This window comes from Doryrhamphus excisus, linkage group LG15 (assembly GCF_037039965.1).
Source record: "Doryrhamphus excisus strain RoL-2023G ecotype Guam linkage group LG15, RoL_Dexc_Guam_v1.1, whole genome shotgun sequence".
NCBI classification, from domain to species: domain Eukaryota; kingdom Metazoa; phylum Chordata; class Actinopteri; order Syngnathiformes; family Syngnathidae; genus Doryrhamphus; species Doryrhamphus excisus.
Window position 1 is genome coordinate 3,947,385 of NC_136371.1, and position 288,358 is coordinate 4,235,742.

The window sequence follows — 288,358 nt, forward strand, 5'->3', positions numbered from 1 at the left end:
ATTTTAATCTGAAAAAAATAGTCTACCCACCAACTATATGTGGTTTCTTAAGTTTTTATTATTTGCCGTTTTATTATTATTATTATATTTATTTATTATTGATTGATTGATTTTCTTTATTCTTGATTTGTTTATTTATTTTTCATCTTATTTTGTGTAGAAAAATAAAAACTAAGATATTTGACAACAGTGGAATGTTTTATCAGAGCGTTTCGAAAATCGAAACCAAAGCAAAGTTTATTCATTTTTCTGTTTTTAATAAATGCGTTTTTTTTTTTTTTTGGAAAACCTGATGCGGCCCAGTCTCACCCAGACCCTAGCTCCAGTGGCCCCCAAGTAAATTGAGTTTGAGACCCCTGGTCTTAGCTCTCGATTTACTGACTGACAAAAAAAAAAGACATCAAACTCGGAATTTGATCAGGGATAGCTAGGACAAGTCTAACCGTCATGGGATGAAGAAACAACACTTCATTGGAAAAAGTGTCTTTTTATTAGAAACAACTTGTATAAAAATGAACATGCTCTACACATCTGTATTCTTTTCTATAGATAATTCATAAATATCCAGGCACTGTATTTTATTCTTTTTCGTTTCTTTTTAAATAATTTCGTACATAAAGCAAACAGAATCAAACCGTTTTGATAACATACATTTACTTACCACTTATTTTCAATCAGCACTTACATATTCTATTTTTGTAACAGTGTTTTAGAAAAAATAAAAGTGAGATTGTGACAAAAAGCAGTTAAGTATATCCATATTCACAAACACATTTCCCACAAACAATACTTTGTCCAAATAATTAACAAAAAAAAAACAACTTTAAACCTTATTCGAGCTGAGATCTGTGAGAATTCTTGATTAAACCAAAACATTTGGTTATTTATAATTCTCTGTTGAACTTTCCCTCCTGAACAGCACACCTGAATATCAAATTGTTCACGACTTACATTTTTTTTTTTTGACATGCAACATACATATTCTGCATCGCTGAGGTTAAGATTTATTGTGACAAATTCCAGAGTTGCTCTTTTTTAAGAGGAATACCAAAGGAAAACTCTAGAGACTCAAGACAGAAATGGAGTTTGCACACTTAAGATTTTGTACACTGAGCTCTTCCTGGTGTTTGAACAGAATACAATCTAACAACACCATGAATGGTCCATAGACATCAAATGGTTAGAGCACAAATTTAAAGTAGTGGCCGTTATTTATCAAGCTGCAAAATGCTAATTTTTTAATTAAAAATCTTTTTATCCAAAGGTAGCCTAAATTAATTTTTATAACAGCAGTTATATCTGGAATTCCATAATACCGTTCTTTAAAGGAAAGGAACATAATCCCAATGTGAGAGAAGAACACTCGTTTCTGTATGTTCTAGATAGCCACCTCCACGTCCATTCTTTGTGAAAAACTTGATGGCACGAGCCGGCTAACAAGAACGCACAGAAAAGGGAAAGACGTGTATTCCTCTCTCACATAGGGAAAAAAAATGCAGTTTTCCTTTTAAGAACTACAAAAACAAACTGTAACTGAAAACATAGCTCAATAGTCACTTTGCGACAATTGAAATTAAAGTTAACACTGACTGACATTAGTCCCAATGGTTGCATGATAAATAAGTATTATAAATAATTATTAAAATCTGGATGTTTAAGTAAGGCTCTAATTCCTCTGATTGTTGTAAACATACCAACTAGGTTTTAGTCGGTTGTCTTGTTGTGTTTACACATCAGAGAGAGTTGCTCATGGTCCCCACTGTAAATGACAACCATGACGAATGTTGCATTCCATTGACAACACAGCACGGTACATGTGATGCTCCCACAAGCATGCTCTGGGACTGTACACTTGGTTTGCCAAAAATGATGATGTCATAGACATAAATCTGGAACGTCATTGGAAAAAGATAAAAAAAAAACAAAAAAAACAAACAATGTATGTCAGATTCAGATATGGATAATTTATACTGCAATACTCAATGGACTCTTGTAAGGCATGTACAGTTAAAAGAGTACTGCAATTGACAACTTCACTAACAATGACATTTTTCATTTCAACTGCAAAATCAAAAAATACCCCCCCCCCCCCCCCCCAGGAGAGGACTGCAATGTGGGCTATAAATGAAAATATAGTTAGCTTCACTTGCTTCACCCAACCTGCATTTGAACACATCACAGCCCAACATTTAAGAGCATATCAGAAAATATGGAAGGGGGGAAATGAATGGTCCAGTCTTCTTGCATTCTACTAATTTCTGATAAATGAGGCCTTTGATTATTAAAAAAAAGACATCCTTCTAATCCTGTCTTTGCACACTCCTGCAGCAGCTCATCCGGAATCTTCCTTCAATATTATTCCCCAGAATGAGGCGATGTCTCCTTAGGCAGCCTGACGCTGAACTCCTTAAATGGCATGGTTGCTATAGCTTATATATGTCTGCTTGGAGGCCAACGCTGAAATGAGAAGAAGAAAACTGTGAGACACAAATTGGCGTGAAAAACAGAAATCTCCGAATGGATATCTGCTCTATTTATGACTTCATCCAACGAGTGCAGGTGTAAACAATTAAAATGCACAGGAAAGCGTTTTCCTCACCATTGCACCGCATATAGAGTGGTGTGAAAAAGTGTTTGCCTCCTTCCTGATTTCTTATTTTTTGCATGTCTGTCACACTTAAAGGTTTCAGCTCATCAAATATTAGTCAATACCGATATTAGTGATAACTTGCAGTCAGTCTGTGAAGGAATTTTGGCTCACTCATCTTTGCAGAATTGTTGTAATTCAGCCACATTCGAGGGTTTTCCAGCATAAACCGCCTTCTCACACTACTCATGCAACAGCATTTCAATAGGATTCAGGTCAGGACTTTTACTAGACTACTCCAAAGTCGACATTTTGTTCTTCTCCGGCCATTCAGAACTGGACTTTTATGTTGTTATGTTTTGGATTATTGTTCTGCTGCAGAAGAAGGTCACAGACAAACATTCAAACATTCTCCTTTAGGATTTTTTTTGTTTCCATTTATCACAGCATGTCTTCTGGGTCCCAAAGCAACAGTCCCACCACTACCACCACCATATTTTATGGTTTGTATGATGTTCTTTTTCTGAAATGTGTCGTTACTTTTACACCAGATGTAATGGGACACACACCTTCCAAAAAGTTCAACTTTTGTTTTGAGAGACCACAAAGTATTCTTGGGTATCATGAGTCTTGCACTCTTGAACACTGGCCTTAACGGAGGCAAGTGAGGCCTGCATTTCTTTATTGTTGTGGGGTCTTTTGTGACCTTTTACCTCTTGGATGAGTTGTTGATGCACTCTTGGGGTAATTTGGGTGGGTGGCCACTTCTGGGAAGGTGCACCATTGTTATATGTCTTCACAATTTGTGGATAATGGCTCTCACTGTAGTTTGCTGGAGTCCCAAAGCTTTAGAAATGGCTTTTTTAACATTTTTCCGAATGACAATCAACTCAATTAATAAAAAAATGTGGGGTTCCCACATGGACAAGTAGATTTGGATTTGTTTTCTCTCCCTTAATAATAAAAAAATAAAAATAAATATATAATATATAAATAATAAATATAAAAATATAAAAAATGTAAAAAAAAATTAAAAAATCAAAAAATTAAAAAATTAAAAAATTAAAAAATTAAAAAATTAAAAAATATAAAAATATATAAAAATATAATAAATAAATTTATTAAATATAATAAATAATATAATAAATATAAAATAAATAATAAAAGCATAAAAAGTGTAATTTAAATAAGAGTAAAAAGTTCAATTTTCAAAACTGTATTTTTTTGGAGTAGCTGTGTTGTCGTTGACAATTATTCAAATTTTGATGACCTGAAACATTCACATGGGACATCAGGAAGGAGGCAAATACTTTTTTTTTTACACCACTGACAGACAGACAGAATTCTTTATTAATCCCTTTGGGATTCCCTCAGTGAGAAAACATGTATTTAGGCTATGATTAAACTACCCTTTCATTTTGGGTTCACAGCATCCAACAATGACTTTACAATGCACAGTGTGTGAAATGAAGTGTATTAGCTGCTAATACAAGTGCATGTGATCCCGCTCGACATTATAAAAGTCCATCAATGCTTGAAAGTCGGACTCCTCCCTTCGCATGCTTTTAATGTTTCATGCAATCACATGTGTCCTGTGAGTAACAAATCAAGTCAAAAGTGTGTCAAAGTCAAAATGCCGTCAGTGAGCATGCTTGGTGGTGGTAATCACGGGACCACCCAGGTCACGCAGTTGCCAGACAGCATGCATCCAATCAGAAAGCAGCTGACCTCCAGCATTTGGCCAGGGATGCCATATCATGCTTACAGTGTATTTATCGCCATTTCATCCAAAAACACATTTTTAATGCTTTTAAAGTTCACTGTTTTTATTGTTAATGGTGTCCCATTACTACAATACCATTCTTTTATCAAGAAAACACAATTACAAAAAACACACAACTCTCACTTGGTTTCATGTTCACACATCAACAAACTTTTACTGTTCTGGATGATCATTTGGATTCACCGCACACGAATACTAATCAAAGGTGAGGTCGTCATTGTGTGCATAGTAGTGTTAGTTAACATCAGCAAAAAAGTGGTAATAAGTGACAAAAGTCTTCCGGGTTACCTGAGTCCCTCACAAGTCTCCCCTCCTTCCACACAGTCTGACATAGACATAAAGAGCAGCTGTTAGCTTCTCAGTTCGGTATGTGCACACTGCTTTGTGAGAAGAGCTGGAACAATTGCATTCAGAAGTTGCAATGTAAGTGTGGGCGCAAGGCTTTTTAGTCGGAGTGCATTGAAGGAACATTGAATAGAGGTAGGATTGCAAGGTTTATAGCGTGTCAGAAAATACGCCATCGCCAACTGTTTCAAAAGGCTGGCCTACGCTTAGCTTCTTCGTACTGGTTCTACCATATCTTACTTATTGTGTGGAAATATGGGGTAATAACGATAAAAGCAATCTTCACTCGCGAAATGTACTGCAAAAAAGGCCAGTAAGGATAATTCATAATGCCGCCTACAGAGAACATACTAACACCTTATTTCTAAAATCACAAATACTTCAACTTGCTGATATAGTTCATCTTCAAACAGCTAAAATAATGCAAAAGGCTAAAAATAACCAATTACCTAAAAATGTCATCCAATACGATTTCAGGGAAAACTAAATTTGAAACACTTATATGCTAGAAGTACGATAAAAAGCCATAGCATTTCAGTATGTGGAATCAAACTATGGAATGGATTGAGTAAGGACCTCAAACAATGCACAACGATGAGCCAATTCAAGAAACAATACAAGCAGTTGATGTTTGCTAAATACAAGGATGAAGAGTCTTGAACCAGTCATGATGTGCTATATATATCACTATATTGACACTTACTATGGTACCCATTATGGCATTGTCATATGTCATATCACCTCATACTTGACAAAAAATAAAAAAAACAACAAAAAAACCCTTAAACTATATTAGGAAAGCAGGAAGTGAACAAATGTAACAGTTACTGATTGTAAAAGTACCAGATGGAGGGGTAGGATTTAATAAGCTTTGCTTCTTCCTACTCCTTTTGGACATGTGGAACTGTGAACTGATTATGTGATGCATTCAATTGTAATCCGATGCATGTTCAAATGAAAGAAAACCATTACCATTACAATTACCATTACCATACTCATGCGAGCTGCTGCACCATACCGCCACACTCACTATTTGACCTGCCACCATATACTGCCACTCTTTGTAACAGACTTATTGATTTATTTTGTGCAATAAATGGGACGTGGTAGTTTTACTGTGCCAAAATAGTGATGGCCTTGCATTTAACTACAACATATATTTCTTCAATAACTGCTTCATGCTTATTGTTTATTTCCTCTTTCCCAAACTTCCCAAATTTCAGAAAGAAAAGATAACAGGCATTAATTATTTGCACCAAACAGTAAAGCATTTCAATAATAACACCTGTCATATAAGGCTGCCATAACTCATTTACTTAATCTGGATTAGTAAAACCAACCTTGCGTTTCCAGACTTTCACAGAGTTCTGACTTGGCCTCCCCATTGGGCCGCAGACCCCCTTTTGGGTTAAACTTGCTGGACATGGTGGCAGCAGTAACCACAGCCTTCAGGCTGCGCTTGCGCTTGGGTACGTTCTGCTCCGGATGAAAGAGAACCACGTAGACCTTGGGCATGTAAAGCATTCCCAAAGAGACGGATGCGCTCAGGCTGACAGAGATAGTCAAGGTTGTGGTCTGGATGTACATCTGCAGGAGGGAGGAGACAGACCGTTATTATTGAAGCATACGGTGGCGCATCTACAGAACACTTCCTCTCCATTCAGGTGTCTGGTCATGACTCCAGAAATAAATAATCATCAATCATCCTGGATTGTAGACTTTAAGCTGTTTTTCAGATACACGAGTACAACAAATAGAAGGGGCCATGATGGGGTCAGTGTGAGCTTTTTATGTATTTTTGCCTTGAGGGTTTAGACCACAGCGTGGCGACTGTTTGTTCGCCGAGGCCAGTGACAGCTGCAGCTCACAGCTGGGAGGCCAATACATAGCTGCAGGCGACAAAAATGGAGCAAAGAAAAACATCTTACAATTGCCTTAAAGTTTTTTTTTTAGTATTTCTGATGGTCTCAGCCTATGTCTAATCTGCAAAGGAAATACAAAATCAGTAGAGAGTTTTTTTTTAAAAATGTTGTAGGTAAACTGTATTTTCTTTTCATTGATAAACCACATCTATTTATCTATCTGTCAATACTTGATTAGTAATACCAAAGACTGTCACTTTACAGAGTCTTTGGCTTTATTTGGCTCTTAAAATGTTTGATATGCAGACAAAAGACCAGAGGTTGTAGGTGGAAATACATTTTTGAGTCGTTTGGCATGGGATTAGCTTCCATGGCTGTACATCTAGCATGTCCATCCATCCATCCATCCATCCATCCATCCATCCATCCACAACCCTACCCATCCATCCACCCACCCAACCCTACCCATCCACCCACCCATCCACCCATCCATCCATCCATCCATCCACCCACCCAATCCCCCACCCATCCATCCATCCATCCATCCATCCACCCATCCATCCACCCAAACCACCCACCCAACCCTCCACCCATCCATCCATCCACCCATCCATCCATGCATCCATCCACCCACCCACCCACCCATCCATCCATCCATCCATCCATCCATGCATCCATCCATCCACCCACCCACCCATCCATCCATCCATCCATCCATCCATCCATCCACCCACCCACCCAACCCTCCACCCATCCTTCCATCTATCCATCCATCCATCCATCCATCCACCCACCCAACCCCCCACCCATCCATCCATCCATCCACCCATCCATCCACCCAAACCACGCACCCAACCCTCCACCCATCCATCCATCCATCCACCCACCCACCCAACCCCCCACCCATCCATCCATCCATTCACCCACCCACCCAACCCTCCACCCATCCATCCATCCACCCACCCAGCCCTCCACCCATCCATCCATCCACCCACCCACCCACCCACCCAACCCTCCACCCATCCATCCATCCACCCATCCACCCACCCAACCCCCCATCCATCCATCCATCCATCCATCTTTGCGGGGGGTGCTGGAGCCTATCCCAGCTTTCTTCAGGCGAGAGGCGGGGTACACCCTGGACTGGTCGCCAGCCAATCACAGGGCACATATAGACAAACAACCATTCACACTCACATTCATACCTATGGACAATTTGGAATGTGGGAGGAAACCGGAGTACCAGGAAAAAAAACCCATGCACAAGTGAGAACATGAGTCTAGCATGTCCACAGCTACAAATGATATAGTACAATACAGTGTTATGGCAGACTGCATCTATGCTCTCATATCACACTGAGAAATGATTACTAATCATAGTGGTGTTTATACTAAAGCTACAGAAAATATATATTATCCTATTCTGTCAAACAGGGAGGCCATTGTTTTTAGGGCAGAGAGTAATCTGACTTGTCTTATTGGTATTACTTTAACAATATGTTTAATGTTGTGGTTTCAATGTCCTGCATTATACTAAGCAATTTGTAATATTTGGTTTAGCAGCAGAGCAGCGTCATTGTAGATAATACTGAGGATGGTAAATATTTGTTGAAACAAAAAAATGTGAGTGATTATGTCTGCCAGGTAAAACACTGGCGGACGCTGCTAGTGATGAGTCATTGTGTTGCATCAACATTCCTCAGTGATGGAATGGCAGCGTTGTAATCTCATGACAACATTGCCTGGGGTAAAGTCACAACATAATGCAGACCAGAGAGTCACAGTGACGGTGTGTGGGGGTGGGGGGGGTTCAAACTCACTTTTTCCCTAGCAATCCCACTGACTGAAGCTGAGCAATTATCCTTCTTCAAGATGGAATTGCTTTCTTTTATTTTCATTCAAACTGTCTGGATTTCAGGGAACTTACTTTTTTTTTGAGCTGGTCAAATCAAAACCATCTTTGAAATTCACACTTAAATGCAAAAACTGATATTCTCTGTTCACTTCAATTTATAATAATACTGTGTATAATAATAATAATGTATAATAATACTGGGTGACGATCACCTGTTGTGCTTTGTGGTGCTCTCTCTCTTTCTCTTTCTCTTTCTCTCTGTCTCTCTCTCTCGGCTGGAGGCAGGACAGCTGGACACACCTGATCCCAATCAGACCGCCCGGCAACTTAGGCTGGTTGGAGGCAGCTGGGAGTTGCTGGTTCTTTACTCTCCAAAGCCATGGTTCTCCTACCAACTGCTAGGGCCACAACCACGGCCACAACCACGGTCACGGTCACGGGCAGCTGTCTCGCCCTCCTCAGCCAGAGTACTTTGTTTCTATAATTTTGTCTGTTATTCTTCCTTTTATTCCTTTTATGACTTGATTTTGTTTATTTTCCAGGTGAGAGTATTAAAGGACTCTCCATCGCTACAATGGAACCTTGGTTATCATCATTAATTAGATATAGAAGGTCCGACTCAAACCAGACAAATTTAATATTTTTTTCCCATAAGAAATAATGTAAATCCAATTATTCAGTTCTGGACACCCCAAAAATGTTTTTTTTTAGTTTTGTGCTAAAATGCATAAATTATGAACACAATTGGACTCACAAAGTGTATTAATAACACGGTGATGCTGTGCAACATAAAATGTTTACATAAATTTCTGATATATGCTCACCGGGGCGTACACAAACCAAGGTTCTATTGTACTACACATTTCTTTTCCACAAACTATGTTAATATTCTAAAACGATAGCAATACTAGCGTCTGGAGAATTCTACTCACTCTCCAAGTACAAATATTTAAATAAGTATTGAGGCTCGATGATGAGGCAATTATACTGTTGATTTGCATAAAATGACCCACTTTGTGTTTCTCTGATATAAAAAATGTTGAGTTTATATTAATAACCTAGAGAATATAGTTCAATAAAGGTTGCTTGCTTTCTTATTTCCTACTTGAATGAAACACACAAATAAATACAAGCAAACCTGAGGTATTGAGGTGAAGGAATTATCCTCACAAGGGCCTTGTAATCCCCGCAGCAAAAGCCTGGGTCCATCAACTCATCATGATGAGCAGAAGCACAACTCAAGGCTGACATTCAAGTGGCTATTTTTTTTTTTACAAAAAGGCACACAGGGAATCCTACCCACACAAGTAAAATTAATGCTGCCATTGTGTAGTTTATAAGTAAAGCACCATCGGCACAAATGTGACTTTTTGTGAGTCTTGTGGGTACTTAGACTTCAAATTTACCTTTTCTGCAGACTGCGACGTCCCAAAGAAGATGGGGATGAAGGCAAGCCATACGATGCAAGTGGTGTACATGGTGAAACCGATTGGTTTGGCCTCATTAAAAGTCTCTGGCACCCCTCTGGTTTTGATGGCGTAAACCGTGCACGTGACCATCAGGAGCATGCTGTAACCCAACAGACAGATGAGGGAAAGATCTGATATGTCGCACTTCAGAACTCCGCGGGCCATGTCAGGATTAGCCGTACGTTGGTCCTCGTAATCGATAATGGCTTGCGACGGGTCAACGCCGAACCAGATACACACTCCGAGAAGTTGAATGGAAATCAAGCTGAACGTGATGACCAACTGTGAGGCCGGGGAGATGAATCGAGGGGCACTGACTGACATTTTGCCTTGTTCAAAAATCCTGTAGATGCGATTGGTCTTTGTGAGCAGTGCTGCATAACTGATACTCATACCCAAGCCCAGGAAGATCCTCCGCAGCGAGCATATAAAAACATCAGGGGCGGAGATCATAAGAAATGTCGTAGCATAGCATAAGAAGATACCGGTCAGAAGCACGTAGCTCAGTTCTCGCCCTGAGGCCTTAACAATAGGTGTGTCATTGTAGCGCACAAAGGTGACAACAACAAACAGTGTCGCCATGATGCCCAGGACAGCAATGAGAACGGGGATGACAGCCCACGGGGAGCTCCACTCCAGTTTAACAATGGGAATGGGAACGCAGCCGGTGTGGTTCTCGTTGGGCCGCAGGTCAAAGCGACACATCTTGCAGGTGTAAGTGTCCGCCTGATACTGGTAGCCGTCGCAATTCTCGCAGTGCCAACAACACGGAATTCCTTTCACCGTCTTCTTTCGCTGACCAGCTCGGCAAGGTTGGCTGCATATGGAGGAGGGGACTTCTTGACTCCCACCTGGCCACTGCATCTCCTCTGTCTGGGGGGGGGGGCCATAACACAAACAAATGAATACAAATGACCCCTTAATATCAAATCAAATCAACTTTATTTGTAGAGCACTTTTCATGCAACACTAAGTGCTTTACAGAATTAAAAACAATTACCATAATTAAAAAGAAAAACAATTACAAAGAAAGCCCCACCCTCCATACTAGACACACACACACCCACCCACCCCCCATGGGTGGCATGGCACTGAGGATCAAGGAAACGCCACATTTGGGGATTTGGGCACCCGGGCCCCCCCCGACTCCAACAGACGGGCGGATCCCCACATCAAATGGAGGAACCCCCAGCCGGCCGGGTCGAAGGGACCCAAGGATGGCACCCCCTCAGCAGACCCGACACAGCCCCCAGTTAAAAGCTAAAGATGAAGAGCATAAAATAGGACCAAAAAGATAAAAACGTAAGAAAAATTTAAATTAGTTAAAAGCTTGATTAAAAAGGTGTGTTTATAATCTTAATCTTTAATCTTTAATCTTACCACACACTTCTCTTTCTTTTCTTTTATTTGTCACCATTATTCCGTTATTATTGTTATTGTCAATCTCTAGGATTAAGAAACTACTCAACGGAAACTACATTTGGATTTATCAGTATTTGTTCCACAGCGGATAATGGAGATTAATCCCACCAAAAAAAAGACACTTTTTCTGCATTCTGTGTCCACCGCTATTAATAAAAGTCTTCAAGCAAATCAATTCTAAATATTGTAATGCTTTGAGCCCTTTGTTCAATTCAATTTTTAAAAAATCGTTATTTGGAATACCTGGAAATCTATCCACAATATCCTGAAATACAGGGTAGCTACAGTCACCCAAAAACCAAGGACTTCCTGCTGTGCATTGAAATCATCACTCATCTCTCAACATCCTGTCCAGTCTTATGCTCTAATTGTAAAATGGGGGTGTTTACTTTTGCTAATTAGAAGCAGCTGCCAGGTGCTTGGAGTTAAGAGCGAAATTGGTTCACTAAACCCGGGTGCAAATTCTGCAGATGACGGTTTGTGGATTTGTGAAACAATGCAGTACATTTAGTTTAAATCCTAATAATCTGCTGTTTGACTGCATGTCCAGTCCAGTCCAGGTCTAGGGTGTAAAAAAAGTTCCACCTCATGAAACAGTGTAACAAACGAATGGATGGAGAACTAACTTTAAAATGTATATTGCCGAATGCTACAGTGTAGATAAGACTATATGACTAATATATTTGTTACGCTGTTTGTTTATGGGTATTATTTAGGGGTGTCACAAGATCTGCAAGTTAAAAACATGATGAGACTTTGAGAAAAACATTTTTCACGAGAACAGGGCAGCAAGAAGCCAAATAAGCTATGGCATTGCTACTAAAATACGGCTACATGGAAGTGGCAGAGCACACGGCACTGTCATTGGCACATTAAGTACATGCTTTACGTAAACCTTGCAATCCAATCTACCCCGGTGTTCTCAATGTCAGCGTGTGGCTGTTTTTTTCCATCGGAAGTTAACAGCCGTAGTAATTCTATTTTTGATAAAAGTTACTTAAGATTTGTCAGATCAAAATAAGCCATGTTTGCACTTGTCTGCATTCTTAATCACCAAGCCGTTTTATTTTGCGCTTGTTGCAGTCGGCTGAGTGTCAACTTTACAAGCACTGGCAGTCGCCTGTGGTAGTTACTAATACTCCAAGATAGTAGTAGTGAAATTCGGGTATGTTAGTGGTGATGTATTGAAAAATGAAGGGTTAAGTACGTGTCTTGCTCCATTAATAATGGTATTATGGCCACCATTTTTTTTGAGCCGAGGTCTGGTCGGATTTTGGTGATGAGAAACCTCGCTAACGTTTGGTTTCTTAAAACAATATGCGTTCAATTTGCATCACAAAAATGCTTCCTCGAAATAATCAGACCTCGGACCTCACAATCACTCAGTGCTTTTTTCTGACATGATTTTTCCGACAAATCTCACCTGGTCTTTTGGACCCATTCTCATGCATCGTCTCATGACACCCGTACTGTTAATATTATATTTTGCTGTTAGTATTAGACCATGTCGACCTAAGCCAAGGCCCATGCCCGCTACAAGGTTTAATGGAAATCAGTCAAGTCGATTTTGTGGAATACATTTCCTGCACTCAATAATAATGAAATACAATGAAAATTACTATTTCATGAAGAAAAAGAATTCTCCTGGCTTGCGATGTAGTACCACATAGCTATGTTCTTTCAGTCTTACTTGTTATTTACAGGCCGTACCCTTTATTCTGTGAAAGGTTGCAGGCTATGCTTGACTTTAACGAGGGACGGCCAATCTTTGGTTGCGCTGACCTAACAATTTTACTGCAACACTGCTTGCTTTTGGTATTAGTTGTAGAGAAAATAAAAAAAAAGTAAAATGAATATTTAAATTGGGCAAATAAAGGCATAGTAAAGTAATATAATTTTTGGTAATTTTCAATTTGGATGTTCATCTGGTATTCATGATTTTCCTGGGAGATTTCTGCCAGGCAATGCTGTAGACAACAGAAAACCAGGACCTTGATGTCTACAAATGTAATACTTTATCTAGACTATGTGCCGCAGGAACAAAAAAACACCACAGGCTGTGTGTATAAATGATGCATAAACATAAAAATTAATATTCCTGTTAGGGATGAGCGAGTACACTCCTATCTGTATCTGTTCACCCATCTAAATTATTTGTATTTGTAGAATACTCTATAAGTGGGTGGGGCATACACTAGAAGTGGGTGTGGTTTAACCAGAAATGGGCAGGGCTTAAATCTGTACATAATTTAAAATATGCTATTGACATGGGTTGATCAGAAGTCGCTATATGTATTGTTTATTGTGAGTGTAAGTGATCCTTGAGACTTTATTCTGTGTGACTTTATAGCTGTGTGAAGTTGGGGATTCGTGCAAACATGGCAAAAAGTAAAAAGGAAAATAATCAGCCTTGTCGACTGTATTTTTCTGAAAAACACCGCGTTCAGTAACACAAGCGGTTTTCCAACTGACTTTATATCACCACTAAGCGAGCAGATAGAAAAACAAAACAACGTCTGTGACTGATGCACGATGGTGCCCACTGTCTTGTTGTCTTGTATCTGAATGTATCTGAATTGTATCTGTAGCGTGAATACATAATGAGCATTTACAGATAATGACAAAATGTACTGTTTCATACTCGTATCCATCAAAAATGCATTATCCATAACGGCTCATCTGTAATTCCTGCGGTGGTTTGATGTTAACATCAAAATGTTATCCATGTTCGAAGCTTCATTTGCCCGTATACTACATTAAAGAAAATGTTGCAAAGGTACTACTAAGCACACTCAGTCATAACCTGAGGTGCTTTTTTTTTGAAGTTTCTGAACTGCAATGCCAACCACACACAGCAAAAGCCAACTTTCATCTCAATATTTGATACTGCTCATAAAAGATGAACGGAAAAAAATGACTAAGTGTCTCAATAATCGGTTTGTATTAACTGTGAGCTGTATAAGGATTGAAAAAAAAAACCGAGATATAATCATAATTTTTCCTGGCATCCGTTTCGTGGTGCCTCAGGCATACCATAAAGCCAATAAAAACATTTCAACTCAGGTTTACATCAAACACGATGGTGTTATTTCCATTATGTTTTTTTACAATTTCTTGTCTGGACAAACGGAATCAAAGTGGCCATGAAATGTTCTTTCTGCTACGTAGAAGATGGATTAGAACAGGGGTCTCAAACTCAATTTACTTGGGGGCCACTGGAGCTAGGGTCTGGGTGAGACTGAGCCGCATCAGGTTTTAAAAAAAAAAAAAAAAAAAAAAAACGCATTTATTAAAAACAAAAAAATTATTTTTTCTACAAGAAAAGCTCTGATAAAACATTCCACTGTTCTCAAATATCTTACTTTTTATTTTTCTACACAAAATAAGATGAAAAATAAATCAAGAATAAAGAAAATCGATCAATCAGTAATAAATAAATAAATATAATAATAATAATAAAACGGCAAATAATAAAAACTTAAGAAACCACATATAGTTGGTGGGTAGAAAAATTATTTTTTTTCAGATTAAAATGAACAAAACATTATTAGAGCCCTGCAGACATGACAAAACACGACTATAGTCACATTTATACTCTTTTTATTTACAACATATTGCGCAACTGCAGGGTCTTGAGACACATGCTAACTCGCAAACTAGAGAGCTAGCGACCTAAACGGTAGCCTTCAAGTTATTTCCTTTAAACTTAAATAGCCAAAAACTTACCACTTCCACACGGATAGGGAGGATAACTATTATTATTATTATTTAACCTTTAACATGAACATTAATCAAACGTAATAATTTTTTCTGGGTACATGATACCATACAGCATCCATATCAAACTTGCGCGGGCCGCACTAACATTAAACTTTCATATCAAGGCGGGGGCCGCAAACTAGTATCCTGCGGGCCACATTTGGCCCGTGGGCCGCGTGTTTGAGACCCCTGGATTAGAACATTTGGTCTTTCTGACAGTGATGTTATAGGAGCAAGAATATGAAGTAAAGGCTTCCAGCATGTTGTATTTCAGAGGTTCTTACATCTAAGTGCAGCTGGTCGGTCCAGTGGCCAATGATTTTGTACTCTGTGGTGTTATTTGTCATCTGGTATTGGTAGATTTCATAACGACCAGGAGCGTCTCCGTTTACGTTGAAGACCACCGGAGTGCCAGCAATTCCTGCAAATGAAATGAAAAACAAAGAGTAATTGTGTTATTCTTCAAGTGTGTACTGTTTGGTAATTCTGACTCCCAAAAGTGATGCCAAAAATCTTTTGCTGTTGTGATGACCTGAGATGAAATTAGCCTGCAAAGCTCAATGTTAGGAGCAAATAGATGTTGACAGCAAGGCTGGCCTGGTTATTCGAGGAGGGTTCACACAGCTGTCTGTTCATGTCCTCATATCATTTCACACGCCTTCATTCTGCTCATTGCCCCATCGCTTGTTATCCTCAAGGTCGTCCTCAGAGTGCAGACAAACGACAGCACTGATTTTAATTACCACTTTGAGGTCTCTATTGAGGTACCATCTTTCCTCTTCCTGTTTCTGTGTCTTCTCAAACCAACCTTTTGAACCGTTCACCAGAATCACGGAATTAAGGAAGTGAGGGAACATTCACAGATTCAGTGATCAGCCTGTTTCTCTTTGAAAAGACCAATTAGAAGTATCTTTCACACCAACTCTTCAGAGGTTTTCTTCCTGTCACTCACACACACACACTAGTTACCTATAGAGATGCAGTCGTGTCACAGAGACCCACATAAAGTTTCTGACAGGTAAGCAAGTGAGCAAATAAAAGACGTTATAGGGACCTCGGTGCCCTCTTCCTGCTTACTCATGACCGCTAATTGTCAAGCTAGCTTCCTCCTTTTCGGACCGAATGACATCTCATTCAGTTTAACACAGGGGTCTCAAAGTCAATTTACCTGGGGGCCACTGGAGCTAGGGTGTGGGCAAGGCTGGGCTGCATCAGGTTTTCCAAACAAAATAAGATGAAAAATAAATAAACAAATCAAGAATAAAGAAAATCAATCAATCAGTAATAAATAAATATAATAATAATAATTAAAAAAAAACGGCAAATAATAAAAACTTAAGAAATCGCATATCGTTGGTGGGTAGACAAATTATTTTTTTCAGATTAAAATGAACAAAGCATTATTAGAGTCCTGTAGACATGACAAAACACGACTATAGTCACATTTATACTTTTTTTATTTACAACATATTGCGCAACTGCAGCGTCTTGAGACACATGCTAACTCGCAAACTAGAGAGCTAGCGACCTAAACGGTAGCCTTCAAGTTATTTCCTTTAAACTTAAATAGCCAAAAACTTACCACTTCCACACGGATAGTGAGGATAACTATTAACAGTTATTTAACCTTTAACATGAACATTAATCAAACGTAATAATTTTTTCTGGGTACATGATAACATACAGCATCCATATCAAACTTGCGCGGGCCGCACTAACATTAAATTTTCATATCAAGGCGGGGGCCTCAAACTAGTGTCCTGCGTGCCACATTTGGCCCGCGGGCCGCATGTTTGAGACCCTTGGTTTAACACATACAATATGGACATATTATTGTACAAATAATTTTTTTTATATTGTGGTGGTAAAAAAGTGTAATTTGGAGCTATACACCTACATGCACACCTAATATAATTGATTAGTTTCACATTTCATGTTTGTGTGTGTTTATGCACAGGCAGCAAATACTAATAAGACAGCATGTCTAATAATCTGGGGCCACTTTCGGGTAAAACTCTGCTGCAGCTCTGCACCAATATACCGCAATGATGCAGTTGTAGCACATGTTTGTATCGATTTAAATGTAATTAAATGGACTGGTATGATACAGGAATCAGTATTAATAGCAGGGGCATCACTAGGTTCTGAGGACGGGGGGTGGGGGGGTTAGCCCCCTGGAGATGGACAGGATATTAATGTGACGTGACGTGAGCCGAGATCATCTACATGTCTTTTTTTTCATGGCAATACTTTACATGGCCAAGTGGACTGGACTGGGTAATGACGCAGTGAAGGGGTTCTCTACCTTACACCATGAAATAAAGGGAAATGGACAGATTTGATTATAAATTAATGACCGGTAATATGAATATTTATTTTAAGTCCTTTTCTTACCCTATTATATGAAATTTGCCAGAGATTTTTTTTGTAAAAAAATTTAAAAAATCAATAAAAAATATCACATTAATTAGGAGGGCTGAAGAACATTTAAAAAAAAATAGGCCTAATGATGCCACTGATAATAATGTCCATGAAGGCACTCTTTAGAATGATACATTGCTAAACAACCCCCCCAAAACATTCCACATGCAGTTAGGTCAGTGTTATATTAACGGTAGGAAAACTTCTCAAAGAGAGGTGAAATATATATTGCCATTAATGCCTCTTAGCACCTCACTAATAACCCCACATATCATGGATCATGTAAGATTTACAATCTTCACATTGAGCATAAATACATATATGAACATAATCTTTGTCGGTTGCTTGGTTTCCTATGTCCTTTGCCTAGGGAGAATTCCCAGAATTCTCCGGGATCATGTAGGTGTTCCTGTCTTGTTTTCCTACAGAGCATTTAAATTCCCTCTTGCTTGAGGCTAATGGAAAAGCAAAGCAGGATGCAGTATTCCAGTAATATGCACCATTGATTTTTTAAAAAATCATACCTGAAGGGTATGATTCACTGCCAAGACTTCCAGTAACAAGATCAAAAATAACATGAAACATGTTTATTCCCATAATCAGAATATGTTAAAGAGTAGTAGTTCAGCTTTGTTTCAGTGTTGGGAGAAATGAGCTACCATATATTGCAAAGGAAGTATTTTACTGCAGACTATGTATTTATATGTCATATTTGTATGTTTTATACAAATAAGGAGTGACCTGCTTACATAGTAATAAGCCGGTTCAGGCACAGGTAAACAATGTGATGACTTTGAAGATGAGGCCCCCGTGAGTTTGCTTTCAACATCCATCATGAATGAAGACCTTACGACTGTCGTGTTAACCTTTATTAGCCAAAATAAAAGGTTGCCTGCATTATTAAAAACCAACAGCTGTTCAACTTAATTTTGTTCAGTATGTTCTGTGTACTCGTGATATTGTACAACTGCAAACCACAGTTTTTGGGGAGAGAATTTTTAAAATGGCAGGGAATTTTGATTTTCCAGAACAACAAAAAAACATTCTAATGTTGCTAAACATTTATTCATTTATTTTCTACCGCTTTTTATCTTACAAGGGTCGCAGGGGTGCTGGAGCCTATCCCAGCTGTCTTCGGGCGAGAGGCGGGGTACACCCTGGACTGGTCGCCAGCCAATCACAGGGCACATATAGACAAACAACCATTCACACTCACATTCATACCTATGGACAATTTGGAGTCGCTAATTAACCTAGCATGTTTTTGGAATGTGGGAGGAAACCGGAGTACCCGGAAAAAACCCACGCATGCACGGGGAGAACATGCAAACTCCACACAGAGATGGCCGAGGGTGGAATTGAACCCTGGTCTCCTAACCGTGAGGTCTGCACGCTATCCACTAGACCACTGTGCCGCACGTTGCTAAACATTCATTCATTTTCTACCGCTTTTTCCTCATGAGGGTCGTGAGGGGTGCTGGATTGGTCGCCAGCCAATCACAGGGCACATATAGACAAACAACCATTCACACTCACATTCATACCTATGGACAATTTGGAGTTGCCAATTAACCTAGCATGTTTTTGGAATGTGGGAGGAAACCAGAGAAAACCCACGCATGCACGGGGAGAACATGCAAACTCCACACAGAGATGGCCAAGGGTGGAATTGAACCCTGGTCTCCTAGCTGTGAGGTCTGCGCGCTAACCACTTGACCACCGTGCCACCCCATACTACATCCTAATGTTGCTAAACATCCTATTTACAAATAAAGAAAAGGGAAAACAATTGCATTATCCAGCTAAACTTCTCATTAGAAAAGTTCATAGAATATTTGTATGAATTTACTAGACTCTTTGCAAAAAAAGAAAAAAAAAAAAAAACGCCGGTGCTTGTTTTTTCCTGCTGCTTCTTCTCATTGTGTATAATTATAATCCAGCAGAGAATGCACTCTAAGGACCCTGTCGGCTGTTCAATGGTGACAAGATAAGAAAACACACTCTTCTTGCTGTTAATTGTCAAGCCTCCTACGGGTCCCACCTTCTTGTACTTGCTCACAGTCATTTCTTTGCAGCAGCCTGATAATTAAAGACCAGCACACACTCACATGCTTGGGCATGATGTGGATACCGAAAATACGCCAATTCTAGTGCTTCAGTACACTGTATATTAGGGTGCATCAAATTTGAATGGGAAATTTTAATTTCATAATATCAATTTGGCTGGCATTTCATTTTTTTTTTCTAATGAACATAAAAATGTCTTTTGCAAAGTTTTGAGGAAATCCATTGAGATTTAGGGTATGCCACCTCACACATAAACTTTTGTAAAATTTCGGAAAATGTGCAATTTCTAGTCTAATTGCCAAAAACCTGGAAATGTTGAGTACAATGAACTTCTATACAGCATCATTTTCTATAGGGTTATCAAAGTAAATATATTATATTATATACAACTTTCAAGATTCTCCATTCATTTGTCCTATTGACAAAATGAATGGCGGTAAATGGGACATGTTCACATGGTCTTACCCTGAATTTTATGTAGCTGTGATGGATATTTGACATACATATAAAGTTTAAACACTTTATTATTTTTTTATTTTATTTGTATTTTACTGTAAACACAAGGGGCAATGGTAACACATTTAATGTATGGTGGCACCCCTAAATAATCACGTATTGGAAAAATATTTTGTATGTGTTGTTTCTACATATATTGGAACCCTGTTAGTACCCAGCCATATCAAAATTCAATAATTGTGTTTTTTGATGCACCCTACTGTATATGCATGGTTTATCATACACACCTGAGAAGTTGACATTTCGAATGTATTTGAGCAGCAGTGTGCCATTGATGGTCTCCATCCTGGAGCAGAGGCCAACTTTCCCAGGGCAGAGGTCTTTGTGCATGTTGTGAAGAGCGTGAGCCATGGCGTAAACCGCGTCGATCACAAACTGGACTTTTCCTTCTTGTTCATAGGAGGAATCTTTACCAATCCTTTCGTGATCTAAAATGGAAAATGATAGAAATATATCATATAACAATATCAAACTATACTTGATTATATCCCTGGAATCAAGATGCAAGGCGTCAAAACCGAGTGAGTAGTGAATTGAGAACGAAACCAGTGGTTCCCAAACTTCTTACAGTCACGTAGCCCTTGTAGCCATGTACCTGCGACTCCTGCACGCTTAAAAAACATAAACCTTATGTTAATTAACTTGAAATACTGAACATAATTCAATGGTTTATTCATTTTGTAGTAATTCCGGGTGAAAAATGTGTATTTTGCATGGTGAAAATAGGATAAAGTTTGACATGAGCACTGATAAAATGTATTATTATTATTATTATTATTATCTATTTATTTGTATAGCGCTTTTCAAAATACTCAAAGACACTTTACAGAAGAATGAAGTTGAATAAAGCAAGTAAACAGAATAGAAGACACACCAAAATACAACATTCATTGGTTAATACACAGTTAAAACATGAGTAAAAGCGGGGCGGGGCACAGCAGTCAGGTAATATTTTTTATATTATTATATATATTACTTATATTTATATTACTATAAATAATAGTAATAATCCTACATATGTTTTATTCCACTCCATGCTGATGTTGATCTTTCCCTTTTGAATACCTTTCATTCATTCATTTTCTACCGCTTTTTCCTCACGAGGGTCGTGGGGGGTGCTGGAGCCTATCCCAGCTGTCTTCGGGCGAGAGGCGGGGTACACCCTGGACTTTTGAATACCTTTTAATTTGAATTTTAGTTTCACTTTTTTTGTCCAGTCAGAATGGCTATGATTTCCTCACACTTTGAGGCGTTCAGGCGCACTCCTAATTTTGAGGTTCAGGCGCCAATTGATTTTTGTACCCCCTACGACAATTAATATATACATATTGGAAAACCCCTGAACTAGACTATATCAACAAAATCACATTCCAATTTTACATGATTGAACTATCTTGTAAATAAATTCTGGTCTTCTTACCAGTATTGATTCCATAATATTCTTATATTATATATATTATTATATATTATATATATATATTATATATATATATATATATATATATTATATTATTATATATTATATTATTATTTTATATATTATTATATAACTCACTTCCTGTTTATGTGAAGTGTTTATATCCACCAAGTTATGTCCCAGCTCCCATTTATTCATCAACAGGAAGTGGAAGTGATGGAGTGGTGATCCAGGAGTGGAGGACAGAGCAAGACAGGGCTCATCATTCTTCAATATTAGCATAATTAGATATGACATGTGTATATTAATCTTGGCTGGTCTTGTTTCACTGCTTAGAAAATATGTCAGTCGCCAAGTGAGGTTTCAATCGGCGGCGTAATCCATTTTTTAAGAAACATAACCTGCTAGTACGGTTTGACTCTACTTATATAAGCACTCAGATTTTTTTTTTTTTACTCTGAGTTTACTCCTTGCCTGTGATCAGGTATCCCGCAAGACAGCGGTGGGGTTTAGAATCAGGGTTCCCTTCCCCTAAGTGGGCTGCCCTCCCGGGCTAATGAGCCCCACCTGCCCGAAGCAACTGCTTTTAAGGCGCCAGATACCCGCCCTCAATCCTTCTCCTGTCAGTATAAGCAGTTCCGCTGGGCTTAGAACCTTAAGCCACACGAACAGGCCAGGAGCTGGACTTAGTTGTCAGAGGCTAGACGCGAGCCATGTGGGGGCGTATTATAGATAGTGGGAGCTTATCCCCGCTACCACCCACGGCAATGACAACCTTGGAACCCCAGGAAGTGTAATTGATGTGAAAATGGGGGGTGTGATTAAATAAGCTGTGCTTATTCCTTACTCCTTTTTATTGGACATGTGGAACCATGAATTCTACTTAGTGATGTATTCCAATGTAACTTGTATGAATGTTCAAAATAAATTGAACCATTGCCATAATTTACGTCATCATTTTGATATTCCACATACTTGCTCGAATGAGCTGACACAACATGGTGCATGCGGAAGCAAATGGTGTCAAGATTTTTTTTGCAGACCTTGTTTCAAATGTCTTTAGCTCAACAAAGACACTTCCTTTTAACAGATGAATAGTTTGGGTTTGCCTCGCTGGGGCAATTTGATATTCGGGACAAGGCTCTGAATGTTTTAATATCTGAACACTAGAACTACCAAGGCAGTCATTTTCATTGTTGATATTTTATTCTAAAATTCTTTTACCGTAGGGTGGCACGGTGGATGAGTGGTTAGCGCGCAGACCTCACAGCTAGGAAACCAGGGTTCAATTCCACCCTTGGCCAAACTCTGTGTGGAGTTTGCATCCCACATTCCAAAAACATGCTAGGTTAATTAGCGACTCCAAATTGTCCATAGGTATGAATGTGAGTGTGAATGGTTGTTTGTCTATATGTGCCCTGTGATTGGCTGGCGACCAGTCCAGGGTGTAGCCCGCCTCTCGCCCGAAGACAGCATTGTTACTCTGGCTTCCTCTAAAAACATGCTAGGTTAATTAGCGAACATGCAAACTCCACACAGAGATGGCCGAGGGTGGAATTGAACCCTGGTCTCCTAGCTCTCTGCGTGCTAACCACTAGACTGCCGTGCCACCCTATGGTAAGAATGGTAAAAGAATGTTAGAATAAAATATCAACAATAAAAATGACTGCCTTGGTAGTTCTAGTGAATGTGAGTGTGAATGGTTTTTTGTCTATATGTGCCCTGTGATTGGCTGGCCACCACTCCAGGGTGTACCCTGCCTCTCGCCCGAAGACAGCTGGGATAGGCTCCATTACCCCCCGACCCTCATGAGGAAAAAGCGGTAGAAAATGAATTTTTTACCATAATGACTGCTATGGTAATGCTAGTAGTTTTAAAATTATGTGTTAAATATCAGCAGTGGGCTGCACGGCGGTCAAGTGGTTAGCACACAGGCTAGGAGAAATTTTCTGAAATTAGCATCTAAAAGTCCTGGTTGCATGCACACTTGAAACACAATCACGAAAAAAAAACCTTATTATGCATAATAAGGACCCCATTTTTGTATTACCGTTTCATTGAATTCTTGTAGGGTTGCACGGCGGTTGTGTGGTTAGCGCACAGATCTCACAGCTAGGAGACCCAAACCATCTCTCTATCAGGAGTTTGCATGTTTTCCTTGTGGGTTTTTTTTCCTGGTAGTCCGGTTTCCTCCCACATTCCAAAATCATGCTAGGTTAATTGGAGACTCCAAATTGTCCATAGGTATGAATGTGAGTGTGAATGGTTGTTTGTCTGGACTGCGACCAGTCCAGAGTGTACCCCGCCCTCGTGAGGATGAGCAGTGGAAAATGAATCAATGTCGGAAGTGAGATTTTGGAATTTAGCTACAAGCCAAGTAGGGATGTGTTTTGGTTTTACTGTCATTCCAGTTTTCTGTTTTTTCCTCTTAATAGCTTCCTCCAGGTGTCTTTGACAAAAGAATATATATGGCTCAATGATGGTAAGATGTTCAGAGGCTCTGAGGTGTGTTTGGTTTTCATGCACTTAAGGCACCCTGTGGATTTTCTGACCTCCATTTTTCTGACACCCGGTCTCAGGAAATCTAATGCCAGTGGGAGCTACAACTCCGGTTGCTGAGTGCCTACAGATTTTGTAAAAACGACCGCATCTCCTCGCAATCGAGGAACGGCAAAAACTGACAGCGTACCTTGGTATTGCTGTGCCTGCGAAGTGAAGCGTAAAGCTTTGATTCTCTGACTGTCTCTTTAAGTCAGTGGTCGCCACAAATCCCCAGCACTGTGAATGTGCTTAAAGCTTAATTCTAACAGATCGAGCGACCAGTAACAGCTTGCAATTCCCGCTTGAAACTCAAAGACTGTTTTTGCTCTTTGGATAGATTTCTCTTTTGCAAAAGAGGTCTCACAGAAACAAACATCATGCGTGGCAGTCTGTAGGTGTCTGACAAAAAAAGGCTTCCTGACTAGAGGTCGAGGAGATATTCTTGTCACACCTCGTATATGGGGGTTCGCTCTTCTAACATGGTTTGTCGCACTGAAGGTAGATAACCTCCTGACTGAGAGGTCAACCATGTTAGGTGGGACCACCTGATGTCCCCTCATCCCTGGAAGGTGAGCTTTAATCAGAGAGTGACTTCCTCGGACACTGTTTGTTTCCCCCCATGCTACAGGCTACCACCCATTGGGCCCATTATGCTTGAAGGGACTGCAGGATGTACACTTCAGATGGCTATAGGAGTAATACCTAAAACTAATACAATATTGTGACTTAAGTTATAATATTCCCATCACAACAGGCTGCTATACAAACATTAAAAAACTAGCTCACAGATTCTGGTAGCTTTGCATGCAATGAAGAAAACCAAAAATAATAATATTTTTGTCCAAAATGAAACACAGCACTGCTGATTTAACAATAACATTCAAATAACGAGTTACTATGTGTATTATTTATTCGATGATATGTGTACTGTGTGTGTGCGTACGTGATCTGTAAGACTATTTAATTATTTTTTTAATGATCTGTGTGAAGTTGGTGATTAACGCAAATAATGTCAGCTTTGACCACTGTAGTTTTCCAGGTTCAGTACCGCAGACAGCTCTGTCTTGTCAAATGCACCGCGTACGTAACTTTAGATACGAGCTGAGCTGAAGAAAACCTAAAAACAAAAAAAACATCCGTAGTGAAAACAAACCAACTAACTTTAAATATACACTTGAGATACAAACTCTTTAAATACAAACTCAATTCTGGATTTAAATGGATTTATTCTGTCATTTGGCTCTTGGTATCGAAAGTTACAGGTTCGATTTGTCAGAGGATGTTTGCTTACAGTAGTAGTTTACATAAGCTTTGTTTGACTTTTACTTGCATGATGGCTTTTGATATTTGATATTTATATATTTATACTGTATATGCCAAACTTGCTATGATAGTGACTATTGTGACTAATATGCAAGGTCACTTGGTGAGAACAGTACAGTTTAATAGAGTCAACCATTGTGCATAGTATTTATGTTGATGTTTTCTGAGGATTAGGAAATTAGACAGTGGTTTATAAACATGCACACACTTGACCAATGCCTGCAAAATCGCAAAAACCTTATTCAATCTGAAGCTTGAATGCCACATCGGAAACACTGCTACTGTATAAGAAAATACACTTACTTCATCATCACTTGTTAAATCTAACCCCATGTACCCATTATAGCGTGACAAACATTTAAAGATCGAATTTCTGTAGTTTGTAGAAAATAGGACCATTGTCCAAAGTAATTGTGATTGATGGTCCAACCTTGTCCTTTATGGACTGAAGCAACTGACAAAAAAACATAATAGTGTGGAACATTTTTCTGTACTTCTGACACATTCAAGGTTATATCAGCAATTCATGACCATCCGTCTGTGTAAAACTGAATCACATTTTATGGTTCAATAGTGTGAAACAGAGAAGTGTCTGTGGAGAGAGAATTATTGAATTCTGTGTCTGCCAACGAGAACTTAAGCTTGTGTCCTCCCTTGTATAATTAATCCATGTAACCTGGGATGTTCAGCTTATGCTCTCCATTAAACTAAATTTAGCAGCTTATATTGCTTGCTTGTTTTATTTGTGACAGTGCTGGTTTGATGCCTTTTAGTGATCTTTTTTTTTTTTTACCTGTGTGTTGAACACTCCTATACCCAGGCTTTAGTGTCTGACCTAATCCACTTTTGGCTGGAAACTCCAAGGAACAGCATGCGACTGATGAAGGTGTGCCATCCATCCATCTATTTTCTTCTGCTTATTTAGGTCTGGGTCGCTGGGGCACAAGACTCAGTCAAGAATCCCAGACTTCCTGCTCCCCGGCCATATCTTCTTGCTCCACCGGGAGGACACAGAGGCGTTCCCAAGATGGCTCTGAGGCATAATTCTTCCAGCATGTCCTAGGTCTGTGACTTGGGCTTCCGCTCAGCTAGGCATGCCCAGAAAACTTCACCATGGAAGCGGCTAGGAGGCATCTGGACTAGATGAGCGGCTCTTCTTGATTTGAAGGCACGGTGGCTCTACTCTGAGCTTCTCCTAACCCTACCTCTTAAGGCGGTGATTTTCAAACTGGGGGGAGGGGCCCTGACAAGCTAATTTGTGGCTAATTTATAATAATAATAATAATCTCCAAAAGGGGGGGGTGCAAAAATATTTGGGAACAACTAGGGTGAGTCCAGCCAACCTACGGAGTTAACTCCTTACGGTAAGTATATAGTGCATATGTCCATCCATCCATTTTCCTCCGCTTATCCGGGTCCGGGTCGCGGGGGCAGCAGTCTTAGTAGGGAAGCCCAGACTTCCCGGTCTCCGGCCACCTCCTCCAGCTCCACCGGGAGGACACCAAGGCGTTCCCAGGCCAGCTGTTAGACATAATCTCTCTAGCGTGTCCTTTTCCCGGCTGGGCATGCCAGTGAACACAGGGAGGAACCAGATTTGGCCGCCAAAGACCAGGTCGCCCATGCACCCGCCCTTGACCGCCACCCAACACACAATGCACCGGACTCTTACTCTTGCCCCCGTAGGTGGTGGGTTTACGAGGGGAAGATCCCGTGTGGCTTCTTCGGGTTGGGCCCGGATGGGCTCCACGGGTGAAGGCCCGACCACCAGGCGCTCCAGGCCCCTTCCCCGGGCCTGGTTCCAGGGTGAGGCCCCGGTATCCCACATCCGGGCGAGGTACGGTTCCTCCTCTTGTTATTATTCATTTGGGTCTTCTGAATCACTCTTGGTCTGTCCCGTCACCTCGGACCTGTTTGCCTTGGGAGACCCTACCAGGGGCATATAGCCCCAGACAACATAGCACTCGGGTACTCAAACCCCTCCACCACGATAAGGTGGTGATTCATGGAGGAGTAGTGCATATGTACTTTATATAAAAGTGTATCTGGAACCATGATGCCATCTTGGGCCTCTCGGGCACCACATACAGCAACATTGGGAAACAAAGCAGTGATGTGAATTATTAATATTAATGCACTTTGCATCCTTATTCCTTTCAGATACACTTTAGTGAAGCACCTAAGCACAGTTAAGTTGTGTTTTAACGTGGGGGGATCGGCCCCCGTTGCAACATCCAGCCAATAAAGACCGTCTCCTGTTCACTTTCCATTCATGAAACCATCAAGGTGAATTATCGAGGCTCACGATATGATCATCGGTTGGGCGGTGGCTACTGTAGCACCCATGTTTGTGTGGCAGTTGAAGGTCTAATGGGTGCCACACACATTAGAAATGACCGGCAAAAACCATTGCACACGGGAAGCAATGAGCGGCGGCCAACAGACAAACCGCCATCCTTTGATTGACTGTCAGAGGTGGAGGGAATCGAATAAATTCAGAGGAGAAAAAGCAACTGGTGTTGACAATTCACTGCCTGTCGCCTCCAATGTATGGTGCCCAAAACGTGAATCGCCCAAAAACTGGTTGGATTTGTTGGACTGCCTGGGAATCAGAATGGAGCGGCATCAAATCCTCTTCCTCTTGCATCAAATCTTTTCTTAAAGATTCTCTCAGTTTCACTAGTAATTTATTGTGTGTAAATACAGTATACATACTACATACTGCATGAATATACTTCAGTGTTTCCTTATTAGAAGATGACCTGCGACTGCCTTGCTTTCTACTACATAATCAGCATCTTGCACTTAGATGTTGCGCTTCCAAAATGCATAAAAAACATTTTAATTCCATGGTCTAATTATCATCTCTATACAGTCTCCCACACTGTTTTAAATAGCACACAGATTCCACAATAATTATCTTTGCTCATAAGCATTTATCACATGTGCAACAATTATTACTAAGCATAATTCATGAATGCATTAGCGCATACCAGTACAGAATATTATGCACTGGTACCTCATTAACAGATTGTTACCCACTCAAGTTGTTATTCTGCCTGTTTCCACGTTATATCATCTGCAGTGGCTATTTTTGTCCAGCAGAGAGTAGAAACAATATTACTGCCCCTGAGTCAGGAAGTCAGAGAAGCAGTAAAGTGACACAACGAGGCAGAGCAGCGGTACTTATTGTAGCAAGCTTGAGCTAAGACCGAAAAAGATACCATAAGAGTAGATTACATGGCATCCTCCAGTGTGTTCATTATTTGATGTGCTGTGCTAATTATGGTAATTTCCGGTTTTTGGTCGAACATGGTATAAAACTTTTGGCTTGAATGCCGGATTTCTGAAGGTGCATTGTAGAATCTCACCAGGCAAAAGGACGTTGTTGTTTCAAATTTTGTCATTTGTTTATTGCACAGATAAACCTATGATAAAACCTATGGTAATGGTAATGGTAATGGTTTAATTTCATTTGAACATGCATCAGATTACAATTGAATGCATCACATAATCAGTTCACAGTTCCACATGTCCAAAAGGAGTAGGAAGATAAGAAGAAGCAAAGCTTATTAAATCCTACCCCTCCATCTGGTACTTTTACAATCAGTAACTGTTACATTTGTTCACTTCCTGCTTTCCATAATGCAGTTTAAGGTTTTTTGTTTTTTTTTTAATAATGTACCTTGTACCGAAGTACAAGGTGATATGACTATCCAATGCCATAATGGGTACCATAGTAAGTGTCAATATAGTGATATATATAGCACATCATGACAGGTTCAAGACTCTTCATCCTTGTATTTAGCAAACATCAACTGCTTGTATTGTTTCTTGAATTGGCTCATCGTTGTGCATTGTTTGAGGTCCTTACTCAATCCATTCCATAGTTTGATTCCACATACTGAAATGCTATGGCTTTTTAACATAGTCCAAACATATTTAAGTGTTTCAAATGTAGTTCTTCCCTGAGATCATATTTCTCCTCTCTTGTAGAGAAGTATTGGATGACATTTTTAGGTAATTGGTTGTTTTTAGCCTTATGCATTATTTTAGCTGTTTGGAAATTAACTATATCAGCAAGTTGAAGTATTTGTGATTTTAGAAATAAGGAGTTAGTATGTTCTCTGTAGGCGGCATTATGAATTATCCTTACTGGCCTTTTTTGCAGTACATTTAGTGAGTGAAGATTGCTTTTATAGTTATTACCCCATATTTCCACACAATAAGTAAGATATGGTAGAACTAGAGAGCAATAAAGCAAAACAAAACAAAAGCCACTGAGATGTTGATATCGTCCTTTTTCACTAATATCGGCCGATACCGATTTGTAGCCCGTCGATCGGCGCACCCCTAGTAATATATATTTAAAAGAGACACAGTCCATTTATACATGGAGTCGGTGATGGAGAGTTTGGTATTAGGTGTGTACTCACTTGTGCACTTTTTGATGCCAGAGCCTTTCTTCACAGCATGCCGACTTAGTTTGCACTGGAAGTTGTTCTCCCAGAACTCTGCAAACCAGATATTTCTCCTGTTGTTCTCCAGTGTTCGACTGATGAAGTAGCGATCAAAGCCTAGAACAGAAACCAATTTACTGATGACCATTTAGTGCAGGGGTGGGCAAACTACGGCCCGGGGGCCACATCCTGCCCGCCAAGTGTTTGAATACGGCCCGCCCAATCTTTCCAAAGTATTTCATTTAAACTCAACATACAACCTGGCATCATGGCCTGAGCCAACCTTTTGATGGTTTTATCAATTTCGTTTTTTGACATGGTCTGTTGTTTACAAAGTGCTCCTGAAAAAAGGGACACAAGCACATAATAATAATAATAATAATAATTATTATTATTAGATTATTATAATTATTATTAGAACTATTATGATTATTATATTTATTATATTAATGCTAATTATATTAATTATATATAATATTATTGTTATATTTGCATATTTTACATAATAATAATATAATTATTATTATTTTAATTTTATTGTAATTATTATAATATTTTATTATTTTTCAAATATTTAAATATAAATATAAAATAATAAATAATAATAGCAGATTGCATGACAATTTTACAGACACAATAATACCAGGTGGACTGTTACGTGTAAAATCTGCCCCCCCCCTAAATTTTGTAATATCAATGCGGCCCGCAAGTCAAAAAGTTTGCCCACCCCTGATTTAGTGACTTTTTTTTTCCGCAAAGGCATTCTGAAGCTGTAATTATGAACTGTAAATGTAACTTGTTTTGAGTTGATTTTTGACAATGTTGATGTCATTTCAGAAAAGCTATTTAAAGCTGGTGGACTTATGATTTCCTGTGCATCTATGTATTTAGGTGACATATATATTGTATATTGGAATTGTTAAGTTACCTGATTACCTGATGGACAGTCGTGTTAAGTGTTAAGTTACATCAAGTCCATTCCTGCAAATACATGGTCTGCAAATTGGGTCTTCTCAATCATCGCCACAAGCTCGAATATCAAAGTTACCTCATACAGCTAACCAATATTATAGTTTGTCCAGTCTTTTTGTCCCATATTTATATTTCTGTATGGTCAATGTTGAAATGGGATTACACAATTCCGCATTGACCGACACCAGTTGAGCGGAAAATGTGATACATTGAGTGTCTTATCTGTCTATAAGATTTAACTCACACATACAACAAACATTGACGGTGGTTAAGCGACATAATGACACATACGCTTTGACGCTAAAACTCCAACAATATGTAATTAATTAAACATTAATTACCTTTAATGGACTGTCGTTTTGGCAGGATGGTCACAGCGCCTTCAGCCATCTCTTCCTGGTTCAGTATCGGTGAGATTTTGGACCCCCAGCTGTCCGAACCCACCCAGATAAAATGGCCTGTTTGATTGGCTTTCTTCGCCGCTTCGAGCAGCCGCCTATGAAACATTCAAGAGGCTTTGTGTAAAGTTGTGTTATATACTGTATTGTTGTTTTATTTTGTTGTATTTCACACACACACCCATGAATGTAAGGTTCTTATTTAAATGCACCCTGAAGAAGCAGCATAGATGTACTATACAGGCGATTGCACGACTAGGGTATTGAATCTGGACATATTTGCATAAAGCTATACAAGCAGTAGAGGTGAGTGGCCTCCTAGGATTATCCCGAGCACATACAGTACATAGAGGTTGTTGCACAATCACCCCCCCCCTGCCACATTTGTCCAGGCTTGCTGCCAATGGAAGAAAAATGAAGGCGCTGCGGCGGCACAGTTGAAAACTGGAGCGAAGCAGCATCAAAATTGTAATCTGTCATCTGTCCTGTGTGGCTTTACTGACTCTCAATACCAAAACAGAAACAAGGAACTTAATCAACAATTCCTTAGAATGAATTATGAAAAAATTATTCCCTTATTGATTCCATTGGGTTTGAATGGCAATCTATGTAATGTGCTTGACAAAGCCACTTTCTGTGCTGGTTATTGTGTGTAGCTGCTCTATAGGAGTCCGCAACTCAATACAATTGGGTGAAAAATGATGTTTAATTAATACCTCCTCATATATTACGTTTAGATGACTACGATAATGACTGGTACGCCAGGTTTGTAAGATCAATTTACCTCGAAACTAATCAAATTTCATGCTAATCAATCTGTTATTTGTTCTCATTTGAAAAAATAACAAAAACAATTGATATAGAACAGAATTGTTCACCAAAATCCAAAATGAATTACAAATGAGTCATAGAAATATAATCAATTCTGAGTTGCAGTATCTTCTTCTTACCCGGAACTTACTGTAAGAATAAATATTAGCTGTTTTGTTCCTTTGAAGGCCACACCATCCTTGAAGAAAAATAGGCAGCTATAGACACAAGGTTGTGCGATTGGCGAGGATTGTGCTCCATGTACACAAAAGTGATTTTTGCACCATGAGGTGACAGAAACATGCCTGGACAGACAGAGCGTGATATAAAAAAGAAGCGAGATATATGAAATATTAGTGAAGAGTAAAAAGTGTTGCTGAGGGTTCATTTGAGACTTCCACACCCCCGCGTCACTTTAATTCTATTTTATTTTCTTATATAAATGTTCTTATATAAACATCTTTTTTCTTTTTTATATTACATCTTCTAAGTCGATGCATTGTAAGACTGTTTCATAATAATCATACAAGGGATGATGTACAGTATATGTTTTTTTAACACGTGTAAAAGGAGGGTAATAGTGATAAATGAGGTACAATAATTCTTTGTTAATTGCAACCCAACCGTCATCAGTGAATTTCCACAAAGTAGGATTTCCTATTTATAAATAGAACATGTTCATAGATCAAGCATAGTAAACCTGTTTACAACCGTCTACATCAGGGGTCTCAAACTCGCGGCACACGGGCCCCATTTGGTCCGCGAGACGCTAGTTTGAGGCCCCCACCTTGGTACCAAAGTTTAATGTTGAAATGACAGCTTAAAGCTGTGTGCACACCGGACACAATTAACATGATTTTGCCCCGCCCATACTGTTACCCTACCCCTGATACCCCGCCCTGTTTTGCTTTGGATTAGCAAATGAAGCTAAAGGCTTATGACGCTTGGGTACAAATAAATGCAGGAAATTATTTGGAATAAACGGAAAATACACGTGAAGATAAAGCATCTCATCAAACATGTTGTTAAAGTTACGACGCTGCTCCCAGATGGAAGTGAGTGCTAACGATGCTAACTTGCTAATTGGGTCATATTAAGTTTTATTAATGTTCATGTTAAAGGTTAAATAAGTGTTAATACTGTACGTTTGAATCTGAAAAAAATATTTTTTCTACCAACTGTATGTGGTTTCTTACGTTTCTTATTTGCTGTTTTATTATTATTTTACTTATTTATTACTGATTGATTTATTGTCTTTATTCCTAATTTGTTTATTTATTTTTTTATCTTATTTTGTGTATAGAAAAACAAAAATTAAGATATTTGAGAACAGTGGAATGTTTTATGAGATATTTTGGTGTGGAAAACCGGAAGCAAAAGCATTGATAGTTTTTTTTGTTGATTTTTTTCCAGTTTTTAATAAATGCGTTTTTTTTGTTTTTTTTGTTTTGAAAACCTGATGCGGCCCGGCTTCACCCAGAACCTATCTCCGGTGGCCCCCAGGTAAATTGAGTTTGAGACCCCTGGTCTACATAAAAAGCGTCTACGGATGACTGTATAGCTAATGTATCCGAATGCAAAGTAAAGAATCGATTCCCAGTTTGTATTGTAGAAAGCAATGTCTCTCATGAAAGTGCTAAGAACATAATTTGTCTTTCAAAAACACAGAAACCAGAGTCATTTATCAGCTGACTTCCATTCTTGCACTTTATCAACAAAGCTCAGGACTCTTTGGTCCGTTATGAGCCTTGCACAGACTTTATGCAGCAGGAATTTAAAGTTGGGATCCCCTTGGCTTTCGGTAATTACTATATATTCACACAAGTAGCGGTTATCTGGACGGGATTAAGTCAATGAGCAATGGGACTTCTGGCCCGGTCATCGCCAAGGGACCCCCCCCCCCCCTTAATTCACTGGCCTCAAGAAATGCACTAGCCTACTCGGTGGTTGCTAGGAGATGGTTTCCCCCTCACAAAGCCACAACAGGACTCCTTGTAATGATTACTCCTGCAACTAATTAATTCATTCTTAATGGAGACAACCGTATGAAGAACAGATAATGAATTTGAACAGATACATTTCCGCTCCCAGAAGAGTAACTTTAATGTTTCCATGAATGGAAAAACATGGATGACAACATTATTAGTTGTACGTAAATAAAGCGCATTGTTTGAAGGGGACTAAATGAATTATGGAATACATAGAGAACGTTGTTTATTTGAGATGACATTTTCAGGTAGTTGTGGGCGGGCTCGATACAAATATCGATAATATCCATTCAACGTTGGTATCAATATTGATCGATATCTATGTAAAAACATGGATGCTTAGGCTTCAGTTGGTTTCCTGTTTAATTTCCGGTTTAATTCAAGACACAACCTGTCTATTTTTGTGTTTCATTAACCATCACGTGACTCAGAAGCGATTGGCAATCAAACAGGGCCCACCCTGCCACCGGGCAGGCAAGCCCGGGCATACCACAGAGAGAGCAGGAAGATGGCGGAAAGAAAGAGGAGGGATGTTTGGTTATATCACAAAGAAGGTCATAAAACATTCAGATTTAGATGATACTGGCCGTGTATTTACTTGGTTATCGGATCGATACCAAATCCAGAGGTATCGCACAACACAAATTTTCAGGTTTCATGAATTAATTTTGATTTGTATATTACAATAGTTGCTTGTCTTCACATATTATACATATTATACTCATTTTCGGCCCTTTGCATTAAGTTGTGGACACCGCTAGAGCAGCAAAACACAACAACCTGCACACAAAGCTTTCTAGATCTTCCAGAATCTGCACCTTTTTGTTTTAATTTTCTTTGAAGGCTCACTTCCAAATGTGCAAATCTCGTTATCTAAAACCTTGGCATCGTTTAACACGAGAATACGACATTCTTACAACATGTATAGGTCACAAAAGTGGAAAAAGCAGAATAGGGTTCCCTTAAAACTTAATTCTTTTGACCAGCTCTGTATTGTCAAAATTAAATGAGCATTTATTGTCTGTTAATTAATTAAAAAAAACATTATTTTAGTAGTTTTGTGTTACTTTTGGCATTTTAAACAATTAGGATTTCACTCCACTGACCTGATGTCGTCCTCGTTGGCAAATATAATCACCACTCGGGCGTTTGGGTTCTCACTCAGCCTTCGTATAATCTTGTCGAATTCTCCAGCTTTTGGTTCACGTGGAATTTTCACAGACTGGGAAATGCACAGGCCACCTAATTGGGGGACAAGCAAGAAAATATTCTTATGATTCATTGTCCGTTCTCTCATTAAACGAAATACATGTTTATATAGCAACTCTCGGCATGGTGCTACCATTTGATTGGAAAATGTATGTAAATAAGCAATAGCGGATACTCCAACTTTAAGATAATTCATTTATTGTAATTCCACAGTATTATAATAATTAATTAATTGTGCTTGAGTCACCAACCAGCTTGATGCCTTGATTACTTTCAACAATTCCTTTCCCAGTGGAACAGAGTGAGAGTCTTTGAGATGCCCTGCTATTGAACACCAGTTAGAAGGTTATATCGGACTGGTCACCAAATGAAGCTTTGAAATTCCCAGTGCGGTGTTTCAAGCCAACTATTTTTATCACCTTGCCAAAATGCCAAGGAGGCAACGTGCATGGTAATGAATTTCTCTTTGTTAACCCTTAACAAAGCCCATTGAACAATCAATAACCTCTTATTCAGTCCACACCACACAGCAAGGCCGGCTCCCAGATATAGAAAACGGAAGGGAAGAATAGTGCATGATATTTAAATAACTTTGCTTTGAAATGTTGCTTTTAATTTAGTAGGGAAAAAAAATAGACATCCCATTTTGAAGTCTGAAATTCTTAAATTCATAATTTTTGCAATATTTGTAATGTTTATACTCTCCGTGGCCATTCCACAGTCGAAAACCTTGGTAAAATTGAAGCAGGGGTTTATCTGTCTACCCCTCTGTGTCATTACACTTATACTACCATGAGAGGCTCATGGGAAATTTAGCAGCGGCTCTCTACTCTGTGAGACTCTATCAATCATTGAATTCTATGCCTTTGCCTCACCGGTACTTCAATCCCCCCACCCCCCTCTTTCCCACAACATCTGCTGTGTGGAAGCGGGAGCACTCATCCCTTCCTTTTCTTCTCTCCTCACATCACTGGCAGTCACATGATGCCGCTGGAGAGAATAGAGGAAGGACCAGGGGATAAGAACTCATCTTGTGGGAGTTGGGACACAATGAACATGACTGGTGTTGTAACTCTGTTAGCGATTGTGTCTACACGGCTATTTGATTCAATGCCAACGCAATCCGTTCATTCATCAATGCATCCCTCATATTAATCAGTGAAAGATACAGTGGAAATGTACATTAACAAGCCATGGTTCTTAGAAAAGAAAACTTAAAAAACCCAGTAGGCCTTTAAGGTACATTCTGACTCTTTGAAGAGTAAAACCTGTTTCCTGATTCCTTTCAGTCTGTTTGATACAAAAGGCAGGACTGACAGCGAGGCTGAAAGTGACCTTAACGCCAGAAGCTACAGCTCACGGCTCTGCACCTTCTCTCTGACAGGTGAGTGACAGAGAGTGGAACCGATTCTAAAGGTTGAATTTGGGGGCTCTTGGAGCCGAGCCAGAAGATGTAGAATCAAAGCAAGCGAAAACAATACACCTGTTAAGTATTAAGAATGGAATGCACTAAATAGCATTCCTTAGAAGAAAGCCACTCAGCAGTAATTGTCTGTATATTTATACAGTTTATCGTCACATCAGCTGGATCTTTTAAAAAAATCTTTCAAAAAAACCTGTAATTCATCATTTTCTATACCGCTTATCATCATTAGGTTTGTGGGTACACTGGAGCTTAACCCAGATGTCTTCTGATGGCGAGAGGCGGGGTACACCCTGGACTGGTCGCCAGCCAATCACAGGGCACATATAGACAAACAACCATTCACACTCACATTCATACCTATGGACAATTTGGAGTCGCTAATTAACCTAGCATGTTTTTGGAATGTGGGAGGAAACCGGAGTACCCGGAGAAAACCCATGCATGCACATGGAGAACATATGCAAACTCCACACAGAGATGGCTGAGGGTGGAATCGAACACTGGTCTCCTAGCTGTGAGGTCTGTGCGCTAACCACTCAATCGCAGTGCAGCCAGAACAGCAACAGAGGAAGTGAATTCAAAGTAAGAGCATGAACGAGGAACAGAGGAACAGAAGAAACTAAATGAGCTGTGAAGCCCGATCATGACACAAACAACCATTCACACTCACATTCATACCTATAGACAATTTGGAGTTAACCTAGCATGTTTTTGGAATGTGGGAGGAAACCGGAGTACCCGAAGAAAACCCACGCATGCACGGGGAGAACATGCAAACTTGGGATTTATATATATAAAAAAAAGCAATGTAATTCCTCCAGCAGCATTTCCTGCCATTCACACCAGCATGTACCATCCCATGCTCCATGAGTCCACAAAGTTTTAGTAAGTCATTTTGGATTTGGATTCTTGCTTACAAAGCAACCAACAAATAACATAACCTTTTTAGCAGCGATAATGAGCACACTGTGACAAGTCTCAGCCGATAATGTGCAAACTGGCCCGCCCACCTCTGATTCGAGAAGAGGATGCTCTCTGCAGACCCAATAAGAAGTCATGCACGTTTGTCTTTATCATCGGTAGTAGGCTTACTGACTGTCGGCATTCAGATTCTAAAAAGCATAAATACTGCGGATTTCAGAAAACAACAGATGGAATGATACAGCACTCTACAAGAAGCAATGAAGTCTGTAAAATATATATATATTTTTTTAAATCCAAAAATTGTTACAACTATAATGATGACAATGGTAATATTAATGATGATTATAATGATGGTGATAATAATAACAATAATAATGGTACTAATGATAAAGATTATAACAATAATGATAATAATAATAATAATGGTACTAATGATAAAGATTATAACAATAATTATAATAATGATAATAACAATAATAATATTACAATGATAATAATAACATGATTATATCTTGCAAAAAGGGGTATGAATTTATAAGCTTTTGCTTCAGCCTACTCCTTTTCGGGCTTGTGATCAGATTGCTGAATACAAATGTAAATAATGGAAAGTTATATTTTGATTGATGTAAGAAATGCACTGTAATGTTTCATATATTTGCCCAAAAAAAAAAAAAAAAAAAAAAAAACAGTACAGATTATGTTGTGGTCTTGTCAATATTAACATGCAAGTGTGTCACTTCATTAATTTCATTTAATTTCGTTTCATATTATCTACATATTGTATTGTATATAACTCTGGGAAAAACTGTTGATTTTGTTAATACTTGGGTTGGTTATATTGTTTATTTTTCAATATTGTGTATTTTGTACTGCTTAACTGATTCTGTACTGCAAATTTCCCCACTGAGGGACGAATAAAGGCATATCTTATCTTATCATTAGTTATATCATTTAGTGTGCATCACATCTTTAAATAGACAGCGTGTTCATTTCCTCGCATGACCTGTTGAAGCTTTGCCAAACTAATGTCATAAAACACACAATAAAAGTGACAAATTGAAGCATCCCCTACTATACTGCAGCAGCCACTGTTGAAAACTTAATGAGCGGTGTATTTCTCTCCCAATGCTCATTCCTCCTAACGGCTGAGTGCCACCTAAAACCGGCTCTAAAAATATCCACCGCTGTGGAAGACGGCATTTCTCCTCTATGGCATCTTCCATTGTTAGCCTGATCAGATCACAAATATTAATTCGTATTCCTATGAATGTTATATATTTTTTTGCGCATAGCGGCTGATTGCAGTACACCTCATTTACCTTTTGAACAACAAAGCGGAAGCACGCATAGTCGTCCGTTGCAGCGAGTAATGTGATGGAAGGGTAAGCGTAGAAATAACCTGCTTAGTCGATTGTAATAGCTTGTCTGGCTGGTTGCATTTCTAACTGCATAGCATTAGTTAAAGGAGCAACCATAAACAGGGCAGATGGTCAAACCTGGCAAGAAGTGTTGGCTATGTCACTTTATACATCACTGTAATGAAAAACATTACTTCCTTTAAATCATTTAAAAGGCCGAGTACTCTGAGTACTGTACTCAGGGATCAGTGATTTGATAATATTTACAGTTTTGGACCGCATGGTGGTTGAGTGGTTAGCATGTTGCATGCAGTCAAGAGATCGGGAAGACCGAGGTTCGATTCTCCGCATCTCTATGAGGGGTTTGCATGTTCTCTCCATGCGTGGGTTTTCCTCCAAAAAAACATGCATGCTAGGTTAATTAGCGACTCCAAATTGTCCATAGTTATGAATGTGAGTGTGAATGGTTGTTTGTCTATATGTGCCCTGTGATTGGCTGGCGACCAGTCCTGGGTGGACCCCGCCTCTCGCCCGAAGACATCTGGGTTAAGCTCCAGCATACCCACAAACCTACCAAACCTTGCGACATCTTGTGACACAGGAGACCGTTGCATGAAGTTTTCCCTTTTAGTTGTCTCTGTTATAGAATGAAAATCCCTGAATTTCGGTATGTTCCCGTGTGTAGAAAATTAAGTAAAATGACAGGAAATGATTTTCCACTACGTTTAGTTCATATTTGCTTTCAACTGTGTTCATGGACAGAGACAGAGAATGACTTTTGGAATGAATTTAATGCCTTTAACCAAGGCACCACCTTAAATGGAAACTATATTGTCAATGAGGACTTTTCTAAATTAAAAATATCAGTATAAATTGTTGTATTATTTTCTATGGGAAATTTTTGTTTGGTTAGAGTCTGTTTTGGTTTAAGTCGTCCTTCTGGAAGGGATCAATGTCTTTTACCAAGGCACCACCTTAAATGGAAAAGAAACAAAACAAAAATAGAACTATATTGTCAATGAGGACTTTTCTAAATTAAAAATATCAGTATAAATTGTTGTATTATTTTCTATAGGAAATTTCTGTTTGGTTAGAGTCTGTTTTGGTTTAAGTCGTCCTTCTGGAAGGGATTAATGCCTTTAACCAAGGCGCCACCTTAAATGGAAAAGAAACAAAACAAAAACAGAACTATATTGTCAATGAGGACTTTTCTAAATTAAAAATATCAGTATAAGTTGTTGTTTTATTTTCTATGGGAAATTTTTGTTTGGTTAGAGTCTGTTTTGGGTTAAGTCGTCCTTCTGTAAGGGATTAATGCCTTTAACCAAGGCACCACCTTAAATGGAAAAGAAACAAAACAAAAACAAAACTATATTGTCAATGAGGGCTTTTCTAAATTAAAAATATCAGTATAAATTGTTGTCAGTATTCCGAAATACCGTTTCTCTCATCACAACAGTCACTATAAGCTCACTATAATGTAGTGTGAAGCAAAGACGGTGATTATTTTGACTCGGTAGTGTTGGCACAAAAGATTTGTCTGTGTCTGCAAAAAGAAATCCAACACTGTCCTATTTTCGAGTAGCTGTCAAAAACTTAGCTGAACCTGCAGATAAATGTTTGTATATGCATGTCGACCTGATGATGCACATTTCCCTTTTAAGATATGTTTCATCGCAGTCTGTGTTGGTCTTGATCTTTAAGGCTGCGTCAACAGGTATGATTTTATTTTCACACAGCCGTGTACTGATACCGACATCTCCTGTAATAAGACCTGTTTGAAACCACAAGATCAGAGGAATTCCTGGGATCGTATTTTGGTTTGATTTAGCTACTTGAGAAGGAAAATATATTAAAAACAGCTTTTGGTACGTTGTAGTGCATTTCGACACCACAATAATAAGCTTAACTTAACTTAATACCTCTCCATGTGTGTCAATCAAAACAGCGCTGTAGTGATGGGTGGGAAACAATCTTAGAGAGACAGATTTTTTTTGTCTTATGTTTCCCTCACGTGATTGGTCAACCGTATGCGTCAAAAGGGAAGTGATGCATCAAAAGAGCCAGCACATGAACAGGAGGGAGGGTGAAGCTGCCCTCAGTTCAACCACCACTATCAGGTACCACAGGAAGTACAGGGGGTATTTCAGGTCAAATGTCTGAAGAGGTAAGTGACTGTAAAATATTTGGGAACCACTTCTGTCGATTAAACAGAAGTAGTCTGTGTTTGTGCATCCATTTTTTTTTCAAGTACAGTCAATGTTACTCAACTTTTGTGAGTTAAGTCAGCTTATCTTTTACAAGTTAACTTTACTCCCAAAGGCGAGTTGACTTTTCGTGCAAAATTAAGTTCCCCTCATGTACAAAGTACATCAAGCATGCTTAGAAAATGACTACTCGTGATACATTTTTTTAAAGGGGACATATTAGGCTTTTTCACACTATGTTGCTATGCATCAAAGAAGCCGCTCAGTTTTTATAAACATTATCAACTCCTGGGGGCAGGCCTTGGGTGGAATAAAGTAAAGGTTTTGGAAATTCAAAGAAACACAGCTGGAATAGGTGCATATTCTGGAAGATCTCCAAGGTTTTCTGTGCGGGTTATTGTGTGTATCTGCTCTACAAAAGCCCACAACTCAATACAAAAGGGCTGAAAAATTATCATTATTAAGTCCCCTTTAGGTAAATGGAGCATTGAGTATTTTTCTCAGTATAGTCGGCACATGGTTTTAAGAAAAGTACTTATCCAAGTTCCACAGCATTGTTGTTGAAGTAGGGAATGGACCAAGAAAGGAATATATCAATTTTCTCATCCACTCCAGAATATTTCAATTTACTTTCATTTTTCCACTCAGCCATTAATGGTGGAACTATGCATGTTTCACAATTGGCCTTGAATGAGGTGTGCACTGAGTGCCGTTGAATGCTTCATTGTAAAGGCTTCATTTCAGCTTTTGTATTGGATCTCATTATAAAGCTTTACCCATTGTTGTGGCTAAGGAGCGTGGAACTTATTTTAAAATCATATAGCAAGTGATTTAGTAAAGAAACCATACACTTTCCTTTACATTTAGATAATGAGCGAATCAACACGAACGTCCGTCTCGACGAACTCGGTCTCAAACATCAATGGTGTCTGATGTGTAGAGAGCCCTAAACACAGCAGCAGGCCCAGCTCATGAAAATATCCTTTGTCATTTTTCCACATTTGATGTTGCGTAGAGTGATGTGTCACTGTCAGTCGCTTCCTGACATTACAAGAGGAAAATGACAGTTGAGAATCTGCATTGGAAGGGGACCTATATGCTTTTTCCACTTTTCTGACCGATACTGTAAATGTTGTTAGAATGTTTTATTCTTGTGCTAAACGATGCCATAGTTTCAGATAATGAGGTTTGTGCGTTTGGAAGTGAGCCCTGAAAGAAGTTTGGGAGAGTTTGTGACGTCACTGTGATGTCACACATCCATATATGGGCGTTCCCGGATACAAGCTGTATGCTTTAATGCTATAATGAATGCCTTACATTGCTGCATTGCAGTAAGAGCATAATTACAATTGTGTTACTTGTTCTTCTCCCAAAACTCCCAATGTCCACCACTAGATTTGGGTATTTTTGGGTATGCTAGTTTGGGTATAATTTTCTTACAAGTAACAGTAACAACAAATAATAAATGGTTGGAGTTTGTGATGTTACTGATAACCAAATATGGTAATGGTTTTATTTCATTTGAACATGCATCAGATTACAATTGAATGCATCACATAATCAGTTCACAGTTCCACATGTCCGAAAGGAGTAGGAAGAAGCAAAGCTTATTAAATCCTACCCCTCCATCTGGTACTTTTACAATCAGTAACTGTTACATTTGTTCACTTCCTGTTTTCGATAATACAGTTTAAGATTTTTTTTTTTTTTTAATAATGCACCTTGTACCGAAGTACGAGGTGATATGACCATCCAATGACATAATGGGTACCATAATAAGTGTCAATATAGTGATATATATAGCACATCATGACTGGTTCAAGACTCTTCATCCTTGTATTTAGCAAACATCAACTGCTTGTATTGTTTCTTGAATTGGCTCATCGTTGTGCATTGTTTGAGGGTCTTACTCAATCCATTCCATAGTTTGATTCCACATACTGAAATGCTATGGCTTTTTAACGTAGTCATAGCATAGTCATAGCATAGCATAACATGATAAATACTGTATGTGTGTTCATACTGATATTACTGAGGGCTATTGCACCTAATGTATTATTTGAGTTGTTGAAAAGACCAATAAAGTTTTTTAAAAAATGGGGGGGGTGATTTTTTGAGGTTGCTGGTTTTGTTTTTTTTCTGTCATGGTCAAGGTCAAGGTCATGCTCAAATGTATTTATATAGCAGATTTCCAACAGTTAACTGCCCAAAGTGCTGTACAGCAGCCAATATAACACAAAACACATATGCATAATAATAAGTCATACAACTAAAAGTAGAAATAAGAAGTAAAAGGTAAGAACAGTGCACAGAATAATGACACTAACAAAAAAACAGTAAAAAAGTAAAAGAATAATAAATCTTTCTGTAACAAAGATACACTTTATCCATACTCTTCTTGACAATATAACCCAAGGTTCATGTTCATCCATCTTCCCGGTGCAAGGTCTAAATACCGAAAGACTTTTTGTTCACTTTGAATAGTGCCTCTGGCAAGCCTCAGGAAGTCTCTTGTAGAGGCCAGAGTAGCCTCACAAGACACATAGTATCGCCACCGTACAGTAATTAAAATATTAAGGTGAATTATCTTTTGTTCAATTATTAACCTGTCAATTTTTTTCTCTATTTTGGTTTATATCTAAATTTACTTGGTAAACTTACGTATCATGCCTGGTATGCAGCGCTTGTGCAGACACCATGACACCATAAGGTATCATAAAACAGGCATGCTACCGACAATATAATAATTTTGTTAATTTTCAGTTAGCAGAAAACAGACAGCGTTCATGGTAACCTGCTAAATTGACTGGCCAAAACATTAGGTACACTTGCACAGTAGCACAAGGGCGGCATCAAGCATGGAGCTTGTAATCTTAAACTTGTTTCATAATGTAAATGGTGTATTTTACAAGACAGTGGGCACCATTGGTGACTGTGGGTTTTTTTTTTTAATGTCTAGGATCTCCCTAGACGGCGGCAGCTTCGTCTTCTTGTTTCGGCTGGTTTGGCTGGTGGCGTGAAGTATGAAGAGCATGGTGCTTTTTTCGAAAAATACAGTCAACAAAGCTGACAGATTATTTGCCATGTTTGCATGAATCACCAACTTCATACAGCTCATTAAAAATTAATTAAAGAATAAAGTCTCAAGGATCACTTACACACATACACTGTACACAAATAGCTGAATAATAAACAATACATAAAACAACTTCTGATCAATCAATGTCAATTTAAGACTTAAACCCCGCCCACTCCGACTATATTTACGGATACAGATGTACTCGCTCATCCCTAATCAAAACATTGCTTTTCATCCTTTCCTAAAGCAGCATGTTTAACCATCACAGACTAAAATGAAGCAAGAGAGAGAGAAAAAATGATAACTAACCAAATAATGACCCGGAATTGAACTCTTTTTGTCATTCTCTTTTACAACTCTCTGGTTGTTTCAAAGAATGAAATATGTGTGCTCCTAGTTCGGGGGAATTGCATTGAAAGTATGTGAGAAAAAGTCAATTCAGTCCCAAAAGTAGTAGCTGATGCAACTGAATGCTATCTGATGTGCATTCTCCAAATAATGAGAATCCAGATTGTTGTCCCCACACCCGTGGTGAATATGTTGTTTTTTAATGATTCATTTTGACATTTTCCGCATGACAAAAGGTACAATATGCCACTTCACTTTGAATATTTGCATCATGTCCCTGTCAGTTGTCTGACGGCTTGCACTATTTTTGCCCTGGTCTTTAACCCCAACTGCCATTTATTGCAAGAATGATCAGGCTGCTTCTGAATTTTAGATGTTGAAATAATGTCAGGATTTTTTTTTTTTTTTATGTGTGGGCGTGAGCTACATTTTTTTTAATCACGTATTTTTTTATTAACTTATTCACATGAACAGAGAACATTGGAAAACTGTTAATTTAATATCAAAGCTGCTTTCTAAAGAGTCTAGCGCAGGGGTGGGCAAACTACGGCACGGGGGCCACAACCGGCCCGCCAAGTGTTTGAATACGGCCCGCCCAATCTTTCCAAAGTATTTCATTTAAACTCAACATACAACCTGGCATCATGGCCTGAGCCAACCTTTTGATGGTTTTATCAATTTCGTTTTTTTACATGGTCTGTTGTTTACAAAGTGCTCCTGAAAAAAGGGACACAACCACATAATAATAATAATAATAATAATAATTATTATTATTATTATTAGATTATTATTATTATTATTATTAGAACTGTTGTGATTATTATAATTATTATATTAATGCTAATTATTATATTAATTATATAAAAAAGCGGTAGAAAATGAATGAATGAATGAATAATATTATTGTTATATTTGCATATTTTACATAATAATAATATAATTATTATTATTTTAATTTTATTGTAATTATTATAATATTTTATTATTTTTAAAATATTTAAATATAAATATAAAATAATAAATAATAATAGCAGATTGCATGACAATTTTACAGATAGAATAATACCAGGTGGACTGTTACGTATAAAATATATAGTCTGCCCCCCCCTCCCCCCGTAAATTTTGTCATATCAATGCAGAGCCCGCGAGTCAAAAAGTTTGCCCACCCCTGGTCTAGCGAGTACACTGCTATCTGTAGCTTTATCTGTACTCGGAGTGGGCGGGGCATGGTTCGGAAGTGGCCGTGTATAACTGGAAGTGTATGGGACTTACATCTGTACATTATTTTAAGTCTGGTAATGGTAATGGTAATGGTTTTATTTCATTTGAACATGCATCAGATTACAATTGAATGCATCACATAATCAGTTCACAGTTCCACATGTCCAAAAGGAGTAGGAAGAAGCAAAGCTTATTAAATCCTACCCCTCCATCTGGTACTTTTACAATCAGTAACAGTTACATTTGTTCACTTCCTGCTTTCCATAATACAGTTTAAGGTTTTGTTTGTTTACTGAAATGCTATGGCTTTTTAATGTAGTCTGAAAGATCAGAAGTTGTTATATGTATTATTATCCCGCTATATGTGTACTGTGTATAAGTGATGTGTTAGACTTATTATTTTATTTTCTTTGCCGATGTTAGTTTAAATGAGTCGGACTAAAGGGACATCAGTATGACACTCGTTTTCATGAAGTGAGAGCGTAAAGTGACACGTCAATTGCTATTACCGCACAAGTCTGTGTTCTCTCTAAGGACGTGGGATGTGCAAAGGCTTTTCAAAGACCAGCTCGTAGACAGAAGGATCCACTGAGAAACATGAACTTGTGCTTGGAGAACAAGGCAGGATGACAAGGGCGAGGCATCAAATAGGAAAAGTGTTTTATCTCATCTTCCTTAATGACACTGGAACCTCGGTCCCACAGGATGTTTTCACCGATGTTGCAATGGGAAGTGTCCAAATGAAAATATGACTCCTAGTGTAAAAGATGGAATATTTCAGTATAAGTCATGCAAGGACAAAATAGCAACCGTGTCTTCCTGATGTTTTCTTTCTTCTTTCTTTCTTTAAAAATGTCTCTAAACATTTCGTAATAACCAATCAGAGAACAATTGGTAATACGTACAGTACATACGCTGGCAGCGATAAACCAATCAGAGAACATGACAGGGTGAATTAGTCCACCGTATGTGAATGGATTTTGTTTGGCATCATTGGCATCATTGTTGAACAGCCAACGGACAATGAGACTGACTCCGACAATGATGAGAGGGAACCCGGCATGTTTGATGGCGAAATTACCCAGCTCTTCACTTCAGATACAGAAGATGAAGACTTTCATACATTTGTGGGAGAAGATGAATTAAAAATACAGTGACTGTATCGTTAAATAGTAGAATACAGTTCAACTAAACTCTGCTTCCGTTTTGTAACTATTAAAGTTGAGGATGTTGACACCCCAACGGTTCAGGCATTAGGAAGAACCGTTTTGTTGTGGTTTTTGAGTACCTCATTTCCTGGTTTTCCTTAATCAAATTGTGGTCACCATGTCTTATGGGCATTTGGACACGCCACTCTGAATAGTAGCACCAAAGATTGTGCTAAAATAACATGCCCTGGACTAGTCCACAAATAATATAGACCATCTAAACAAAACATACTGACCATTTTGTTCATAAACTTTGTAATCCTGTGATGGTGTGTTGCAGAAAAAACGGAGATCTCAGACATCTAAGACATGTTCTTTATTGTGTTGTTTTCTGCTGGAGAAGCGTACGAAAGCCTGGCAGTTTAAAAATAACCCCTGTTAAGCTTGTGTACAAGGCTGTATAATAGACAAGGTTGTGTAAGAGGAGACACAAGTTCAGTTCCCAGAAACATGAAATAATGCTTGGAAGCCTCCTGTGAGACTTTGGCTGTCATAGTGTTACCACAGGTGCTTGAAATCTTTAGAAATATCTTACATCGTTATTAGAAAGGGGCTTACATTATGGATCGAGTGATTTAACTTACTTTGAATCTATTTGGGTCATGCACAAAACTATCTATCCGCTTCAATTCTACATTTATTTGGAGCACAATTAATTTGATTTTATTGTGATGTGGTAAAATAAGTCAAATTGTAAATACTACATTATTTACTATCTAACTTTCCGACATATTTCTGATGTATCTTGCAGGAATGACTAGAACTGGAGATGGTCAGGCAGATTTAAAAAGGACCTCAGTTGAGCTTGCACATAATATCTTTTTTTTTTTTTAATTCAAACCACTGTGACGTCACAGATGTTGTCAATCTTGTGCTTTTTCTTTGGCTTTTGTGGCCAAGAAGACCAAAGTGTGGAACGAAAAAGACACATACAGAGTTGTTTGTTATTTTATATGAGATCTATGAACAAATAAACCACCCACATGCACATAGTAAAGATGATTAAAGGATACCCATGTCTGTAATCTGTCTATAGTAGCCGTGTCACGAGATCGTGCAAGATTAAGACATGATGAGATTCCTTGTTTGGATAAGAGTTCATGAGAACAGGTCAGCTAGAAGCCAATCAGACCACCACTACTATGAATAAAGTAATACTGAAGTGACAGTGAGTAAGGCATTATTGGAACCGCGTGTTAACCTTGAAATGTAACCTACTTCGGTGTTGTCAGCGTCAGTGAGTAACACTGAACAGCTGCATTCGTGTCAAAATCCAAGCTGCAGTAATTCCACATTTGCTGAAGCTGATTTAAGATTTTTCCGAACAAAACGTGCAGATGTTCAAACTTGTCTGCACTCTAAATCACGGAGTGTTTCTATTTACGCTCAGATTTGAGCGCCATGTTGACAATTGAGCTGACATGGTCAGCTGTATCTATAAAACATTACGAGGTGAGAGTTATGATCTACGCCTTCCTGACCCCTCGTCCATCTGACAAATCTAAACAAATTAATTGACTTCCAATGGGAATAATTAAATTAGAACTTGCTCATCCAGCGTCACATAAATATTGTGTTGTTTTTTTTGTAGGTAACACTATACAAGACGCAACCGCAATGCAGCAGTCACCAACAGGTCTTTGTTGAGTGTCTGCCTTTAAACATACAATTTTAATAGTGCTTTTCTAGACTGACTTGTGAAACAAACCATCTCCTGAGTCCGCTTTGTTGATGCAGAATTGATGAAGAATCACTTCCCAAAATGTCAGCACTACAATACCGTCTAACAATGCCTGTTTCTGTTATTTTACACATCGGTATCATCATGTGACTTTGTTTTTGTGCCAGTACAGCCCATTATATTCGGATGTAAAGCTTTATAGCTTTAGAATGGTGAATTAACCAAGATCACTCAATGTTTTTAAAAAAACAATGGGTACATTATTTTAGTCTGAAATCGTATTATTTTTTATTCCGCTATGTGTGTAATGTGTATGTGTGTCAGTGATCCTTGAGACTTTATTCTTTAATTATTTTATGACAACTTATTTCATTTGTCAAAGTTATTTACAATGTTTTGAGGAGATTAAAAAAAAAGACTTACCATCCTCACGAGACTTTTGAATGAATGCGTCCACACCACTTTCTCCGTAGTTTCCCTCGGAGGCTACAGTGGACACATAGTTCCAGCGCATGGCTTTGACGATGTCCACCATTGCCTGGGCTTGATAGGTGTCGGGCGGCACCACTCGAGAGAAGAAGTCATAGCGTGTGTTGTCGCTGAGCTCTGGAGCCGTGGAAGCATAGCTCACCTGAGGGATCTATGAAAGAGGGAAATTATGAAAATGAAGATATCAATATTAATTTTAAAAATGGTTCCAAATATAATCGGTAAGAAAATGTTTCAGTGATTTTCGGTAAGAAAATTTTTAATTTTTAATTTTTAATTTTTAATTTTTAATTTTTAATTTTTAATTAAAAAAAATAAAATTTAATTTTTAATTTAATTCTTAATTTAAGTCTTGTTAATGTTACACAAACCTGGCCATAATAAAAAAGGCTATAATTTATTTTCCAACCATTGCAGTTTGGCACGGCTATTAACAGATATACTCAAAAAAGATAAAGCATTGATGAATAAAACCAAATAGCTGTTAATGCATCACTTAATTAATGTAAAAAAATGACATTACAAATATCGTATTTTGTGTTGTGTTGTACCTTCAGTTCTGTGTGTATTTTTGGGTACATTTTATGTTTAGTTTATTGTTGTCATCCTTTGGGTAATCTAGATCACTTTCCATTTGACAGATGTATTTGTTTATTCATGCTTGCATCAGCAATATAACCGTCACAATGCCCCTTTTGTGTCGGCCAATCAATTCTTTGCATGCCTTTGTTTTCAAACAGCTGTGAGAACTCCTGCTCAAACCTGACAACATTTGCATTTGAAAATAAGCCATATATTTGGATACTAAGGCATCGGGTGGGGTATTGGTGGGTTGACGATTAATTGAGTTATATATGAGTTAACTACATGTTTCAGTCACGTTGTCGTCACATTGTTGCTTCTCGAGAAAACATGTGAATTGGCCTTTGCGACTGCTCACATCAATTCATCCTTGAGCTCGACAAATTTGAAAAATCTTCCTCAAGGCTTATGACTCATCCTATTCAGAGCGAAAGTGAGGCAGAAGCATTCATCCTGAAATATTATACTCATTTGCCACACAAGTTTTGGTGACAATTGAGTAAATCCTTTTTATTTTTGGCAGCAATATGTATAACAAATAGCTGCTGAGTCATTATAATGCATTGTATTGTCAGATAGTGACTTTGTAATCAGGCCAAACCTTATAAAACACGCACGACTGCAGATGGAATTATAGGTTGTTGCAAAGCATGCCAACCAGAAGCAGCTATTATTAACTCAATTCCAGTCTGAAGGTGAGAACAAAGCATTTTCTGATCTGCAAGCAGTCAGTTGTCTCATGCCGCTGCATGTATGCAACATTTCCTTGTTTTGCGGCTGCCTGTCTGTTGACTGACTGACTGACTCTGGTGTGCAAGCGGCACTGCATCATAAAGTGAATGATGGCGTTCCTCTGGGATGTCTCGTCAGTGTGTGTGTGTGTGCGTGTTGTTGTTTTTTGAACGCGAATGCCGGCAATCTGACTTGATTCAATGCCACCAGCAGACCCAGGTGCACTGACAGTAACCCCTCACTAAAGTCTGCTCTTTTTGTGTCTTCTTCTTCATGTGTCTTCAGTTATAGATGCATCACACGCGCAAATACGTTGTTGCCCTTGTGTGGCTTTGACGTCATCAGGCAAGATCATTAGGCTGCATTCAAGTGCGGTACAAAGCACCTCGATGGTGTTAATGAGCTCTCATTTTAGAACATTTCACTTAGGTAACACCTCACAGTGCTGTGAAAAATAATAGAAATGCTCAAACCAAGCATTTGGAGTACAGTATAAGTAAAGTATAAGTAAAGTATAAGTAAGTGGGTGTGGTTTAACCTAAAAATGGTGTAGCTAATGTTGTCATCAACGCCACCTAGGGTAGGCCTGGGACCCTGCACAAGGCAGACACAGGTACGTTATATTACCGTATTTACATACGGGGCAGAGACAATCTTTGAAATATAAAAAAAAATATTTGTCACATGTGCACTTTGTGGTATTGTGACAGCAACCCCAGGATGCGAGAGATGAAACCCATTGCAGGTAAAATGTCAGTTTTATTATTTATAGCTGCCGTGCAAATGCAGGATACCAACAAAGAGCTGTAACATAGGCAATGCTCCAAAAAACACACACAAAAAAACACAAAACAGAGCAAAGCAGGAAGTAAGTAAGTAAGTACAAAATAAGTGCATAAACACAGGAACTCAGGCATAAAAAGGGACCAGGGAGCTTGGCTCACTGTGACATCACTTCCTTATACTGGCATCCCCAGGTACAAGCATGTAGCAATGCCTTCCAAAAAATATTTCTGCTCGCCAGCCAATCACAGGGCACATATAGACAAACAACCATTCACACTCACATTCATACCTATGGACAATTTGGAGTCGCCAATTAACCTAGCATGTTTTTGGAATGTGGGAGGAAACCGGAGTACCAGGAGAAAACCCACGCATGCACGGGGAGAACATGCAAACTCCACATAGAGATGCCCGAGGATGGAATTGAACTTAGGTTTTGTAGATGTGAGGCCTGTGCGCTAACCACTCGGTCCCCGTGCAGCCTGCAGAAATATCATATTTCGTGCTAACAAAAGTGTATGTATTATATTTAGTATGCTAACATATATCTAATTTATCCTTTGACTTTGACCTTGAACAGCCAGGTTTTTCATCCTAAGAAATAAAAATGTATGCTAAATATGTATGCAGAAATATCATATTTCATAAAACAATATAGTAAATTTATAACGGGCTAGCAAAAGTGTATGTATTTAGTTGTATTTAGTATGCTAACATATATCTAATTATCCTTTCACTATTGAACAGCCAGGTATTTCATCCTAAGAAATAAAAATGTATGCTAAATATGTATGCAGAAATATCATATTTAAAAAAACAATATAGTCATTTTATAACGGGCTAGCAAAAGTATATGTATTTAGTTGTATTTAGTATGCTAACATATATCTAATTTATCCTTTCACTATTGAACAGCCAGGTATTACATCCGAAGAAATAAAAATGTATGATAAACGTGTATGCAGATATATCATATTTCAATAAACAATATAGTAATTTCATAACGGGCTAGCAAAAGTGTATGTATTGTATTTAGTATGCTAACATATATCTAATGTATCCTTTCACTATTGAACAGCCAGCTATTTCATCCTAAGAAATAAAAATGTATGCTAAATATGTATGCAGAAATATCATATTTCAATAAACAATATAGTAATTTTATAACGGGCTAGCAAAAGTATATGTATTGTATTTAGTATGCTAACACATATCTAATTTATCCTTTCACTATTGAACAGCCAGCTATTTCATTCTAAAAATTAAAATGTATGCTAAATATTTATGCAGAAATATCATATTTCAGAAAACAATATAGTAATTTCATAACGGGCTAGCAAAAATGTATGTATTTAGCATGCTAACATATATCTAATTAATCCTTTCACTATTGAACAGCCAGGTATTTCATCCTAAGAAATAAAAATGTATGCTAACTATAACCAAATGTGTATTTAGTTTATAACCTCATGTCTTGAAATAAACTGATAATTTCCGTGTGCAGTAACGCCACCATTAAAAAGTGAGTCATAAAGTCACAATAATAGCATCATGATATTTTACAAGCCAGTGCCCGGTCAACATAATTTACAAGCTTTTAGAGCTAAATCATGAAAAGAACAGCTAAAACCAAGCACATGAACACAGATAAATATCATCGCAATGCATTAGTTGGATGAACCAACCAGACAAAGAAAAAGCCCTGGCGGGTTAGAAGGAAAAAACCGTGAACTGGCAAGCTTAGACATGAATGAAACCAGCCTCTTCAGAAGCTTCTTGGTCGTATGGATTAACTACGTCTACATAAAAAGTGCTATAAAACTGTTGGGTTTGGTGGGAAAACCACAAATATAGTTCCTATTGTTTCCATAATACTGACAGACGAGGGTTTCAGGTGGAATTGGGTTCTGGCTTATCTGCTGTGGCTCTTAGTTACTTTTGCTTTGCCTGTCAAGCTTTAACAGTGCAGCATGGATGCAGATGACAACAGTGGCAGATTAAACGCTTGAAAATCCTCCTAATACAGAAAGTAATTTCTGTGTGAGCGTGTGCAAGGCCCGGTCTTTTTGCTTCAACTATGCAAAGTGATGTACTTTATACTCGCGAGCGTATATCACTGCAGCAAAAAGAAGCTATTGAATTTCAAGACATTTCCATGAGCAAACCCAATTGTGTCTAAAAAGTTGTATTATTATATGTATTTTAATCTAATCCACAGCATAGCAACCACATACTAGAAACCAGTGGTTCCGAAACTGGAACTACAGTCACGTTCCTGAAGCCATGTACTCCCTACTTCTGCACCCTTAGTACAAACCTATGAGAGTATGTCTCACAGCTGGCCTGGGAACGCCTTGGTGTCCTCCCGGTGGAGCTGGAGGAGGTGGCCGGGGACTGGGAAGTCTGGGCTTCCCTACTGAGACTGCTGTGCCCGCGACCCAGACCCGGATAAGCGGAGGAAAATGGATGGATGGATGGATAGTGCGCAAATCCACAGCATATCAACCACATACTAGAAACCAGTGGTTCCGAAACTTCTACAGTCACGTTCCTGAAGCCATGTACCCCCTACTTCTGCACACTTAGTACAAACCTTTTTTAAGATTTCTTTAATTTAGCTATCATCAGTTGTATAAGTGACAGAGATGAAAACCCTTGAGTCCCGGTTCAGAGTTTTGAATGACTCAGTCAATACTCGACCATAACTAGCATACAGTAGATCAGGGGTACCCATTACGTCGATCGCAATCTACTGGCAAAGCTCTCAATTTACCGGTCGATCTACGTTCCCACCCTCACCTATGGTCATGAGCTTTGGGTCTTGACCGAAAGAATGAGATCGCGGATACAGGTGGACTCACCCTAAGAGATAGGGTAAGGAGCTCAGTCATCCGGGAGGGGGCTCAGAGTAGAGTCGCTTCGCTTTCACATCGAGAGGAGTCAGTTGAGGTGGCTCGGGCATCTAGTCCGGATGCCTCCCGGACGCCTCCCTGGTGAGGTGTTCTGGGCTTCCCTACTAAGACTGCTGCCCTCGCAACCCGGACCCGGATAGGTGGAGGAAAATGGATGTATGGATGGATGGGCAATCGACTGGTCGAACTGCGCTAAGTACTGCAAAACTCTAGCAAGGTCGCGAGTAAGAAAAGGGATAAAAATGAGTGGAAAAACTGGACCAAGTAAAAATCCAAAAACCTACCACCATACGGACTTCTTTTTCACAATGTCGTTTTCGAAGTGTGTTTGCCTCTTCTGTCAGTCTACAATTGCTTTACCGAAGACGGGAAATGTGGAGCGCCATTTTCGGACTGTTCTTAAAAAATATGACACTGATTTCCCTCCGAAAAAGTGAAGGAACTAAAATCCCAGCTACTATCCGGAATATGCATCCATGGCTGATGCCATTCGGTGCAAGTAATCCGAGTAAGGTAATGAAAAAAATATACAGAATTGTATTGTGCAATATAGGTTGATGCAGTAATGCAAGGTACGCCAGCATATACTGTACACATAAAAATAATTCTCAACATTCATTCATTTTCTACCGCTTTTTCCTCACGAGGGTCGCGGGGGGTGCTGAAGTCTATGCCAGCTGTCTTTGGGCGAAAGGCGACTGGTCGCCAGCCAATCACAGGGCACATATAGACAAACAACCATTCACACTCACATTCATACCTATGGACAATTTGGAGTCGCTAATTAACCTAGCATGTTTTTGGAATGTGGGAGGAAACCGGAGTACCCGGAGAAAACCCACGCATGCACGGGGGAGAACATGCAAACTCCACATAGAGATAGCCGAGGGTGGAATTGAACCCTGGTCTCCTAGCTGTGAGGTCTGCGTGCTAACCACTCGACCACCGTGCCGCCCTAATTCTCAACATATTTATAAATAATGTGTTTTGCATTTTTGCTACATCATTTTGACTCGGTCATGTCATAAGTAGCTCTCAAGGCGAAGAGTATTTGGGCCTTTGCCATCATTTTTGAAAGAAACCTTTGGAAGCTCCAAGATACAAAATTGAGTATCTGAATGCGCTCATCACCTGAAATAGCTTCCGGAAAAAAATATATATATATGTTGGATTCTGCTGAGCATCATTACTTCAGCATTGATGCAGGACCAAATGACTTCATTGATTTCCTTTTTTTTTAGGGCGCATTTTTTTTCAAAACTCACATCATAGCAATTATACATATTTGTCAAACACATTCAATGAATTCATGGAGAGTGATGCGGAAAGGTTATTTCCAATGAATCACTGCCATGAACTTAAGAGGGTAGATTTCACAGGTTGAAGGTCCCAATCAGAAGACGGAAAATTGCTGTTGCTTTAGCCTGAACAGATGGAAAGGCTTCAGTCCATTAATGGAACCGTGAGAGCATTTTTGAACACACTGCTTGGATCTTTGTACCCCTGAACATGGCAGAGTGCAGTACACCACCTTGTTTTTTTTTTCCCATGCCATGCCAAAATATTCTTCTTCCTTGGATGCGGCACAATCCCTTTTCAAAGCACAATTTATTTATTTTTTTTCCAATCCCTATGATGATTCTCTCAAGGGAGATCAGAGGAGGCCTTTGCTGTAAGATATATCGCAACTGTATTCTGTAAAAAGCAGCACGCAGTTCAAGGCTATTGCTGTAGCTGAAATAGGAATGTCGCCAACATAACACGATAAGCTCTGCCTGTCCTGATTCGTGACAGAATGTGGAAACTGTGTGATTGTTGCAGCGGTGAGGAAAGCATGAGATGAAAAAGCACAGTGTGGTTTCGCCGCAGATCTCACTGATTTGTCTTCGACAGGCTTGGACATGCTATTGCAGCACCGGATTACACAGGAGTAGCTAATTTCAAGAAAATACTGGATACTTTTAACCATTGACTACACTGTAGTGAGATATACATGTGTATTATTGTCAAGGTGGCCACCAGTAAAACAGTCAACCATAATAATTAGGTAGAGCGTTCTAAAGACTGGGCGTAACTGTCCAAAAAGAGGAATCACCCCGGGGTCTTTAATCAGGTGCAAGAGACAAATAATAAATTGAGATTATTAGACTTTAAGCGGGAGGCTGAAGTTGAAAATGAATTAAATCCATCGGTCTTGTAATTACATAAATGTAGTGGAATTCCTGGAGCGCAAAAAAAAATAAAACTTAAACCCAACTTCTGCTTTTAGATCATTTGAACACGACTATCAATATGGTGGAACAAAAAAAATTTTTTTTTTACTTAATATTTTTGCTATCATCTGGAAAATTATCTGGCAGCCTGACTGACTTTACATCCTTAATATTCAGTAATCGTTTTTGCTGTGGTAGTAGTAGCGGTGAGCGAGTACAACAATATCTGTATCTGTTCACCCATCTAAAGTATCTGTATTATCTGTAATGTGTTGAGAATGGTGTAATATTTTAGCCATATATGCAAAATATATATATATATATATATGTACCTAACGTTGTAGGCACAGTATGTTACAACAAGTGACTTTAGATATAAACCAAAATGAAGGCAAGCTGAAGAACACCTAATAAGTCGAGGTATTGTGACGAAAAAAAGTCTATAAACAAGTATCCGTTATGGATAATGCATTTTCATTTCATGTACAGTATGAACATAAAACGAGTCGATATAGTCATTATCTATAAGTTTCACTTTCACTTTCACTTCATTCACGTACACGGTGCAATTGGTACGTTAAAAAGGACTTCGACTTTATTAGGTTTTTCTTAGTGTACTATTTTGGTTTGTATTTAAAGTGACTTGGTCAGCTTGTCAACTTGTTTCGTAACATACGCGGTAAAGACGAGCTGTTACGGATAATGCATTTTTACCGGATATGAGTATGAAACGAGTACATTTCGTCATTACTGGATTTTTGCATGGATTGTCAACTTTATACTGATTATTAAAACATAATTAAATAATAGAATCTCACGGATCACTTACACACATACACAGTACACATATAAGGTGACACTGAAACTTTCCAAAGCTGGGGCGGTGTCTTCTGGAGAGCAACCTGGGTACTTATCGACGATTTAGCCTCCTAGCTTCATGCATTACTTGCCCTTTTGCAGTAGTAAACAATAGTAACAGATGGAGAGTGTTATTCCACTTGGAACCGATGCACTCCGGTTAGTGTGTTTTTTGGTTTACATTGCAAGTTTTCCTTCTTTTCACGCACACTTCCAGGTTAGCAGATTCCATGAGTTCAGCTGTTCTTCATTAACGGTGCAGCTATTTGCATTGAACCGTTCCAATACCGGGGTCACGGTTTCAATTTTTTGTGATCATGGCTGCAAAATAACCCACAATGGAGCCAAGAAAATGTGCAAGTGCCATAATTTTTTTTTTTTTGCGCTATTAAATCGAAGAAATAAGCCGTAGCAAAACGTAAAAGTGGTGTCGATCTCTGCTTGTCCTTCGCCTTCTGCCTCAAATCCGTCTTTGTCAACAAAAGTCTTCAAAGAGCTAAAATGAGCTTTACTGGTTTCCATTCCGGTACCAAAACATCCTCAGGTCGCTTCCACTTCACTCTCTATGAACAGAATGACATTTTTTTCAGCTGTGAAAGCTCTTTGTGTGATATGAGGCACAAACTATTAAACTGTTTATACATACACATACGCCAATATTGTGCAAAAATGCATTCATTTTGATTGTCTTTCCTTGTCAGGTTTGAATCTCCTCACAGGAAGTTCTCATTTCCCAACAGTTTCCAAAGATGTTAGCGCATAACTAAATATTCGATGGGCCTTGACACTTGCAGCCATGGTGGTAGTCGTGCTTGTTAAGCAGTGACATGGATTAATTTAAGCAACTGTGATTAATTATCTAATTACAAAGTGAAATATTGCTGGAGTTCAACATGCAAATGATCTTAAAAAAAAAAAACACTAAGGAGGTAGTGAGTGCCATTTGTGATAAATAGATGATGTCAAACAATACATTTTGTGTTTTGCAGTAAACATCTTAATCCCACATCCACCATTAAAGTACTTCATTTCTGGTATGATGAATGTTGATTTCAGATGTGTTCTAAAAAAAAAAAGTTTTTCTCATCTGACCTCCTCTGTCTTTGATCCCCAAGGCGTATTTCAAACTGTTTAATGGCTCAAAAGACATCAATGAAACGATGTGACATTCTCTCCATTGCTGTGAGATAATAATGGATTTAATATTTGGAGAAAAGATTCATCACAGGTCTTGTAAGCTATCATACTTGATTCATCAATCTCATGCGGGCCTACGTAATGCTGTCGCATCGTTTATTGCAGCGGAAAGCAGGGGAAAGTTGAACAATTAAACATGATTTTTTCAAACTGATTTATGAACTACAGGGGAAAAAAAAACATACAAGAAGTTTCCAGTTGTTTATTGGCGGAAGCCGTAAAAAGTGTCAGCAGGCACAAGCGCTTGTTGACAGACAGCAGTGTCCCTGTGTAAAAACGCTTGATAATGGGCAGAGTGGAATGGAGCTAATTAAAAATAATGACTTCATGGCCAATCCCATTTTTTCTGAGCAAACAGCCTAACCTGAGGCAAAATGTGCCGGCATTATCAACTATTACTCATTGATGGCATTTCATGTGCGATGCAGTTTATTTAACCTGTCTCATTGTCTCACGTGTTATAATCTGCAGACGATTATGTTTCTGTGGTACATAACAAAAGAGCTAAATTATACACATTTACAATATTAATAGCCTCGGCAGTCCCTTTGTATTGAGTTGTGGACTCCTATAGAGCAGCTACATGCAATAACCAGCACAGAAAGCTTTCTAGTTCTTCCAGATTCTGCACCTATTCAGCTGTATTTCTTTGGATTTCGTACTTCTTGTGAATACGGTTTTAATCTATTCCACCCAAGGCCCAGCTCAAGGCGCGCTGTGGTTGGTCACACTCCCGATTGCTTAGAAGGACCTCCGGTTTGTGTTGCTAGCTTTATAGGAGTCGATAAATGGTATAGGAGTTTCTAATAATAAGATTCTATGGTTAGCTGCATGGTGGAACAGCATGAAGGCCACACAGCTAGGAGACCTGGGTTCGATTCCCCGCTCGCGCATCTCTGTGTGGAGTTTGCATGTCGTCCCTGTGCATGCGGAGGTTTTCTCCGTGTCTTCTCCTCCCACATTCCAAAAACATGCTAGGTTAATTAGCGACTCCAAATCGTCCATAGGTATGAATGTGAGTGTGAATGGTTGTTTGTCTATTTGTGCCCTGTGATTGGTTGGTGACCAGTCCAGGGTTTACCCCGCCTCTCGCCTGAAGACAGCTGGGATAGGCTCCAGCATTCCTGTGACCCAGAAAATGGATGAATGGATAGATTCTACAGTTAACATTTTTACATTACAAAATTATTATTATTATTATTTTCTATATGTACTCAAGGTAGTTAACAAAGGTGCAACATTTAAAAGTGGAAAAAAAATGTGAAACTCTTTTGCGGTAACTAAGTACCGCTTCCAAGCTGCTATTTACTTCAGCCATAGTATATGGCAGCATGCCACTTTCATCTTATGAACTCATCCTCGTTCATTTATGGAGGTGAATTGCTCAAAAATAGATACACTGCACCTCAATATCGGGGCCAGGAAGTGGGAGACCAGTTGGCACGTAGCTCTGGAGATTGGCGCCACAGATGCCTCACATTTTTGTCTGTTTTCGTTTTCGTTTTTTTTTTTCCTATCACTTGAAATGGGATATTACATTACGAGGATGGCTATTCAGCAGTCTGGACAGGCATGCACGCACACACATGCACAGTGCAAACTGTAAGGCAAAACCGCAGCCCTTATGGGAGGATTGCATGCAGGGTGCACCGTACCATCCTTAGTATTTATGCATTTTTGTTTTGCGACAAAACTATAAATATGAAGACTTTCTAGACTGAATTTCATAAAAAGCTCCAGGTGTTAAGTTGTCTAGATTTTAAAGGGTAAATATGGTGATAAATGTGCTGGTGAGCTATTTCCTTAGAGGAAACTGATCGAGAAATAAGAGAAGGGCTTTTACTGAAGAGCAAAAGACAAATAGAGGACAATGTTGCTATAATAGTTAGTTGGGTTGTGTTTCAAAACTGAAAAAAGAGAGTAACATGGAATTAGCGTTGGCCGATATTTTAAATATTTTTTTAAATTAATTAATAATAAAATAAATCTATATAAATATATTATATATATATATTTCTATAAAATATATAAATAAAATAAATTTTAAAAAGAATTAATAAAATGTATTTTAATATTTTTAACATTTTTAGTATTTTGAATATTTTTTATATTTTTTATATTTTTTATATTTTTTATATTTTTTATATTTTATATACTATTTTATTTTAAAGTATAGAGTCTTCCAATGATAAAATGTATATAAGATAAATGTAAACTTTGACACATAAAATATGCTGTCATGATGAGGAGAAGGAACGTTCATATGGGGAAGTATTTACTCGGCGGACCGCTCTCAGTACTCTCAGTATTTGAATCCAACTCACCACAGAAGTGCAGCTCCAGGTTCAACAAGCAGTAGCAAGGTTAAATATAACAGATGAGGTAAAGGCTGTATTTCCTCTGTTGATCTCATCAAATATTAATGGAGACGACATGTCTGTAGGCTGCAGCTCTCACTGTGGGCAACTTCCTGCTCCTTTAATTGTGTTTGTTCTGCAATGCGACCTAAAACCCCTTCTCGCTGTGAAAGCTGAGTTTGCAAGAGCGAGGCATTGCACAGCTGTTTCGATGCTGCCCGTACAAAATGAATATTTATGTATCGCCATGTGTCCCTTATGTATATAAAACAGTACTTTATTAGTTAGAAGACCTAATGAAACGCTTTAATTGGGAATTCCGACCTGTCTGAGTTACCACACTGGAAATCGTGTTTCCAGGCACATCGTAGCTAATCAAACCACAAGCTGCTGCATTTTTACTATGAAAAATGTAATAATTTTGTGTGACTTTTCCAGCAGAATATGAACTGAGAGCATTTGAAAGCATTGCTAATTTAATGCTGAGGTGGGTGAGTGGTTAAAAGTAAGCAAAAGGCACCATCAAATCCGTCAAGGCAAAGAAACAACCGAACTGAAAAGGTGAAGGTCAAAGCTCCAAAAAAAGCTATGCGTTTTGAACCAAATCTTGCATAGAAAAAGGAATTAGTTATTTTTCTGAAATCATTACCAACTGTAGTACCAACTGTTTGTGTACTTTTTGCTACAGTTAACAGATGAACAAACCCTCCAATTTCACTCCTCTCACAACTCACGTCTACATCTAAGTGTAATCAGTTTGCAATATTCTTTCGTGACAAAGTTCAAGGTATAAAAAAATTGCAATCATTGCCACAACACAAAGAATTATTCTGCAGCCAACGAGACAAATTTCATACCTGCCATTTACAAAACAGTCATCCGTCATTGTGCTGGACAGTGTCACGATTGTCACGACTTTGCAATCTTAAAGTTGTTTCATATCTACACGGTGCATTGTTTTAAGACAGCGAGCACGATCGTGCATCAGTCACTGACTGCTTGTTTCGGGTGGTGGCCCATGGTGTGTTTGCCCATGGTGAGAGGCGTTCATAAATGGACGTATTTTCCTATGCGCAAGTATAAGTGGATGAATCCTTTTGTTAACCAAAAACGAATATCTTAATTCAGAGTTTGGACGTTTATTCTTACATCTAAATTGCTTGTTATAGAATAAAGTAGGTATGTAGTAAGTAGCTCAGTAAAAACATCACACTGAAAACTGGAGTAAAACAGCTGCCTGAAAATATAGTGTCCACATACAGTAAGAGTCTCGTTATATCGATATCGGTTAAAACGAATTACTACTTATTATGATACTATTTTCATTTCAAATTTCTAGTCTTTTATGATATAATTAGCTCCGTTAGTACAATACACGGTTATTATGATAATCCGGTTACTACGATGCCCTTTTCATCTCCCGCCAGCCAATTTGGTCTGCTTATATCGATACAAAAGCAGCTTAAATCAATCTTTGCTTAAGGATTTCAATACCAAAAAAGAACACGGCGAACGGCTGCTTCCAGTCAACTTTATTTTTCACACTTCCACCACCAGAGTGCAGCACACACAGCGGAAAACACCCATCCCTCGCGCCTACCCCTCCGGGTGGCAACACCTAGTTCCGGGGTGAATTATGTTCCGGGGTGAATTATGTCCCGGTAACCGGTAATCACTACAGCGTAAGTTTATTTTTATTTACTGTAGTACAAAATGTATTGTAGTACAAAAGCATGCTAGATACGCAATCCATGAACTCAAGGAGAAAATTACATGCCATATCAAAGATCCGCCCACTTTTAATGCAGTTCGGTGCAGGATCGGATATATGGATAGTCCGGTTATATCGGTATTTTTGTCGACTCCCGAGAATATCGATATAACGAGACTTTACTGTAGGTTTAATTGGCAGAACAAACCTTACTTTATGTGTCATTGACTCTAGGTCCTTTTCTCATTCTTGGTAAGTTGTCTAGGATCAGAACTAAGACACACATATCACAGACTTTCCATCAAACCATGACTCTATTTATAAGTCTCCCCATGCGCCAGTCCATTTCTCCAGGGGGGTCATTAATTTGTCTCTTTCAGTGGTATGCCCCACAAAAAGTCCATCATAACTTGGCGGCTTCTTATTCTTAATTCTATATGTAAGCAAGAGGAGTATAAAAATATCATTAGAAAGCAGTCAAATGATTACAGTGGCATGACAAATGTTACTAAACAACTTTAGTACTGTCCCTTACATTTTTCTTTCCTAAGATAAGAGCGTGAATATTTTACATCTGGAACTAGGACAAACTAAGACAAGGTTATCCTCTCTGTGTCCTAAGCCAGTGATTTTCAACCACTGTTCCGCGGTACACTAGTGTACCTTGAGAAACCGTCAGGTGTGCCGTGAGGAATTATCCAATATCACTTTTTATAATTAACATTTATTCATCATCATTTGCAAATATTATGTCAATAGCCACGGCACGGCGGTCGAGTGGTTAGCGCGCAGACCTCACAGCTAGGAGACCAGGGTTCAATTCCACCCACGGCCATCTCTGTGTGGAGTTAGCATGTTCCCCCCCCGTGCATGCGTGGGTTTTCTCCGGGTACTCCGGTTTCCTCCCACATTCCAAATACATGCTAGGTTAATTAGCGACTCCAAATTGTCCATAGGTATGAATGTGAGTGTGAATGGTTGTTTGTCTATATGTGCACTGTGATTGGCTGGCGCTGTACCCCGGGATAGGCTCCAACACCCCCCTTCCCCCCTTTCCTTGTGAGGAAAAAGCGGCAGAAAATGAATGAATGAATGTCAATAGCCATTATGTCAATAGTATACATGGACCCAAATATTCCAATTGCATTTGGTTTATTTGCTCAAACGGAAAGAATTGAACAGGGATGGAATATTCCTTTAACCAATCCGATTGAGGTATCTTGTACCCGCTCAAACGGAAAGTTGTCAGGGTGCGTTCTTCTTCGTGGTGTTTTTCTTCTTCTGTTCTTTATTGGCGGTTGGCAAGCAGCTTTCGTGTGCATTAGCGCCATCTGTGGAACAGAATCTAAACACTTCGATACTTTATTCACAAGTGCAGTTTTATTAAAAAAGGTATTTATATAAAACATGTCCTGAGTTTAATTATAAAATATTAGCAGGATTGAATTTTATCTTTTACTGTTTAAATTTATCCGGGGGGGGTTCTTTCAGCGCATGCTCAGATATGACGTAACACGCAGATCCAGACGTTCTTCACTTTTAAAAATGGAGGCCAGCAATCGGCACTGGACTAAGCAAAGTTTATTTTTGATTCAAACTAAATTTCAAGACTGGACAGATGAAAAACTGGCAATACGGAGTTATTCCAACAAGTGAAAGAAAAACTCGAGGAAGCCGGTATCACGTGATGTTGATGTTTACGTTTTACTGGGCATGCCCTATTGATTATTCTGTTTGATTTTCACGGCGCATGTAGACAAGAGATTGGAATATTCATTTCTATGGATACCATTGTTTCCCCGAAAGGTCATTCGGAAAGAGAAAAACTTGGCTACTGTGGAGTGTCTGTGGTGTAAAGACTGGCAGAGCAATGTAATATTGGTATATCCTCCGATAGACTTATTGATCTACGTGTGAGATTGTGGTGACATTTTGTAACATTTTTGGTTAGTGGTGTGCCACAAGATTTTTCCAATGTAAAAAAACGTGCCGTGGCTCAAAAAAGGTTGAAAAACACTGTCCTAAGCCATACATCAGCACAGATGACTAACATCCACCTATAAAGAATCCGCAGACTTGATGCTTTTTAAATATTCCACACCAGTCCTTTCCTTTCCTTCAAGTGAGGTAACACATGAGAGACAGAACAAGATGGCGGACCAAATGTTTTCCAGTGGAGATAACACAGTCTCCAGATAAATGTAATACCACTTGTGACTTTGATAACCCCCGAGATGTTTAGTGTGTGCGTGTTCGCTCAATGCTCCTGCCTCAGCGTTTATCAGGGAACTTCTATTGGAGGTTGACCCCTTGACCTGCATCATCTTATATATTCCGTGTGACTGAAGACATTGTGCTACATTGCCTGTGAGAGGTCTTTAATGAACTGTCTTGCAAGTGGGGGTGGGGGGTTGTGTTAGGCCAATCCTCGCTCATCCCTTTTCCTTGTTTGTGCATCACTCGCTTCTTTTTACTCACGTTTTTAGCTGAGCGGTGGAATTTTTCGTGGACTTGGAAAGCCTCGCGGTTTGAACAATTTATTTGTATGCGCATCATTTGCAAGTTCAGACGTGAACATAGATTAAGTTAATGTAAGGCCTTGGAATTGTACTGATATTGCAAATATTGAACAGCTACCTTGATCCACTTAAGTGGACGTGTTCATCACAAAGGCATCTGTCAATGGTCTTTTGTTGGAAGCTCTTGTGTTCATTTCTAATTCAATACTGAACCTACGGCACTTTGAATTGGAGCCTTCAAACAGAGTATTTCTTATTTTAGATTACTAGAGTTCTGCCTAAAATAGTGCCAGTTCTTTGCAGGTGTTACGGATCCCAAGCGTGGGCACCGTAAGGCAGATCATTTTTTAATTGTTTTTCGAATAATTTTTTGAATTGGAATACAGGCAGGACAGCAGAGCGTGGCACTCGCTTGCAAATTGCATCTGACGCAACCCAGGAAGTGTCTCCGTATAACAGTCCGGCTGCAACCGGAGAGATAAAAAAGGGTTCCGCATTGCACCGAACCACACAAACTGCAAATCCACGAATGTTGCGAAGCGCAATAACATCCCAGAACCATCAACAATCACCGCACCTTCAAATAGTATATTAATATAAAACCTCATTAAGGTCCAAATGTGCAAAATGCATACCCTAGCAATTTTTTTCAACTGGTCTTAAGATTTTGATCAGGTCTGTCCTGAAGGGGGAAAAAAAACAAATAAGATAAAGCCGACACTTGCTTCACGTTGATTTAACCATGTTCTCACAGATGTGTACCTAAGCCCCGGCTGGCTTGAATCACTTGTAAGTCATTAAATATGACCTTTCCCTCAAACCAAAATCAATCGGGCCAAAGTCACAGCCTTGCCTTATCAATAATGGTCCCCAAACAAACCCTAGTACTTTTCTAAAACTTTATAGGCTTTTCATTGTACTGCTTTGACCTGTACATGGCTACTTACTATAATAATAATACAGTAATAATAATAATGCACAGGTACCCCTCAAGATGAGTTGTAACTGAAAGGCAAAATCCATCCATTCTTTTTCTATGCTGCTTATCCTTATCCTTACTATGGGGTATGGTGGTGGGATACACCCTGGACTGGTCGCCAGCCAATCACAGGGGAGAATAGGTGAATAATTTTACTCTCTAATTCGTGACAGAGCGAATTGATTGCTGGTACTGATTGTAAAAGTACCAGATAGAGGGGTAAGACTTAATAAGCTTTGCTTCTTCCTACTCCTTTTGGACATGTGGAACTGTGAAGTGATTATGTGATGCATTCAATTGTAATCGGATGTATGTTCAAATGAAATAAAACCATTACCATTACCATTACCAGAGCCTTGGAGTGACTTGATACTGCATGCATGAGTTAAGCAGCAATGCGTATCGGTCCCCTTACACAAAATGCCCCCCATCCAATGTGGTAACAGTAATGGTAATGGTAATGGTAATGGTAATGGTAATGGTAATGGCAATGGCAATGGTAATGGTAATAGAATGGTAATGGTAATGGTAATGGTAATGGTAATGGTTTTATTTCATTTGAACATGCATCAGATTAAAATTGAATGCATCACATAATCAGTTCCCAGTTCCACATGTCCAAAAGGAGTAGGAAGAAGCAAAGCTTATTAAATCCTACCCCTCCATCTGGTACTTTTACAATCAGTAACTGTTACATTTGTTCACTTCCTGCCTTTCTAATATAATAAATTTTTTTTGTGTGTGCGTGTGTGTGTCCCAATGACTTGCATTGTTAGCCAGCTCAGATGAACTTATTTTCTGGCGTCATAATGCACAAAAACATGAAAAAAAATATGTGTAGATTGTAAATGATTGCAAAGATGGCTTCGGAAATATTATGCTACTGTTGTATTTCATTCCATAAAGTGGATTCTTAAACAACAGCAGTTGTCTTGAAGGCTAATCCCCACATAGTACTACCTTGGTATCATTATTCCAAGACCAAAGAAATGAATGCAGTAGTTGTCTTGCAAGTGGATACTATGCTCCTGTATTTTTTTTTTCCCTGAAGACACAGTACAACCATAGTGTTCGGTATTCACAAGACATTCCAAGACAAGGCATCCTTTACTGTGTTGTTGTCTCCCAGTTTCCCCCAATGAGCTTTATAGCAATAAACTTGTTAAGAACAGACGTTACTTTATTGTATTTGCAATTGACCTATGAACTTTATCTGCTTCCCATTGCTTATCAGCATGAAGATGCTTTTAAGCCAATCCCTCAGTGACCTTAAGCACGGTACTACTATTGTATGTTAGTTTATGGGCTGATGAAGTAGTGAGGGGTTCCCTCTCAGACTACCAAGAGCGATAGCATGTTTGATTACATTCATGATCGAGTTTAGTTCTCCCCCGAGCTTACCTACAGAAAATTTGATTTCCCCTCCCAAAATATTACCCTGCATCAGTATTCCAAGCCATCTATCAAGACCCGGTGAAGTTTACAACTTTTCCAATCTTTACAGATCCCATCAGGCGTCCTTCGCATTACCTTCGCTCCCACACTGATCCAACCAAATTGCACCACAGCTTTAGTCTTGCATAGCAAAAATATAGCAAAAAATGGTGCTTTCATGCTGGATATTATGAAGGGAATGCGGCAGGTGTACAACGATGGCTATATATTACCTGTGATTGCATCAGATTGTAAATACAGTATGTGCTCTAAATCTGTCAACCTCTTTGTCGACATCCATCTGTCTTGCATCCCATGGCTGCAGATTGGAGGCCACGTGCACAACAACACTGTGCAGTGTGTGATGATAGCACACTCCTTTTGAAAAAAAAAAAAAAAAAAAAACAAGTCCATTAGGGGTTTTGGAGCCTTCATCTAACCGGTAATGATTGGTAAGTATTTTTTCAAGTTTGGTGCAGCTCTTCTACTGCCCGCCAGCAAGCTAGTCTGGATGCTTTGATCACGTCTAAGCAGAGACTCTCTTCTCACAGATTGCCATCACATTCCCCTCCGGACTGCTTGGGAAATGGATTTGATTAGCTTATCACCAAAGTGGGGACCACCATTCAACTTTGGTGTGATGTCATGGTGCAAGCATGTCTCGAGTGAGTTGATGCATCACCTGACACTGTCAGTTTACAAGGACAACCAGAAGAGTCCTATTTCAAGAAGAAGCTGTCCCACTTCATCAACATTGTATTTCACAGGAAATACAAGCCTTTGTTTGAAATTGCCTGATTTAAATAGTGAGCTCATGTATTTAAAAAAAAAAAAAGATGAAATAGAAGAATGAAGCAACCTCTAGCAAACCTTAATTAAAATCTCCTGTCAAACTCACATTTGGATCCCTTGGAGCACAGGAAAATAAAAACCACAAAAATAACAATCACCACCCAGAATCCATCTTTACTGTACATCCATATTACCTCCAGGGCTTTGCTGCTCCACATCAATTTTTACCAGTTTGCCAGTTTTTAGCTTCTCCTATTTTATTTTCTCATTGTTGGATTTAATTATGTTATCTATATTTGTCTTGTCTGGATTTTACTGTGCGTGCAGCAAAAGCTAGTCACTTTGTTAAACTAGGCCACCTTCCTCATTAGACGCTCTCAGGAAGGAAAAACTGCAAGAGGGTTCTGCGCTTCATTATCATCCTTACCAACAAGAAAGTACTCTTCTTTTCTCCTAAATGATTAAGCAGATCCTTTCTGGCTTTGAGTATTGCACCACTTCCCATTGGTTGTTTTGGAGCCATTAGAGATGGAGGAGAACAAGTGAGGCTAACGTTTAAACAAAAAGGCTAGACACTTACACCGGCGTCGTGTTTTCTCTCACTCGGGTATCACTGTGGAACTGGAGTCTAACATTCAGTTTAACAACAAACTTGAGTGACACAAACAGTGGTGCTTGAGCAGAAATGACCATTTTCACTTCTTGACCATGGCAGCTGCAGACAGTTGTCATTATTTCATTTTTTTTTTTTTTTACCAGTAATACAACTCAGGGAAGAAACAAGAACTGTGGCGCCTGAATTTCCAGTAGATTTGTGCTAAGTTCCCGCAGCCAGGAGACACTCATGTGGGATACTTTGCAAGTATACAGAGCCATCATTTGATCTGGATTAGGAATGTCAAGTGCGATTAACTCTTGTGTCTTAACTCTTTCTGGTATCACCTCTGATGTTAACGGGTCGGTTTTGACCCGTGTATTAAATCAGATATAAAATACACTAAAAACAATAAGTTACCTGTTGACTGTATTATTCTCAAAAGCACCGTGTTCAGTAGTACAAGCAGTTTTCCAACTGACTTTGTATCACCAGCCACCGCCCGAAACAAGCAGACAAAAAAAACACTGTGACTGATGCACGATCGTGCCCGCTGCCCTGTTAAAAACACCATGTAATATTATATAAAATTATATTATATTGTAATATAATATTATTATAATATAAGGTGCATACATCCAACATATTGAGAAGGGAGTAATATTTTATGCCAGCCATAAATCAAGAATGCTTGATGCCACCCTTGTGTACCTAATGTTGTGGCCAATCAATGCAGGTCTGCACAGTGTGTTACAGAACTATTTTATTTGAGCTTGTAACTTTAAATATAAAATATATTATAAAATATTCATTCATTTTCTACCGCTTTTTCCTCACAAGGGTGGCGGGGGGTGCTGGAGCCTATCCCAGCTGTCTTCGGGCAAGAGGCGGGGTACACCCTGAACTGGTCGCCAGCCAATCACAGGGCACATATAGACAAACAACCATTCACACTCACATTCATACCTATGGACAATTTGGAGTGGCCAATTAACCTAGCATGTTTTTGGAATGTGGGAGGAAACCGGAGTACCCGGAGAAAACCCACGCATGCACGGGGGAGAACATGCAAACTCCACACAGAGATGGCCGAGGGTGGGAATTGAACCCTGATCTCCTAGCTGTGAGGTCTGCGCGCTATCTGGTATTATCTGGTATTATATGGGAGCCAGGCAACGACATTTTGTTGGCAATTTCACTGCTGTGTTATTGTGCAATGACAATAAAGGAAGTCAAACAACCATTCACACTCTATTGCTAGCTGTGAGGTCTGTGTGCTAACCACTCAACCGCCGTGCAGCCCACATTATTATTATTAATCTTCTTTTGTCTCTGGTATTATATGGGAGCCAGGCAACGACATTTTGTTGGCAATTTCACTGCTGTGTTATTGTGCAATGACAATAAAGGAAGTCAAACAACCATTCACACTCACATTCATACCTATGGACAATTTGGAGTGGCCAATTAACCTAGCATGTTTTTGGAATGTGGGAGGAAACCGGAGTACCCGGAGAAAACCCACGCATGCACGGGGGAGAACATGCAAACTCCACACAGAGATGGCCGAGGGTGGGAATTGAACCCTGGTCTCCTAGCTGTGAGGTCTGCGCGCTAACCACTAGACCGCCGTTATTATAAAATATATAAAATATTAAATATAAATGAAGCACGGCTGAGCTCCTCTGTGGCTGCAGCGTGTCTCGGGCAGAGGCGACTGGCCAATCACAGAGCTTGAAGAGTGAATACATAATAAGCATTTTCTTTAAACACAAATACAGATAATGACGAAATGTACTCGTTTCATACTCGAATCCGGCAAAAATGAATGATCCGTAATAGACGAGTATCCGGGTCATCCCCAATAATCAGTGTACAATCCTGTCAATGTGATGACGTACAATACTGTACTTTTTCATAAGTCTTGTAATGTACATTTAACAGCTAAGTTAACGACTGAATGGCAATGGAAGGGAAGGAATCATTTGCGGTGCCAAGTAAGTTAAGATGCAGTGGAACCCCGGTTGTTGTGACGAATCCTTTCAGGCGGTCCAACTCTAAATATCCTAAAAGAAAAATTTAAGAAAGTTGTGTTGAAATTTTTTTCAAATGTTTGTGTATTTAACTAATCACCACAGTCGGATAGGGTGTACTCACACTCGGGCATTCGTCCCGGCCCCCTCTAGCTTACTGTGGGTTTGACTTTTGGATCATTCTTAGTCTACTTCTGAGGAAATAAGGCACTTGGAGGAAATGATTCACATAACCGACACAAAACAAGCATATAAGTGTAATATTTTATATTACATATAGAATATTCTATTATAATATTCCAGTCTTTCATTATTTTTCCCCATAGATTATTTCACTTGTATTGCATGCAAAAGCCTATCAAGTCTATGCTGTCCTGTGGTCCAACATGCCTCATTATCCAGAAAGGTCAGTGAAAATTGGACCTGGCTGCACCTTTGCGATCAGGAACGCTATTTGGCATTCAGGTCAGACATCGGTATTCTAACACATGCATTGTGTCCGCAACTTAAAAATTCACCACTCTTGAGCTTGAACAAATAACACCAATGAACACTTCTTGAAAAGTAACAGCTGCAGAATAAACTTTCAGGTTCTCACTGCAACTGTAACTATTAGATACATTTACCACTGGCAAAGTAACAGGTACTCCATCAACAAGTTATTAATATAATCAATGATTAATATCCCAGTCGGCAAAGCCATAGCGGAAATAACAAATGTCATTAAAGAATGATGGTGCGTTGACCGCACCATCGGTAATACACTGTTTTCCTTTTTCATATGGCAGCTTGGACTGCTACAATTCACAGCTTAAAATGGCCCATCACCACGACGTGCGTATGGTAGATGATGGTAGATCAGGGGTGGGCAAACTACGGCCCGGGGGCCACATCCGGCCCGCCAAGTGTTTGAATACGGCCCGCCCAATCTTTCCAAAGTATTTCATTTAAACTCAACATACAACCTGGCATCATGGCCTGAGCCAACCTTTTGATGGTTTTATCAATTTCGTTTTTTGACATGGTCTGTTGTTTACAAAGTGCTCCTGAAAAAAGGGACACAAGCACATAATAATAATAATAATAATAATAATTATTATTATTATTAGATTATTATAATATTATTAGAACTATTATGATTATTATAATTATTATATTAATGCTAATTATTATATTAATTATATGTAATATTATTGTTATATTTGCATATTTTACATAATAATATAATAATAATTATTATTTTAATTTTATTGTAATTATTATAATATTTTATTATTTTTAAAATATTTAAATATAAATATAAAATAATAAATAATAATAGCAGATTGCATGACAATTTTACAGATACAATAATACCAGGTGGACTGTTACGTGTAAAATATATAGTCTGCCCCCCCCCCGTAAATTTTGTCATATCAATGCGGCGAGTCCGCGAGTCAAAAAGTTTGCCCACCCCTGTGGTAGATGATAGTGACTCGTGAGGTATACGTATATCCTTGTCCAATTACATAATGTACCCAGGATGTCTTTTGCATACTGAAAATCTATACTGAAGACTATATACTAGAGGAGTACAATACACAAACATCAGCATTTTCTTTTCTTTTTTTTATCAGCACTGCTGAACAGTAAAATTATGGAGCTCTCGTCTCTGCAAATAGCTGGCAAATAGTCAATAGCCACGTTTACTTGGACCCAAATATTCCAATTCCATTCCGGTTATTTGCTCAAACGGAAAGAATGTAACCTTTGTATATACCTCATTCCGAAAGAAAAGTGCCAATTCAAATATGAATATATAATCAGATTCACAGGGGTGGAATATTCATTTCCACAATCCGATTGATCGGAAAAGTTGTCAGGGTGCGTTCTTCTTCGTGGTGTTTTTCTTTTTCTTGTCACGCCCTGTGTGGGTTCCTGTCTGACAGTTTGTCTATGTTCCCTGTCTGGGCTTTGGTTTCCTTTTTGGACACTCTTATTTTGTATTGGACTTCCTGTTTTCCCCGTGTCTGCCTTGGTTGTCGTTATGTCCCACACCTGTCTCTAATTTGTGCTGTCTATTTAGTTCAGGTGTGTGCCTCTAACTGCGTGGGATCATTGTTGTTTGTCCGTCAGCTACCTGAGTTGCTTTTTCCCTGCTGCTGCTGCAATTATCGCACGCAATAAACATTATTTACCTGCTATTGGTCCTGCTCTCTGCATCCTGGGGTCGAACCTTAAAGCTCTCAAGCCGAACCGTGACACTTCTGTTGTTTATTGGCGGTTGGCAAAGCAGCTTTCGTGTGCATTACCGCCATCTGTGGAACAGAATCTAAAGCCTTCTATACGCCATTCACAAGTCCGGTTTTATTAAAAAAGAAAATACATAACTATATAAAACATGTGCCGAGCTTAATTATAAAATATTAGCAAGATTGAACTTTATCTTTTCCTGTTCCCAGGTGCGTTCTTTCAGCGAATGCTGAGATATGACGTAAACGTCACGATTTAAAAAGATGGAGGCGAGCAATCGGCACTGGACTGCTATGGAAAGTTTGTTTTCGTAAGTCTGGACGAACGAAAAATGGCAATATGGAGTTATTCCAACAAGTGAAAGAAAAACTCGAGGAAGTCGGTATCACGTGATGTTGGTGTTTACGCGTTACTGCACATGGTTGATTATAGCGGCGCATGTAGACACACGATTGGAATATTCCTTTCCATGTATACCATTGCTTTCGGAAAAGTCATTCGGAAATATTCCATTCGGAAAGAGAAAAACTCCTCATGTAAACGTGGTTAATGAGTTAGATGGGATAACTGGAGAAATGTTGAATAAAGCCTGCATCAGATGCTCACCCTCCAGGTTGGGTGTTTGAAAGGACATATGTACGTATGAATGAGGATGATCATCGTAATAATAATAATAATAATAATAATACATTTTATTTGTATAGCGCTTTTCAAAATACTCAAAGACACTTTACAGAAGAATGGAGTTGAATAAAGCAAGTAAACAGAATAGAAGACACACCAAAATACAACATTCATTGGTAAATACACAGTTAAAACATGAGTAAAAGCAGGGGCGGGGCATAGTATCGTATACACACATATAATGTTCCTGACAATTGTGGTAAATTTCATAGTAACTTAACGTTGTTGTCCTAATGCCAATTCATTAGCTTGCTGTCATATTGACCCACGTTTAAGTGACCTTCTGAAAAGCATCTTTTATATAGTACAGTAAAGTCTCGTTATATCGATATCGGTTATAACGAATTACTACTTATTACGATACTATTTTCATTTCCCGGGAAATTTCTAGTCTTTTATGATATAATCCGTTAGTTCCGTTAGTATGATACCCGGTTATTATGATAATCCGGTTACTACGATGCCCTTTTCATCTCCTGCCAGCCAATTTGGTCTGCTTATATCGATACAAAAGCAGCTTAAATCAATCTTTGCTTAAGGATTTCAATACCAAAAAAGAACACGGCGAACGGCTGCTTCCAGTCAACTTTATTTTTCACACTTCCACCACCAGAGCGCAGCCCACACATCGATTCCCGCACTTCCTGGTTCACAGGTCATGCTCAACCCGCCCCACATAGCTGGCCAAACACATGCCTGCAACAGAAGAACCAACTGCGTTCGTGGTTTCTCTCGTGTGTATAGATTCTATACAGGCATTTTTGGTATTGAAATCCTTAAGCAAAGATTGATTTAAGCTGTCGAGTGCATTATTGCACACTTTTAATGCAGTTCGGCGCAGGATCGGATATATGGATAGTCCGGTTATATCGGTATTTTTTCCGACTCCCGAGAATATCGATATAACGAGACTTTACTGTAACTCTATAAATTAGAGTGGTATACAGCAGTAGTTCACTGTCCAGTCACCACAGCTAATAAAATGCCAGCGGCTGAAGAATGTGCTGGAGTCAGCATCATCCAAGATTCGTGCAAAAAAAAAAAAACTACCACCTACCACAGACGGATGACTTCAGTTAAACGTGATACACAATTCCAGCATGGCCATATAAAAACACACACGTGAAACATGCTTGCAATTCCAAGAGTTCTATTTTAGCCGTGTGTCTCTTTCACTGAGAACTTGACAAACCGTCTGCACGCTTTGCTCGCCAACATTAATTATTTGTGGCATGTTTTAAATCCACGACGTTTCCTGGTGTCAAGGTGTTCCGGAATGCAAACACTTTATCAGTGCTTGTTTGCAGCTGCCTTTGCTGCTGATGTTTGACAAAATATTCTTGCTAATGATGTGTGTGCACATTAGCTGGAGGTTTACATGAGACAATATAAAGAGAATAGTGATGATTGTGTGCTGGCTGGACTATTATGGTATGGACAAACACAAGTGCATTTTATTGATGGTGATTTGAGATACTGTAGTGAGATCCATTGATCCACGACCGTAACCTCATGTCACAACATGATAATGCACAGCCTCATGTTATACGGATCTGTACACAATTCCCATTACCTGCATGTGTCTATTGTTTTTTTTTTTTTTTTTTTAGTAAACTGTGGTGGCTTTGTGTGATTAATTGATTGAAACAACAAGATTTACTTTCTCCTGCAAATAAATAGTGCACAGGGGAGGAGAGAAAAGCAAACATTAGTTATGTTGATATTTGTGCTAGAGGGCAGTGAACATAAATCCCTCCCGTATCTGGCGAGACCCACGTTTTCTTCTTCGTCTACATTCAAAACAAGTCATTGTTTTGACCATCTTTGCAGATTTTTCTTATGTACCTTTTTTGCGCTGACATGTCATCTCATCTCTACTCATGAAAGACACTTTGATTAATATCGTCTCCAAACGTGCCCTCCAACAGCAAAGTAAATTAATCATTCCGACAGACAAATCTCCCCACTTCAGAATGACATCCATTTATTCTATTCTGCATGATTTCACGAGAAAAAAATGGTTCAGTATGCTTGCTCACGTCTCATTTTGTTAAAGGCTTTCTTTGCCCCAGGTGTGTAAACACTGATGAAATCACATTTAATTTGAGGAAGTTTTCTCCAGTGCACCATTAACTTTTTGTGTAAGTTTTCTGTTTGAAGTGGCATACTAAATTATTAAAAAAAAAATTTTGTCTTTAGTCTTTTCTCTCGTGCTTTTTATCATCTTCGCTTCCTCGCCCTGTTTTTCCGCTTATGTTCACGTGTGTTACTTCACACAGGGATGCCAAACATTTTCCACTGGGGGTCGCATACTTGCAAGGGGGGCATGGTATTTGGTACTTTTAATACTGTATTTGAAAAAAAAAGGCTCAAACCAATCCAATGTAGATGTGATATGATGCAGTTATGCCTCATTTATTGTGGTTAATTGGTTCCAGGCCTGACACTTTAACATTATTAAAGCCATCTAGACATTAACTAGCACCCCTATAGTCACTTTTACACTCACATGACCCAATTTAGTAGACATAATAAAAGTAATTAAGCCATTTTAAGACATAAATACACTGCATGGTTGAGAGTGATTAGAGCGCAGGACACACAGCTAGGAGACCAGTGTTCGATTCCCCGCTCGCGGCATCTCTGTGTGGATTTTGCATGTTCTCCCAATGCGTTAATTGGTGACTCCAAAATGTGAGTGTGAATGGTTGTTTGTCTATATGTGCCCTGTGATTGGCTGGCGACCAGTCCAGGGTGTACCCCGCCTCTCGCCTGAAGACAGCAGGAACAGGCTCATGCATACCAGCGACCCTCGTGAGGATTCGCAGTACAGAAAATGGATGGAAGACATAAATAAGTCTCACCTTCGTGGACATGGCTCTGTGTACCTGGTAGCACCAGATGGATCGCAGGGTAAGTAATGGCGCACACGACCTGCGGTTGCCTAACTCCAGTCCTAAACTCGCCAAGCACATAGACAGGTCACGCCACCGCCGCTAGGCAAGCCGTCCCGGACGTCAGAGGTGTCTTCCTACCTGGTTTTGTTCAGACAGAATTATGTGTGCTTGAGAAACTACGTCCCTCCTTCAGGCCTCCCTCAAACCATACATTTGACATAGAATGTTTGTTGCTTATCCATTTTAGTCCATTGCCATTGCAACAGAATTGCAATTTACACAGTAACAGTACACCATACTGAATAAATATACCAATATTGTATACGTAATGGGTATAAGTAATCACTTGCATGTAGGAAAATACAGTCATGGAATAAAAGGTGAAACGCCCCAGTTTGGTTAGGGGTTGCCGTCAGACCTCAAGGGCCACACTACTGATGATCCTGAACTGGATTACTATCAACCAGCTGAATCATCAAACACCATTTTATGCATGCTTAGCTTCGTTCTGTGACTTTTGAGCATGCGGTCACACGGCGACTGTTTAAGTTAATGCCAGTAGTGATTTCCTACTTCACTTCATTCAATTAGGATCCCAGTCAATTATCAAGCAGTGAGCCGCCGCCTGGTTCTGTTAATGAGCTCATTGTTAATGGTAGCTCCCCATATGCTTGGTTCTGGTTCATGTACCGATTGTCATGTGTCCTTACAAGTCTGATACATAGATACATTTATGGTCAGTGTTGATCTCTCATGATGATGAATGAAGTGTCAAAGACAAGAAAAGACAGAATTTATCTTTTTAAAATATGTTTTCAATACCAGTGAAATACTACAGTAGTCCACAATCGATCACACACATCAGTCTTCCTGTTTAGTATGTCAAACTAACTCGGTGATATCATATTTCTTCGATGCTTGACAGTTGTTTGGTAACTTCGCTTTACTGATCGCCATTATTTTGAAATCATACCTAAAATAATCATAATAATATCAGCTTTAGACTAGACATAGGCCTAGTTGTAAATAAATACAACTTCGTCCATCCATCAATCCATCCATTTTCCTCCGCTTATCCGGGTCCGGGTCACGGGGGCAGCAGTCTCAGTAGGGAAGCCCAGACTTCCCGGTTCCCGGCCACCTCCTCCAGTTTTATCGGGAAGACACTAAGGCGTTCCCAGGCCAGCTGTGAGACACAATTCCTCCAGTGTGCCCTTTTCCCGACTGGGCATGCCCAGAACACCTCACCAGGGAGGCATCCGGGAATAATGAATATGAATAAACTTCTAAAACTTATGAATAAAACCAAGAGGAGGAACCGTACCTCGCCCGCATGTGGGACATCGAGGCCTCACCCTGGGGAGGGGCTCACAGGCGAGCGCCTGGTGGTCGGGCCTTCGCCCAGCCCAAAGAAGCCACACGGGATCTCCGCCTCGTAGACCCACCACCTACATATATATAAGGGTCCGGTGCATTCTGTGTTGGGTGGCGGTCAAGGGCGGCGAAATCTGGTTCTTGGGGATACAACTTAGTAAGCAATGAAACTATTTGAAGTCAATGACTATCTGAAGTCTGAAGCCAATGGATATAATATACAATACAAATATACAAATATATACTAATATATAATTTCCCGTTTTGTGTTTAAATCTTTGACAGGACTTGACTGCAGCTGGTTTTTATGTACAGTATGTCTTTCTGACCCCCCTCCTTTGTCACCAGTCGGTGAAAATCATGCTCTGTTGTTGGATTGATTGCTGCTGAAAGTCCATAGGTATGAATGTCACTATGAATGGTTTGTCTATCTCTTTGTGCTGCGTGATAAATTGTTATGTTCAGTGCTCTCCAAACATACCGTGTGCCTGGAGGTGCAGTGGCACTTCTCAAAAATACTGATGAGAAATTACATTATTCCCGCCATAGCAGCCTCAGAAAGCATTTGCATCACATTTGATGAAGCGGCAGAAAGTGAAACACTGAATGTATGACAGGGATTTAGACAGTAGGAACAAGATGTCAGTGAGCATCTCATTATCGTTTAATTATTTTTCCATCTTTGCATTTGATTTCTTTCTGTAAGGATTTGAAATTGATGTTTCCGGGATGTTGTCAGTGAGTGTCGGTGACAGCACATACGTTCAGGTAAAGCAGTGGAAATCGTTGGGGATCTAAATAAAATTTCTGCTTGTGATAAAAAAAACTCATCTGAAAACGTATTCAAGTTAAGTTTCAGATGTGTTCACAGGACTGCAGTTCAGGGTCACAGGGAAACTTGTACATCCGTGTTTTTTTTTGTTTTTTTTTTGCAGCATTTTTCCAAATTTGTCTTCCCATATTCCAGCAGTCAGCGCTAAATCCCCACCATTCTTGCACACCCACAGGTCTGCCACTGTCGGTGCACTAAATTATGCTCGCAGTGGGCCGCCGTGCCAGGGGGCATATCAGTGACAGTAACTCGCCAGTAAAATGCAAAGGCCTCACACAGAGACAAAGAAACTCCAAAATACCCACTTCTTCTTTCTCAACCATGATATCACTGGCAGCAGGAGCCTAATCCATTACCCTCGACGCCCACACTGGAAGGGATCTGTGGATGCCTGATAAACACAAGCAGAAACAAAGCCCGAAGACTCTGCCCACATTTACTTTACTGTATGTTTTTTCCCTACCATTATGGCTCAGCGGTTTCGGAGGAGGCATTGGAAAACATGGCTTTATGTACATACGCTTTTGCTCAGAACAATTTAAAGGTGGTACAACCCTTAGGAGGCATTTTATAGGCTACTTGAGCACCCTATGGGGCTTACAGGTGACTTTAGTGAGCAAATATGGCACTTTATCCCTCCTAAAACAGTCTTCCAGGATACTATAGTTCATTCATTCATTCATTCATTCATTTTCTACCAGGGGGTGCTGGAGACTATCCCAGCTGTCTTCGGGTGTGAGGCGGGGTACACCCTGGACTGGTCGCCAGCCAATCGCAGTGCACATATAGACAAACAACCATTCACACTCACATTCATACCTATGGACAATTTGGAGTCGCCAATTAACCTAGCATGTTTTTGGAATGTGGGAGGAAACCGGAGTACCCGCAGAAAACCCACGCATGCACGGGGAGAACATGTAAACTCCACACAGAGATGGCCGAGGGTGGAATTGAACCCTTGTCTCCTAGCTGTGAGGTCTGCGTGCTAACCACTCGACCGCCGTGCAGCCCACATTATTATTATTAATCTTCTTTTGTCTCTGGTATTATATGGGAGCCAGGCAACGACATTTTGTTAGCAATTTCACTGCTGTGTTATTGTGCAATGACAATAAAGGAAGTCAAACAACCATTCACACTCACATTCATACCTATGGACAATTTGGAGTCGCCAATTAACCTAGCATGTTTTTGGAATGTGGGAGGAAACCGGAGTACCTGGAGAAGATGCAAACTCCACACAGAGATGGTCGAGGGTGGAATTGAACCCTGGTCTACTAGCTGTGAGGTCTGTGTGCTAACCACTCAACCACCATGCCGCCCTACTATAGTTAATAAGAATGGAAATTGATAATAAGTACTGAGCTGTGGAGCGTTTGGAAACAAGGGATACTGCAGCTACTAAAGGGATGGAGTTCCACAAGAGTACGAGCTAATTACATCCTGTCACCTTGAGCACCCTGCTGACAAGTGTGGTTGTTGTATTGACTTGAATGCATCCTGGAGTTTACACCAAACACCACTCAAGGTGAGACACAAGAAAGGACACTTTATACTCATTATATACTTTTTATATGCTCTTTTACAACGGCAGGGGTGTATCAAATTAGAAGATTTTTAGGTTACACTTTCCTTGGAACCCAGACAAATTATTATTGATTTGAGGGTTTTGGCTCACATCCTGACTACACCTCATATAGTATGTGAATGCATCATGTAAAGTGCATTGGTGCTAAAGATACAGTAACATAATAGCCGTGTTTGAAAACACGATGGGTCATTAAAGGGGTGCCAGCAGCTCAGTCAGGATCAAGCTTGAGTGAGCTCCTGTTAGATGCCATGCAGTCAATGCAGTATAAGTCACCCTCCATGATACACCTACCGACACACCTACATAGCACAAACAGAGCTGTGCAACACTTAGATAGGACTCATGGTTCATATACAGTGAAGAAAATAAGTATTTGAACACCCTGCTATTTTGCTATTTCTCCCACTTAGAAATCATGGAGGGGTCTGAAATTTTCATCGTAGGTGCATGTCCACTGTGAGAGAGATAAACTAAAAAGAAAAATCCAGAAATCACAATGCATGATTTTTTAACAATTTATTTGTGTGATACAGCTGCAAATAAGTATTTGAACACCTGTGTATCATCTAGAATTCTGACCCTGAAAGACCTGTTAGTCTGCCCATTAGAAGTCCACCTGCACTCCATGTATCATCCTGAATCAGATGCACCTGTTTGAGGTCGTTAGCTGCATAAAGACACCTGTCCACCCCATACAATCAGTAAGACTTTAACTTGTAACATGGCGAAGACCAAAGAGCTGTCCAAAGACACCAGAGACAAAATTGTACACCTCCACAAGGCTGGAAAGGGCTACGGAGCAATTACCAAGCAGCTTGGTGAAAAAAGGTCCACTGTTGGAGCTATCATTAGAAAATGGAAGAAGCTAAACATGACGGTCAATCTCAATCGGAGTGGAGCCCCATGCAAGATATCACCTCGTGGGGTCTCAATGATTCTAAGAAAGGTGAGGAATCAGCCCAGAACTACACGACAGGACTTGGTCAATGACCTGAAAAGAGCTGGGACCACCGTTTCCAAGGTTACTGTAGGTAATACACTAAGACGTCATGATGTGAAATCATGCATGGCACGAAAGGTTCCCCTGCTTAAACCAGCACATGTCAAGGCCCGTCTTAAGTTTGCATATGACCATTTGGATGATACAGAGGAGTCATGGGAGAAAGTTTTATGGTCAGATGAGACCAAAATAGAACTTTTTGGTCATAATTCCAATAAGCGTGTTTGGAGGAAGAAGAATGAAGAGTACAATCCGAAGAACACCATCCCTACTGTGAAGCATGGGGGTGGTAGCATCATGCTTTGGGGGTGTTTTTCTGCACATGGGACAGGACGAGTGCACTGCATTAAAGAGAGGATGACTGGGGCCGTGTATTGTGAGATTTTGGGGAACAACCTCCTTCCCTCTGTCAGAGCATTGAAGATGGGTCGTGGCTGGGTCTTCCAACACGACAACGACCCGAAGCACACAGCCAGGAAAACCAAGGAGTGGCTCCGTAAGAAGCATATCAAGGTTCTAGCATGGCCCAGCCAGTCTCCAGACCTGAACCCAATCGAAAATCTTTGGAGGGAGCTCAAACTCCGTGTTTCTCAGCGACAGCCCAGAAACCTGACTGATCTAGAGAAGATCTGTGTGGAGGAGTGGGCCAAGATCCCTCCTGCAGTGTGTGCAAACCTGGTGAAAAACTACAGGAAACGTTTGACCTCTGTAATAGCAAACAAAGGCTACTGTACCAAATATTAACATTCATTTTCTCAGGTGTTCAAATACTTATTAGCAGCTGTATCACACAAATAAATTGTTAAAAAATCATGCATTGTGATTTCTGGATTTTTCTTTTTAGTTTATCTCTCTCACAGTGGACATGCACCTACGATGAAAATTTCAGACCCCTCCATGATTTCTAAGTGGGAGAAATAGCAAAATAGCAGGGTGTTCAAATACTTATTTTCTTCACTGTATAAGAATTGTGAATAATGGGCAAAATTCCCCCCAAAAAGCGCACACTTCCCGTTTAACAGTAGTTACCATGGCAACCACACAACATTAGTGACACACTGGGACAGTGGGCAGCCTTCCAGCAGATAGTTGTTTGAATGAAGTGCCTTGTCAAGATAAACATCCAACATTGCTTGGCTCTTGTTTCAACATCAAGTCATCATAATTACTTTCATTTATTATGCATGAAGGATGCATTCACACACCACACACACTTGCTGAGTGATGCCCCACACAATTATTCCTTTACCGTTTTAAATATTTTGATTTGAATCTTATTATGGCTTACGTATAAATAGCTGAATTTGCACTTTTGGTGATGAATTAAAGTTGGATCATGGTGCCTGCCAGTTTGTGTTTGTCGGCTTTTGTTTGTCAGCATGTCGCCATTCATACAATGTAATGGTAATGGTAATGGTTTTATTTCATTTGAACATGCATCAGATTACAATTGAATGCATCACATAATCAGTTCACAGTTCCACATGTCCAAAAGGAGTAGGACGAAGCAAAGCTTATTAAATCCTACCCCTCCATCTGGTACTTTTACAATCAGTAATTGTTACATTTGTTCACTTCCTGCTTTCTATAATACAGTTTAAGATTTTTTTTTTTTACTATTTTTTTTAATGACATAATGGGTACCATAGTAAGTGTCAATATAGTGATATATATAGCACATCATGACTGGTTCAAGACTCTTCATCCTTGTATTTAGCAAACATCAACTGCTTGTATTGTTTCTTGAATTGGCTCATCGTTGTGCATTGTTTGAGGTCCTTACTCAATCCATTCCATAGTTTGATTCCACATACTGAAATGCTATGGCTTTTTAACGTAGTCCTAGCATATAAGTGTTTCAAATGTAGTTCTTCCCTGAGATCATATTTCTCCTCTCTTGTAGAGAAGTATTGGATGACATTTTTAGGTAATTGGTTATTTTTAGCCTTATGCATTATTTTAGCTGTTTGAAGATTAACTATATCAGCAAGTTTGTGATTTTCAAAATAAGGAGTTAGTATGTTCTCTGTAGGCAGCAGAAAAAAAAATGTATCCAGCAATAATAAAAATACCAAAATAAAATACATAGAAATGTCATACATGAGACACTTGCAGTACCGCTGCATCCTGAAGGGGTCAGTAATGCTCACGGCCGTTCATCCATAGAAAAGCCAGCATTTTATTTTTTTTACGTTATTATGCCAAGATGGTGGATTATAATCCCAAAATTACCCCCCCAAAACGCTGTATGGTCATATACGTCTTACTCCAGGAATGTGGTTTATCGAGGTCAGTCTTAAACGAATGGTTTTTCGGGAGTATATAATGTTACACAAATCACTGACTATATGATGGGAACGTGAATCAATGTCCGGTGCATCGTTACAAGTTTAGCTTGACAGTACTAATGAGTTGTATTTTGATCTTTTATTTCCACTGTCATTAATAGAAAAGTTAACTAAAATGAAAATTGTTTTTGTTTAGAATATTTTGTAATGCATTTACATTAAAAACATATCGCCCATTCCAAACATTCTAATTTAACAATGAGTGTCTGAGAGCGTTGTTCCCCCCCCCCCCCCCAAGATGTTAATAGCTTGCTGAGCTGCTCAGAGCTGTGAAAACTTCAGATATTTCACATCTTGGTCACTGCTCTATGGAATGTTGCTGCGTAAACAGTCTGTGCTGACAAATTCACTCCTCCGTTAAATAATTCAAAGCACTCTGCAATCCATTCTCCATGCCAGCTTTTAGAGCTCAAACCAGCCTATTGATTTGTGTCGTGCCACCCCATTGGATGTGTGTGCATAGTGGACACAATCAAATGAAAAGTTGTTAAAAAAAAAAAAAAAACTGCAACAACAAATAGGTTGTTAAGTGGATTTAGATAAGAGATGAGAATATTATTTAAGCCATTCTGAATCTCGAAAAGGAATCTAGGTTGCTTTTTTTTTTTAGATTCTTCAGTATTATGGGATTTGGGTCCCTGTTGAACTTCAAGCAACTGATTAGTACCACTTAATTATCTATTACAAAAGCTATTAAGAACACATCGCTTAACAAAGGAAAGTATTTAATGGGGTTATTGCTTTTGTTTCTCATAAAACAGAAGAGAATTATTAACATTTGATTGACTTTCTGTTTAGATGTCAGCATGTCTGTCATGGTTCGGTACTGCAATGGGGTCTCTAGCCTTCAAATGTATATATATATGTATATATCCCACCCTCTTACAGCTCACCATGACTGCTAATTGTCGCTTCTCTGAGGTGACATTCACACTGCAGGTTAGATCTGATTTTTTTGCCCATTTGTGACCTATAACTAATTTCTTCCATGTCACTGTGAATAATAAAATTTGACAAATGCAAACCAGGCCTCTTATACGTGGTCATAAATCCGATATATATCCGATGCTACTGCAGTCTGAATATTTGGGACGGGTATATCCAACCTATACTTCATTTAATTTTTCATCAAAATAGACTTGGAGAGATATGGCAGACAAAGGTGCAAAAGTGGGGGGGGGGGGGGGTGTGAAAAGTGATGCCAGGGCTCATTTGTTCAATTTCTACCGCTTATCCTCACAAGGGTCGCGGGGGTGCTGGAACCCTGGACTGGTCGCCAGCCAATCACAGGGCACATATAGACAAACAACCATTCACACTCACATTCATACCTATGGACAATTTGGAGTCGCTAATTAACCTAGCATGTTTTTGGAATGTGGGAGGAAACCGGAGTACCCGGAGAAAACCCATGCATGCACGAGAAGACTCCACACAGAGATGGCCAAAGGTGGAATTGAAATCGGGTCTCCAAGCTGTGTGGTATTGGCTCTAACCACTCGCTCACCGAACTGAGACGGTAAATTGAGGACCACAAACACATAGCAACATGTGCGATGTCATGTTTTGTGTGCATGTGTGACAATACACACAAATAGAAGTTAAAAAAAAATTAATCTACCAAAAAAAAGGGAATTTTAACAAAAAGTCTGAATTTCGAGCCGTGACTGATTGACAGCCATCAACACCACTACCCTTCCAAATTTACCTAGTATTCGTAAAGACCATAGCCTTTTTTTTGTACAATCTGTTGTCTGAAATCACGATTGGAAACATATCCTAAGTGGGAGTTCTTATATTTTTTGGAGGAGGGATAGCACCTTCAAGGATCAGCACAAAAATGGTTATGGTAAAAACTGTGCTCGATTTACTGTGTTTTCAAATGCATCAAATTTACCTTCTGGTATGAAATTAGGAAATTCATTTTAAAGTTGCCTTTTTCCTCAAATGCTTCAAATTGACCTTCTGGTATGCAATTAGTAAATTCTTTTTTATGTGGATTTTGCTTTTACTGCAGAGTTATGTAATATGATTGTGTGTTTGTGCATACCTCTCTAATCTGCTCAACTGACTAGAAACCAGTATCTTATAAGCAATATATTAACTGGAAACCAATACATTACAAAATATGTGATTTAGAACTCACAGGAACGGGAACCCGAACACATCGATAGCATAGCTGACTTTCGTTGAGCGAGTGCATCTTCAGTCTCCCCTGCTTAAAATCAAAACAGTGCCTTGTAACGTCTGTTTTGATCCAGTCATATCTGTATGCACTTTGATACTGACCGTAGCGGACAGCTAACGACTCCATGTGTGACCAAATCAGCCTTTTCACCTGAGGCTGACTTTAGGTCCTGCAGATGGAAGTAAGAAACCTTGGTGCGTTTGCTGTTTGCAAAAAGCTGAAGGCAGCATGAAATATTCACAACAATAAGTGGATTTGCTGAAACTGTTAAAACTGTTGTTGCACAACCTCAAAGTTACCACTGACTAATCCTTTTTAAGTACATAAAAAAGCTTCCAAACGTCTAAAGTGATCATGTGATGAAGTCATTCAAAGGCTGTGGCGGCTGATGGTCATCCGAGCAGGAGAAGTCACATGTAGTTCTCGGATATCTTAGATTTAGATATCTGACAAAGTGTGTCCGACAATGAGTGCTCTTTCCTTCCTCGGGCAGACAAAGGGTCTCCAACCAGTAGTTCATGAGCTGCCAGTAGCTCCTAAACACTTTTCAATGAGCTCTCCAAAGATTTTATTTGTGTATTATCAACTAGGAGACCAGGGTTCAATTCCCAATTCCTCGTGCTTGTGTGGGTTTTCTCCAGGTACTCCGGTTTCCTCCCACATTCCAAAAACATGCTAGGTTAATTGGCCACTCCAAATTGTCCATAGGTATGAATGTGAGTGTGAATGGTTGTTTGTCTATATGTGCCCTGTGATTGGCTGGCCACCAGTCCAGGGTGTACCCTGCCTCTCGCCCGAAGACAGCTGGGATAGGCTCCCTCGTGAGGAAAAGCGGTAGAAAATGAATGAATGAAGAAATTTGCACCATCTAGTCAGACTACAGCTGTCCTATCTAGTCCTTGGGCATGAACTGATGAAGCCTGCACTGATGAGAGGCCAAACATCTTCTAAGACAACCTGAACAGTCCAGTTCCGATCTATTCAGTGCAATAAGAATAACATGTAAACATAAAACACTACAGAAGCCACCACTGTGTCATAGAAGCTGAGGAGCAGGGACCCGCACACACCAGAGAACCTCAATCACTCCAATAGGTGGAGATGACTTTGACCCTTCTTGTACAGAATCTTTGTGTGTCGAGTTCAGTTTCTCGTTGAGGTAACCACCCGGGGATTTCACTGTCTTATCCCTATGTGATTGAAACTCTTATCCACTGATCCTCTTCAAATGTTCATTGATTGTTTTAGTCAGTACAGGATTTCTATTGATCTCTGTCCAATACAACATAGCTGAGATAGTTGAAGTCAACGGTCAAAACTTTTGCAGCCACCTTAGCAAATATAGTGGGTATACGAGTTGATGATACACGAATAAAGTCTTTGGAGAGCTCATTGAAAAGTGTTTAGGAGCGACTGGTAGCTCACTAACTACTGGTTGGAGACCCTTTGTCTGTCCAAGGAAAGAGCACTCATTGTCGGACACACTTTGTCAACGGCGCGATGGAGCTCAGAAGCCGGACATGAGGTTGCAGAACATACAGTGTGCCCGAAATTAATGTTAATAAAGTTCCTTACTAATTGTCGTAGAAAGGTAACTGGTCAATGGGTTGTAAATTGATAATTGATTGATTTGATTGATCTGCTTTTAAGACAATTTGAACTATACACATACCTGTTACTATTGCTACAGTGTCGGTATAACAATAAAAACGCTATGGAATATTGTTTGTTTCATGCAAAATAAAATTCCCCTATGTGATGGATGTGCAGAACCCTCACCATTTTCATTAAGTGTGCCATCTGGGGGTTGAACTTCATAGCACTGACATTTTTTTATGCTAGTTTCCCACACATTTTTTATGAAAGTGGGGGGATGGTCAACATGTTCATATCAGGATATGGTGCACCCATTGACTGGTTAATGAAGTGTGAGTAAAGTACACAGACAGGTAATGTATTCGCTGAGTCGATGGTAATGGCATCACTGTTTGCACATGTAATCAGTTTGAGGGCGGACATGTGCTGTCAGGATGGATATGCTGTTGGTGAGAATGTGTTTGCAGCTTGGCGCTTCATGGTTTTAAACATTATATGCCTCCAATTTCCCTTTAAAGTATAATATCCTCTGTCACTATTTTTCCCGTGCAAACAAAAACACAAACCAAAGTAAATATATAATACGGTAAAAATGGATGTGTGATTAAATCGTTCAATGGAGTCACTTTATTCAGAATAAATCATGTGTGAGTGGCCGGTGGCTCTTCGCCGTGCTTAGGTCTGTTAAGTGGCCCAGCAGGACGGAGATGCCGACCATGTGATATGATTTTGCAGAAGTGCAACAGCTTCCAGTGGGGGACTCCAACATCCTGCACAATGATGTTAGAGTGCTTGTTTAAAATCCATACCGCCTGCAGAAGTAGATTCATGTGGGTGGAGAAAACATAATGCATACACTTGTAAACTTGACTTAAACAAAAATCTGCATAAGTCGGGATGAATGCATTATACATATGGTAATAGCAATACATTGTGTGCAAAGTACTGCATATCGCAACATTAACGTTGATATATTATGTTACGTCATGTTAGACGTTAATGTAAACAAATTAAACCTAGATGCTTTAAAAAAAAAATCATGGTGGGTGTAGCAAGGGTAATTTGCACACAAGCGCAAAATGCAAAGTAGTTATTGGTGTTATATTTGTAAAATACATTGAGGGTTTTTTTGAAAAATGGCTGGGATTCAATGATTTAATGACGAGCAATCAGTGCACTCACAACAAGCTTAACTGATTGGAAATCACAGGAAGTCAGGATATATATATATATATATATATTATGTTATAACAACATAACAGTCTGACTCACAGTGTCATGTTTCAAAGAACACTTTACTAACAAGACTAAATTCATCACACAGTAGCTAAACACTCAAAAGGTGTGTTACAAATATCAAAACATGCCCCAATATGAGTTTAAAATTTGGCTCGTCCTCACAAACTTATGTACGACACAATATGCAATTTTATGACATGGACACATACGGACTATACACCTACGCGGGCAGCAAATCTGTTTTTTTTTTTTTTTTGCTAATTTTGTGCCGTTGTTGCACGAGCACCTCCATCAGCACTTTTCTTCTCCCAGTTGGTCGTCGGTGCCTGTGGCATTCACCTTAAAATCACTTATGTGTTGTCATTGATGTTAGAGTACCTACTGTATGCTGACTATGGTAGTAGCTACCATAGCTAGTAGCTAATGGCCCCGCCTCCACATAGAGGCTGAATGAGATGAGAGCCCACTCTGTCCATGCATTCGACTTACAGAACCAGTGAACCCGCTTTTCATCCAGCCTGTGTGTGACTGCGAGAAGAGCAGACATATATGCAAATCAATTCATCCAGGACATCATAATTATTTATCGTTTGGTAGGTTGATTCATTCATTATTGTGACAGGGCCTAAGTACAGGTATTATGTCATATTAACCAATGAATTATTGGGAGACTTTCTATATTTTTATAGCCTCAGCAGCGTGTACAAATACATAATTCTCAATAATGAGCGGGGTCTTTTTACATCAGGGGTCTGAAACACGCGGCCCGCGGGCCAAATGTGGCCCGCAGGACACTAGTTTGAGGCCCCCCGCCTTGATATGAAAGTTTAATGTTAGTGCGGCCGGCGCAAGTTTGATATGGATGCTGTATGGTATCATGTACCCAGAAAAAATTATTACGTTTGATTAATGTTCATGTTAAAGGTTAAATAACTGTTAATAGTTATCCTCCCTATCCGTGTGGAAGTGGTAAGTTTTTGGCTATTTAAGTTTGAAGGAAATATCTTGAAGGCTACCATTTAGGTCGCTAGCTCTCTAGTTTGCGAGTTAGCATGTGTCTCAAGACCCTGCAGTTGCGCAAAATGTTGTAAATAAAAAGAGTATAAATGTGACTATAGTCGTGTTTTGTCATGTCTACAGGGCTCTAATAATGCTTTGTTCATTTTAATCTGAAAAAAATAATTTGTCTACCCACCAACTATATGTGGTTTCTTAAGTTTTTATTATTTGCCGTTTTATTATTATTATTATATTTATTTATTTATTATTGATTGATTGATTTTCTTTATTCTTGATTTGTTTATTTATTTTTCATCTTATTTTGTGCAGAAAAATAAAAATTAAGATATTTGAGAACAGTGGAATGTTTTATCAGAGCTTTTATTGTAGAAAATCGTAACCAAAGCACTGAAAAAGTTTGTATATTTTTCTGTTTTTAATAAATGCGTTTTTTTGGGGGGGTTTTTTTGAAAACCTAATGCAGCCCAGCCTTGCCCAGACCCTAGCTCCAGTGGCCCCCAGGTAAATTGAATTTGAGACCCCTGTTTTACATCATTACATTCATTATTTAAATCCAAATTATTGCATTTTCTGCTGATATCTATAGTTATAGTCGCAAAGATGCCATCATAATGACCGAAAGCATTTAAGTATTTCTACAATATATTCCTTCCATTGTCAATCCTGGCTGTCTGCATGAAGTTGGGATGAGTGGCACCACAATGATTCATGGCAGTCTTCTGTGTCATTTTGTGTGCAGGAAGCCTGAGAGGAGTCTGAGCTGCTCATCCTAATGGTGTCCAAGTATCCTCTAGCCAGAAACTAGGTCAGGAATTTTAGTATGAATGTAAACTAACAGGACAGGAGACTACATATAACAGGAAACCGCAGATTCTATTGTTTATTAAGATGACTTTTCCGGTATGTTTTACATTTATTTTGACAGTGTGCCGAAGCGACTGGTTTTAAATCATTCATGAACATGGGTAAACTGTTTAGCACTCATCTTTCATCATTTTGACATCTCAAGAAAAAAAATACCTCAATAGAATTAAAATTGCCCGACCATAATCAATACTGGAGCTGTCATGGAATTATTGATCTCTGCTAATTTAATCTCTTTGAGTGACTGAAGGCTTTCTGATTTCTTTCCAAGCATTGTTAAAATCCAGTAAATCTAAAGCAGCACAACTCGGAATGGCATCAGTATGATGGATGGTGGTTGATGCTGAGATTTCTGCAGGTGAGACCTAAGCATTTAATCCACCGTTCTTTTCAAGGATGTGCCTCTCTTCACTGCATTTTGTTCTTCCGGAAATTGTTTTTTTGTTCTTTGAAACTTTTAAAGATAAATTCAGCAGAGTGCTTACATGTACATGTCAAATGTGGGTAGCTGGCAGCCAATGCGGTAAACTAACAGCAAGAAATCTCATGTGGTGCCCCTCATCTTTGCCACTTGGCTTTCAGATTTTCACAGCAATACACCACAGAATGAAATCATACATTTAAAAAAAGTAATTTTCCCTCCTGCCAGCATTCCCTCAGTAGACCTGCCAGTGCACACTAATTAAATAGCAGAAATTAATTTGTATGAGACCTTACAAATGAAGGAAGAGAATGTGCCAGGCGGGTGCTTATTGTGACTGTGCTTGCTTATTACCAACACTGGCTTCCGTTGCCTGCACAGGGATTTCCTAACTTTAAGCGTAAACGGATGAACTGTAGCAAAAATAAAAGCTATGATTAGGTATGATTCTAGAAAAGCTGTGCTTGGGAATTGGTCGTTCTTTCTTTTTTGCGGGAATAGCAAGCTGGGTTTGCACAGGACAGCTTCATGGATCTGATGTGCTCAACTGGAAAAGTTGAAGGGGCGTGGCCCACTGGTCTGTAAAATAATAAGAACAATTGTTTGTTTCTTGGTTTACATGAGGTTTATTGAGTTTATGAATTTTGGGTATGCAATTTTTATGCAAATGTATACAAAATTGTGGTGAGACCAGCCATGTTGTTTGGTCTACAGACAGTGCCACTGAGGAAAAGACAGGAAGCAGAACTGGAGGTAACAGAGATGAGGATGCTGAGGTTCAGATTGGGAGTGACCAGGATGGATAAGATCAGGAACGAGTACATCAGAGGGACATTACATGTTAGAGGCCTTGGAGATAAAGTCAGAGAGGCCAGACTGAGATGGTTGGAACATGTCCAGAGGAGAGATAGTGAACATATTGGTAGAAGGATGCCAAAGAAGATGGGTATTCAAGTGTCACAACCCCATCTGTCCAGACTTGTCTTTGTCACCTACTTATATATTAAAAGGCACATCAATATGACCCAGAACCCTAAGACTCAGGGGTTCGCTGACTGGTCATGTTTGTTTCCATTTTATTGTTTCTTACTTTGGTCCTGTGCATCGGTAATTTTCAAAATAAGTTCCTGATATTTTTTTAATTCAGAGAAGATTGCACAACGATGAGCCAATTCAAGAAACAATACAAGCAGTTGATGTTTGCTAAATACAAGGATGAAGAGTCTTGAACCAGTCATGATGTGCTATATATATCACTATATTGACACTTACTATGGTACACATTATGTCAATGGATGCTCATATCACCTTGTACTTCAGTACGAGGTACATTATTTTAAAAAAAACAACCTTAAACTGTATTATGGAAAGCAGGAAGTGAACAAATGTAACAGTTACTGATTGTAAAAGTACCAGATGGAGGGGTAGGATTTAATAAGCTTTGCTTCTTCCTACTCCTTTTGGACATGTGGAACTGTGAACTGATTATGTGATGCATTCAATTGTAATCTGATGCATGTTCAAATGAAATAAAACCATTACCATTACCAGAATAGATGCTCTGAGAATTGTATAAATGATTCTTTCATGTATTCGCCATCGGTGAATGGATTTCCACTCCTTACAATCTCATTTTTTTGTTCATCTACTTCTTGAAATTATATTTGCTCTGCTCAACCTAGTACCGTCTTACCACCATCTATACTGTTGGGTAATTTTCAGAAAAAGCTGTTTTGAAAATGTCTTTTAATATAAATTTTTTGTATTTTTGAATTTCTCGCCACATACTGTATCAAGCACACTTGATATGTGGCATCATTGGCAGTGATGGAATTCAGGAATCCATTCAGAATCGAACTGTATTCATGATTAGGAAGGGAGGACACGCACAAGCAAACGCTATTATTGTGAAAGAGTAAACCGTCTGCAGTGAGTAGAAAACGAAAACTCTACCAAATATTCCTTCAGTTTTTTGGGGGTTTTGTAACCCCCCAAAGTAAACCTTTGTTGATTCCTCCTTGCTGATATGAGCTGTAGAGAAACCAATGCCTGATGCAGACAATATTTAGCCTTCACGGGGTCCCATGAATGGATTGACAAGTCCGTGTTTGGAGCAGGTATATGTAAATTTTTGAGCACCTCTAAAGCTTTCAGTGTAGGTCGACAGGGTAATCCAGTAAGAGCCTGGTGTCAACACAATGCGATGCACAGGGGGAGCGGGGAGCGAGGCATGGAGCCTGCAGCCCCTCTGCCTCTTGTCTGTAATGAGGGATGAGAGCGGCGGACGCAACTTTGCAGACAGCACAACAGGAATGTTAACCCCATTTCTTTGTGCTGAAAGAAAACCGTGCACCTTCCTTCCTCGTATCTCTCCAGTGCCGAGCCTCCACCGAGAAAAAAGTCTTGTGCACACCACTGTGCCTGCTTGTACATTATTTACAAAGCTGCACACACTCGCCCACTCTTCTCTTTGTCTCAGCAAGTCTACTTCAATACCTCAAAGACTGCATTTGCTTCTGACTGCTGCTAGGCCTGATACGTTTTTTTTGGAAATGCATAACACACAATATCAAAAGAATCAATTAAACGCAGGTAATGACTAAACTAGAACCGGACTTACGGAATGCGAAAGAGCTTTCAACCCAAATCCCTTGGCATCAATTACATAACAGTATAGTAAAATATTAATGACATGCCAAGAGGATGGAGTCCTGCCTGTTTGGCAGTGCTGAGCCAACATTTTGGCCTCAGCCTCTCAGACCGCAAGGAGGGGAAAAAAAAAAAAAGGGCAAAAGTTTAGGGGCTGAAAACATAAAGCCAATTACAGTGAAGTAATAAATTCCTCCCTCATGAATATGGCAAGCGGCTAAACGACGACTACCTAAATTACTTTGGCGGTGCACATCATTAAGTTTGATTGCCGTCATACTTGTGCTGCTTGTGTTCGTATTCGATTCTTAAGTAAACATAAAAAATGGATGAAGCAGCTCGAACAAAGCATGGCGTGAAATAAACAAGATAGCAAAATACTATAAGATACTATACTGTATGTTCAGTTCAGTGTACGGATGATTACCGTTACGTCATATTAAATAATCACATTGTGGGGGACAATATAATAGTGAGAAATAAGAGTATAGTTTCAAGCTGAGTGCTCAGCAAAGGAAACATGATGAAAGAAGTCGATTCGTACTTTTCAAATCATTAGAGAGAAGAAAAGAGAGCGCTGAGAGCCGCCTCGCTACACTTACGGTGTTATGTGACTTTAATGATGGAGAAAAGAGCCACAACCTGCTGACTTGAGACAGACGTGTGAGGTGTGTAAGAGCAAAGTCTTATCTTTTACTGATTGGTCAATATACTTCTGGCAAGAGGAAAAAAAAAAGATTGCATATAATTGTAGCAGAGTGACTTCTGTTGGGTTTTGCTGACTTTTATACTCTGCTAATCCCCGACTTGGAATTGTTTTTTTTTAATATCGGTCCTCAATAGACAGCCCACGAACCATATAAAGGACAAGAGTTGTCATTTTCATTCATTCATGCAGTACTTCTTCTGCTCTCCAGGGAGCAACAGCGAGCTGGATGCATCGCAATGAAGCAATAATAGAAGAAGACATAAATTTAACCATACCTGGCAACACATGTTTTCCTCTCTATACTACCGTATTTTGCCCTTCTTTCTCTGTTTAGTTACCTTTTAAACTTCCGTAATTTAATTTTATTTAATTTTTTAGATACATTTTTGTATTTTAATTTCATTCATTCATGCAGTACTTCTTCTGCTCTCCAGGGAGCAACAGCGAGCTGGACGCATCGCAATGAAGCAATAATAGAAGAAGACATAAATTTAACTATACCTGGCAACACATGTTTTCCTCTCTAAACTACCGTATTTTGCCCTTCTTTCTCTGTTTAGTTACCTTTAAACTTCTGTAATTTAATTTTAATGTAATTTTTTAGATACATTTTTGTATTTTAATTTCATTCATTCATGCAGTACTTCTTCTGCTCTCCAGGGAGCAACAGCGAGCTGGACGCATTACAATGAAGCAATAATAGAAGAAGACATAAATTTAACCATACCTGGCAACACATGTTTTTCTCGCTAAACTACCGTTTTTTGCCCTTCTTTCTCTGTTTAGTTACCTTTAAACTTCCGTAATTTAATTTTAATTTAATTTTTTAGATACATTTTTGTATTTTAATTTCATTCATTCATGCAGTACTTCTTCTGCTCTCCAGGGAGCAACAGCGAGATGGATGCATCGCAATGAAGCAATAATAGAAGAAGACATAAATTTCAATAAATATAGTGCTATCAATTTGACGTTTACATTTCTTGTGTAGTTGAGAAGCCCTGTTTTATAAAATCTCACCACACCTGGCAACACATGTTTTCCTCGCTAAATTACCGTATTCTACCCTTCTTTCTCTGTTTAGTTATCTTTAAACTTTCCGTAATTAATTTTAATTTTAATTTTAATTTTAATTTTAATTTTAATTTTAATTTTAATTTTAATTTTAATTTTAATTTTAATTTTAATTTTTTAATTTGTATTTTAATTTGTTTGACATACTATATGACTCAAACATGTATTTAGTTTGATGCATGTTTTGGAGTACAGTCGTCCATTGCTGTATTTTCGTCGTTAGCTATGGCCTATGAATATAAAATATATATTTAAAGACAAGTTATATGCAATATTCTGGTCAGTATGCATCAGTAATCTCATGAGACATGGTGGATGATTGCACAATTTCGCTTGTACTTCTGTATAAGTGACAAGATCAATAAAGTGCCATCTCTACTTCGAGATTACATTACATTTCACCAAGTGCGTAATTTGGACAGGGGATACAGGAAGTCATGACCCCCGCAAAAATCAGATCCAGTAACTATAACCCTCCCAAATATAATCACATCATTCAGATTTAATGAAAATATGCATTATCTTGCATTAATATAGTGTTGATTTTGTTCATTTATATAATTTGCCAGCAAAACAGGAGCATGTTTAATCATCCTCTTCTCCACTGCTGAATACTTGGTATGACCCAACCTGCTTTCTCTACCTCATATACACAATTTTATATATATATATATATATATATATATATATACATATACACTGTGAGCACCAGCTATTTGCGAGGACACTAGCAGTGGGCAGTCAGGTCACCTCTCGTTGCCTTATTTTTTCCGTAAAATTATTTTCAAATGCAAATGTTGACACGTATGGCCCTGACTCATCGTCTTGCCACCTAAGGCCGTGATTTCTCATAATGCTGTTGGACGACCTCCCAACAATAGCATTTTCTTTTGTGTAAGTTCCTACAGGAAAATCCACTGACCTGCCACAATTAATATTCGTGTTGTCATGAGACTGAAATGATTGAAAGATTAATTTTGTGATTAATTATGTAATTAATCTCGCATTTAATCTCAACTAAAATTCCATAGAAAAGTCCTCACCTTTAGTGTTTGTCATTTTAATTAATTACATATTTGTGTCGGCTGCACGGCGGTCGAGTGGTTAGCGCGCAGACCTCACAGCTAGGAGACCAGGGTTCAATTCCACCCTCGGCCATCTCTGTGTGGAGTTTGCATGTTCTCCCCGTGCATGCATGGGTTTTCTCCGGGTACTCCGGTTTCCTCCCACATTCCAAAAACATGCTAGGTTAATTGGCGAGTGTGAATGGTTGTTTGTCTATATGTGCCCTGTGATTGGCTGGCGACCAGTCCAGGGTGTACCCTGACTCTCGCTCGAAGACAGCTGGGATAGGCTCCAGCACCCCCGCAACCCTCATGAGGATAAGCGGTAGAAAATGAATGAATGAATGAACATTTTTGTGTCAGATTAAAGTATTGAAATATAATTTTTAAAAAAGTTCCTTTACATAGTAATTTATTGTTCAACAGAGTAGAACAGATGCAGTCCAAGCTTTTTACATTTTGCTGTATTCCCACTGGCCGCCTTGGACCTTTGAGTTTCAAACACCAGGGGGGAATATTTCTGTGTCTCCAAATAATTAGAAAATATAAATAAAATAAAACATCAGGTCTATACAAAGCACTGATGAAAAACATTTCTCCAAGCAATCCAAGTATTAAACCAACTGAGGTCCACTGGTCTCTCATTATAGCAAGACAGTTGGGTAAATCCTCCACCAACATCTTGGTTTTTCACCATTGGACATCTTGCTGATCTTGGTTGTCATTCTAAGTCCTGCACCATGGCTTCTATGATGAGTGATTTGAAAACTATAACAAGGATATTCTTAGCATTTCACAGTATAAAATACATAAATTGAAATCAAACCAAACAGCCTGAAAAAAAAAGTAACATGACAAAGCCTGTGATCCTTCTAGCCAGGGGCAAATATATCCACTGTGCAAATATACAGAGCTCAGAGTCATATTGCTGTTGTATGATTGCTAGCAAACAACAGGAAACACGGCAGTGCTGCACGAATGCAGAACACAATAGGCGGGGTCTTATTCCAGCTGCACACCCTCTACTGGTAGCAGTAGTTAATACAATAACAGACATATACTATACAACAGATCACCGATCGATCACTCTAACACACCACAATGATGCAGAACACAATGCATGTTCATAAGCTGTTTTAAAAAAAGCATGCGAAATTGTACTTTAAAAGCGCTCACCAAATCCCCATCGGGTCAGCACATTACAAAAGGGCGGCCTCTGCAGGCGTGATACTTAATAAAGGTAAGTTTGACGTCATAGCTCAAACTATCCTCTGAAGGAGCACTTTGTCACATTGTCATATTTTCTTCCTTTGCTATTGTTGCGTTTTATAAAAACGTGTTTTGCCTGTCAAGTGCAAGATAGGCAATAAGTTAAAAAAAAACAGCTTTTAAAGCTTTGTGCTTCCTCCATTTTGACAAGCTAAAGCAGAAAATATCTTGACAGGAGAGAAAGCTGTCTTGGCATTTGATTGTAATTGAAGACCTGCCCAACATATAACATGAAGCTGCAGGAAATGATGATGGAGAATGCTGTATGAGCGGTTATGCAAAACTTTCTGGGAATCTGATGTTTTCACAAACAACAACAAATACATTGGAACTATACCGCTACTGAAAAATGTTCTAAAGAGGGCTGTTTCACAAACTCTTTTCACAAAGTCTGCTGTAATTCTGGAGATACCTTGGGAAAATTCTCACTTACTTTAGTGCCCATGGGATACAATATCGTGTTGAAAGTCCCTTAAATGAGCAGTATAGGACCCCTTTAAGTTCCAAGTAATGCAGTCATTCATTCATTTTTGAGAACTTATCTTGTTCATTATCACATAGTACAGTATTAATTGGCCATGTACCCTAGAAACCGCCCATGAATGATACGGAAAAGGCCGAAATGATACTGTGTCAAAGCCCAGGGCAGTGATACTGATAAAATATAGAGTTTAACCATGTCCAGTATCAGCCCCCGTAGCTGTCCACTCAGAGCTCTGGTATCGTGCCTGTGAAACAACCAATCAGAGAACAGCGCACGAGTGCTTAGTGCCTAGTGCTTCTCCAGTCACCAAAAAACCCATTCATTCATTCATTCATTTTCTATTGCTTTTTCCTCATGAGGGTCGTGGGGGGTGCTGGAGCCTATCCCAGCGGGGTACACCCTGGACTGGTCGCCAGCCAATCACAGTGCACATATAGACAAACAACCATTCACACTCACATTCATGGACATCCTATGGACAATTTGGAGTCACCAATTAACCTAGCATGTTTTTGGAATGTGGGAGGAAACCGGAGAAAACCCACGCGTGCACGGGGAGAACATGCAAACTCCACACAGAGATGCCCGAGGGTGGAATTGAACCCTGGTCTCCAAGCTGTGAGGTCTGCACGCTAACCACTAGACCGCCGTGCCGCCCCCAAACTAGATTAATGGAACTTTAATTGACTGTTGATAAAATATTATTATTGAAATATTTTTGCAATTGTTGTGTTTACACTGTTTAGATATAATACATGTAATAAACCGAACATTTTCTGGAAACAAAATGGTCTTTTGATTAAATAGCACGTGATAATAAGCTCATGATTAAATAGTATGTGATAATAAGATCATCACATGGTTTGTCTGGTATCAGGCCAGGTATCATGCCCCCAAGTGTCAGTATCAGCCCGAGACCGAAGGTCTGTGATAACCTATAATAATCACAGGTGAGGGCGGGGTACACCTTGGACTGGTCAACAGCCAATCACAGTGCATTAACACAGACAACCATTCACACTAATGGTAACCAAAGCCATGCTGGTTGCACACAGGTTGGGTTGAGTGAACCACTACATTATCAGTGACTACCAGCTAATAAATTAGCATAGATTAGAAATAGAAAACTTTGCTGCTGATTGTTATGTTTGTTATGTTGTTGCAGGAAGCAACTGATTGGCCACACCCCTTCGTAGAGCATATAAATGGACGCAGGTGTTCTCTGGCTCTGGCCCTGCATGCTACCTCCACTTGTGGACTTTGTGACTTTTTGCCAACTCAGCGTAACGTGAGTCCTGTACCAACCCAACCGTCTGTTCACCTTTTCACCTCACTCTTTGTTTGGGCCGGCGCATCGGGACTATTTCTTTTTACACTGGTTTTCTTCTTTTTTCTTCATGTTCCTCTGAGTCGTAACACTGATGCAAATACGTTCAGAAGTCAGCATCTCACAGTTGTTTCGCAATCACACTGTCATATGCGCAACATGTTTAGATGCTCGCAGCTTGTCAAATACAGCCAACAGCTTTGGGGTGGGTTATGTGTCAAGATATGATGCAGAGCATCCAGTGTTTGCGTGACCCATTTGGGCACAGCTTGCTTCTTGTGCTATTTGCAGGTTTATTAGTCCGATGTGCATGTTTCTGCTGTCTCATAATCTGACAGGTTCATAGAGTTTTAGTATTCAGCTACCGCCCGCCGTGTTATCTATAGTGTTGTCTTTTCAGCATTTAAGGGGCGAATACCTTTATGAATGTTGTCCATCTTGATGCTTATCTGGGTGAGTAATTGCCATCTTCACTTAAATTCTTTGCCCAAGAATGCTCTATGTTTTGTAGAGATAGTGTTCACTGTGCAGCTCAGTGACCTTTTTGAAAAGATAAGAAAGTCAAAGCAATTTGTTCCTACTACAGATAATGCTAATTGGGACACACAGCAACACTTCTTTCAAAATAACGCCCTGCCTGTTAACTTTGTGAGGTTTTATCATAACTGTGTGAATTAACTGGTCATGCTGGTATGCCCAGGTCTGTCTTCCAGTAAAGACATTGAGCTTTATTGGAAGATCTGAGCTGAGTAAGAATGCTGTGCGGTCGCTTTTAAGGTACTCATTCATTCATTTTCCACTGCTTTTTCCTCACAAGAGTCGCGGAGTTGCTGGAGCCTATCCCAGCTGTCTTCGGGCGAGAGGCGGGGTACACCCTGGACTGGTCGCAGTCCAGACAAACAACCATTCACACTAAAAAAAAATATAAAATGTCACTTCACAAAGAATTGGCTTCTCTATTTTGTAATGTAAAAATGTTAACTGTGGAATCTATCCATTCATTTATTTTCTGGGTCACGGGAATGCTGGAGCCTATCCCAGCTGTCTTCGGGCGAAAGGCAGGGTAAACTCTGGATTGGTTGCCAGCCAATCACAGGGCACATATAGACAAACAACCATTCACACTCACATTCATACCTATATGGACAATTTGGAGTCGCCAATTAACCTAGCATGTTTTTGCAATGTGGGAGGAAACCGGAGTACCCGGAGAAAACCCACGCATGCACGGGGAGACCATGCAAACTCCGAAGGTGGAATTGAACCCTGGTCTCCTCGCTGTGAGGTCTGCGCGCTAATCACTCGACCGCCGTGCCGCCCTTTTAAGGTACTTTCTGAGCAAATTTATAGCATCCTTTAAGTGGGACATGTATGCCTGCACATGTTGCACTTTGCTGATTTGGTTGTGGGAGTGGGAGTGGATGTGTGTCACTCACAACATTGACTCCAGCAGCTACATATTTTCAAAATGTGTATTTTTTTTCCACTGCACTGACCACAAAACAATTTTACTTGCATACCTTGCACATTCGTATCGGGATGTTTGTGCCACATAGAAATGTGCAGCTTTCTAAACTGCTAAATTCTACATTATTTAATTGGATTTGTACATTTAGTAAGACTAAGCCATATTAATTTTGGTAGAGAGAGAACATGTTATTGTAGTTGGCTACCGGTCATGATTTTTTTTAATGAGGCATTCAGGAACAGATGCCCGAGTCACCTCACCTGGTTCTTCTCAAAGTGGTTGTACTCCGAGTCTTGGTGCTTTTTACTTCACATCTCAGGGAGTGCCCCACTTTTATTGAAGGTTTAAATTATCTCACAGCAAAATTAAAATTCTAATCTAATATGGAGCCAAAAATTTGGAGCCTCCAATTAACCCAACATGCATGATTTTGGAACATTGGAGGAAACCCAAATACACAAGGGGAGAACATGCAAAATCCACACAGATCCCCAACAGAGATTCAAACCCAGGTCTGGCCAGCATGCTCACCATCCTCGGGCCACCGTGCAAAATTGAACCTCCTGATTTTTTTACAGTCATGATTCTGTGCAATAAGAAAAGATTGAAAAAGGAAGCGCTTGTGATGTGCACTGTAGTTTCTGAATGACTGACCTTGAACAGACGCAGTATATTGGCCACCATGATTGACACAGAGCTGGCAGACGCTCCGATCACTCCGACCACTCTCTCAGGTTTTGTGATGATGGGTGGCCCTCCGCTGAGACACTTGACGTCGGTTGAGTCCTTCTCAATCAGAGCCTGTACGAACGTCAGCGACTGTTCCAGAGCGTGAGTGTCCCGGGAGCAGGTGTCCAGGATGCGCGCCCCCAAAGTGATGTTAGGCAGCAGCTCATTGTCATTATTGATGCGATCCAGAGCGAATAACATAGCCTCCAACCTGTGGATGCCCTTCTCTTTCTTTAGTTCACCGCAGGCTTTGCCGTCATTTCCTCTTGCATGAACCGGGAATAGCCCACCCAGCGATATGTCCCCATCAATGCGTATTGAGTTGAGGTGTGTGTGACCTGGCATTCTGGGTTTGGCTGCCAAGGCGATGAAGAAATAACAAGCAAGTAGCGACAGCCAGCAGCACCAGCCAAAGCCTCCTCGCGGGGTCATTATGAAAGGCTAAATCTGCATCCAAGTACAAATTCTAGTCCTTTGAGCATGAAAAAAATGTGGGTACATGCAAATGTCTTCAAGGTTCTGTCTTCAACACTTATTTTTCAGAAAAAAAGTCATCTTCAAACATCTCCTCTCGTGGTTTCCACAGCGGATTCAACTTCACTAATTTGATAGACGCTCTCTCTTTTTTTTCTTTCCTTGCAGTGGAACGCTGTGGTTATGTGTATGACCTAAACAGTGCCAAAACAGATGAGCCTGAAACTGCAAAGAGCATTCTCAGATGGCTTCAACAAAACAAAAAGACGTTAGGCTTTCTTCTCTGCGTCTTTGGGATTCTGCCTCTCTCTCTCTCTCTCAGTCCTTCAGGCGGGTGAAAATACACAGGAGGACCCAATGAGCTGCACGGCAAGTGCCTGTGGAAGAGGAAAGGTGGATTAGCAACCTTCTTCTATACAGCAACATTAAAGGATATACGGTGTCTTCTATGCAGGGATGCTACCTTACATAAGCCTTCCACACACAGTGGATTTTTCTTTTGGAATGCTCCTCAAAATGGATAACATGATGTGATATTTCAATTTTCAGTATATTCGGAACATTTGCACTGGGCTATCAAAGTTAAAGTCTATTTTCTACATCCGTAAATTCTAGACAAAATAACACCCTGACCCTGATGGCCCCACGAAATACAAGATGTTTTGTATGACACTCAGGGCTCCAGAGTTCTTTCCTAAAGCCTTCAGAATTGTTGCTGCTTGGCATCATTCCATCATTCCATTCTTGTGGAACCTTAACTGCGCCTTTACTTAAAGGAAACTGCACTTTTTTTTAATTTTACCCATCATTCACAATCCCTTATGTGAGACATGAATATCTCTTTTCTGTGAATTGTAAAGATATAAAAAAGAGACAGCTCATTAATGCATTTAATGGGTCACACCATTTGAACATGCATAAGATTACAATTGAATGCATCACATAATCAGTTCACAGTTCCACACGTCCAAAAGGAGTAGGAAGAAGCAAAGCTTATTAAATCCTACCCCTACATCTGGTACTTTTACAATCAGTAACTGTTACATTTGTTCACTTCCTGCTTTCCATAATAAAGTTTAAGTTTTTTTTCCTTTTTAATAATGCACCTCGTACCGAAGTACAAGGTGATATGACCATCCAATGACATAATGGGTACCATAGTAAGTGTCAATATAGTGATATATATAGCACATCATGACTGGTTCAAGACTCTTCATTCTTGTATTTAGCAAACATCAACTGCTTGTATTGTTTCTTGAATTAGCTCATCGTTGCGCATTGTTTGATTTCCTTACTCAATCCATTCCATAGTTTGATTCCACATACTGAAATGCTATGGCTTTTTAGCATAGTCCTAGCATATAAGTGTTTCAAATGTAGTTCTTCCCTGAGATCATATTTCTCCTCTCTTGTAGAGAAGTATTGGATGACATTTTTAGGTAATTGGTTGTTTTTAGCCTTATGCATTATTTTAGCTGTTTGAAAGTATTTGTGATTTTAGAAATAAGGAGTTAGTATGTTCTCTGTAGGCGGCATTATGAATTATCCTTACTGACCTTTTTTGCGGTAAATTTAGCGAGTGAAGATTGCGTTTATAGTTATTACCCCATATTTCCACACAATAAGTAAGATAGATAATGTTGCTGATGTGGCATATCCAGTATCTCAACTTGAAAAAAATTCACGATTCATGCACTGTGAGAGTGGAGCGCAGGGTGGGGGTTTGTGAACACCAATCAAATGTTATCTTGGGGTTAACTATTCAGAAAGGCTGATGCTAAGCTGGATAAAAGACATGCAAAATGGATGAATAGAATATTCCTTGAGTTTTGCACCTCAGTTCTCACAAGGTCAAGCCCATCCCTCGCCTCATCAGGCTTCCTAGTCAGGGCTACCGACCAATACAGTGGTGCATCCATGCACAGCTGAAGAATCCTTCAATCCTCATGCTTTTCTTCTCCCCCTGACCAGCTCAGCGATGCCACTATTTTCCAGGTTTCTATATTCCATGCTTGTCCTGTATGTAAATTAGACTGACAGTACATAAAGGCCACCAGCCGAAGCTTTCACAACCTTTTCAATAGGAAAGGAGATGTCGTTATGCCTCTTCTTCAAAATTACATGTTTTCACCCAATTTTGAGCACATGTACAGATGTAGAGAGATTTGCAATAATTCTCGACAGCTTTTCCACCGCCATCACATCCACATCACTTTTTCTTTTTTTTAATAAAACTCACATGATAAACATGCCCTCCCATCAGGTTGGGAACCAAACGGAGATATTTATGTAATCCGCACAGATCCCCCCCACTATAACCCAGCATACATAATGCATGAAGGCTGAGTACTCACTGGAAAACACCTTGTTCTGAAGGAAAGCCTCAATCAGATGGGAGAAGAAAGGGTGGAAGCTTGGAAAATTGTCTCTTTGGAAATGAGTTTAAAAGAGACAAACAGAGCTACCTCACACGATCAAACAGAATGCCTGGACACTTTTAGCCGCAACTTCCCTTTTAGCCGCAATTAGCTTGTATCTGTATAAAGATCCTTCTACGAAAATATTTGATGAAACATTCCTCTGTGTGCTCTGCATCTTCCTTTGAGGAGGGAGTGATTTAAATTAGAATTAAATTAGAACAGGAAGCAGAACTGAGATGAGGATGCTGAGGATCTCATTGGGAGTGACCAGGATGGATAGGATCAGGAACGAGTACATCAGAGGGACATTACATGTTAGAGGCCTTGGAGATAAAGTCTTTGAGGCCAGACTGAGATGGTTCGGACATGTCCAGAGGAGAGATAGTGAATATATTGGTAGAAGGATGCTGCGTTTAGAGCTGCCAGGTAGGAGGCGTAGACGAAGACCAAAGAGGAGGTTTATGGATGTAGTGAAGGAGGACATGAGGGAAGATGGTGTGAGAGAGACAAGGTTGGATGGAGGAGATTGAATTGCTGTGGCGACCTCTGAGGAAAAGACAGGAAGCAGAACTGGAGGTAGCAGAGATGAGGATGCTGAGGTTCAGATTGGGAGTGACCAGGATGGATAGGATCAGGAACAAGTACATCAGAGGGACATTACATGTTAGAGGCCTTGGAGATAAAGTCATTGAGGCCAGACTGAGATGGTTCGGACATGTCCAGAGGAGAGATAGTGAATATATTGGTAGAAGGATGCTTCATTTAGAGCTGCCAGGTAGGAGGCGTAGAAGAAGACCAAAGAGGAGGTTTATGGATGTAGTCAATGAGGACATGAGGGAAGTTGGTGTGAGAGAGACAGGGTTGAATGGAGGAGATTGAATTGCTGTGGCGACCCCTGAGGAAAAGACTGGAAGCAGAACTGGAGGTAGCAGAGATGAGGAAGCTGAGGTTCAGATTGGGAGTGACCAGGATGGATAGGATCAGGAACGAGTACATCAGAGGGACATTACATGTTAGAGGCCTTGGAGATAAAGTCAGAGAGCCCAGACTGAGATGGTTCGGACATATATTGGTAGAAGGATGCTGCGTTTAGAGTTGCCAGGTAGGAGGCGTAGAGGAAGACCAAAGAGGAGGTTTATGGATGTAGTGAAGGAGGACATGAGGGTAGTTGTTGTGAGAGAAACAGATGCAGAAGACAGGGTTGGATGGAGGCGACCCCTGAAGGGAAAAGCCGAAAAAGGAAGAAGACATTTTACGGATTTGTATTGAGCAGTGGACTCCTATAGAGCAGCTACACACAATAACAGAAAACTTTCCAGATCTTCAACGTTCTGCGCCAAAAAGATTAGACTTCTGGCATAGTAATGTTGACGCCCCATTATAGGATACTTATAGGATTCCAACAAGAATACTGCACGATCACAGTAGTGAAATACAGTCAAGTCTTGTGTGGTTTATCATTAAAATTGACTTTTTTGAGTGTTTTTTTGAGAGAGAATTATGTATTGTGAGGGTTTTTTCAGCCTTAAAACATATATAATAACTGGGGAAAAAAATGAAGTTAGCTTCTTTGCGGATTTCACTTATTGCAGGCTATTTTGGGAACCTACCCTGAACAATTCAGTCAGAGATTTCAGAAGTAGGTCTTAAAGTCTCAGTGATGAAGTCTTTGCCGCCACCGCGGTGCGGTCATTGCTCGGTGAAACTTGGCAGTTTGAGCATCTGTTTGGTCACGACTCCCAGGTGTGCGGAGCAGATAAACATCAGCTGTCTGCAGAGGCACAAGCTCATGCAAAAGTAGCAAATCTACTGAGCCGCCGTTTCCCTTCACGAAGCATGCAACGAACAGTCCCTTGTCACTCCGCACACATTAAAGTGACAGCACTTAATAATATAAGGATTTTCCTCTTAGCAATTATTTCCATTAGATGTTTGCTTTGAGACTTCCTTATGGAGGGACGGTCTTCAGAGCAGCTTTGTATTAAAAAAAAAAAAAAAAAAAAAGTGATACTACGTCAAAGGACTCTAAATGTGAGGGAAAGTATAAATGTCGTCTCTGCCAAACGATTAAAGATTGATGAGAGCAATTCTAGATTTTGAATGTGTCGCTGGCAAGTCGCCAGCCGCCCAGCAAGAATAACAAGCAAACCTCCCGCACGCCAGACGGCTGCACGGGAACCCTGCCAACAATTAGCTACTGTGATACCGTTGCTTTGTTTTCATTTAAGCAAGTCCAAAGTGGGTTCCCTGTACGTATCATACTGCAGAAAATGACTCATTGTCTTACCCATTCTGGATGCCAAATTCTCATATCATTTGTGAGTTTAATCACATGCGTCATTATTTTACCAGTCATTTACTTAAACATTCAATAAATCATCAATTGTATTTCAAATTTAAATACTTTCAGCAAGCAAGGTCATTGGTGTTTTCACAGAGAACAGCACAGCACTTCTGCTAAATATATTGTGGGTATATTTTGGATTAGGGATGTTCTGATCAGCCTCAGATTGAATCCAATCAGATCCGATTTCCAGTATCAATCCAGTACTTTGACAACCTTATTACTAAATTCATTAAATGTAGTATTTGGTAGTATTGCTGTAAATTAACAATGAGCCTGCCGTGGTGTAGTGGTTAGCGTTCTGGACTTTGGAGCAGATGCCTCAGGTTCGAATCGCCACTACTAAGCACCATAGGTATTCATCAGAAAGGGCATCTGAAATATAAAGGCCTCAAGCCAAAAATCAATATGTGGATCAAAAAAATAAATAAAAACAGATCAGCAGTGGCGAGTCCTGTAATCAGGATAAACCGAAAAAAACATACATTCATTCATTCATTTTCTACTGCTTTTCCTCACGAGGGTCGCGAGGGGTGCTGGAGCCTATCCCAGCTGTCTTTGCGCGAGAGGCGGGGTACACCCTGGACTGGTCACCAGCCAATCACAGGGCACATATAGACAAACAACCATTCACACTCACATTCATACCTATGGCCAATTAACCTAGCATGTTTTTGGAATGTGGGAGGAAACCGGAGTACCCGGAGAAAACCCGCGCATGCACGGGGAGAACATGCAAACTCCACACAGAGATGGCCGAGGGTGGAATTGAACCCTGGTCTCCTAGCTGTGAGGCTAGCTAACCACTCGACCACCGTGCAGCAGGGTTTGTTGCTATGGCGTAGAAGCCTTTTCCTCTGGTACTTGGTTTTGTGCTTGGTCCACTGATGATGTAATGAATGGAGCTCTACTTGTACCACCACTTGAAATTGATCGTGTGAGTTCATCCTCCGATCTCCAACCAAGTAAAAAAAGGCATAAATCATGTCTAGTTTTAGATTGTTGCCATGATTGCCATGTTGATGAATTATCATAAAAACATCACAAACCCTGCAGCCCACTTAACTGGCCGTCCACACAGGAACGTTTTAATGATATTTTTTTTCGCTTCCACTGTTGACTTGTCATTGCCATGTAGACAAGCAAAACACTACTTTCTGAGAACAATGACCGGAAAAACAAACAGGACCCCACCCCAAACACATAACAAACAACAATGGTGGACTACAGAGCTGTGTTTTTGCTGCACTATGTATCTGAAGACGACAGACCTTATATGCATGCGTTCTTTTTTGTTCTATATTTTTGGGTTCACATGGTTATGTCGTTGTGTCTTTTCATCTAGCGATTTCACCTGAAAACTTCCCTTTGGGGTGGCACGACGGTCGAGTGGTTAGCGCGCAGACCTCACAGCTAGGAGACCAGCGTTCAATTCCACCCTCGGCCATCTCTGTGTGGAGTTTGCATGTTCTCCTCGGGTTTTCTTCGGGTACTCCGGCACATTCCAAAAACATGCTCGGTTAATTAGCGACTCCAAATTGTCCATAGGTATGAATGTGAGTGTGAATGGTTGTTTGTCTATATGTGCCCTGTGATTGGCTGTTGGTCGCTACCGGTCCAGGGTGTACCCCGCCTCTCACCCAAAGACAGCTGGGATAGGCTCCAGCAACCCCCGCGTGAGGAAAAGCTGTAGAAAATGAATGAATGAACTTCCCTGTGTTGACTTACTGTTCCAACTTTTTGTGAACGGACGGAAAAAAATAAAAAACAAGCACGTTCCTGTGTGAGCAGAGCCTTAAAGTGACAGAAAAGGTCCCTTGCTGAGAATGTCCAAATGTGAAAGGCTATTGTGACATCTTCAGATAACCTAAAAATTAATAACCTTTTAAAATTAATATTTGATGACCAGATCTGCTAGGAACATGTGAAAACATCATCTGCTATCTGTCATTCTGCAGTCCATGTCCGCGAGGTCCACCTGCATGCAAGAACAAAAAGTCTCTTTCATTTCCAAATGTGCAACCATTGTCTCTTGCTCTTTCATTTGCCACATACAGAGCCATGGAACATCCCTCTACTTCCTTTTTTTTTCATGACAGTTTCTGTTCAAAGCAGCATGTGTTTTACTAATTACCGGCATCAAACTGTGGACAGCAACTATTGTTTATAAACAATAGAAGCGTCAAGAAGAAAATCCTGTCGTGGTTGTCAAGGAGAGCTTTTTGGAGCGACACAGCCCCAAAAAAGCAATGACTCACTTGTGGTGTTAATTGAGGACAACACGGCATTGTGGGTAAAATCACATTTATACATCAGGAGCTTTCATGTGTGTATCAAAAACACATTCAAATCCATGTCTGACTCAGAGCCACATTGATTTACTGAGAGACGGCATGATGAATCAGATTAAGGTAGTGCCGACAATAACAAAAGTGCAGAGGGCATAAAGAAGTGCTTCCAAGGCAATGGAAAAGCTTAACGGCAGTGTGTTTGATTACATGCGTTATAACTCCTTGGCTCTCCGCCTTCGTACTATCTCAATAACTGACACCACCTCTCCTCCATTTTCTTATTATGTCTTTGTGACGCTGTCCAACAGCTCGCTTACACCAAAGCCCGAGTCTTTTCCACTCATTAATATTTTCTTCATGCAAAATGCAGATACCATTAATAGTCAGTGTTGCACCCCAGGGCTACCTCGGAGGTGGATTCCCATAATGAGACACTTGTCAAAGTTTGCTGAAACACGGGGAAATAAATCCCGGAACCGAGCGGTTTGCAACATGCGGTGATGCAGAGGTTCATTGTTTCTTACACAGATGATGTACATCAGAACAGCATTGTAAACCGTGTTCCTTAGCCCCTTTGAAAGTATGTTTGATGTGAATTATTCACAGGCAAATCCTCAAGGTCTCTCCCAACGTATGCGCAAGCAGTTGTTATTGTGAACATGGCGCCGTAATGTCCAAATCTTGCCTGAAGGCCTACAGAGAACCACATTACAGCAAAGATCTGTCCGTCAAGCTAAAGATCTATAAAGTAGGGATGAGTGAGTTCACCACTATCTGTATCTGTATCTGTATCTGAATCTGAATCTGAATCTGAATCTGGATCTGGATCTGGATCTGAATCTGAATCTGAATCTGAATCTGAATCTGAATCTGAATCTGAATCTGAATCTGGATCTGGATCTGGATCTGAATCTGAATCTGAATCTGAATCTGAATCTGGATCTGGATCTGGATCTGGATCTGGATCTGGATCTGGATCTGGATCTGAATCTGAATCTGAATCTGAATCTGAATCTGAATCTGAATCTGAATCTGGATCTGGATCTGGATCTGGATCTGGATCTGGATCTGGATCTGGATCTGAATCTGAATCTGAATCTGAATCTGAATCTGAATCTGAATCTGAATCTGAATCTGGATCTGGATCTGGATCTGAATCTGAATCTGAATCTGAATCTGAATCTGAATCTGAATCTGAATCTGAATCTGAATCTGTATCTGTATCTGTATCTGTATCTGTATCTGTATCTGTATCTGTATCTGTATCTGTATCTGGATCTGGATCTGGATCTGGATCTGGATCTGGATCTGGATCTGGATCTGGATCTGGACTCGGAGTGGGCAGGGCATAATCCAGAAGAAAATGCATTATCCTCATCCCTACTATAAACATATATACAGTATTACATCCCGGACGCCTCCCTGGTGAGGTGTTCCGGGCATGCCCAGCCAGGAAAAGGCCCCGGGGCAGACCTAGGACACGCTGGAGCCTGGGAACGCCTTGGTGTCCTCCCGGTGGAGCTGGAGGAGGTGGCCGGGGACCGGGAAGTCTGGGCTTCCCTACTAAGACTGCTGCCCTCGCGACCCGGACCCGGATAAGCGGAGAAAAATGGATGGATGGATGGACGGTATTACATGTTCTCCAAACCGATCTTTACAAGGATCTACTACTCTATGTATATTTTTTTTAATTGTTACTCGTAAGTGAAAGTATCACTAATAGTGATCGAATGTTTACTGAGGGGAGGGAGAGATGATTTGGGTTACGAAAAAATATGTAACAAAGCCACAGAGATGAGTGAGTTTTCGCTTCAAAAATTTGATTTGGGGGTGTTGTGCCCCCCTTTTTTTTAATCTGAGTATACTATCTTGTCTATTCAACTATTGGTTGCAGTGGCAGGTGGCAGTGATTAAACTACAGTGACTTCCGTCTGGTGTCATTTTCTTACAGTACTATTGAAAGTGCCTGGTACCGCTAGACTTGATCTTAGGACCTCCAGATTGCAAACCAAGCACTCTACAAACTGAGAAAAAACCTGAATAGGTGCCTAATGAGGATAAGCGGCAAAGAACATGGACAGATGGATGAATAGGTATAAAATTTGTGCTGAGTGAGCTGAACATTTTGATGTTGCATTTGTTTGATTTGGTTAAGAAATGTGGACAAAAAATGAGGTGGAATAATAATAAGAAGTAGGAATAAATAGATGAAAATGGCTGACTACAATAAGATACTGTAAGTGAGATGGCAATTAGATGGCAACAACAAGACCTGCTGAGTCCAAAAAAAAAAAAAGAAGTATACCAAGGAAGCTGCAACAGCCCCAAATCCACTAAATCTTTTTTTCAGGTTGCAACACCAGGTAATACGGAGCTAATAGCGTGGAGCACACTGCAGAGTGTGCAGGGGGAGATAGTTTTGTCATGGGAATTGCTCCAACGGTGTCCCCCCTCTGCAGCAACAATCAGGGGGCATTTGTCAGGAATCACATATTTCAACTCACACAGAGAGCTTCTAAGTATAGCTCGGATTTCACCGCGCTCCTAGAAGCAGGAACTATGAATACTGCATTTCTCTGGTTTCTGCCACCCTGTCAAAGAGGGTTTCACTGTTGAGACATGCTTGAATGGATAAAGTGGAATTCTTATCACGAGAAAACCATTCACTTCCTGTTTAACTCTAGACAGGAAGGGAGAGCTGAGTGTTTCCCGAAGACCTCAAAAGTATATTTGATCATTACAAGTTACTTGATCGAATTTTGCTTTTTCAGTGTTTGATTGTCACAAGAATGATGTGTAAAATGAGGTCTAATTGACAAGTTTTATAGTTTTAAGTTTTATAATATTTCCATCACTGCCTCTGTTACTACCTCAAACATATTTATTTATTTAACAACCCAATACAATACACTTATATGTGACTTTTACTCATCTGTATACACCAGTCATTATTTGACCCATTTATCATTGCACTAAAATTAATATATCTGCAATATGCTCCTGTGCAATATTATGTGTATATTTTGGATATCTTGTATATATCTTGTTAAATTGTTTTTTTTAACTCTACTTTTTGTTTACTTTTTTTTTTACTTGACTACTGCACTGAAAGGATAAGCGCTCCAATCTTGTTGTACATCTTGTATAATGACAATAAAAGCCATTCCATTCCATTCCAAGTTTTTTCTTCATGTGTAGAATACTGTCATCCTGAAGGACACGCACATTCCTCCACTACCACTCCACTCCAGCCTGGATAAAATACACTCAATAGGTCACAAAACCAACTTCAGGGCTTTCTCTCACTGTCAATTTGTACTTGACACAGTAACATAAAATATAGTTTAATAGCTATAGTATTCCATATGTCTGCTTTAAAGCAACAGTGTCATCATCCTAGCTGTTTGATAGTCGGCTGATGGGGATTCAGCAGGATACTTTCGTTCTAAGTGGATTTACTTGCTGGTGTCACAGCACAGTGTATGGAATAGTACGCAAGGCAAAATAAACCCGCTTTGTCATTTGGATGAGCGTCATGCAATCACGGCACGTTTTGTTGCAAGTGCAGAAAACAGGAAAAACATTTTGCGTTACAGTATTCCGTGGTATTTCTACCACTATTTTATTTCTATTTCTATTTTCCATTTTTTTTTTTTAATTGACTCTTTCTACATGTGTAGGCGGACTATAGTTTGAAAACCAAACACCAGGACAGTCGGCCCTGCAAGGAAATACTGAAACTACAAGTTTACTCAAAAACTCCTTATACAGTAAGTCAGTAAGTAGTTCGAAATGTGTTTTTTAGCATTATTAGAGCCATCTAGACATGACATAACACCCCTATAACCATGTTTACACAATTTTTACCTAATATAGTCGATATAATAATGGGAAATAAGACATCTGAGGCATAAATAAGCTGTAACATGCTGTAGATTCACATGTTGGAATTGACAGCGTACTTCCTGGATACTTTCGTTCTAAGTGGATTTACTTGCTCATGTCACAGCACAGTGTATGGAATAATACGCAAGGCAAAATAAACCCGCTCTCTCATTTGGATGAGCGTCATGCAATCACGGCACGTTTCGGCGCAAGTGCACAAAGCAGGAAAACCATTTTCCGTTACAGTATTCAGTGGTATTTCTACACATTATAATGTACTTTTCCGACAATATTTTTGGGATGGGTCATATCCTTAATTTTGTTTAGTTTAGTTTTAAGAACATTAAAAACATTTACGTGTAGGCTGACTATAGTTTACTCAAAGATTCTTTATACAGTAAGTCAGTAAGTAGTTCTAAATATGTTTTTTTAGCATTATTAGAGCCATCTAGACATGACATAACACCCCTATAACCATGTTTACACAATTTTTACCCAATATAGTCGGCATAATAATGGGAAATAAGACATCTTAAACATAAATAAGCCGTAACATACTGTAGATTCACATGATGGCATTGACAGCGTACTTCCTGCGTTTCGGCGCAAGTGCACAAAGTAGGAAAACCATTTTGCGTTACAGTATTCAGTGGTATTTCTACACATTATAATGTAATTTTCCGACAATATTTTTGGGATGGGTCATATCCTTAGTTTAGTTTAGTTTAGTTTAGTTTAGTTTAGTTTAGTTTAGTTTAGTTTAGTTTAGTTTAGTTTAGTTCGAACATTAAAAAATTTGACTCTTTCTACATGTGTAGGCGGACCAGGAAATACCGAAACTACAAGTTCACTCAAAGATTCTAAATATGTTTTTTAGCATTATTAGAGCCATCTAGACATGATATAACACCCCTATAACCATATTTACCCCATTTTTACCAAATATAATCGGCATAATAATGGGAAATAAGACATCTTAGACATAAATAAGCCATAGCATAGTGTAGATTCACATGTTGGCATTGACAGCGTACTTCCTGCGGTCGAAATCTGAAATAATATTAGCTATTTTAGCAAATCCTAATGCCGCTCAATTTAGCACTTGGAAAAAAAAAAAAAAAAAAAAAAACAGGATGGCCAGGACAGGACATGTCTTGGGAAAACAGAACGTTCTGTCACCCGATACATATATATCTATATATGTATATATGTACATACATATGTGCAATACTGTTTGCACACAGTTCGTATGAAATGCTTCAGCCCACATCGTATTTTTGTCAAAACACTCCAGAGAGCTGTCATCTTTCTTTTATAATCACATAATTTCAAAAAAAAAAAATGCTTCAAAGGGCACCCAATCAGACTCCACTGCGATGACTTGGATTTAATCCCACTTCTATTGCTTTAGCTTTCTTGTCACGAGTGTTTTTCTGGGCAGCTGGAGTGTGACCCATAGAGTATGTTATGAGTAGGCCATGAGGGGGATAAATACAGCAATACAAACAATGAATCAGAGGATATTAGCTTGTAAGCTTTACATCATTCCTAATTGGCCTGCCAGTGTGCGCTTATTAAAATCTGCCACTTCATTCCCCCCCCCCGTGTGAGCCACATGCTTTGATTCCGGACACAGTCAAGAGTCTTTTTGACCAGTCGACATTCAAATCAAAGTAATCTTCCCTGGGATTTCAGTCAGTGTTTGTGTACAATGTAATTTAGCATGTAAGTACACCACAAAGGCTTGATAATCAACTCTTCTCAGCAGTTTATTCATGCACGTTGATTGTATTCTTCAAACAATATTTATTTCTTCCCAATGGACCGTCTTTGATGCCCTTTTTTGAACATCGGTCTAAGACCTGTTTTGTTAATTGCTATGCTTTAAATATCAGTTCTGGTAAGCACTGACATCTGTATATGGGGAAAACTGCTTGAGCACCAAATGTTTATACGGTAGTAAAGTACTTTTGATGATTATCTTCCATTTTTTATTATTATTTCTTTCCATTTCATACTCTTACCTGGTTGTATCTCTCATACATGTATTTTGCTTATATGGCATTAAAAAAAATAATGCTACTGTTGGGGCATGCCTATAACATTTTCATACTTTTCAAGGTCAAATTATGTTGTTTTTTTTCCCACTTCAAGCCTCTGCTTGTTTTTTGATTAAGTTGAATTGGAATGTTTGGGTCCTTCCCCTCTCAGGTGGGGGCAAGTCTGTGCCAGATTTAGGGTTGGTGACCAGCTTAGAGTGTACCCCACCTCTCGGCCAAAGACTGCTGGGATAGGCTCCAGCATAATCAACCCTAGTGAGGAACATCGGCACACAAAATGGATGGCTTTAGATTTCATATTTATGTTTAGCGTTTATACATTTATATTCAGGATGTCAATCGATCAAAATATTTGATCGTGATTAATTGCATTTTGTCCATAGTTAACTCATAATTAATCGCATTTAATTACAAATGGAAATATGTTTTTATCTATAATAAGTAGGGGAAATTTCTTTGTGGTCAACGATTCGATGTGAAACTTACATCAAATTTTATGTACAGGGATATCATTTTGTGAAGTTTCATTATTTTAAAAAAATACAGTCAGCAAGCATTACTATTTTTCTTTAATATCAGCATATTAGCTCTTAAACTCGCTCACAAACGTTCAGCAAATAAAAAATGCAAGCGAGTGAGAACTCTTACACGAACATGTTTTTGTTTATTGGTGTCAATTCAAAATAAGATTTGTTTATTTATGATACAGGTTTTAAATTCTAAATGTTTGTTAGTAAAAAGGATTATTATTACATAATTGCCTCAATGCACTTTTCCTTCATGAAATGTACAAATGAAAATACCTAAAAGACAGGGCAATAGTCATGAAACATTTCATCCATTTTTGGATGAAATTTGCGATTTTCCCTGTTGGCCTGCTCACTAACCACTCGGCCGCCGTGCAGCCAGCCCTAGATTATGCATATTTTAGCAAAACAAAGCCTTGTATCATTCATTGATTTTTTATTATTTAATTAGGATGGATCTTTTCACATACCAAAATAATGTAGAAATTATATATTTCCTTTGAAAACACAGACATGCCACAAAAACATCATATAGTCAAGGGTGCCAAGATTCATCAAGAGTTTGCGGAATATTTTGGCTTGGGGTTACATCCAGTATGGAGGTGAGCAAGAGATCTGCAGAGTGGATGATGACATCAAAACCCTGAAGTATCACAAAATACATGCTGACCATTACCTTAAAAATAACATGAAAGCGTCAATTTTTGATGCCACTCCTCATACTACCTTCACATCAAAGCTCCCGAAAGCGAAGAAGGTCAAGATGCTACAGAATTCTCCAGCCCAGATACCAGAAATAAACATTATTAAGCGTGTTTGGGGTTACATTGAGTAGGAGGTTTGGACAGTGGAACCAAAAAATCTGTTTTATCAATTGGTTTTTTGAGTCATTGCTGAGATGGTTGAAGTCCCCTCCAAACTCATGGAAGTCGTACACAATATTTTTCTTACCAAGTGAAGGTATTTGGAGTCCAGCCTCGGGACTCCAGCCTCAAGTGTATAAAAGGCCGGACAGGGGAAGGAAAGGTGCATTTTTGCAGCTGCGCTGTAATAAGACCCGCTTACTTGTAGGCATACAGGGACTGCAGATAAGCCCGGACGTCTGTATTAGGTATTGTTATTTTGATATGTGACGAGAATTTTGTCCAAGCAAAATCTGACCTTAGTGTCTACATTAAATAATAAAACCCAATGAAGAGTTAATTTTGCTATAATAATCATAACCAAGAGGCTTTTGCCTTTCATACAAGCTATTTGTAATTCCAAACTAAAAGTAACATGATTATTTATTGTTCCTATAAGTTGGATAATCAGGCACTGTATTTATATTTAATATTTACATTATATTTATCATTTTGATTTAGATTTAGATTTATTAGAATTAGTGTTATCATGAGACTGAAATGATTGAAAGTTAATTAATGATGTGATTAATTATGTAATTAATTTTGCATTTAATCTCAAATAAATTCCATAGAAAAGTCCTCACCTTTAGTATTTGTCATTTTAATTAATTACATTTTTGTGTCGGATGCACGGCAATCGAGTGGTTAGCGCGCAGACCTCACAGCTAGGAGACCAGGGTTCAATTCCACCTTCGGCCGTCTCTTTGTGGAGTTTGCATGTTCTCCCTGTGCATGCGTGGGTTTTCTCCGGGTATTCCGGTTTTCTTCCCACATTCCAAAAACATGCTAGGTTAATTGGCCACTCCAAGGTATGAATGTGAGTGTGAATGGTTGTTTGTCTATATGTGCCCTGTGATTGGCTGGCGACCAGTCCAGGGTGTATCCCGCCTCTCGCCCAAAGACACCTGGGATAGGCTCTAGCACCTCCGCGACCCTCGTGAGGAAAAAGCAGTATGAATGAATTTAGATTGACCATTTAGATTCACCATTTTAGAAGTTAAGGTTGCTGAGTCTTGCTGACTGCAAAGTGATCCTATTTTGTAGCCTTGGGGCTCCTTTGTGGCTTTCAACTGGAAATATGTGATTCCTGAAAAGGTCTGTGAAGCGAAATCCTTACTTCAAGGACTCAGAGATGTCATTTTTCACAGGTTAGAGAACGCACAGTAAATTTCAAATATTTCAAAACACCTGCTGTGTTTTTTCTCTACTTTCTTCTCGTGTCTATAATATTTGAAAAGAAAAAAAAACGGTTGTGTGCCTTTTGGGTTGTTTTAAGTTTCTTGAATCCCTTTATCGCTCGTCTCCTTTGTTAATTAAGAAAAGCAGGGCTTATAAACCTGTCGCCATGCAAGCTTTTCATCGTGTTGTTCTTTTAATTGTTTTTCAGCTCTCCCTACAGTTGTGAAGCGTAATTGACTTTGAAGCTATGGTGATGAATATAAATGGACGGCAGTAAATGTGCATTCCTTGCCAATGTAAAGTCAGTTAAATGTTGGGGATTGGCTGATGCATCGTGACGTAAAATGCTTATTATAATGTCAAGCATCAATGATTTATGTTCACTTGCCATTTCAAAGTTGATTGACATGAAGTTTATGTTTTTTAAGTGTGCAAGAAGTAGGGGGTATAACAAGCACAAAAAGGCCTGTGAAATCCTGGAGGGACTAATAAATGAAAAATGACTCCATATTTGGTGAAAACACAAAATTAATAGGAATGTGTATGATCTGGAATGAAAGGGAATGTAACAGCATGAATGGTAGACCGATGGAAGGTTTGTAGCCACCAAAACATCACAGAGAATTCAATTAGGCGCTCTCAATCATATCTGTAACCAGTAATATAGTACACTCCTGTTGGACTGTTTGCACTGTTGGATCTTGAGGAGGCTCAATAGAGCTTCAAAATGCAAAAAAAAAAAGAGGAAATATGAAAAAAAAAATGTTTTCTTGGTAATTGTGCTTAAGAATTAATGCAGACTTAGAGAGCCAATCTATTGCTAGCATTTATCACGCTCTGGCAGCTTTCCCTTAAGATAAAGTATCGTGCCTCAGTGCATGAGGAAAGAAGGGAGGAGCCAGGATGACAAACAGGGTAATTATCTCGTGGGTCCTCACGTATAAGAAAGTGTCCGGTTAAGATCCCGGAATATTCCGGTAAAAAAAGATTTGAGGGGGTGTATTTTCATACGTTGTACAGCTGTATCGTCTGTGATGCTTTTGTGACGCTTAGTTGTAGTTGTCAAAATGAAGCCATTCGCTGTATATACAAGGTATATTAATGGCACTGTGACCTCTTTGCCTTAAGCCCATTTATTAAGGAGGTTTAGCTGCCCAGAGAGTAAAATGATTACACTCTGGTGAATACTTTTTTTTCGTCTATGGGAAACATGAATATTCAAATTATGTAGATTTTCTTCTTAAGTCATATTTCTTGACTTCCATATGTTCATACAATGGCATGCAGTCATGGTGAAAAACAAAAAGCTAATACAGATGGTCCTCGGTTTATACTGTTTTGTGTTAATTTCCGCGTTATAACGTGCTCCCACAAATTAATCAAAAATATTAGTTGCTGCACAAACTCTCAGCTGGAAGTTGTTTTTTACCAAAAGATCTCAGTTTTGTATCTTGTAGACCTGCAACCATGGATGTACTACACATGAAACCTTGAAAAATACATATTTTCTTCAAGTTGTGTTACACTCCAACACTTTTCTGTGACACTCTGTGATCTTCTGAGCTACACGCACAGGATTCCATTGGAATTCCAAGCCCGCATTTGGCTTTGGCTTGTGTGAAAAGATGGCATCCAAATAACTTAATTAGGTATGACATCTTGCACCACCATTCATTTATTCGTTTTGTACTGCTTATCCTCACGAAAGTCGCGGGGGGGGGGGGGCTGTCTTCGGGCGAGACTGGTCGCCAGCCAATCACAGGGCACATATAGACAAACAACCATTCACACTCACATTCATACCTATGGACAATTTGGAGTCGCCAATTAACCTAGCATGTTTTTGGAATGTGGGAGGAAACCGGAGTACCCGAAGAAAACCCACACACCAAGGGTGGAATTGAACTGTGGTCTCCTCGCCTGCGCGATAACCACTCGTTCCACCGTGCAGCCTCTTCCACCGCCAATACATTCCAATTTAAAAACAACTCTTTAATAAAACATACTGGAATTGCTGTCAAATTGAGGTAGACATCTTTGCAGAACCAGAACAGATATTTCCTATCATGAGGACGCTATTTACAGGAAGCCGCAAACGTCTCGTTCCACACATTGGCTATATTTTTTTTGTATCTTGTATCGTAGATACAGTGCATGTCTGGTTGCTAATAAAGGTCCTGTCAAGCTACGTCTGTGTTAGCCACAGGGCTGCTTTGCTCTGCCAGCGCATAATTGTACAGGTCTCCCTTGTCAGCTCTCCAAAGCTCCCTGGGCTCAACGGGAGGCATCGCAGCAAGAGAACAAGGGTCGCAAGTACTAGACATATCATTAATCACAGAATCTGGGGGGTTTTAGCCTGGGATTATCTGTCCCCAGGGGGACGGTGTCAGTTATAGAGCCTATGGTAGATCTGCTGCTGTTCGGCAGAAATGTCACCCTGCCACTGTCTGATAGACTCTGCTGGGGCTGAAGTAATCTGCAGAGAGGACGAAAAGGCTGGAATGGGAATAGAAGGGAGTGCAGGCTACCACCAGTTGAGGGAAGTGTAAAATAGTCCCTCTTTTATCGGGGGTCCATAGGTATGAATGTGAGTGTGAATGGTTGTTTGCCTATATGTGCCCTGTGATTGGCTGGCGACCAGTCCAGGGTGTACCCTGCCTCTCGCCCAAAGTCGTGACTCCAGAAAATGAGAGAAACCGAGAAAGTGACCCATTAGACCCATTAGAATAATGAACAACAACTAAAAACAAATATTAATATAATGCATAATTAAAAATCTGGCTGTAGGATCTTGTACTAATGGGGTGGGATTACCTCCTACAACCCAGCAAACCCCGCCCCACACAGCCAGGCAAAGGCCCCACCACCAGAGAGCCACTGTTGCCCCTCCATAAACAGTCAATTACTGTTAGTATGCAAACGAGCAAACATGCAGCTTTGAAAAGGCCGTCCCCCCAAGACACAGCCCCCGGAGTAAGTGGCCGCAGATCCCGACCAAAAGTAGGGCGCCGGTAAGCCAGAGGAGAGCCAACACCCGAGACCGATCAGAGACCACACCAAACAAGTACAGAAAGGCCCCAGAGGCGCCCATGCCGTCCGCCCCTGGACACCCCACACCCGGCCACTGACACAGGACTGCCCCACCCAGGGATGCAGAAAGCATGCCCGAGAGTGGAATCAAACCCAAGTCTCCTAGCTGTGTGGCCTGCACACTAACCACTCATCCACTGTGCAGCCCCATTCAGGTTTAACCTACCAAAAAAGTTCTTTTTCTGCTTTGTCGACAACATTCATTCATTCATTTTCTACCGCTTTTCCTCACGAGGGTCGCGGGGGGTGCTGGAGCCTATCCCAGCTGTCTTCGGGCGAGAGGCGGGGTACACCCTGGACTGGACCCTGGACACAGGGCACATATAGACAAACAACCATTCACACTCACATTCATACCTATGGACAATTTGGAGTGGCCAATTAACCTAGCATGTTTTCGGAATGTGGGAGGAAACCGGAGTACCCGGAGAAAACCCACGCATGCACGGGGAGAACATGCAAACTCCACACAGAGATGGCCGAGGGTGGAATTGAACCCTGGTCTCCTAGCTGTGAGGTCTGCGCACTAACCACTAGACCGCCGTGCCGCCTTGTCGTCAACAGATCTAAATTCGCATGGATCGGGGTCTCACCTCCTGTCATACCAAAATGGGAGGGGTAGTGAAGTCAACCGCCCCTAAGGTTGTTGTCTTAACCTGTGTGATGAATGTTACATTAACAAGATGGCAGGTCTCCGAACACATCACGACTCTCGTATTGCCTCTGCATTATTAATGTGTGCACAAAGGGCCTGTTTAATGAGCCACAACTCTCTCTGTGGATGTTGACTAGGCATGCAATAGTCGTAAAGGCTCGCCCTTATGAATGTGTCTACATTTCAGCAGGATATTTTTTCCCATCCTACTTTCTTAGTCTTAGTCTATTTTTTAAGCACAGTGTTGGATAAAATAGAGAAGGACTACTGATACCACAATAACTTACATTTCCATTTATATGTATATATTATTTCTTAAGCTATGCTAATTAAATGGTACAATTTAAGGGAAGGATGTGACATTATAACAGGAATATGTTAACATTTTGAAAAATACACTGGCTCCCGCACCCCCTGTGAGCAGAGTGGAAATGGAAATGTGGAAATGGACACTGGAGAACTGCAGTAGCAATGGACTGCAAAACATTTACTGTATTAGTCACGGTCATATTTCGTTAAAGGCTGAGGTCCGTTTTAGATGGCTTGTTTCACTATGATTAGATACATATTCATGATTTATTTGTATCGGAGTAGAGTCTGTGTGTGCATGTATTGCTTTTACCAATTTTTGTGTAATGCTGTTGCCATTTTTGTGTAATGCAGTAATCCATTTTCCACAAATGCTTTATTTGATTTTGCATCTGTGGTTATTGCATCATATTTGGTTTAGAAAGTTTGCAAAGGCTTACAACTCTGTAGCCAATCAGCTTCTCTGATTATTTTGCCCTCCAAGTAGTGAGAGCTACTTTTCAGCTCACCTTTTGCAGATAAACGCATGTTTTTATCTAATTTGAAACATCTAAACACAAAACCATGCAGCATTTTTTTTGCAGCCTCCGTATTGCCAAGACTTGCACGCAGAGCAATAACCAGTTTCTGGTACAATTTATTCAACAACGATTACTTTATACGTCTGTTATTTTCCTTTCAAACCACAGCAAGGATGCAACAAAGGTAGCAATTAAGACCCATTCTACTTAAAGACAATACTTCATTTTGGAACACCTATAATTATTGCACAGGGCAAAGCTACTTGAAGGTCTGTGTTACAGGAACTGCTGCGAGGAGGTCCCCGCTCGTATAATCATTTAGATCAGGGGTCTCAAACACGCGGCCCGCGGGCCAAATGTGGCCCGCAGGACACTAGTTTGAGGCCCCCGCCTTGATATGAAAGTTTAGTTTGATATGGATGCTGTATGGTATCATGTACCCAGAAAAAAATTATTACGTTTGATTAATGTTCATGTTAAAGGTTAAATAACTGTTAATAGTTATCCTCCCTATCTGTGTGGAAGTGGTAAGTTTTTGGCTATTTAAGTTTAAAGAAAATAACTTGAAGGCTACCATTTAGGTCGCTGGATATCTAGTTTGCGAGTTAGCATGTGTCTCAAGATCCTGCAGTTGCGCAATATGTTGTCAATAAAAAAAGTATAAATGTGAATATAGTCGTGTTTTGTCATGTCTACAGGGCTCTAATAATGCTTTGTTCATTTTAATCAGAAAAAAAAATAATTTGTCTACCCACCAACTATATGTGGTTTCTTAAGTTTTTATTATTATTTGCTGTTTTATTATTATTATTATATTTTTTTATTACTGATTGATTTTCTTTATTCTTGATTTGTTTATTTATTTTTCATCATATTTTGTGCAGAAAAATAAAGATATTTGAGAACAGTGGGATGTTTTATCAGCGCTTTTATCGTAGAAAATCGGAACCAAAGCATTGAAAAAGTTTGTATATTTTTCTGTTTTTAATAAATGCGGTTTTTTTGGGTTTTTTTGGAAAACCTGATGTGGCTCAGTCTCACCCAGACCCTAGCTCCAGTGGCCCCCAAGTAAATTGAGTTTGAGACCCCTGATTTAGATGCTCTCACACAATCCGAAGAAAAGTTAAAGAAGGCATTTTAAGACGTTGCAGTGAAGACGGAGACGTATTTTCCCCGCCACTCACATCTTTTTGTATCTTTTCTTCAAGACCGCATATGAATTCTCGCCTCTAAACCGATCCCCCCTTCTTTACGTGGCTTGCACTTATTTATTTATTTTCACTTTCTTGATTCCCACGATCAGCCTCAGTGACTGCAGCAGATGGATGACCATCCTGTGGCAGACACAGACACAAACAGAAAATGCCCGCCAAGCTCGCCAGCAGGCCGAAATTATTTACATTCGTTCCATCAGAATTGGCTCCGAGAATGATTTGAGCTCACCGCCGTGCGTGCAACAGTGAACAACAAACAGCGATCCACCGGCTAACGTTGAGGATGGATGGAATTTTCATTTATCACTGTTATGAGTGAAAGTCATGTCACACAAGGGCTATTTGGAATGACGACATGAGGATATGTCATTATAGAAAAACACTAGCAGATGGTTCCATTACCAGATTTCTTCAGGCAGAGGTGGATTAAATGCCGAGTACTTGCATTACTCGTCTCGTGTTAATTGCTTTTCTTCATAACTTTGCTTCCAGCACACATATCACCCTCCTAAATGAACCTCCCAGGGATGACCCCCATCATCAAGAACAGGAAAAGCGCTCATTTGATAATTCAATCAATATTTTTGCAACAGAATTATGGCGCCCTTTGTTTTTCTTTATTAAAGAAATAGTGTAGTGTATATCATATACTGTAAGTAGCAGCAGAATTACACAAAATTAGAGTAGTTACTAATCAGGGAATGAGTTTTACCAACATACTTCTGCACAGTTGTATCAGCTGCCATTCATTACTAGTACCCACCAACAAAAAAAAAAATATTGCAGTATATTGGCAAATATATGTATTAGGAAATATATTTCCATATATGGGATCTTATGTTTATATTTTCCAATATATTGCAATATATGCATAGATCATATATGTGTATATATTGATACATATAAAAATATCTTATATATATCTATATTTTTACATATATAAAATTGCATATAATTTGGGATATATAAACTCATATATTATATATTTGGATTTAATATATTTCAATCATTTGTATATTCTGCAATATATCGCCATATATTACATGAATATATAATATATTGTATAATATATGTACAAAAATATATTATTCCATGTATTTATAATATATAATGTATTGGAAAATATAATGGAAAAATAATATATTATAATATAATACAATATATTTAAAGTAATATATTGATAAATATATTTTCTTTTCGTAAGGGAAACTATGTCGTGCATTTCCATGGCGACGTTAGATGTCAACCATTCATTCATTCATTCTTTAGCATCTGATCATCAATTCATTTTTCTGCCACTTTCCTTGAGGGGACAATCTGACAACTCTTCATTTCAATTGTAACTAACATCACCTCTTTCAGCTTGTCCACAAACGCAAGTCTACCAATTTGTCAATTTGTTTTTCTCACAGTAGTTTTCAAGTCAATTACCCCAATCGGCACTGACATTAATAACAATTACTTCTGACACACACGGTTCAGTCAGAGAGAGAAAACTCCTTCTATCGCCTTGTTGACAGATGTGTTTTACCAACTGAATTTGATTGATTCTCTATTCTTGTCACAACCTCATTTTGTGCCAGCATCATGCTTACAATACTATTAAAGTTGCCTCCGTATTCCCTCTATAGCTTCACATATGGATCTAAACCAGGGGTGCCCATCGCGCTGGCGAGGGCCATTTACAGGCTGGGGCTGTTTTTTAAAAAATTCAATTGAACAAAACCAGAAACAACCAATTAGACAAGAAAAAAAAGATTTTAGGACAATAAAAATAAAATATAATAATAATATTAATAAATATATAATAATAAAATAAAATGTAAAAAAAATGGGTGGCATGGCGGTCTAGTGGCCAGGGTTCAATTCCACCCTCGGTCATCTCTGTGTGGAGTTTGCATGTTCTCCCCGTGCATGCGTGGGTTTTCTCCGGGTACTCCGGTTTCCTCCCACATTCCAAAAACATGCTAGGTTAATTAGCGACTCCAAATTGTCCATAGGTATGAATGTGAGTGTGAATGGTTGTTTGTTTGTTATATGTGCCCTGTGATTGGCTGGCGACCAGTCCAGGGTGTACCCCGCCTCTCGCCCTCGTGAGGAAAAAGCGGTAGAAAATGAATGAATGGATGAATAATAATAAAATATTAAATATTAAAGACTAAAATATCTCATTTTTAGAAAAGGAAAAGTATCCAGACAATTAATAAAGTTTCAATTTTAGGAAAATTAGGTTGGGTAAAAGTTATTATGAGAATAAAGACAATATTACAAGGAAAAAATATACCAGAAGAAGTGTGTATATGTGTAATGTGAGGAGAAAAAGTTCATACTCATAATGATAACACAAATCTATAATGCAGGTTTTTTTTTTTAATATAAAAGACATTTTTGCATATCTACACTGGTTGGTGTAAAAAAAATGTAAAACTGGCCGCCACATCTTTAGATTTTTCAGCTTGCAGGACCTCAGTGGAAAATATTTGGACACCCTGAAAGACTTAAAATTCTTAATGAACATGTGACAACGATGAAGAACATGTATGTTTTTCAACAACAATACATCTACTTTCACTACATGCGTTACATTAATGCCCAGTTTGGACTCTTAGGAAAAACAATCAAACTGCACTTCCAGAATAACAAACAAAAAACAGACTGTACATATATTTATACTGTTTATTCTGTATATTTTGTATTTTTCATTTTTTTTTTAATGAATGTGTCTGCACCTACTTCACCAAAACAAATTCCTAGTATGTGTTTGATCATACCTGGCAATAAACCCTTTCTGATTCTGATTCTCATCAAAACCAAGCATGTACACCCCACATGGTCACTGCATGAAGATTACCAGGGATTTACATTCCCTTACGAAAAGAAAATATATTTATCAATATATTACTTTAAATATATTGTATTATATTATAATATATTATTTTTACATTATATTTTCCAATACATTATATATTATAAATACATGGAATAATATATTTTTGTACATATATTATACAATATATTATATATTCATGTAATATATGGCAATATATTGCAGAATATACAAATGATTGCTGCTTTCAATATATTGAAATATATTAAATTCAAATATATAATATATGAGTTTATATATCCCAAATTATATGCAATTTTATATATGTAAAAATATAGTCCTTTTTTATGTATCAATATACACACATATATGATCTATGCATATATTGCAATATATTGGAAAATATAAACATAAGATCCCATATATGGAAATATATTTCCTAATACATTGCATTATATTTGCCAATATACTGCAATATATTTTTTTTCCATAAGGGTTGAGTGACTATAGCAAGAGTGGTAAATGAATATTGATAAAGTAATAAATGTAGTCCGACTATATTCACAAGTGTTGTGGCTTTCCCCCGTGTCTATTTTTGGAAATAAAAACACACAATTACCACACTCGGTTAATACCCAATAGGTTTAGAAATGTGATTTAATCCAGTGAACACGTATTCCGCATCTGCTCTTCCCCCATAGAGACACGAAGCTTTTTCTCAAACGTTAATGTTTCATCAGATCTTATGTGCTATAGCGTGTGCGGGAGAGAAGAAAGCAGCGGGTGGACCCAGTGGAGGATCAGCGGTGCACACGGTGCAGACTCGCAACGCTATTGACATGGCGTTTGTGCTCATTAGCATACTGACATTTGACAGAAGATGTGTGAAGAGCCGAGAGCAAGTGTGCTCACAGTGACATTTCCCCGTGGAGCTTTTCACATGAACTCTCATAACCCCTTTAGCTATTCTCATTTTCAAGAGACTCACCCAAGTTTGGGTCAGGTCACTTCCTTCCTTGGCTGTTTGTTACAGGACGCCCACAAAATATCGTTGTTTGTTCTGTTACATAAAATTAGATGCTGTGTACGCTTGATTTGAATTTAGATCTGTTGTCGACAAACTAGAAAAAAAACTTTTTTGGTAGGTTAAACCTGAATGGGGCTGCACGGCGGTTGAGTGGTTAGCGCGCAGACCTCACATCTAGGAGTTCAATCCCACCCACGGCCATCTCTGTGTGGAATTTGCATGTTCTCCACGTGCATGCGTGGGTTTTCTACGGGTATTCCGGTTTCTTCACACACTCCAAAAACATGCTAGGTTAATTAGCGACTCCAAGCAGTTGATGTTTGCTAAATACAAGGATGAAGAGTCTTGAACCAGTCATGATGTGTTATATATATATCACGATATGGTACCCATTATGTCATTGTATGGTCGTACCGAAGTACGAGGTGCATTATTTAAAAAAAAAACAACTTAAACTGTATTTTGGAAAGCAGGAAGTGAACAAATGTAACAGTTACTGATTGTAAAAGTACCAGATGTAGGGGTAGGATTTAATAAGCTTTGCTTCTTCCTACTCCTTTTGGACATGTGGAACTGGGAACTGATTATGTGATGCATTCAAGTGTAATCTGATGCATGTTCAAATGAAATTAAACCATTACCATTACAAATTGTCCATAGGTATGAATGTGAGTGTGAATGGTTGTTTGTCTATATGTGCCCTGTGATTGGCTGGCTGGCGACCAGTCCAGGGTGTACCCCGCCCGAGACCCCCCCTGCGACCCTCGTGAGGATAAGCGGTAGAAAACGAATGAATGAATGAATAAACCTGGATGCTCTGACCCACTGCCTGAGGTGACATTAGACATTAGAGCCCAGATGCTGATGTTGCATCATCACATTCCACTGCATTTGCGAACAGAAATTAAATCATGTAAACCCCAGTAATGATCACATGAAAAAAAATCTTGCAGATATGGATGCAGTTCGAACGTCACCTCAGCACGTCTGTTGGATTATCAGATAATATACTTGGGCTTTGATTTTCACTATTTGGCTTGAGATTGTGGATTGTGGAGTGCTGTGGTAAAAGTACTCCGTGCCCACGAATAAGACTCTCCAAACCTTCCCTTTTGTTTCCCTGTAGAGTATTTCAAATCTTCTCCCTGATAGAACTTTTTGCTCAAAGTTCTGAGGCAAAAAGTCTCCCGTGGAGATGGCGCTGAAAGTTTGTTGGTAATGATTTTGACTAATTACGCCCTCTTTTTTTTTTTTTTTTCCTTGTCTCTTGATCCCCTCAGTGAAATCACCAGGTATAATCTGAAAACTCTCGGCCCTCTACGGCAGCGTGATTTGACACGCCTGGATTACGTTCGTTGTTATCCTGTCTCCAGCCGTGGGAACGTTCACAAATTCAAACACCCAACTGTTCAGAGTAGTGGAAAGAGGATCCCAGGAGAACTGCAATAGGAAAGCTTGCATCCCGTCTGCTTTGCATTTTCAGTATCACGCTATGCATTCTCATGGCATACCGTGAGCCCAAGTAAGGAGCTTTAATATTTGATATTTCCTATGGGCTCCGCTGTGTGGTGAGCAAAGACGGAGACAACCTTGAAACACTTGGATCTATCTATACACCAGGGGCATCGCTGAGGTAATGAACTGGGAGGGGCTAAGAGAAAGATAAGCTGGAGCATCAAATGAGGCATAGGAGGAAGCATTCCACTACCAGATTAAACGCAATTTAAAAGGTGTTGCCATTAAAACTAAAACATATCTCAGAGACAGTTTACATCCTTGCAATTTTAACACAAAGTTCCTTTTCAAAATCATTTTTAACCTTTTCCACAACATATATGCATATTGATACCATTCTAATCCAATTTCCTGCAGGGTTTTCAAAGATGGAACATCTACCAACGCCAAGCTCTGAGTAATAATTGAACATTACGTATCATATACAGTCGTCCCTACTTCATCATGTTTAATTTTTTTCCAGACCCAACCACAGTAAGTGAATTAGGATTCTATAATAAAGGGGAACTATTATGCTCATTTTTCAGCTCTTTGTATTGAGTTGTGGACTCCTATAGAGCAGCTACACACAATAACCCACACAGAAAACTTTCTAATCTTGCAAAATCTGCACCTATGTATGTCAGCTGTATTTCCTTGCATTTTCAAAACGGTCTGTTTTAATTCATTCCACGCACGTCCACTCCGCTGTGATTGGTCACACGTCCAAAGTGCTTCCTAACTACGAACGGACCCCACTTTCTAATATAGAAGGTACAAGAAGCTCCTTACTGGAGACCCCTGACTTATTGTGTATGAACTCAAAGAGTCGGCTCCTCCAACCTCGCCTACAAAGAGGAGCACTCATTGTCGTACACACTTTGTCAGAAGTGGCCGGTGCCGTGGAGTTCAGAAGCCGGACATGAAAACGGCGTGTGGACGCACAGCGTGTCCAAAATTAATGCAACGTTCCCGGCGAGAGCGCAATAGTTCTGGCTTCAGTGACGGTTTGGCGGATATTTCACGTTCATTTTCACAAAAAATGTGAAATGCTGTTGACAGATGGAAATATATTTTTCTCTTGCTCCAATAACTTCTGCCTGAGCTTACCTCGTGAACAGAAGCAAAACTTGGGGGGAAGGCAGAGAGTGTATTGCACCTACAGCCACACCCGTAAGGAAGCCCGCTCCTCTGTGACATCACAACGGAACAGTTTTGTAACGCCCTCTGAAACAGAGCGTTTTGAGCCATCACAAACTTAAGTTTAAAATAAATAAATTGTACTATTTAGCTTGTACTTCTGTATAAGTGACAAAAATAAAGGCTCGTTCATCATTAAAGGCTCATACTTCATGTTTGCGGGGCTCTAATATTGGTGAAAACCATATTTAGAGAGTCATAAACAGGTTTTCTATGCTACATAATTATTCCATTTATCATGCTTTTTCCTATAAATGACCTATAAATGTAGTTTGAATGTTCAGTTTCAGATAATGAGATTTGTGCATTTGGAAGTGAGCCTTGAAAGAAGAAAGGGTTTTAAACAGAGTGGGGGAAAAGAACAAAGTAAAAACCAAAAACCTACCACTTCCACACGGAATGGGAGGAGAACTTCTTTTCACTATATTATGTCATGTCTCATTAATGTCACATTACTGACGTCAAGTGGACATAAAAACAGTGGTCATTTATTAATGAATGAATTTTCATAAACTGATAGGGAGTGATGTTCGAACTGAGATGTAGCGAAGGATGACTTCTGCATGACAGTGTACTTTTATTGTGGCAATTTTCTGTTTCTAACTGCAGTTGGTGTTTGTGGGGTTTTTTTTTTTCAACCCCAAATGGCTTCACTGGTGCTGATGGGCGGGACACGGAGGCACACCTGCAGCGAATCTGCAATTAGGGTGGCTTAAAGCACGGCGGCTGCAGCAGGAAGGTGGCAAATCATTCCTCTGTGGATTCTGTACCGAGCAGTATCTCAGTGCTTACCTTCTGTCCACTTCCAGTAATGTCTTTGCCATGGCTGCATTTTTGTCTCCCTAGTTTAGCTTGTGTTTAATGTACATGATATGGCACATTCATATAGCCATCTTACCATGCCCTGCATGGTTGTTTTTGTGTTGTTTCATCTATAGCAGGGGTCTCAAACTCAATTTACTTAGGGGCCACTGGAGCTAGTAAAAACTTAAGAAACCACATATAGTTGGTGGGTAGACAAATTATTTTTTTCAGATTAAAATGAACAAAGCATTATTAGAGCCCTGTAGACATGACAAAACACGACTATAGTCACATTTATACTTTTTTTATTTGCAACATATTGCGCAACTGCAGGGTCTTGAGACACATGCTAACTCGCAAACTCGAGATCTAGCGACCTAAACGGTAGCCTTCAAGTTATTTCCTTTAAACTTAAATAGCCAAAAACTTACCACTTCCACACGGATAGGGAGGATAACTATTAACAGTTATTTAACCTTTAACATGAACATTAATCAAACGTAAAAAAAATTTTGGGGTACATGATACCATACAGCATCCAAATCAAACTTGCACGGGCCGCACTAACATTAAACTTTCATATCAAGGCGGGGGCCTCAAACTAGGCCGCGTGTTTGAGACCCCTGGTCTATAGTCTTATGCTTAAAACTCTTTGCTGTACATTGCATTCTTGGATATTGCCGCTCTGTGCAAGCAATTAATAAAAGACTCTGTCTCTGCATTCAAACCCAAATGTGACAAATTATAATCCTTTTCTAAAGAGTGTCAAGTGTCAAGATTCTAAAAATTACTGATGTGATTTATTATGAAAGGTGTTATCCCTCCTTGGCTGCAAACTGCACTAACATTAACTACACTAATATCAATTAATAAATCATGCTGTTTTGTAGTTGAATACAGCCTATTAGTCAAAAACATATGCATATTTAAGCGAATGTTATTTTTGACCTGGATTAAGCATGTTGAGACATAAAAATAGGGGGAGTGGTCGCGACCCGGAGGGGTGGGGCGCGAGGGACAGGGGTTTTTCCTCTTTTTTTTTTTTCTGTTGTGGTTGCGAGACGGCGTTCAGGTCTCACGTAGCAAAGAGAGCAAGTTAATGTTTGGTGAAGAGAAGAAAATTTTCTCCCAAATTCGACACTCAGTACAATACAATGCATACATTCAAAGATGTTGTGAATGATATTTAGTATTCTACTCTGGTCACTGGGTGTCAGTAATGTTTCTGTAATGTTCAACAAGACACAAAGACAAAGATAAAGATTTTAAAAGGCCCTGCGGTAATTGCAGCACTCAGTAGATGAAGAGATTTAGAAACAAACTCAAGCACAAAACCATGTAAAAGACAAACGGAGAACCGTGAACATATCACAGACAACTTAATTGTTTTGTCTGTGTTACATCTCCGCATGATAATTTGCAGCCCAGCCTGGCCTCCCCTTAGTACCAGAAGAAGATAAAACGGTGTTTTAGAAGTTCTGAAATGCAGCCTGATGAGTGCGCCTCAAAGTGAACATGACATGATATACCTGGATGTGATGCTCTTGGTTGATGCTTTTAACTGCTCTGCCGTTTCAAATCAGCGTAGGCGAAAGGTGGTTGGGGGGGGGGGGGTTCTGGAAACAGGCGACAGACCGGCTCACATTGCCCCATCTCCGCCTGCTGCCGACCATTCAAGATGACAAGTGTCACTGTGCGGGCTGCCCAGAAACCACAGCCTGATGCCCCACAGGAGGACCCTGACCCTCTTGTCAGTTCTGTAGGCTCTTCATGCAAAAAGGTCAATATGGAGGCACAAAAAAAACAAGCCTTAAGTACCTCTCACACCTGTGACCACAGCTCTCTGATAGACGAGCTCATACTACACATACTACAAGCTTAAATTAGGTTTCTGCAGCATATTCAGTCACAGCTTTTGGATTGAGGGCGCATTAATTTACAGTCTCTGCCCCTGACCCCTTTGTCACAACCTTAGGTTGTCTTTCTTGGCAAAGGCTCAGAGAAAAGAGCAGGGTCCCATGTGCCAGTACAACCCCTGGCAAGAAAAGTCATTATATAATCACTGGCATAAGCTAAAATATGCATAAAATGTACTATTTACTATTGCACAAAAGCCCCCAATCGCGATGAGGGATGCCCTTTGATAAGCCGGGCATGACAGCATGACATTTGGTTGCGAAGTAGATGCATCGTTTATTCTGACTCCTGTGTGTTCTTGTATCGCTTTAGCACCTTGTGTTTATTATTATATTATTTATTACGAGACGCCAGTGCCTTATTATCATTTTATTTTAAGATCATGTTTAATATTATATATTTTTATTACATTCAGTGCTATACTCAAAGCAAGCAGATGAAAAAAAAAACACAAAATTATTAAAGGGGAACTATTGTGCACAACCTAAAGCTGGCTATTTTAGACCTATTATGCTTTTTCCACTTTTCTGACCTATAAATGTAGTTACAATGTTGTATTCTCGTGTAAAACAATGCCAAATGAGGTTTGCGCATTTGGAAGTGAGGCCTAGAAGAAGTTTGGGATGGCTCAAAATGCTCAGTTTCAAAAGGCGTGGTAAAACCATTCCTTTGTGATGTCACAGAGAGACGGACTTCCTTATATGGTTCATAGTTTGGAAGCACTTTAGGCGTGTGACCAATCACGGCAGAGGGGCCATTGGTGGAATAAATTAAAACAGGAAATACAGCTGGAATAGGTGCAGATTCTGGAAAATCTAAAAAGTTTTATTGTTGTATGTTGTATGTTATTGTGTGTAGCTGCTCTATAGGAGTCCAGAACTCAATACAAAAGAGTCAAAAATGAGCAACAATCACAGCAGAGTGGCCATTGGTGGAATAAATTAAAACAGGAAATACAGCTGGAATAGGTGCAGATTCTGGAAAATCTAAAAAGTTTTATTGTTGTATGTTGTATGTTATTGTGTGTAGCTGCTCTATAGGAGTCCAAAACTCAATACAAAGAGTCGAAAAATGAGCAACAATCACAGCAGAGTGGCCATTGGTGGAATAAATTAAAACGGGAAATACAACTGGAATAGGTGCAGATTCTGGAAAATCTAAAAAGTTTTATTGTTGTATGTTGTATGTTATTGTGTGTAGCTGCTCTATAGGAGTCCGGAACTCAATACAAAGAGTCGAAAGATGAGCATAACAGATCCCCTTTAAGATTGCTCTTCATCAGACATCACTTAAAAATTGTATTTGAGCTGTATTGCATCAAAGTATTTTCATCAGACAGCATGAAGCTGAACAGGTTAAAATGTCATCTCGAAAAACAACCCACCCACACATACACAGACGCCTGTTGAGTTATTCAAAAAGAAACTTCTCATCTGTCATGCACAGCAGAACGCCTTTACCAACTCAGCCATAAAGTAGCATATAAAAAGTGTAAAAAAAAAAAGCCACACGTCATCACTGTGGAATTAATACTGCTTGCCGCTGTTGATACGGGCTGTATTATGATTGATGATGCAACAGCTCTGACAAACAATGCTGTTTAATTATGATATGACAAAAGACATTGAGGAGCAGCTTAATGGTAAGATACAGGATGGACTTTTTGCCCTGTAGGTGGATGAAATAACTGACAACAATCAACAAGGACAGCTTATTAATAACTTGGGTCAGATTCATAGACGCTGACAATCTGGAGAAGGATTAGTTTTTCTGTGAAAGAGCCTGATCAGAATTGGAAGGTCTGTGTGGGCATCTGCACGGGTGGGACACAGGCAATGGCGGGAAAATGAGAAGGGCTGCAGGGGCTTATTAAGCGTGTCTGCACTGACATGGACACTGTATGATCCAATAGGGGGGGGCTTGATATTTTTGATATAAGTTTAACCTTCACACGTTGATGCTGACATTATTTTTTTGATGTTGTCAAATCTCTGATAAAGTGTAAAAACAAAGTTATTTGACTGCAGAGGATTTTATTGTCAGATATATTGACGGGTGTCACAAGTCATCCAACGAGACGATGCATGAGATTGCATCAGACGCTGTCTATCCAGATTGAGAAGTTCCGATTTTCTACAATAAAAGCTCTGATAAAACATTCCACTGTTCTCAAATATCTTAATTTTTATTTTTCTGCACAAAATAAGATGAAAAATAAATACACAAATCAAGAATAAAGAAAATCAATCAATCAGTCATAAATAAATATAATAATAATACAAACTTGGGTGGGTAGACAAATTATTTTTTCAGATTAAAAAGCCGAAAACTTACCACTTCCACACGGATAGGGAGGATAACTATTAACAGTTATTTAACCTTTAACATGAACATTAATAACGTAATAATTTTTTCTGGGTACATGATACCATACAGCATCCATATCAAACTCGCGTGGGCCGCACTAACATTAAACTTTCATATCAAGGCGGGGGCCTCAAACTAGTGTCCTGCGGGCCACATTTGGCCCGCGGGCCGCGTGTTTGAGACCCCTGGTCTAATGCATTTAATTCTTATTGTATTGATGTGTATGAAATTGGTTAATCTGACTGAATTATGTTGTGTGCATTAACACATTTAATTCATTTACAAAGAACATATTTGCATTTAATAAATTAAATAAATGTCGTAATTGACTTTTTTGGAGTGTATAAGGTGTGTTATGAAACAGAACCAGTGGTCGACGGTGCTGTAAAGCTGGCCAAATGTAATAATCCTAAATATAACCACTCGATAATTAAGGAAGCAGCCCAAACATCTTCATGTGTTGATCTGACAAATCTTAAATAGCATTGATCAAAACAGCGGACCATACAGAATCTGTGCAACTCATGTACGTTTTTAGCATCACAACAGAAACAGTTGTATTTTCTATAAATGTGCTGTAGGTGGAACCATAAATATCAGTATTTAAGATTGTAAAACCAAAGTTACTAAAAATACATATATGCAAAACTAAGTATGCCTCACACAAAAAAATTCCACGTGACAACAGGTTTTATCTTCTCTGTGATTTCGTCTGACAGTCCGTCACAACACTAAGTGAGACTGGACAGCTTTGACCACATACTCCAACCTCCCCAGCTTTAGGCTATATGGTTTGTACAAATATCACCCTTCTCCGAGGAGAAGGAGATGAAAATATTGTGCACTTGTTTTGTTAATTAACGCTGTTTCCTCAGAGGACCAGGTCTATTAAATCAAATTAATTATCAAATTAAGTTGAAAATCAAATTAATTATGGCGGAAACTAAAGACAACATAATGGGATGACACGGTCATTCACATTTTCACAGGAACCATGTGATGACAAGCGTAAGCCATGAAAAACAAATTCAATGAAAAAAGTCACAGTTTGGTTTGGTCTGGGGGTTTTACCACAGAGCATCATAGTAGGGGTATAAAAATACTACAGTTTTCTCACTGCAGTGGGATAATCACTTTAGTAGAGATGTGTACATAGCAAAAAATATTGTGTAAAGACGGGAAGAGGTTTCCGTATCATGAGTTTATTACCAATACTACCAACCAGTTTACTGCCGCTACAGCATTCCTCCTCTGCGCTGAGCGCCACACAGAACTGAACACACTGAACGCCTCATAGAGTAACAACAATGCGTATTATAATGCACAACACAAATGCAGGAAGTAAATGGAAAAGGGGACAAAATAAAATTTAGAGTGGAAGTTCGATGTATTTGGCAAGCATCCTGCATGTATGGCTGACTTAAGTGTGCTAAAATATTACACCGCTCTCAATACTTTGCAGTATACAGCTGGTGCATTTTTTCAAGACTGCGGGCACGATCGTTATTTTTTTTTTTTTGCTTGCTTCGAGTATAGCACTGAACGCGGTGCTTTTGAGGAAAAATACAGTGAACAAAGCTGACAGATTATGTTTATTTATTTGTTTGTTTGTATGAATCACCAACTTCACGCATCTCATGAAAAACACATACACATATCGCTGAATCATATATAATACATACTGTATACCAACTTATGGTCAATCCAAGTCACTTTCAGACTTCAAATAAAGCCCATTCCTTCACATATCGCCCATTCCCGATTAAACCACACCCAGTTCCGGTTTTCCGGTTCCACTCCGAGAGCAGATACAGATGCAAATAGCGGTATACTTGCCCACCCCCTAGTAAAAACTGGAAAAATACTGCAACAAGACTAACATAGGACTGAAATATCTTATTTATGTTGGCCTACTAATTAACTGCATCTTCAAATATATACTGTATACATTATATAACTTCTTAACCTTTTCATATATAGATACAGTAAAGTCTTGTTATATCGATATCGGTTAAAACGAATTACTACTTATTACGATACTATTTTCATTTCCTGGCAAATTTCTAGTCTTTTATGATATAATTAGCTCCGTTAGTACGATACATGGTTATTACGATAATCCGGTTACTACGATGCCCTTTTCATCTCCCGCCAGCCAATTTGGTCTGCTTATATCGATACAAAAGCAGCTTAAATCAATCTTTGCTTAAGGATTTCAATACCAAAAAAGAACATGGCGAACGGCTGCTTCCAGTCAACTTCATTTTTCACACTTCCACCACCAGAGCGCAGCACACACAGCGGAAAACACCCGTCCCTCGAGCATACCCCTCCGGGTGGCAACACCTTCCCTATCGATAGTTCTGGGGTGAATTATGTCCCGGTAACCGGTAATCACTACAGCGTAAGTTTATTTTTATTTACTGTAGTACAAAATTCATTGTAGTACAAAAGCATGCGAGATACGCAATCCATGAACTCAAGGAGAAAATTACATGCCATATCAAAGATCCGCCCACTTTTAATGCAGTTCGGCGCAGGATCGGATATATGGATAGTCCGGTTATATCGGTATTTTTTCCGACTCCCGAGAATATCGATATAACGAGACTTTACTGTATTATAAAAATCAAAGTGGATTATAAGACAATAGGAAACTTTCACTACTGTTACTGTATTGTTTCACTTTCCCATGAAGAACCACTTGTTTTGAGGGACAAAAACGAGCTCCAAACTAACGATGTTTGTTTTATCAACAAAAAGTCCCATTTTGGGTCTGAAAATCAGAAGCTAGGCGGGTAATTCTCGCTAACTGGCTATCAAGCTGCCACCAGTGACAGAAAAAATGTAAAGAAAGATGCAAGAAAAGTCAAACAACAATAGGATCAAACATTTATCGGTATATACGTTCATGTTTTTTACAGAAAATCGCCGGATACTAATCGGTGGTATCTTGAAGAACGTATTCTTACCAAGGTAATACTAATTCTTACGAGGTCCCTACACTTTTGGCCGTATTGTCTATTTCAGCTCCTCAATTAGCTGCCACTTCTTAATACTCTTAATAAAGCTGCAGCAGATGTAAATGAAAAATGACATCTGCATGATTCAGAAAAGAGAAAAATTCTAAAATGAACCAAAGAAACCTCTGAGTGACATATTCTTAAAATTAATGTGACAAGGACAAGAGAACAAAACAGCCCGAGAACAGTGAGTTAAACACGAACATATCTTTTTAATTTTTAATGTTTGCAATGATTTATTGACTGTTGTGCATGTGCCGTTCCTTATGCTCTACTTTTTGTTCCATCAAAGAGTCTAAGTTCCCCAACCTTGAGGATGAGACAAAAATACTGACCCAAATCTTGGTAAGAATTGCTCATCAGGAGCAAAAAAAAAAAAAAAAAGGGGCTGAGAGGAAGCCTTTTGCGCTCCCGAGCCAACAACTCACCGAGTAACAGTCAATCTGCCGCCCTGTCAGCGACAGTCCATGTCCTTGATTAAGTCTTTTCATCCTCCGTTGGGCTTTTGGGCTCTGGGTTGCCCGCACTTTGTCTTGTGACATGCGTAATTTCCTCCACACAGGCCCTATCTTGATAGCGAGCTAATAGAAACTCTTCCTAGATCCGCCTCTAATGAAGACAGATCCTCCGATGGCCGAGCGGTCTCAATTTATATTACCAGTCTATCAACTTGTTTTTTAGTAGATTAGCCTTGCTCTGTGTGACAAGCGTGGGTGTTTTAATAATTTGCAAAAAAGATTTTAACCTATGCGAGACTAAAAGTTTGCAAATTAAGTGTAGACTTTGAAGAACTGTCAACAGGGATTGAAAATGTGGTGCTTAATGCGCTGAAAAGTATAATTGTCTGCAGTTGCAGTCGGAAGTTTTTCAAGAGTGGAATGACGATGCAACGTACATCGTCACTGATATTGGGCACAATTTGGTTATATATTTTGAATTGTCTGGTTTATACACACATACAGTTATGTTGTATTCTGGTCAGTAACTCATGTTACATTGATACATTATTTCCCCTTATGGGACTAATAAAGACATTTATTATTATATTATTATTATTACCTTCAAACTGCATGGAGTCATTCACAGCATGTCTGGCATGATAAAGTGGGGAAAAAAAGTTCTCCTCCAAATCTGTGTGGAAGTGGTAGGTTTTTGACTTCTTCTTTGCCCTTCTTCCCCACTCCGTTTCAAACACTTTAAGTTTGGAAAGGCTAACTCATGAGCGGCACAGTGGTCTAGTGGGTAGCGCGCAGACCTCACAGCTTGGAGACCAGGGTTCAATTCCACCCTCGGCCGTCTCTGTGTTGTTAAAACTATTGTTAAAAATACCAGCTTTTGTCAGCTTGTTGACTCTTGGAGTCAAGGTTTGTACTGGGGCGGCACGGACCTCACAGCTAGGAGTACCAGGGTTCGATTCCACCCTCGGCCATCTCTGTGTGGAGTTTGCATGTTCTCCTCGTGCATGCGTTGGTTTTCTCCGGGTACTCCGGTTTCCTCCCACATTCCAAAAACATGCTAGGTTAATTAGCGACTCCAAATTGTCCATAGGTATGAATGTGAGTGTGAATGGTTGTTTGTCTATATGTGCCCTGTGATTGGCTGGCGACCAGTCCAGGGTGTACCCCGCCTCTCGCCCCAAGACAGCTGGGATAGGCTCCAGCACCCCCCGCGACCCTCGTGAGGAAAAGCGGTAGAAAATGAATGAATGAATGAATATCATTGATCACAACTGTACATAAATCCATAAATGTATGCATAGAGCCACAGTTATGTTTATCCATACTATCATAAACCTGTGATACTATTTGACCAACTATAGTAGCTGCTACTATCAGGTGACGTGTGAGTGATTGAACAATTTATTAGGGAGCATATGTCAAGGTCCTCCATGCAACACATCTTAAGTTTGACATGTTATCCTTTGGGAGCGACAGCAGCCGGAGAATCAGACCAGACTGACACACTCGACTGATGAACCTGAGTGCCCCCCCCCCCCCCCCCCCTCCCAGTAAGCCCAAGGGAACACGGTCTCCCCCCCCCCCTCTCTCTCTGTCTGGCTGAGCTTCTCCTGCCTGGAGTTTGATAACATTATTATCATCCATAACTCACCGTAACCTCATAAATGTACATGTAAAAATGATGGCTTTTGCATTTCTAAACATTGCTAGTCACAGTGAGGCTACGGCCTTGATGAATGGTGTGCTGAATTGTGGATATTTATATGATGATTCTGAATGTTTTATTGGGGCTGCAACTCTCTACCGTAATTTATTTGGTTATTCCACACACGACTTTCCCAATAAAGCATATTTTTTTGGACAATAAGTCGCTCTTATTATAAGTAGCATCTTTCAAATATTGTGTCATGAAGTATAAAACATGTATGGGTCACACTGGACTATAAGTCACATCCATTTTCTATGCCGCTTATCTTCACTAGGGTCACGGGTATGCTGGAGCCTATCCCACTATGTCACAATTATTTTGAAATTTATATCACAAACTTCAAGCCCAATAACACACATATAATATATAGCAGACAGAACATGGGTTTCCATTATGTCACCAAAGTAGCACAACATTTTTACACACTTTTTACGCACACATATGGCGCACCAGATTATAAGGTGCCTTGTCGATTTTTGAGAAAATGAAAAGCTTTTAAGTGCAACTTATAGTGCGGAAAATGCAGTAACATTACAATCTAGGGAGTCTAACAAGCAAGTTTACTGGTAAACAACTTCACCAAACTCCTGATCTCTTTACAAATCATTGAATCTATTCACTTCTTCACCCTCGAGCGCCCTCTTGTGGGTGTTGACGGTAATGTTCATTCCGAATTAACGTTTAAAAACATATTAAGTAATGTGTGTATTTTATTATTATTTCACAATTATTTTGAAATTTATATCACAAACTTCAAGCCCAATAACACACATATAATCTATAGCAGACAAAACATAGGTTTCCATTATGTTACCAAAGTAGCACAACATTTTTTTCCATTATGAGAAAATGAAAAGCTTTTAAGTGCAACTTATAGTGCGGAAAATGGAGTAACATTACAATCTAGGGAGTCTAACAAGCAAGTTTACTGGTAAACAACTTCACCAAACTCCTGATCTCTTTACAAATCATTGAATCTATTCACTTCTTCACCCTCGAGCGCCCTCTTGTGGTTGTTGACGGTAATGTTCATTCTGAATTAACGTTTAAAAACATATTAACGTGTGTATTTTATTATTATTTCACAATTATTTTGAAATTTATATCACAAACTTCAAGCCCAATAACACACATATAATCTATAGCAGACAAAACATAGGTTTCCATTATGTTACCAAAGTAGCACAACATTTTTTTCCATTATGAGAAAATGAAAGGCTTTTAAGTGCAACTTATAGTGCGGAAAATGCAGTAACATTACAATCTAGGGAGTCTAACAAGCAAGTTTACTGGTAAACAACTTCACCAAACTCCTGATCTCTTTACAAATCATTGAATCTATTCACTTCTTCACCCTCGAGCGCCCTCTTGTGGGTGTTGACGGTAATGTTCATTCTGAATTAACGTTTAAAAATGTATTAAGTAATGTGTGAATTTTATTATTTATAAGTCGCACGTCACTATAAGTTACAGGATTCAGGCAAAACTATGAAAAATAGTGACTAAAAGTGCGGAGTATACATTAGTTTGCTTGCATCGGTAGCATATAAGGAACTTTTAGCCAAAAGAATCATATATAACAGAGAAAATTGTTCAAAATTGTGTACTTTTCAGAGTAAGTTGTAACTTTTGGAACAATTTTTCAGTCGTTTGAACGATAGATTAATTCCAGCTATTCTGTTAATAGACTGTCTGGGTCAAGTTTGCAAACTAGATAGAACAATAACAGGACTAATGCTAATTCACGTTTATGCAGTCTGATATTTATTGTCCAAATAAACATTTTAGTCTAATTCTAGTGAGAATTTGAGCTGTGCCATGACAGAACTTCAATGCTCAATTGGTGGAGATTATTTCCGACTTCAACCTTGTAGACATTTACAGTATGTATCATGAGGGGAAATGAAGTTGAAGCGTTATCACTTTTTGGACTTCAAAACTCATACACAACACGGGGACTCTTCTTCAAGTATATGGCCAAAAGAAAACAACACAACTGTGAGCGGTGAACTGATTAAACTTCTAGTTTCCAATCCCTTTCGGAAGTGAAACAATGCTGCAGGAGAGCGCAAGGCTGTGGCACATAATGGATAACAGTGCAATGAATGTTTACAAATCTTATAGATGGTGAAAATGTCTGTCTGATGACAGAGATGGAGCTTTTCATTAGAAGCAGGTCTGTACGGGTGGCTACTGGGTCACTCTCATACACTCCAATGACAAACTAGCTGTTTGTGTCCGCACACTCCACCGTTGACGGCAAAATCTTAGTACAGAGATACTCGCAGTTTGAAATAAACGACAGTAACAGCAGCAGGAGCTTTTCTTTTACAAATAGCGAGACCTCAAGGTCCACTAGCATGAATCATCTGTGAGAAAATATTAAAGTTAGCCCATCGAAATAATACTGACTTATTTCAGAGGTAATTAAAGGGGACCGATTATGATCATTTTTTGAGCTTATTGAGTTGTGGACTCCGATAGAAACTTTTTAGATCTTCCAGAATCTGCAACTATTCCAGCTGTATATCATTGTCTTTCCGTAACGGTCTGTTTTAATTGATTCCACCCACGGCCCACTCCGCTGTGATTGGTCACACTCCCAGACGCTCCCAAGTACTACAGGACTACTGCCGAACCCCACTTTCTAATTTTGTGGGTATAAGAGTTGATAATAAACAAATAAAGCCTTTAGAAAGCTACTTGAAAAGTGGTAACAAACTACTGGTAGCTCAAGAGCTACTGACTGGAGACCAGTCAGTGACTTATGGTGTATGAACTCAAACAGTGGTAAATTAGTTTACTGAGCGCAGGTGGGCGACTTCTGGAAAAATGCCATTGACCGATGAAAATGTTTTTCTCTTGCTGGGAATCATCAACTCCAACCACTTCTGCCTGAGCTTGCCTCATAGAACGATTTCTCCAAGGTGCTTACTTCACAAGCTCAAGCTCCCCTTAAATTGCATTAAAATTCTCATTCAAGAAATGAACAGGAGTTCAAATAAGGGGCTTATTTGATCATATACTGTACATTCCATAATGTGGTGTACATAAAGTGATGCTATAGCACCGTACCTTGAGCTTTATCTCCAGTGTAGCTTGACATGCACCTGCAAAAAATACTATCCTTGCGGACCAGCGAGCTGTGAGCTGCTTCTACATCAATCCAATAAGAATTAAATGCATTAGACCAGGGGTCTCAAACACGCGGCCCACGGGCCAAATGTGGCCCGCAGGATACTAGTTTGAGGCCCCCGCCTTGATATGAAAGTTTAATGTTAGTGCGGCCCACGCGAGTTTGATATGGATGCTGTATGGTATCATGTACCCAGAAAAAAATATTACGTTATTAATGTTCATGTTAAAGGTAAATAACTGTTAATAGTTATCCTCCCTATCCGTGTGGAAGTGGTAAGTTTTCGGCTTTTTTAAGTTTAAAGGAAATAACTTGAAGGCTACCGTTTAGGTCGCTAGCTCTCTAGTTTGCGAGTTAGCATGTGTCTCAAGACCCTGCAGTTGCGCAATATGTTGTAAATAAAAAAAGTATAAATGTGACTATAGTCGTGTTTTGTCATGTCTACAGGGCTCTAATAATGCTTTGTTCATTTTAATCTGAAAAAAATAATTTGTCTACCCACCAACTATATGTGGTTTCTTAAGTTTTTATTATTATTATTATTATTATTATATTTATTTATTACTGATTGATTCTCTTTATTCTTGATTTGTTTATTTTTCATCTTATTTTGTGTAGAAAAATAAAAATTAAGATATTTGAGAACAGTGGAATGTTTTATCAGCACTTTTATTGTAGAAAATCGGAACAAAAGCACTGAAAAAGTTTGTATATTTTTTTGTTTTTAATAAATGCAGTTGTTCTACACCATTGCAACTTTTTCCCTATCCCACTGTTGTGCTCTTGTTTCTATGTCGTATTTGCTTTAAACCCTGAGGATGACTTCTGTATTGAATTGGGACAACTAGTTTTAGGCTGAATCTTCTATATCTCATCATCTGTCTATGTCACAGCCAGCAAGCGATGAAGGGTGATGATGCCATGATAATCAAGTGGTGTCCCATTTTGGTTAATACGATGGGAAAGGAAAGGGAAAAGGGTGAGAATTTGGATTCAGCCTTAGTCACACCTCCATTTTTATAAGTAAACACCTTCCACATAATGAATATAGAAGTAGCGCTAAATGTAGTGGAACATCCCAATACATCAAACGCACCCCACGTCATGTTCTTATTTTTCTCAACATGAATAAGACATCCAAGAGAAGAACACCCTACAGCATGTGTGGGGGGGGCTGAGTTCTGTGCGCATGCGTGTGTGAATACATGCGTGCACTGAGCTGTGAATTTGCCGCAGTGTAGAATCGTGTTTTTATTGACTAAGAAATGTCCAGAGTCCCCATTACAGTTGTGTTGTATAAAAAAATAGAGTGGAGAAGTTGAATCATTAAACAAATACGGTTTATAACAGCTCAGTGGTGTTTTGTGTGTGTGTGTGTGTGTGTGTAGGTCCGGTGACAATCCGATCCGGTGACAATACTGAGCTAAATCTCCAATTTGAGATTTGCCGGATGTTAGACGCCACACATTTGAAAAATATAAATAAATTAGATTAGCTTTTATATAATACTACAATCATTTTCAGAGCAATATGAAGAATTATGATTTCATACCAATAAATCTGATAACTTACACATCAACAAGGTGAGAGTACCCATACTGTGCTAAAAGCAAATCAAGCGCTCCTTTTCTATAATGTGCTGCAAACGGCCTGTCGTACGTTGCCTTGAGCTGGCTTGTAAACAAATATGGCATCGATCGTCTGGGACTTATTCTCTGTTTAAGACAATGACATTTCATCAAATGTTCCAAATGGTTTACAGACATTCCACAATGAGTGAAAAAACTACGGAAACACCATCATCATTATGACGCCCGGAGCCCGGGGCTTGTTCCTAGCTGTGTTTGAAAAGTGTGATTTCATCGTTAAAAATACCAGCTTTTGTCAGCTTGTTGACTCTTGGAGTCACGGCCTGTACTTCTGAGCGGTGGACGAGTGGTTAGCGCGCAGACCTCACAGCTAGGAGGACCAGGGTTCGATTCCACCCTCTGCCATCTCTATGTGGAGTTTCCTCCCACATTCCAAAAACATGCTAGGTTAATTGGCAATTCCAAATTGTGATTGGTCACACTCCCAGACGCTCCCAAGTACTACAGGACTACTGCCGAACCCCACTTTCTAATTTTGTGGGTATAAGAGTTGATAATAAACAAATAAAGCCTTTAGAAAGCTACTTGAAAAGTGGTAACAAACTACTGGTAGCTCAAGAGCTACTGACTGGAGACCAGTCAGTGACTTATGGTGTATGAACTCAAACAGTGGTAAATTAGTTTACTGAGCGCAGGTGGGCGACTTCTGGAAAAATGCCATTGACCAATGAAAATGTTTTTCTCTTGCTGGGAATCACCAACTCCAACCACTTCTGCCTGAGCTTGCCTCATAGAACGATTTCTCCAAGGTGCTTACTTCACATGCTCAAGCTCCCCTTAAATTGCATTAAAATTCTCATTCAAGAAATGAACAGGAGTTCAAATAAGCGGCTTATTTGATCATATACTGTACATTCCATAATGTGGTGTACATAAAGTGATGCTATAGCACCGTACCTTGAGCTTTATCTCCAGTGTAGCTTGACATGCACCTGCAAAAAATACTATCCTTGCGGACATCATCGTTAAAAATACCAGCTTTTGTCAGCTTGTTGACTCTTGGAGTCACGGCCTGTACTTCTGAGCGGTGGACGAGTGGTTAGCGCGCAGACCTCACAGCTAGGAGGACCAGGGTTCGATTCCACCCTCTGCCATCTCTATGTGGAGTTTCCTCCCACATTCCAAAAACATGCTAGGTTAATTGGCGATTCCAAATTGTCCATAGGTATGAATGTGAGTGTGAATGGTTGTTTGTCTATATGTGCCCTGTGATTGGCTGACGACCAGTCCAGGGTGTACCCCGCCTCTCGCCGGAAGACACTGGAAATACTTTCCTCAGCACCGAAATCTGACCAGAACTTGGCTCATGACACAAAGTGGGGAGTGGTCGCTGTTGATGGACATTGCTTATGGTTATTGCTTATAATTTCACATCAAAAAATCCGAACTATCCCTTTAGTGATGTCATGATACTTGCTTTGGACAAATCTACAGGTACAGTTTGTCTAATCCGACTTTCTTTGAGTCCTTCTTACTTCAGAATGTGCACAAACTACTTTTAAATCTCAAAAATAAGATATGAATCATTTATCACCATGAATCTTGAGAAGACAAAAATACTGTGCATCCCTTTTGGCCAAGTAATCACTGCATTAAACAAATATTTGAGTTAAATATCATAACGTTCTAAACGTTCTATCTGTGTGGGGCAATTAGCAACTTCAGAATCAGAAAACAAGCTTTCATTCCTTTTGCTTCATGGTGACATTTCAACTTAATTGTGCCAACAGTATGTTTTCCTATTTGGTGCTGCATTCAGTGTCTTTACTTTGAAGGCATAGCATAGTGCACCTGCTGCGAATTACCAATCGGGGGCGTTTTATAGCCTGATGTTGTACGTATGTATGTTCGACGCACCCTGTTGCATCTCCTGTAAATTATTTCCTCTTGTTGAGTTTTCGGTTCCCTTTCCACATCAGCGTTTGGTTGCACTGCGATCTGCTTGTTTGTGAGAATTATGTACTGTATATAATATCGTATATACAAAAAGACACCTGGGGTCCAAACGTTAACGGAGCCTGAGATACCACAACAAAACACGCTCTTCGTTGTGTGTAATGATACATTATGGTAACAATACAATACACATCTATAATTATTGTGTTTATGTGTGTGTGTGCATGCAAAATGAGCCTTTGTATTTTTTTTTTTTTTAATCTCCCGTTTACAGGTGTCAAACATGAAAGCTGGGAGTGGTCGACATGGCATCCCATACCGCAGCTACTACAAGCTCGAGTGTGGTACTGAAGGCTGCAGGGGGCGGGATGGATTATCGGGGTAAGGCCAATGACAAGGATTCGCCGAGTAATGGGCTCAAACACATCAGCATGCCATTAAGTCGACCTGCGGTGCGTGTTGTAGCCCGACAGGCCCATTATGAAGTAAAACACAAAAGGCATCCGTGGCCTCTTAATGGTAGTTTCACTTTCTAATTTCATTTTGTTAAACATAATTCTGAAAATTTTTGAGTATATGATTGCTTTTCAAAGTGTAGAAAAAAAGTGCAACAATGATGCCAAATGCATTTTTGCTGTTTTTTTTTTTTCTATTCCAGGTCTTACAGAGGCTAATTTGTGCAAAGCAATCTACGGTGACCTGCAGCAACATCTCTAAAGTCAATATGTTGACGCGTTTTGTTTGTGGACAATGGCATTATGCTTCCTCATATTTATTTTCAACTCACTTTGGATTGTGGGCAAAACAAACCGGGGGACCACAGAGCTGCAATTAATCATGTCCAGTGTTATTCTAATAGTGATATTTCCTGTATATTGGGCATTGAACTGGTGTATGTTAGAGGGAAAATGCGTTTTGCATCCATCTTTTTTTTTTTTTCAGTGTACCGGATAGCTAATGGGAAAATCGGATCTCAGTGGTGGATCTATAAGCATTCAGTGCGGAGCAGAGCAGGTGCTAAATGAGATTACTTCCTTGCTTCCTATTGTTTGTGGAGTGCATGGAATGACTTGCTTTGCTGTTTTCAACCGAGCCTCATCGTAGAGGCTCATTATTTTTGGTGTGTACACGAAAAAGAGCTCAGACAGCGATCCCACCCAACTGCTCAGAATATTGAAAATGTTTTGAGCCAATCTCACAAACTATGAGAGGAAAGATAGGAATAGTGCATCGAGAGCTGGGTGGCTGTCGCGGGATTGCAGGATTTAGGAAGTCAGGCCGAGCCATTCCGTTGCTGTCGGCAAAGAGGAATCTGCCAGGGGCTGATGTACACAGAAAGAGCTAATCTTGAGTGGCCTGTTGCAAGCGAGAAGACACCGGCTCTGAGGCGATGCATTTTTGCCCATTTCGTTGTCTAGTTTCTTATGTAGGATGTACAGTTTAAGGCAGGGGTCTCGAACTCAATTTACCTGGGGGCCACTGGAGCTAGGGTCTGGGTGAGACTGGGACGCATCAGGTTTTCCAAAAAAAACCCAAAAAAAACGCATTTATTAAAAACAAAAAAATTAATAAATTTTTCTTTGGTTCCGATTTTCTACAAGAAAAGCTCTGATAAAACATTCCACTGTTCTCAAATATCTTACTTTTGATTTTTCTACACAAAATAAGATGAAAAATAAATAAACAAATCAAGAATAAAGAAAATCAATCAATCAGTAATAAATAAATATAATAATAATAATAATAAAACGGCAAATAATAAAAACTTAAGAAACCACATATAGTTGGTGGGTAGACAAATTATTTTTTTTCAGATTAAAATGAACAAATCATTATTAGAGCCCTGTAGACATGACAAAACACGACTATAGTCACATTTATACTCTTGCTAATCTTGCTCTTGCTAAAATGTGAGTGTGAATGGTTGTTTGTCTATATGTGCCCTGTGATTGGCTGGCCACCAGTCCAGGGTGTAGATCCCAAAGACAGCTGGGATAGGCTCCAGCTCAGGCCTCCCCACCCACCCCTGCGACCCTCGTGAAAAGTGGTGAAAAGTGGTGAAAAGTGGTAGAAAATGAATGAATGAAAATAAAAACTTAAACTATATTAGGAAAGCAGGAAGTGAACAAATGTAACAGTTACTGATTGTAAAAGTACCAGATGGAGGGGTAGGATTTATTAAGCTTTGCTTCTTCCTACTCCTTTTGGACATGTGGAACTGTGAACTGATTATGTGATGCATTCAATTGTAATCTGATGCATGTTCAAATGAAATAAAACCATTACCATTACCATTACCATTACCATTACCATTACCAAATATTATGCAACTCTGGAAATGATCAACTCAGCTCATTCAGCACCGGATGCTTCTTATTTTGCTGCAGTTCCACTATCCGCATGTCACTCTTCCTGAGCAGTGTTGCCAACTTGGTGACTTTGTTGCTAAATCTGGCAACAGATGTGTCACCCGCTCGGTGACATGTTTTCTGAAAAGCGACTAGCGACAAATCTAGCAGATTTTTCCCACGTTGTTGTGGGAGTTGTGTCTGGTATTTGGGGACTTAAAGGGGAACTGCACTTTATTGGAATTTTGCCCATCATTCAAACACATATTTCTTACCCTTTTCTGTGCATTATAACACATCTATTTTGACTATGAAGACCTCTAAAAAAAAACAACTAAAAATAACATGGAATAGTTGCAGTATTTTGATTATTTAAAACACTACCGAAACTTCTTTCCCAGGGTGCATTGATACACATGCTTACGTATGCTAGTTCTGTCAACAACAACAGCAGCGATAACACTTAAGATGTTCACTCTCCTTGGGATGGCTGTGTCTTCCAGCACAAGGCGTGTGCTCCAGTCCTCAGATACAAAATGCTAACGCCAAACGAGCATCTTGTTGAGTATTTGTAGCAAAATTGAGAGCCAGATATCCATTCTTCTGTCACTTTTCCGCCAGATAAAAAATATTTTTCATGTTAGCTTGGAAAATAATAACATCGCTTTAGGGCTTTCTCATGATGTCCATTGTTAGCTTGCTCATATTAACTTGTTTTCTCGCTCTCTGCTCAATGCACAGACAAGGGAAAAAAATATGTGTGCATGTTTCACATACTTATTGTGAATGATGGACAAAATTCCAAAAAAGTGCAGGTTCCCTTTTAAAAAGTGAAAGCACGTCTTATTCCGCAGTATCCTCTTCTCCCTGAGCAGCGGCTTTTGCTGCTAAGAGATTCATCCCGTCAGTGCACAGTCAACTTTCGCGGAATACTGAGAGCATAGTGGCGTAGTACGCATTTTTGAATCACACATGTACAAGCCACGATGCCACCGGGGTTGATTTCAGATCTAAAACAGAAATTTTCTCAATCTCTAGCCTTATTTAGACTCGGTACCTCAACTTTTAGTGAGTCAGAACGAGTGACGGAGGACGTTGTGTGATAAATTAAACGTGTCAGATTCAAACCAAGAATTAAGTTTATGAAGTTGAGTTGTAAACTTAATTACATTACATTTTACATTACATTCCAATTACATTTTGTCTCTCCTACAAGGGTATAATTTTCTATACAGCGTCTGTTACAACATCATATATGCAATTTGACATTAGATTACATCATCAGTTAATTTGCATATCTATTTTTGTTTTTGGTAATGGTAATGGTTTTATTTCATTTGAACATGCATCAGATTACAATTGAATGCATCACATAATCAGTTCACAGTTCCACATGTCCAAAAGGAGTAGGAAGAAGCAAAGCTTATTAAATCCTACCCCTCCATCTGGTACTTTTGCAATCAGTAACTGTTACATTTGTTCACTTCCTGCTTTCCATAATACAGTTTAAGGTTTTTTTTTGTTTTTTTTTGTTTTTTTTTTTTTAATAATGCACCTCGTACCAAAGTACGAGGTGATACGACCATCCAGTGACATAATGGGTACCATAGTAAGTGTCAATATAGTGATATATATAGCACATCATGACTGGTTCAAGACTCTTCATCCTTGTATTTAAACATTTAAACATCAACTGCTTGTATTGTTTCTTGAATTAGCTCATCGTTGTGCATTGTTTGAGGGTCTTACTCAATCCATTCCATAGTTTGATTCCCTATTTTTGAATCAAATAATTGCAGCATCTTCGAGCTAGAAATCACGTAAACAATTTCTCCAAAAGTCACACACCACAAAAAATGACAAAATCTCATTTGAGCCGATTGCCAAGACGAGGAATCAGCAGTTTAGAAAATAGGATTGCGAGAGTGTGTTACATATCTTGCTTTTGTTTTGAAGACTGTCAACCTGCGGTCAGCCCGTCAAGGCTACCCAGGCAGCAATCTGATGTACAGATGCGGTGTGCACGAAGCAGTGATATAGAACAGAGGAGAAACGGATATCTTTAACCTTTTTTTTTTTTTTTTTCTGTCTGTATCTGCTACCAAAAAGCTTCTTTGCAGACATTTGCGCTCGATCACATGGCTGATGGTTATAGGGCGCACATAATGTATCACACAAACTGATAGTCGCATGGAAGATGACTCACAAAAAGATGGGAGGAAATAATCATTTGTAAACGTGAAAAGTAGCAGACAGTGCTGACAGTCAGTCGCTACGTTGTTTACTGGCGTTCCTCCAAGCGTTGCCACTTAATGAGAACCTGCAAGTATTCCCACAGGCACAAGACTTCTTTTTTTTTTTCTGTCAACCGTAAATTCTGCAGTAAATGTCTCTATCCCAAAGCTGATCCTCGGGACCCAAACCATTATCATGAATCATGCCGTAAATACACCTCAATGACAGGGAACAAATGCAACAATTAGAGTACTAACTCTATGAATGTAATAACTCAACGGAAGCTGGAGTATATAACATGACTTAAGGTTAGAGTTGGGGCGCATTCGACGATCAGAAACAATCATTTCGATATCTCTTTTTTTTTTTTTACACCCTTTTAATAAATTTTATCTCTGGTTTGGGAAGCCAAATTCTCACAGTATAAGACCAGGTGAGCCTTTTTGCCGTGAGTCCTGTCACAGCTGGCAACACACAGCATTTTCCTGTCAAAATATAGCATATTCAGCGCAGCATGTCTGCCATGTTAGTGGAGCGTGTTGCAGCACCACAAGCGGCGTGTGTGTGTGTGTGTGTGTGTGTGTATGCAGGTTTATGAGCCCGGTTATGAGATGCATTGTTATACAGTGCTAACTTTCTTCTTCCTATTAAATAAGGTGCATGAAATCCATATGACTGTACTGTACGCCTATTTAAATAGGGAAGGTTTTTATAACAGAATGCTCACATTTCTGGCCACAAGGGATGGTGTTTCATATATTTCAAATTTTAGTGGTGAAAAATTAATCACTGATTAATGTATTGTAGAATTAATTGACAATTAATTAATTCCTTAGTCATACATGAAAGCATACCTATTAATTTTGTGTTTTTGCGTCTCAGAACATAATACTGCACACATAATACACATATAAATAAAATGTAATGACTGACATATTGTTTTGGCAGGTATTTTTTTATATAATTTTGTTTAAGTTCGATTCCACCCTCTGCTATCTCTGTGTGGATTTTGCATGTTCTCCCAGTGCATGCGTGGGTTTTCTTCGGTTTCCTCCCACATTCCAAAAACATGCTAGGTTAATTGGCAACTCCAAATTGTCCATAGGTGTGAATGTGAGTGTGAATGGTTGTTTGTCTATATGTGCCCTGTGATTGGCTGGCGACCAGTACCCCGCCTCTCGCCCGAAGACAGCTGGGATAGGCTCCAGCACCTCCCCCCCAAACCCCCTGAAAATAAATGAACGACTGCAACGATACATTTTAACAAGGATGCAAAAACGCTACAGCCCCGAAGAGATATGTGCCCTGTGATTGGCTGGCGACCAGTCCAGGGTGTACCCCGCCTCTCGCCCGAAGACAGCTGGGATAGGCTCCAGCACCTCCCCCCCGAACCCCCTGAAAATAAATGAGCGACTGCAACGATACATTTTAACAAGGATGCAAAAACGCTACAGCCCGGAAAGAGATATGTGCCCTGTGATTGGCTGGCGACCAGTCCAGGGTGTACCTCGCCTCTCGCCCGAAGACAGCTGGGATAGACTCCAGCACCTCCCCCCCGAACCCACCGAAAATAAATGAACGACTGCAACGATACATTTTAACAAGGATGCAAAAACGCTACAGCCCGGGAAGAGTTATGTGCCCTGTGATTGGCTGGCAACCAGTCCAGGGTGTACCCCGCCTCTCGCCTGACGACAGCTGGGATAGACTCCAGCAGCAAAAGATGAATGAATGAATGAATGAATGAATGAATGAATGAATGAATGAATGAATGAGTGAATGAATTTTGTGTGCCTTAAAATGCTGGATACAAAGTGGACCTTGCAACCCTTTGGCATTCCCGGGGGAGTTCCAGTAATTGTAGAAATGTTACATTTATACGTGGCACACAGACAGAATACTTTAATATTACTTTTCAATTCAGGACAAATAGAGCAGTAACTTAAAAGCTTCAGTGATGAATGCAATGCATGCATATTCCCTGACAGTAATAATGCACACACACACGCATAGGAAGACCCATCAATACGTAGAGCCAGCCTTGAAAATGATGAAACGTGACGGTGACGATGGGTTCACCCCCTCAATGTGCGCAAACAGCCTCCAAAAACAGCGCAATACTGCCTCCTTTGAATTCCATTACTTTGAAGTTGAGCAGTTTTGCTGTGTGCGCATTGATTAGAATCTATACGGACGCTTCGGATGTGTGATTGTGTGAGGAGCACCGCGGAGCCAAGTAGAGCGGAAAAGTGGGGGCTGATGGGGGGGCTCCCATACATGCAGCCGATGAAGGGCTTTCATTGTGTGACTAAGGAAAAGCTCATTTGCGCTGGTAAGCCTTTTTTGGTGGTCCTCGTTCATCTGTTGAACGTGGGATGAGAAAGGGGAAGCAACGCCTTAAAATGCACAAACGACCATTTTCTCGCCACACATGGCACTGTTTAAAACAATATGAGACAATTAAGATTCAAATATAAATAATGATTACGCACAGTGTTAAAAAAATACCAGCCTCTCAGCATAGTCAAGGAAATAAAGACAGCAAGTGTGCGCAGCAAAAGCGCACAGATACAGATGCGTAACTCCGTAACGCATACTTGAACGCATCATCCTCACCAACGGAAATGGAAATTAGACACACACTGACCGCAAGAATCCTCAAAGTGACTCCAACGTAAACTTCTGCAGTTGCTGCCCAGTTTTTTTCTTCTTCCTACTTTCCTCGTCTCGCCTCTTTTTGTTTTGCGCGACACAATTAAAAAGCGCTTCCAAAATCCAATTTTGCAGTCTTCAATCAAATCTCCCTCTTTTCGACATTGCAGTCCAGACGCTGTCCAGAAGCGAGTGGTGCTGAAGGGCTTTCACTTTCACTATGCTCTCCCTCCTCCCTCTGAATCCTCAGTTTGATCGCACAAGAATTCCCGCCCACAGAGGAAGAAGATGCCTTTTTTCTGCACCCCCCTCTCCTCAATTCGGGCATGGGTTTTACCTTCCATCGTTGTGTAAAGCTGGATAAAATGACAACTAATGCTTTGCGTTTTAAAGACAAGTCAATACAACCAGCTCTGTTGTGATGAATATTTAATAAGGTTAAGAAAGAAAGTGAAGAGGCGAGAATGATGGGGAAACACATTGGTGGCATTCATGCGTAATTGCAGTTTTTTTCCTGTTAACATCTTATTGTGAGCCTGCGTGTGTCAGTGAGAGGCTATATGCAAGATAAACACCCCCCCCCCCCATCAGTTTTTACTTTCACTATCCAATGCGAACGTATTTTGAATGTAAGACACCCACTTGCGTCTGTTTGGGGTACTGCAGCGAGCACACGTTTCTTGTTTATGAAGTGCATCTTTTCAGATCATCATCATCATCAATATCCCTCGGGTAATTTCTATTCTCATTGGAATCGCTTTTCTTTGTTTATTATTGTGGTGCTAATTGTTCTTATTGATCCAATCAGCGCCTCTTTGATTATTGGAAATGACTCAGCTGCCTTTATACTTAAGATGTGTGTCAGTATTGGGCAGGGGTGTCCAAACTTTGTAAAAGGATTACAAAAAACTAATAAATATTATAAATAAAGACAAAGCTTGGTGTATTATTAGTTACACATATCATAATTTCAGTTTTTTATATTTACATTATAGCTTTTTGCTTTATTTTCCACATGTTGTTGTTGTTGTTCAATTTATATTGTGGGCCAATAAAAACGTAACCCTGGGCCAAACGTTGGAAAGCCCTGATCTACAGTGTTATATTTTCTTTTTTTTTTTTTAGAGGGAGCTCCACTTAGTATTTGAAAGCTAAACATGGGTTATTTACACGTGTGTTGTATAACATATTACGTAATGTATGTCATTCTACATAACCACTTGAAATTTGCGACACATCCCGAAAAATTCATTAGAACGTCTTCAAAAAAAATTGTGATTGGTGTGTTGCTCACATGCTAGTAATGACATTGCACGCGCAAAACTTTAAATTATTATTGTTTATTTGAAATTATTTAAATTATTTGTACAAATTACTGTTTACGCTGTAGATTGTTCATATTTGATGTCATTTATTATTTATTATTATACGGGAGCCAGACAACGACATTTTGTTGGCAATTTCACTGCTGTGTCATTGAGCAATGACAAAGAAAGTCTATCTTTCTATCAATCTATCTATTTAGTGTTCTTTTTTCCTTTTTCTTATAAAAATGTTTGTTTTTTTAGCAGAGGTCCTCAATTAATGGCCCATTATGAATAAAACTAAACAAAAATATGATTATAGTGGCCTAAAATGAGGTTGAATATGGATGAATCAAATGAAGCCATGTTTGTGGATACATCAAGAGCATTGATTCAATGGAAGCAGGGGATCATCAATTGAAGTGAACAAAGATTTGACGCACACTTTTCTATTGTTGACTTGAGAACAACTGATTTCTGTTATCCAAATACAGATGTATCTCCTCTACAATTCCCTCGGAGCCTTGTTCACACATAAAAGCTGTGAGAGCCACCTGTGTAATGGAGACAAAGTCCCACATTAAGTAAAGATAAAAAAAAAACTCTTAAATCCACCAAATCCTGTCATAAAGAAAGCTTGAAAACTTTGTGCAAACAACAGATGCACCCACTGTTTTCGCAGATGACGCCATGCGTGTTGCATAACCAAAACTGCAAATTAGAAAAGCACTCAGAGAGCAGAGATTTTCACCAAGAACCATAGTTCCCCTATATTGTGATTTACACCTTAAATATGTGTTTTATCTACATATCTAGATTGCTAATGTAACCATGCTAGAAATGTTAACATGCGAACACATAGTATAAGAGTTACAAGTGTTTATATGCAGTATGTGTCTACCTATGAAAGTGGCTAAAAATGCTACTATGCTAATGTTAACATGCTAGCAATGATAACATGCTAACATCTAGCATGACTGTGACTGTGAAAGTGTTTATATATGTGTCTACCAATGAAAATAGCTAAAAATGCTAACTAACATGCTAACATTAGCATGCTAACACTTAGCATGATAGTATGTACCGGGAAGGCTAAATGTCTCGAATGAGTTTTAACTTTGGAAGGGTCTGAATCGGTTGAGAATTATGAAAGTAGTTAAAAGGCATTTTGCGTTCCAAAAAATGGGACTGATAAGAAAAGTGGGAATTCTTGGTATGTGGAATTCCACGAATGTTCGTATTCATTCATTTTCTATCCCAGCTGTCTTTGGGTGTGATTTGCTGGACTGGTCGCCAGCCAATTATTATTTACTATTATTATTCATTTTCTACCGCTTTTCCTCACGAGGGTTGCGGGGGTGCTGGAGCCTATCCCAGCTGTCTTCGGGCGTGAGGCGGGGTACACCCTGGACTGGTCGCCAGCCAACCACAGGGCACATATAGACAAACAACCATTCACACTCACATTCATACCTATGGACAATTTGGAGTCGCTAATTAACCTAGCATGTTTTTGGAATGTGGGAGGAAACCGGAGTACCCGGAGAAAACCCACGCATGCACGGGGAGAACATGCAAACTCCACACCGGGGATGCCCGAAGGTGGAATTGAACCCTGGTCTCCTAGCTGTGAGGTCTGCGCGCTAACCACTAGACCACCGTGCCGCCCGTAGGTGAAACACTACAAAGGAATTTTGTGTTGTGGATTTTGGATCACCCCCCAAAATTGTATCAGTTCTTTAATATCCCATTTCCAACCATTTCTGAAAATTTCATCCAAATCCCTTCAGTTTAATTTGAACACAGACAACGCTCAGAGGAGGAGGTAATAATAGGGAACAAGGAATACTTGCAACATGACAGGAGGAAATGAACAATGTGTTAAGAAGGACTTGTTTGCAAATTGCCTACAGCCAGGGCTCTGTGCAGAGCTGAAAGGGAACAGCAGAGAGCAGCAGACCGAGTAGAATGACTCATGACATTTCCAATGTTAAAAGAATCCTTTCATTCATTCATTCATTCATTCTACCGTTTGCTCATTTGCATACTAACAGTGGTTGGATGTTTATAGAGGGGCGACAGTGGCTCTCTGGTGGTGGGTGGCTGTGTGGGGCGGGGTTTGCTGGGTTGTAGGAGGTAGTCCCTCCCCTTTAATATAAGATCCTACAGCCAGATTTTTTTTATTATACATTATATTAATATTTGTTTTTGTTGTTGTTCATTATTAGTTTTGTCTAATGGATCACTTTCTCTGTTTCTCTCATTTTCTGGAGTCGCAAGTTTATGCTATCCATGCGGACTTGGGGCGAGAGGCGGGGTACACCCTGGACTGGTCGCCAGCCAATCACAGGGCACATATAGACAAACAACCATTCACACTCACATTCATACCTATGGACAATTTGGAGTCGCCAATTAACCTAGCATGTTTTTGGAATGTGGGAGGAAACCGGAGTACCCGGAGAAAACCCACGCATGCACGGGGAGAACATGCAAACTCCACACAGAGCTGGCCGAGGGTAGAATTGAACCCTGGTCTCCTAGCTGTGAGTTCTGCGCGCTAACCACTCGACCGCCGTGCCGCCCAGAATAAATTCCGGATCCAGACGCCAAAATTGAAACAGTTTTTCCGCATCCCATTTCCAGTAATCCCTGAAAATTTCATTCAAATCCATTTCAAACTTTTAGAACTTTTAACTAATCTAATCTACATGCATTAGATGTAACATTTTTAAAGAGTCAAATGGGAGTTCGCTGTGTATTTGGTGGTTTGGATAAAACCACCAACCTGAGCAGCCAACCATGCTTTAGAGTGGTGTCCATGTAGGTTACAGCCAGACTGAGAGAGAGAGTTCTGGGCATGGGGCCATGAATCTGTCTGCCTGCTGTCCTGTATCGAAGCTCTGCAACCTTCTGGAGATGTAATTGTCACTGCAGGTGGACCTCACTACAATAAACATTCATCAACTCTGTGTGATCCTCTCTGCTGGTGTAGAGGAGGTATAAGTGGGTTGCACCCATGTTGGAACTAAATTCTTTATGTGTACAATTGGGAATTTCAGAGCCAGCCTGGAATTTCCAGTAGTCCCACTTTGATCACAGCTTGGTTCTAGACCAGACCGTAATAGGTGAATTTCTTATTCATAAATTAAATATATTCATAAGTAGTGCATTGAAAAAAGCTGTTTAAAACAATGTAAGTACATTTTTTAACATTATTAGAGCCCTCTAGACATGGAATAACATCCCTATAGTTCCATTCACACTCATATTACCCATATACCATCCTTTTTCTATGCCACTTATCCTCATTAGGGCCGCGGGGGTATGCTGGAGCCCAGGGGTCTCAAACACGCGGCCCGCGGGCCAAATGTGGCCCGCAGGACACTAGTTTGAGGCCCCCGCCTTGATATGAAAGTTTAATGTTAGTGCGGCCCGCGCAAGTTTGATATGGATGCTGTATGGTATCATGTACCCAGAAAAAATGATTACGTTTGATTAATGTTCATGTTAAAGGTTAAATAACTGTTAATAGTTATCCTCCCTATCCGTGTGGAAGTGGTAAGTTTTTGGCTATTTAAGTTTAAAGGAAATAACTTGAATGGCTCTCTAGTTTGCGAGTTAGCATGTGTCTCAAGACCCTGCAGTTGCGCAATATGTTGTAAATAAAAAGAGTATAAATGTGACTATAGTCGTGTTTTGTCATGTCTACAGGGCTCTAATAATGCTTTGTTCATTTTAATCTGAAAAAAATAATTTGTCTACCCACCAATTATATGTGGTTTCTTAAGTTTTTATTATTTGCCGTTTTATTATTATTATTATATTTATTTATTACTGATTGATTGATTTTCTTTATTCTTGATTTATTTATTTTCATCTTATTTTGTGCAGAAAAATTAAGATATTTGAGAACAGTGGAATGTTTTATCAGAGCTTTTATTGTAGAAAATCGAAACCAAAGCACTGAAAAAGTTAGTATATTTTTCTGTTTTTAATAAATGCGGCCCAGCCTTGCCCAGACCCTAGCTCCAGTGGCTCCCAGGTAAATTGAGTTTGAGACCCCCTGCTGTCGCCTATTCAACCAACCAATAAGCTACATTTACGTAGGCGGATTCACACATTCCTGCTCATTGACTGCAGGTGTGAATGTGAGCAGTGTGGTCTGCCTTTCACCCGCAGTCCAGAAAGGCTCCATGTTCCCGTTCAAGATCCCGAAGAGGATAATTAGCACTGGAAATGGGTGGATGTTATTCCTGTTCCGATCATCTAAACATGGCAGAGTTCACACTCTGGGCTCATTGATGAGCATCGCTCAAACATCTTGTGTTTTATAAAAAAAAAAGGAGTGCAACCATGAAGGATGACAATTACATGTTGCTGTCGTTTTTTTTTTCCTATTTACAGCACCAAAATTGATCTACCATTCATTGCACCATATAGCATGCTGCAAAATCAATATTGCACCATTGAAAATGGGCTGTGACTGAGATATTATATACATCACACCTTGCGTTTTGTGACAGGAAATTCCATTTTGAGATTAGTGTGATCATCCAGTCCGATGAATGAACGAAACGTATAGCTATATGCCGTTTTTTGTTTTTTTTTTTAGTCTTTTAAAATACTTTGTGAATTTTTCAAATGTCATTTGGAATAATAGCGACTCCGCTGCCTCAGATTCAACCCATGTTCATGGTTTATTTATCAAAGAATATGGCATCTAATTTATAATTTACTTGCCTCTCCTAGCTCGCAATAAAGAATGTTCAGTCACATTTCTCTCGGCCGCCATTCGTCTTGAGTACAGTGCGCCTCAGAGGACTTCACAGGGAACAATTATCAATCACAAATAAACAAAATCACACAACCCGGTACAAAGCAAGACACAAACCAAACCAAATGTGTAAAAAAAAAAATGGATTTTCCAAAACCTTTTAACCCTCAACAAACAAAAGTAAGCCATAAAGTCAAATTACTGATTAGTGATTGCATGGCGACTGTAGAAAGATACACTGTATTGCAGCTTTATGTGTACCGCATAGGATTAGTCGGTTGATATAAGTTGAGTTAAGTTGGCCCCCCAAGTCACTCAAAAGTCTGGTTAAATAGTCACATTTTTTTGTGCTACATTTGTACTGTTTTGTGCAGTTAAAATGAACGTTTGTGCTGCTTTTGTTTTTGAGTTATTAATGTTTATTACATGGGTCAACCAAAAGTCACCCAGCCCCCAACATGCTCAGAATGAAACCAAAATAGTCTCATTTTTTTGTGCTATATTAGGTTTCGTGCAGTTAAAATGAACATTTGTGCTTGTTTTGTTTTTGATTTATTAGCAATTTAAGTAAAAAGTAAAAGTTAAAAAATTAAAAAAAATAAAAAAAAATAAAAAAAATAAAAAATAAAAAAAATTTAAAAATTTAAAATTTAAAATAAAGTTTTGGCCTTGTTACATAATTAGTCCCCCCAACATGCTTGGAATTAAACCAAAGTAGTCTCATTTTATAATGCTACGTTTGTGCTGTTTTGTGCAGTTACAATGAACATTTGTACTGCTGTTATTGTAGTTTGCTACATTGGTCAACCAATGGTCACTCAGCCCCCAACATGCTCAAAATGAAACCAAATTAATTTCATTTTTTAGTGCTAGTTTAGTGCTGTTTTGTGCAGTTAAAATTAACGTTTTTGTTTGTTTAGTTTTTGATTTATTAACAATTTAAGTTTGGCCTTGGTACGTTATGCTACGTTTGTGCTGTTTTGTGCAGTTACAATGAACATTTGTGCTGCTTTTGTTTTTGAGTTTTAACAATTTTGAGTTTTGGCCTACTATATAATCAGCCCCCCAACATTAAAGCAAAATAGTCTAATTTTGTGATGCTACGTTTGTGCTGTTTTGTGCAGTTAAAATTAACATTTGTGCTTGTTTTGTTTTTGATTTATTAACGATTTAAGTTTGGCCTTGTTACATAATTAGCCCCCCAACATGCTTGGAATTAAACCAAAGTAGTCTCATTTTTTAATGCTACGTTTGTGCTGTTTTGTGCAGTTAAAATGAACATTTGTGCTGCTTTTGTTTTTTTGAGTTTTAACAATATTAAGTTTTGGCCTACTATATAATCAGCCCCCCAACATTAAAGCAAAATAGTCTAATTTTGTGATGCAACATTTGTGCTGTTTTGTGCAGTTAAAATGAACATTTGTGCTGCTTTTGTTTTTTGAGTTTTAACAACTTTAAGTTTGGGCCTACTATATAATCAGCCCCCCAACATTAAAGCAAAATAGTCTAATTTTGTGATGCTACGTTTGTGCTGTTTTGTGCAGTTAAAATTAACATTTATGCTTGTTTTGTTTTTGATTTATTAACGATTTAAGTTTGGCCTTGTTACATAATTAGCCCCCCAACATGCTTGGAATTAAACCAAAGTAGTCTCATTTTTTAATGCTACGTTTGTGCTGTTTTGTGCAGTTAAAATGAACATTTGTGCTTGTTTTGTTTTTTATTTATTAACGATTTAAGCTTGGCCTTGTTACATAATTAGCCCCCCAACATGCTTGGCATGAAACTAAAATAGTCTCCTTTTTAGTGCTACGTTTGTGCTGTTTTGTGCAGTTAAAATGAACGTTTGTGCTTGTTTTGTTTTTGATTTATTAACGATTTAAGTTTAGCCTTGTTACAAAATTATACCCCCAACATGCTTGGAATTAAACCAAAGTAGTCTCATTTTTTAATGCTACGTTTGTGCTGTTTTGTGCAGTTACAATGAACATTTGTGCTGCTTTTGTTTTTGAGTTTTAACAATTTTGAGTTTTGGCCTACTATATAATCAGCCCCCCAACATTAAAGCAAAAATAGTCTAATTTTGTGATGCTAAGTTTGTGCTGTTTTGTGCAGTTAAAATTAACATTTGTGCTTGTTTTGTTTTTGATTTATTAACGATTTAAGCTTGGCCTTGTTACATAATTAGCCCCCCAACATGCTTGGAATTAAACCAAAGTAGTCTCATTTTTTAATGCTACGTTTGTGCTGTTTTGTGCAGTTAAAATGAACATTTGTGCTGCTTTTGTTTTTGAGTTTTAACAATTTTGAGTTTTGGCCTACTATATAATCAGCCCCCCAACATTAAAGCAAAATAGTCTAATTTTGTGATGCTACGTTTGTGCTGTTTTGTGCAGTTAAAATGAACATTTGTGCTGCTTTTGTTTTTTGAGTTTTAACAACTTTAAGTTTGGGCCTACTATATAATCAGCCCCCCAACATTAAAGCAAAATAGTTTAATTTTGTTATGCTACGTTTGTGCTGTTTTGTGCAGTTAAAATGAACGTTTGTGCTGCTTTTCTGAAGTTCACTTCTCCAGGTTGAGGGCTGGACAACAAATGCACACGACTACATTCTTAACAATGACAGAATTTGTATACCACCTTTTGCTCAAAGCCTACTGGAGTAGGCTCCTTCATATCTGGTCCTAACAGACAGTACACAAAGTGGAAAAAGTAGTGAAGTGTTTACTAATCAATCAGAAATGGGAATAAAGGGGGTGACAACTGCACAGTCACGGTGTCAGATTCATAGCAGAGAACAAATACATAAATCCACACATTTTGCATGTAAACTTACCGTCCCTCTCCAGTTAGATATCTGTCCGAAGATAAAGTCCTTCTCAAACTGACCAAAGCCTGCTCCAATTACATCCTTGTCTCTTTTTCCTCTATTTTCATTTGTTACATGCCGAGTGACCTTTCTATTGAAAGTGGCAGCAATCGGAGGGCAATATGTGAGCCAGTCATTGATGGAAAGACAAAGGTCATTACCAGCAGTTGTCTCGGAGAGGACTTTAATCGCCGTAGAAAGTGAGGCCGGAACACCAGGCTCTGCCCAGACCCGGTTTGATTACCGACTGAGGCTAATTGGCTCCTCATAGGGGCTGCGAAGCCAGCAGGACATGACACTCAAAAGCAAGACTTCCCCCGCTGTCTCCACTTTGTGCCAGTGCCATTAACCTTCCCGTTGCACCTTATACTTTTGCCTTTTTTATGTTCAATTAAAGGCAATATTGAAATGCGGTGCAGTTCAAGTTACGGCGGAAATATAAAAGGAAATAATTGCACTCTAATTGACTTTTCAGGGGACAATCAATGTGCTGTTCATCTCATGTATTAATTCAGTACTGTATGTTCCATAAGTGTTGCTTGAATATATATAACGTGTGAAGGCTAACTTGTTCGTGGGTGTATGGCTGCCATGAATTACTGTGCGTGTCAAGCAACACTTTCTGCGATAATACCCAACATTCACACAAGTAATCCGTTACAGGAGGAGCCTAAAGTCTACAAAGTAAAAACCCTCACTTTGTTTCTTTCACCCTTTGGGATGCTGCAAGCTTTGGTTTGTGTTCAGTATACAGTAATTAATCATGCCAGTTAACTGCATTCACAGGGTCGCCTTTGGTTAATTGGACTGCGGCTACAGAAAGAGCTAAGTGATGATTTATTCAGCAGGCAGGTGGAGCGACACCCTGCCCCCTCCCTTCATTCTCCCCATCCATCTATACCTCCCCGCAGAGGATAGATGTCTTACTGCTGCATCCAGCTACACCTGCTGCATCTTCTTTCCTCGGGGCTAATCGACTTTGAGGGTATACTTAGAGGGTATACTTTGGGGTGACAAAATAAGAGTGGGGTATTGAACACAAAGTTGTCGTGTACCCACAGAAAGTCTATCGTCATCTCGGTGGCGAAGTTGAAATCTACTGCAGACATTTGCATCCCTCACCTTCATCCATAGAGGTCTTTGTTTCATTTACATTTTTCATGTTTACATGCTGTGAGGTACTCCCATGGCTTTTTGGCAAGCGTTATTACATTGAGCTCGCTTTCGTATTGAGTGTAGGTCCCGTCAAAGTAGCCCTTTAAAGTAATGGTAATGGTAGTAATGGTTTTATTTCATTTGAACATGCATCAGATTACAATTGAATGCATCACATAATCAGTTCACAGTTCCACATGTCCAAAAGGAGTAGGAAGAAGCAAAGCTTATTAAATCCTACCCCTCCATCTGGTACTTTTGCAATCAGTAACTGTTACATTTGTTCACTTCCTGCTTTCTATAATACAGTTTAAGGTGTTTTTTTTTAATAATGCACCTCGTACCGAAGTACAAGGTGATATGATCATACAATGACATAATGGGTACCATAGTAATTGTCAATATAGTGATATATATTATCATATTTATTTATTTAACAACATTATTTGCACTATAACCCATTTATCATTGCACTAAAATTAATATATCTGCTCCTGCATATGCTCCTGTGCAATACTATGTGTATATTTTGGATATCTTGTATATATCTTGTTAAATTGTCTTTTTTACGCTACTTTTATATACTTTTTTTTTTTAACTTGACTACTGCACTGAAAGGAGAAGCTCTCCAATCTTGTTGTACATCTTGTATAATGACAATAAAGGCCATTCCATTCCATATATATAGCACATCATGACTGGTTCAAGACTCTTCATCCTTGTACAGTAAAGTCTCGTTATATCGATATCTGTTATAACGAATTACTGCTTATTACGATACTATTTTCATTTCCCGGCAAATTTCTAGTCTTTTATGATATAATTAGTTCCGTTAGTACGATACCCGGTTATTATGATAATCCGGTTACTAGGATGCCCTTTTCATCTCCCGCCAGCCAATTTGGTCTGCTTATATCGATACAAAAGCAGCTTAAATCAATCTTTGCTTAAGGATTTCAATACCAAAAAAGAACACTGCGAACGGCTGCTTCCAGTCAACTTTATTTTTCACACTTCCACCACCAGAGCGCAGCACACACACCGATTCCCGCACTTCCTGGTTCACAGGTCATGCTCAACCCGCCCCACATAGCTGGCCAAACACATGCCTGCAACAGAAGAACCAACTGACATAGCATACACACCTATTCCAACGAAGACACAAGCGTACAAATACATGTATTTAATTGTGTTGTATTCAGATATCTTTTTATCGCTTGCAATAATCACTGTTTTTCATATGTACATGCTGGCGTTTGTGGCCGTTTATTTAGGTCTTGGAATAACCTTAAATGAACATTTTAAATAGTGTATACATCTGTATGACTTCAAATGTGCAGGTGTCATATCATGTGTTAACATAACAGGTGTTTGTGTCATTTTGTTCACTGACCGTGCATCCTTTAGCAACCACATGTAGCCGTTAGCCGTCTGAATAGAGAACGGGCCATATAATCTGCAGAAGCAGGCTCCATTCATCAACATTAGAATTGCACCTTCTCTTGTGATACTGGGCTGCAGTGCTGCCGGCGTACCATTACCCTGGGATAACCACACTTGAATAGTTAATGCAACTGTGGGGCCCCCCTCTGCATTACAAATGGGTCCATCCGTCTCACCTAGACCCCTGTGGGTGGCAGCAGCCCACTTCATCCTTGGCAACTCTAATCATTCATCAATAGGCGGCTACCTGACACCCCCTACGTGGGATACCCAACACTGCGATGCGGTCAAGACCATAGACGGACATCCTGCTGTCAGAGAGAGGATGATATTGGTCCACTACTTTGGGACTATAGATGTCTCTGTCGCACTCGTTTTGTCTTTTCAGACTTTAATAAGGATGTAAAAGCTATTATATATCATTTAAAATGTTTTCAAATTGTATTGAAAAGTAAGAGAAAAGTCCAGCACTGGACTCTTATGATCAATGAGCTATGCTCCTCTAAGTGAAAGGTAAGCTTGTGTAGAAGTGAAAGTTTCAGACTTTAATAAGGATGTAAAAGCTATTATATATAATTTAAAATGTTTTCAAATTGTATTGAAAAGTAAGAGAAAAGTCCAGCACTGGACTCTTATGATCAATGAGCTATGCTCCTCTAAGTGAAAGGTAAGCTTGTGTAGAAGTGAGAGTTTCAGACTTAAATAAGGATGTAAAAGCTATTATATATAATTTAAATTTTTTCAAATTGTATTGAAAAGTAAGTAAAATATATGTGATTACAGCACTGGACTCTTATGATCAATGAGCTATGCTCCTCTAAGTGAAAGGTAAGCTTGTGTAGAAGTGAGAGTTTCAGACTTTAATAAGGATGTAAAAGCTATTATATATAATTTGAAATTTTTCAAATTGTATTGAAAAGTAAGTAAAATATGTGATTACAGCACTGGACTCTTATGATCAATGAGCTATGCTCCTCTAAGTGAAAGGTAAGCTTGTGTAGAAGTGAGAGTTTCAGACTTTAATAAGGATGTAAAAGCTATTATTTATAATTTGAAATTTTTCAAATTGTATTGAAAAGTAAGTAAAATATATGTGATTACAGCACTGGACTCTTATGATCAATGAGCTGTGCTCCTCTAAGTGAAAGGTAAGCTTGTGTAGAAGTGAGAGTTTCAGACTTTAATAAGGATGTAAAAGCTATTATATATAATTTAATTTTTTTTCAAATTGTATTGAAAAGTAAGTAAAATATATGTGGTTACAACACTGGACTCTTATGATCAATGAGCTATGCTCCTCTAAGTGAAAGGTAAGCTTGCATAGAAGTGAGAGTTTCAGACTTTAATAAGGATGTAAAAGCTATTATATATAATTTGAAATTTTTCAAATTGTATTGAAAAGTAAGTAAAATATGTGATTACAGCACTGGACTCTTATGATCAATGAGCTATGCTCCTCTAAGTGAAAGGTAAGCTTGTGTAGAAGTGAGAGTTTCAGACTTTAATAAGGATGTAAAAGCTATTATATATAATTTAAATTTTTTCAAATTGTATTGAAAAGTAAGTAAAATATATGTGATTACAGCACTGGACTCTTATGATCAATGAGCTATGCTCCTCTAAGTGAAAGGTAAGCTTGTGTAGAAGTGAGAGTTTCAGACTTTAATAAGGATGTAAAAGCTATTATATATAATTTAATTTTTTTTTCAAATTGTATTGAAAAGTAAGTAAAATATATGTGGTTACAACACTGGACTCTTATGATCAATGAGCTATGCTCCTCTAAGTGAAAGGTAAGCTTGCATAGAAGTGAGAGTTTCAGACTTTAATAAGGATGTAAAAGCTATTATATATAATTTGAAATTTTTCAAATTGTATTGAAAAGTAAGTAAAATATGTGATTACAGCACTGGACTCTTATGATCAATGAGCTATGCTCCTCTAAGTGAAAGGTAAGCTTGTGTAGAAGTGAGAGTTTCAGACTTTAATAAGGATGTAAAAGCTATTATATATAATTTAAATTTTTTCAAATTGTATTGAAAAGTAAGTAAAATATATGTGATTACAGCACTGGACTCTTATGATCAATGAGCTATGCTCCTCTAAGTGAAAGGTAAGCTTGTGTAGAAGTGAGAGTTTCAGACTTTAATTAGGATGTAAAAGCTATTATATATAATTTAAATTTTTTTCAAATTGTATTGAAAAGTAAGTAAAATATATGTGGTTACAACACTGGACTCTTATGATCAATGAGCTATGCTCCTCTAAGTGAAAGGTAAGCTTGTGTAGAAGTGAGAGTTATGCTTGTGTGCTAGCAAACAATGCATCTATTATATGTGTCTGCCTCATCCAGCCGTGCAGGAATTCGGAGCTGAGTTACGGGTGCATACAAACGATGCATACAAAGTGTTTTTAGCGCATGATTGGGACAACACGTACATCACAGAGAATAATTTCCTGCATCGCTCGTGTATCCATCTGATGACATAGCTTGTTAGCTGTATGTCAGAGAGTGATGTTGCTTGTCATCAAGCGTCAACAACAGAGCTACCGATGTGAACAGTCATATATAACTGTTGCACAACTTTGATTGTGCTATGTGAGTGTGTCAATAAAAAATTTCTATGTGAAACAATTATACTGCAAATGCACTAATAGATTGTATCAAAAGGTATAATAATATATCTAATAAGGAAGTATAGTATAGTTTATTCCCTGTTTTTAAATCCTTCTATGCCACTGCTAGGCCAATATTTGTTCCTGCAGAATCCATTTGGTCTGGTGGGGGGGGGGGGGAGTAGCGGGGCCCTTTTTTCCAATCTTCCTGACAGAGGGACATCAGTTAAAATGCAATCAATAGGACAAATGTTGAAGCAGCTCGACTCTGCAGCTGAGCCTCACACCTGTTTGGTAGAAAATTCTGTAAACATTGTTATCCCTTCACCTGTAAAGACCAGCTCTTTATATGTGTGTGTGTGTGTGTTTGTGTGTGTTTGTGTGGTCATCACATCATCCCGGTGCGAATAAACTCAGTGATAAAGGCCGGCATACAGCGTCTCTATAAGTAACTGGCCCAGATGCTGCCAGGACCGATGCCAATATCCAGGGGACTGCAGCTGCCGTGCTGGGGATGTGTGGGCAGACAAACCCCTTCCCTTTTGATCTATCAGGTTAGATAGAGGGAAGGAGGAACAAAAAAAAAAAAACCTCCAGATGCACCTCCATCTTCCAAGGTCACTAGAATTAGCATCCCTGAACATAAGCTCATGTGTCAGCTCTTATCTTCATTCTCTTTCTTTACCTCTGGCTGTCTGGCTGTCTTTATAAAGAGCAAGCTTTGAATTCCACTATAAAGAGTGTTAACTCTGCTGCCAAACATGCTCAAAAGATGAATGATAAGTATATTGACATTAAAGAACAAAACATACTCACGTGGAGCCGTGACCATTTATGATTTTACAGTGAAAGACTGCCCTCTAGTGGTTGGCATTATTCCTGCATGTTTAACTCAGCGCTGCATTGCACCACTAGGTGGGGCTATTTATTCGTTTGTTGTTTTTTCCTAAAGAATCGGGATTAGCTATTGAAATTAATGTTTTCATTTTAAATGTATGTTTCCCATACATTTAAAGGTTAGAGGAGGCTCGTGGTTAAAGGTAAGGAAACTCCATAATTATTCTTGTTAAAAATGCTGGGAGCTTAACGTGTTTGCTATATTGGTTCATTACTAAGTTATCCTGCTCAACACTCAATATAAATAAGACTAGATTTCACTTGGAAAAAAAGCTAATAACAGGAAATTTCAAGTGATTATTTCAATATTTTTAATGAAAACACACAACTGGACACTGCACATCATTTACAGTTAAAAATATAAATACAAAGGTGCAAAAATAAAAACATTTTAACAAAGATTGAATGCTCAGGCTTCGGTTTGTGGGGAGTACGTAGCGAGGGGAGGAAAACCTATTAAATCACCATTGTTTTATTGTTTTCTGACAGAAAGATAAAAACACAGTTGCACCATACATTTGTTTACAATGAAACTAGTTTGCTGCCTTAAATAAACAAACGAGAATGGGAGGATAAGGACTCTGAAGAGGCTTCATTCATTCGACAATAGCTAGCTTGCATGCTAACGTAAACAGCAGGCTATTATTTACAACTAAAACTATGCTGTGAACATTCATTCATTCATTTTCTGGAGCCTATCCCAGCTGTCATTAAATTAAATAAAATGAAATGTTATTTGAATTGACTTTGTATATATTTACATATTTACAATGTATTTTATAATGTATGTTGCCCACTCCATCCATTGCAGCTTGTCATCCTGGAAGCCCCCCCTCCCCTCTCAAGGTTTCTTTTTCCTCCCCAAATAGGGTTTTGAGTTTTTTCTAGCCTGGTGGGGGGGTTCAGATCAGGGGATGTCGTTGATTGTTGCCAGCTTGTAAAGCCCCTTGAGACTATTTTGTGATTAAGGGCTATATAAATAAACTTGACTTGACAAGTCAGCTGGGATAGGCTCCAGCACGCCCCCACGATCTTAGTGAAGACGAGGACAGAAAACAGATGGATGGCAACACATAAAAACCTTCTTATAAAATAATAGCAACAATGACAAGTACGTGTAGAATCTAGGTTTCAAAATGTTTTGTGCATTATGTAAAGATTCAAGAAGCACATTTACGAAATAAATATCAAATATAACTCTTCTCACCCTTAAAAATGTCAAACGTTTGAGTCACAGGGTGTGTGATGCTCCCATAAATCCAACCTTCTCAGGATGTGGGGGATGTAAAGCTGACCCACAGACATGCAAAAATAAAATAAGATGCTTTGACTCCAATTATTGTCTGCATAAATACAGCACTGTGTTCACCAAACAAGCTGCACGTGCTACTTCCTGTGTTTGTGTGACTCAGATACTACTCATGAAGGCCCCATCCCCCCGCCCACTAACCTCCATCCGCCCCCTCTCACAAGGAGAAAAGACACCCACCCACACACACACATTTGTGTCTCCTCCCACTTTGCCTTTCAACTACTCCCACAATTTCCTCCCTGCCCCCTCCCAATGGATGTGCACTCTCATTCCCTCCTTTGTGTTTTCTTCCTCCCCTCTTTTGGAGGATGAGAAGGAGGATGTGAGTGGTGTGCAAACACGTGTGTTAGTCATGTTCGGCCACATCCAGGACCAGGGGCGACCCAATCTGGGAATGGGAAACACAATCAGGAATAGAATGGTTCTGACCTCATCTGATTGCTGATTTGGTTGCCGCAGCCGTTGCCGTTTTACACATTGAGCCGTAAAATGGATTGCTAGAATGTGCGTGCTTGAGGGCAAGATGGATGAGCATATGGGAAAAGGGCAAGAGGACATAGGCGGGGGATGGGTGAGCATGCAGAAGTGGGCTAAGACCTCACACCCCACACCCCACAACCTTCCCTCCCACCAAGATGCTTAATAGGATTCTGTCTGTGCCTTGAGCCGCTGAACTGTTCAAGAGCCAGATGATGACTCTGATGAGCGACTTCTTTGCCTCTTATGATTTGATTAGCGTTTCGATTGCTAATCGGTGGTGCAAAATTTGATCTCCGACATCATTGCATAATGGTAATGTTCAACCATGCAATCAGTTCAAATGGGCCTCCTTGATTACAATACATGGGAAGGACAATTTCACCTTTACCTGCAGAATGATTAATAATTCATTCATTCTTTTTAGACCGTTGATTCAGTTCGGGGTCACATGTGAGCTTACACAAAAAGTTTTTGGACTATGATAAAACCAGAGTAAAAACACATAAGCACAGGGAGGAGAAGATGATGATTTGAACCCGAAACCACATTCTCCAATAAAATCCACAAAATGATAACAAGATGTATGGAAATGTTAATGCAAACTGTATGTTATGTATATACTGAATATATATAATATATATCATACAATTTGGAGTCGCCAATTAACCTCACATGCATATTTTTGGAATGTGGGAGGAAACCAGATCACCCAAAGAAAACACACACACACACAAGGAGTGCATGCAAACTACACACAGATATATACTGTATGTATTGGAAATATATATGTATGTATATATACAGTATATAGCACATCAGCCTCCAGTCCCCTTATTGGTCTCCAGGTGGTGCCAGTGGCTGACAAGGATAACCTTTCCCCACAGCGACACACACCCACACACCCACACACCCACACACACACACACAAGAGGACCTATTTCCTCCTCTCCATCCACATTCTGAGAGGCTGGTATGGCAGTGATGTGTGAGGGTGTGGGGGATGGGACTGAAGTAGTTTGGGGAAGATAGCGAGGAAGGAAGTGAATAGAGTAAGAAACGGGGAATGAAGGGGGTGGCATGCAAGGCTCGCACATGCTGAGCAGAACATTGGCCTCATTGAGAAAAAAAAAAAAACACCCTCCCGATTCATGCCTCATCCCACCCACTCCCTCCCCATAATCAGCCTCATCACGCATGTACAGTATATTAAATATTTCATATGGGAATATGTATAGAAAATATCCCATGTACACAGCATATGGTAAAGCTTTCAACGCAACATTTTAAACTTGCATGTGGGAGGCATGCAGATGGGTACATCGTTTACATTAGAAGAAACCCTGGTGTGAAAGTAGCAGCAGGGGTTTTGATTAGAACACTGTCTACCCTGCATCTACCACACCCATGCAACACTCCGAAGATGTTTATCTTTTTAAATGCTAAACGCCACCACCGACAACACTCTCTTAAAGCGTCTGCATCAGATTGTTTAGTTGGTATTATTGTATTTGTAGTTTGTTAGATGACGTGCAAGAACAGTATTGTACTACTTTTATATTTTGTCTAAATAATGATATCAATATAATGTGGACTAATGATTATTTAGTCGATTAATCTGAAGCTGGTTGTTTGGATTACTCGAATCGGTTAGGCCAAAAACCAAGGAATCTTAGATCCTTCCATTTTCTATGGCATTTATCCTTATTAGGGTCTCCGGACTGTGTAGCCAACACGATAACCACTCTTCCATAGAGCGGCCCTAATATTATACAAAAATAGTCTGGAGCCACAAACATAACATAAGTATTAGACCCGGTCCTGTCTTGGAATTTTTTTTTTGGCAGGTTGAAAAAAAGTTAGTGAATAGAAGCATCCAGACGGGAACGGCTCACTGGGTGAAAATGATGTAATACACAAGGAACACCTAATGTGTGGCGCTGTAAACAAACACTCAGACGGAACCTTTGAAAAAACAAAGAAAGCATGCACATAAGTTCATCCTCTTAACGTTTCCAAGTATTTCTGCCAGTAACTAGCAGCTCATAACCCAAATTTTAACTTGCAGCCAAGAGACAGCTAGTATCTAAACCAGGGGTCTCAAACACGTGGCCCGCGGGCCAAATGTGGCCCGCAGAACACTAGTTTGAGGCCCCCGCCTTGATATGAAAGTTTAATGTTAGTGCGGCCCGCGCAAGTTTGATATGGATGCTGTATGGTATCATGTACCCAGAAAAAATTATTACATTTAATTAATGTTCATGTTAAAGGTTAAATAACTGTTAATAGTTATCCTCCCTATCCGTGTGGAAGTGGTAAGTTTTTGGCTATTTAAGTTTAAAGGAACTAACTTGAAGGCTACCGTTTAGGTCGCGAGCTCTCTAGTTTGCAAGTTATCCCTCCCTCCAACAAAATATGTTGTAAATAAAAAGAGTATAAATGTGACTATAGTCGTGTTTTGTCATGTCTACAGGGCTCTAATAATGCTTTGTTCATTTTAATGTGAAAAAAATTATTTGTCTACCCACCAACTATATGTGGTTTCTTAAGTTTTTATTATTTGCCGTTTTATTATTATATTTATTTATTTATTACTGATTGATTGATTTTCTTTATTCTTGATTTATTTATTTTTCATCTTATTTTGTGTAGAAAAATAAAAAGTAAGATATTTGAGAACAGTGGAATGTTTTATCAGAGCTTTTCTTGTAGAAAATCCAAACCAAAGCAAAGTTTATTCATTTTTCTGTTTTTAATAAATGCGTTTTTTTTTTGTTTTTTTTTTTGAAAACCTGATGCGGCCCAGTCTCGCCCAGACCCTAGCTCCAGTGGCCCCCAGGTAAATTGAGTTTGAGACCCCTGATCTAAACAATGCAAACCATTTGTTACTTGTGGCACTCATATGCCAAAGTACCACTGTATAAATGACAATAAAAAAATAGTCGCAGTGCTCCAGCAGTCCAGCTGAGTCCACCAAGTGGCATTTGAGACTCTGTGTACTCTCGTGACGACCCAACTCCCAGTGATAGTACATACAAATGATAATGGTCATGGTTTGATTTTATTTCAACATGCATCAGGTTACAATGGAATACATCACATGTCCAAAAGCAGTAAGAAGAAGTATCCATTCATCCATTTTGTATGCTGTTTATACCCACTAGAGTTACAGGTCTGCTGGAGCCTATCCCAGGCGGGGTACACCCTGGACTGGTCTCCAGCCAATCATAGAACACATATAGACAAACAACCATTCACACTCACATTCGTACCTATGGACAATTTGAAGTCGCTAATTAACCTAGCATGTTATTGGAATGTGGGAGGAAACCGGAGTACCCGGAGAAAACCCACACAGAGATGCCCCTGCAGGAACCCGGTCCCTGACTGTGTGGCCTACATGCTTACCACTCGTCCACTGTGCAGCACTAGGAAGAAGCAAAGCTTATTAAATCCTACCCCCCATCTGTTACTTTTACAATCTGTTACTGTTACATTTATTCACTTCCTGTATTCCAGGTATGATTTTTTAATACACATAAAGAAGTGTAAGGTAATGTAACCATATAGTGACAAATAACTTCCAGGGCTTTGAACCTACATTTACTATTCAAAATACTGTTGTAAAATTAAAAACTTTGTACTTTTACTGATTTTTTTGTATTTGTTTATGTGCTTGTGGTGCAGCTCCCTTCAATCACGTTAAATATATTCATTAGCAAATGAAATGTGCATTTTTACTAACTGCATTCTTCCACAGTAGTTAGTGTTGTGTGCACATACATTTTATTGTGTGGGCCTAGCCACAAGAAGAGAGGGGGGTTGAGCCCATGCAGGACTGTTGGTGGCCTATTTATCATATCTCCGCCCCCCCTCAGTCCTCCTGCTCCCATGAGGGCGGCTCTTTATATTGCCCCAAAACTCCTCCTGACTGGCGCCTTTTTTCCTTTATCTGCAGGAGAAGACTCTCATGCTATTAATAGGACCACGTTGGAATAAACCGCTTAACCTGCTGGTAAGAAAGACGCTACCTTTCTGAATAAGCAGTCTCTTCCTCAATGCGTAGCTGTGTTTTAACGCTACATGAGCTTGGATTTAAAAGGGGGGGTGGGCTGTGTGATTGTGTGTCTTTGTAGGTCGGTGCAAGGGTTCTTTAACCGGGCATAAGCGGCAGGGTTTCGAGGGGGCGATTTCTGTGTATAATTCAGCCGGGAGGTTAAACTTGAGCAAGTGGTAAGTTGCGAATATCGCGTCCGGTTTAAAGCGATTTTTTTTTTTTTGCGGAATTTTCATAGCGCTAGCTTCAGTGAGAGGAGGCTGCATGCTTTCAATGAGAAGCCGCCTATTGTTGCTTTTGGCCCACCGCAATGCACGACTCGCACCACGTTGGCTCGGTCGCACTCTGTGTAGTTATATTGTATATTTTTTTACATTTATGCACACCTGTATGTGCTATGTTGTATTAAAACGCATAAAAATTGTGTATGTTACTCGTTTGGCGGCGAGGTTCCAAACATGCACGGGCCTCTGGATGCGGTTTGTACGTGAACGCAACGCGGCTAGGTGAGGCCTGCAGCTCATGGCTGCACGGTGCACGCTGCAAACCAGTTTGTCTAAGTTTGTAGTGGCGGCGTGGGGAGCACGTATGAGACCGAAATAGAGCCGCAAGGAAGCGCTGATTTTAGAACAGGATGCGTCACTGATTTACGCCAATTTTGCCCCCCTCCCTCAATCCCTCCCCCCAACAAAAGCACCCCTCCATATAGTGAGCTCAGCGTTGCGTTACAAAACAAGTCTGACCAGGTGTGGTTTTATTTCTCAGGTGTGAGAAATAACCATGAGCGACAAGGGGACAGTTTCATCCAAGGAGAAGGAGGAGACGGAGAAGAGGGGGCGTGGAAGACCTCGTAAGCAACCCCAGGTAAAAAAAAACAAACAAAATAACTCTCAGATGCACACTTCGTGATAGAGCCATCAAGTCTGTATGACTCATCAGTTCGGACATGATACATTATTTGAAACTTCCACGACCGACATAGGTAGCCAATTCACTTTGCACCCTTGAGCAAGGCACTACACTATTATTATGAACGTCACAATATACTGCAAATGAATCATTTCAAGCCCTCATTGCAACCATTTGCTTAGCCATGATTGATGGTGGTGTAGACACCCCCCCCCCACCCCTCCATCAACAAACTTCCTGTGTTTGTCAGGAACTTGTAATACAACACCCTTAAACTGGTTTTAACCCTCTCCGACAAACCTCAGGTTCTTACATAATGGCTGACACAGCAAGGTTGAAACGGGTTAATGATGGTCGCCGCGTCACACGGCGTATTGAATTGCTCCGGTTGCTATGAGCTGCGGTAGTAAACAAAACAGAAATTCAGTCATGAAGATGAGTCTCTGAAGTTGTTCACAACCGCAAGGTGTCTTAAGAACGCTCAAGCGGAGTCAAAAGGAAAGGGGGTCCTCTTATGATGCTTTTTCTGATTGTTGCTCAATACCTCTCGCTCTTTTTTTTTTTGTAGTGGAATGTTTACGTAGAGGCGCCGCTGCCTTTCACTTGCATTTGTTGAGCACCCAAAAGTTGCACTGAACAGGAAATGTGAATTTCGCTGTTATTCGTGTTAACATCTGTATCTTAATTGTCAGGAGCCTAGCGGGTCCCCAACTCCAAAGAGACCAAGAGGACGACCCAAGGGCAGCAAAAACAAGACAGCCAGCAAGGGCAAAGTAAGTCCATGATGTCTGCTTGACTTGATCACGTCAAAACCAGAACCCCACTAGATTCTGATTATATCATGTCATCTAACCTCTGTCAAGGAGGTCCTGCAGTTTCTTGTGAATTTATCTGTTGCTGCGGCAATGATGAGTTCCTCTTCTGTCAAAATAAAAAAAAAAATTGAGCAAGGCTTTCTGATTTTAAATGTAATGTTCATGACGGGAAGTAGCGAGTGATGCTCGCTGTGTACTTCCTGTCCTGTCCAGCATCCTGCAGCTTGTCATGCACAGGGAGATGCAGAGGCTACGAGTGTTTCCATGCTGACACTAAACACCCCGCTGCCCCCACCCTGCACACAGCCCTAGTTCTCTCGGCCTGTTGTCTCCATAGCAACAGCTGATTTTCTTCCTCGCCCCTAACCCACCAACTCCCCCAGTGCACAGTGTCCTCGCCGCTACTGTATGTCTGCGTACGTTTTGTGATATACAGTAGGTTTAGCGTCAAAAGGCCAAGTGGCCGTGGGTTTATGTCCATGCTCACTTCCACCAGCTGTCTCTGAGCCACGGACCAGGTGGCCAGCGAACTGGAGTGCCCTGTGTGTGCAGTTCCTGTTGGCTTTCCAGATAATGGCCAATGAACCCAATGCCCCCCCTTCCTATTTGTTTGCTGAGAATCTGCTGCCACCTACAGGCCTCCAGAAACAACAATTACAACTGTCTTGTCATGCATATTCCCATTTTTAAATATTGTGACTTATATAGTCGTCCACTTTTTCTTTTTAAAGGCAAAGGCAGAACCCGCTCCTGGTGCAAAACGTAGAGGACGACCCAAGAAGGAGGTAAGAATCAATCACACGGAAGTGAATTACATTTGATATATGGTATTTGCAAGGCACAATTTTTCCACAAATTTCTTCAAGATGAGTCAGTTTTTACTCAATGCTAGTATTTTGATACTTGTGTTCTTTATTGCTGCGACTTGGCCTTTTCTAATTGACTTTTTGGGGATGACAAATAGTTGTTTTTGTTAGTATGTAGTCTTGTTAGTTTTTGTTAGTATATTTATTTATAGTTATTTTGTATTTTTCTTTCTTTTTTAATTAGATGTGTCTGCACCTGCTATGCCAAAACAAATTCCTAGTATGTGTTTGATCATACCTGGCAATAAACCCTATTCTGATTGGTGATTTTTAGTTTTTCTCACTTTGTAGATTGTAATCAATACCCCCAACATTACACCAGGTACTTATGTTGAGTCCAAATTAAGCACACATACCATTATTGTTTACAGTATCTATGTCAAAGTTCACTACTGTTCTTTCATCCAGGAAGAAGTTGCGGTTTTGTAGTAAAAGTCTGCTATGCGCGGGAGTAGTACCGGGGCGTTCTCGGACACAACGCCTGGATCGCATTAGTCACATGAAGCAATAGCCCCGTAGATACCCCGCCACTTATTTTTTATGAATGAACACAGCCAGTTGGGAGTGTGTGTGTGTGTGTGTGTGTGTGTGTGTGAAGGAAGCCGGATGCGTCATTCTGACTCATCACTCCGACTCATGACTCACACACCTCTCCCCTGACTGCCTTCACGCCACAATGCTTCATCAAGATTTAGGATAACATTGATCCTCTGTCACATCCAAGACAAACATGCTGAGGCATGAATCAGCACTTCTGTTGAATCCGCACTGATTTTTTCCTTATTTTTGTTAAAGCAGGAAAAGGAAGAGAAGGCATCGCAGGAATCATCTGAGCAGGAGGAGGAGGAAGAAGAGGAAGAAGAGGAGGAAGAAGACCAGTAATCCACAACGCATGCTACCTCACTCAACATACTGACTTACTGTTAAACCAGATCTGGGCTGTATCTAAAAAAAAAACAAAAAAAAAAAAACACCAGTGCCACTTTCATGACCACTGTTCCTGACAGGGCCCTCGGCCCACACGAGGGCCAACACAGTACATTTCTCATGCAACAGCACTGGATAGAACGCTGGACCTTGCTCAAAAGCATAGATCTAAGTATCACCTGACAGACAGCCCTTTTCTCTGTCATGACATCACAAGTCTTTTATACTGGACAAAAGTGGGCTCCTAGGAGCTCTGTGTGTGTGTGCGTGCGTGTGTTGTATTTTTCACCTGAAGATTGTTTGTTTGTAGGTCTTTTTTTTTTTTATTTTATTTTTTTTATTTTACTCTGTTACTTATTGGTTGTTCCCACATCTGAGATGGTAGGCAGTATAGAATTTCTCCATGTTTTCTACTGGACAAAGGTGACTTTTACCAATACTTGCTGTGTTTGTTGTGGTTTAACATACCCTTCGCATTGTATGCTAGATGGTGTTGAGCTTCAGTGTTTTAGGGTGAGAATAGGTCACTGGTGAATTTTTTTTTTTTCTCCCCCTTCCTTTCCAGTGTCACCCCACTATATAGTCCTATAGGACGTTTTTAGATTTTAGCTTCTCAATCATCCTCTGGTCCTGTGCGTGTTGGGAGTAGGCAAGGTGTGTCTTTCTGTTTTGTTACTTTCCAGTTTCATACCATTTTTGAAAGAAAAATCCTGATTCTGCTGCTTCTTTTTCAAGTGTGGTTTTCATTTGAAAGTTATCTGGTTCCAGGTTGAAAGCATCAGTGTCGTTACTTCAGGGAGCTTTTTACAGACTGTTTTTGCCTGCACTCGCCCAGTCAACTAACTGAAAGGCAAACTGTACTTAGTCATAAGGGGGTCTAATAATAAAATCATGAGTTGTTGGTACTTTTTCTTCTTCGTGCCACCGAGCGCCACTTTTAACTGTGTCCTAATATGACTCTTTAAAAAAATGTTTTCTGTCCACAACAAAAACATTTTGTGTCAGGGAACCAAGCACCCGTCTTCTTCCACACACCTCAGCTGCTACAAACCCGGAAAACTGCAAACGGGCACCACAACGCCTGGAGTTTCATACCTCGCTCAACTGCTTATCATTGCTTTTAACTATTTTTGTTGTACTGTGTGCTGTAGCGTGTGTCGGACAGGTGTCTTTATTAAAAAGTTTTTTTTTTATATATATACACCTGGTTGAAACAGGCTTCAACTTGCTCATGACCGCTCGTTGACAGACTTTTTTTTTTTTTTTCATGTGTGAAGCAAGTCAGGGAGACCTGTCAGCTTAACAATTGTGTTCGCTGACTGTGGTAGTTTAGCGCGTTTTTTTATTTTATTACGGTGCACTGAAATGGTGATTCAGATTTTCAAGGACAAAAAAAAAAATACAAAGGCCGGCCGGACGCCTGGTTGGCTTGCATGATGAGGTGGCAAATTGGTCCAACTTCCACAAAATGAAATCTCACAACTGACATCCACATGTGTTCATTTATATACTGTAAACTGTTGAGGATGGGATCATTCTTTTGAATGTGCACCGTATATAAATGTACAATGTCTATATTTCTATGGTGCCCTGCAATTTGTATGAGATAAAATGGTCAATAAAGATAATTTTCTGTCTTTTGGGTTTGTTTTTTTAAATCTGGATGCAACATTGCTTTTTTTGGGGAATTCTCTTAATGCAAACTCTTATGTTATGAATAACCATTTGCACAGACATTTGTGTGTTTTGTGTCAGCATTCCTCTGAAATTATCACTGGATAACATATGCTGTCATCATCCAGTCGTTTCTTTTATTCAAATAAACATTTTCATAAGCACACTTTCGCAACTCAAAGCAGGAAAAACTGCACTGCAGCCACATTTTCATCAGTAGTTTTCTATTCAAGTTCAGACAGATTTCAGAGGCTCAGTAACGTATGTCTATAGTATGATTGTACAATTAAAACAAATTTTGAGGAAAACGTCCAAACTCCAAAAACAAGGTCATTGAGTAACCAAAGCTATAGACCACAATGCACGACTTGTTAAAAGTAAACTGTTAAATTATATAAGAATGGCTTCAGGAGATTGGTGGGGGTGGGGGGGGGGGGGGGGGGGGATTTGAGTGTCTTGTATACAGTCAGAACGATGGCATTCATTTCTGGCTGGATGTGAATCCTTGCTGGTGCCATGCCTTGTGCACAGGACATACTTGTAGCAGGAGTCATTCAGAAGAAAACTGTATCGTTTACTTCCATATTGAGCTCTTCATGCCTTCCATACGAATCACAGGATTTGGCAGAAACACACAAAGATCCAGATCAGAGGGCATGGCAGTTCACATTTTGTGTAAATGAAAACCAAATGAGAGCGATTCATTCATTGAGTAAAATAAAAACTGAAAGTGACCTGAACTAGGCGTTCATATATATCTCACTTACTTTAAATAATTTCATGATGTAAATATGTCCTAGTAGGCTGCATACACAGATGTCCACATTCAGTAACACTCTCCCAGCCAGAGAAACGGTTTTAAACTTGCACTGCAGCAAACATAACAGCAACAACAGTCCCATCTTACACAGTATAATGGGTCTGATGTAAATAAAGCACATTTATAGGCTTTATAAGACTGAGATCTTTCAATGCAGAGTGAAAGGTCATGAATTATTATTATTTAACAATAAATAAGTTGAAGGTTCAGAACGTGGTATTGTCATGGTGACTCAAGCATCTTTGGACAGAAGAGGGCGCCGCTGTTGATAACTTCGTGCCCAACCTTGAACAACCTAGTAAAAGTGAAAACACATTATTTCAATATTTTATTGAAAAAAAAAAACTCATGCAATACAAATAATGAATAGCATAGTGGTGTTTTTGTTTCCTTGTACATCGGGCAGTACAAGGGCACACTAGTGGTCCTCAGTATCTTAAAGCTGATCTGAATCCATTTGAATTTTACTTTTGAATAAACGATGCGATAAATGTTGACTACAGGTAAAAAAAAACCTCATGCAATACAAATAATGAATAGCATAGTGGTGTTTTTGTTTCCTTGTACATCGGGCAGTACAAGGGCACACTAGTGGTCCTCGGTATCTTAAAGCTGATCTGAATGCATTTGAATTTTACTTTTGAATAAACGATGCGATAAATGTTTGCGACTACAGGTAAATGTTTGAGTTTAACAAAAAGATGACATGACAAGCATCCTAAAGTCGTGCTTCTGGACAAACCGGGTAGGAAAATGATGGCACTGGAGGATATGTTGCTGGTAGCAAAATCTTCTGTTTTGTCTTTTGGAGCCATTTTGCATCTTCTATTCTGTGACATTTCCAGCGACCCAGTTTGACTATTTGAAACAAAACTTGAGTTTGTCTAGTGGTCACGTCGAAACAGTTAAGCTATTTCATACTGTTGCATCAATATGAAAGACCCGACTGTGCACTGCCAATGAGCTGCATGTTTGTCCTTGCAGGCGGCTGCGGTTCAAGCATGAATGCCGTCATGACGGCTACCTGCAGTAATAGAGAGGATTTTTTGTTTGGTTTTTGATGGAGATTACCAGGAAAGAAGGACAAAATGCGGGAGGACAGGTAGAGTCGGGACTATATTCTGCCAAATGACAACCTCTGGTCAAAAGAAAGTCCCAAACCGTGAACAGTCAACACTGCCACCTACTGTTTGTAAACACCAAGCACAGAACTTGGACTGGAATGAAAGTAGTACAGTCATTTCAGAAACAAACACAATTTGTGTCACAACACTACTTATAGCATCATTTGAACATGTGGTTTTATCTGGATGTCAACTATGTGGAGGCCTTCCCAACACAGTTGACACCAAGGATGACCTCTACCTCGATAGATAGACTTTCTTTATTGTCATTGCACAATATCACAGCAGTGAAATTGCCGACCAAATGTCGTTGCCTGGCTCCCGCATAATAATAAATAATAATAATGTAGAGAATAAATATATGACATTAAATATGAACAACAATGTACAACGTAAACAGTAATTTGTACAAAAAATTTAAATAATTTTGAATAAATAATATTTTTTTTAATTTAAAGTTTTGGTTGTGCGTGTGGACAGGTAGAGGGGCTTATTTGGCATTGAGCAGTCTGATGGCCTACTACTGTGAGTGCATTTCATGACCGTGGCTTGCAAGGTCAAAGCAGGAAGCAAGTGGAATATACACATTCAAAAGGTAGCATACCCCATGCAGTACCTAACCAAGGAATACAGCACCAAAGGATTTCCACTTCACACAAAACAAATGTTGAGAGGGTTATTCAATTCCTACCAGCCAATAGATGACACTGCTGAAAGCAATATCAAAACAACCTTTAAAACTCAATTAGGTATTTATATTTTAATGACAGTGCCAAGAAAAGTCGACACTACTGACTGGGACAGTGGTCTTGAAACTTTCATTGTATTTTCATCTGCCGAACTTTTTTAGTGTTTTTCCCCCTTACATATTTGAGGAACTTAAAAGTGAGAAAGTAACAAGAGGAACAGTAGAGAAAACCACAGACTAAAAAAAAAAATACACAAAAAATAATTTTGTGCAGATGTTCAAGTATGCAGTACGCTTAACAACCCACACACGAGACATACATTCATTCACTCCTTACCCGAGTATCCTCTTCTTTCCAAAGCATCTCTTGTTCAGCTTCATTCACCTCCTCTGAGGGGTCATATGAATAAATTGGTAACAGCTGATGGCGGAGTCTGTCAATTCTGGCAGGAACAACATAAAAGGGCAACAAACATTACAAAGTTATAACAGCACAGGTAGTTGATTGTGAATTTAATTAAAATGCATCTTTACCTTCTTTTCTTTCGAATGTACAAGATCTGAAACAGAAGATATGAATATAAATAAGGGTGCTATAGGCGCTACACGTTGTTCTTTCTGTCATCAGTCAACTTACCACAGCTACAGCTATTCCAAATATGGTGATGAGAAAAAATGGCACCAACACATAGCTGACTGCCACATCCCCATTGATTGTGGGGGACGGAGTGGTACTGTTCATTGCATATATTCACAAATGGGGCCACACGCCGGGTGCTTATGCAGGACCTTTAGTTTTTAGTAGCAAAACCCCTCCCAAGGAGACACACTGTTCAGTGCTTCTCTCCTAAAGATGCCTCCTTGTTGATCAGGCCTCATCCTCTCATTCATGTGACTCCCACATGGTATTGCTGCTCCTCCTACTTGGGGAAAAAAAACACATAGTTACTACACAGTGACTGATTAGGGTATGTTAAACGTTTTTATGACATCAAAACAATGTAAAAAAAATTATGCACATGTTAATAAGACCAGTAAATAGATAATCAAATGCACATAGTTTGGTTGCTTTTTGAAAATAATGTGTGTTGAAGAGCTTCAAAACATGCACGCTTCACCTCCTTAATGTTAAATCATAATGTTAACGGTTTTCAATTAAATCCATTCTATTTTTTTCATTAACGAAAGGAACTTAGTGTCGTTTTCTCGCCTACCTGTTTGACATGTCCTCGACGCAGCAGTGACAGTTTACGAGCAGGAAGTGCGGTTGACAACGCACTTCCGTTCTGAGAAAAGCTCTGCATTTTTCACGCGCGTACAAATGTGTTAAGCTAACTTAGCTTAGCTTAACAGCTATCCTGGCTATCAACTGCGTATGCTAACGCGACAGATAAGTTGTTTCTATTCTATTTCTATTCTATTCCAAAGCTAATGTTCGCTTCTATTATGCTATGTGGCTACAGTACACGGATAATATTAGTGGGTGTATGTGAAACAAATTACATTTCCCACTTACTTGCGATTCACGTCAAATTTGTGTCGCTTCCAGAAGAAGCTAACCCGCTACAAGCTCCCTATTGCGACAACAATAGTACAACTTCCTGCTTCAAAATAAGGCACAGTGTTCGATGCAAAAATGAGGAAAAAACACATTGTTCTTGAATTATACTATAACTATGTAATTTTACGCGGTTGTTTGGACAGTATGTGTTTTGTGTTTGAATTATTATTATTATTATTTGTTTGAATTATAGTATTGTAAATCGTCTCCAAAAGGTGATGTGTCCCCTTAGGCAAGGCAAGTTTATTTATAGAGCAGTATTGTACACAAGGTAATTCAAAGTGCTTTACAGAAAATTAGGGTAGGATCACTACCTAAAATCACTCCACAAAAAACATTCTAAAATCATTAATCATTCAATAAAACATTGATTTTGGCAATGTTTTTTAAGCCTCTTATTACAAGTCCATTATTACGCCTAGATTTCTAACCTGGGGATGTTTTAGAGAAAGAGTCTCAAGGTGACTGATAACAATTTCTCTTTGTTTTTGTGGGCCAAGAACAATGATTTCAGTTTTTTCAGAGTTTATCTGGATAAATTTGTTTTGCACCCACACACTGATCTGTTTAATGTAGTGACAAAGTAAATCTGCAGGACCGTTTTCACTTGCCGTCAGTGACACGTAGATCTGAGCATCGTCTGCATAGTTATGGTAGAACGCATTGCAGCTATGTATTAGACTGCCTAAACGGAGCATGTACAGATTGAATAATAGCGGCCCCAGGATTGACCCCTGTGGAACACCACAGGTCATAGCCATTTGGTCTAAGCCACAGTTACCAATTTCAACAAAGTTCTGTCCTCCAGATAGGACTTTAAACATTTTATAGCAGTACCAGAGATTGCCACCAAGTTTTCTAACCTCTGTAATAATCTCAGTTTTTGTCTTTTTGCAGGACTGTACAACAACTAAAGGCCACAGTTCAGGTAAGAATCTAGGTAAGTCATCTGGGACTGTACACATAATCGCAGAGGGTCATAGCCAACATTTAAACAGACTGGTCAATCATTCATAAAATCCCATGTTGGTAAACTTGTCATGGTCCAGGAGGCTTCATTTTATCACTGCATTGTAAATTGTATCTTTGAAACATCTGCCATCAACAATATGACTCAACTGTTATTCCCCGGAATGATAGTAGCTTGTTTGCTTCTTATTGCTTTACAAGGCCCAGAATTGTATTGGTCAGCAAAACATAAGGGTTCACTAACTTAATAAAAAAGTAGGGACACAACCAGAAAAATTATACACTTGTGCATTTTTTCATTATTTCTCTGTATAAAAATGGTTTGATAATCCACCCTGAAATTAAAAAAAAATTGTACACTTGTACGCTTTTCTAAGCTATAGGTCAGAGCCAGCTGGCCCATTAGGCAAAATAGGCAAATGCAAAGGATGCAGTGGCTATATTATAATAAAACTAATATTATTATATTTGGATTTTGCACTCAAAATACAACAACTTGCAATGTTGACTTTGTTTCTTTTGTGAGAATGACAGAGCTTTGTGTTTTTCTTTTGTACAGAGAAACACTTTTTACTGTATTTTCCACCTTGGCTGGGTTTTTGTTTATTTTATTTCAGCAATGAGCTGTATTCCACAGATGGCCGTCGCACCACACTTATACTCGTGTGGATACTTGTGTGTTTCGCAAGGAAGGCAAGGTGTTGTCAGGCGACAATGGAGGCACATAACATGGCCCGCTAGGAATCAATGTCCACTGCCTCTCTTGGAACATGGTTGAAGCTCTCCCGGAGGTGAGAGTTCAAACTCCTTCTGGCAGGGGACTCTTCCCAATAGACCGGGTCTCCCAGGTCTCGCCAACAACCTCCCCCACCATCGGAGCCAACTCATCACCCGGTGGTAATCGTTTGCACTCTGCAGTACTCCCTTGAGGAACTCCAAAAAGATCAGGTATTCTGAACTGCTGTTTGGAACATACTGGGAGACACGGAGGTAGGCTGGATTGCAAGGTTTGTGTAAAGCATTTAATGTGCAGTTCCATCGAACTGCATCGAAATGCATCGAGCACTGCCATGTCCATAGACTGTATTATCATTCATAGTAGCGATGTCATAGTTTACAGTATGATTGGCTTCCGGCTGCCGTGTTTGCATGAAACAACTTTTATAGTTCTAAAACTTTGAGGGTGGAATTGAACCCAGGTCTCCTAACTGTGAGTTGTATGCGCTAACCACACGACCGCCGTGCAGCCCGGAATGTATCATATGAACTTAAAAAAACTGTTCAATCTTCTACTTCCAGAGTTTCTTTTAATTGCCGCTAGATGTCACCAAACAACAGGATTTGCCTTCATGTCTTTTGGAGCTGGTACAGTACTAGTCAGATACAGTATATGAACTGGTTCTGTTTTGATTAAAATAAGTCATAAAATAAATTTGGGAATTGAAAATGACATGGGTTAAAGTAAAACAGATATATATTTCCGCATGTTTCCGTATCGTATAGACAGTATATTCGTGTAGTTTGCTCATAGTTACGTCTTACACATACAGATAACACACGTCACGCATGCACTGGCTCCTAGGCTCGATAGGCGTCGTATGTTTATAATTTTATCTATAAATTTTACTACAACATTTCAGCCGAGTTCAACGATGAACAAAACGTTTGTGTTGATATAGCAAGTGCTTATACAGATACAGAACCCCAACCCCCCCGCCTCCAATCCCTTACCACCGCTTGCAGCACTGTGACATGTGGACATGATTGACAAGCACGTAAGTTACGCCCCCTCTTTGCATCAGCTTTCCTATTGGCTCTGAAAGTGGAAGTCACATTTGGGGCTCTCCTCGTGATTGGAACTTGCATTTTATCTATACGGTAAATTGTGGAAAAATATCTAAATCAACGTAAGAATGGTTTAAACAGCTAAAATAAAGGGGCCCATCCCCACGTCCTGTTACATCCGTACAAACAAACAATCATTCGGAATTTAATGTTTTTTTGTTTTTTTTAATAATTAGTTTCCTCCCCCGAGTTTCCACCCCAATTTGTGTGGTCCATTGAAAGGAATCCGAGGGGCCATCCTCCCACGTCGCGCCTGTGCTGTGGAGCTCCCCCTTGCTGCGTGCATCGTGATCAGGCTGCAGAGTCTTGTGGAGGACGCAGGGTCACCTTCTGTCACCGCAAGGGGAAAAAACTGAATCATTTGCAGCCAAGGCTAGGCTTGGACGCTGGTGCACCTCGGCTGCAAGGTGTATCTGGTAAGTAAGTGCGCCACTTTCTTGCTTTGTTTTTGATGCACGTAGGCGCACACAACAGTGGATGAATTAGCATCCTTTCAAAGCAAATGGCGAAGCTTGAATAGAAATCTCACGGCATAATTTGTCGAAGCTATGCCTTTTACCGCTGTGCTGGGACCGTAATGCACTTTCACTGCTGTAGCTTCTAAATTATGCATGCGTCATTTTATACGGCGTTGTTTTCAGTGGAAGCATCGTGCGTCATCTGCGGGTTATTGTTGCACAATTTGCTCTATTAGTGAAAATTAATTGTCATTTAATGTTACACCAGTGTCATGAAAGGGAATACAGTATAGTGGTATTTTTTTAAGGATGCACAAATGAGCATCTTGGACCACACTGTGGCAGCAGTGTAGCCAAAAGCATAACTAGTAGCTCACTGGCGTTCTCAAAGATTGTTGCCATGTTATTGTCGTAGATGGAGATGGTGGCCATGTCTGGAAATGTATACATTTCTTTTGCATGCATGAAATGGGAAAAAAATAAGGTGAAACATACGCTAAGCAAAGCTCTTATTACCATCAGTGTGATTTACTAGTAGCCTCGAATCTCTCTCTACTATATTTTAGAGGATTTCTCAGTGTGTGCCGTTATGTAATTGGTAGTCACAGCTCAGTGAAGAGCCATCACACGCGTCACTGTTTTTCTTTCTGCCTCCTAGGCCAACCAGCAACAGTATAGATGCATGAGGTTTCTTAAATCGGCTAAAAATGCACACATGCAACCATATTTATTCCTTTGGTAGAAAATAATGTCATGGTGCTGTGTTTCAAGGGCTGGGGCATCTCAGCAGCTCACCATGGTGCTTGAACATCATGCACAGTGTCCTATAGGAAGACGCATAGCTGGCCCGAGGGGGGTTCATGTGTGTTGTTTCCCATCAAGATTTGTCAGAGTGACGCAGTGGGTGACGGACAGGTTGCTTGCTACGGAGCTGTCCGACGTGCTGAATGCTCTGTTTGCCCGAGTGGGCGTCTGCCAAGAGCCAAGGTGCCCCCCAAGAGGGAGGGGATGACGATGATGATACCATCAGGGAGGGTAATTCAATTTTATTGCAAGGAGAAAGAATGATTGAGCACTTGCTATTTATTAGCAATCCCTTTACTGTAGCTTGCTAGCTAGCTACACAAAGCTCAATAACCATTGGGAACTATTATGAGAATTGCAATGAGCTACACTAATACTGTATCTGTGACCTATGAACTCACCCAGTAATCACCAAGAATCATCAAGTCATCCCATATACAGTATTAATATCTGCATTGCATCCTGACGTTGAATCCGTAGTTCAGGCTGTTCTCGTTCAAATTCATACCTTCTTTTTTCCATACTGTTGGGATGTTGTTTATGCTTGGCTTCCAGCAGCGTTTAACCATCAATGCGCTCAACCTTTTATCATTGCCCCTCAACTATTTCACTTTCACAGTTTTGAATTTTACAGGTCATCAAAATAGTTGACATAATTAAACAATTCAATATGGCGGTAAAGACTTAATTCCTTAATTAATTCCTCAAGAGTTCTATACACAACCCGAGTAGTATGATTACGTTGTGTTCATTGTACATACAGTTCACAGATTTTTATCCAGTTAGCATTTGCTATCAAACGTGGAATGTGGACCCACACTAGCGGCCCATTGCAACATCGACATAATGGGCACCCCTGTGTTACATCCCCAGGTATGATTTGTGCAGTTGTTTTTTCCATTATCAGAGCAATTTCCACTGCAGCTTGTGAAGCTCACACATGGCTGCCACTCTGGTTTAGGTGGTTTGTTTTTTAATCCCCCTCCACGGCTTTCTTTACTGACCATAACAACTGATGAGGGATTAACAGCAGCGATTCAAGTACTGTTATTTAGTTGCTTGATTTAGTCTTTAATGCAGAGAGAGAGGAGAGAGAGGATTGATGATCTAATTCAGCATATGCATATGTAGATATGTAATCACCATCCAAACGGCTTTCCATCAGATAACTGTGTAGTCACGTGGAAGAACATATCGCTTCTTGGTGACCAGACGCAGGTTGTTTATTAAGAGGATAAGAGCCTATCCTTCTCCAGAAAAAGTTCTGATACTTTGTTGCAAAAGTCAGAGCTTGGGTGTATCGTCCTGTATCCTGGCAGTGAAATGATTTCATTCATCAGAGCATAAAACTATTTTGAATACATTTGACTTTGTCCTTGTGCTACTGCTATCAAAAAATGCTGGCTTTTCCGCTATGGAAGAACAGCAGTGACGAGCACCTTCCAGCTCATGCACGCTTGACCCCCAAAAAAGGATGCAGTGATACTGCAATTGCCTCCGTTATGACATTTATATGTATTTTATTATCCAGTTAACAAGAATATTGATGTCACCCTTACATTAAAAACATTACACAGGGTGTAGAAAGTTGTAGTGTATAATAAATGTTTCTGCAACAATTAGTGACTTACTGACAAACACAAACTGGCAGGCGCCAGCTGAATAAAGAAATACATTGGGAAGAAATACAGCTGAATAGGTGCAGATTCTGGAAGATCGAGAAAGCTTTCTGTGCTGGTTATTGTGTGTAGCTGCTCTATAGGTCCCCTTTAAATGAATAAGTCCTTGGAGAACTACTTGAAAAGTGGTTAGGAGCAACTGGTAGTTTTTTGCCGGACTACCCATGTATAAAAAACTCGGGTCGACCACTGACTGGTGGTGGAAAAAGTCTATTCGCAATTGAAGGTATCCTTTAAACATCAGACCACATCAAATAACAAAATTTAATGTTACAGTTGTTTTAACTGAATAAAACACTCGGAATATGAACTATGAATGATAAAACATTGACTATGATAGAGTATGTGAACATCTCTCCTTTTTCATTTCTCAATGTAAACAAATGTATTGGAACATGACTTTTATGACATATGACTGTTGTCCTGTAGACTGGATTCTTTTTCAATCGTTCTAACAAAATCAGTCTTCAGGACATAATCAAGCTCACTAAAGACTGGAGAACTAGGTACGAAGAAATAGGCCCAGCACTTGTTAAGATATGTTGAGGACACGTGTTTATGGGCAAAACCTGCAAAGTCGATTTGTTGGCATCAACTCTGTGGACAAAAACATCCGATTCATGATTCAAAGATAACGCATTGTCCATGCAACAAAGGACGGAAGCCTCAATATTGAGTTCTACAGAAAATCTACCCGCATAGACCGGTACCTGCTCTTTGATTCCCATCACCTTCTAGAACACAAGAACAGAGTGGAGAAGACCCCCACCATCGACAATTAAAGAGCGGATTAGACACACATCAAGAAGGCTCTTCAATTATTTTAAACTAACCACTAACACTTTCAGACAAAAGCTGTTTCACCCCAAGAACAAAATTCCAATAATCAAACTCAGCCATGTTGTTTGTGCAGTGCAGTGTAGTGGGGAGTGCAATGGCCGTGACATTGGAGAGACCCAAGCAACCCTTGAGCAAAATACATGGCACAATACGGGAGAGTAGTTTCTTCAGGCCCAGAGTCAGCAGTTCATTCCCAACTGAAAAAAAAGAAATTCCTTACACAAAACCGATTTCCAGATAGGCAGCGCAACGGGTCTGAAGAAGCGGTCGCATCAACGTAGTACTTAATTATAGTACGTTAAGTAAACCTCCCTCCCTGATGCCTTAAGAGCTGCACTTAACTCTTATTTAACAGGGGTATGTGGATGCGAGATTCGAGCCTGGGCGGAGTGCAGGTCTGAATCACATTATACTTAACATCTCCCCCTGAAGATTGTCCAATTTATGGGTAGAGTGTCCGCAAACGAGTTGCTTTGCCAACAATATATTGTCATGTAAGACAGTTGTTCACCAGCCACGCTGGGCCACAATTACTACAACCCTACCACCCACCAGGGACATAAATATGGCAACTTCACATGTAAAATATTAGAATTAAAGAAGTCTTCAACAAACAAGAAGAGACCAGTTGCCCCGATTCTACATTACCATGACCTGGATGACTGAGAAGCTACACAAGACACTTGGAACTGTGATTTCTATAATTAGATCAGTAAATAAGGTCACTAATTCTGTGTGAGTTGTTAGGAATGTTGTCGGTCCTTATTAGCAGCATTGTTATGAGGATATAAATGCATGTGTCAGTAGTCACTGTGTATTTTGCCATTGTTGTTTATTCATTCATTTTCTACCGCTTTTCCTCACCATGGTCGCGCGGGTTGCTGGAGCCTGTCCCAGCTGTCTTCGGGTGAGAGGCGGGGTACACTCTGGACTGGTCGCCAGCCAATCACAGGGCACATATAGACAAACAACCATTCACAATCACATTCATACCTATGGACAACTTGGAGTTGCCAATTAAACTAGCATGTTTTTGGAATGTGGGAGGAAACCGGAGTACCCGGAAAAAACTCCACACAGAGATGGCCGAGGGTGGCATTGTTGTTTATTATTTCACAAAACTATAGTAGTTTTGACTGAAATGTTATTTAGTGCACAAATTCTACCCCTTATATATAGATAATATATTTGATAACAGGGGAATCTGCACTTCAAATTGATGGAATGACTAAAAATTTGCATAAAAAACATTTCATTCTCAGAATGCAACCAAACAATATTCAGGAAATTGAAATCGGTAATGTACTAACACCCCCACCCACACTTCACTCCTCTAAAATCTTCACCGCCGTAGTAAAGCATTGTACATAGAGCCACAAAATCAGAAGTCATGGAAGCACCAGTTGGCCTCATGACAAGAATACAAAGAGCTGATATGTTTGAAGAGCTGAACGTTTACAAACTGTGTTGCTTTGTTTGTTTAGTCACAAAGCTACTCCACCTGTGGCTCCCATCAGTATACTGCTCTCTTCCACCACAGCTCATTCCTTCATTAGCCCGCCATCACGTTTTTCTTTCATCCCATTCTTCTGTCCGTCTCTATTTGCCGCCATGCTGTCTCCCCCACTCCCTTTCGCCTCCCCCACGCTGTCACTAGGAGCCTGGTGGCAAAAGGCTTGATTGTTACATAAGCACTGCAGCATCATGCGGGATGCTGGGTGCAATCATAACAGAGTTGCACTTGTGTGTATAGATAGTTAACCAAAGATGCCTATTAATAATCTATCAAATGGTAGTGATGTTCAATCCCTGGAATGTGTTTTCTGTTTACAATCTGTCAGGTCTGTCAGTGCAGGTCGCATAATCCAATGTTAACATACGCTACCATTTTTTAGGTTTGTCAGATCAACCTTACAGATTTTAAGGGAAAAGACCTATGTTGTTTGAGGTCAAAGGTCAGCCTGTTGGCTACATGAAAAGTTACAGTATTAGGAAACTTTTCGGGGGTTACTAATCGCTAATCAAATCGCTAATAAAAACACAGGGTACTTTTACTCTGAGCCCCTGACCTCACTCAGCTCCCCTTGGGAACACATTTTTAGTGACACACAATATGATTTATTCTTATTATGTGTACTGTATTGGAAATACGAGTCTATAGGTTAAAAAAAACGCATTTCGTAAACATGTTGTAAACAGTTTTTCTATGCTCTAACTACAAAAAAAACTCTATAAATAAGGAATACTACTTCATGGAAAATTCACTTATCACGGTCAGGCCTGGAACCAATTAACCACAATAAATAAGGGATTGCTGTATATGTAAATGGACCAAAGTATACAAGTCTCGGTAGATTATGAGTGCAGTTAGGTATTGTTACAGTGCAGTGATGGAGGTTACATAATCAGATTTCTTCATTGCTAATGTGCCTGACATTGTCTTTGCAAAGCGTCTAAAAAGCCAGCGGCATCATATTGTTTATTTACTACTTCACCTCTGTCATTATCAAGACAAGCAATGCTATCACCGTACCAAAGAATAAAGTAGAACAGTTTGCTTTGTGCAACAATAATCGAGACAATGTATCGAAAACCGAACCATGGTTTGCCTGTATTTTCTAATGTATCTTTTGTTATTGAATCATATTAGTGATTAATGTCCCTTTTTCTTTATATATAAATGTGTAATATTTTTGTTGTGGCTGACTCAGACAGAAAAATGTTAAAACACAGCCAATTTAACAAGGATAAGACGTGAGGAAAATCCCTCCCTGGCTACGAAGAATGATGCAGAGCGTTGACTCTGCTGCAGCATCACTGGAGGAGTTCAGGATGAGGTAGCTGAGTCATCCTTTTATGTTTTTTTTGTATCAGCCATGACTCTCGTAACACGAGGCCTGTATTGGCTTTACTGCCACGTAACACAGGAAAGAGGCTTTTGAATGAAAGCAATGGTATCCGATACTTAGATATACCTAGATTTACTTCTAGGAAAACATAAATGGTATTAGCGTCATCAGAAGCTGCCAATATTAGGTATTTGTGGTGATAACTAGCAAGCATGCTAATATGCTAAACTGCTTATCCAGTAAAATGGTCGTGTGAGGTTGCAAGTACTAACACTGAACCTCCAGCAAAACAAAAACAAAAATTAGCATAGGGTGGTTCCAGTATTTTATTTAGCAGTTTTGGGAGAGCTTCATATTCTGCTGCAGACACCCCCCCCCCCCCCCCCTCTACCCCGTCTGCATGAACACGTCACTTCACATTTGGATCCCGTGTCTAGCAGACAAACAGCACCCAAGCAAACTCCCCATTCTTTCTCTCTGTGTAGTTTGGTAACATCCCTCTGTTGTAGATTTTTATGAGCGCACTTCTCATTTGCTTTATGATGCTCCCGTGTATTTTTTCGTGCAGATAAAAAACGTGTGGGGGGTGATGACATTGCTTCACACAGACCGCCATCTTAGTGTGCAGAGGAATAATGTGTGAAACCACAGTTTTTCCTCCCTGTACTGATACAGCGTTTAGTGATACAGTGCACAGAAATATTTTTCTTGTGAACACGTTTTTGAGATAAGACGCATGAATGATGAACCATGATGCATGTTTTTGTCAAATGGGTTAATATTGTTTAATTTAAAATACAGTGCCTTGCAGAAGTACTGCAACTGCTCTGGTTCTGCCATTACTCCATTGACGTACAGCGGAATACAGTAGCGTAGTGTTTTTCAACCTTTTTTGAAAAAAACGTTTTTTTACGTTGGAAACATTTTTCGGCACACCAGTAACCAACATTATTTTCTTCTTTCAGTTTTTTCCTGATTACGGACTCGCCACAGCAGATACTTTTGATCCGCATACTAATTTAAACAACATTGTTACAACATGTCACCACTACCTCTCACGTGCATCACTAAGTCTATTAGAGGAACGAGGCAATCAGCTAGTGTTGCCACACGGATGAATATTACATTGCTCTGCCAGTTTTTACACCAATGACACGCAGCAATGACATAATATTTGCAGAAAATTATTAATACATATTAATAAAAAAAAAGTGATATTGAATAATTCCTCACGGCACACAGTTGTTGAAAATCACTGCAGTAGCGTATCTGACATTAATGCGCCTTGTGTGGCCAGGGCAGGCAGCTTATGCCATTGTACACTCTGTTTCTCCCGACCATGATAATGATGGAAAAATCTGCACCAGGTAGCTCTGTTTCCTGGATGCAACCATGAGACAAATCTCATCGCCGTGTTCTTGCGCATCTGGCCATGTCCACGTCCTTCCTGAGATTGCAGCAGCTTCACACTGCTTCACCTCCCCTCATGTCGCCCACCTCTATGTCAGTCTTTCCATCTTGTCACCACCCAGACGCTGCTGTCGCACACTGTTTGTCTCGGTCACTCTCCCTGAGCCCATGTCTCAATGAAAGACCTCCCTCTGTCTCTCCCCTTGTGTGTCCTGTTTGAGCTGTCGGTGGACCTGCAGGGTGTGCTGCACCTATCAGACGCATTATGATCAACGCTATCATTTTACATACGACCCCATCTGAGCTTCTTAATTGCTGTGGTCGAAGCAGTCAAGGGTATTAATGTGCAGCAGGTTAAAGTTAGTTCATCTCTATGAAATCTTCTTACTCTAACAAGCTTACTTGTTTGTGGTTTCCATTGAGTGCTAAAAGAGGCTTGTTGCGAGACACTCAGAATGTGTCAGCTGGTGCTTGGGTTCTTTGGCTTCCTCTCATAGTCTGAAAATTTGCATCTTCAGAAGACATCAATTTAGCACTGATGCTACTTATACAACGGAACCTTAGTTAGTGTCATTTTCGGCCCTTTGTTTTGAGTTGTGGACTCTTATAGAGCAGCTACACACAATAACCCGCACAGAAAGCTTTGTAGATCTTCCATAACGATAACCCACACAGAAAGCTTTGTAGATCTTCCATAATCTGCACCTATTCCAGCTGTATTTACTTGTATTTCCAAAACTGTGTTTTGGAAAACAAGTGCAATACGGTGCATGTACCACTCCGCTGTGATTGGTCATACCCGAGCACACCCATATTAAAAAGTACACTTCACTGTGACATCACAGTGAGCCGGTGTTGGAAAAAACTCTCTGAAACTGAGCGTTCAGAGGCATTCCAAACGGCTCACTTCCAAATGTGTACTACATGGGTCTGTGTACTTCCTTGTAATAAGGAAATATACTACCACAAACCAGAAAAAAACAAAAGCCACGAGCACAAAGTGTTGTATTTGTGCTGTAAGCGCTACATTTACCATTCCCAAATGAAGTTGCCTTGGTGACTCTGCCCTGTTGCCATTGCTAATTTGCATGTTGACCTTCCATTTCTGTTTTGTCTCTCACGTCCTATCCGCCCCTTTTGCTCTTCTTGCCTTCGGGTTCCCTCCCCCTTCTAAAGCTATTCAAGTGACACACTGCGGGATTATCCCTCAGCCTCTGAGACGCTCGTTTGGTCACAGTCACCGTCCTTCGCCGGGTTCTACTTGGAAACAAGGGGCGGCGCCATAAATATTTATTTGCATTTCAAACCATTCATCCCTTGGATTACACAATCACACATTATTTATTTACTTTATTTTTAAGCGACTGTTTTTATTTGTTTTCCTTTTTTTTTCAAATGGAGCCAATGATGGTAAGTGAATATGCAGAAAATTAATAGTTACATATAAACACATTTTGGCTGACTTTTTAGTCTTCTACATTATGATATTTCATTTATAGTAGATATTGGTGAATATTGAGTGGTATCTGTGTCCACTGTAGCCAGTCTCTTAGCAGGGAACACCCTGTGGGATATGTGGTGTGTTGACAGGGTTACAGGTGGATCGACCTCAATAACTACAGTGTAAGAACCTTTTCGGTACACCTCCATCACCGCCCACTATTGTTTTCATGTCTTGGGATATACACTCCCAGCAGTGTCTTGTCTCTGTGCAATGTGGCCTTTTCAGCCATCTTGGATGGATGAAACTGTGCATTGTTGAGTAATGCCGACTAGTACAGTGTTCAATGTGTATTATTTAAGCCACTTTGCTTTGGAATCGTGGCATCATTTTAGGGCTTAAGTCACTTTGACATTACCAGGTGTTGACATCACAAACGCAGGAGCTGATTGGACGGCTGAAGTGATGGACAGGCGGCTTAGCCATTACCTTTGGATGGGTGCAGAGATTACAGATGATTAACTATCAGGCTGCTTTAGGCTTTGTTGTCATAACGAGATGTGACAAGATAACATTAATTATGTCTCTGGGCTTGCAGTTATCTTTTCTCTGATACTTTCTGAGACATTTTTAAAAGGTTTTTGAGGACACTTTCCATGCTTGTAACTAAAGAATGTATATGAACTCAGTGGAGGGCTTTAAACCAATCTCACCAAGTTTATTTTTCTATTGAACTATAAATAAATATCTGTTGCTTAGTTAATACAGTAATAGCATGTTTTTTTTGTTATTTATTTTAATTTTTGCCATAAGTAATCATGTAAAGCCAATTCAATCCATTTTAGACACCAAAAACATTACCATAAATTGATTTTATGGAGAACAATTATAGTTTTACATGCAGAAAACCAATTCAAAAATCATTTATTCATTCATTCATTTTCTACCACTTTTCCTCACGAGGGTCGCGGGGTGTGCTGGAGCCTATCCCAGCTATCTTTGGGCAAGAGGCGGGCTACACCTTGGACCGGTCGCCAGCCAATCACAGGGCACATATAGACAAACAACCATTCACACTCACATTCATACCTATGGACAATTTGGAGTCAATTCAAAAATCATGGTACAAAATTATGAATTAATGTTGATACGGACTTCATCTTGGCAAGATCGAATTTCTTACCTTATTTACCCAATTCCTGGCACTTTCTATTTGCTTTGGCTCCATGGAGGGTTATTTACCAGGTGCTATAAAAAAACACAAACAGTGAGTCAGCAACGCATTGAGTACTTTATTTAGGCACTCCATTTCATGCAATGTGAGTACTGTGCTGTACTCTCATGTACTATCATTGCATGTGCTAATGGACTAGATACTAGCAACAAAGCAATCAGTTTTACTTCTATTTCCACCTATAATTTTGTTTTTGTAAACTGCATATTCACAAAACTACACTCACAACATGCAACAATACATACATACTCTCCTGCTTAGCTTTTTAGGTTTTTCTTATGCACATTTACATGCACCTACACTTGATACAGTATATGATGATCGCAAAATCATCTATTTTGGTGAATGAACATTAGATAAAAACATGTCTGAAAAACAGTGATGCAACCAATGGCACGATATGTGTTTCATTGGGATCCTAGCTGTAAAATGTCGGCTGTTGAGTCGTGTTCCATAAAAGCCTTGACTGACTGCTGATTACAAGCCTCTAGTAGGACAAATCAGTGAAACTGGGACCAGTCACTCCAGGCACAAATCTTCCCTGTTAAAACTTTGATGAAAAGCCCATGAGAGTGAAAGCACGGAGGGTGCTGACTAAAAGGCACAATTTCCTCTCCACCTGGCAAAGATGGCTATTTGTTAGGAAATAGAGGTCAGAACAATATTTGAACAGTATACTGTTGAAAAAGGACGACAGTGTTTGGACAAGATCTTCACCATGATGCAGCAGCAGCCTGAGCAAGAGTGCAGATTCAGCTTTTAATCTGAAAAGGCCTCAAGTCACCCTTCATCTGTTTGTCACAGATTAATGCTTAACTTGAGCTCTGAATGCCAAAAAACCGAACATCGTTTACCGTATTGAATAACAATAGAAAAGCAAAATCAGTGCAAGAGCCTTGTCTACAAAGTGCCATTACAAAGGACAGTGCAATGAAGAGGTTTTCCGCATAAAAAGCATCACTCAACTAAGCAAAATGGGTTTTGCTGCATCACAGTTCACCAGGGCATCTTTGCTACTTGCTAAGATTTTAAATCATATTCGAAGACATGTCAAATTTTATTTAAAGATTCTACAACATTCACAGGATGCTTCATTTAAGAAGTGCAAAACGACAATATTTTAACATTCACTTTATTCAATGACATACTGTAAACAATTTTCGATGACCTATACCAGGGGTCTCAAACTCAATTTACCTGGGGGCCACTGGAGCTAGGGTCAGGTTTTCCAAAAAACAAACAAAAAAAAACGCATTTATTAAAAACAGAAAAATTAATAAACTTTGCTTTGGTTCCGATTTTCTACAAGAAAAGCTCTGATAAAACAAAATATCTTACTTTTTATTTTTCTACACAAAATAAGATGAAAAATAAATAAACAAATCAAGAATAAAGAAAATCAATCAATCAGTAATAAATAAATATAATAATAATAAAATGGCAAATAATAAAAACTTAAGAAACCACATATAGTTAGTTGGTGGGTCGACAAATTATTTTTTTCAGATTAAAATGAACAAAGCATTATTAGAGCCCTGTAGACATGAGAAAACACGACTATAGTCACATTTATACTTTTTTTATTTACAACATTTTGCGCAACTGCAGGGTCTTGAGACACATGCTAACTCGCAAACTAGAGAGCTAGCGACCTAAACGGTAGCCTCCAAGTTATTTCCTTTAAACTTAAAAAGCCAAAAACTTACCACTTCCACACGGATACGGAGGATAACTATTAACAGTTATTTAACCTTTAACATGAACATTAATCAAACGTAATATTTTTTTCTGGGTACATGATACCATACAGCATCCGTATCAAACTTGCGCGGGCCGCACTAACATTAAACTTTTATATCAAGGCGGGGGCCTCAAACTAGTGTCCTGCGGGCCACATTTGGCCCGTGGGCCGCGTGTTTGAGACCCATGACCTATATCGATAGATTTTCGAGAGCAACTTGGTATTCTGCTTCAAGTATGATTCAGGCGATAGAGTGGTTGCCTCCCAACCTGAAAGCTGCAGGTTTGATCCTCGTGTGATCACGTGGTAGTACGGTATCCCTGGGCAAGATAGTGAAGCCCCAGTTGGTCCTGATGCTGCGTCCAGATGGTAAATGACCATCTTATCAAATGAGCACTTCTGGTTGTGATTTTAATCGCATGAGGTAAGATATACCAACTATACCAATAGAGCCCTCTCTTACAGGAAGTATGGAATAATGGGACAAAATCAAATAGAGTTAGCAGTGTGTGGGTCATGCATGTGTAATGGCAGCCAGTCCTTTCTAGGACACGCCGATATGAGATGGCCATTCTCGCTCCTTGGGGCACTGAGCTGGATGCATGGCTGACAAAGCTATTTTTAATCTAATTATTATGAACATCTCACAGAAAAAGTCCCCTTTCACTAATTAGCACATTGGAACGCAAGGCCTGCTTTGTTGATTTTAGGGCTAATAGTCATATACAATATCTGCCTTCATGTTGTGTAATCATCTCCTATTGTCTTCCAGTGTACGAGGAACCAAGCATTACTGACGAGGACAGGTTTGGTCGAGAGAGGGCTTTGTAACATCCAGGAAAATGTCTGGCTCGTACGATGAATGTGCAGGTGCTGACGACACCATGGACAGCTTCTGGGAGGTACAAACACACAAGCTATTAACATTATAGTCCATTTTCTTGTGAATAATACAATGCAGAAGAGGTGAAAATAAGAGCTATAATTAACCACATTGAACAATTGACCTCTGCCCCTCAAGTCATCTGGAATATGCTTCAGCTTATGCCTGACCATTAATCAGATAAGCAGCAGTGAATGTAAAATATTTAATCTTAAAATGACTAAATAAATATCATAGTGACTAATTAACAAATATTTTGATTTGACTTGACTTTTTTGTTCCAATCCTGAGGATCTTTGAAGAAGTTCAAACTGTCTTAGTGTGTCGAACCTCAGAAGCAATGCTGCAAACCCAACTGGCAGCCCACAACATTGAGGTTGCTTGTAATCGCTATAAAGATATATTTATTACGATATTATGCGTAAGCAACACTAACATTATACTAAACACAAATTAATAATAACTTAAATTCTTTGAAGAGCTTAATACCAAAAGATTAGATGACAAAAAAGACATGCATTTTGGATATTACAGAAAAGCTTTGAAACTGTGCATCTCCAATATGACTGGGCTCTAATTTTGTGGCGCAGCACAAGGTGGCGAAGCGTGGCGCAGCCCAAGCGGTGGTAATTTGGTCCAGTGCACCACTGTGTGTCGCCAATTTGTTAATTTGGTAGACTGGACTGCGCCGAGATGGCGCATGACAAAACAGCACGACAAAGGTGCGCTGAAAGCTCGCCAGCTCTGACCTGGTCTATTCTCGGCGCAGGTGAAGTGCAGCGTGCACAGTGCAGACACAATGGAAAAAACAATGACAGCAACCACTATTTAATGTAAGCGTTTGATGCGCATTTAAAGGCAATGAGAGGCGTTCATTTAATTGGTTAAGATTACACTTGGCTGTGTTAAACCCTCTTAGGCCTTCTCTCCTCCCTCTTCCCCACTTGCGATGGTGGGAGGGATGTAGGCGTGGGTGCGCGGCGCTGCACCACACTGCGCTGATCACGATATTTGCAAAGTGCACTTATTCATTTAGCCTATATCCGTGAGCCACATCAAAGACAAAGATGGACAGTTTTTTTGTGTGCTTCTCGTTATTTGTGTGCTAAATTAAATCTGCATGGTGAGCTCGTATCTCACACTTGCAGAATTTGCAGAACACCTTCATCTCCCACCTGAGGATGAATCCAGTCCAGTGCTCTCTCTTGATTATACTTTTTCTTTATTTTCCCCATATACTACCACTTATTCTCACTCTGTCTCGTCACTCGTCACTCGTGTCTGTCACCCTGGGCTGTGCCGTAGTTGTGCATGCTCCCTGTGCTCAGCTTGGGGCAACTCAGCCATCTTCTTCGACTGCTGCATATGCATACGCCTCGCTGTTGTCCCCTTCAGAGCAGAAGAAGTACTGCATAAACGAGCACTTCTCTAGTTTTCTGCTTTCTGTATCCGCAAGGTTTGTGCGGCTCGGTGCGGACACATAACGTCATTTTCACACCCACGCCCCCTTGAGTTTCCCCTTTCATGCGGAAAATTTCTGGTCCGTGCATCTCCACATTTTTCACATTACAGGGATGGAGACACGCGGAAATAAATGGCGGGAGATCCTCGCAGCTGAAGTGCAGAAATACTGTTAAATACTGTTGTATGAGGCAGCAGTAATTTAAACGGGACCTATTATTATTGTGGTCTTCTATAGAGCAGCGACACATAATAACTCACACAGAAAACTTTCTACTTCTTGCAGAATCTGCACCTATTCCTATTTCCTTTGATTTGCGCTTTTAATATATGATGTATTCTGTTTTTTCCACCCACGGCCCCTGGGCATGCCCACTCCACTGTGATTGGTCACACACCCAAAGTGCGTCCTAACTATGAACCATATAAGGAAGTCCGCCCCTCTGTGACATCACAACTCGGCGGTTTGCAAGTGTTTTGAGCCATCCCAAACTTTTTTCAGGGCTCACTTCCAAATGCGCAAACCTCATTATCTGAAACTTTGGCATCATTTAACACAAAAATACAACATTCTAACTACATTTATAGGTCAGAAAATCGAATTGTTGTTCTACAGTTCCACTAGGAAACATATAATTGGAGACAGTGATCGGTTTTAGGTGGTGATGGATGTCATAGTTTTGTTTGAAAAACAAGGTCAGTCTTTCATTCTCACTTCTCATCTAAAAAAATTAACATAACTTCGAAGTACTTTGTGAGAACTATGAACTATTTGGTGGTAGAAAGAATGATGAGCTGTGTTTGCAGCACACCAATTGAAAGGACAATTGGTGTCGCAGCAGCAAATGAATACACAACTCTTCTTCTTCAAGCAGTCGACTGACATGTTGGAAGTCGCTCTAGTTTGGTATCTGGTACATTACCCCCCTGCATTTTGGAAGCAGACGTCGCACAAAGTATAAAGTCACACACAATCTCTAGTTCCCATGGAAAGTATAACCCAGCCTTTAGTCTTGACTGGTTTACTTGGGTGATGTTTGGTGTGCCAAATGAAAAGCTTTGGTGTGCCAGATGTGGCCCACGGACCGCCTATTAAAGACCCCTGCTCTACCTCGTCTTCTAAATCATGCCTAATCATGCTCAAGTGTGATGCGATGCATTGCATGTGTGAGAAAGCACTTTAAAACCCGGCAAATTAGTGTTAATGAATTCTCTGCGTACAGAGTCTTCTTTGTGTCACGGCGATACAAAGAGCTCAGTCATCATGTCTCTGAGGACTCTTTTATCACGTGCACCTGCTTGGTCTATCTGTAGACAAGTGGTGCGAAAACACTTTATTCTCAGTATTTACAAGTACAGGGTTTGACTTGTATGTTGTTGTTTGGAACACACATGTTCACACACACCTGTCTCTCTCACTGTAGCACCTCTTTTCCTCTCAAACCATGATGGTACATGGATGCTGAAGCCTCAGCCAATTACAGGACAGCTCTGTAGTCAGTGCATTTAGGCTTCTTCTTCATGAGACCCGGATGTGGCTTTATGCATTTGACACACACACACATAAAGAGCCTGCGTTTTCTATGCATTTCTGCCTCATCTTTATGTCTATCCCTTCAAATCTGTCTGCCTGCTCTATACCACTCAGAGGGATTAGTGTGCGCACGATCCCAGTAACGCACACACACGCTAACACAAGCCCATGTCATTGCATAACTACACATGCAAAGGCACGAGCTTCCCCTCCCTTCACTATTTTTTTTCCCCCCTCCTCCATCCTGCTGCATGAGCTCACACACCCCTGCAGGCACAGAGGAGGCGGAGCCACGCTGCCTGACGCTGCTTTTTAAGGACGTCCAGCAATGTTGGAATAAAAATGTATAAAATAATCACTCGTATGTATTTAGGGCGGCACGGCGGTCGAGTGGTTAGACCTCACAGCTAGGAGGACCAGGGTTCGATTCCACCCTCGGCCATCTCTGTGTGGAGTTTGCATGTTCTCCCCCGTGCATGCGTGGGTTTTCTCCGGGTACTCCGGTTCCCTCCCACATTCCAAAAACATGCTAGGTTAATTAGCGACTCCAAATTGTGTGAATGGTTGTTTGTCTATATGTGCCCTGTTTTTGGCTGGCGACCAGTCCAGGGTGTACCCCACCTCTCGCCCGAAGGCAGCTGGGATAGGCTCCAGCACCCCGCAACCCTCGTGAGGAAAAAGCAGTAGAAAATGAATGAATGAATTGTATGTATTTAGGTGAAAAATTAATTATCAAATCAAAACTTTTTATTAGCTTTTATTAAGTAAACTATAGCACTAATAGTATGTTCCACTACTACTACTGCTACAGTAGTAGTCTGCTATTCTCAGAGGACCAGGAAGGGTATCCCAAAGCCACGGGGAAGTGGAGCAGGAGGTTTTGACATACGTATTATGATGCATAACAACACACAATAAAGATTATTAATGAGTGTCATTATATAGATGCTTATGCAGCATGTGCTAAATGTTTTGTCGGTAACTTTTTGTCGTAGGTGGGCAACTACAAACGTGCAGTCAAGAGATTTGATGATGGCCATCGACTCTGCAATGACCTCATGGGCTGCCTTCAGGAACGGGCCAAGATAGAAAAAGCTTATGGTGATCAGCTAACCGCCTGGTCAAAGAGATGGAGACAACTCATTGAGAAAGGTCAAATTTATTAAACATTAAATCAAATTAATATTTTTGGTGTGTTTTAATCTAAATTGATGAATGTTTTGTGCCAGGCCCCCAATACGGCTCTGTGGAGAGAGCCTGGCTGGCTGTCATGACCGAGGCAGAAAAGGTGAGCGAGCTGCATCAAGATGTCAAGAACAACCTGCTGAATGAGGATGTGGAGAAAGTGAAGAACTGGCAGAAGGAGGCCTATCACAAACAAATGATTGGAGGCTTCAAGGAGGCAAAGGAGGCAGAAGAAGGATTTAAGAAGGCTCAGAAACCCTGGGCGAAAAAGCTCAAGGAGGTGAGAGGATGTTAATTAGGATGTGTGCATCTTTGGCTTGATAGACCACACGGTGGTTGAGTGGTTTGGATGAAGGTCACACAATCAGGAGATCGAGAAGATCTGAGTTTGATTCTCGATTCTCTTTGCATGTTTGCATGTTTTCTCCGGATAATCCGGTTTCCTCCCACATTCCAAAAACATGCATGTTAGGTTAATTATCCATAAGTTTATTATTGTTTATGTATGTATATGTGCTGTGCTATTGGCAACCTGTACAAGGCGTACCACCGCTCAACGACAGCTGGGATAGGTTCCATCATACCCGTGACCCTCGTTAGGATAAGCGGCATAGAAAATATGTGGATGAATCTTTGGCTTAATCTGACTGGAGCGCCATTAGCGATCAGAAATAGAACCGTAAACAACATAGTGCCAGCCTGACAGGAAGCCAGTGTTAGAAGCATTCAATCAACATCCTGTCAACATCCACACTAATATCTTAGAGGCTTAGTTTGTAGTCACCTGTCATTTCAGCACATCCAAACGCCGCCCAAAGCTGCCGCAGATATCTCTTGAAAGGATGCTGATGGTTTCTTTCGGTCTGTCTTCTTAGGCAGCATGGTGGTGTACGCTTTTAGCTTTTAGCTTTTAGTCTGCTTCATATCCTGATTTTTAATTTCAGCTCTGATCTCTCTCTCCTGTGCTTGCTTGGATTTTCTCCAATTCCTGCTGTTTCCTCCCATAAAAGAAAATGCATTTTAGGTTAATTGGAGACTGTAAATTGTTCATGTCCTTGAATGTGACTGTGATTAGTCGGTTGTTTATATGTGACCTGAGACGCTGAGTCCAGTGCGTATCGTGCCTCACAACCAAAGTCAGTTGGGATAGGCTCATGCTCACCATTGAGTTGTAGAAAATGAATGTATCTATTTAAAGCTTGGCAATATATATTACACAATACTATTCTAACCAATAACAGTGATAGTGCTGCATCTTGCCGTCATATCACATTGTGTGTGCAATTGTGACAAAAGCCTGTGTTTGGACTTGCAGATGGAGACGGCTAAGAAAGCATACCACATGGCGTGCAAGGAGGAAAAACTGGCTGCCACTCGAGAGGCCAATGGCAAGACCGAAGCTTCTGTGACGCCAGACCAGCAGAAGAAACTCCATGAGAAAGTGGACAAATGCAAACAGGATGTACAGAAGGTGGGGGAAAAAACGACTTACAGATTTAAATATTTCCAACATACTGGTTCCTATCACGGCCATTTGTTGCCATAAAGGGTGTATGAGAATGACATGAGAAGTAAAATGAAAAAAGTCAACATTTAATGACAATATATTGTAACCTACTAATTTAATATCGAGTGGTTTGCGTGCAGGCCTCACAGCTCGGAGACCCGAGTTCAATTCCACCCTTGGCCATCTGTGTGGAGTTTACATGTTCTCCCCCGTGCATGCGTGGGTTTTCTCCGGCTTCCTCCCACGTTCCAAAAACATGCTAGGTTAATTAGTGACTCCAAATTGTCCATAGGTATGAATGTGAGTGTGAATGGTTGTTTGTCTATATGTGCCCTGTGATTGGCTGGCAGCCAGTCCGGGGTGTACCCTGCCTCTCGCCCGAAGACAGCTGGGATAGGCTCCAGCATGCCCCGCCACCCTCGTGAGGATAAGCAGTTGAAAATGAATGAATGAATAATTTAATATTTACTACGTTACACTCTTCTGCACTCTGTGTGTATGCTACCAACCCCGCCTCCACCCATGTTCTATGGAATAAACACACCAAGGTGCTGAAAGCAATGCACAATGTAGTGAAGTCTCTTCCTGCCTGATATTATTTCTATTTGTCCACAAAAACCTGACGTTTGTGTTGGCATTTCTTTCTCAGGCTAAAGAAAAGTATGAGAAGTCTCTGGAGGAGCTCAACAAATGTGCGCCCCCTTACATGGAGAGCATGGAGCAGGTGTTTGACCAGTGCCAGCAGCATGAGGTCAAGAGGCTGACCTTCTTGAAGGAGGCCTTGCTGGACATCAAACGCCACCTCAACCTCACTGAGAACCAAAGGTGAGTCATGTCAAAATTATTCCAAAAGACCAGTACCTTCAAAAAAAAAACTGCCAAGGGGCTGAAACAGCTCTTCTTTCTCTTTGCATGTTATAAATAGGTTGCTCCAAATTGTTGTGTGCAAAGGTGGAAATTAGGACCCACTTACCTCATTTAAGGTCTTGCATGTAGTTCAGTTCATTCTTAATGTTTCTTTCTTACGACAATTACCACTCTGACCCCAATGCGAACGCTAGGAAAAAAGCACGACATCAGCTACTGTATATGCAATCTGTTTAGGGGTGTCCAAACCCCTCCCCCAAAGAATGTGGAGGGCTGCTTATACATATATTAATGTATTTGTTAACATTGTAAAAAGGCTAAAAAAAAACACTTTATCTTCTCTATATTTAAAACCAAGCTTTGATTATTGCATAGGGGTGTATTAGGCTGGCAACAATGGTAATGGTAATGGTTTTATTTCATTTGAACATGCATCAGATTACAATTGAGTGCATCCCATAATCAGTTCACAGTTCCACATGTCCAAAGGGAGTAAGAAGAAGCAAAGCTTATTAAATCCTACCCCTTTTTTTATAAAAGGCTGCTTCAAAAAAAAAGTATCAACATTTCAGCTTATTTTATTTACATGTTGCCTTTTTGCTCTACTATCCCCATTTTGTAGGGTTTTTTTAGTTTAATTTGATTTCTGCAATGTGTCGCGAGCCAATAAAAATGGCCCCCGGGCCACATTTTTGACAAAGAGTATGACAAAGAACACAGAAAAGAAAGCCATTGTCCATAGTCCATTAATGAGTAATTGATCTTGCCAAGCAAGCGTGTATTTTTATCATTTCACTAATGATAATGACTAATTAATGAATGAGCCAACCAATGAAGTCTCTGCCATGGAGTGACGTGAACTGAACAATGCAATGCCGAGCAATTCAGGATTGACTTTCATCCCGATATAAATCATGTTCATCAATTATTCAATCCCATTTGGATGATTTTTGCACTTTAATGGAGTTCATATTTTATCGTCCTTTCAATTAATATTCAAGATTTCTGTTTGTACAAGAATGTAATCGCTTTGTGTTTTGTGGTAGAAATTAAGTGTTATAAATTTGCTTGGTACAAAACTGACAAACAACTCTTTCGTCTTATTTAACCTAACAAACATAAAATAATTTGTTCTTTTCTTTATGTGATGATTGTGAAGTGGCTGAGGTAATGCTTCAATTTAAACATTCATCCATCCGTACATTTTCTATACCGCTTATTCTCACTAGGGTCGCAGGTATGCTGGAGCCTATCCAAGCTGTACACCCCCAAGGGTACACCCTGATCTTGTATTTTTAGGGTGTTCAGCTGTTATGAGTAGAAAACTACCTAGGTTATTTCCTGGTTAGAGTCATTTTTATTCAGGGCCAATAAGCTTCAGTTCAGCGTTGCCATGACCCAACATCAGAACTCTCACAATCCCAGACCTTGAATTAAACTGTTAATTCTATTGCCAAACTAGACAGCATTGCCGTCCAGTCCCCTCTAGCGCATTCTTTGTGTCAATTTGTTCCGTTTTTCTCTCTCCTCAGCTATGCCACAATATACAGAGAACTGGAGCGCACCATCCTGGCAGCGAACACTCAAGAGGATCTGAAGTGGTTCAGCAACAACCACGGGCCTGGAATGCACATGAACTGGCCCGCATTTGAGGTAAATTACTCCAGCATGAGGGATAATAAATTTATATTCTGCCTTTTTGATCCACTTGAATGTGTTTTGAACAGGAATACAACCCAGAGCAGGCAAGTGCTCCCCCAAAAAAGAAGAAACCAGATGGAGCCCCACCCACTCCAAGCACTGACCATGTAGCTCCCCCTGGTGACCGGAGCAGGTTAGTTTCTTTTGACTTCATTCATTCATTTTCAACCACTTATCCTCACAAGGGTCGCGGGGGTGCTGGAGCCTATCCCAGCTGTCTTCGGGCCAGAGGCAGGGTACACCCTGGACTGGTGGCCAGCCAATCACAGGGCACATATAGACAAACAACCATTCACACTCACATTCATACCTATGGACAATTTGGAGTCGCCAATTAACCTAGCATGTTTTTGGAATGTGGGAGGAAACCGGAGTACCCGGAGAAAACCCACAAATGCAGGGGGGTACATGCAAACAGAGATGGAATTCAACTCCATACAGAGATGGCCAAGGGTGGAATTGAACCCAGGTCTTCTAGCTGTGAGGTCTGCACGCTAACCACTCAACCACCGTGCAGCCCACATTATTATGATTATTAATCTTTTTTTGTCTCTGGTATTATATGGGAGCCAGGCAACGACATTTTGTTGGCAATTTCACTGCTGTGTTATTGTGCAATGACAATAAAGGAAGTCAAACAACCATTCACACTCACTTTCATACCTATGGACAATTTGGAGTCGGCAATTAACCTAGCATGTTTTTGGAATGTGGGAGGAAACCGGAGTACCCGGAGAAAACCCATGAATGCACGGGGAGAACATGCAAACTCCACACAGAGATGGCCAAGGGTGGAATTGAACCCAGGTTCTCCTAGCTGTGAGGTCTGCGCGCTAACCACTCGACCGCCGTGCAGCCCCTGAAAAACTATGTGCTGTCTTTAATTCTATAAGATGTCGTTTTAGTGTTTACCTCAAAATTGTACATTGATTAAATGTTTGTATTCTTTCTTGATCCAGCGTGAGCAGCTATGAGAAGAACCAAGCGTACTCTACCGAGTGGTCCGATGATGAGCAACCTGCTGCTTACTCTGGAAACGAAAATGGCGGTAACGGGAACTCTTTCGAAGATGATTCCAGCACCGGGAAAGGTGTCCGTGTGCGAGCTCTCTATGACTATGATGGCCAAGAGCAGGATGAACTCTCCTTCAAAGCAGGTACACACATTTAAAGATCTTTACCTGTTCTTTTATTCCGGATGCTTCTTTTATAGCAGGATGGCTGTTATATGAAGTACCACAGGTGGTCAAAGAATCCTAACATTGCCTTCATCTCTCTTCTAATGTGTCTTCCACTTTAGAAAATGACTGAAATTTAGTCAACAATGGCCACAAATTACAATACAGGCGCCTGCTCTCAATTAGACCTCGCTCCTAAAAGCCCCTCATCAGTTTTTTGCTGCTAAACTGGTAAACAGCATCAGCTCAGGGATGCACGGAAATGACTATAAAAGCCATTATTTCAAACAAAAACACCAAATATCACCATTTTATTGTATTGTATCGTCAATGACAATACACGGCCATTAGTGTCTAAACACCTGGCAACACATACAAGTACACTCATTATACATAGTGATCAGATTTGGCCTATAGCCACGCCCATAAGGAAGCCCGCTCCTCTGTGACATCACAAAAGAACAATTTTACCACGCCTTTTGAAATCGATCGTTTTGACTCATCCCAAACTTCTTTCAGGGCTCACTTCCAAATACGTAAAACTCATTATCTGATACGTTGGCATCGTTTAACGCGAGAATACAACATTCTAACTACATTTATAGGTCACAAAAGTGGTTACCATTTAAGAACAAAAATGTCAGACATACTATATTTGCTATGATTTAGCGATGGGGTGTACTACACAGCAACAATAGGTGGTTAAAACAGACAAGACACTACCAACGTATAATGCAGAATATTAACCAACTACTATGTGTATATGAACTATGTACTTTCCAGACATTTACACAGACAATTTATTTAAGGCTCATAATTACTGACCTGTTTTTGTTTTGTTTGTTGTTTTTTTTAGCGTTCGATAAATTGATATATCCGTTATCATGACAGGCCTAAGCACCAGTTATCCAATAATGTAGCAGATGAGAGTATTGTTCTGAAATCTGATTAATTCCGAATTACATTTTTTTTCAGGGATTAGACACTGTTGCCGCTTTCTCATTTAGAGCTTTAGAAAATAATAGAATAATTTCGGTGAATCACATTCTTTTGTCTTTTCTAGTTGTGGGCATGAGTTACATAATCAAAGTACTGGTAGTTTGTGTAGTACAAACCAGGAACGGTAACAGTGACGTGCAGTCAAGGGAAGAAAATGGATAGATTGCCTTTTTGGATGGATGGAATTTTTCTGTCAGTGACTGCAAGTCACTAGAAATGAATAATAGTAATATTAAACCCCGGACATTACAAATATGAAGCATGTCATTTTGTTTTCACCGTCCTGCCTGTGACTTGACAGGCGATGAGCTGACCAAGACGGAGGATGAAGATGAGCAAGGCTGGTGTCGAGGTCGTTTGGACAACGGCCGAGAGGGACTGTACCCGGCCAATTACGTTGAGCCAATCTAGGCCAGTGGCTGGACATGGACATGGACATGGACATGCTCCTGGAGGCAGCTTGAACAGTCTTGTCCAATTGCACCACACATAGCCAGAGACTTAAGAGCAACACATCCTTTGTCCAACAGATGCGCCAAGCAAGTCATCAAAACTTAGTAACCTAAAAGACAATATACATCGCTATAGTATATTTTATCCCGTTCCCCCCGGGGGTGGGTGGACATCTCCAAACAAGAGCGGCAGTTATCCCAGTATATACACAGTCAACTATAACACAGTACAGTGCAGGCGCATACGGCTTCTCTGTGTAGCTGTACTTAACCTACGATACAGCTTATTTACCGCAGTCGGTTGTGCAAATGGGAAGCAAATATAATCAGTTATACCCATTCGAGAAAGACCAGCTTCTCTAACCCTGCATTGTGTATATACAGTATAATGCCATTTTTGCGTAGCTTTTTTAACGCTGTGCGTGGTCAGTCATCCTTCATACATCGGGAATGCTGTGTAGTGTTAAAAGTACCACAAACAATATCATTTGTTTGTTTTTTTTTGTTTGTTTTTTTTGTTTTTTTTTAGTTGAGTGCTCTGGTCCAACCTTTTAATTCTGTGTGTGTGCAGTGTTATGTGTTTTAACTGTTTCTGAGTGTGCATAGCAGCATGTGCTATGCAACTATCATTCCCTTTGTTGGGGGGCCACAACTTGATGCAACGCTACAACTACAAAATGCAGAAGTCACTTTTAAAAGCATCGCATGCTTCTGTTCTCATAAGAGGAAGCTTGATGACAAGCTTGATTTTACGTTTGATTTCTTATCATGCAATTCATCAACTTCATTCTTATCCACATCTACTAACATGAATGACAAGCAAAGTTGCAAACGGAGGGTTTGGAACAATGCCTATGCCAGCATTTTCTTCCAGAGAGGGCCAATGGAGGCATGTTGATGAGCTCCACATCTCTGAAGAACAAAGGCCTCGTGAACAGGACATGAATGTACTAGCGTTCAGGTGAGAAGAGGCAATGTTGTTCGGAAAAAAAATGCCGTCCTTGAAGAAAAGCACTAGTAGCCCGTATCTATGCTGAGCCAAAGAATGATCTAAGTACCATCAACTGCATTGTCCCTCCATGCAATAACCTCATATGACTCCAGGTCCTCATAACCACTGGAAATGACACAGGGACTATATTTACAGTCACTTGTAATGCACTGCATGTTAGATGTTTGCAGTGTATTTATCCGCCCGAGTTCACCTTGCTTTTTAGAAGTGAAAATCATATCATTGATTTGTGTGTTATCATGCAATGGGTTTGCTTCTAAATTTTGTTACAATGATGAACAGATGGCGATGATGCCTTTTCGAAGTGCTGGAGTCGAGGACTAATAATCACTTGTGTCTGGATTCGACGGGTTTAGGTGTCCGTGTGAGGAAAACACATCACCAGCTCACAAGTTGTGTCTTAAGAGTACAGTTGTCCAGCAAAGCAAAAAGGACTTGTATCAATCCAAATACCCCACACAACAGTCAAAGACACACATGACCTGGTTACATTGTCATTTTAGTGGGAGGGGGCGCGTCATCATCATCATAATCAGTGTGTATGCATTGTATAAATGTTACAGTAAAAAATACAAATGATTGACTACTAAGATAAAATGTAGTGTTATATATGTAAATGTATGTCATTCAAATAACAGCAATTGAAAACATGAATAGACATCATATTGTACGAATTCCATGGCGATGGTCAGTGTATCATAAAAGCGTTAAGACACGCGGTCAGATTTGTATATGAAGATGTAATTTAAAGATTATATTATTCTGTTGTAACTGTACAACTGTGTTGAGTTGAAAACCAGACCTAACCACGTTGAGGCAGTAAAGGGGTGTACATGTAAATGCTTTTTTTTTTTAAATGTTGATGATCTCTTCCTTATGCACACACATGGGGACTACAGCTGATGTTGTGGAAACCCTATATTAGTGGTCGATGATGTATGTTCATAGTTAGTGATGTACTTTTATCTCCTAACTGGTGTAGTGCCTGTTCATCTTGATGTAACAAGACGTTCATTTAAATATGCATAAAGATGATTATGATCACAGATGAAAATGATGATAGTGATGACCAACCCAAATCAGATTTGTTGTGATGGTGTCAGCAATGCAAAACTGGTTTGAAAGGAAAAACAAGTGTTTGAAAAAAGTGTGGTCTGTGTGTGTTTTGTGTTGTGTGTGTATGGCTGTGTACCATCTTTTGTAGGTTGAGGAGAAGAATTGGTAGCACCTACATACTCGAGATGCAATTAAATATTAATTTAAGTCATTTGACTGGGGGGTGTAATTTTAAAATATGTAATTACATAAAATATATGTTTGTTGATTTCTCTGAATCCTGGCTAACCCCAATTCAAACGCAGCCTCTGTCTGATTCCGGGGTCTGCGTCCTACCCATCAGTCTTGCCTACCTCACACTTCCTGGTTGCGTCACGTGGTCTCATGTTTACCCTGACAAGATAAGATGACACCTGCCTTCAACCGCGTTGAAGGCGAACAAATTCAATTTGACATTAAAGACGTAAAGTTATTTTAGAATTTTTTGAATGTAGGTTTTACAGGAGAGAGAGGAAATGTCATCCTTCTACAGCTTTACGACAAGGAGAAGGAGGACACATTTGGAGGAACCTTCGCGCAGGAAGATGACGTCATGCCGCCTAAAAATACGCTTATTTATTTAGACCCCGGATTTGGACACAACCACTGAACTTGATTGTCATTTGTGCATTGTGTCTGCTAGCTAGCTAATACGGAGGTTGAAGGAACGTCTTAAGACTGCTTTCTTGGAAAATACCACACATGGCAACCGATCCAAACGCGAATATCATTGGAAAATCTGGCCAATCATGAGCTGACGTCATGTGAGCGAAGACTCAAGACCAATGAGTCTTGAGTTGAACAAGTGGAGAAGAGGAGAAAGTCCGCCATGACAGTGAGCAAAAGAAGTGGGCGTGGCTAGGCGTACAATAGTTTACAATGTATTCACAAGCTCTGAACCGAATATAAAATAGTCATCAGCTGTGCGTGCACTTAACCTAACATTAACATGGATTAATGTTATAATTTATATATTAGAAATTATATTATATTATTATATAAATATATGTATATTAAGAGTGTGGGAAATAATATAAATGATACATCGATGCGCATGCGCGCAATGCGAGTACATCGGCTCGTTCACTGGGTATGGATGCGATTGACAGGTGAAATCGAGATGCGTTTGTGGGTATCGGTAAAATCCGATGCAAGCGCCGTTTTATTAATGTTCAACTTCACTTCTTATGCTGTTCCCCAGGTGCAATGAATGCACCAATCATTATTTCCCGTTTTGTATTGAATACGGACGGAAGCCGTGAGCCACATACAAATACTAGTAAAACAGCATGGACGTTCCCACGAAGTTTCTATATTTAACCCACCCGCGACGTTTAAGTTGTATGTTTGGAAACACTATGGACACCACAACACGGACAAGTCTACCGCCGCCTCCCCGTCTAGGTCCTCGTCGGACACCGGGGAAGAACCAAGCAAATCAGGTCAGAACAAGTGGATCTTCCACTGCTTCAAAATTGTCCCGGAGCTATTTGTCCTTCCCTGCAACAAGTGCCCCCCCGAACGAATTTTCAGCACAGCAGGTGACATTACAACAGCAGAGCAGTTTGCTTCTTCCTCAACTGTGAAACAATTTTAAAAGGGTATAAGTTGTTTTACACTTTCTGCTCCCCACTACTGTATTAGCCTACCTCCTAGTGCATTCATATTAGCATATAGCATATTAGCATAACTGCTATTGTAATTGCATAACCGATGTAAAAGTGTGAGGAAAGTTGTTTTTGAAAAGTTGTTGCTGTTTTAAGATGGCAAAAAGAATCATTAAGAAGTGGTGCATAGTATAAAAAAAAAGACAAACAGCACTTTAGTTGAATTTACTGCCAAGTGAAGGAAGGAATAAAGACAAATACTTTTTGTCCATTTTTTCCCTTTGCTTATTTGCATCATGTTGAATTGCATCGTATCGCAAGAAATTGCACAATATCATATCGGATTGCATTGATTTGAATTAAATGATTATTGCATCGTATTGTGAAGAGGGTGAATCGTATCGTATCGCCAGAAAATTCCATGTATCGTTAAAGTATAGTATCGCTGGCAGTGCATCGAGATGTGTATCGAATCGTCCTCAGTGCTGAGATTCACACGCCTAATATATATATATATATATATATATATATATATATGTGTGTGTGTATGTACTGAACAAAATTAATTGATATGTACTGTGTGTATATATATGTGAGTGTTACCAACACTTCAAAATTAATAAATCATGGTTAAATTTCAGGGTTCAATTCCACATGATGATATATATTCAACTATAGGACTTGACCCTTTTTGAAAGATGTCTCTCGCACCTAAGAAGAAAATATTCATAACGAAAACATGAAGCAATAACTTTAATTTTTCTTTTTCTCATTTATAAATGAAAAGCAGCAGACATTTTTGCCAGACTACCATTGAAGCTGTAACTTCTACTTCCAAAACTTAAAATGGATTCTGCATGATGATTCTATGCAGGAAAATGTAGAAGAGAACCAAGAAGAAAGTTAACTTAAGTGTTGAGATAATATTTCGCTTCCCTCAACAAAATAATTTATTTCAAAAGATGGAGGCACAATATACATGTATGAAAACACGATTATAAAATGAATTAATCTTTTATCGGAGATTCTAATAGGCAGAAGTGCACAATTTGGTAGGCAGTCTATACATTGGAAATAAACATCAAATACACAAGGGCGCTTCCATCTTCCATGTTCTTCTGTTTTCTCTGTCTATGTCCAGCATATATTGATTTTTATCCTTCAACCTCTTGCTACATCAACTTGCTCATACTGGGTTCACAAACTGGTAGACCAGTCTGCGGGACACATCAGGCTTGCGAATGATGCCCTTCTTGTAGTACTGCCGAATAGAGCGACTCAGTTTATCATAGTTCATTGCTGGACGATTCTTCCTGATTCCCCATAGCCTGGCCACATGGGCTGAGTCTTCAATTTTGAATATTCCTGTGGACAGAAAGCAGAGCTTCTTACTTAATGGCAACACACATAATCACTTTTTTATATTACACGTCATCCAGTTCCACTTAACGCTGTAAAATTGTCATGCCCTGCCTTGTTCCCCTGGTCTCCACACGTGTTGCACATTAGCTATTAGGCCTTCTTATACCGCTCCATTTCCATTGTTCCCCTGCCTTGTCGTGCCTGCGTCTGACCGTTTGTCTCTCTGCCTTGTACTTGTATTTTTACTGCCTACTGTTTGTAAGAAGTTGAGCTGCTTCGTACTCTTTTTTTTTTTGTATTTTAAGCTTCCCATGGACCTTCTGTCCCTGGCAACTTTGGTTGTATTTTGTTTTTCCTCATCTGTGATAGCCCTTTGTTTATTATTAAATACTTTTTTTTTTTTTTTACTACATTTGCCTTGGTCTGGGGTCCTCAACACCTGGCACGAGTGCCACCCAGCCTAACAAAAACCATGCAAATTCACGATTAAAGTCATAAATTTTGCTCAGCATAGTGGCAGGTTGGAGGCTCAAAGGAAAACTGCGACCGGTAAAAAGAGAGGAAAGGGTATCATTTCAAACTTAAAATGATAGACAACGTGAGTCAATGTTTGCACTGTCAAGTGGAGCTGGTATTTCACAAAAGTACTACATCAATGCTGCAGCACATGATCAGAAAGCAACTTGCATATTGACAGAGCAAACAACCATATTACTCCGGCAGCTATTTATTTATTACTTGGATTTTTCATGACTAACTATCAAGTGTAACCACATTTGAAAAGAACAATACTGTATTATTTAAGGGTCCTGTAATAGATTACCTTAAGTTGACCTGAATATGATGGATGAGCAGCACCAGTGGCCTATTTTAGGGAAGCTTTAGCCACCCTAAAATGTTCTTATGTAAATAATTAGATTTTTTTTAATTGATTTTTTTTAACAAATACACATTTTACAAATAACAAATTTAACAAATTTCATATAATAGGGCAAAAGCAGGCTAATAAGCAAGCCAATACTAGTCTACTACTACTACTACTAATAGTAGTAGTAATAATCAGTAGAAGAATAATGATGATAGTAATAATAATAGGCTAATTACTAATAATAATGATTATTATATAATTATATAAGAATGGTTGCAGAGCTTGAGCAGCGGTTTTGCAGTATAGATTGTGTGTACTTGTGTACATTGTATTGATACATTCGTTATTTGTTTTTTGGATTTTTTAAATTTTTTTGAATGTTTACTACCTTCATTCATATCATTCTGTGCATCTCCAGGGGGCTAAGCCCCCCCCCCCCCCCCCCCCCCCCCCTCCTCTGTCCTCAGAACCTAGTGACGCCCCTGAGCAGCACTAAAGCGAATTAAGCTATCACTTGACTACTGGAAGCTTAGAATAAATAAATTACTGTAATTTAATTCATTCAAGCTAATTTGAGTACTGCAAACTCAAAATAAGTTGTTTTCATCAATATTTAAGATAATTTGAGTACTGCAAACTCAAAATAAGCAAGTTACTATAATCCAGTTATTTAGTCTAATTTAAGCACTACACACTAAATTATTAAGTAAATCATATGTAATTTATCTAAGTTAACATAAATTACTCTGACACAGTCTCTGAAATTAATGTAATGTATACACTTTAAGTTGAGTAACACTTGAGCTAAGCTAATGTTAGCTTCTATGACAGAACGAATCAAATCGATCAATGCAATTCATAATCAGAATCAAAATAAATAATAGCATTTGGCCGGTCATGATAATCAACATATATCATTTTCCGGCCTCTATGTATTAGCAAGTGTGTTTGTTTTCCTTCTCCCTCGCTACCAAACAGGCTGGATGACAAGAGAGTTCACTCTGTGCATCTATTTCAAAACCTGGGCGTGTTGGTTCTGTAGCTGAATGAACTGTCAGTCATTCAGTCTTTGTCCTGGTGGGTGGAGGCGGGGCTGTTAGCGAGTTTACACACAGAGTGCTGCAAGTGAGCATCGTGAGGAGTAACAAGCAAGTAAATGCAAATATGAATGTAGGCATGAAAGCGATGGTTTCCTAGCAACCCGTTAGTTTCTTTTTTTTTTTTTTTTTTTTTACCTTTTTCTTTGTTGAGCCAGCGGATAGAGCGGCTGTAGTTATGTGGCTTGAGGAGCAGGTCTCGAAGAAACTGCCACAAGTGGATGGGCTGACTAGGGTAGTTGCACCACGAATTGTCATTTGCTATTAAAAAAAAATGAAGAAAGAAAAAAAAGAGTAAGAACTTTAGGAGCCACATTCCTGGCTTTGACCTTTTAGTGGTACATTGATGCTAAAAATGGATTACCTTTACTAGGATGTGCTTCTGGTGGGCCCTGCTCCTTCATTGCTGCAGCTAAAAAAAAAAACATCCAATAAAACAATCCAGCAATTATAGAAAATGTTCTTTTTTTTGTCTCAGAACATCATCATTTTCCAGTTCTCACAGTTCTAACCTGATCTCCAGATGTCAAGATGAGCATACAGCACTTCTCCATACTGCGAGGAACGTTGTCTGAAGTCGGCCTCTGTCAAAGAGCACAAGTCCCTTCCGTTGAGCTCCTTGAAGAGCATGCTTATCTGTGGCAGTTTGTACAGGTGCTCGGTCCATAGCAGCCACTTGTAAACGTGTATGCAGCTCCAGTCTAAAGGGTCTGCAATGGAAAAGGTCAAAATGGAGTTCAGGGTTAGAGCCTGTGATTCCCACAGACAGGAGTTGAAATATCAGTACACATTTTTGGCATTGTTGACAGAAGGTTAGTCAGAAAAGTAGTTTGAACTACAGGATTTTATGTTTTAGACCAGGGGACTCAAACACGCTGCCCGCGGGCCAAATGTGGCCCGCAGGACACTAGTTTGAGGCCCCCGCCTTGATATGAAAGTTTAATGTTAGTGCGGCCCGCGCAAGTTTGATATGGATGCTGTATGGTATCATGTACCCAGAAAAAAATTATTACGTTTGATTAATGTTCATGTTAAAGGTTAAATAACTGTTAATAGTTATCCTCCCTATCCGTGTGGAAGTGGTAAGTTTTTGGCTATTTAAGTTTAAAGGAAATAACTTGAAGGCTACCGTTTAGGTTGCTAGCTCTCTAGTTTGCGAGTTAGCATGTGTCTCAAGACCCTGCAGTTGCGCAATATGTTGTAAATAAAAAGAGTATAAATGTGACTATAGTCGTGTTTTGTCACGTCTACAATTTGGAGTCGCTAATTAACCCAGCATGTTTTTGTAATGGGGGAGGAAACCGGAGAGACAAAAAACATTTAAATAATAATAATAAGGCCATATAAGCCTAAATCTTCTCAAAATGTTGGTAATGGTAATGGTTTCATTTTATTTGAACATGCATCAGGTTATAATGGAATACATCACATGAATCAATTCACAGTTTGATTTACGTGATGCATTCCATGACTATGAACATTATAAACAGCCTATTTCAGTTTAATGCATCTTTTTGTCCTTTTTTAGTTTGGAACTGATATTTTCCTGAAACGTTTCTGACGAATTTGGCTTAATTGAGAATATCTATCCAGCCATTGGGTTGCGGGTGTATGCTGGAGCCTATCCCAGCTGTCTTCGAACGAGAGGCGGGGTACACCCTGGACTGGTCGCCAGCCAATCACAGGGCACATATAGACAAACAACCATTCACACTCACATTCATACCTATGTACAATTTGGAGTCGCTAATTAACCTAGCATGTTTTTGGAATGTGGGAGGAAACCGGAGTACCCGGAGAACATGCAAACTCCACACAGAGATGTAGAGGGTGGAATTGAACTTGGGTCTCATAGCTGTGAGGCCGGCATGCTAACCACTAGATTACCATGCAGCCAGTTCAGGTAATCTTTTCCTAAAACTGCAGACTGGCTTAAGTCCGAAAGAGCTTGACAACAAGGGAAAAATAATGCAAATGTTTTGAAAAAGTTCACCTTTAAGTTCACCAGTTAGAGCTTTTCATTTCCACAATATGAGTGTTGCAAAACGATGTGTATCTTTCAACACAAGAGTTTACACAAGGCGGGTTGGTTCCCTCAAGGCTCATCAGGCCTGGTCTGCATGTTTGATGGCGAGAGCAGAAGCCAACAGTAATTTCATATTGTTATGAATTATTAAACCGGTGTACCTGGTGCGATGTTGAGTAGCTTGCAAGCTTTGTTGACATCACTCAGCACCTCGCCCACCACCATAGACTGGACCTGCTCCAGACAGTGTTCCTCTGTTTCACCCTGCACCACAGGGGGAGTGTTCTGAGATGGGATGAGCACGTGTTGAGTCCCCAGCGTCGGTTCCGGGGGGACGTTGTTGGCTTCTGTCATCCTTAGTACTTCATTAGATAATCTGTTATAGCAGGGTGGGGAGACTCCTGGCCAGATGAAATCCGGAAGCCCCAACATGCTGCGAGTAGGTTTGTTGTCCTCCGTCTCCTCCAACCAGGCCATCCCAATGTCAGATGGGGAACCAATGCAGAGAGATGAACGTAGGGTGGGATCACAACCTGAACTCCCCATTTTCGACGTTCCCTAAATCTGCCGAAGAAGTTCATATTTAGCACTGGTAGGCATTGATGCTGTGCCAAATGCTCAATATTTAAACAACAGCAATCCCAATGTCAACTTTGCATTTTCTATGGTATTTACTTTGCTATGAATTACAATGGCGTTTACATTTGTTATCTTTTGGTTTCAGGTTTCATTGTTGTTGCCATGAATGTATTGTTTTGATATGCTCAGAAAAAGGTGGTGCCGCCCACGCTGGTGTATAAATGCGAACGAATGTGTGGTGGTAGAGGCCGTAGGCGTGACTTGGCAGTCATGTTTTCAGGGTAGCTGTGTCTACAGACGTAGGTTACCACCACTATTGTGTGGCTGAGAAGTGAATGAATAATGGGCTTGACTATGAAGCGCTTTGGGTACCTTGAAAAGCGCTATACAAAATATAATCCATTATTGTTATATATTGGTCTAGTGGTTAGCACACAGACCTCACAGCTAGGAGACCACGGTTCAATTCCACCCTCGGCCATCTCTGTGTGGAGTTTGCATGTTTGCATGTACTCCGGTTTCCTGCCACCTTCCAAAAACATGCTAGGTTAATTAGCGACTCCAAATTGTCCATAGGTATGAATGTGAGTGTGAATGGTTGTTTGTCTATATGTGCCCTGTGATTGGCTGGCGACCAGTCCAGGGTGTACCCCGCCTCTCGCCCGAAGACAGCTGGGATAGGCTCCAGCACCCCCGCGACCCTCGTGAGGAAAAAGCGGTAGAAAATGAATGAATGTATTGTTATATACATATAATCTATTTAAAGACAATTTTTTGTGTTTTTATTATTAGTATCAATGTTTTAGCCTTTTCTAGTTACATAATTCCTCTTTGCTGTATTTTTCCAATGTTGCTGGGTTTTTATTTCAATCGCCATGTGAGTTTCGCCAGGAAGTCGAGGAACACACAGAGGAGTGTGTCCAAGCTCTGTCGCTGGTCAGAGATTGGGTTGCATTGTGGAGGGGGTTATGCAGCTTTCAGACCAGCATCGCACAGCATTGCAAATAGTGATCATGTTTTCTAAACTGTAAACTCTTTTTAAATATGAACCGCGTTATGAATTTGATTCTCAGCCAAATGTAACAAGCAAAAATAAAACAGTAATTAAAGATGCAGACAAGTCCAAACATCTCATGTTTTTATCTTAAGTAACTTTGATGAAATGTAGAATTACGGCACACTTTGTTTGGACTGGACTTTTAAGACTGCAGCAACCACAAGACCAAGGTAGGCTTCATAAAACACTTAGTGAGCATTTGTAATGCCCACTAAGGCCTCGCGCATTATTCCTCTTCCATATTAGGCTTATTATTTTTCATAGTAATGATGCAATAGTTCCCAATGTAATTGGGTTCTTCTGGCTTCCCTGTTCTTGTGAGACAGCTTTTCTCCAAGCTAGAAATCTTGTCAAGTTTTAATATTGTGTTTATACTTTGAGGGGGGGTGCATCGTTTCATTAGCTGTCCCCACCTTTCACTGTGCTTCAGAAGTTTTGTTGTGCTGAAAACTTGCTCTTCAAGATATTTCTCTTGCTAAGATGAATAATGCGTTAGTGTGTGCCATCATTTAAATCAACTTGTCAACATTTGCATTTGAAAATAGGGACTTCTTTTCAGAAAACGGACCAAAAAAATGACCAAAAATAGGGAATATTATCTGATTTAACCGGAATTTCAACCAAAAGGGGGTCAGGTAAAGACCTGATGGTCTACTGTGGTGTGTGTGTGTGTGTGTGTCGCTTTTGTCTGCAGCGAGTCATTCAGGTGAATGGTTTAGGCTTAATTTTTACGCCGGGTACCCTTGCAACTGTTATGTAATAGGTGACAAACAGGAGGATGCTGGGAAAGAAGGGCAAGAGTTTCCCATGGAAAATGGAATATTGACAGGCATGCAACTGAAAGATTAAGAAAAAGTTTTTTTTTTACATTTTATTACGTTTCTTGTTCGTCCGACTTTAATATTCTCTAAGCATTATAAACTTGACCTGTTGTGCTGTTTTGCTAAGTCAAAGCTGCTCTCAGTGAATAACTTTTTTCCCTAAAATAAAATAGGTCTGCTTTTATGGAAGGAAATTAAAAAAAAAAAGGCTGAAATCGGGATATTTATATTTTAAAGCAATGATTAATTGAATATGAAAATAGTTATTGATTAACTGGATAATGGATTAATCATTGATTTCAAATGAATTGTTGACAATTTCTACCAAAGTTTAAATGTAATTTGTGACAAATATCGGTATTTATTTGTTGTTTGATCTCTTATTTTAAACCACTATCGGTGACATATGCTAGCTATTAACAGTGCTAGTTATCTTTTTTGATTTTTTTTTTTGTTTTAAAAACTGTAATTTGGAGCAAAAGAGGGACTTTCTAGATCAGGGGTCAGCAACCTGCGGCTCCAGAGCCGCATGTGGCTCTTCAGCCTCTTTATTGTGGCTCCCTTTGCGATGCTTGAATATTTTTAACACCCGAGTGGGGAAAATGCACGTCTTTTGTAATGAGTTTTAAAAAATCCAACTTTGTCTGAGACCATGAATGCATCCTGAGTGAGTTCTGACTGCTATCCAGTTCAGTACATGAAGAAAAACAAGTAATACTTACCTACAAATCTAAAAAATAAATTCGAGATAATTTAAAAACAGCGGCATGGGAACTTGTTTTTACGTTTACAGTAGTTTACACATACATTTATGTAAGTTTATCTCCAAAACTAGCAAGAGTACTCCAACTCGTCTTTTCTTATCTGAACTACTTTGATACCCCCAAATTCCCTCCAATGTTGTTTTAAACATACTATATGTTTTGCGGCTCCAGGCTATTTTTCTTCAGTGGGCATTGGGTAAAATGGCTCTTTTCATAGTAAAGGTTGCCGACCCCTGTTCTAGATGTTGATATTGTTGAGATAATTGTGATTAACGTCCTGGGAAACGTCCCAATGAAAGCATAGACACGGCAAAAGTATAAAATCAATACAACATAATCCTAGTTACATCAGTGAGGTCTGTACTTTTTGTGTCATTCCATAGAATATGGAAGTTCTGATAGTCTACCTTATTGTATTATTTATGAGTGAATACTGTTTAGTTTTAGGTTCAATTCACATTAAAGATCATGCATTGAAGTTTAAATTGCACCTTCAGCTGGCTGCTAAAGTAGAGGCTGTTGTTATTTAACAGTAATATATATTGAAGTTATGTGAATTTTAATCTTACCTTGTCTCTTTTCTCAAAGTATCTCTTTTCCTCGATGCGTCTGCTTCACTCTGCTTGACTTCTTCCCATGAAATGGTTTGGTGCTTGTCTGCACTGTTCAAATTCACTTTGCCCCCGAGGCAAAAGATGTGCTGCATTTGTGTCAAACATTGTAGAGCACTTCATTTTGTGACATCTCTGTTGTGGAAAGCAGGGTGTAAACACTTATGTAAATCATTGTGAAACATTCCTGAAGTAAAGAAGGTGTACATTGTACCTAGAGACGTGTAATTTGAAGTATAATAGTCAAGACAAGTTTACTTACTCTGAGTAGCCCGTAATTATAAAAGAGCCTCAAAGGGGTTTACAAACTGCAATGGCTGTCGATTGTAGCGACATATGACACAATATAAATATGTATATACAAACACGCCCCAGTGTAGCGCCGGCCCCGGTTGGCGTCATACGTCCAGCTGCCATCAGTTTGAGTTCCCGTTATTGTGTGACATCTTTGATTTGACGCTTACATTAAATAATGCTTGCTGTGATTGGACACTCTCACTCACTGATGGTGAAGTATGTACACTGTGTGGCCGTTAGCCGACTTACCACCATGCAGGGTGCGCTTCGCCTGCGCCAAGAATAGACCAAATAGGAGCTGGCGAAGCTTTCAGCACAACTTTTGCCGCCCATTTTTTTTTCTTCCGAAATTGTCACTGCACCACGTTGAAAATGTGGACACCTAACCACTGGTGCGCCGCCACGCACAACTCTAATTAGCCCAGTCTACCAAATTGGCTGCATACAGTGGTGCGCTGGACGAAACCTTGCGCTGCACCACGAAATCAGAGCCCTTATTATTCACGCACAAGAGTAGCGGGAATGCTGGAGCCTATCCCAGCTGTCTTCATGCGAGAGGCGGGGTACACCCTGGACTGGTTGCCAGCCAATCACAGGGCACATATAGACAAACAACCATTCACACTCACATTCATACCTATGGACTATTAACCTAGCATGTTTTTGGAATGTGGGAGAAAAACCCATGCATGCACAGGGAGAACATGTAAACTCCACACAGAGATGACCAAGGGTGGAATTGAACTCAGGTCTCCTAGGTATGAGGCCTGCGCGCTAACCACTTTTCCACCGTGCAGCCCGCCCTTATTATTATTTTGCATTATTAATTAATTAATTCATTCAATTTCGACTGCTTTTCCTCACGAGGGTCGCGGGGGTGCTGGAGCCTATCCCAGCTGTCTTCCGGCGAGAGGCGGGGTACACCCTGGACTGGTCGCCAGCCAATCACAGGGCACATATAGACAAACAACCATTCACACTCACATTCATACCTATGGACAATTTGGAGTCGCTAATTAACCTAGCATGTTTTTTTGGAATGTGGGAGGAAACCCATGCATGCACAAGGAGAACATGTAAACTCCACACAGATATGACCGCGGGTGGAATTGAACTCGGGTTGCCTAGCTATGAGGCCTGCGCGCTAACCACTTTTCCACCGTGCAGCCCGTCCTTATTATTATTATTTTGCATTATTAATTAGTAGATATAAAAGTGCTCCACTTCCTGTGTCAACTCCAAAGCACATATCAGGAAAATCAGGAAAAGGAAAACTGGTTTCATGGTAAAGACAATATGTCTATATGTATCCCCTCCATTCATCCATTTTCTATGGCGCTTATCCTCATTAGGGTCACAGGGGGTATGCTGGAGCCTATCCCAGCTGTCTTTGGGTGAGAGGCAGGGTACACCCTGAAATATGTACGAATATGTACGAAATATGAAATATGTACAGTCATATGTATGTTCATTGAATCATTGATCTCTCCTTAACATTGTTGGGAGAACTTAAAAGAAAAACAAAAAACATCACAACCCTGATGAGTTTGTTTTGAAAAGTTGGAGACTTTCATTGGAAAGTCAAATAAAAAGGGTGAGTGAGTATTGGATGAGCTTAGGATAAACGATATGTCAATGTTTGCTTGAACTAAACAGTGTCAAAATTATTGAAATGATCTCTTGCATGTTTTTCTATCCTTAAGTTGCCTGAAATGATCATGCTTGAAGACGGTCTGATGTGGTTTTTCACATGGAAACAAAGCAAAAGAAATTTCTATATTCGACTTTCATAATTCTCTCCTGCGGTCGAGATACATTTGCATGCAACATTCCTGCAAAGCAAACGAACGGCAAACATTCCCTCAGGTAGTTTTAATGCTGCTGGTCAGGAGAGGAGCCGTTAGGTGGAGTTGTATGCCGACCAGTACGCCTCCAGGCAGGCGAGCATGTAACCTGACTCCTTGTTCTCATCCAGGGGGAAAAAAAAAAAAAAAAGAGATCAGATAAGCCTAGTCATATGCAAAACTTTCTCTCTCAGTGAAGCATCATAAAACCGTTGTCAAACATTTGTCAGCGGTCGTGGTGTCATTCTTATTCTTAAAACCCAGTAAATAATCGTAAATCGGGATTTACGGAAACATGGTTCTCAGACTTGAATTAAAATAAACTCTGATCAGTTTTCTCTAGTATTTAAAATCGGGGCGGCGCAAATAAATTTCTGTCTTGAGGGGGGGATGTAACAAATTATAATACTTAAAGTGGACGTATTATTCTTATTTTTTGGTCCTTGTATTGTGGACTCCAAAGTTTTCTCGGATTTTCCAGAATCTGCACCTATTCCAACTGTATTTGTTTGGATTTTTGTGCTTCCGCCTCCAGGCACGCCCACTCTGCTGTGGTTGATCAGATAAATATGTATCAATATGTAACAATAAATTTGAACATTGCTTAGTACTAAGTACTATAGTTACAACCCTCCCCATGCTAGGCAGCCATTAAGAAGCTAACTGTTTTTAGCATTTAGCTTCGGTTTTGTCTGAGGTTAGCTGGAGAGGGTTGTTTTGAATCCACGCACGTATCTGTTTGATGCAGTGCCAAAGTAAGTTTACCCAGATATGACACTTTTAGTATGCATTAATGCATATTTCAAAATTTAAAAAAAATGCAAATTTCCCCACTGAGGGAAGAATAAAGGCATATCTTAATGCAAAACAACTCCCAAAAGTTTATAGTCATCTTAAAAGTAGCCACCTAAGCTAGCACATTATAACACCAACAATAATTAGCTTTGCAACATAAACATGACAAAAGATCCCCCTTTTTTGTGATAATTTATTCATACAAACATCCGTCAACCATACAAGAGAAAAGCTTTCAACAGTTAGCACTCCCTCACTCCCAAATATGCTATTTTATAATTCATTCTGCAATCTTGACCATCGGAAACATTCTGAGGTAAAAAAAAAAACAGAGTATAGCGAGTTCTAGCAGTGCTCTTTGACTTTTTTGGGAGATTTTTTTTTTGTTTTGTTTTTGTTGTGAATATGTGAGCGGCCCACCGGTTTTGCGGCATGTGTTAAGCTGGTGTTTTCAAACGTCACCCTCACCTCAGGACTTGGGTTACAGCTGCATTGATGGCATTTATCCATCAAGGTACTTTTAACTGGCTATGATTGACAGACTCACTGGCACAGTCAAATAGCCCTTTGGCACTCAACTGTAGGAGGAAAGAACGTGCATATACACACACATACCTCGGAGGCCATGTTAGTCAGTGCATAGATCAGCCAGTGCTACTAATTATGCAGTAACAATATGAAGATGACGCTAAATGTGCTACTCCCTCAAACAACATTGGTGAGGTTTGCATTTGACCCAAGAAAAAACGAAGAAGCAGAATAGTACACAACACAATTACAATTGAGTCTTTGGGAAATTAATTTTTTTTCTTCCTCTTTTTACATTCATCAAATACATTCAAATTAAAACAAAAGATTAAATGTTTGTTTTACATTTCTTTATAGCACCTCATTAACTCGACTGAGGTTCTGCAGTACAATGTGAATCAGTTGCTATGTTGCATTCATTAAATTAGGTCCAGCATAATAAATCACAATACTGTTGAATTTAGTGTTGACGTTTAAACAGCATCATTGGTAAAATATATGCTATCGGATATAAAAGCTGTGATTTTAATTTCATAAATATCTGCTCTTATAACCTTTTAATAGTGCCTTTTAGTATATGAATATTCCTATGACATCTAATTGAAGTATATACTTTAGTACAAAAACAGCCTGTTTATTCATTTGTATTTCTGAATGTAAATTTAATGAATAGTATGAGGGGTCATAAAAGACTAGAATATAGAATTAGTGTACAATATTGTAGCCATAATTTGCAGAAAGGTGTCAGAGTATGAGATGAAGTGGGTAACCTAGTACTGTATGAGTGAAAGTGATACCCTCCAGTGGATGACAATTGTAGTGCACTTTATTTTAAAGGATACTGTACTTCAGTGAATATTATTGAAAAATAATATAAGTGAATGGTTGAGAATGAAACATGTACAACCTGACTTTAATTTCACATATTTTCTGTAAGATATTATTTTGTCTTATAAGCTGTGTATTATAAAAAAATAGGACATGTCATTTTTTTCTACACTATTCAACGTTCTTAAAGGGATCGTGTCCGGAACCCCACAATTAACTTGATGAATTGGGGAAATCAGAGGAGAAACTGGAGAATACATTGGCAAAAACAAATGGCTTTTCCTCCAAAGTTTCTTTCAGCTTGCACACACTCACATGTGGACACACACACACAAACAAACCCACCCACCCACAAGTTCTTGAATACACACACCTCTGCACTCTGGACAAAGAAAACCTGTCCTAAAAACTGTAAAAAAAAAAAAAAAGAAAACCACTCAAAAGACGCATAAGCTCTAATTTTTAACTTAGCATTCACACGTGCACACGAGGGCCGTGGGATGTTGGCCAGAAGCCTCTGCTGCTGCCTCCGCGAGTAGACCTGCTTTGCATAAAGTGATTCCAGACCATCCTGATACTTCCTCTTCCTTCTCTTCTTGATGTGGTCGGGGCTCCAGAGCGCTTATTACTGCAGCTTCTCTAAAACATGTCCCGGGATTTAAGAGTGCCCAAAAGGGGAGGGCTCCTGTAAACCCTGGAAGAAAGGGAAACTGTTAAAAAAAAAAAGTGTGAGCAAGTATTTAAATATACAATGGCCAAATTTGTATTTTCATTATATGGTATTGGACTCGACCTCGGTGCAGCCTCGGCAGTAATGCGGTCACTGTACCGGACCCTCACCTATTGTCATGAGCTTTGGGTCATGACCGAAAGAATGAGATCACGGATACAGGCGGCTGAAATGAGTTTCCTCCGTAGGGTAGCTGGACTCACCCTAAAAGATAGGGTGAGGAGCTCAGCCATCCGGGAGGGGGCTCAGAGTAGAGCCGCTTCTCCTTCACATCGAGAGGAGTCAGTTGAGGTGGCTCGGGCATCTAGTCCCGATGCCTCCCGGACGCCTCCCTGGTGAGGTGTTCCGGGCATGCCCAGCCGGGAAAAGGCCCCCGGGACAGACCTCGGACACGCTGGAGGGATTATGTCTCACAGCTGGCTTGGGAACGCCTTGGTGTCCTCCCGGTGGAGCTGGAGGAGGTGGCCGGGGATCGGGAAGTCTGGCCTTCCCTACTAAGACTGCTGCGCCCGCGACCCGGATAAGCGGAGGAAAATGGATGGATGGATGGATGGTATTGGACTCCCATAGACTAGGGTAAAACCATTTTCTCGAATGAGTCCAAAGCCCAAGGCAAGAACACAGCCACAAATAAAGAATGGTACCAAAATATCCCTCAAAAAACTACATTTCCCAACAATCCAAGAAGAGTTTTGATTTGGGTCCGTGACCAGCAAACTCCCCAGACCTTTATCCCTTTTGAGAACTTGTGGTCAATCCTCAAGAAATGTGCAGACAAAAACCTGCAAATTCTGACAAACGCAATGCATTAATTACGCAATTAATGGGCTGCCATTAATGTGGCCCGGAAGTGAACTAACAGCATGCAATGGAAGGGTCAACACTGCAAAAATGTACTTTCATATGCAAGGCTTATAATTCTACTTCAGTACGACTTACCTGGTTAAAAGAGACTATTGACAGATTGCTTTGTAGGCTGTTTGCTACTATGTCCACAGAGTTATGTGAAAGTCCGTTCTGATCGTGCTGCTGCTGCTGGTCCGGGCTTCCTTGCCAGTGTTCCTCTGAGACTTTATGACTGCTGTCATGGTGGAGGCTGGTGTTGCTGTTGGGCCACTTGCTTCTCTCTGGTGAGGCAAAGGGGTTGTAGTTTCCTTCCAGACTGCGGTGAGGTTGGGTGTTAAACTCTGCCTGGAAAGACGAAAGCTGCTGTGTGACGCCAAGGAGGCCTCCGACCTCCACGCTTAGGATCACCCAAATTATATCTGTTAAAATAAAAGTGTGGATTATTAAACTGAACTATTACGCGAGATACGGTTGGAATAGCCAGACGATACAACAAAAAAGCCGATAAAATGGCTTAACTCTTATGACAACTATGTAATTATAATGAGGCTACTTGAATTAAATATTTACAAGACAGTCATTTTGCTGCTGGATTAATGAGATCTGGGGACGTATAATGGATCCCTATATATTCATGATTAAGCATTTGCATTTCCATAATTTGCAGATTTAAGAAATAATATAAATCATATATCCACTCTCGGCCATCTTTGTGTGGAGTTTGCATGTTCTCCCCGTGCATGCGTGGGTTTTCTCCGGGTACTCCGGTTTCCTCCCACATTCCAAAAACATGCTAGGTTAATTGGCCACTCCAAATTGTCCATAGGTATGAATGTGAGTGTGAATGGTTGTTTGTCTATATGTGCCCTGTGATTGGCTGGCGACCAGTCCAGAGTGTACCCCGCCTCTCGCCCAAAGACAGCTGGGATAGGCTCCAGCCCCCCCGCGACCTTCGTGAGGATAAGCGGTAGAAAATGAATAAATGAATAAATCATATAATTGCACAGTGCATTGGGTTACCACAATGCAATTGTTCTTAAAGGGGCCAGACTCGGACTGTAACAATGTTCTTATGATGTGAAATTGTTTTTTAAAAGCACTAGAAACTAAAATCAGTGAGTCCGCAAAATGTGAACTGCGATGGAGTGAGGGAACACTAGTCAAGTAAAACAACACCTGTGAAATGAAAACCAAAACTATGACAATTGCATAGATCAATTAATACATTAAATATGGAAAACAGTTGCTGATGGCGACCAATAGAGTAATGTATTTTGACTTGTGCACATTGTTTCAAGTGTTCGGAAAATGTCAACACAATTGAAAATATCAAAACTGGATAGATGTTTGCAGTCAATATGAAAAGTAATATATTAGAAAACAGTAATGGAATGTTTTGCTTCTCCTACCTCCGTAGTAAAGTCCAGTGGCTGTACACATTCTCCACTGGCCCTGGTACATCCCAGGAGACACGGGGCTCTGCATAGGCACACTCACATCCGTCATTTCCTGGGGGGCTAGAGACCGTACCGTTACCATGTTGACGTGACCAAACTGATCTCCTCCGACATATTTCAAGCAAACGCCTGGAGGCCACGACTCTGCACCTGGAAGACAGGTAAACATGCACGCAGCAAGTATTTAACTATTTGTGTGAAGACTAATGTTTGCTGGTTACAGTTGCTCACAACATTGAGTACACTCCTCAAGTTTCACAGCAAACACACCCACACGTGCACATGGACTCCAAATCACATGATATTTACAAACCCAAACGCTGTCGGTATCTTCCTGCTCCTCTTCATTTGGTAGTAGTCAAGCCTTCAGAAACCAGTTGATGATAGTGTTTGTTTGTTTGTTTTTTTTTACACTTTGTAAGGATCTAGTGACAGACTTGTGCAAAATCTGCTTTTAGCGTGCGTACAGTTTTTGTGAAGGATTTCTCACTGGTAGTCATCCAAATCAATTGCTTTTAGCTTGAATGCAGCATCATATTTTCCATAATGACGTTGCATCGTTTGATATACATGCTGTGATCATGCATTAACACGTACACTGATAACATGTAATAGTTGCAGTATCTTGCTGTATTTGATTATTTAAAATTCTACCCGAAACTTCTTTTCTTGGTGCATTGATGCCAGCTAACACCTCGTCTCAGCATCATTCACAGATGGAAGCGAGGATACCTAGCTCTCAATTTCGTTACAAAGACTCAAAAAGATGCTCGTTTGGCATCAGCATTTTTTTTTTACCCGAGGACTGGAGCACACTTCTTGTGCTGGAACACACGGACATCCCAAGGAGAGCGGACATCTTAAGTGTTGTCGCCGCTGTTGTTGTTGTTGTTGACAGAACTCGCATGAGTATGTGTATCAATGCGCCGGGAAAAGAAGTTTCGGTAGTGTTTTAAAAAGTGCAGTTCCCCTTTAATTCCCGGATAGGCCCTGGATGCTCCACCAGATGTTTGCACACAATAAAATTATGCGGTGGACAAATGACAGTGTAAGCTCTACCTGTATTCTGTATCCTCCAGGTCTTTGTGAAACGTGTGTCAGGTGGAACTGATTCCCCCTCGCCAATTGTCACATCCTTCACTAAGGACATGCATGGTGCACTGATATTAGGACTCTCAAAGTCATAATAGGCTCCAATGGCTGCTTGTAAATTCCTACAAAAACAGAAAGGGGACATCCAAGAAGTAATTAGTTATGGCTTACGTAAAAAGAAGTCAGTGTTTAACATTGGCGCTGCCCAAATAAAAAAACAATGAACTCAATCCACAATAAGAACCTTTTCTTGGACTTTCTCCATGAAAGCAGACCTGTTATCTGCGTGTTTCAGACAAAACAAGATCAGCTTTGACTTTGGAAAGCAGTCATTAACATTTTTGGTTCTTTACACAACCAAACCACTGTTTGTGTGACCGTCAAGAGTCTAATCCATTACTCAATGAATCAAAACAACAAGCTTCGGATTAATTGACAAAAAAAAAAAAATCAATACTACTGCCATTTATATGGAGCTACAAATACAATGACAAATGTTACAAACCAGTACATGGTGTGAATATGGTCTTAAATCCACGTTCAATGACAAAGAAATTCTCACAACAAATCTTGGTTCCTGGTGTTCATTGTTTACTGGTTAAAAATGAGTGCAACACCAGACAGGCTCTTAATGGGCGTTTCCTCTGACATGCTTGTCATCTATGAAGCAGCAGGTTTTATTTTTAGCAAGCTAGTTGCAGCAGAGCGCTTAGCCAGCAGTGTTGCCAGATGGAAAAATGACAAATTAGCATAACATAAACATAAAAATAGCTTATTTTGAAGGAAGTCATCATACATGCCAAATGGGCCATCTGCTATAGTTAAACATTACCACAGACCATGACCAGGGTAGCTTATAATGCAGTTTTACCTTTAAATAAACTAACAGCACAGTCGGGGGAAGAAAAAGCTGCCATTGGTGAAACAGCACCCCCAACTGGCAGTAAAGAGGCACTTGAGAAAATGCCCAACATCTGGCGCAGCGCACAATGTATCTAGTTTGTGTTTACCAATAACAGTGGATTGAAGGAGTCAAATTATCATACATTATAGGAGATATTTTTATTTATTGCTCGTACATCGTACAGCGGGTGAAATTATTGTACATCTAAAATACTAACCGTGCATCTAGCAACATTGCTCACAGACCTGTATTGGTACGACGGAGCATAGTGAAATGTAAACATCTTTTCGTATTATGTAAACTGATTACATAATACTTACGGAGAAAATTAGGCCTCTTCGGGAGAACACTAAAGCGTTACTAACGTTCTGATTAAACGGGTCGTTTACCCAGTGATGTGTAGCTTAAAAACATTATAAGCATTACAAAACAACACTGGGAAATACTGAAATAACCCAATATCTTTTCAGTTATGTCCATGCTACCCGCTGCCGTAATGTTGTTTAATCATCGGAACTAATGTACAGTAACTAAATTCCCTGCTAAGATTAGCGTATCCTGTGCCCTTATCTTAACTCACAATAATTTTAACACCAGTCTTTAAACTCGCACAAACGCTACACTCACATGATACACTAAAATGCAAATACATGTATTTTCTTCTACGAAGGCGAATATAGCGTAAGCTAAGAAGCGTACAATGCTAACATGAACCAAGGGCTACAGGCCAATCGAGTCCTCGAGCTCACCAGTTGGTCATATCCAGAAAGAAGGCGCATCCGGCGGGGTTAAGCTGAAAGCCGAGGAGCCTCTGGAACTCTGATATCAGGATATCTTTATCTGTCGTGCCCATGCAGCTAAATTTCTGCATGAGCTCCTGGTCCACATCCAGGTCCATACCCTCCATCGTGACTTCGCCTCAAGTGAAGAAAATAAACTCTCGATTGGATCCAAGGCCTCGGCTTGTCATAACAAACCGTGAACAGCGCCTAGTACGCATGTCTGCTTCTTCTTCTTCTACTTCTTCTGTAGGGCGGATCGCTACCAACATTTTAGATACCGCCATCTACTGCACCGGGGTTTGTATACTTAGTTTACAGACTTCCAGAAAAGTGACACTCAAAATAAAACGAAACAAACACACACAATAAATAAAATAAACAACTCTATACCTTGTGCATTAAGATATCCCATTCGTGACTCACAACATTCTTTAGTAGTGGAAAGAAAAGAACACCTACATAATCAACAGTCAGAATTATAGTCAAAATAATGCTAAGTGTAAAAAGCACATTTAACAGAAGAATAATGGATATTAGGAAGAAAATATATATACTAATATATAAAATATACTGCATACTGATAGCTGTGTCAGCTGTGTGTATGAAATTAATGCGATGAAGCTCGGCACCACATTACTTTTGTACTCTGCAATAAAAACGTACAGCTTAGTGCATGTTATATTATATTTGCTATCTTAAACAGCACAAAACATTCCGATAAATGCAGTATCTTTGAAAAGTAATCTTTGAACATACACATCAATGAATAACCCCCTTTGATACAAAATATAATACTAATGATATACAAAATAAGAAGCAATTAAAATAATAAAATAAGAATAAAATCTAAAAAATAGAAATCAGCACATTTAGTTATATATTTGTTTATGTATCTATTTATTTATTTATTTATTTTATTTATTTATTTTAACCGAAGCCTTCTGAATGGCAGCGAAAGATGAAACACTGTCATGACCAAGAGTGTTCGCCAGATGGCGGTATTGTATCATCACTGCGATGTGAAGCGAGTGGAAGAGCGAGTGAGAGAGGGAGCCAGAGAGAGCAAGAGAGAGAAAGAGAGAGAGAGAGCGAAAAGGGGGTAAAGGCTGCCCAATGCTGTCGGGTACTGTGGCTTGAGGTATAAGCTAGCATCACAATGGCGAACGAGATGCTCAAAGCTAGTCATATATTCAATTTAGCGGTATCTCCAACCTAGTACATCTAGTAACAAAGCCGACCGCAGTAGACAATGGCAGGGATTATCAAAAAGCAAATTCTGAAACATTTGTCAAGGTAAGTGTCTGTGTATATACTGTATCTGGCTTTATGTTAGCCTGTTAGCCCTGCTTGATGCTGACGGCGTCAACAGTCACAACCAACTATTATAGCTAACTTGGATCTTCTTTCGACCCGTAAGTTACACTTGTTTTTTTTAACGTTTTAACCTTCTGTCGACCTGAATATCAAGATGTGGACATTACATTCAAGGGGCATATTGGAGTGTTTTTTTTAAATTATATATTGAAGTTGGAATTGTGTGTCCCTTTAAGACACGTTTATGATGTTAGCATTGTCTGCCTGCCAAGCCCAATGAATCCAACATTTTGACATTCATGTTGAGTACACATGTGACTGTAGAGTTGTAGGAATATCAGAGTGCAAATTAGGAAGCTCCCACATAATCCTGCTTTGTAAACATGAATTTGCACATTCCTACTGGAACTAAAGCAATTTCTTGAACTCCAGCTTGAAGGTCAATGTTTTTGCATATTGATTCATTTTAGCAGAATCACAGTCCTTCACTCCATGTATTATATGCACAGTGTGCACAATGTGTGTATTGCAGTGCATCTGCATCCTCCTCAAAGCTGTAGGTTGTATTTATACTGTCAGGGGGTCTTTCTTTGTTATAATTCGTGGCAGTCATCCAATATTAACCGTGGCATTCGTTTTATAATTCAAAATTGATGATAACAATAATAATATTGTGATTATAGTCATGTCATCCACAAATTCAACCTCACATTTTCTGTCTGTTTTTGTTTTCTTTTGTTGCCTTGCTGCTTTTTGTAGCCCCGTCAATCTTACTGCATCTTCAAACACCCTCTTCCTTCTTCGTCATCTGTGTCGGTGACGTACTCGCAGCCAGCTAACAAGCTAACTAGTTGGCCTCAAATTTATTTATTCTAAACTTAAGAAGCGACAAACTTACCACTTCCACACGGAATGGGCGGAGGAATTTTTTTCACTCTCTCTTGTCAGACACGCCATGGCAGACTTCATGCAGTGTTAAGTTAATGTAATTCTTGCAATTACTGCCATCTAGTGACCAGAATATTACATCAATATCACTTGTATTTCAATATGTTTTGACTAATAATAAACCAAAGTCAAAACAGTGATCATTTACAAATTAACACATTTCTGGAAAAACCACAATGTGGCGAGGGATTGATAATCAAACTGCAATATTGCGAGGAATGACTGTGTTTCTGTTCCGTGTCCAGTCGTATCATCACATCAGTATGGTCTACAAGGTGGTAACAATGGTCTGGATATGATTATTAGATAACTGATCCAGTGTGTAAATTGGCTTGAAAATCAGTTTTCATACTATTTAATTGTTGAACCAACAGTTTTTACAATGGCTTCATTCTTTTGCCTCGAATAAGCTCTTGAACTTCTGTACTTATTCAAAGCATGCTAATCTTAATTAGCTGCCATAGTATTAGAACTAATACTGGTCTTAATAATTACACTAGTGGATTATAGTTCAATGAAGAAACCCCATCAAGTCAAACGTTAGCACAGATTGTCTCTGCCAGATGAAGTTTGATGCTTCAGTGATCTGTTAGAACAGGAAGCTCTGTGTTCCGCTGGTCTGGCAGGTTTAACAGAAAACATCACAAAGTAACAACGTCTGTGGTGTGGACAAATTGGACATTCACAACGCATTAGTGTTGTAGCTATAAACCACTCCCTAGTTTCTGGTTTCAGATTAATATCTTCACCTTATTGAGATATTTACCAAATTTGCTGCTTCACTGTGTACCTCTCTGGAAACAGATGGAAAAGGTAAATAATGTCATTGGCCTGGGCTCCTCACCTTTAGGTTCACCAAGAATCTGTCCCCAGACAAGATTAACCTGAGTACCTTGAGGGGGGAGGGACAACTGTCCAACCTTGAGCTCGATGAAGAGGTTCTGCAGAACATGCTGGACCTGCCTACGTGGTTGGCCGTCACACGTGTGTATTGCAACAAAGCCGCCATCAGGGTGAGTCACTTTTGAAAACAAAATTACCAGACCGGTTGGACAGGTGCATGCATGGTGGCCAACCGGGACAAAATGTATATATGTGTGTGTTGAAATATATATTTCATTTATTTTTATGTATAATTTCCCTTTCTCTGTTACACTCTAATTACACTTGGTTATTGCTCATCCATGACACATTTCAAGTCAATGCCAGAGCAGGATATATGCTCCAAAAATACATTTAGCTTGCTTGCTTTCTTGCGTCACGCAAGGGACACCTCGTGCCCACTGAATAAGAAAGAGTGCAGAATGCTGTTCTGAATGTTTTTAACAGCATGCAGTGACCTTGCAGTCCTGTTTTTTCAGATACAATGGACCAAGTTGAAAACAAGTCCCATATGTCTGGTAAGAATTTAATGTTGGCATTCCCTCAAAAGCTATTAGCTTCTAGTATTTGCACATTGGCTTGTGTTCCTTATCTTTACTGAATATTTCTGTGCATACTCGCTCAATTGTTTCCCGTTTTGTTCAGTTTTTAGACAAGGTGGAGGTAGAAATGAGGACATGCGAGGAACCACGTCCCCCCAACGGCCCCTCTCCTATTGCCATCACAGCAGGCCAGAGGTAAGCTTGTGAGGAATCTTACCGAGACATCCTATAATAATTGATTTGCACCTTGCGTCACTATTGATAGCGAGTACGGCTTTGCGGAGAAAGTGGTGGAGGGAATGTCTGTTAGAATCAACTCCATCACCATCAAAGTCCAGTCCAGAGCCTTCCACGCTTCCTTCGAGTTGTGGCAGCTGCAGGGCAACAGCCTTAACCCTAAATGGGAGCGCAGCGACCTCCGCTACACCCGCATCACTGACCCAAAGAGAGGAGAGGTACAGTGCATCACACATTGTTCTTTTTTTTTTTTTTTTTTTTTTAATGTTCTGTACAGTATTGGAAATACTCACTACTTTGTGTTTTCTGCTTCAGGTGTTGATATTCAAGGAAATAAACTGGCAGACTTTACGTATCGAGGCAGATGCCATCGAAAGTGACGATCAGGATTTAGGTAGCACTCCATTACGGCTCATCACCAACCAGGGGCGCATTCGAATTGCTCTAAAACGCAGAGTAAGACATTTGTTCATCATTGTTTTACTACTATGTTCTGGGAAAATGTAATTACATTAATACTGTTAGAAACAAATATACGCACGACACATGTGTTTGTGAGAGTAATGTAATCTGTATGTAATGACAAAAGCTATTTTTTTCTGTGTAATCTTTGCATATGGGTCACAAATCATTCTTTGTTCCTTCCAGATAAAAGACTGCAACGTGCTGGCCTCCAAGCTGCTTTTTATTCTGGATGACTTGTTGTGGGTGCTGACAGACTCCCAGCTCAAAGCCATCATCCGCTATTCCAAGTCTCTCAGTGAGGCCATGGAGAAGTCGGCCCAGCAGAGGAAGAGCGTTACTGCAGAGTCCCTGCAGGTACTGCCTACTGTCATTATGGATGGATGGACATCATGGATGAAGTGGGTGTTTTTGTCTGCAGCCATATATTATGGTTTGATATTTGTTATTGTTAATTAAAAATGGCGGCTAGTTACAAAACTGTGACAAATAATATTCTGTATTATTGTTTTGTTGTTCGTTTTTCTGGCAATGAACTTGCATGTACAACACCAGGCCTATGAGACTGGAACTGCACAAGTTTGTTGTAGTTCTCCGAAACAGATTTTTCGATGCCGCTTATCCTCACTTGGGTCGCGGATATGCTGGAGCCTATCCCAGCTGTCTTTGGGGAGAGGTATATACAGTACATACAGTATAGGCAAACAACCATTCATACCGTAACATGTTTTTGGAATGTGGGAGGAGACCGGAGTACCCGGAGAAAATATTCCAACACAGGTCTTTTTGATTTCTTGACTGTGTGGCCAACATGCTAACCACTTGTCCACCGTGTGGCCATAACGTAAGCACTTTCACACCAAATGATACAATATTAATTATTAATTTTTTTTACTTCTGCCTTACAGACTGCTCCCCCATCACCTGTCCTTCATAACCTTTGGACAGATCCCCCGCCCGCTCCTACCGGCTCACCCAACAACATGAGCCAATACTTTGATCGCTTTGACGTGAAGGAATCTTCCTACCACACCTTCATTTCTCGCTTGGATTTGCATGTATGCAATGACAGTTCTGCGGTGGCTGAAGGTAAATAAGACATACACATTCAAATACCATCGTCTTGGAAAGCATCATCTCTTAAAACTACTACAATTTGATGTCAGATGTAGAAGAGCCTCCAGTGTTGCAGGGCGCCATGCAGCTGACCTTCAGAAAGTTGGGCTTTGACTACTATCCCGTCCACAGACCTGGTGATTTCTTTCATTTTACTACACTAGGTTATACTGTATACTGCTAGATTTCATTTATTTGGGACTCCACTGTTCTATGACAGATACTGCAGAAAGTTATATTGTCTGTCAATCTGAAGAGTATTTTGTTCTTGCCGTGTTTTTTGCTGTTTGGTAACTGGTGTAATTGTCTCAATCTTTTTAAGTGACCACATCTTAACTGCCACGTGATATTACTCCTCCACAGCTGATGGATGTCGCCACTGGGAACGGCACAGTGGAGCCATGGAGGCTCAGGCACAGTGGGCAGCGAAACTGCTGCAGGAGTACCAGAGAAGAGCTGAGGCCTCCGACTTTCCAGGGCCACATACCGAGGTGCCTGAGGCTCACAATGACTCGCCTGCAAAAAAGGCTCAAGGTATGGATATTTTCCCTTTTTTTGATTTGACGCTGTACTGTACACATCAGTATTTAGCTGCAGTACATATCTGCAATCAAAAGTGGTGGATGTCGACATCCAATCCATCGACAATGGCATAAATGGCGCCAAAAAAAATTAATCGATATTATTCCAACGGCTCAAACATGATCAGTATGTCACAAGAAGATCTGCAATTGGATACCAAATCATAAGCAACTGGAATTGCAGCAATACTGTGAAGTATCAGTGCAAAGCGATTCACCACAAAAGAGCTAAGCAGTGTTTTCACTCACCTTAGATGGCACAACCAGTCCAAAGACGAGGCTCGCTGAAAAAGAGCAGACGACCAGAAGCCAGAACTCATCACTGAAGAGGTTACGGTCGAGCTGTGTGGTGGTCCGGATGGATGACGTTGACATTCACCAGGCAAGTTTTTATCATGCCTTGATTTGATTTACCTTCTAATGTTTCTCCGCAGTGTGTCACACAGCCGCAGGCTGGTTAATATCATAGCATGAACATAAATGCTGCATACACTATAACTATAAATAGTATTTGTGTATTTTAGATGGTCATTCAATATTCTTAACATTTGAGCTTTTTTGCTTTGTTCACCTACAGACAAAAATCAGAGCAATCAGGCACAAATAGTTCACTTCTTTGCAGGAGGTTGAGACAATAACATTTTTTAATAATTTGATTTTGCAGTTTGTCTTGAATTTCCCTGCATGTTTCAGTGTGAAATACTTAGTTTCAGGATTATTTTAAGGATACTCTTAGTTCCCCTTTAGATAGAGACCCTCAGGAGTTGTTTTTTTCACTTTCATTTTATGAAATGATGTGTCACGGTTGAGGGTGCAGTGGCAAAGCGAGGTGGACCAAAAGAGGGGAAGCAGGGATTGGCGGCAATAGTATGATAAACAACAAAAAAAATCAAGAGTCTGCTACTGTCCAAAGTACACAAAAATTGCGAGGAGCCAAGCAGCTACAGATGGCAAAATGAAGACATACTAAGACAACCTGAAGGAACCAAATACTTGTACTGATTAGCCACCCTGTGACAAGAAGAAGAAGAAGGAAGAGACACAGGTGCACATCAAGACCACAGAGAGCACATGCGACACAAAACACAACAAAAACCCAAAACATAAATAACCGATCATGGGGTATACTGCGAAGCGAGATTAGTGGGTTAGCGAGGTGTGTTCAGTGTAAAGCTGGGCTTGCCTGTTCAGCAAAGCGGCTCTATTAAAGACTTGCATGTTCATCCCGACACAGTAAAAAAGCAAAACAAACAAAAAACAGAACGTCAAAAAGCAATTGTCACCACCAATTGAACAAGGGAGAACTGTCTTTTCATTTTTGAATGATGTCTATATTGTTTTAATATTTTACTTATCTCTATTATATAATTTGTGTGAGTGTTTTTTATTGAAATCGAGCTGTAAATAATAGTCTCCATAACACTATTTACTCATGGCAAAGCACCCAGAGCAATCTCATCAACTCTGCTGGACCTGGGTGCTGGTCGCACTCCTGACTGCTCGATAGGCTTCCTCCTGTTTTTATGGTTCCCACCAGTCTAGTCTTGCAATATCGGGACTGTTGAAGACACATGGAATCCTTTCCTTGAGGGGATGGTACGGTCATAGAGATTATACTGCCAAAGTGGCCCAACAAAATCGGGCTTTGTGCTCAAGATGCAGCTCAACAAAATGGAATTAAACGGCACTGCAACAGTTATCACATTATTCTACTTCTGTGTAAAAATCAAATGATCTTACTTGGTGCCATAGAAGGGTTAGAAGTTAGTATAAGGGAATTGGGCGGCTGCAAGTCACTGCACACAGCCATGACACAAGGAGCACATAAGAAACCAAACACGGCAAAACACAAATAACAAACTTTTGCTGCCATATTTACACTAATAGCCATCTATAATAATTTATCTGTGAATTTCATTTTTACCTGGTTGCTATTGTTTTTAATGTATTTACGTTTTTCATTCAGGTATCTACAAAGGGCCGTCAGAACAGAAAAACAAAGCCTTTGTTGTCATGTAATCGTAAAGCTCTACATCTGCCAGACAACGTACCGGCAGTTCATCTGCAGTTTACCGAATACTACTTTCCCAACAACCCCAGTTTGTCAGGTAACTTGCATAGTGTTTGTTTTTTTACTGCTCAGTTTCACTCAATGTACATGTAATTGATCGTGGAAGCTAAAGGGCTGCATGAACATGAACATTAAAATTACCCACAATGAAAATGTTGTTATACTTTATCAACATTGCAGAGATAAAGTTAGAAAAGTCCTGAATAAATATTTTGTTGTGTTTTGGGTGGTCTGTAGATGACCATACACAACACCGACTCACTTTGTTACAGTTCTAAGCAGCTTAATGAGGAGAAAGACAGTATGGCCAATGGCTTATGCTGTATGGATGTTTTTAGAATATATCAATACCTCCTCCACAGCCAGTAGTTCTTGGTGTGTTGATGAAGGTACTGCAGTTCACAGAAGTGAATTTATTGAACGATATTCCAAATAAATCATAATAAAGAAAATTGCAGAGGTCCCATGCAGCCCACCACCACCGCTTCAAAAAAAACTAAAACTTCAAAAATTATAATGCTAATAACTATTGCCTTGTTTCTCATTTTCAGTGCCAACATCAAACTTGTACGCCCAAGTAAACGGCCTCCAGCTGTGTGTGGACCCAGAGAGTGTGTTGTGGATAAATCTGTTTTCAAGAGGGCTGCTACACACTCTGGATCAGGTCAAAGCGTTCTACCATTTACAGGACAGCAGCATAGCAGACGAGCATGTAGACATCCGTCTGGATGCAGCTCAGCTCAAGGTGAACTGGTGTATTTTGATTCAAATGCAATCTCGGGAGGGTTTTAATGGTTTATATTGCTTTCTTTAGGTGATAATACCCCTGGATTCTTCGATATTGGATCATCCAGAGCGTCCACAGTCCCTCTCTGTAACCATACCTCAAATGGCTGTGGGCAACACCCGCTACTGCCCTCATGGCTCCAAAATTGACCTCAACATTACCTGTGACACATTTGCAAGCTGTTCTTTCTTTCAACCCACGCCACCCTGTTCTTATCCGAGAGACCACAGTGCCTTCTGCGCAGTACCCCCCAATTTCGTTCAACACTCGCAGGAGACGACACTTCCGCCAGCCGGTACAAAGCAACTACGGTCCCAAGATGTCTGGTCTTTGAGCCTATCCCGTGTCTTCTTAGGTTTTGATGGTGCTCGTAAACTCCCCAAAGGCAGAACGCAACCGTTTATTGAACCTTTTACTATGTCTGTGTGGATGTGCCAGCCTTTAGCTTGGGTCAGTAGTTCATGTTCCCCCTCCACTCCAGGCACGGGACATCGTCCGTCCTCAGGACAACCTAAAGAAGATGCTTTATTTGCTTCCGTCCACTTGATGGCTCACACCATCACTCCGTTGAAGATGTGGCTTAACCACTACCAGTATGTCGCTTTGCTGAGAATGAAGGACGCACTTGCACGTTTGGGTGTGGAATTAAGTCGGGATCAAAGGGACATTAAGCAAGCTTGTGACCAAAAGATAAAACCGGCCACAGTTTGTCTTGCCTTGTTGGTGGACTCAGTCGAAGTGGGTCTCCTGTTGCCACCAGCCGTCACAGAGCCCGAGGAAGAGGCCCCCCACACCCCGGAGACGGACAGCCCCAGCATAACAGACTCTGACATCTCCCCTAGTCATCACACGGCGGAATTGATCCCCCAGGACAGCGGGTTAGAAAATGGTGTGTCCTCCCTCAGCACAGCTCTCACTACATTTGATCAAGATGAACAAGATGGTGCAGTAGAGGAAGCATGCGAGGCTGTTGAGGAGGCAGCAGAAGGTGAAGCTTTGACCGCCTTTTTGGAAACCCCTGTCCAGTCACCTCAACTAACACCCGGGAACTCCCCCGCCCTCTCCCGAGAACCCTCCACCTTCAGCTTGGAGGGGGAACTGTCAAGCGCCATCAGCGTCACTAAAGATGTGACCAAAGACGCTATCAGTGCCTCACTGGACTTGACCAAAGGGGCATTTTCAATAACAAAAGACGCCTTCAGCATGTTGAGTCGCGGCTCGGGGATGAGCAAATTGTTCAGTCCTCAAGCCAAGTAAGTGCCGCGCTCTCCTGCTGAGCTTGTGACAACATAATCAGGCGTCTGGATACCATCCTGCGCACCACATGCTTTTGTTGGCTCCTCACAACTGAGTGTGTTTCTTGTGCATTCGCAGGGAACAGGTCCAATGTCCAGAAGAGTCCACCCCCTCTTTGGCAGCCAGTTTACGGCACCAAATGATGAAGCAGTCGCCGTCACAGAATTCATTTGACAGCGCCATCTTGGATGGCAGTCTGCCAGATGAAAATCTCTCTGTGGGCAGTGATGTCAGTGACAATTTTGTTGTTGTCATGGAGTCAGGTGCTAAGAATGTTTCCAATGCAATGTCTCTCTATATGACATAGTTGTGCATTCTGAATGTGTTTCTTTGATGTTTCCAGACTCGTGTGGAGATTCTGCACATTTCAGCATCAACCCTGCAGGCAGTCGAGGCAGCCCCGCTCCCGGCACGGAAGGAGGCTCTTCAGCTGATCTCAGCAGCTCCCTGTCACTGAGTACAGAGGATGTATCTCAAGATATGGTGGGGTTCCTCCACGAAGTTACTTGTAGAATGTATATCAGGCAAAATGATAGTTTTTTTATGTCATACATGGTTCTTGCAGTCCTCTGTGTTGCTACTGATTCTGAGTGGGACTGCCTGCACGTTGGAAATAAAGGGAGAGGACCAAGCTATTGCTGTACAAGCCCAGAATCTGAGTTCTGTACAGATGGGCAATGTCAGGGTTTCTGATCTGCTGGCTGGTGTTATTCAAGGTAACTATAGAACCGGTGCAGACATAAAACATTACAATTCTTTTCCCAAAAGAAACTCCACAACTCTAACCATATATAAGTGGATTAATAATTAAAGGTGTCTACCTGGCCCACGACTTCTTCTTTGTTTTTTTTTTTTTTGCAGCTCCCACCCACAAGCAGAACGGACAGAGTAGCAGGGGCTCTGCTGCATTGTGTATGCGGGCAGAAACTGGCCCATCTGCAGTCCAGCACGCTGACACAACTGAGTGTTTGGGCGCACTGAATGTGAGAGTGCAAGACTGTCATGCTGAGCTGTTAGCCTCCACTGTAGCAAACATTGGGCCTTTTCTTGAGGATGAGTTCAGCGTTGACGGTCAGCCAATCAAGTTGCATTTGAGCAATGTAACTGTTACTGTAAAGGTGGGTTGCTGAAGTCACTTTTAATTTAATTTCTAATTTGTGGGTTGTTTTTTTTTTAACACAGACTCAATTTAAGGACTGAAAATGTATTGTGGGTGCATTCACACTAGGCAACTTCTGTGACTCTTCAAGCTCGGCCACAGCTCATTGACCGAGTGTGTAAGTGATGCTCCTTTGTATCTTATAGGACGATAACCCCAGAGTTTACCCAACAGCTCCTCAGCCAACTTCAGCCACATTCATTATTGATCAACTACTTCTCGAGCGCAGTGATGATGGCATCATGAGGCTCAAAGGTATTCACACTTTTTTTTCTGAATTTTAGATAATATACATGGCATGATGATGGTGTGTATGTGTGTTTATTGGCAATAAAATTATTTTTATCATGGATTTCAGCCGAAGACCTGGACAAACCAAAGATGTCCTGCTGCTCTGTTCAAAAGCCGAATGAGGCAAGTAACGTTTGTATCACAACCATTCATACGTGATTTGGATGCACCAATATGGAGATGGAGTAAAGACTGAAATTCATTGTGACAAATACATCACAATTACAGTTTACTGTAAAGCGCCATGACGCCACTAACTGATCTAATAATCCCGCCATTACAGAGGCAAACCCTGGAGTCCAAGCTTTCTGATGCCGAGGTCGCCCTCACTCAGGCCCTCAGTGACAGAGATCGCCTCCTTCTGGAGATCAAGAAGTATGACCCCAAGTTTTCACTCTGAAGCATACTTTCTCCTGCTGAAGAATAGTCAGAAACCAGCATTACTCCTTCAGACCACGATGATTACAAGATGATGTTGATTGGAATACAAGTTGCTACTAAGGTGCTTGCTCAAGGGGAAAACGGTAAGATAACAATTGTTTAGTAAATTGATGGCACTGTATATGATTATAATATAGTATAGACATTGAGACAATTTCTCCAAATGCACCTGAGGCCATATAAACATAATTTACATTTGCTATACAGTATTTCCAAATGGATGAATTACACTATTTTTTGAAATAGTCTGTACCTTCAATTATGTTTAATTTCAGATCCACTGTGGTAGTGCATAGAGGCAAAATAATAAAAAGAATTAGGCTATTTTTGGAATAAACCAGCTCTAAGTGTACAAATACAGTAGCAGTAGCAATACTCCTATCAGGCAGTGGAGACATCCCTCATTAACTCGGGTGTTTTCCCATTCAAGTTAGTGTTGACTCACTGTGTGTCTTTAATATTTGTCACGCAGCATGCTAGGTTAGACAACGTCGTGCTTTAAATTCTTTCCCATTGATAGTTTGCTGTGGATCACATGTCAAACCCCCGCAGGCACTCCCACACAGCCACCAGCCAGCCGCTGCTCCCACACAAATTACCAGTATGACTTAATATTGTAGAGTACAACTGTGAAGTAGATCCATATTTACATATGCATTAAATGTAGCCTAGTTGAAAATAAGTTACGAAATGAAGAGGAAACCGGATTTTTTTGATGCGCTAAAACATGTTGTGAAATATAATACCGTTATAATCCGGGGCCTTGTTAATGGCTCATTTGTAGCTTACAAGAAGGTACCTCCCACAAATGGAGGGTGACACCATGCCTGTTTGTTTACGTGTGTGTGTGTTTAAATAATTATCAACAAGTTATGGTTCACTATTGCTGCACGTTATTTTGGAGCCATATCATTCAAAGACAGTTTAGTGGCATTAGTTATGCATGGTCATGCACTGTGTCACATAAGGCACACTTCTCAATGTTCTACTTCTAATGTGAACTTTTTATGTATTGGCAGACCAGCTGCAACGTTGCTTTTTATGCAAAATGATTGAGTGAACGGTGCATTAACACTGCACAGCGTGTAATACAATACAAGAATGTTTTATTTAAAATGTGCTGTCATCGTATTATGTGGTTTCACTATTTAAAGTCTTAGTTATGTCAGCGCACGCGGGAGACCTCTTGTGGCTGTAACTCGCCAGTGCACTCATTTCAAGGCGTGCCACATTTTCTTTGGTTGCCTTTCTAGCAGTGAATACGGGAAAGTGGAATGTTGCATTTTAAGCAATATAAAAAAAAATGTGGTCGTTTTCAACCAAGAACATGTCAAAGATTAGTTAGGACATAGATGTGATGTCTGTGCTTTAGATGTTTAGATGTGGATGTTACTTTCTGTGACTATCTCAGCACATCCTCAAATTTGGAAGTGCGACTTCTTCTTGGTTTGCAGCTGCAGTCAGTGATCTGCAAGCAAACTCATTACTTGATCAACTCACCATCCTTTGCACTCCACAGCGGGTCAGTGTGTCTAATGCATGAATAATGTGTCATGTTATTATTTGTGTGGCTAAAAATACACTGGAGTTTGCATTTTTACATAAACTACTTCAAAGATGGCAGGTGTCTCCTTGTGAAATCTTCCATGTGATGCAAGTTTTGAACCCTGTCAACTTGTTTAATGTATGTCTTAATCACTTAGGACTAATATGAAATTGGTTCCATGAACCACGAGGACGTGTTTTAAGAAAATAAATGAATACTTGCCTAATACTAAACATGGAAACTATGCTTCTATGTTCATTTATTGCCATCACCTCAAGTCCTAATACTGTATAATAATACTGTATAAATATACATGGCTTTCCAAGCAAAGCTGGCTGGCCCATTAGACAATATAGGCCAAGGTCGTGACCTCCAAGGGGATTCCAATAAAAGTACGTGTAATACATTAATACTCTTTATATGGAAAAGCTCACACTGATTTCAAATGTAAAGCAATGTCCAATTAATATTTCTACAAATATCTCCCTGTGTTATTTTTGTACATAACTTTTGTATTTTTTTAGTTTGTGTATTAAGTTAATGTGTATTGTATAAATAGCTTAGAGTTACTGCGGGAAAACTGGGGGGGGGTTATTTAAATTGATTTGTATTGATCATTTATTTTTTAATTACTATTTATTATTATTATTTACAAATGATAGACAACTGGTAAAAACAATGCAAATTTCTTTTGTAAGCATGTAAGGGGCACCAAATTAAATCTTGAATAGGCCGACAAATTGGGTAAGGCCAGCCCTGTTTCCAAGTATAAAGTGTATTTACACCCATAATACATCAGTACGACTTCACACTTGAATTGAATGTTGCTCAAGTATTTACATTTGCAGGACTTGCTTGAAACGTTTATAAAGTCACTTATTTGCAGAGTAAAGTTTGTTCATCTGTACAGAACCTGGTCACCAGGTAATTAAAAACACCTTTATCGTGTAGTGATTTATCCTCAGCTGCACTCCTCAGTGAAACAAAATGTTCTTGTACTTGGTGTTGGGAATCTGATGGCGACTCTTCAACCTCCTCACAGCCTCCCTCATGTGTTTGGGTTGAAGTGGTGGCGTATCTCCCCAGTTCTCACAAACATCCAATGCTGTAAAAAAAACAAACAAACTCATTACTAACACTTATCTATTTAAAACAAAAGTCTACTTCTGTGTCTTACCTTCCTCGACTATTTCCCCAGCAAAAACTTTGGAGATACCGGACATTGCAATCACCACATTCTGGGACACTGACGACCCTGTTATAGACTGGATCAACTAGACAGAAAAGTCACAATGTGATTATTTTTTTTTAAAAATAACCTTTACATTCAGGAACAGCTCTAAAACTCAAGACTTCATACCCTTTTAATGGCAGCCTTAGGGAAGGCAGAACGTCTGTACATTTCATAGCGATTCAGCTGGTCTTCAGAAAAGGACGACACCAAAACCCTAAAAATGCAAGAAAGTGGTTTCTTACACAACAACGGACATGTTATTCTCTATGCTGTTTGGTTGAAAATGTCTTACTGCATCTTCTGTATTTCATCCTCATCGACCTTGTGCCGCTTCTCCTTTTTCTTTTCTGGCTCCACCTTCAGTCTTTTTGATGCAGGCTGACCTGAAGTTCCTTCTTCCTCATCCTCCGCCACCGCTTCCTTCAGAGGACAAATCACATCAAATAAAAATATATTATCATAAATGATCTTTCCCATTTGAATTGAGGCTTGTATCATAAGACTGCTCTACATACAGACTTAACGTCCTGTTTGTGCTGGTCTTGAGAAGACGACGACTCCTTCGGTTCGTCTACAGTTTTATCCGGAGCAAGGACCCTTGCGTCCTCAGGCACATTATCTGCAGGCTGATCGTTTTGGCTGGCAGAACCTCTCTCAGGTGTGACCTCACTTTTGATCCGTGCGGGATCTGCCATTATGACTCTTTCCCAATGGCAGTTTCGGATTCTACAACACACATCGCTTTGTTACTATCATGAATATTATCTAATGAAGCGTTGATAATTGCTACACACTAATCTATACCGATTACAGATACTGCCAACATTACAGCAAACAAAGATAATTGTTAATACTTAGTTCACATTTAGAAGGGTACTTACTTCAGATGTCAACAACGTAGCAGTTAAGCTAACGATGCACGGAAGCTAATGCTAACGGTCGTTTGGTATGAGGAAACGATTTCGTGAGAAAGCTAGTACTACACAATAAATTACAAATGTGTCGCTCGTGTGCTAACAAACCGTGTAAAATAATTTAACAAATGTTTAACTTTGAGCGTAAGAATTACAGAAAGAGCAACTAGCTTCGACGCTGTTCAATCTCATTTCCGGTTCGTTTTTTGTACAAACTTTATTTACAACGAAAATGAAAACAGCGGTATTCTTTAAAAAAGTCTTTATTGACATAAAATGATTCTAATAACACGATATTAATACATGATAAAAAAAGAGACGTGAATACAACGTTATATTTGGAATACATCGTACACGTGTTGGAAACAACTTTAAGTTAAATCATATTTTATAGTAAGTAAGTAAAATCGACAGAATTGCAGATGGAGTACAATTCAAATCAAAATAACGTTGTAACGTAATTTATTTTTTTTACATCCGATTAGAATATATATATATTTCTCAATACTACTGCTTGTTACCTCCTAACTATTCAACGTCACCTGATGTGCTATTGTGAAATGTTTCTGTTCACGCCCATTTGGGGAACAGCTTATAGCGTAACATTTACACAAATTGTAGTTTTGTAGTGTTTTTTTTTTAGAAAAAAAACCAAATATTTGTAATACAGTGATACAGCTACACGATAGTGCCCACTTGTAAGTAAGAAGTGGAACCATCTTGCTCGAGCCCATCGAGCAGCACCGGGAGGGAGCAAGGAGCAGTTCATGGTGCGGAAGAGCCCTTCTAGCAGCTCCGGGAGGAAGGAGCAGCTCACGGTGAGCTTTTAGGGGGGTCTTGTGTGTGTCTGCGAGGGATGCAAAAAGAGGGAGCAGTTTCGAGGAAGTGACGGACGCCGCTCGGGGGGACTGGCCAAGAGGAAGTTTCCTCCATGGTGGCGGTGCCGTGTGCGCCTCAACGAAACTTTTCCCCTTTTCAGGCGCGCTCTAGCGACGCCGTGGAGCTGGCTGGCGAACGGATAGAACAGCGTGGGGAAGCGGTTTTTTTCTGTTTCCACGCCATATTAACAACACTGAGGAATACCAAGTTGAGATAGAAAGGGGGTGCCTAGCAGGAATTTCACAGTCAACCCCCCCACGTCCTTCTCCGTTTTCTTAACGTATCCGCAATGGGGAAGGAGCAGGAGCTCCTCGAAGCGGCGCGTACGGGAAACCTGGCGGCGGTGGAGAAGCTTTTATCCGGGAAACGACAGTCGGCTGGCATCGGGGGCGGCTCGTACGGAACCGGTGGAAGTGGTAACAGCGGCGGCCACGCTGCCTCATCGCATCCGCTCTCGAGTCTGCTCAGGTAAGCTCCAGTGGTGGTGGTGAGGAGGAGGCAAGGAGGAGGACGCTGTTAAACCGAATATTCCCTGTCAATGTAGCAGTGTTTCTCCGTTGAATTGTGTTGATTAATCACGACTGTCAACGGCAATGTATACCTTTTTAGAAACCAAACATCCGGTCAAATCCAACCAGTGAGTGTAGGAGCATGCTTCTTTGTTAGCTTCCAGCCCACTTGTACTGTAATGTGCACAAACCATATTATCTTGCAGCTAAACTGCACAAACAATACAACAAATTGCATGCTTTTTTATAACTGACTAGCACTGATGCATTATGGAATGGTTGCATTCTCACAAGGATTAAAAAAAAAACAGCAAAGCAATCAAACTTTCATACAAGATCAGTGAAATGTGTGAGGAAAGCTTGTATATTTTTGGTAGCTTCCTGACAGAGGTCAGACGAAGGGGAAGTGCTTGTTGAAGTACAACATTTTGAGATGAGGTGTGCACACAGGAAGGTTTCCGGTGCGTTCACACTCGTTTTTTTGGTCAGGTTAAAACAGACTAGAATCATTCATTCATTCATTTTCTACCGCTTTTTTCCTCACGAGGGTCGCGGAGGGTGCTGGAGCCTATCCCAGCTGTCTTCGGACGAGAGGCGGGATACACCCTTGGACTGGTCGCCAGCCAATCACAGGGCACATATAGACAAACAACCATTCACACTCACATTCATACCTATGGACAATTTGGAGTTTCCAATTAACCTAGCATGTTTTTGGAATGTGGGAGGAAACCGGAGTACCCGGAGAAAACCCACGCATGCACGGGGGAGAACATGCAAACTCCACACAGAGATGACCGAGGGTGGAATTGAACCCTTGTCTCCTAGCTGTGGGGTCTGGGCGCTAACCACTCGTCCACCATGCCGCCCCAGACTAGAATCATTCATTCATTTTCTACCGCTTTTTCCTCACGAGGGTCGCGGAGGGTGCTGGAGCCTATCCCAGCTGTCTTCGGGCGAGAGGCGGGGTACACCCTGGACTGGTCGCCAGCCAATCACAGGGCACATATAGACAAACAACCATTCACACTCACATTCATACCTATGGACAATTTGGAGTCACCAATTGTGGGAGGAAACCGGAGTACCCGGAGTAAACCCACGCATGCACGGGGGAGAACATGCAAACTCCACACAGAGATGGCCGAGGGTGGAATCGAACCAGACTAGAGTCAGTTACGGTTAAATTTGTCAAATATCTAAGCGATGCAGAACCAAACCCGCCTGAAAGATGAGTCTGGAACCACTTGCTGTTGGACTCTAGTCCTGATTGAGGCAGACTAAAACCCTGTATCTGATGTCACCATATTCAATGATTAGTAGCTAAACTTTGTCTAATCGCTATTATTAGCTGACAGCAACGTATTTTATGAATCGGCAAATACTTATACTCCTATAACCAAATATTGAGAAAGTACAACAAAAGTATGTCATTGTATTGTCAAGGCCTTGAATCAATCACAACAAGACTTTTCGGGTCGTCTTAGAAGACGTTTCGCCTCACTTCTTAATACCTTTTAATAAAAATTATTGTTTCTGACCATAATGCCGGACTACAATTTAAGAACACGCCCTTATTCATGGACTCGAACTATGTGTTGTTGATAAATGTTTTTTTATACAGACTTCAGTCAATATGATAGAACCTGTCAAGTCTGTACATGTCATCTGCAGTCTGTTTGGCTGCCAGAAGGCCTGTCTTATTAAAACGCTTGGTAGACTGCCTCAAATGGATGATATTGATATCGCTATTGGCGGTGGGCCACAATTCCAAATTTGTCCTCTTCAGTCGACTTGCTATACATGTCAATCAGATTCTGACCGTAAGTGGATGAACATCAGTCAAAGTTACTGTAAAACTTGAACCGACATGCTGACTGCGCGGTGTACTCAAGGTAATTACATTAAAATCTTCTAAATCGGAAATCCAATTTAGAGAAGTTGTACTTGAGGATGATCCCGCCCTTTTCTGTTGAAGTGTGTCGGCCGACCATTGTGTGAGAATGTAAATAATTCATGACAACTCAGTGAAATGAGTTTTTCTCTGAATGGGAGCTATAGATTTAAATTCATGTTGTGTTTATCTCAACGTTATCGCATGGCTTGTTTTGCATGTTACTTGATTTCATTAGCATTTCCAATAATCAAATGCATCATAGTTTTATGTTTTATGTTTCAGGCCTGTGACCTTTCACTCAGTTTATGTAGTAAGATTTGCTTTATTTACATTCCTGCTGCACTCTACTTTATTGTTATCAGATAAGTGACATCAGCTCATGTCATTTAAGAGATTGTCTACACATTAACGTTATTTGGCCCGAAAATAGCAACACCATACAGTAACTGGCTTTATTCTTATTGTCAAACAGTGTCTGAAGCGCATTTTCACTATCTTTCGGCATTCTCACGTTGGAATGGGGTGCATGTCAAGACCTGCAATGTTGTTAGAAGCAGGCAGTTGTGTAGCTCGGCTCTGCGGAATGTCAACTTTCCCAGGAGGCCTCATCCCCGGTGGTTGCCATGGGACGGAGCGCGACCCCGGTGTGTTTAATGCCTCTGACGCCCTGAACATTTGCTCCATTAAAACCAAAACAAGCTTGGCGGGGCTCCTTTACGTTGCAAGGTCTATATAAGGCCATAAATGTGCACAGATAATGTCTTTCCAAAATATGAATCTTATCATAATACCAGTGTATATATTTAAAACTCATTTATGAATTCACTTTTAGAAAAATAATTATTTTAGTTTTTTTTATTTTGAGTTATCTATTATAGTTGGGATAGGCTCCAGCACCCTCAGCGACCCTTGTGAGGATAAGCGGTACAAAATGAATGAATGAGTTATCTATTATTATTGTATTTAGTTATGGAGGTAGCAGAGATGAGGATGCTGAGGTTCTCATTGGGAGTGACCAGGATGGATAGGATCAGGAACAAGTACATCAGAGGGACATTACATGTTAGAGGCCTTGGAGATAAAGTCAGAGAGCCCAGACTGAGATGGTTTGGACACGTCCAGAGGAGAGATAGTGAATATATAGGATGCTGTGTTTAGAGCTGCCAGGTAGGAGGCGTAGAGGAGGACCAAAGAGGAGGTTTATGGATGTAGTGAAGGAGGACATGAGGGTAGTTGGTGCGAGAGAGACAGAGTTGGATGGAGATTTATTTGCTGTGGTGAACATTAATAATAATAAGTATAGCATGTACATTTCTACAATGTATTATACAAAGTGTTACTCAACATTGTTTTGAAGTCAAGTCACAGTACATATAGCGGAAACCCTGAATATCCCAGTCACACCTTGCACGATGAGTTCAGGTTGCTTCCGTTGAGTCCATTGCTTCAATTGATCCTAAATGTAGGACCAATTGATCAAAATTAACAATCAATAATATTTTGTGGAATTGAATATGGTTCTGAAAATAGCCCGCCAAGGCATTAAAAATAATGCCGCAACACAATAATCACCGCACTATGAAACAGCAGTCCAGACACAGTGAGGGGGAACTACCGCTGTACAATATTGCTAATATACTAACTTCACCATGGTACACCGTGACATGTCTGCAGGATGATGGTGGTGCGTTTTCTTCTTCATGCGGGTCACAGGAGTCGGGTGGCAACACATGCATTACTACACCTAGCATGTTAGTGTGTAGCCCTTAGTTACGAACACTATGATCCTCAAAATACAGCGATTCGACAGCCGATCCCGATCCGGAATATTGGATCGGGACATAAAAACTAGATTTTAATATTAATTGTAGATGTACATTTTCATGAACACACTCAGCTTTTTGATAGCAGACTACATGAGACCTAATCAACTGCCCTTACGAAAAGAAAATATATTTATCAATATATTACTTTAAATATATTGTATTATATTATAATATATTATTTTTCCATTATATTTTCCAATACATTATATATTATAAATACATGGAATAATATATTTTTGTACATATACAATATATTATATATTCATGTAATATATGGCAATATATTGCAGAATATGCAAATGATTGCCGCTTTCAATATATTGAAATATATTAAATCCAAATATATAATATATGAGTTTATATATCCCAAATTATATGCAATTTTATATATGTAAAAATATAGTCCTTTTTTGGTCTTGATCGCAAGATATTTTTTATATGTATCAATATATACACATATGTGATCTATGCATATATTGCAATATATTGAAAAATATAAACATAAGATCCCATATATGGAAATATATTTCCTAATACATTGCATTATATTTGCCAATATACTGCAATATATTTTTTTTCCATAAGGGTGCAGCCTTATTATTGAAGACCATCTGGTTGACTGATAACCATACCTAGCGTACAATAGGCAGGCAGCAGCTGCAGAAGAGGAGGCGAAGATGAAGTCCCTGCTAGAGCAAAAAATGTTCTGTCCCTTTAGGAGGGAAACTAACGGAGGAATCATGAGAGAACTAGACGCACGTTTCAAGAGCTTAGCCAGATGAGGGTTCGTCTCCCATCTTCACAGCCATGTCTTTTGTCCAGCTGACAAAGCCTAGCAGGAAAGGCTTTTCATATTCATATAAGACCATTCGGGGGGGCTTTTCTCGCCTTGTTCGGTTTTACAATGAAAATTGAGCTGTCATCTGGCTGGAACTAGACCACCTATTTAGAGCACCCGCCTCATTTAGAGTCCCTATCGGCGAATAGAAGTCTGCCACATTTTGGGATAGGATTGGCTGTAGAAAGTCTCTATACAGTTTGTCTAAAAGGACTCACTTTTCATAATAACTATGATGTTTTGGTTTGCATTTTAAGAGGACTGAGCTTAGCTCCAGAGATTTCCATTCCATTATATCCAGTACATTTTCCCTGTTTCCCACAGGGCTGCACTCAATCTACAATCTTAAATGTGGTGTGTGGGGGTGGAGGGTGGTGGATTGGGGGTGTCTAATTGGTTTTTTTCTGGATCCCCCCCCCCCGGATGAGTCCTAATAATAATGTGCTTATGAGGTTCTTAATTGTGGACACTTAGTATATTCATTCATTCATTTTCTACCACTTTTTTCTCATGAGGGTCGCGGGGGGGTGCTGGAGTCTATCCCAGATGTCTTCGGGCGACGATTAATATGACCTAGCTAACAATGGAGATACAACAACAACATTCATTCATTCATTCATTTTCTACTGCTTTTTCCTTGAGGGTCGCAGGGGTGCTGGAGCCTATCCCAGCTATCTTTATGACCTAGCTAACAATGGAGATACAGCAACAACATTCATTCATTTTCTACCACTTAACCTCACAATGGTTTCGGGTGTGCCGGAGCCTATCCCAGCTGTCCTCGGGCGAGATACACGGGGTACACTCTGGACTGGTGGCCAGCCAATCACAGGGCACATATAGACAAACAACCATTCACACTCACATTCATACCTATGGACAATTTGGAGTCGCCAATTAACCTAGCATGTTTTTGGAATGTGGGAGGAAACCGGAGTACCAGGAGAAAACCCACGGGGAGAACATGCAAACTCCACATAGAGATGGCCGAGGGTGGAATTGAACCCTGGTCTGTGAGGTGTGCACGCTAACCACTCGACCGCTGTGCCGCCACACTTAGTATATCACTTAGTTAAATAAAATACTTTAGTCAAATATTACTATAAACAATGGCAGCAGATATACTTGCAAAGTATCAGTATGTACAGGTTAGCCATAATCGCTAATTTGTTTAGCTCAGTTGAGTTCAGATTGTATTTACTAAATGAACATAACATATTATAGTCATTCCAACCATAATAATAATACAACATCAATAATCTCACGGTTCAAATATTGCTCCCTCACACTACTAGGGTTTTTTTCAATAATGAATTCATAAATGATCACTGTTTCATGGTTGACTATGGCCTATTAATACTGAAAATATTGAAAGTAGCAGTAGTAGACATCAGTAATGTTTGTTGATGAGACATTACCTGCACTAAGTCAGCCATGGATGAAGAACCTGACATGACATGACAATAAGTTCTCCTCCTGTTCTGTGGGGCAGTGGTACTTTGTTGGCTTCTTACTTGTTCGCTCGGTAGATCTAAGGGATCTAGACCTCAGGGATCCAGTAGCCTGTGGTGGGTGGTGTGATATAAACACTGCTAGTAGGGGATAGATGATCTTTTTTTAGTATTAAAAAAATTGTTAGAATGTTAATGTACAGTTTTTACCCTCATCGTGTTTTACTGTAAGTGTTTGCAATACACGCAAACGCCAACTTGCTGCTGGACCGTACTGCATTGTTCATTCTGAGGTGAGTTCATAGCTGGCAAGCGGCATGCATGGCAGTCACATTGCATCAATTCTGACCTCTGAACTCAAGAGAAACAGTATATGGTTCAATGCCAGAGGCAGCAATGGAAAGCCGGGAAATATAACATCGCAATGTTAGCATTCCAGGAGCATCTGAGTTTGGAATGCGCTGCTCCATGTGTGACGTTTGTGTAGTCAGAGGACGAGGCGCCTCGTAATAGTGATGGATTCAACATATGTGTGTTGATTTTGAAGGACCAAAAAGTGCTAACAACTGTTTCCTGACATGTTCTTTGTTGCCTTCCATGACAAAACAAAATGTAGGTTAACGCTCCATAGTTGTTGGGTAAATTTGTCATTTATTTTATTTTTGGTCTTGTCTTGTTATGCAAATTTTGAGCGACCACACCGGAGCAGGAGGGGATAGAAAAGAAGAAAAAAGACAACAGACTGGGGAGTGAAATTTGTCATTTATTTTATTTTATGTCTTTTCCAGCCATTGGGCAGATAGTATGATTGATCTAAATGCCCTTAAATGCGAAAGAGATTTGCTCTGCCAGGGAAAAGTGTAAGATACACAGTATTATCTGGATTTATTTGATGTTTTTGTTATGCAAATTTTGAGCGACCACAACGGAGCAGGAGGGGATAGAAAAGAAGAAAAAAGAAAAACGACTGGGGAGTTAAATTTGTCATGTATTTTATTTTATGTCTTGTCCAGCCATTGGGCAGATAGTATGATTGATCTAAATGCCCTTAAATGCTAAAGAGATTTGCTCTGCCAGGGAAAAGTGTAAGATACACAGTATTATCTGGATTTATTTGATGTTTTTGTTATGCAAATTTTGAGCGACCACAACGGAGCAGGAGGGGATAGAAAAGAAGAAAAAAGAAAACCGACTGGGGAGTTAAATTTGTCATTTATTTTATTTTTTGTCTTGCCCAGCCATTGGGCAGATAGTATGATTGATCTAAATGTGAAAGAGATTTGCTCTGCCAGGGAAAAGTGTAATATACACCTTCCTTGTTATATGGAGTATTATCTGTATTTATTTGATTTTTTTTGTTAAGCAAATTTTTAGCCTTCCACACCGGAGCAGGAGGGGATAGAAAAGAAGCAAAAAGAAAACAGACTAGGGAGGTAAATTTGTCATTTAAAAGTAATTGGGTACAACCGTTCAATCCATTAATGCACAATTTTAGTGTGAATTGAGATTGTGAGTTTTATATTAGTATTTTTTTTTTGTGCAGCCCTACTACTGAATGTGAACTGCTGTGGTGGTAATGTATCATGAGAAACCAAGAACCATTTGCAGACTTTTAATTCGAATCAAATATCATCTTTTTATAATGATGCAAAAAGCATGCATGGTTGTTCCCTGTCTCTGTCGTAGAATGTCACCAGCGTGGTACATGAAACATCTCCCCATGTGTTCTTGTTTACATGAACTCCTTTTCACCCTTCTCAGTTAAAAACCTTACAATAACAAATGGACAAAAAGGAAAAAAGATAAGACCACAGGGAGCTGTGGTTGCTTTCTTAATGTGGATGAAGCGCAGAGATGTGGACGTCTAGCTGCCCATTAGTGGTTCAGACATTTGGTCTGTGTGGCCCACGTGGATGGCGTCTTCCTCCCTTCTACCACTCTGCCTCTCTCAGCAGTCTTCCTTTCCTGCCCACCTGCTGGGTGCACACCCACCCATATCCACACTTCAAACATGCCACACTCACACAGAGAGTTATGGCCCGTTCCTCGCACAGGAAGCTTTGGTTTGCACATTGCTTTGGACATATAAAAGAAATTACATAAAAGTTCTCTGCAGTGAGTTAGCCTCAGGACTCGCTGAACAGATTTACTTTGAAGGACTCTTGCAATATAACAGGAATGATTTATGACATGTAAAAGTTCAACCGTTTGCTATAACATTGGGGGAAGCTGCTATGGATGATGGAGCGTTTGATTTTAGCGACTTCATTGATGTCGGCACAGAGAGTCACATGTTCACTGTTTGGCCGATGCCAACCGGCTGCCATATGGGTTCTGATTTAATATCCAATTTCTTACTTGGTCATTTTTTCGGTTCTACATTCATCTCACTTCTTCCTGTTGCCAACATTTCATGCCCATCCGTCTGGCTTTGCTGCAAGTCTTTTGACCCCACTGTCTCTGTAGTCTGTGGGCATCCACAGTTAATTCACACCTCCCGCTGCCACACAGAAGCGCTGTGAAATGCAATACTGTATATGATGTGTTAATGGGACCCTTTGGAGACTTTGATGAGTCCATGCCACAACTGAACTCGCAAACAAGCTTCTGTCCAATGTCCAATGTCCAATTCACAAGAATTTTTTTTTTAAGATAATCAAGTGTTTTATTTCTTAAATTGACATTGCATAGTGCGATTTTAGAGCTAAATATATACACACACTAGGGGTGCTCCGACCGATCGGCCCATAATAATAATAATAATAATAATAAATAATGGCCCATAATTCCGAAATTGATATCCCTTTACATAAAATTTGATGTATCGTTGTAGTTGCACATCTAATTATTTATTATAAAGAGGTTTCCCCTACGTATTATAAATATGATTAATTCTGAGTTAACTATGAACAAAATGTGATTAATCACTATCAAATATTTTTAATCTATTGACCGCCCTAATAAATTAGAATTATTTTGTTCAAATAAAATACAATTCATACATTTTAATGGTTTTATTTGTTTTTAGAAATAAAATGCCAATGTTTTAGTCTTTAATTTCTGCTTTCTTAGATTATCACAAACAGTAATTACAATATTTGGTGGTGGTAGGTAGCTAATTGAATAAAATACTTGTCAAACTTAATGAATTTTTATAATTTTTCTCAACTCTAAAGTGGCAAAAAAAAACAGTTTTTAAGTCACCTCACAATTTACGTACCCATCTGTTATACACCTAGCACTGAGGAACAGTCAAATAAATTATAGTCTATATCTAGGTACCTCTTAAAAGCCAAAAGGGAAGCATGAGCACAGCAAATATGTTAATTGGGAAAAATAAGTGAGTCTGTGTCTTCCTCTGCCATGTAACATTGGACATTGTTTTGCACTCTGAGGTCATGCAGCTTTCCAGAAAATCTCGACCTACGAGTAAAGGGGCAGACACATGTGCATGAGATCACTAATTCATCTTGTGGAGTGGTTTCAGGACGTGTGCGTCACTGACAAGCATGATTGTTGTGTCATAATGTTTCTAACTTAAAAAGGTTGTTCCAGAGGAACATTTCAGCATGCATAGATTTCTATTGCTTCTTCTATCCTCCGACACCTTATGTGTGTGTTTAACTTAACAAGGTTCAGGTGTGCCACGCAGGGATTTCAATGTCCTTGCAGGGATGAGATTCTGTTTGGCTGCATGCATTATAGAAACCTTCACACACCTCCCTTTGGCAGGATACATAACTGAGCCCAGGTTCTCTGAAAGTGGCTGACATGCATTAGTTACTGCTGGGCTTACTGCTCTGGGCCAGACTAATCCCTGGCAATGGGCGGCAGTCTCACTCTTAACAAGCTGTGACACTGACTGACTTGTAATATATAAATGTGTTCAAGGCAGACGCCGCACTTATCAGCTAGATGAGCTGTTTGAAACGTAATATGTTGATTTCCACGCAATCATAATTTGCAACATCACATCCAATAAGTATGTTTTTTTTTCATACCTAACTACTGTTTAAGGCTGGTCAAACACTGCAACTGGACTTGTTGATGTCTGAAACCTTTTTTTGTTTGTTTACATTAAAAACATGAGAATACATTTATGAAGTACAGTTTTGCTTATAGCATTTAATTAGTTCCAGACCCGACTACGATAAATACATTTCCAAGATTCGATGTTGATAAATGGAAGTGTTTTTTTTAACATTGGATACCTGTAAACATGAAAATAGCATGTCTACAGTCACTTTCACACTCCTATTATTTAATGTTTATATCACTTATGCTACCGGAACTTGAGACGGCTGAATTCTAGCAATCTCAAAAGCCTCACATTTATTAAGCAAAAAAAAAAATTACCGCTTCCACACAGAATGGGAGGAGAGGTTTTTCCCCTTGTATCATGTCAGACATGCCATGGCTGATTTCATGACTTCATGCACCAATGTCATTACTGCCACGCAGTGACCAGAATACTACATATCACTTGTATTTGAATATATTTCGACTAGGGGCGTCTCAAGATTACGTGATCGCTCATCGAGCAACCGCACTAGCCTACTAAATTAACCTAAAACCCGCTAGCTTCAATTCACGCTTGTTTAGGTGGAAGGGGACTGTTTCATGTTTGTATCCGTCACGATTGAGCCATCCGTCGAGAAATACTCCCCCATACCAACGTTCCTTCTGCTCACTAAGACATTTACTCACATGAGCCAGAGTTACACAACCTCAAAACCTCCAGAAATCTTGTCACCTTTTAATCACAAGATCTTGTGTCACCTAGCAACTCTACAAGAAAATTATTAGGAGATTAATAGTAAAGACATGAGGAAAAATGGTGCGCTGTTGTAAAGACCAAGATTTGTACACTACAAAATTACAGCCTCTCTTTCAAACTCCCACTTTATCCTGCTGATATTCCCTCAGGGAAATTAAGGATTAGCACAGCCCTTTCAAACAGGAATTCTTTAGTCAGTCTCCATGAATGTGCCCCCTCCCAATTCAAATTATTCTGCCCACCACCCAGCCATGGGCTTAAAGGGGATTTTCTGGAATTTTGCTCATCGTTTACAGTCCTTATGTGAAACATGAACACACATTATTTCACTTTTCTGTGCATTATACCTCCAGAAAACAAGTTATTATGAGCTAGCTAACAATGCAGATACAGCAACAACATTCATTCATTCATTTTCTACCGCTTAACCTCACAATGGTTTCGGGTGTGCTGGAGCCTATCCCAGCTGTCCTCGGGCGAAATACATGGGGTACACCCTGGACCGGTCGCCAGCCAATCACAGCGCACATATAGACAAACAACCATTCACACTCAAATTCATACCTATGGACAATTTGGAGTCGCTAATTAACCTAGCATGTATTTGGAATATGGGAGGAAACCGGAGTACCAGTTGAAAACCCACGCATGCACAAGGAGAACATGCAAACTCCACACAGAGATGGAATTGAACTCGGGTCTCCTAGCTGTGAGGCCTGTGCACTAACCACTAACCCGCCATGCATGCACAAGGAGAACATGCAAACTCCACACAGAGATGCCCGAAAGTGGAATTGAACTCCGGTCTCCTAGTTGTGTGGCCTGCACGCTAACCACTCGTCCCAGTGACAACATAAAAATAGGTATTTCTTATGACGTGTGTTGTTAGCTGGCTCATATTAACTCATTTTCTCGTGTTATAATGCCCAGAAAAGGGAAGGGAATATGTGTTCATATTTCACATAAGGGGGCGGCACGGCGGTCGAGTGGTTAGCGTGCAGACCTCACAGCTAGGAAACCAGGGTTCGAGTCCACCCTCGTTTGCATGTTCTCCCCGTGCATGCGTGGGTTTTCTCCGGGTACTCTGGTTTCCTCCCGCATTCCAAAAACATGCTAGGTTAATTATCGACTCCAAATTGTCCATAGGTATGAATGTGAGTGTGAATGGTTGTTTGTCTATATGTGCCCTGTGATTGGCTGGCGACCAGTCCAGGGTGTACCCTGCCTCTCGCCCAAAGACAGCTGGGATAGGCTCCAGCACCCCCGGGACCCTTGTGAGGTAAAAGCGGTAGAAAATGAATGAATGAATGAATGAATGAATTTCACATAAGGATGATGGGAAAAATTCCCCAAAAAGTGCAATTCCCCTTTAAGCCCCGTCCCTCAGCTGGGTTGGTTGTGAGCCGTAGTAAGAGGATGAGAGTGGATTGTCTAGCACCACGCTGGTTCCTGGCCTCACGTGCCACACTGCCAAAAATGCTGAGAGGATGGAGTGTCAATGAATGTTCAAGTCTGCATCGTCTGTAAATGCATACTAGGGTTGGGCAATATGGACCGTAGCATACAGTATATCACAGTATTTTGGGGATCTATACGGTATTTCCTAAACGCTGGTCCCAATTTAGGATTCGGCCTTGAACTGAAAATGATTGTGAAAACCCTGCTTATGAGCTTCTGAATTATTTTGTTATTATTATTAGTTCACAAAATACTGTACTGCAGCATTTGTAATATAATTTCTATATCATCTTTTTAATACCAGCATGACACTACAGTGTCTGGAAAGAAACTAGCAGTGCTCACTAGTACGATAATCAGCGCAATAAAGTCAAAACGGTGCTAATTATGCTCCTCGTGCCAAGGCAGGCCGCCCTGCACCGCTTTTCTCCCCTCTGCCTGATTTTGTTAACTTCTCATGTCCTAGTTGCTGCTCTCTTCATGTTTAATTTGTTTATGGGCTTTTTTTCCTACTCTAAGCTGTTACATAAGTCTTTTATCTAGGACGGAAACCAAAAGTCGGTTTCTGTCTCCACTTGGGCTTATGATGTGTGTTCAGTGGCCAAACAAACGTGGCGTTAGGCATGTCTGCAATTGAAAATGTCATCCCTCGTTCTTAGAGGAATGAGAAGAAGCATGTTGTCTTAAAGGGGAACCATGTTTTTTTTTTCATTCACAATTTCTTTCCCTTTTCTGTGCATTAGAACACGAGAAAATTAGTTAAAATCAGCAAGCTAACAATGCACGTCATTGGGACACACCTGTTAGACTATGAAAAAAAAACATTAAACAACTCTAACAACGTTGCATCGTTTGATATACATGCAACATGTACACTAATAATTAATAATAGCTGTAGTATCTTGCTGTATTTTGATGATTTATTGTGTTCCAGCACAAGACGTGTGCTCCAGTCCTCAGGTAAAAACATTCAGACGGCAAACGGAAAATGTTTTTTTAGTCTTTATAGCGAAATTGAGAGCTAGGTATCCACTCTTCCATCTGTGAATAACGCTGACACGAGCGGTTAGCGAGGTAATTATCGTTTTTCATGTTAGCTGCTACAATAACAATATTTTTGTGGCTTTGTTAATATGCAAGTCAGATATGTTCATGAAACACTGTTTTTTAAAGTTTTTTTATAAGGGCTTTTGTGAAAATAGTCAAAATAGGTATCCGTTGTGGTGGCACGGTGGACTAGTGGTTAGCGCGCAGACCTCACAGGCTAGCAGACCAGGGTTCAATTCCACCCTTGGCCATCTCTGTGTGGAGTTTGCATGTTTTTCCCGTGCATGCGTGGGTTTTCTCCGGGTACTCCGGTTTCCTCCCACATTCCAAAAACATGCTAGGTTAATTGGTGACTTCAAATTGTCCATAGGTACGAATGTGAGTGTGAATGGTTGTTTGTCTATATGTGCCCTGTGATTGGCTGGCGACCAGTCCAGGGTGTACCCCGCCTCTCGCCCATAGACAGCTGGGATAGACTCCAGCACCCCCCACGACCCTCGCGAGGAAAAAGCAGTACAAAATGAATGAATGAATGAATGAAGGTATCCGTTGTTAGCTGGCTTATATTAACTCTCTTTCTCACGCTAGAATGCACAGAAAAGGGTGTTCATGTTTGACTTAAGGATTGTGAATGATGGGGGAAAAACTACCCAGAAAAGTGCAGCGGCATTATCATATCTTCTCTTTGCAAACAGACACTTATCAATCGCCAGCTTTTCCTCACACTTAAATACTTCCTCTTTGCACACTCTGCTTGTTAATGTGTGCGTCCTCATGGCTGTGTCACGCTGTAAACGAGACACAGAAGGCATGCTGCAGGAAATAAAAACACTGTATCTGCGTGGGCCCAAGCTCATTGTTCTTCAGGCCACAGAGGCACTTGAGTCTTATTTAATAACGTCTGACTGTCTAATTGGGTGCTCGGAAGTATTATGAGGGAATGTATTTAGGGTTGGGGAGCTTAACGGCGCTATTTAACAGAAAAGTAGGTGAATATGTTTTCAGCAAAGTTATGCACATACAGTACAAATGCCATTTTAATTGTGAATGTTTGTGTTAAATCAACATTCTCGTTGTTGTCTTATGTATGTACTTTTTTTATATTGATTTTTGTTGTGATTCTTATGGTGTGCTATATATATTTTTTCTCTGTTTTAAAGGACGGGTGTTATATTTGGTTCACTTGTGCTGGGATTTCCTAGTCATATGATTTATTTAACTTTGTTAAGGTCTTTCAGAGTGCTCTGCATCCCTGCGCGTACACTTACGCCACGGCCAACATCCTTGGCTTCTTAAACCCCTCACACAGTTTCTCTTCCCGCTTGTCCATCATCTCCCTCTTGTAAAGTGAGCAGAGCTCTTTACAAATTAAAAGAGCCCAACCGCCGTTAGTTGCCAGCCGCGGTGGAGATTCTGAAGTGGAAGAGAGTCGCATTTGCGTTGGCCTCACTTTTACCCCTTTGGTGGTTTTATCGCTCATTGCCTTGTCTGTGGGTACTCACGCTGCAGAACAAAGGCCTTCTGTGCTTGAAAGATAGCTGGAAATAACAAAATTACTGTAAACTAGATTTGATCAGTTATTTTTAGCCACAGCAACGTGGTGATGCTTATGGATGCAATTCTCTCCTCCCCACATGAGTGTCTTGACAGCCTGTGGAGTCCATTAATATGCGATATTTAACTTTGACAAATCGTGCTAGACAACAAGCTTGTATAAAGCGGAGTCCACCACGGATTGATTAATATCAGTAGGTTTGTGTCGGGATAGCAACTGCTCAGGTTTTCTGATGTATTGCAGAACAAACCACAAACTGCCTGTGCTTGGTTAATTTTGATTTGGTCCGTTTAACAGATTAATCGACTATTAAAAACTACTACAGATTAATCAACTAGGAAAAAATTTATTAGTTTCAGCCAAGGGTGTCCCGATATAATTTTTTCCACTTTTGATCCACTTCCAATATCGCAGCCTCGCATACCGTGCCATATCGTTTTCGATCAAATATCGAGAAAAACTGACCCATGGTGTATAGTTTTATCGTCAATAGGTATAATGTAGCAAGGCTCGACACACAATGAAGCTAGTAAATCAGACCTGTGCCTGACAAGTCTTGCACTCAGCTTTCAGCATCTTCTTCGGAACAAAGCCATACGGCTGACATAGCGCCTACTTTTTTCTAAACACGCTAGCAACGCTTTGCTGTGATTATTTGGACATGCATCAGCATCAGTGATCTTAGATGCAGACCAACATTGGAATGGAATGGCCTTTTTTGTCATTATACAAGATTTACAACGAGATTGGAGAGCTTCTCCTTTCAGTGCAGTAGTCAAGTAAAAAAAAAAAAAGCATATAAAAGTAGAGTAAAAAAGACAATTTAACAAGATATCCAAAATATACACATAGTATTGCACAGGAGCATATGCAGGAGCAGACATATTGCAGATATATTAATTTTAGTGCAATGGTAAATGGGTCATAGTGCAAATAATGACTGGTGTATACAGATGAGTAAAGTCACATATGAGTGTATTGTATTGGGTTGTTGTTGGAAGAACTGTACATAAAGTTATTCTATTTTTACTATATTCTTATGACCTATTTTTACTATATTCTTATGACCTATTTTCTTATGACCTACAAGCATTTCATATCACTCACGTGACAAAAGTAAGATTAATGTTGTGTCGCTTGCACATTTGGTGTATATCATGATTAGAGAAAACAGAACGTGACAGAACATTCTCTCAGCAGATAGTGTTATCATACCCTCGAGAGGACATAGCTGCACGGGTCAGAAGTAGATGTGACCTTACTGTGTGTGTGTGTGTGTGAGAGAGTGTCTCCAGAAGATCACATGCCAAGCAGGAGATACCCACACACTATGGATAACATGTTGTACGAAAGAACCGGTTTCAACTGGAATAGTTAAACCCCCCTTCCCCTTAGCAGTTGAAACCTCATGTAACTAGGGCGTTCCTAACTGAATAAAAGGCAGGACAATGGAGACTGTTTCATAGTTGGTAGGAGGATTGTAACTATGCAGTCTCTATCACTCTCCTTGCAAGTAAAAAGAAACTCAACTCTCTGTGTCTTCCTTTGTACAGGCAGTGTTTTACAAGCGTCGGGGGTTTTAAACCTGACAGTTGTTAAATAAATAAATATGCTAATGACCGGGTACGTTGTATTATATAATATTTTTTCCGATATAGGACCAATATCTGCCCTGTGATTGGCTGGCGACCAGTCCAGGGTGTACCCCGCCTCTCGCCCAAAGACAGCTGGGATAGGCTCCAGCACCCCCGCGACCCTCGTGAGGAAAAAGCGGTAGAAAATGAATGAATGAATGAATGAATGAATTGACCAATATCCAATTTCAATATAGGACTGGTACACCCGTGGTTGTAGTCCTATTCCACATGTTACCTTTTTCAAAATCGCTATGCTATGCTATTATCAATGGGGTTCTTTTTTTCACATACAATACATATATGGTAATATGTTAAAAGAGAGAACCTTTATATCATCACAAAATGATGAATTGTTTGCTGTGTTTTTGTTGTATATTACTAATAATAATGTCTGTTTTGACCAGTATCTGGAGGGGTCCCAATGTGAATTGTGTGGACAGCACCGGATACACTCCCCTACACCATGCTGCCTTAAATGGACACAGGTAATAGTCAATGCCATGTCTATTTACCCTCCACATTACCGCAAAATGTCCCCATGAGAATCTATAATGCTATTGATTAACAGTTTGCAAAGGCTGTGTGTATTTATTAGTGTGCTTTATACGTATGCTTCTTTCTTGAACCGGCAGTGAGGTGGTGGAATTGCTACTCCGAAACGAGGCCTTGACCAACATAGCCGACAACAAAGGCTGCTACCCTCTGCACCTTGCAGCGTGGAAAGGAGACGAGCACATTGTTAGGTTGCTCATCCATCAAGGATCTTCGCACCCCAGACTCAACGAACAGGTGGGGCCTTGCATTTACATTGTTGAGTACGTTTGGTCTTGTGATTGAAAGAGGTTTGGGAGCTACACCTTTTTTAAGTTATAAACATTGCTCTTCTGCAAGTCACGCCGGCGATCAAACGGTCAAATATTACCTCAGCATTGCATGGTGATGCACGCAATGAATGTCCATAAGAATGTGACTTTTGTTTGCATTTAGCTCCCAGCATCATGACTCACTCTTTGACAATGTTCCTGATACTGTGCTACTTGGATGTGCTTTGACGCCCTGTTTGCGTGAGAAGCGCTTGTTTGCTCTAACCTTTTTAACAATATTTATTAAGCCATGCGCCACAGACAAACCTTTTTTTTTTTGGTTCTGCAGAAATGACCCACTCTGAGCTTTTATATTTTGAGTAACATTCTAACAAAAAAAAACTGATCATAAGTTAAATCTCTTTCTGGGTCATTTCTCCCAACCTAACCATGACATCTGATTGGTCCTTAACTCACTTATTGTGTTGTCATATTTATGATCATTCATGTATTCATTGCTTGTCTCAAACAAAACCATCAGCTTATCTTCTTTTCCTCCCTCCCAGAGCTCTGTAGACCATAAAGAGTTCAAACGCTGTGGGCCCTTTGACCCCTATATTAATGCCAAGGTGTGTACACCACGCTGCCACAATCTTTCCTTTTTTGGTGCTTCTTTGCTTTGCTGCTGTGTCGGCTTGCTGTGTGTGTTTTTTTTCTAACAATACCAAATGTTGTCTGCATTGATGTGCACTACTAACTAGTTATAATGGAGAGTTATATGGAGAGTTATATGGAGAGTTCCATCAATGTTGTTAACTACTATGAAAGTAAAAGTACTTGCTACAATAATGGCCATATGTCAAGATATTATAGCTGTTACTTTGGTCCAATTAGGCAGCAAAGGATGGCCAATCATGTCTTACAGATAAAGAATGACATTTTATGACATTGGGGCTCGCTCATGTACTAAGATACTGTATATAATATAAATATACTGTATTATCTCTGTATTTGAATGGTTGTTTGTCTATATGTGCCCTGTGATTGGCTGGCGACCAGTCCAGGGTGTACCCCGCCTCTCGCCCAAGGACAGCTGGGATAGGCTCCAGCACCCCCCGCGACCCTCGTGAGGATAAACGTGATTCTGTTGATGTTTTGTGCCATTGTGACAAAGTGCAGAGCCATCATCATTTCTCTTAATCTTGTTAGTTTCATCATCATCATCATCATCATCATCAAACAAGGGATGCCCTACAACCGGCCCCCATATTTGAGTTCATCTGCTGACTCTGACAACACCTCCCCCATCCCTGTTCGAGCGCCGCAAACATGTCATCCACCCCATAATTGCGTTTTGAGCAAGCGTAGCTGGAAGCCCACCAAGGCCCTGTAGATAAAGCCGCACACTATTTTTGAACATGGTCAACTAATCCTCTTAGTGTTTGGAAGTGAAAGATGACTTCCTCTATAGCACCACGTTGCAGTATATTGGAATTTTACCTCATTCATTTTTTCTATTCAGTTAGTGTTTCTTTTGGGATGTGTTGACATTATGAATGATGTCGTAACATATAGTTTGAAAAGGGGGGGCACCACTGCTTATATGGCTGAATAATTGATGGATTGTTATGAATAAATCAAAAAGGAAGATGCTCCAGCTCTGGCTGCGGTCGATGCCATCATGTGATCCAGTGGGCAGGGGTGGAGAGCCATTACATGATGAGGAGGAGGATGGGTAGTTTTCAGTGTAGCCGTCTCTTCGCATCAACATCAAACAGAGATTTTCATGCCAATGCTCGTCTCTGTTTTAGCGGGGGAATGGGCGGTTCGGCCCCACCTCTTACTTTGGCGCTCATGAGTTGTCATGGTAACACGGTCACGGTTTTTATTGGAATGACCAAGTGGAGACAGAGTCAGGTGTGGGACGGAGCTTTAAGAGGAGTCCGGGATTCTTCAGTAGTCTTCAAAACAACATCCGGACTGGATCCAGTTGCCTGTCATCTATTTCCTGTCACCTTTGTGCACATGCTTTTTGTAGACTCGGTGCAGTGGTCCAGTGAATAGTAGTCGGATCGGGTCTGTACGTTATATTATTTACACGTACGAGCGACAAGCTTGCATCTTGTCATAGTCCATCTTCTTCCGTTTAAAGACAGGAAGTCCCACACACAGCACACATGCTTGTTCTGAATGCTGCAGCGTGGGCGGAGTTGATCGGTGGAGGGGATCAACGTTTTTGTCAATGTCGATACCGCCCCTTTTCACTGATATCTGCCGATACCGATCTGTGACCGATGGATCGGAGTACCCCTACTTTTGACTTGTAGGCTTCTGTTTTTCGCTTGTGTCCGCCATGTTGTGTGTCTTCTTTGTCTCGAATTTAAATCAAGGGTATTGATATCAATAATCGATCGAGAGATTAAATATTGTTTTATATCGCCATATGGAAATATTATCACACTCATACACCCGAGACACAACCATCCAAATAAATCAAATGTATCATCATGACAGGCCGACATGCATTTTTTCATAAAAAAAAAAAATTATCAACTACTGCATATTGGGGATTGTAGCTGCAAGCAATATCAGTTTTTATCTTTTGAGATAGTTTTAATTATGGCTGTTATTCTTTAGTGGACTACAGTTTACAGTATAGTCCTGGTCTGCTGGGTCTCATGCCAGCTTTGTGTCTCTATATAGGTCACTTGTCTAATACAATATATGTTTAGATGAATTCCTGTGACCCTGCCTCGCGTATCTGAAGATTAGAATGTAAAACTAAAGCACGGACTCTATCAGAGGTTACTGTGGTACCCATTCCCCGTGCCAAGTGAATAACCCTCATAGAATTTCTGCAATTATACCGGGGGCTTACCTTCCATCTGCAATTTGAAGAGTTATCTTCTATGTCAGTGGTATTTACAGGACATGTTCCATTTTTAAAACTAATCTTCCCTTTTAAAATGGACACAGTGTCCAGTGAAAAAAGAATCAGAGTTTGTGGCAGGAAGTTTGCGAGACACTCATCTTGTCGCACCGCCGCAAGGCTTGTTTACTCAGGAATTCACGACGGCGTCCAAATAAAAATAAACGATCATTGCAGCCTGCTCACAAAATAAACATTCTCGGAACTCTTAAAACCTCGTCTCTTAGAGCCTAGCTTTTGTCTGATTGGTCAACCCAAACTGAAACCTGTCATACGTTAATCTCCTATTCTTACAGAGAAGAGCATTGATTGCGACTACCGACAGATTATATGCCGGCATCAGTCGTGCACACACAGCCCCCTTTGGTCCACAAACAGGAACAGCTGCTCTTGCTCGTCCCTCCTCCTCGCCACCCGCCTCCACTACTACTGCCGCGGGGGGGACCAGGGTGATGTAACCTAGTTATGCCGCCAGCCAGCTCCTCACGTGACAGAGGTCACTCATCAGACCACGTTACCGTCACCGGGGCTGCAGGTTGTGAGAACCGCACAGCATCCTCAATCTCTTTTCCTTGCAGAATCTGGAATAGAATTTAAAAAAAAAAAAAACATAATGACCAGATGTTCCTTGACGGCGTTGATCAATAAGCAGCACAGATCTTAATCTCATCTTGTTTGACATGCACTGACGTCTAAATCAGGATGAGCTTTTAGGCTGTGGTTGTTCACAGCAAAAAAAAAAAAAAGGGTTTCATGTAAACAACATGCTCTGTCCAGGAAGTAGGCTGATGCCAAATGAATTTAAATCTATTTCTCAGTGAGGCTTTGAGGCATTTGTATCATTTGCATAATAACCTTGAAGATGCTCCATCTTGCTTGTTGCGAAGTCCCTGTTGGGAAGATTGCTCGAGACAATTGCAATAGAAACTTTAGTGGTACGCAACATATCATAAAAGCGCAAAGCTGTTTTTGTATGTGAATATCTTGTTTTGCCAAAAATACAAATATAATAAGCCTGATTTCATGGATTTGGTGTGGAATTATTAACAAAAGGCGCACAGAGGTCACAGTATCAACTCATCAGGTGTCTTTGTTTTACCTCTGTTGGGTTTCCTGTAAATATAATTGATGCACACATTTACATCATCATGAATGGTTTGGTTTTTTTGATGCAAATATGTGCAAGAATAACCGTTATGACCACTGAGGCTACAAGTGAATCATGCTGATGTAATCTTCATGTGTGTGTGTGTGTGTGTTTGCATGCTGAAGTCATCTACATCTGCAGAGTTTATCTCTCTAATAAGCAAATGCTTGACAGTGCGGCACAGATGAAAGTTGGCAAGATCCTCTTATGCGAGGTTCAGCCCTTTTATTCTGCATGTGTTCGAGTGTTGTCACAAGAAGGCAAGAGGAGAGAGGCTCCTCTGTGGAATAACTAAACTGGCTTTCCACCACAATTTGTGGCCTTATCTGAGATTGTGACTGCAGCCAAAATCCTTGAATTGACTTTATAGTGGTGGACAACATATGAAGTGTGGGCTTTTTATAGTTATCATTAAGAGTGCTGTACCTGAATGCAGCACAGTGTCATGACATTTCCCTTGCCGTCCTCAGCGGCTCTGCAAAGTCTGCCACCTGCTGGTCCTGCAGTCCTCAGCACAGCTACAGCTTTTCACCTTGATTACTATTGATTTTGTCAATGCATGCAGTCATTCAATCCAATAAGCGACAAGTCGTGAGTTCATATTGTAATTGAGTGATTTTAATTGCTTGCCTCCCTTTTAGCCATAAATGCACTGCAGATTAATGAAAAGATGCATACTTGAGGTCATATCTGTATGAGGATTAATTACTGTAGCATGAGATTAAACGTTAATATAATGTGGGTATTGTCTGTTATTGGTTACTAGATGATGGAGTTTTCTGTTGTAATGTTCTGGACTATGTTCACACAATTCCAGTTACATGGAGGTCAACAATAATTATTTCATACTTATCGCCATTGTTGCAATACTTTTTTTTTTTTTTTTTTTTACATATTATGGAGTTAATAAGGATGAAATGCTGTACACAAATTGAATTTATGTCCAAGCGGTTCATGTGTCTTGTAATTCCAGGCCCGCCCGGGTGCTTCTGTCCGTCTTGTCATCACCATGTCTGCCCCCACGCCGTCATCCTCCTTTCTCACGCTTTGTACTTTGTGTTTTAATGGTGGTCGGTGCTCTTTATAGCTTTTTTTTTGTTTGTCTATTAGTCTAACCTAATAGCAACTCATGCTAGTAAGAAGCTGTACTTCTGTCAAGCTAAACTAGCTTAATGTGCATCTGTGTTTTGGCTTCTAAACCTGCATGTGTATACCCCAACAGAACAATGACAATGAGACGCCACTGCACTGCGCCGCTCAGTATGGGCATTCGCAAGTGGTGCGACTACTGCTGGAGGAGCTGACGGACCCAACCATGAGAAATAACAAATTTGAGACGCCCCTGGATCTCGCTGCACTGTATGGCCGCCTAGAGGTGGTCAAGTTGCTTCTCAGTGCCCACCCCAATCTGCTCAGCTGCAACACCAAAAAGCACACACCGCTGCATCTGGCCTCCCGGAATGGACATCTGTCTGTCGTGGAGGTGCTGCTAGATGCTGGCATGGACATTAACTACGAGGTGTGTGTTTTGTTTTTATTTACGTATTTGTGTTTTTACCACAGTGGTCGAAGCAAGGCACATAAATGCTGTGTATGCATTTTTCCACTTTTTACTACCCTTTTGTTACCCTTGTATTCTCATGTTAAACAATGCTAAAGTAAGTCAGGGGGGTTAACAGTAGCTCCTAACCACTTTTAGTAGTTCTCCAAAGGATTCATTCATTTATTATCAACTCATATAATGACAAAATTAGAAAGTAAGGTTCGGCAGTAGTCCGAAGCACTTGGGAGTGTGACCAATCACAGCAGAGTGGGCCTGCCCAGAGGTCATTGGTCGAATAAATGTAGACAGAGCTGGAATAGGTGCAGATTCTGGAAGATGCAGAAAGTTATTGTCTGTAGCTGCTTTATAGGAGTCCACAACTCAATACCAAGGACCAATGAGCATAAGCACAGTGGGCCTGCCCAGAGGTCATTGGTCGAATAAATGAAAACAGAGCTGGAATAGGTGCAGATTCTGGAAGATGTAGAAAGTTATTGTCTGTAGCTGCTTTATAGGAGTCCACAACTCAATACAAAGGACCAATGAGCATAAGCACTGTGGGCCTGCCGAGAGGTCATTGGTCGAATAAATGAAAACAGAGCTGGAATAGGTGCAAATTCTGGAAGATGCAGAAAGTTATCTGTAGCTGCTTTATAGGAGTCCACAACTCAATACAAAGAACCAATGAGCATAACAGTTCCCTTTCCATTGAACAAACGATGACAAACATGCTGATATTGCAGCATTTCCTGTGGCTAATGCGACTTCCCATTCAAGCTCTACAATTTCACGTTCACAAGCACTGTAAATTCCAAAAATACAGCTCAGTCATGCACCCCCAGATGTGGAAAGAGGCGCCCCGGGGCTCGGCCGCTACCAAAACGGTGCCATCCACCTGTCTGGAGATGGATTTTCTTTCCTTCTGCACAACTTCTCATCAAAACCAAGGCTTGTCTAGTGACTTCAGGCCGTGCAAACATGCTGGGTGCAATTAGCATGGTCCTGTGAGCTGAAAAATGAGCTGCTTGTACTCCGAAACTACATGAGCTGTTTACTAGATGCTCAACTGAATACAACCATAAGATAGTAGTAAGATGTTCATTAAAATGTACAGATTGGTTGAGATAAAGTATTGGAATGTACATAATGGCATACAAAAGGAAGGTCATGACAACAGCCAAATTTTTAGTAAAACATTCATTAATATAATATTTGACTAAAGCTTTCTGAATAACATTGTCGGCTGTAGTTATAGACATTAGCAATCTGTGTCTCTATTCCTCTCATCAATTCAATTGTGTTTTTTTTAGACCGAGAAAGGCAGCGCACTCCACGAAGCAGCCCTGTTTGGGAAGATGGACGTCGTGCAGAAGCTTCTCAGCGCAGGTCAGATGTCAGAATCACTGCTTCAGATTGCTCCGAAAATGAATTAATTCTGGAAAAAAAAAAAAAAAAAAATTAGAGCACAACCCCCCGTCTCTTTGCTGGCTCTCAGGTATCGATGTGAACATGTTGGATCAGAAGGGCCTGACAGCGCTGGATACCGTCAAAGACATGCCCTCTCAGAAGAGCAGGGACATAGCGGCGCTCATCCAAGGTATAAGCGTTGCATACTTGCAAATGTTTGATTTAAGTCGCCGTGACTACATCTTTGCCTGATGCAGGTCTCGGAAAACCACCTGACATGGACCTACCCCCTCCACCAATCCCTCCACCTCTGGAGAGTCCGACTCTGCGGAAAAAGGGTAAGATTAGCCAGCAGCTCATTCTTTAATTTGAACAGTACACTACATGATCAGCTGTTTTTATAGGTGATCTGGAGAAAATCAGCCAGCTGATCTCCGGACTCGCCCCGGAGCCTGAGGAGGAGAGTCCCTATGAAGCTCTGTTTGAAGCTACCTCTTGCCATTCATTTGACAGCCTGACTAGTGGTAAATCCTCAGATAGGGACTCCGGACGACCAGACAGCGAAGCGGGGAAGGTCAGTTGTTGTTGTTTCCCACCATATAGGTCAGGGGTTGGGAACCTTTTTGGCTAAAAAAGCCATGAAGGCCAGATATTTTAAAATGTGTATCTGTGAGAGCCATATACATTTTTTTAAACACTGAATGCAATAAAATGTGTGCATTTTTATGTAAGACCAACGGTTTTAGATAATGGGCTCTAATTATGTAGACCAGGCACACTACCGCACGCCAATGGGGTGTGGCCAGCACACTTTCGTGAGCAGCGCAGTGTCTAATAATAAATCAAATACTTGTTTCCATTAATACAACTTCTGCTGCTGCATAGTTTTGCACCGTACTCCGTAGACGTATTTCATTCTTTTGGCCATCTTCGTCAGAAGGCTTGGTTCTGCAGCTTTATCTAGGTGACTATTTGACTAAAGGAGGAAAGTTTATATTTACATGTTGACATCCCAATGACCGAGGTAGACTACCGCATTACCCAGTAATAATCGAGTTTTGGTGTTTGACCTGGAAAATATCAGGAAAGATGGATATGGTTGGCCGTATTGCAGTAGAAAATAGATGGATGAATTAAAATGCATAAAAAAGTTGTTGATTTTGAATATTATTTTAAGTCATTTCTGTGATGTTTACTTTAAAATGTTAGCAAAAATAAATTTTTATTGTAGTAAGAAATGCTTGAGAGCCAGATACAGTCATCAAAAGAGCCCTACCTGGCTCCCGAGCCATAGGTTCCCTACCTCTGATATAGGTGATGCTGGATGTTAAGTGTGATAATCCCATACTCCCACTAGAGGGAGACAGTGGAGCTAATCTGTCTACATGGTAGCAATCTTGCTCAACTTTGGCACCATGGACTGTATGTGTATCTTGTAGAAAGATCGTCTTGTACACTCATCACATGCCGCTCCTGGTCTCGAAGAAGAGGTGAGCTCAGAGGTAAGGCCATTTCAAATGGATTTTGTTGCATTTGTTCCACATAGATACTCAGTCTAATTTTTCTACCAATCAGTTTTCTTCAAAGCACCACAAATTATTGCAACACAATACAGCCAACGTATCATTCTTTACCCCTTCATTATTTTGTAATAACCATTTATGTGTTGATTTGGTGTAACATTCTCTGTACAATGAGCCAACGCCTTGAGTGTTCTTTTATCCAAATTCAATAAAATTAAATATAATTCAAATAACATAAATCATAATAATAAATAATAAAATAGTTTGTCTATATGTGCCCTGTGATTGGCTGGCCACCAGTCCAGGGTGTACCCCGCCTCTCGCCCGAAGACAGCTGGGATAGGCTCCAGCACCCCCACGACCCTTGTGAGGAAAAAGCGGTAGAAAATGAATGAATGAATAAAATCAATAATAATAATAAATAATAAAATAGTTTGTCTATATGTGCCCTGTGATTGGCTGGCCACCAGTCCAGGGTGTACCCCGCCGCTCGCCCAAAGACACCTGGGATAGGCTCTAGCACCCCCACGACCCTCATGAGGAAAAAGCGGTAGAAAATGAATAAAATAATACAATAATAAAATAATAAATTCAATATTTTAGCCAAATAAGCCCCTCTACCTGCCCACACGCACAACCAAAACTGTAAATTATTATTTATTCTAAATATTTAAATTATTTGTACAATTTACTGTTTACGCCGTACATTGTTGTTCATATTTGATGTCATCTATTTATTTTCCACATTATTATTTATTATTATACAGGAGCCATGCAACAACATTTCGTTGGCAATTTCACTGCTGTGTTATTGTGCAATGACAATAAAGGAAGTCTATGTCTATTCTTTAAATTCTTATTGAGACGCACAGGACTGAAACCAGAACGAGGAAAGTGAATACAACAAAAACTCTTTGCCTGTCATTTTGTTGTTGTTCAACTCTTCCGCCTTCTTCGTCATGTTCCTCATAGGCTCTATTCACCAATAGCAGTGTTGATGAGAGAGGAGAGCCTGCCGAGGAAGAGGAAGATCACACATATGAGTTGTTGCTGACTGCTCAAACCAAAGTCCTACCACCAAGCCAAGAAGGTAACAGAAAAAGGAATATACTATATGAACAGAGACGCCCAAGCGTTTTGCTTCTCAAAACAAAATGCTTGAATAAGATTAAGACATAGTATCTCTTAAAGGTAATGCTGACTGGTATTTGCAGTATATTCTTACATGTTTTATGTTTTGACTCCTTAGATGGAAGTGCATGTATCCAGTCTTCCAACAGTGTCCTACCTCAGGTATTTATTATATATGTTTTATGTATACACTTTTGTTGCAAGAATTTACATTTTGCATTGTTGGAATATAAGGTGGTTCTATTTGGGGTTTCAAAATGCAGAAAGATGAAATGGGTATGAGACAGCAATCGATTGCAAATAAGCTTTAAAATGAAGCATAAACATGAGGTATTAAAAGGTGGGAGAAGGTTTTATTCTCTGATGAGAAAAAAAAATGAACTTTAACAGTCTTGATGGTTTCCAACATTATGCATGACAAGGAGATGTTTTACACATGGAAGCTTCAGGTTGTGCAGGGTTGTCAAACGGTAGATGGGTATGCGCAGATGTTGACTGAAAGCCCTCGTCTCTGTGGTAATGCCTTGTTTTTCCAACGGGGCAATGCTATAATTGACAATGCCCGGAAAATGGCCACCCCTGGCAAGTCTCCGGCCACCCCACTGGCCATCTCAATATTGCAGGTATCAACTTATTGCCACCCGTATGTGATGATCGGTGCCTCGGCCACCCCAAAAATTCCTGACTCCGCCACTGACTGTGCCCAAACCAATTTTTCATATGATCAGCTAGAATTCCTGTGTCCCTTTTTTTAATGTGTTATTTCTATCATAGGGGGTCTTATGGTCTTACACTTGTGATCAGTTGAACAGCCTTTTTCACTGGAATGTTTGCAATACATTATTTCTTCGTTTTTGCATTTTGAAGCTCCACCTAGAACCTCCTTAAGAACAAACTGTGCAAAATATAAATTCATGCAATTTTTCAACTGGTATCCTTTCTTCTGCAAATTGTCATTGCATACAGTATGTATAGTTTGTGGCTCACCAGCTTAGTACATGTGTGTACAGGATTTAGTATGCCAGGATATGTATCATATTTTTAATATCATACATAGTCCCAAGGAGTTGTAGGCCTGATGATAGCACTGTGTTTATATGTACGATATGTATGTGTACATATGCATTACTGTGTACATTGTTTGCATGTATGCAATGACTTCCACATTGTGTCATGTGATATTGGCCAGATGTCCTACAAAACCGGGTCTGAACTGGGCATTTACACATCACAGGGAGTGTTTGGGTGCTATCAATTGATTGGCAGGCTAGAATTACCTCACCGTTTCTCCTTCCTCTCTTCTACCATAGCGTCAAGTCAACACCCTAAATGATTCCGGACCACCAAGCTTGGCAAAAGATACACTTCACCCTTCCGGACAGGTGGGACAGCGGGCATCGGGAGGTAGGTGTGGACGCCAGAGTCTTATTTACCTCCCCCAGGGAAGCTTTGTAACGTCAAATTAGCTGTTTACACCTTTTGTCACCTTGAGTGTTCTTGTTTATGGAATAACTTACTTTTTTTTAAGAGGAGTCTGGGTAATTTGGTGTGTATGTATTAGAAATACATACGAGAGGCGGGGTACACCCTGGACTGGTGGCCAGCCAATCACAGGGCACATATAGACAAACAACCATTCACACTCACATTCATACCTATGGACAATTTGGAGTCGCCAATTAACCTAGCATGTTTTTGTGAATGTGGGAGGAAAACCCACGCATGCACTGGGAGAACATGGCTGAGGGTGGAATCGAACCCTGGTCCTCCTAGCTGTGAGGTATGCGCGCTAACCACTCGAATGCCGTGCCACCTGTTTGGGGATTATATACAATCAGTTATTGAATATCAATTATTACTATATTATTATTATTTTAATTATATCTTGTTATTAAACAATTTTAATTGCGCTGGTGAATTTATTTTGTAAAAAAAAATCTCTCAACTTTTCATGCATACTGTTTAAATCAAAAGTAGTATTAGTCACAAAATTTAATTCTGCTCACCTTTTAATTGTCATTACTTCTTCTACTATCCAACTGTGGACCAGACCTCAGGTCACTCAGCAAGGTGGGGTGTAAAATGTATGCATGGTCAGCCATATCTTGTCTCATCAGTCCCACAATGCAATATTGTCCCCAGCAGGAATGCAATGCACTGCACTGCTCTGTGTGGAGTTCACATAATTACATTGCGCTTAGTCCTTTTTAAATAGGTTGCATCATGCAGTCCATAATAAACATGGTTTCACAGTTAGACTGTGAATAAAGTGAAAGTAACTGGACATGTAATAATACAGTTTTGGTGCACTGCATCAGTTTTTTTTTAATCAAAACATGACATCATAAGTGAAACACGGCGCTTGCGGCGCCAAAGGAAACACTTCCACATCTGCGGTGACCTAATCTATATAAACCGCAATACTGGAGAAATACCTGGAGAGGGTTAACTTGGTGGAAGATTGTTGAAACCAGATCGATGTGCACAGAGGGCGTTCACACTGCTTCAAGTTTTGACAGGGATAGTGATGTATGTGCAGGGTACACCCACTCACCTCTTTTTTTTATCATACCCAAACCCTCGCATACTTCAAGTTCAAGTGTTTAGCAGCATGTGACGAGACTTCCACGGTGTTGGCACGCACACAAATATGCCTTTTGTGGGGCAGGGTTGTGTTTTTGTTTGTTTTTTTTGTTTTAAACTGAAGACATGCCTACTGTTTGAAGATGGTCTTTGTTTTTTTTTTCCCTGTGACCGCTGCCCCAGTTTCCCCTGTCACCAAACACCCTGACCCTATCACCCTGACGGAGACAGTCCATGCATCCGCTGTGCACGCTCCCTCTCCATGTGGCACTGTGCTAATTACCCCGAGTCTAGCCCACTGAGGATGAGGCGATTCAAATTTCCATTCCTGAGCCGTCGTTTAGAGTCCAGAATTAGAAGTCAGAAAAACACATAGCCGCTGTCACACGGACAAACACAGGAGTGCACAGTGGAACTGCAGACTTTGGAGCCAAGCTAGTGTTTTGTTCCAAGCTGAATTGCGCATTTGATGGAGGGAAGGAGACTTTTGAGGGAGGAGAAGAAACTGTCATTGTTTTTAATTGCACTTGTTATGCCATCTCATTAAGGAGTTGTTTCTGTCGGAGAAGGCAGCTTATGTAAGTCAGTCTTTGGATTTGTTTTCTTTCTGGACTGTGTTTTTTTTATACGGTGTCTTTATAGGCGAGAAAGCTTGGTGTCATTTGGAGCGTTGTTTCTTGCGATATTGTGAGGAAAGTGTGATGAAGTCAAGTGACCTTTCCAATGGAGAACATAGCCTGTGACCGAATTGCAAACGTTCAGCACCAGCAGCTGGTCGTCAGATGGCTGCAAGCTGGGTGTGGAATCTTGACATTTTTCTCGCCAACTTTTCTCTCCCCCTCCTCCTCCTCTCACCATCACCCCTGCTAGGAAACAATTACAAAACTGTTTCAGCGCCTGTGTGGGCGGTTTCTTATGGAGCCATGCCCTGAGGATCTGACACAGTCTTCCATCCACTTAACCAGCCTTCCCAAACAAACTCTCCCCCTCTAACGCTGACCTTGTATGTTTTTCCTTCTCTCTAGATAACTCCAAGCTCATCCAAGATCAGGGTGCAGGTGTCCCGGAACAGTTCACCGGCCTTCTTCACGGATCTTCCCCCGTCTTTGACTGTCACGAGGAGCCCTTCAGGGTTCCAGGTGTCCTGCCGCCCTGTCAGAGTCAGCCACAGCTGAGACCCAAAGTGAAAGAGCAAGCGACTGCCGCGCCGCCTACCCGTCCCAGTATGGCCGCCATCCTTACAGACTGCGATCCGAAAGCCATTTACGCCACTGTGAACAAGGAGCCGAGGGACTTGGGGGCAATGTCTGCCGGTAGGATCCGCCCTCCCGGGGACCTGAAGCTGGCCCGCAGCCTCTCCAAGTCGGACTCGGACTTGCTCGTGTCGCCTCCTAACGAGGAAGACGGAGGACTAGGGAACCGAAGTGAATCCGTTTCCAACTGTAGCAGCGGGAAGAAAAGGCTGGAGAAATCGCCGTCATTCACCTCAGAATGGGACGAGGTAAGTCAATGTGGCGTTCGATTAAATAAAGGTTTAAGTTTTACTTGACAGTCACACCTAACTCTAATAGTGATAATCACATGTCAATCAAAATCTGTGTTTTATTGCTTATTGGTAATGAACAACAAGTGAAATCACTAGGGTTCTTGCGTTAAAGTTGGAGGAACATTTGCCCGGTTGACTCCGACCAGTAGAAGATCAGTCAGAAATACTAATAAAAAAGCAGACATATTAAACCATGAAAGCATATTTTAAGGTCATGGCACTGAATTGTATAAAGCAGGAAAAAAAGAGAATGTAAAACATTCCTAGATTTTAGAACTGAGATTACGCAGTTCAATACACTTTTCTCACTGTGCTCTTTGTAAAACATCTTAATGTACAAAGCTTCCCTTGTTAAATCAGCTTGACTTAAGCCCAAACAAAAGGCGTTTAGACCATAACCACGGGATATTATTATAATAATGCAAATATTTCCTCAGTCTAACTTGGTTTTAAATTCATTTGTTAATGACATTTTTCTTTGGGGGTTGTTCACAGAGTGTCCTGTAATGTTCATTACTAAATTTCACAGTATGGCGATGCTCAGTCGGCAAAATGTTAGTATTGCAAGAGGAGGAGATCAGACGGAAGAGGAGGAGGTGGGGGATAAATCCAAAGAGAAGCTAAGAAAATAAGACGACAGACGGAGATTTGAAAATTTAAGACTCATAGAGGAGGTGCACATCTTCCTTCCTTCAGCTCTGGTCTTTTTTTTTTTTACTTGCAAAGACTCCAAGCCTGCCTGCATGGGAGAAAAATCAGGCAATGCTAATCACGTGACATAACATCCCTCATAAGACAATGTAGAACGTGCTATTCTCAACAAACAAATAAACTCAGTGACTAAGAGAAAAATAACGGCGCATATTTTTTAGGGCTGTCAATTGATAAAAATATTTGATCGTGATTAATCACATTTTGTCCAAAGTTAACTCAGAATTAATCATGTTTAATCTCAGATCTATAATAGACAGGGTAAATCTTTATAGAAAATGATTTGATAAAAAAATAATAATATACAGCCAGCAAGCATATTTTTTTATTACTATTTTTTATTATTATTAGCATATTAGCTCTTAAACTCACCCACAAAGGTTCCGCAAATACACAATGCGAGCACAAACATTTTTTTTCCATTACAGTATCAGCTCAAAATAATATTTGTTTATGGTTACTGGTTTTAAATTGTAAATGTGAGTAGAAAAGCTTATTTGAACATTATTTGGGAAAATAGTCATAAAATATTTAGTTAAAAGTGCAAACTCAGTGTAATTTAATTTCTCTGGTAAAACAGTCATCAAAATATGATTACATATTAATGATTATATTACCGTAAGCATTATATGATTACAATACTGTAACTATTAGAAATCCCCCAGTTTTTAATGTTTAACGCGAGTTGCGCTTTGTCCTCCTTTGTTTGATGGCCCTTGAACACACCATCTACATTCTCCCATGCACAGACAGATCTATTTTGGATGTATTTGGATGTACTTTCCCCCTTTTTTCCTTTACCTCACATTGGCTCCCAAATGCTGACACCATGTGGGAATGCATAAAAGTAAGATCTGATGACTTTATTGAGTGCTAATGTGCATAATTGTGGCGCACAACATGTCTCCCACCAAGCAAGGTGGTGGCTCTGTACTCATTTTGTTCTTTTAATTTGATGTTGTTCCTGCCATCGTTTTACACAATACATAATGAATAGGATCAAACTTATTGCTATAATGTTTGTTTTACTGAGGTGTTGAAAATCTCACACATTTAAACCGTTATCATAGTGACTACCTCCATCTTCGTCACTTTTGGACCAGCCTCCAAATAGCATGTCAACCAATGATGATGCTCATAGTTCCTGCTCCAACAGACAGTCATATGTACCATTGTCCAAGGTCCCAAGTCATGCACACACTTCATATAGAACATCTTATTTTAATCCGGTTTGTTCAACAATTGCATTGTTCTTCACCTTATTTCCCCTTCTACAGCTGCACCCCTCCTTCACCAATTTTTGACTTTGGAGATATGCAATCGTGGAACGTCTGATTTTTAAGGCGAACAGATTTGACTTGCATGAGGTCTCGGTCTCTTGCATGAGGCCTATGCTTCTCAGGAGATCTGAATGCGAGTGTGCACTGGTGTGTAACGTGCATGCTAATGTGGCTTCGGATTGGTCCGCGGGATCAGACTGGAGATGACAATCTGGGGGGGGGGGGACACAATGTGAAGTGCACAGATGGGAGGAGAGAGGCTTGCAGACTGACGGAGAGGGGCCACTTTGTTTCAACTTTTACTTTTGAATTGGTACCCAGAAGACCCTATAGCCGATATGAAGCCTGCCTTTGTGAGTATTGATCCCCCCCCCTAGAGGCTCGTTGTACCGTGTCCACCATGGTAGAATTGAACAGGAATATAATCGATGCTTTCTAGCCTGATTGTACTGTAGTATTCATGTAAAACCTGAATATTTGATTGTATTTTTTTTTAATTTAGGTTCTAAGTAGAACTAGACCTTTTCTTTAAAGCATAAGCATATTATTACTTGAGAATAGTTAAAATATTTTTTTTCCCATTACCCCAACTAAAAATCGAGTGAATCTATTTTGGCTAATACTAGGAGATAATTTGTGCTCAGGGGGCGGCACGGCGGTTTAGTGGTTAGCGCACAGACCACACAGCTAGGAGACCAGGGTTCGATTCCACCCTCTGCAGTTTGCATGTTTTCCCCGTGCATGCGTGGGGTTTCTCCACATTCTAAAAACATGCTAGGTTAAAAATTCCAAAAACTCCAAATTGTCCATATGTATGAATGTGAGTGTGAATGGTTGTTTGTCTATATGTGCCCTGTGATTGGCTGGCCACCAGTCCAGGGTGTACCCCGCCTCTCGCCCAAAGACAGCTGGGATAGGCTCCAGCACCCCCGCGACGCTTGTGAGGAAAAGCGTTAGAAAATGAATGGGTAAAGGTGACTATAGGGGTGTTATTTTATGTCTAGAGGGCTCTAAGAATATTATAAACCAGATTCAGAAATTTTTGCTGATTGCGAACTATGAAAGTATTGCATTTATTTATGAATAAAGAATCCTGGTTTTCTTTTAGTGTAAAGGAAGCAATATGGCTGTAAAGAATTGAAAAAAAGACTCGTCAGATTTATGTTATGTCTGTATTTGTATTTGTAAAGAGCAAAACCATCTTCCTTAGAAATGTCAAACTCTTGTAGTTGTTTGTATGACAACTCACTGATTGCCGAAGAGGCGATGTTTCCAAGTTCCGCAGGGGGGGGGACCTTGTTTCTAAAACAAGGAGCAATGACATTGGACTATCATTGTACTAGTTGACGGGGACTGCTGACAGTGCTTTGTCCTGCTGTGCCATTGAGATGACTGCATTCCACTGTGATGCATTTGTCTCCCACTTGACGTCATTTGGTAGTCGGCAGCTTCCATCCGAGGTGTGCGTTCATGCCAACTTCCCAGTCGGAGGCTTTTGTTCCCTCTATCTGCCTGAAAAGCTTCATCATCCTTTGTCGGTCGGTGCTGTGTTGTGTTGTATGAAATCTTCCGAGTCTATTAATGAACAATAAAGTAGCAGCCAAGTCATCCTAACAGCGGCAATGCTGTCAAAAGTTTGATGAATGAGCTCCCTTGCTTTTAATCTCACGCTGGCTCCCTCCGCTTGGTCAGTGACTTCTGCCCCCTGCCTATTGTGTATGCTCCGTCGTAGTCGGCCTCTCCCACAATGCACCCCCGTCCCCTTGTTTCAGGTCTCCGTCATGAACTGTATGTCCAATTTAAAAAAAAAAAAAAAAAAAAAAAAAAAAAAAATGTTTACTCCATACACGAGGGGTGGTAAAACTGCCTTGTCACACCTGAGCGGTAGGCATGCATGAAAGGGGAGGCACAACCCAAAATCTGAATTCTCTCTCAGCAGACAGTGGCGCCGTCTCCCAGCACAAACCCACCGGGCTCTAATTCCTATGACAGTGTAAGACACCCATCCTCCATATATTTAAATATCTTCTGGTCGTCTTGGGATTTGGTTCTGTCCTCTTCAGGGGCGTTTTTTTTTTTTTTAAAGAGTTAGATTGGAGTTTGTGAACCCTTTTGAAAAACATAATAACCATGATTATTTATTTTGTCCTCCAAGAAACTCAAGAGGCTTTTAAGCTGCTGAGTTTAACAGCAGCAAAAAAGGATTAATCCACTTGCTCTTTTGGAACATATTAATCTGTATTTATTTATTTACTAAAAAAATTATATACAGTATTTATTCAACAAAAACTTCAATTTATTCAACTTCAAGTCAATTAGCATTGTCATTATAGTCATTGTTATTGTTATAGTCATTGTTTGACAGCATGCATGATGCATTGTGTAGAGATGCATGAACATACTTCAAGGGCTTATGGTGGTCTGGGATTTCTTTTGTTATTCTTTTTAATAACCTCAATAATAACTAAGGACAACATGCATGACATTCACCTTTCTTTTCAGCAAATGACTGTTATGGTCTTTGCCAAAAAAAAAAAAAAAAAAATCTTGATGCTTTTATGTGCTATTTTATAGTTTGATGCAAAGGGGTGTCTTTTGTCATTTCTGGTAAAGCGGTGGAGGGGCTTGAGGAGTGATGGGTCCCACAGGTTCTAATCCCTCTCTTCTGTACTTGTGCCCTCAGATTGAGAAAATCATGACGCTGATTGGTGCTGGCATCGACTTTTCCAGAGATCAGCAATACGCTACTCCAGGTACAGTATGACCGTTTATGCTAATAGGGCAACATAACCAATTCTACTGGGCAGAATCTCACAGACAGTGAGTATGCCCCCTCAATTTTTCATTCATTCATTCATTTTCTCCCACTCATCCTCCCAAGGGTCGCGGGGGTTGCTGGAGCCTATCCCAGCTGTCTTCAGGCGACAGGCGGGGTACACCCTGCACTGGTCGCCAACCAATTACAGATAGATATATATATATAGATAGATATAGATATAGATATAGATATAGACCTATGGACAATTTGGAGTCGCCAATTAACCTAGCATGTTTTTTTTGGAATGTGGGAGGAAACCGGAGTACCCGGAGAAAACCCACGCATGCACAGGGAGAACATGCAAACTCCACACAGAGATGACCGAATTGAACCCTGGTCTCCTAGCTGTGAGGTCTGTGCGCTAACCACTCGGCCACCATGCCGCCCCCCTC

The 288,358-nt window shown here is 40.0% G+C and overlaps 9 protein-coding genes across 24 annotated transcripts in view; 4 read left to right on the forward strand and 5 right to left on the reverse strand.

Moving 5' to 3' along the window:
* Positions 1 to 493: 493 nt before the first annotated feature.
* On the reverse strand, positions 494 to 154,811 carry LOC131104050 (metabotropic glutamate receptor 4). 2 transcript variants are annotated; one of them, XM_078796711.1, is made up of 12 exons: positions 154,515 to 154,811; positions 101,830 to 102,755; positions 49,077 to 49,293; positions 35,099 to 35,234; positions 31,138 to 31,292; positions 29,801 to 29,941; positions 20,314 to 20,514; positions 15,367 to 15,503; positions 9,839 to 10,774; positions 6,056 to 6,302; positions 4,659 to 4,695; positions 494 to 2,457 (listed from the first exon to the last, which is right to left on the reverse strand). In XM_078796711.1, the coding sequence occupies exons 2-12, from the start codon at positions 102,334 to 102,336 to the stop codon at positions 2,424 to 2,426; spliced, it is 2,748 nt and encodes a 915-aa protein (XP_078652837.1). In that variant the 5' UTR covers positions 102,337 to 102,755; positions 154,515 to 154,811; the 3' UTR covers positions 494 to 2,423. The 2 variants fall into 2 exon arrangements, with proteins under 2 accessions (XP_078652837.1, XP_057906756.2); XM_058050773.2 differs by lacking the exon at positions 4,659 to 4,695.
* A 20,410-nt stretch (positions 154,812 to 175,221) lies between these two features.
* On the forward strand, positions 175,222 to 180,582 carry hmga1a (high mobility group AT-hook 1a). 3 transcript variants are annotated; one of them, XM_058050782.2, is made up of 5 exons: positions 175,222 to 175,386; positions 176,194 to 176,292; positions 177,030 to 177,110; positions 177,884 to 177,937; positions 178,817 to 180,582. In XM_058050782.2, exons 2-5 carry the CDS (start codon positions 176,209 to 176,211, stop codon positions 178,898 to 178,900), a joined length of 303 nt encoding a protein of 100 aa, XP_057906765.2. In that variant the 5' UTR covers positions 175,222 to 175,386; positions 176,194 to 176,208; the 3' UTR covers positions 178,901 to 180,582. The 3 variants fall into 3 exon arrangements, with proteins under 3 accessions (XP_057906765.2, XP_057906763.2, XP_057906764.2); XM_058050780.2 differs by having other exon boundaries at positions 175,223 to 175,386; positions 178,814 to 180,582; XM_058050781.2 differs by lacking the exon at positions 175,222 to 175,386 and adding an exon at positions 175,449 to 175,604 and having other exon boundaries at positions 178,814 to 180,582.
* smim29 (small integral membrane protein 29) lies at positions 178,942 to 184,849 on the reverse strand. 4 transcript variants are annotated; one of them, XM_058050783.2, is made up of 5 exons: positions 184,768 to 184,849; positions 183,889 to 184,174; positions 183,786 to 183,811; positions 183,589 to 183,694; positions 178,942 to 181,734 (listed from the first exon to the last, which is right to left on the reverse strand). In XM_058050783.2, the coding sequence occupies exons 2-5, from the start codon at positions 183,991 to 183,993 to the stop codon at positions 181,672 to 181,674; spliced, it is 300 nt and encodes a 99-aa protein (XP_057906766.1). In that variant the 5' UTR covers positions 183,994 to 184,174; positions 184,768 to 184,849; the 3' UTR covers positions 178,942 to 181,671. The 4 variants fall into 4 exon arrangements, with proteins under 4 accessions (XP_057906766.1, XP_057906768.1, XP_057906769.1 ...); XM_058050785.2 differs by having other exon boundaries at positions 183,889 to 184,171; positions 184,768 to 184,831; XM_058050786.2 differs by lacking the exon at positions 184,768 to 184,849 and adding an exon at positions 184,466 to 184,720 and having other exon boundaries at positions 183,889 to 184,171.
* A 2,540-nt stretch (positions 184,850 to 187,389) lies between these two features.
* pacsin1a (protein kinase C and casein kinase substrate in neurons 1a) lies at positions 187,390 to 214,127 on the forward strand. Of its 2 annotated transcripts, none has more exons than XM_058050774.2 (10): positions 187,390 to 188,042; positions 200,855 to 200,984; positions 204,956 to 205,112; positions 205,190 to 205,425; positions 206,461 to 206,616; positions 207,302 to 207,477; positions 209,052 to 209,172; positions 209,247 to 209,353; positions 210,180 to 210,376; positions 211,698 to 214,127. In XM_058050774.2, exons 2-10 carry the CDS (start codon positions 200,925 to 200,927, stop codon positions 211,805 to 211,807), a joined length of 1,320 nt encoding a protein of 439 aa, XP_057906757.2. In that variant the 5' UTR covers positions 187,390 to 188,042; positions 200,855 to 200,924; the 3' UTR covers positions 211,808 to 214,127. The 2 variants fall into 2 exon arrangements, with proteins under 2 accessions (XP_057906757.2, XP_057906758.2); XM_058050775.2 differs by lacking the exon at positions 187,390 to 188,042 and adding an exon at positions 196,861 to 197,076.
* A 2,341-nt stretch (positions 214,128 to 216,468) lies between these two features.
* On the reverse strand, positions 216,469 to 224,765 carry LOC131104053 (SAM pointed domain-containing Ets transcription factor-like). Its single transcript, XM_058050776.2, has 6 exons — positions 224,706 to 224,765; positions 221,077 to 221,479; positions 219,402 to 219,599; positions 219,254 to 219,301; positions 219,028 to 219,150; positions 216,469 to 216,927 (listed from the first exon to the last, which is right to left on the reverse strand). Exons 2-6 carry the CDS (start codon positions 221,459 to 221,461, stop codon positions 216,749 to 216,751), a joined length of 933 nt encoding a protein of 310 aa, XP_057906759.2. The 5' UTR covers positions 221,462 to 221,479; positions 224,706 to 224,765; the 3' UTR covers positions 216,469 to 216,748.
* Positions 224,766 to 227,846: 3,081 nt separating this feature from the next.
* Positions 227,847 to 235,077, reverse strand: LOC131104054 (protein ILRUN-like). The gene is made up of 5 exons (XM_058050777.2): positions 234,818 to 235,077; positions 233,132 to 233,286; positions 232,025 to 232,222; positions 230,709 to 231,034; positions 227,847 to 229,733 (listed from the first exon to the last, which is right to left on the reverse strand). The coding sequence occupies exons 1-5, from the start codon at positions 234,973 to 234,975 to the stop codon at positions 229,698 to 229,700; spliced, it is 873 nt and encodes a 290-aa protein (XP_057906760.2). The 5' UTR covers positions 234,976 to 235,077; the 3' UTR covers positions 227,847 to 229,697.
* Positions 235,078 to 235,914: 837 nt separating this feature from the next.
* On the forward strand, positions 235,915 to 248,597 carry bltp3a (bridge-like lipid transfer protein family member 3A). The gene is made up of 21 exons (XM_058050766.2): positions 235,915 to 236,143; positions 237,963 to 238,125; positions 238,474 to 238,512; positions 238,640 to 238,731; positions 238,802 to 238,991; positions 239,089 to 239,229; positions 239,422 to 239,592; positions 240,144 to 240,324; positions 240,402 to 240,488; positions 240,715 to 240,885; positions 241,187 to 241,314; positions 242,899 to 243,040; positions 243,555 to 243,748; positions 243,818 to 245,043; positions 245,165 to 245,349; positions 245,430 to 245,569; positions 245,652 to 245,802; positions 245,948 to 246,204; positions 246,392 to 246,500; positions 246,604 to 246,659; positions 246,820 to 248,597. The coding sequence occupies exons 1-21, from the start codon at positions 236,100 to 236,102 to the stop codon at positions 246,934 to 246,936; spliced, it is 3,984 nt and encodes a 1,327-aa protein (XP_057906749.2). The 5' UTR covers positions 235,915 to 236,099; the 3' UTR covers positions 246,937 to 248,597.
* Positions 248,598 to 248,752: 155 nt separating this feature from the next.
* On the reverse strand, positions 248,753 to 250,891 carry taf11 (TAF11 RNA polymerase II, TATA box binding protein (TBP)-associated factor). The gene is made up of 6 exons (XM_058050779.2): positions 250,639 to 250,891; positions 250,273 to 250,483; positions 250,050 to 250,177; positions 249,884 to 249,971; positions 249,701 to 249,797; positions 248,753 to 249,628 (listed from the first exon to the last, which is right to left on the reverse strand). The coding sequence occupies exons 2-6, from the start codon at positions 250,450 to 250,452 to the stop codon at positions 249,498 to 249,500; spliced, it is 624 nt and encodes a 207-aa protein (XP_057906762.2). The 5' UTR covers positions 250,453 to 250,483; positions 250,639 to 250,891; the 3' UTR covers positions 248,753 to 249,497.
* A 331-nt stretch (positions 250,892 to 251,222) lies between these two features.
* anks1aa (ankyrin repeat and sterile alpha motif domain containing 1Aa) overlaps positions 251,223 to 288,358 on the forward strand; it is a 48,784-nt gene continuing 11,648 nt past the window's right edge. For 2 of the 9 annotated variants that reach the window (XM_058050769.2, XM_058050767.2), the window contains exons 1-16: positions 251,232 to 252,018; positions 268,950 to 269,030; positions 269,178 to 269,334; positions 269,915 to 269,977; positions 274,647 to 274,943; positions 276,278 to 276,353; positions 276,463 to 276,564; positions 276,632 to 276,712; positions 276,779 to 276,948; positions 277,814 to 277,876; positions 278,870 to 278,987; positions 279,147 to 279,190; positions 280,339 to 280,432; positions 282,637 to 283,112; positions 287,085 to 287,141; positions 287,832 to 287,901. In XM_058050769.2, the coding sequence (XP_057906752.2) occupies positions 251,840 to 252,018; positions 268,950 to 269,030; positions 269,178 to 269,334; positions 269,915 to 269,977; positions 274,647 to 274,943; positions 276,278 to 276,353; positions 276,463 to 276,564; positions 276,632 to 276,712; positions 276,779 to 276,948; positions 277,814 to 277,876; positions 278,870 to 278,987; positions 279,147 to 279,190; positions 280,339 to 280,432; positions 282,637 to 283,112; positions 287,085 to 287,141; positions 287,832 to 287,901 (2,128 nt within the window). In that variant the 5' untranslated portion in view covers positions 251,232 to 251,839. Of the gene's footprint in view, positions 252,019 to 268,949; positions 269,031 to 269,177; positions 269,335 to 269,914; positions 269,978 to 274,646; positions 274,944 to 276,277; positions 276,354 to 276,462; positions 276,565 to 276,631; positions 276,713 to 276,778; positions 276,949 to 277,813; positions 277,877 to 278,869; positions 278,988 to 279,146; positions 279,191 to 280,338; positions 280,433 to 282,636; positions 283,113 to 287,084; positions 287,142 to 287,831; positions 287,976 to 288,358 lie in introns of those variants that run through there. The other 7 variants (XM_078796420.1, XM_058050768.2, XM_058050770.2 and 4 more) reach the window with 7 other exon arrangements.

Excerpts from the sequence above, each read along its gene's own strand:
- LOC131104050 (XM_078796711.1), bottom strand. The coding sequence starts at position 102,336 with ATGACCCCGCGAGGAGGCTTTGGCTGGTGCTGCTGGCTGTCGCTACTT. Across the intron at positions 20,515-29,800 it reads TGGCATCAAAAAGTGCACAA|ATCACGAAAGGATTGGTAAA; the intron begins GTGAGTACACAC and ends TTTCCATTTTAG. Across the intron at positions 15,504-20,313 it reads TCGAAATGTCAACTTCTCAG|GAATTGCTGGCACTCCGGTG; the intron begins GTGTGTATGATA and ends TTTCATTTGCAG.
- hmga1a (XM_058050780.2), top strand. The coding sequence starts at position 176,209 with ATGAGCGACAAGGGGACAGTTTCATCCAAGGAGAAGGAGGAGACGGAG. Across the intron at positions 176,293-177,029 it reads GACCTCGTAAGCAACCCCAG|GAGCCTAGCGGGTCCCCAAC; the intron begins GTAAAAAAAAAC and ends CTTAATTGTCAG. Across the intron at positions 177,938-178,813 it reads GAGGACGACCCAAGAAGGAG|CAGGAAAAGGAAGAGAAGGC; the intron begins GTAAGAATCAAT and ends TTTTTGTTAAAG.
- smim29 (XM_058050783.2), bottom strand. The coding sequence starts at position 183,993 with ATGAACAGTACCACTCCGTCCCCCACAATCAATGGGGATGTGGCAGTC. Across the intron at positions 183,812-183,888 it reads TTGGAATAGCTGTAGCTGTG|ATCTTGTACATTCGAAAGAA; the intron begins GTAAGTTGACTG and ends CTTCTGTTTCAG. Across the intron at positions 183,695-183,785 it reads TACATTCGAAAGAAAAGAAG|AATTGACAGACTCCGCCATC; the intron begins GTAAAGATGCAT and ends TGTTCCTGCCAG.
- pacsin1a (XM_058050774.2), top strand. The coding sequence starts at position 200,925 with ATGTCTGGCTCGTACGATGAATGTGCAGGTGCTGACGACACCATGGAC. Across the intron at positions 205,113-205,189 it reads GAGACAACTCATTGAGAAAG|GCCCCCAATACGGCTCTGTG; the intron begins GTCAAATTTATT and ends GTTTTGTGCCAG. Across the intron at positions 206,617-207,301 it reads GCAAACAGGATGTACAGAAG|GCTAAAGAAAAGTATGAGAA; the intron begins GTGGGGGAAAAA and ends TTTCTTTCTCAG.
- LOC131104053 (XM_058050776.2), bottom strand. The coding sequence starts at position 221,461 with ATGGGGAGTTCAGGTTGTGATCCCACCCTACGTTCATCTCTCTGCATT. Across the intron at positions 219,151-219,253 it reads AGAAGCACATCCTAGTAAAG|CAAATGACAATTCGTGGTGC; the intron begins GTAATCCATTTT and ends TTTTTTTAATAG. Across the intron at positions 216,928-219,027 it reads CTGGCTCAACAAAGAAAAAG|GAATATTCAAAATTGAAGAC; the intron begins GTAAAAAAAAAA and ends TTCTGTCCACAG.
- LOC131104054 (XM_058050777.2), bottom strand. The coding sequence starts at position 234,975 with ATGGAGGGTATGGACCTGGATGTGGACCAGGAGCTCATGCAGAAATTT. Across the intron at positions 232,223-233,131 it reads CTGGAGGATACAGAATACAG|GTGCAGAGTCGTGGCCTCCA; the intron begins GTAGAGCTTACA and ends CCTGTCTTCCAG. Across the intron at positions 231,035-232,024 it reads CACTGGACTTTACTACGGAG|ATATAATTTGGGTGATCCTA; the intron begins GTAGGAGAAGCA and ends TTATTTTAACAG.
- bltp3a (XM_058050766.2), top strand. The coding sequence starts at position 236,100 with ATGGCAGGGATTATCAAAAAGCAAATTCTGAAACATTTGTCAAG. Across the intron at positions 239,593-240,143 it reads TTACTGCAGAGTCCCTGCAG|ACTGCTCCCCCATCACCTGT; the intron begins GTACTGCCTACT and ends TCTGCCTTACAG. Across the intron at positions 246,501-246,603 it reads TGGCATCATGAGGCTCAAAG|CCGAAGACCTGGACAAACCA; the intron begins GTATTCACACTT and ends CATGGATTTCAG.
- taf11 (XM_058050779.2), bottom strand. The coding sequence starts at position 250,452 with ATGGCAGATCCCGCACGGATCAAAAGTGAGGTCACACCTGAGAGAGGT. Across the intron at positions 249,798-249,883 it reads CTAAGGCTGCCATTAAAAGG|TTGATCCAGTCTATAACAGG; the intron begins GTATGAAGTCTT and ends TTTTCTGTCTAG. Across the intron at positions 249,629-249,700 it reads TGGGGAAATAGTCGAGGAAG|CATTGGATGTTTGTGAGAAC; the intron begins GTAAGACACAGA and ends TTTTTTTTACAG.